Here is a 203,452-nt window from a genome sequence, read left to right as displayed (position 1 = left end):
GGAGTCTATCTGTTTAAATGGGTTTTCCCACATTAAAAAAAAACCACATATGTGCTAATTTTGATGGAAAAGGGTAAAAATTGTATTATGTCTTTAAAAAACCTTGATAAAATTTTCTGATGTTTATCTATGTGACTAATGATAAAAAATGGTTCAGAAGTGAGCAAGAGTGCTGCAGCTCGCAGCGGCTAAACAGGCTGCAATGTAAGAAGCAATAGTGCACCGTCAATGTACAACCACTAGCACAGCTTGTTTTCACCACTAAGTGTCTAACAAGAAATAAAACATTTCTCTTTACCTTTCACTCGTCTAACCAAGCCTCGCTCAAGGAGTTAGTGCAGGAAGACAAAATAGACCAGGAACATCAAGTAAAAAGTAACAAAAAAACATTTAATTTCTTTGTAATATCCTTTCCATAATGTTACCAGACACTCTAACTAACAATCTTAGCCTGTCTATGGCAAAAACAACTTCTTTTATTGGACGTACACTGATGATATGCCATTGCTCCGAAGACTGCATTACAGCATGTTTCTCAGCTGCCGCCTGCAGCACTCTCACTCAATATTGGACCAGTTTGAAAAACAGTTGTTTCCATTCATCACTTAGACACTAAAAACATGGGGAAAGAGTCCAGGTTGAAGAATACCAAATTTTCCATTTAATCGATCTCCCACATCAGCGATGTCTCCTACATATTGTAGATTGACGATTAATTATAATGTTGTTTAATCCAAACACTATAGCTCTATCAATGGGAAAAGTATTTGGCAATATTGCAAAATCTGTTTATTTTAAAGAATATAATAATCCCAAACATTTTTGCATTTCTCAGGAAAAAAAGCAAAGGTTCCTCATGTTTACCTTATACCCTTTTTTTCTGGTCCTTCAATGAGTTACAGGCATGCTTACAAGTCATAACTCAAGAAGCAACATGAATACATATCAGTAGCAGACTTTGTGTAAGCCCAGCGTTCGACCTTTGCATAATGAGGACGATATCTGTAGGTGGCCTTCCCACGCCTGTCATCCCACTGTTCAGCTCTGCGCACACATGCACACTCCGTGCAAGTTTTAACAGTTTAACAAAACTCACCACGCTCCTTTAACCAATGAGTTACAACCATGCATTCCCCAGAGAATTTATTGTCCGTCAGAGACGGCGGCCAATCATGTCGTTAAGCTCAGTGATCCGCTTCCATGGCAATATTTTGACCTGAGCTCTGGGACACCTGCTGGTGTGCTACACAGTGGCTGATAATGAGAAGGGAAAAGAGCTGAAGCTGGGGAAGGAGAGGAGAGATGAAGAAAGGAAGGAAGGGGGGGGGGGGGGATAAAAGCAAGGACAGGAGGAGGGGAAGGATCCTGGAGAGATGAGCACAAGAGACAAGAAGAAAGAGCATGAAGAAACAGGGAAGAGGAGGGTAAAAAGAACAAATGCCAGAGGGAGAGTGTTTATCTGCATGTCACACAGGGGAGAGGGATGCTAGGCTGTGATTAGAAAGACAAATCACTTCATTCACAAAACATAAGCTTTACAGACGCATGCAAAGTGCCGTCAAACTGAATTTGCATTGCCAGCTTTGACTGCTCGAGATAATGACACAGAAAACAGTATAGCAGTAGTAGTTTTTCTGTAGCCTTCAGGAACTACTGAAACGAGACTGCCAAAACAAACAGCACATTAGTTTTACATCCTAACATAAACTAGAGGCTCTCATTCTTTACTTCCCAAATAATTTAATCTATATCATTTAGAAATACTGACGTGCATAACTATCAAGTACGCATACTTTGTGGGAAAATCAGTCCAAAATCAATAGTGCACACACAAAATTCACGGTAATTTAGTGAGTCCGAGGGCATCAATCAAGATGGCTTCAGAGTAATGCCATTATCTAGGAAGGCCTTAGATCTCTCAGATTTCTTTTCATCCCAGTTGATCCTCATATTGCTTACGGAAACAGTCTCCCACAGGGAAGAATTCCCAGCACCGCTCCTGGTACATTTTCCACACATAGGATTCCTGGCAAAGACAACAGAGCGGTAATATATCTCTTAACTACCCCAAACGTATCCATTCTTCAGTAAAATAACTCTGAACAGTGTCCACAAATAATATTGTTTCAAATTTAAGCTCTTCCAGTGTTTGTCTGGCCCGTCGAGAAACATTTTCCACATTCCACCTAGCAGCTCCCTCTTTAATCCACACCTGAGAATAACACCACACTGAAAGGATACACACAGTATATCTAGGGATGAGTCCCAGAGCATAGCTCCGTTTGGAAATAGCACCCAATTGTCGTAAATGTTTCAGGGTGATAAACAGTGTAATATTTTCTTCTTTTTATCAATTCCGCAGCATCAGATCCAAAATGCAGTCAGCGCTGCGAAGATAAACCTAAATTATTCCAAATATGAATGGATTTATTACTGTTTTTATTTTACACTGTGCAGTGTTTACAGTTGAGCGTGTCCTCGTTTATTCTGACGGACATCTCTTTCATAGATTTAGGTACAGTACAGTACAGTACAGTGTGAGGAACAAGAGAGGAAGTTGAAGCTCTTTAAATACACTGAAACTATTATTTCCTCGCTGATTTACAGTAAAGCACTCGTCTTTGCTCCTCTAGGCCACAAGTCATTTGAACATGTTGTAGTGAAAAGATAAGACAAGTAAATTAAAATACTTGCAAGTTGAAACCCCCCACTTCAGATTTATAGCTGTAATACAGTAATGGTTTATGAGTGAAAAGATAAATTAGAATCATAAGGGGTATGCCTGGCATGTACATTATCATAAAATGTGCGTGTTGAAACTGATAGGGCTTTTGAGAGACAGAATGAATACAGATTCTGTCTTTGCTGAAAAGGTTACACTACAGCTTTGTCAATGCGATGACATAAGCTGGAATAAATAGGTCACTGAGACACTCAGGAACGATTGTGGATATATTAAGGAATGTGGCATTTGACGATGACAGAAGAATTGTTTCCTAGCTTTAAAAGTGCACACCTTGTTCTGACTTTGATTGGATCATGCAACAAAACAAGAGAGATGACTCGTATACCTGCCCCGTGTGTTCAGTTTCATCCTTGTTAATAAGGTACATCAGAAAAAATCTGTAGGAACACAGAAGAGGGGTTCATGTAGCGCATCACGTACCTCCCACACAGAGAGTTACAGCATTAAATTAAGAGCTTGTGCACAAGGCCAGGGATTGTGGAAACAGTTGTTAGTAGTTAGTTAGTTAGTTAGTTAGTTTAGTTGGTATTTCAAGTGGAAATACAATGAGAGAAAACAGCTGTATTTTGACAATCAGGTTATTTGCTTCAATGCTTGTAATCATTTATAGGTTGACAAGAAGAATGAAGCAATGAATTGTGACGTTTCAGTCTGCAGACCTTCATCAGGTAGGCTTTTAATGTTGCATGAAGGACAACCATGCATACATAGACATGAGCATAGCAAGGTCTGTTGGTGAGAGGATGCAAACACATAGAGAAATCCATACTAATTAGGTTCAATAAGCTTTGTCAATGGCAATTACTGATGTGGCAACAGTGCACAGTGCAACAACAACTTATAAAATAACCATTACTAATCATCCGCATCATGGAAAAGGTGTTCATTAATTCAGTGGCTCAATTGTGCATCCACACAAGTGACATACAGTGTTTGTGACGTTTGTGTTATATGTGCAAAACCATTGAAAACCTAATAAAAATTGTGTCAGTGAAGATTTAGGTAAATATTTTCTGCTGTTAAACATTTTCTCACCTCTATTCGCATTTCATCCTTTTGTGATGAGTTTTATTTGTATCTTCATGGATTTTTCTGCTATATTTTCTACTATTTTATTGTTTGTTATCAAAAAAGCTCATATGGATGCTCCAATATATGTTAGCGTCCTGTGACCAATTGATTCATACTTGCCTGTGTCTATATTTGTATGGTAGTGGAGCTTCTTTACTTCTTAAAGGTTGCATGGAAGTATGAAGGCAGTGGCGGTTATGCTTGAAAATAATGTATCTATTGTCGTATACAAAAGGAGTATAAATGAGTCTTAAGAGGAGGCAAAAAGTCCTGTGTTTTCGTCTGTAGGCTTAAGTTGGTCGAGACACATCCACTAGATGGCACAAGAGGGCAGAGTCAAAAGTTTCTGACATGGCGACGGTGGAGGAGGTTGTAATACTAGGTTCGTTCAAGATGAACCAGGCCTGCGCAGATTCGATCACCGGCGATCGGCGCACAATGCATGCCGGTTAATTTTGTGTCTGACTTCATCCCGACTTGCTCTGACGTATTACAAAAGTGGACAGCGATGAAACCACGAGAGCGAGGCGGCCGCAGTTTTCAGAGCCAGGCGCTGCAGTTGCTTTCCATCGACTGCACCGCCTGGCTCTCACCTGATCTAACAGCTGATTGGTTTAGATGTCGACTCAACAAGATGACGTTTAGATAAACTACTCATTTTTCTAGAATTTTAGAGATTAAGATTGTATTTGTCTGATTTGAAGGTTTATTCTGTGAACAGAAAACACGTGTAACTGATAGTGAAGTTTAGTCATCAGAGACTAAATACATTCATCATAAACTATACAGAGTCTACTGTATATTAACACTGGCCTGTTTTAATTAGGGTCCGGGCAGCTAAACTGCCAGGACACTATTGTAATCCTAGGTATTCTTCTTCTTCTTCTTTCTTCTTCCTAGGAAATCATACTTCCCATGGGTGAAAACTCACCAAACTTTGCACAAAGGTCCAGTCTCACGCCAGATATCCTCAGCTGTAAACTCAAGCCAATAGTCCTGATGGTGGCGCTACAGCAAGCGTCTAAAGTTCAAAACTTTGAAAATTCATAACAAATCAACCATACGTGCTACAACTTCACAACTTTCATCAAACTGTAGCCCCAATACCGAAGAAACTTTTATACATTTGAACCTATTAAAAATCATGAAGTTCATCACTCTGTTTTTTTTTTCAAAAACTGTAAAACTTCCTATCTCCTCCCAAAATTTTTGCTCAATTGACACCAAACTTGCTACAGAGCATCTTCAGACTGTCCTACACAAACTGTTTCTCAGATTTTTGATTTATTAAAAACTGAGCCTACAGTGCATCAAAATGTTTGACCGTAAATGGTACTGTAAACATATACATGCAAATTCTTGCTAAATAAATCTTCAATGTTCATTAAAAAAATGACAAAATTCTAGAGTCATGGTAGATGATGTGTGGCAAATTTCAGAATTTTATCTCAAAAACTGAATTTTTGACAGCATTTTGAATTTTGCTCTAATGTGAACAATTGGAGTCAATGTAAAAATGGCAATTTTAAACATCAGTTTTTCACTTATGGAGCAAACCAATCATTGTTACAAACAAATTACCAACATCTCCATGCTGTCTAGATGCAATATGTGTATTTTCAGATTTTTGTCTTAATAACTGAATTTTTTTACAGTGGTTTCAAATCTGCCTTTCCATGCACAGATGGCTGCTAAACCTGCACGTCTGGCAGTTCAAGCCTCAGCTGATGCAAAAGGCAGATTGTGTTGCTAAATTTCTAAATGGCTTCCAATTCTTCTGCTTGTTGCTCAGAATTGCCTAAAAATGCCCGGACCCGACCCATCGCTGCGCAGCACCTATAATTACTGAAGTATTTAGCAACACAGAGACTTGTGGTCAGTGGGATGTGAGGATTCTTAAAATAACATCTGTACAGATGTGAAGCCCTGACTGTATCTAACTGAGCCTTAATAAAAGCTGTTGTCATGTATTCTTTTCCTCTGAAAATATGAACCTTATAGTCAAGCACTGTTTATTTAGCCTGTGTAGTTGAGGGGACAGGTCAAACTGATATGATGCTGATTCACAGGAGAATTCACGTCAAATGGAGGTTAAACCATGAACATAAACTACAGATCACCTGTAACGCATTTTAATAAATTAATCTATCATAATTAAAACAACTGGAGACTGAGAACAAACTGATATATGGGTCTGATCACTTTTTTAATTAATTGACATCATTCCAGACAGGATGTAAGTGTGTCTGTGACTTCCTGTACGGACTGAAGACTGTGGGAAACTGTCGGAAGACTGTCCGACTTCACCGCAGCTTTTTGTCACCGCCCCCCGGTGCGGCCGCCTGCTCTCGTCTACTTTCCAGGCGAGGCGCAGTCCATCTCGAACGAGCCTAAAGTTCCATTTAAAGATGGCTGTATTGTAGCTGGTCATTGTCGCTGAGGCCATTCAATAAATACGTCCCATTCCGTCATTTTTAAAGTCTCTTTATCAAGTTCTACTGTCGTGTCTTGCTTGAACTATGCTACACTGCCCCCATGATTTCCAGTGGTACTGCTCCAATTTGTCCTTATCTGTACGCTTCCAGAAAATGTGCACAAATACAGACGACATGAACGCAGAGTACAGACAGAAGGCGGTTAACTATTGATAAATATGAAACAAGACAGTGGTTTGAAACTGAATTCTAAATGCAGGTGCGGAGGTCTACCAGGGAATGTAAACATAACACTGCCGTTAATATTTTAAACCAAAAACAGGCCTAAAGCCAAACAGAGTGACATTGTTTAGAACATGATAGGGCTATTGGTTTATAGGGATAAACTGTTAAAACAGCCAAGTGGATGAATGATTAACTAACATCAACACAAACTGAGGTGTCATTTTTCCGTAAGTGATGTTGGCGCATGCATAATATTTCTGCTTCACTGCAGCTGTGAAAGACAACATCACAAGCGCCTTCAACTGGCAACACATCAAGTCGTGAGTTTTAGTATTTACAAAATTAGTAGGTCGAGGCATGACAGTAGTGAGCGTTAAATCAACTCACAGATAGTTGGCCAAGTTGTGCTCCTGTAGAGTGTGAGTCTCGAAGCCATGAGGGACCGTATCAAAGTACTCACTTCCTATTCCACATATAAAACATTTGGTCTGCGGGAGGAGAGATGTAAGACATGCAATGATTCATGAAACGGTCTCAGAGAAGCATGTTCTCAAGAGCATGTTAAAAGAAAAATAACCTCAAAGCCAGAGGCCTTTTCTGTTAGTGCTCTGTGACTCAGACGCACAACAATATGACACCTTTTAAGATGCTTCTCTTACAACGACACTCAAAGGATGCCCACAAAAGGACTGTAAATAAGAGCAACTAAATACTCCCAGGACTACTCACTGCCAGGTTTTCAGAAAACACAGGGGGGCATATTTGCTGAGGATTTGCATCATTTTGGGGGGTATGAAACAGTCAAATTACCACCCCATATTTAATATGTAGCCGCACAAAGGTTCTGTGTTGGTAAAATGACAGAAAAAAAGGGATTTGCGGTTAAAGCAATGTGTATTTAGGGGACTCCTATTTAGAGCTACAAATTATGGGGATGCGAGTAGCAGCAGAAACTGATTTATCATTGCCAACTGCAGCAGAGCAAATTGTGTCTAAATAAAACAGTGCCTCAAATTTTTACAGCTGCTTTCCCAGATGTTAAATATCTGGGAAAGCAGCTATAAAATCTGAGGCACTGTTTCATTTTTTGAGAGACACACAGTGGAGAGAAACCAGGGAATACATGAAAACACACATTAATAACAAGACATGACCTGACACCTGAGAGCTGCTATTCTTCCTCTGGCCATTCAGATTGGGTGATTCAACAATATTCAAGAGGAAAACAGACAGTGTGAGCTGTGTGATTTGGGTGAAGTGGGAAGTGAGAGACATTTTCTTTTATACTGTACAAACTATGATGACTTAAGAGAGTTACTGTTCCATGAAATGGCTTGACTAAACCCTGGGATACTCTGGTCCTCTGATGACCAAAAGCTGGAATGGCTGTTTAATTTTGAAGTGTTTAGGTTTGCCAAATTTGCCACAAAAGTGGAAAAGAAGGAAAGATACAGTGTTTAATTAGCACTTGTTTTACTCAGTGATTTGTTTACTGAGGATGCGTGAGTCGCTTTGCTCTATTTTTTGTTTCCCCTCTTCTCTTTTTTTCTTATTGTTGTCTGAAAATGCTCTACACTAGACTGTGATCCTAGCTTGTTTGATTTTATGGTATCTTGTTAGTCCATGCAGGCTGGGCATAATTGTTTGCATGGCACAATAATAAAAAATTAATTCATTTACTCACTATACTATACATTAATATCATACTGTTCATGATCATATCCCCTGCTTGCTTCAGTTAAACATTTTGCTTGAGTTCTTTTTTAGTCTTTTTCTGCACAGCAGCTCTCTGCTTTTTCGTGTGATGTGTATTTTTCATGTGAATGTACAGTGTTTGCCACTCATGACCATGACAACTATGCATTCAGTGACATCACACGTGCACCCTTTATGTTTAGAGGGTAGCTCGCCGCTGTTTGTCAGAGCGTCTCTTCTGCCTTGTTGCCTCAGCAGTCCCGCCTTTGATCTCACGCCTGCCTCTCCTGCACCTTTGGACTTGTTTGCCTGTTCCGACTACATACGGTTGTCAGCCTGCTAATAAAGTCTCTTGTAACCTTACTTGTCCTGCCTGCATGGCTTGCTTTGGTAGGATTTTGTTCACATCTGCTGCTGCCTTTAGAGGCGTAGCTCTGAGGTTTGTACAGTATGCACCGAGGCTACGTGGTCAGTAAACTCCTGAGGTTCCAACAAACAAGCGTTACATGTAACTGGCTCAGCAACTCTGAGCGATGCACTTTGTGGAATCGTAATTATGAAGAAATGCACCTTCATTTGTATTCTGCTGTATCTAGCCTTCACTCACTAAGCCCTAAATGAACTTACATTCTCTAACAACACTACACTTGTGTCAGTATGCAAGCAGTGTGACAGGAGTCTAACAAGCCTCAGAGACTGAGAGTTCTGAGCAAACAATGATTTAAACAGCCAACTGCTGCCAAAGACAGCAAGTGATGCTTATCTTATCCAAAATATATTCCTCCAGGTGTGCCATTTACACATAAATACCAGTGATTTTTTTCCCTCAGATTTCACTTTCTGTTACTGTTATCCACTAACTATTCAGAAGGAATAGATAACGGCATCCTCTCATTAAGGCCAGTGGTACGATCGTTTCCTGTAACACACAACAACTAAATCTACTTAACTTGCTCAATCTTGTGCTCACAGTTATCTCTTTACACACTAACTTAAATTACAACTGACCTCAAGCTTACTTGGCAACTGTTGTCAAGTATTTATCTAGATCGGTATCTAAATCGGCACAGCACTTCATACTGTGCAACCACAGACTGAGTTTGGCATTACGGCTGTTGCCATCTTGGTTTTTTGGAGCCAGAAGTGACCATATTTGGATAAATGGCTGGAGCTGTGGAGGAACGAGGGGTGGATCTGATGGAGACGAATCAGCTGACAGTCATCACTTGAAGTGGTCCTGCCCTAATTACGCATAACTTCGGCTTCCAGAGCCATCCTTCAAAGAACGTTTTTGGCACTTCTGTGTTGGGTTCTGTGTGTTGGCTTCATTTTTCAGCCCTGGAGGATGCCACTTGTGTTCAACCCCCATACAACACAAAATTACTTCCTATCAGTAGTGCACTTGCCTGTGCTGGAATGTGTGCGTACAGGAAAAGTTTTTCTGAGAGAAAGTGCCAAATCTTACCTCCATATCCTCTTTCACCTGCTCCTGCTGGTCACGAAGCTCCCCAAAGGCATCAATTATCAAGCCTGAAAAAAAAGGGACACAATTGTGTGTCTGTGTATCTGTTTGTGTACATGTATGTATGTGCACGCCTGTCTCTGAACGACAGGTGTCAGTGAAACTTAAGGACTCGGTGGAATAAACAGATACTTTGTTCTTTCTCGAATTCCTCATGAAAAATTCATAAAGTGTGCTCTAGTCAAACAAGAGGAATAAAATGTATTTGTGTGTGTCTCAGTGAAAAACATGTGGAATACATGTTGATGCTGAGCTGTATTTGTTAAACAGATTCAGTGTTTGTGGCTCACCCTGGATGATGGCCAGGAGGATAACGATGACGAAGAAGAAGAATGTAATGTCGAAGACGATGCGCTCCACCTCAAACTCATCTCCAGCAGGGTCCTCGATCTCATCACCAATGCCCCCGCCTGCACGCACTCCAACATACATGTGGAACATGTAGCACTGACAGAAAATACATTTTATATTACTGTATAGTATGTGCAGCTGTTCTCTTTCTGACAAGGGTATGCAGTAAGGGGGGGAAATGTAAAGTATCTTAAAAATGGACTAGAGTATTGTTTTTTTAAACTCCAAGGACGACACTGTAAGTTGAAAATTCAAGCTGCAAAACAAAATCAAAATTTATTCAATTCATTTTCATGCCCGTTTCCATGCTAGTTGCTTCTGGGGAGCCATTTGAAAGTTTCCAACAGGCAGCATTTTTACACAATTTCACAGAACAGTGGAAGTTTTATTTTAATCAATATTCTGCCTCAGACAGTATTTCCCCAAGAGGAGCTTGTGTACAATTATGAGGCAAGAATTAACATTCTAGTTGTCTAGCAAAGACTGTACTGTGCTTTTAACTGCCAAGGATATTTTCCACAAGTAACCTGAACAAAAATAGCATAGAAATTGACTGCTAAACCTTCAAGGAATATCCAGACTTTGAAACTGGCACTTTTTTCCTCCATACAGGCCCAAATAGAGATGTCTCCTGCTTGTCTTTGGATTCACATTTTTGCCATTTTTCCATTTTATTTGTATAAAAAATGTGGTGGTGTTTAAATGTTGGAAAAGGGATTGCAATCACTGCTGCTAAAAGTCCAACATAAACAATAACACAGCGAGTGTGACTGAGGATTTAATGTAATATCCCCTGCCTCCTATAATAGCAGGGTTTTATTCAAATGCTATCACTGCCAATCCGCCTGCATATGTGAGTGACAGTGGAGTTCACATTAGAATAGAGCAGGCGGTGGGGTGTTAATGTTGTGAATAGCCAAACAAAAAGCTATGCTGAGGCTTGAGGGACTGTTTTCTATCCATGTGTCCATCATTTTATGGAAAACTAAGACAAGAGGCTGTTCTTACTTTAACAATTGGGATCACTGTCAGAATCCTCCTCTACCGCTCTCAATCTGTGGCAGCAGAAAACCAAGTGTGCAGCTGTGTTTGTGTTAGAAATATAAACACAGAGAGACAGAACAGATATATATATATATGGAGAGACACAGACCTCTAAGTGTGTGTCCTTGTGTTCATATGCACATTTAACTCACAGTAAGCATGTCATTGCACTTCATGTCCTGGGCGTCCTTGTCTTCGCTCTTGTCGTAAAACTTCCTGAAGAAGTTGAAGGCCACAACAGTGTAGAGATAGACCACAACCGCCAACAGGCCCACAGTGAGGACCAACTGACAGGCACACACATAATTACAAAGGGATAGACAGAGGCAGATGGGCTTTAATACGCTTCTTCATCTTAGAAAAGCCCCCAATATAACCCTACAGCGTGAAAGCAAACATCACATGCATGCACACTGCACATATGAGCACACATTAAGACAGATGGATAGAGAATTAAAGACAGACTGACTGACACACACACACACACACACACACACCTGTTTTCCATTATGTGTGACTGAGGAAAGGATGGTGCGAAGGGTCTTAAAGCCCATGGCGATGTCCAAAAGGTGGGCAGCAAAGAAGAAATTGTTGTAATGACCCAGAACCGACATGGCCATGTACCAGGCCAAGTACAAGAAGGACTGCGCGCACACCAAAGACGACATACACGCACATAAAAACAGGCAATATAGATGACCAGGACAAATGAGAGAGAGACAAATGTGTATTTTAGATAAGGCAGAATCACAGGATATTACCACCGTCACTTATGCAGCATGTGCAATTGTATCAAACAAAAATCTTAGCGCAGCAGAGCAAGAGATTAAACAAATGAGGGATAAGTCATAAAATATCAGATATGTTTTATGCACACTGCTCAGTAATTATCAGTTAACATAAATTGCAGGAAGTGACACCTTTATCTTGGCTATGTAGGAACAAGAGGGCACACACAAACACACTGTGCAGAAGCCACGAAATAGTACACACGAATGAACTCACATTATCAGTGAACACAACTCCTAGTTTCCAGACCTGGTACTTCATGTCAATGGAGTTGAATCTGAAATAAATAGCATCATCACACAGATACATGGTGAGAACCTGGAAAAATAAGGCCAAGATGTCCACGGCTAAAATCAGGCCCATGTTGCTACAGTGTCTTTTCTCAAAGAGCCCGTCTGTCACGTGGCTTCATTTCAGAATGTCCTGTTCCTCCTCAAGTACAACATAATGTTCTAGGACCTTCTTTTGTCCGGCCACCCCTATTAGGTAACACACACATACTCAAATACACATACACAGTATTAGTGAGATGGCTATTTATAATGGTGAAGGCTATTAATATTAATAGCAGCATCTAAAATGTTATTTTAAGATGTAACTCACAAGGTCAAGACAAGAACTGGGTATGCAGTAAACAGAGTGGTTGTGTTCATCATGAGTCCCATTCACCTCTACAGTAAAGTGCATCAGATAAAGAGCTGTATTGATTTCCTTATTTGAATGTTTTTCCATTAATATTAACACCAAGTTGCCTGTATGCAAACATACTTGAAGTTATCCTCCAAAGGATGCCACATTGGTATCATCATCGCAGGCTGCTAGGTGTTAACAAGTGCATACTATATTACCCGTCGAAGGCCAGAGTTATTTATTATTTATAACGATACTATATATATGCTATACTGAAATAAAAAAACAATAATTTGAAAATCTTGCCTTTTGACGTGTCATGCACAAAAACAACAACAAAGATTTAAAATCCTATCCTATACAACAATCCATTATATCTTTGAGAAAATGACCTGCATACAATGCTAAATAAATGACAGAATAGATGGCTGCAGTTTCCCACAGATCGCTTAAAGAATGCAAGATGGCAAGGACTTTCTTTTTTTTACTACTCACAGAGCACTCCAGGTAGTGTCTCTCTTGAGCCTCCTCTCTTCTTTTCTCTCAGAGCTGAAGTCTAATGCAGCTTGGTCCAGACCGAGGAGTTCGCTAATCTTCTCACTGCCGTAAAAGTCACCATACTTATCCATCACCTGACAGGGCAAGATTTACATAAAACAATAGTCTCTCAGGTGCCTCTTCATCTGAATAAAGAATGACAGGAGGTAGCAAGAGGTAAGAGATTGAATTCTCCTGCATGTAATGAGATGGCAGCTTAGTTCTGCTACAAGATGATGGTGATGCTTATGATGGCTACTGAACATAAAGAGATAGATACTTGTGACCTGATACAAGTTTTTCAATTCAATTTGATTCTATATAAAATGCCCAATATTATTAGCCTCAGAGGGCTTTACAGCATATGACATCCCCCTGTTCTTGGACCCTCACAGCGATAAGGAAAAACTCCCCAAAAAACCCTTTAACAGGAAAAACAGTGGTTAAAAACCTCAGGAAGAGCAACTGAGGAAGGATCCCTCTTCCAGGACTGACAGACATGCAATAGATATGTGTTACGACCAGGTAAACATACAAATGAACAGTGATCCATATGACAAAATGATACATGAAGAGATGAAGAGACAGACAGAGAGTGAGATTTTAGGAGCAAAGTGGTTGTGCGCCCCACAGTGGCATGTTGGTTGTGTAGATGGTCTGGTCTGTTTTTATTGGATGCAATCTGACAGTATATAAATAATTAGTAATGACATGGGCTTATGTTTTTTACCTTCCATCTAAACTATTGTATGTATATGTGCAGTGAACCTTGGCTGGCGACTGCAGAGTTTCTCCTTATCATTATGCTGCTGTGGCTCTGAGACATTCTCTGTCACTTGATTTATTGTCTTAAAACAAGAGCCAACCACAGTCTAGTTTTATTATGGAGCCATTTTCTTATTACAAACATAAGCAATCAAAGTATGATGAGCAATATCTACAACCTCAAAACTCAAAAGTGGATTAGCAAAGCACTTGAGGGCTTTATACCATCTATTTTACTGCAGGCTTGTAAAATGATGTAATACAGATTATTAAATGCATTGTGGCACTGCTAAACATACCTAATATAGAGTGGCCATCCCAGCATGGTAGTGCAGTAGTGGCCTTGCAGAAGTGCCTTAAGATACAGTGCCATTAATGCCCAAGACCTCAAGAAAAGCTCCAGGCTTTAAAGCCAATTTGAGATAGCAACCAAACTGTGGAATTACAATGTCCAGTTAGTTTGAAACCCGTAAAACAGTGTCCTTTTTAAGGACCAGCGGCCAGCCTTTACTGTCAGTTTTCTTAAAGATATTTGTGGCAGTAAAAACAAATTTTACTTAAAAATATATTTTGGCTGAAAGACAGGCATATTTCAAAGCATGTTTGTTTGATTGGCAGGAATCTCAGCCTATCACAATCAGCTGTGGTGGTTTCCACCTCCTTGTCCTACTTGAGCCCCATCTACCCTTGGACCAAATTTGCAACATCCAAGAAAATCTCATTCCAGCTTAGTAAAATGAAGGTTTCAAAACAGCCCCTTAGAAGCCAGAGTGCCATCACTACCTCCATGTTTCTTTACAGTCAGTGAAACAGACAGTAGCACTCTATTCTCTGATCATTATACATGAAGTTTGGAACAAGATGCAACAGAAAGTGCTATAACATCATTTGGGTAGTAGAGATACATTTGGCAGCCATTTCAAGACTTTGTGATTTTAATGACTGGCTCTCCTGATTTAATGCATCAGAACTAGTAAAACCAGATAGAGTTTTCTAGTTCAGTTCAACAGACCTACTTCTTTTATTTTCTCTTAAATTCTGCTGAAAAGTCAACTGAATGTTCTCATAAAAGGAAAAGAAGACCAAAAAGGAGTTTCTTAAACTAAAAGCAAAGAATAATTTCTTTTCATCACAGCAGAGCTAATCCAAATGAGGAAGCTAAAAGTGCCTCACTGTCTCCGGAGACAATAAAACTGTTTTGTAACTGACAGGGGAATAATTACACCTGCCATTAAATGGCTCATTAAATCTCAGTTAGTTTCTTAATGAAGTGTCACTGAGTGAAATATGCACACAATCACATACATCCATAAGCACATTTAGAATAGAACGTTTAATATTTTTACAGTGCAAAATCAAAGAAGAGCTTACCTTCCTCTTCACAAATTTATCCCAGTAATTACTTGGAAATGATCTGAGAAGACAAAGACAATGATCAAATATTTAGAAAGGAAAAAAACGTAATTAAAAACAGACAACAGAAACATCACTGTGAGTGAAACATTTCTGCACTGTACAACTATAAAAAAGCTGCCAACAGCAAGATTCTCAAACTATTACCACTAGAATAAAACATGTTTGATATTAATTTAACATCAGCCAGCTGATTATGTGGCAACGAACATACGGTGTGTTAATGACCAGTCGGTCCCACTGCCCTTTGATGTCCTCCTCAGGGGGCTGCTCTGTCACATACAGCCCGTCAAACTCCAGCCTTCGCGCCACTTCCTTTTCACGTTTGAATATCACCAGTGGTACCTGCCAGTCAAGCACTACAGTGATCTCTTAACTCTTTAAATGTCCAGTGCACAGCTGGCAGAACTTCACATCTCTGACATTCTGATTAGCTGTATGGGTCAAAACCTAACAATGTGCTTCGTTGTCAATCTGTCCGTGGTTTAACACTACACTCTTGGGCTTTTATGATGGAGAGAAACTGATTCAAGAAAGTGAAATGAGTTCATTAAAAATCTATAAAAGTACGCGCTCATGCTGGTATACCTTGAGACAGTAGTATCCGATAATACAACAGAAGGATATGATTGTGTGAGCCACGGCCAGGAAACGGAGTGACGGCTCCATGTATCCACTACTCTCCTCCAGCACAAAATAATCTCTGTCCTCATCGTCGGCAGCTGAGTCCAGTTCCTCACTGATAACAGATGTGACCGCTTCCTTCTCTTCTTGAGATTCAGGCAAGGATGCTACCTGGAAAGACAATAAGAGACCAAAAGAGAGAGTGACCTCACCAAAGACATACAAGCACAAAATACGAGAAACACACAATATAAGGCAGTACAATGTGACAGCATCAAACTCAAGGAGACCACAGAGTTAGACTGACTCCTCTTGGTCACAGTCTTTGGCGAATTGCTATACAGGCTCTGGTGAAAACACTCTGTTACAGACATGTCTTGCATTCTGAATTTTACTTGGATGAAAGAACAAAAGTATAAGTAGAAAAATGTACTTCAAATATTAAAACTTAAACAGTCTAATATGCAAATAAATGGCTGATGGATACATCACAATATCAGACTATTACTACTGATGCATTCTTGTATACATTGTTTAGATTGGTCCATGTGCCGCAAATGTTGATTGCTGTGTAGTTTAAAACACAAATTTTATGTGACAATCACATTTTTTGTAATTAAAATATACTCTCTAGAACAGCAGTTCCCATCTGATCCAGACACAGGGACCACATTTGTCTTAAGTGATAAGTTCAAGGTCCATGCAGTTAATATATATTCACCGTCTTGTGTTTGTCCATGTTGTGTAGCTAATTTGTGGTCTCAAGAAATGGCACTTCAAAATAAAAGCTCTCTGCCAGAAATTCCCTATACTTTAAAATAAAATGTAATTATTAACAAACTTGTCATGTTCGCGAGTCACTTGCAATCCATTCAGAATAGACTTATGACCGACTTTTGGATCGCGAACTGCCAGTTGGGAACCACTGCTCTAGAGATACTTGTAACTATTGCTGTCCAATAAATGCACTGAAATAAAAAGGAAACTATTTCCCTCTGAAATGTGATGTAGTCTAAGTAAAAAGAAGCATGAAATAGTGATATTGAAGTATACTTTGTAGTACTAAGTAATACTTAAGTAAACTTGTACTTAAGTACAGTGTAAGTACAAATAATTTAGTAAATGTACTCAATTACTTTCCAATGTTAACACCCCTGCATATTTAATACTACAGCAAAATGTAATGCATTTGAATTTTACTCACCTTGTAGAAGAGGAGGATAAAGTTGATTGCAAAAGCTACAAACAGAGCCAGTAAGCGCATATTATAAAAATTCCTTGCAAAGTAATTCTGTGGAAAAAAGGAGAAAAAAACATTTAGGTATTTTATGCCTGTACAAGTTTATGCCTGTGTATGCAAACTGAAGTACTTGTTAGTATGCCTCTTTATCTCTGTTGGTTTGTATATGCATAAGTGCACAAGCATGTGTGAGTGTTTTTGTATATTACCAGCAGGCTCTTGTTGTGAGTGCTTATCATCTCCCAGAGGGCAGAGTGTTGGCTCTCTGGTTCCTCTGACTTATTAGAGCATCTCTTGGCTCTCTGTTCTGCTTCTGCTTTCTCCTTCCTGGTTTTCTCCTCAAATTCCCTCCCTCTGCAAACAGTTCAGTCACAAACAGAGGAAGGGTCAAAGGTCTGAGATGATGAAATCCAACTTTTACTTTTTAATAACTTCATATTTCTTTTGATGACATCAACATGACAGTGCTTAATTTGGCAAGTTTGAGTTTTTATAAGTTTCAGACCTACAATGCACTGTCACAGCTACCAAGTGCATTGTAATGTAATGCAATGCCACTGTTAATTACTTTCGTACTTTAAAGGATTAATTCATCCCAAAATCAAAATACGTATTTTTCCTGGAGTATTGGAGATATCGGCCACAGAATTGTCTGTCTGCTCTCCAATATAATAGAACTAGACGGCACTCAGCTTCTCAGCAGTTTCATGTAGGAACTACTCTCTTTCTACCAAACTACACCCACCAACCGTACCACCTGGCAAAAGAAACCGTACATCTACTCGTGGACAAGAGGCTCGTGCTCGTGACAGATAAGATGAAACACATTAATGGCGTCCCCCCTCAGCTGTGCTGTAATGTTAGCTAGCTCAGTGGTGCTAGGTAAGCTAACAGTAGATGCACGCTTCCTTCTGCGAGGTGATACAATTGGCAAGTGTTGTTTGGTGGGTAGAAAATAGTTCCTACATGAACCTGTTCACAACAAGGTCTGTGGATTATTTTGAGTAATCAGGTTATGATTTCTGGAAAGAGACGTTTTTTAGATGTATTTTTTTAGTGCTTTGAGCACCCCAAACTGAGTGCCATCTAGTTCCATTATATCTAAGAGAAGACAGCCATCTCCACAGCTGATATCGCCAACACTCGGCAACTCACAACAAAATAACCTAGACTGGTAAACAGCATTACAGGTAAGAGGAAAAATATGTATTTTTGATTTTCGGGTGAACTGTTCTAATTGCAGTCAGCAATTCTAATGACTTGGGATGTTATGAGAACATTTAATGATTCCTCTTTCATGATTTAATGGGGAAGCAAAAGACTCACTTTGCATTCTCCACTTCAGGCACTGTCTCATCTTCTGTTTTTCCCTCTGTGACTGTGTGGGCCTTACGTTGCTGTCAGTGAAATTCATGAGGAAATCAAAAATTAATATAAATCAGCATCAAAGCAATATAAAATTTAAGAAAATATGCTGAACAAAATTTGTGAGTATCACAACACATTGAGAGTCTTGTATCGTCTCATATTCAAATAAATTAAAATGAATTCATACCGTCCCCTGACGCTTTTCAGAAAAATCAGCAGTGGCACTTGTTTTGGACGTCGTGTTGAACAGGTCAGTCAGACTGGCAGTTAGGTCTTGTGGTATAAGTCTGTATTGACCTCCATCCTTCTTCACTTTAAGACCAAATATGTCTGACAGTACATCCACCTCCCTGGGGGAGGTCACAGCTGCCACATGGCCCATCTCCCTCAATTCTCTCTGAGAAGAGAAACTGGCTGAGTACTTCCTCAGCCTATCCACACCACTTTGCACCTCCATGACCTCATCAAGAGTTGGCTCGAGAATACCACCGAGCAAATCCGACATCCTCATCCTCTTGGCTCCCTCTATGAGCCCACCACTGACAAAGGCTATGTAGAGGACATATAAGATGCTGCGAATAACAACACAAATACACCGGACCTGAGCCATAAAAATGAATCTGAGGAAGAACACAGCTGCCATGAGGATATCCTTCACGGTCATCTTCATCAATGTCTTCAGGTTTTTGACAGAAAGCAGAGATATCAGCAATAACAACCAACGACACATGAAAAACACCCCGCTGTCGTCCTGAGCATCCTCTTCACTCTGTTCCTCTCCTCCTTTGTCAGCACACCTCTCTCCAGTGTCAGAGCCAGATATCTGTGCTGCTAGCTGCATCTCAAAGATGGTGTCCTCACAGAAATTGACAAACATCTCCATTTTCTCCTTTTCTCCACCCTCATTGACCACATCAAAAATGAACTGACGCTTGGACTCTTTAACCTGAGGCTTCTCCCACTGTGTGCGGCTGGATTCACTGATCTCAAAGTAGACGCGTTCAATGCGCTTCCCACTGCCGAGGATCTCAATACGTCCTAGATAGGGTTGGAAGTACGTCAAGACACACTCTGCCAATTCCAAGAATGTCCTAAGTCTCGAATCGTTGGGCATGTGTTCAGACAAATTGGTGAGGAGAACAGCAATGCTGAAGCCGATGTCTTTGGCTGGCTCGTGGAAGCGATCCACAAAGGCCTCATAATCCACAATTTCACTATCGTCTGTCTTCATGCAGGAGAGGAGGAAGTGAATCTCAGCTGAGGAGAAATGCTTGCAGTTCTCCATGGCTTTCTGGAAGTCTTTCCTGGAGATGTAGCCCTTACGATAAGGGTCGTACTCTCTGAAGGCATCTGAGGAGGTGAGGTCTTTAAGTTTGAGAAACATGTCAAAAAACTTGAGGATCATTTCCACATTGCCTGACGATTCCACCAACATATCCACCATCTGCTTTCCAATAGTTCCATTAACAGCAGTGCCTGCAGGGGGGAGGATGAGCAGAGAAATAAATTCTGGATAATGGTGACTTGTCGCCTATTTATGATCATGAATTGTGCAAAAAACAATGAAGTGGAAATCTTGCCTTCTAACATGGAAAGCAAGAAAACAACCATGTCCTTTTGTAAATCCATGAGCTCTTTCAGCAGATCAATTTGCCTTGAATCCTGAATATAAAATATAATACATAACAGCAAAGTCATTTCATATCTTACATTTTACAAATTTACAAGACACATTACCAGAGGCAGTTCACATTGTGCGCAACAACAGATTAACAGTAAGTGGTTTGTATGAACATAAAGACCCTAAAGTGCACTATCAACTAGAGAAGTATTAATCTTATGATTCAGCAGAATTTTGAAGGGAGGTAAGATGATCAAATGTCAGTGGATTAATGTGCTATACCTGAGACAGCTTCATCTGCATGTGGGCAAAGACATGGAGAAATCCCACCACAGCGTCCCACAGACGACTGTGAGCTAGACTCTGTTGGTTCCCAGCACACGGGCCCTGGATTAACAGAACAACAATGTGAGCGGCATAATTTTAAGAAATATATCAACTGTAAGACAATATGATATGATCAGTTGGAGATAAGAAAGAAAATTAAACATTAACTTTTATCATTCAATGCAACGTTCTCCGTTTCTGTGTGTTGAGGTCTAACAGTGAGAGCTTAACCTTGGCTTTTTTTTGGAGTCATAAATCAGTGCCAGTGTCAGGGCCTTATGGAAAATGTCATATGTGGGCTAACATGGGCCACGTTACATAATGCATTTGTTGACACTATGTCACATAGAAGATGTGTGGCATGGCCTTTTTTGGTTAAAGCTTGTTGTATGCTGTTTTGGGAAAAAGGTTAGTGCCTTATGTAAGCTGTAGAGAACCAGTCCAGTGAGACTTAACTATGAATGATTCTGGTGGGAGAGGGACGGACAACTTTGGCTCTGTATTCAGGTATAGTCTCTCCACAATGTAGTGTATACAATATATTGCTTCCTTCAATCCCCTCAAATGCTTTGTAAGTTTATTTCCTGATTGCCAGTGTTGTAGTGAAGACCACCTAAACTGAGACGAAGTTGCGACCGAGACCAGAGTGCTTCAAGACCACGTCCAGTCCAAGACATTGAGTGTTTGAGACAGGGTCATAAACCAAAACTGGTTAGTGATATCCCTCACAGTTGTCATCTTGCAGTCTTGAAATAAAATCCTGAGTCCAAACAAAATTGCAATCAAGTCTGAGACAAGACAGAGACCTTGAAAAAGCAGTCTTAAGGCCAAGACTGATCTTTCTGAGTACTACAACACTTCTGAGTGCTGAGTGTTTGCAGGTAATTTCCACCACAGAGCTCACAGAATTATACATGAAGTACAGTAAGAAGACATTTTAACCTGTGATGGAAACTGACTGACCTGTATGTACTCAGTGAGAGTGTTGAAGACCTGTTTGGCCACTTCTATGGCCTTGGAGAAGTTCTGTTGTCCATGTGCATCAATCACATCCTTCCCTGAGTAGTACCAGTAGAAGTCACTGATTGACTCCTGCAGTGTAGCACAAAGAGATATTTGTGGCTCGTAAGCTTAAATAAACCACGTTTGAAGTCAAAATATTATTGTGATAGATCAAAGATTAAAACTTTACCTGCACTCTCAGTAAATAGTCCACAGTGGTTATTATGATGTTGACGGTGGTGTTGTTGCCTGTTTGTGTTCTCAAGTAATTCTGGAAATCTAACACATAAAGGAAGTTGGAACATCAAAATGAATTTAACCATGTGTAGACAATGTAATTAGACAATGGATGTCAACTGGAGCAAGTTTTTTTTATTACCGTAATTTTAAGGTGACATTAAGGTGTTACAGTTTGTGGTCCTTTTTCCAAAGACAACAGTATAATCTATGTGAACTTTGTGACAGTGTGCGAGTGGATACAGGCAATAGGGCAAATAACCTGAGTTGTGTCCTTCACAGAGCAGCTGCAGAAAACGGAACAGGTCACATGTTATGTCTTTGTCAGGCATCACCTTCTCTCCTGGGAAAAGATAGGGTAAGAAATCAAAAGCGTAAGGGGCAAGGCATGGAGTTATACTGTAGGAAAGGTGCGGCACAGTGAATGAGAAAACGTACAGAGAATTTAAAAGAGACACCATGGAGGGAGACAGCTGTAGAAAATATGTGAGACTGAGCAAGGCAAAGAAAGAAATAGGATTTTGAAGTGAGAATTTAGAGTATGTTCAAGGCCAGGCAATCTCACAGCTGGCTCTTCTACTAAGACATGGCTCCACAGAAACTGATTCTTTTTTTATTTCCACTTGAATACAGTACCTGAGCTCTCGTCCATGGCCATGCCTAATCCTTCTGCTTTGTTCTGCCTCTCAAATGCGTTCAGATCCAGAACACTGGATAGAAGAAAACCACACACACACACACACACACACACACAAAAGGATGAAAAAATCTTTTGCACTCCTATTTAGAATGAAGGCCTCTGTCACATTTGACAGGACTTGACAGAGATGGTTCCTACACTCACTTACCTACATGACCGCATGAGTCCAGCCATGCTCTGAAAGAAACCAACGTCTTGCTTCTCTCTCAGATAATCCAGCATTTTCTATCAGACAAACGCATCACAGAAAAGAGCTGATAGATGGACAAGGATCTCACCTGAAGCACATAAGGTTAACTTAAAAATGTATTTTTATTACTGCAAGCTTTGCTACAATGTCTCTGCATCAAGGCATCATGTTTATAAGAAGACAGAATTTGAGAGTAATATGTTCTGAATAGGGACACAAGAGATACAGAGAGATTTTATAATGGGTGTCTGTGGGACAGCAAGAGTGCATAGAGGAGCTGCAAAAAAATATTTTTTAAAATTTCTGAACAAGTTGCTCTCACTGCCCCGATTTTCAACATACACAATCTATACATCAAAATGTGGGAAAACTTGCGCTGGTCGCAGACATGTTACTATGGAATCAAACACACTTACACAATTGGCTCAGTGAGCCTTCAAGCAAAGACAGAGCCATTTTTTTCTCATCAACTTCTATAAAAACTGAGATGAGAAATTTCTGGAAGACAGCGTATGGTAACAGTTTTCTAACCTGCTCACTTTCTCACAATTTTGACACCACAAACAATGACATCTATGTTTTATGATATTACCATGTCAGCCCAAGAGGATGCGAGAGACTTGTGAACATGCAAACCTATTTCAGGGATCTCAGAAAACAAGGTGAACGACTTGAGAGGCAAATACTGATGCAATATTGTACCTGTTGCACAGTGGCATTCCCTCCATTGAGAACAGCAATACCCAGCTTCAATGTAGGGGCAATCATGGAGCCCATGGCGCCTGATGGGATGTGAAATATACCACAGTCAGAGGATGTACAGTACCGACTCATGAATAATAGCCTGCTACAGATCATGATTTACATTTTAGGAAAGGGCAAAGCACATAGAAATGCTTTACTGTATTTTAACTGCTGAATCCAGGAGGCAGATGTAAAGTATTTCGCTTACACCTTACTATAAGAGAATGCCCCTCGACTAAGGAACAGATATACCATAATATAAGTCATTTCTGAGAATTACTATAAAAAGTAATTGCTCAGTATTTAACATTCCCTACCTTTGCTGGCACTGATGGTTTGCAGGACCATCTCAGAAGCTCCACGACGATGCAGCCTGGCCTGTTGGTACAGCAACTTCTGTTTCTCCATCTCTTTTTCCTGAGCCACACAACAGTCAATTCACAACAGTATCTCCACTACATTTATTTTTACACTAACACTTTTTAAAATACAAATGCATATTATGAAATGCTCACAGTGGAATATAATTCATTTAAAAATATATTATTAATGCAACAGAAAAAAGAAAATTAAAAAAAATTAAACCAATTACAATCAAACACTGTTGACAAGAAACACTTGACATTTGTTTTAAAAGTAAGTGCCCATTCTCTCACTTCAAAGCTTTCCACTTCTTGTTCTTCATCCTCCTCCTCCTTTCTGTGGCAGCTCTGGGAGAGCACATGTACAATGCAGGGCGGTAGAAAAACAGGAATAGCAAATAAATCAATATACAAGAGGTACAAATGAACTAACACTTGAGCTACTTGTCATATATTGCATGTGACATGCACAAAGACAAACATCAAATGGCATCAGTTACCATGTTCTTTTACCTTGGCCATTATAGTAGCGTAGGACTTATAGAGACTGTCATTTCCAAGCTTACTGTGAACAGGGAGAATAAATAAAATAATATTAAAGTATATTAAGGCATTGACAGATGCAGCATTCTAAAAATGGCTGGTTAGAGACACTGTCCAAGGCAATCTGTAGCTGCTCTATATATATAACTATAGACTGCATGGAAAAAAAGTGGATGTAGTCACTGTGGACATTCTGAAGCCTTGAGTTCGGCATTTTGGACATCAACATCTTGTTTTTTGGAGCCAGAAGTGACCATATTTGGAAGAGAGGGTGAAGCTGGGCAGGAGCAAGGGGTGGATCTGACTGAGAACACTGCCGTGGTAGCGACTTGTCAGTCACAAGGTGGCCACGCCCTACAGCATACCCTGCTTTAATGACCATAATTTACAAGAAGCACATTATGCTGTCTTGAAGAAGATTTGAAACTAGTGATTGAGACCATTAAATCATAGGAAAAATGTTTACTGAGGTTAAAATCGAGTGAGAAGTGGGGTCATTTTCTCATAGACTTCTATAAAATCCGACTTCTTTTTCCAACTAGTGGAGTCGCCCCCTGCTGGCCATTAGAAATAATCAAGGTTTCCACGCCTTATTAAACATCAAATTCAAGAACTTTCAAGGACTTCTACAGCCCAATTCCTTAAAATTCAAGGACCCAACACAGCATTTACTCCAACCACTCATGCTCGCACGTGACTGCGGCAGCTGTGGCTCATAAGGTAGAGCAAGTCATCCACTTATCGGAAGATCAGCGGTTCAATCGCTGGCTCCTCCAGTCTGCATGTCAAAGTATCCTTGAGCAAGATACTGAACCCCAAATTGTTCCCAATGGCTGTTTCATCATCAACTGAGTAGCAGGCTATTACTTTTAATGGCCGCTGTCTAATTATGTCTGTTTTCAAAAACTTCCAATGGCTTGATTTTTTTCCTCATATTCACAAACTTTCAAAGATTTTAAGGGCTTGAACGAAGCCTGAAGAATGCAGTTTTAAGACACTTTGGCAGTGACTTCACTTTTCATACCCGAAGGCTACGTCCACTTCTTTTATAGTCAAAGACTTAAATGTAATCCCCTTGATTACACAGTTGAATGCAGCACCACATTGAAATGCCCCTTAGCAGTGTGTGGATCTAGAGTGCAACCATTTTATTCACAAGTCTACCCAGTAGTATTGCGCATTTTTATTGACCACACCAGTAGACCTGGAACTGGGCTGATTTGATCACATCTCTGCAGAGTGCCCTCCCACCCCTAATGTCTTTACAGTGACGTGGAGAGAAACTGTTAATTTAATATTACACTCTCAGACAGCATGTGAGACTCTGCAGGAACATCATGAGAATATAACAGCCATACCACAGTGGGATTGGTGGACCAAATCATGCATGACTGAAGAGAACACAACAGAGCAAACATTTCTGCAGGCTGACCATAAAAACATTTGAAACAGTGAATATTTCAGGCTTTCAGGGAACAATGGCCACGCATGTTGGACAGAAAAAAAATCACCCTTCTGAACAATCTAATATCTTTACTGCATGTGATCTTTCAGAATGAACACACACACACACACACACACACACACACCTCCTTTCCGTCAGGGCGCTTCGACTGAAGAGTGTAATGAGTTGTAGGAGAGGATCGATTGGTTTGGCACCTTCCTCCATATCCTTTTCTCCCTCTCTTTCACATCCACACAGCTCCATCACTCCTCCCCTCTGCAGTCACAGAGAGAATAAAGCCACTAGTGTGTGCTGTTAAATAATGTCCCTCCACAACCGCTGGTGGCTGACTTACATTTACACCCTGCGGGTTAGCTCTGCTGCAAACACACGCTATACAGTATACACAAACATACATAACATGATCATGTTTATGAGGACAAAGAAGACAAAACTATCTCTATCTGGAACTTCTGCTGAAAATGCACATGCTCAAAAGGCCTTGATGTTTTTTTCAGTAAATTAAATGTTCATACTGTTAATAGCACAATAAGACAATAATGCATGCAAAATATTACATCACAACTTTCAACTTCACCACAGTTAAAGATTTAACGGACTTAAGGGACTGTGTCAAGGAGTGTGCCCAACAGGCAGCACTTACTCCAAGTTGTAACAGCTCCATCATTCTGTCAACCCTGTCCAAGTTCTTTGCAACAGTACTGTGTGTACTGCCAGGGTTTGATAATGTTGTGTGTTTACAATGAAAAACACAACAAAACTAGAAAAATACAACCAGTAGATTGCAGATCTCTGCCAGGTGTGTCTGGGGGCATGTGGGTGGGAGACATGGAGTTCAGGGAAGGTCATGTTATCAAGGTGTATTCTGCAGATGCTCATCTTTTTTTTTTTTTTTTTTTTTAAAAAGAGAACAAACTTTTCTAAGAATGTCGGTTTCTGAGACAAAACAAAGGCCAAAATGTGGCCTCCAACAGACTAAGTAAGGCTTGTTTTTTTTAGCCTGTCCAATTGACAGCTATGCCTTTTGCTATGTGATTGTGTTAATTGCTTATAGCCCCCACAGTCCAGTTAAGAGGAGTGAGGAATCAGATGTCTGCAATGGTATAAAACAGTAAAAAAAAAACAGTTTTTTTAAAAAAACTGTGAATCATGACAATCATAAGAGATCTTTCATTATACAGTCATAAATGTGCACAAAATATATTATGCTGATGGGTCCAGTAGTATGCGACACAGACACGTGCACACACAATCACCTCCAGACTTATGCTTGCCAGAGATAATGACGCTGATCAAATGCACATTCAGTTTGCTTGGGAGTTATGTTGACTAAATTGAGCATGGTGCTGAGATGATATTATGAAAAGATCAAAAGGATTATATCTTTGGAAAATACAGATATGGTTTGACTGATAACTGACTGAGAGTATCACTTCCCAGTACAAAATGGTGAAACATGTCAATTTCTTCTGTGTAAAACAGCATATTGCGGTATTAGTGTATAGTGTGAATTTGGTGCAGCAAAGCAAGCGAGATATGTATGCGGCCTACAAGATGTGCTGCCTGAAAAGCTCAACCAAGGGTTTTAAAATGCCCTTGTAGGTCATCAACTGAACTACAGAATCAGCTTGAGACAGGTTGACATTTTAAGAAAGTTGCCTGGGTGCAAACTGCCAAAAAAACAAACAAACACATGGGCTATGTTTGAGGTACAGTCATGTTCATGATTAGAAAATCTTGGTTGAAAATGGAAAAATGCCAATTTGTGTTTCTCACCTGGTCATAAAACTCTGGCCTGTTTTCACTTTTGTATTTTACAGAATTATTTCAAACTACTGATGTCACTAAGGCTCGCTTTTCCACTCACAGCCAAATCCTCCACGAGCTTCTCCTCAAAGCTGTTGTCCTCAGCTGATACCCACAGTTTATTGTAGCCTTGGATGAACAGGTTGACAGCTCTGTGCCTGGGGAAGAAGAGGGTAGGGCAGAGAGACAACATGAGATTCTTCATTTGCATAGACAAATGCAAATAAGAGGTTGAAAAACAGGCTGCATTGAGGGACGCTATTAAACCATAAAAGAGCTCTGATTAGACTCTTTATTAATCAAGGCCTCTTATACTTATTCTAGGTTATGGCCACTCGAGAGTAATGACTATAATTTGTGAGAAACAAACATCAAATAACTATTCCTATAGTGCATACAAACTGAACAAAGCCTCCGGGTTTAATATGCGAATGCTAATGTAATCACATGTTTATACCTGGGTAAGTTGTAAAGGGGAGCCATCCTCAGGCAGGCCACCACTGCTCGTTTCCTCTGTTTGGACAACACCTTGTGCCACGCAGGTTTTTTACTTTTCTGTGGGTGTTCCACCTGAACCCAAAAGCAAAGATAAATAAAGATGTGACACAGATAATGTAACAATGTAGTGCACATGACCTCAAATGACCCCAAGGAGAGCTGCAGAGATCCATCTTCATGCTTTTGTTTTACATTTATTGTACATATGCACTGCAGGCATGACTATCCAAAATAAATCAGTGTGTGGAGTAGGAACACACCCATGTTTCTTATCCCCTTAGCTACCAGGCCTTGTAATATCAAACAGCTGAAAAGGAGGCAAATCCTCACTTGTCAATGAACAACAGCTCTAAAAAATGACCAACTAATCATGTTGGCAGAAACAAAATAAGTCTGCAACGTTCAGCAAACAAACACATTGCTCTACCCATAGACTAATGATGACAGAGAGGGGTCACGAGTCCCTTTACTTGCAGAGGACAATAGAAGAACTACGACTCAGCATCTTCATCAGGGATTTTTATAGAATGAATAAATGTACAGCCTATTTATACACCACAAAATGGCTGAGACTTTATCAGTGGCCCTGTGAGGACAAGGCATATAGATGGCTCTAAGGACATCTAGACCTCATACAGTTGGTAAAAAAGGTCACATAAGTACCTTAAACTGTACTCAAAATCACCTAAACTGTTAAAATAGCTCTAAAAATAAGGAAAGCAACTACAAAATAAACTATAAAACCTTTCATTCTCTCAAACTATCATTTATCTTCACAGGATGCCAGCTTCTGACATTTCAAATCAGAGGAAAGCTCTTTCAGTTTCCCTAAGAAATCTTTCTCTCTGTCCCAGACCTTTTTCACAGCAGCCATTTTGAGCAGTCACTGTAGGAGAACAGGTGTTACTGATAATATTAACGATGGCTCCGTTCTGTCCCAGCAAGGGCTCATTATGCTCAACATTAGATACGGAGACTGACGGAGCCATCTGTCCAAACTCTGCATTCACTTCATTCTGTATTTGTGCACGTTTTCTGAAAGGTCACGGATGTGGACAAAACTGAGCAATACCACCGGGGGCAGTGAAGCGTAGTTCAAGAGAAATACAACCATAGGAGACATTAAAGAAGTTTTAATAATGATGGAAAGATATCTCTGATTAAAGGCCGCACAGATCACCACCACCTACAATGCTGCCTTTGTTTAAAGGTACAAATTACCATGTCCTCCGACATCGCTTCATCTGTTGCTGTGTGAAACTTGACTCTGCCCTCACACGCCACATGTTGGCTGTATCAAGGCCATCATAAAGGATGCATGGAAGTGTGAGGGCAGTGATGTTAACAATGTTTGAAACACATGTATCTATTTTTGTATGTGAAGGGAGTGTAAATGTGCCTTAAGCCATGACAGTGTGACATTGAGCCAGCATGCACAATACAAGGACCCTGAAACTGAAGCAGCTAAATGGAATTGAAATGGACATCATTAATTCTATTATTTGTACTTGTGCTTTTTCTACTGTGACATTTCAACATGTCTTAAAAAGGCCTACAAAGGAGAGGTCCATCAGTGAAACAGCAAAAAAGCCAACAGTTGGCTGGTGAAGTACAACTAGCCACATTTTCAGCAGCTTTGATTAAAAAAAAAAAAATCACAATTTATCACTCATTATGTTTTTATAAGGTTTTAAAAGCTCACCTGGTCCAGGTAATAAAGGACTCGAGCTATTTCAAGAATCCTGTCTGCAGTACTTTGGGCATCAGTGATGGCAACCTGCTGGCTCGGGTGTTCTGCATAAAGGGTCTCCTGCCTCAAACAGCTTGACGCCTGTAAAGCGAAAAAAGAATTTATTTCTTTCATCTCCTGTCTTTCTTCTGTATTTCAATCATGCAATTATAGATATTTTTAGAAAGACTGCTGGAGAGGTCTTGAATTCAGGGAAAAAAGGCTACGGCAATGAGAAAAAATAATTCAGAGCGAGAACCTTTAACAGGGCTGAAAGAGTGAATGAAGGAGCTTGGTTTGAAATGGGTTGGCTAATAAACATTATTAAGGAATCAAGTTGCTGTCCTGAAGCTTGCGTTCCCTATCGCCTTTAATTTCCTTGCTTGAATTCTCACATGATCAACAACAAAGCTGCCTATTTCACTGCAAATAATAACTAATGTTCATACAACCAACAAAGGATGGATCATGGGCTGTGAAAAAAAATACCATCAAATGTTTACTTAAAAGTTTGTTTATGCTAATGACAAAGTAGAATTTATGCTTTTTTCCATCGCCGACTTATGAATAAACATTTATCACTGACTCATGAATAAGCAGATACTGCATGCATATTCTGAACAGTATTGTGACTATGTCACATTGATGTCTCTGGTGAACAATGGGTAACTGAATGAGATTATTAAAAAAAATATATACATATATATATATATATATATATATATATATATATATATATATAAAAAAAACAGCTTATGATTTTGCAGGCTATGAGAGCATTCTCCAGTTTAATTTACCACACACTTGCTGCCTTCCTCAAATTAAAAGTCACATGTACTCAGGCATGGCAATGAATATGCAGAACATCTGCAGAATGTGGAAGGTATACACTTCGTTTGTACTCTAAGAATAGTCCAGATGAATGCCCTTTCTTGTTATCTGCACTTCATTTCTGCTCCAACCAATGACAGGCTGCTACAGGGATTCCACTAACCATATGAGACAATTACCTATCATATAGGAGTGTCTTCAGTTTTGTAATATGAGAATGTTGTCTTAGGTTGCTGGGCCCAAAGAGAAAAAAATCCCCGTAATGCAACTGGTATTCATGAATGAAAACACTGAAATATTGTATACATGTTCAGAACACAAAAATAAAATGCAGTGACAGCCTCTACCTTACTCTGAAGATGTATAAGGCAAGTGAAAACATGCTCTCGAATCTCATCTTCAGTTTTCTTCTGTGAAAAGCAAGCAAGCAATGGCAACATTAAATATATATACACCACAGACATATTTTAAAGGTATAGTGTGTGGAATTTAGTGCAGGAGTGTCGAACTCGTTTTAGTTTACAGGCCACATACATTTCAATTTGATTGCAGGTGGGCTGGACTCGTAAAACCATTGCATAATATCCTATAAATAACAAACACCTCCAAATGTTTCCCTTTTTTGTCAAAATAAGTACATATTAAAAATACTAATCTATTTACAAAACAGCCTGTGATGTCTTGAGAGGAATAAATGCAATTTCAACAGTATTTCTCAATTTCCTCCACCTTCAGTCAGACAACAAGTCACTATCATTACATGTGCATTTTAGATTTAGAAAGCTACTCAATGTTTAACTTGTTACTGAAACCTGGCACCTCTTAGCCATCACAAGTGCATCACTATTGGGTATGCAAGGTCATCCCATGGGCCGGATTGGACCCCTTGGCGGGCCAGTTCTGGCCCCCAGGCCGTATGTTTGACAGCCCTGATTTAGTGGCATGTAGACATGAGTTTGCAACACTGCGACCAACTTAAACACCTCCCATGTGCCAAGCATGTAGGAGAACTACATTGGCTGGTGCATTACCACGAATGGCCCTACCTAGAGCCAGTGTTTGGTTTGTCCATTCTGGTCTATTTTGGAAAAACATGGCTGACTCTGTCAAAGAGGACCTACTCCATATGTAGATATAAACGTCTCATTCTGAGGTAACAAAAACACATAAATTCTTGAATTCAAGTCATTTTAAACTGCTGAAAACGTCATCATGACTACTATTTCTGCTAATATATCCCGCTAAATCCGACACACTGGACCTTTAAGACACTCATCTTCATCATGGTCATACCACACCGCAGATTAACAATTAACTACACTCATTACAATGTGATCTACACCTTCAAAGGGTCTGTCACATGAGGACAATATTAATGCTGGTACATGTCCAACTGACCTGAGTGAAGCCGCTCTTAGCCAACATGATAAGGCTGTGGTCGCTTGGAAAACTAAGCCTGAGTCCCATGGGGAGCAGTCTCTTCATGGAAGCCACAATGAGAGAGGTGTGCGTGGAATAACGATCCCCCTTCCTCTTCATTCTCCTCTGCTCATGGCTGAACTGAGTATTTAAAAGCCGTGAAGATAAATTAACTTTGATACTTGACTGAAAGTTGCCAACTTTTTTGTGATTAACATACAACTAGTAGGTGAGCATGAGGTGAATTTATAATTACGTCTGACCTTGGACATTTTGTCATTGTTGACCAAGAAAGCCAGGTTGTTGATTTCATTTTGGACCACATAGTTCTGTTCCTCCCATTTGAAATTCTGCAAGCAAGGATGAAGAAAAATGATTTGTAGGCTACAATATTCACTTGAATAACACTGACATGAGAGGAATAAATAAAAATACTGCGTGTCATCCTCACATGAGATTTGGCCCAAAATATAAAGACCTCTGCCACCATGCTGAACAGCTGCTCAGCGTCAGGGTTCGACTCTTTCAGCCAGCTGGCTCTGAGACAAGACAAACCAAAACACATCACTGAATATCACCGCAGAATTTATTCCTATAAAGCTTAACATATGCCTGAAATAATAACTTTAATAACCACTAAATGACACCCTGACTACTCTCTTTATAATCACAAAAAAATCTGTGTTTTATTCATAGAAATAAAATGAACAAAAAGGACACTGAACTGTTTGCTGTAATCATCTGAGTAGTTCACCAGAAAATTGCTACTGTTATTGGTTGTTATGGTAACAACGTGCACACATCAATGGGGCTGTCAAGTGTGTCAAACTCACTTGATGAGAACTCAATTTTTACCTACTGCTGCTTTTTAAGTGATCGAAGGTATTGACATCTTTGCAGTGAGTAGATGTTTTTGTAATTGGCAATATTGGGGATTACAAGTAATATAGTACATTTGTTTTGCAACTTTTGTTAAAATACTTCCTTATTTTCCTGTTTCTTTTGTAGCCATTAATTGCATATGTGTCAAAACATGATGTAACGTTACTGCAATGCAATGCCCAAGTACTCCGATGAGTTATTTTTCTCTGTAGGTAAAGCTGTAACATATCCACCTCATTTTCAAACACGGAAGTAAATAGTGATCAACTTCCGTTTTTTTGTGCGTGACTTCCGGTCAGCCGCTTTCCGTCATGCTTTCCCTTTCCGGAGCTAACGGTGCAAGCTAATTTTTTTTCAATTTTCAGTTGTTTATGTTATTATGTTAGTCAATCAGTTAGTTAGTTAGTTAGTTAGTCTGTGTATTTTGTATAACGTTAGATAACTGTGCCCACTAACTTCCGTTATAACGGAAATTTATTCCCTCTAAACGCGAATAAATCGCACGTCAATCATAAACTATGAACCAAAAAAGCACAATCTATCCCGAGTGAGACAAACTGCTTGATCCCCGTCTCCAGTGTACCAGCAGACAACCTGCAGAACCGAATCAGCGAAAAAACACACCGGGCTACACAGCCTCTCTACCTGAGCAGCTGAAGCTGCGGCTCGCACCCTCGACACACAGACGGTGCTTCTGCATGCCAGCCAAACGTGTGCGCAACTGTGAGAAATAAATATGTGAGGTGTACGCTGCTTTTCTATCTTTTTTTTCCCCTTTTCTTTCTTTCTCTCTGTCAGCGACATACACTCCTAACACAGGACAGGTTGTTCTAATTGACTTAGTTGATCATTAAGCCATAGTGATGCACTGATCAGCTCTGATAGCACCTGAATCAGCATGTACGCATCAACCATCCAGCCGTTATAACATGATTGAGCTAGCAAAGCAGTTTTGTGTTGCTATGTGTGGTATTTATTCAGTTTTGGAAAATCACGATGTCTAGAAAGCATCAGTGGCTGCAGCTGACAGGGACAGCTAACGTTAACACTAGCAGCAAAGCTAACATCAGGATCGTCATCCGTTAAAAGCCTCCCGTTGTCGGATACGACATGAAACTATTCCAGTTAGCTCAATCATGCTGTAACTAAGACATCCGCTGGAGAAAATATTTTTTTCACGGGCCACTTTGTGAGTTTAGTGAGTTATTACAGACACGGCTAACGGCTAACAGCTAACGGTTAGCCCAGCTAATCTACAATAACCATGTTATTAATTACACACAGAGAAAATACTAATGTTTGTTCAGTCATTGTGTTTATAGACTTTACAAACATCAGATTAGTCTAAACGGTGATATAGTGACGTGAAAAATGTGATATATACATATATATATAGCTAAACTCAGCAAGGTAAACAACAAGGCGATTCCCATTTACACAGTGGTAAGAGTGCTGGACCGGAAGTGTCGCACAAAAAAACGGAAGCTGGCTGCGTTCTGTTTTGCCTCCGTGTTTCCGTGAAAAATAAGGTGGATAACCAGCAAGCTTCAATTCCTCTTTAGCAGCAAGGCAATGGAGATAGTGCATAAAAGACACCTCTCCATGCTTTGGAGTACACCGCTTGTTTGGTCATTACTGCAAAGCCTCGCCTCAGTGAGTTCTCAACTTGCAAGTCAATTTGTTTATAAGTTAGCCCCCTACAACGGTTGTAACAGCAACACTGCACATAAAATGGCTGCCACTCTAACCATCCTGCTATGCTGACTTGAATGGCAAAGTCCACTCTACTCTTATTCTGCATCTTTGGTTTTACTTGTATTTTTCATTGCCTGAAATGCACCAAGAGCTGTTTCACAAAGATAAATGGAAAATTTGGTGCTCCAAAGGTTTGTGAAGAACTTCAGAGACCAGATGATAATCATGGGTTGGGTGATGTCAATATCAGATGAAGTGAAATAAGTTTCACTTTCTATAGACTCCTCTACAATTTAAAATTACTCCTGGAGCTTTTGGACTGAGAAAATAAGCTTGCCTACCCGCATCTAAGCTCCTTGGCAGCATGCCTTACCGATTAGAATCCACAAATGGGATAAGGAGGGGATAGAAGGCGTAGAGGTCTCGCACTAGTAAAGTGAACTTCTCCTGTATGTGCAGCTCTGCCTCAGAGGTATCACCCCCTTCTGCTTTCATCTGCTCCTCCTCTAGCAGCACACACTCAGCCCTCTTCCTCAGTTTTTCCATCAGTGGCAGGAAGTGGCTCTTTAACAGCTCAGTTCGGGCTTTGCATATAATTGGCTGAGAGAAAACTGAAAGATTTGACAACTGTTAATAGTGTGAAAAATAAAAGGTGTAACTGATGTGGACTAAAGAAAGCCACACATAAGTAACAGTATTGTATATGAGCACAATACCTGCCAGCTGTTTCATCCAGTCGCCCTTGCTAGCTCCCACATGGTTGAGGATGATACGGAGGATGTGGCCGAGAAGGTCACTAGCATGTTGAGGAATGACAGCGGTACAGATGGGGCTGTCTGGCTGGCCCTCAGGGCCCCACTGCCACCAACGGGACATGTAGCTGCACAGCATAGGCAGAGTGACCTCCGTGACATGGATGTAGTTGGCCTGGCGAGCACCAGCACCAGCGCCTGCCAACTCCTCCGCTTCCTCCAGAGCCTGCTCCAGAGAGGGCAGATGGGGACACATGTCCTCCACCTGATCTGGCAGCCCCAGGTCTAACAGAAACAGATATGGAAAATAAAGCCAAAAAAACACAGGGTATAAAAGGATGGTGGACTACAAGTGGACTTGTATGGGGTCCATCATCAGTGTATGACATACAGTCGATGTCTCCCAGCACGCCCCCAGTTTGAAGAAATGGAATGCCAACACAGAGGCTAAGCAATGCACTACTTTATTCACATAAATAAAGTCCCTTCTACAAAAAACTTATAACAGTTTCAGTGTACGCTAGATTGAGAGTATTTTTACCGCTTTACCTTTCCATCAGACAGCCCATTCTGATGGGAAAGCTGTTAACACCTTCAGTTCCCCACACACACTCTCTTAAAACCCACCAGATTCCATTCACAAAAATGTGACTTTGGTTAATCCAAACCAATCATTTTAAATGCCAAAGTCACACAATAACACAAACAAAAAACTGAACGCAACAGCAGCCCAGCAGCTCCTGCATTCAGCGACATTTATCGCTGTTTTTTTTTCAATAGTCTGGCTGTGAAGAGACAATGCAATGGCTTTAGTTTCCTGTCAGATATTGTTGTCTGATGGCAAGATAAAGCAGTGAAAATATTCTAAATAAAGTGTCACTTAAACTGATATTGATTTAATTTTAGGTGGTGGAAATATGGTTTGTTTCTGATCCCTCCACAGCAGTGCATTTATCAGCCTCCGTGTCAGACTACAGCCTGCTTCTCCAAACTGGGGGCGTGCTGACTGACATCTACTCTAGGTAATACACTGACTACTGAGTAGTAAAGCACCTCATACAACCCCACTTCAAAATATCCTAACTATCCCTGTAAGATAAGGGGTGAGAGCTTTTCATGGAGCCTGAGATTAAACAGACAACACTGATAAATATCTGTCTGTATACAATGTGTTTGTTTATTACCTTCTCTCTCAGCAGCACTCATGATGTTGTAGATGGAGTAAGGGTTGTTGTGGTTGAGGGATGGCTCCAGGAAGCATACAGGAAAAGTCCCAGTCAGGGCTGCCAGACACGCACCTGCTGCTGGCCTCTGCCTGTATGGGAATGCCATGTTAGGACAAAGCATGGGGCTGACTTGTGTCCAAATCGTATCAAACTGTGTGGGGTAAGATTGCTGATGTAAGTTTACTTGCCAGCAACTTTTTTTCTATCTCACGTTCCAAAATTTACCTTATCTTATCTTGGCCTTAATATATTTATTAATAGCCTTAATCCTAGGTGTCTGATGAGTTCTATTCTAAATCGAAAATCCATGAAAATGAGCTTCTGATTTCAATAATCAAAATCAAAAGCAGGATCAGTGATTCTCCCAGTATAGTGGAGTATACACATAAAAGAGGACGGTAACAGTTAATGAAGAAGTGCCAAATTTTTAACTAGAATTATATTTGAAAAAATACATTTTTAAACATTTTATTGAAAGAAAACATGACATTATAGTCATTAGCACAAAAAGGTAGTACCCCTCCATGTAGATGCTGCTACTGGTGCCAAGAGAGTAGAGGCTGTTGACGATCCTGTAACAGGACACCTGGATACTCCCCACTGGAAAGACAAGGTGATGCTTTAAGCTGAGATCCTTGTTAGGTTCCTTTCAAACACAGCCAAGGATGCTGAGTAGGGAAGCTGATAACGAACAATCATGAAGAGATAGATGAGCTGGATGGCTGATTTAGGTAATGAATGATTCCTGGAAGGTCAGGATATTAGTGAGGGAGACAATATGTTCCTGTTGCTCTGTGGCCATGACTGAGACACTTAATGAGCACTGGTTTCAAAGATGTGTAAGGTAGGAAGTTGAGGGGAGGGTGTCCCTGTGTGATTGCAAGGGTGTGGAAACCAGCTGTTCATTCAGCTCCATAGCATGCAGAGGGTAACAGATGAGACGGCTGAACACGTGGTGGTGGTGGTTGTATATGTACTGTTGTAAAGGTACAGGAAGGTATGTTAAAGTTCCTAAACTGGCATTGATTAAACCCCTAAAAACCCACATCTGTTCATCAAATTTACGTATTTAGAAGGTTTAGCCATTAAAAAAAAACTCCCACCATGCCTTAAAATAGCTTAGATTTAACTCGACACCTTTGCCTTATTTAGTATGCACACATCTATGAATATGCAAATAAGCCCTGTCTCTATCACCATGCACCCCTCAACCGTCGCCTGCAGCTCAACTCTACCTACTCACCTCCAGCTTTGCTCATCAAACACACATAAACCTGATGTTTTCTGTTTTGCTAGCTACACAGTGGCAAGTAGTAATAGAGGAGTGTGTCGAACTAGATACTGATTTCAAAGAAGAAGAAAAAGACGACAACGAAAATGACAAAGAAGAACAACTGTTCAGGGTTGCTAACATGTCAACTTATCAGACTGGTAATGTTTTTATAGATCACTTTCTACAATGTTGTTAACATAACAGTAATAGATAACATTACCTTTCAGCTTCACTAGTTTATTAAGTAGCTAATGATTATTTGTTGCTAACATCAGTCAAACCTTGTTACTGATTGCCACCTCTGTCAAGTTGATCTGAAAGTGAAACCTAGCATGTAAAATACCGATACGTAGCTACATCTGGCCTCTCCTTTGACACCCCTCATTTAGTGTTAGCCCCACCAAGCCCCTCAAGTTGACTGGATTAGTTCCTTAAGTATGTGACTGGCTGTCTGAATCTGTGTTTCTGAGAATGTCATTGGTAGACTACAATTCAAGGCAAAAATGCTCACCCATGGCATCGGCTGCTTATTTTGCTGATGGTGTGTATTGTAGTATATGAAAACACCATATGGACATGTCAACAAGGTTAAAAACTCTCCAACTTTTCATTTGAAGAGGTCTTTAACAAACTGCCATTGTAACAGTGTATTTTAGGGAGCATTCTAAGGTGAATAATGTGTCGTACAAAAATTTGAGGCATGCCTCTTTTACGGTGGTCGACATCCAGGTCGCCCTTACCTAGGAGGTCCAACCCATAGTTTTGGCTGCCAAGATGCTGGAAGAGGGATGTGAGGGTGGGCAGGAGTATGGAGGTTGTGTAGCTGAGAACCTTGGCCACCCCTCTAGCCTGCTGACTCCTGCTCTGAGGCAAACAGACCAAGGTCACAGAAAGATTTTCTACAGTCATCTCCAGATCAGCTGCAGCTGCCTCGAAGAATGAATGCAGAGATGCTTGGATACACTCTGGGGCTGACTTCATCAGTGCCCTAAGACCAAAGGGTGAGAGAATGGCAGTTAATATTATATATATATATATATATATATATATGTATATATATATATATATACATATATATATATATATATATACATATACATACATATATATATATATATATATACATATACATACATATATATATATATATATATATATATATATATATACATATATAGGGAGAGAGAGAGAGAGATAGATATATGTAACTAACTAACTAACTAACTAACTAACTAACTAAAAAGAACTCAAAATAATAACAAATTTTCTCAAAATATTGAGAAACAATACTAAGTTGTTTTACTTTTTTTTAATTGGCGAAAATGGGCTTCCATATGTATTTGTAATTAAATAAACAGTAGTTGATTTGTTTTCTGCAAAATTAAGCAATATTACAGGCACAAATAGAAATCAAAAGTGTATGAAATTAAAAGGTAAAAGTGTTATGCAGTGTGTCTTTTGGCAGGCTAAAATAAAACCAGTCAAATGAACTAAATAAGTTGCTAATCTATCCTGCAGACAAGTCCAAATGACATCAATCTCTTCTGAGCCTAGATTCTACCTCTAGCGTCATGCTTCAGAGGCATTGTCCTCAGGGAGTAAAAGTGATATCAACCACAATTAGATAGCATCAGTGTATCAGTGGCTCAATTACACCAGTCATCTCATCCTCAGACATGGTGGTGTGACACTGATGTGACCGCAGGCAGAGCAGGGAGATCGATTCAGGCAGAGTAGGACAGTAGTGCCATCTAGCTACCTGGCATCAAGAGCCTGAGCCAAAACATGGAGGCAGCTTGCAACTGATGAGGCTTCGTTCCCTGGAAAAACACACACAAAATATGCATAACATGCATATACAAACAAGGCATTAGAATCTCAGACATCTTAAACAGCAAACCAAGGAATCAGCTGTGAAAGAGAACAAGTGGGACAAACTGATGTCTGAATATTTCCACACCATCCTTACCAAAGAGTGAGATCCTGTGTCTTACTAGAGCTGCAAGCTTACAAAAGAGGCTGGATGTGAGGAGAAAAGACAAGTGAAGTAATGAGGAGTGGAAAAAAGGAATTACAGGACACGAAATCAGAAGAATGAGGGCTCTTCTGTTAAAGAAAAAAAAGCCTTAAATAAAACAGTTGAATTATTATGCAAAACATGTCTGAGGAATTGTCTCAGACTACTGTGTGTTTTGTTGGGGGTTGAAACACACCTTACAATCATCTCCTTTTCCTTTTTGGATGCGTGACTTCTATTACCACTTGAGCAGAGGGAAGTGGACAGGAAATACAGTCGGTGGCTCTTCACATATTGTTCCAAAAGAGGAAGGACAACCTGTTGATCGGAGTAATAGCCGGGTCACTTCATAAATCAGCATGTATTAATATATATATTCCCCATAAAATTTTGTCTGACTGAGTTCAAAGTTTTATTTTTAAGTTTACATGCTGTTTGACAACATCACATTCTGTACCTGTTTGGCCCCGTGTTGTATTGAAGCTACATCACAATCACTGGGAAAAAATATCTCAAAGACACGTTTTACAGCTGCACCATTACATCAGATTGATAACCCTGGAAGACTTGTTTATCACTTGTTCGTTCAACTTGTTTTCTTCACTCAGCTGATGTGAATGTCTTCAAGAGGTTCAGGGTACAAGCAGTACCTGCCTGTTTACAGGGTTCCTACAGCTGAAGACAAGACTTTTTATTGCCACTTTGAATTAAATTTAAGACTGATTTAACAATGACCCAAACTGAAGGGGAAGAAATAACACGAGTCAACAAAAATCATTACGACTTTATCTGTCTTGTGGCAGACAAGTGGTGGTAGAACAGGACTAGGAAGTACCTGGTGTTTGTTGGAAGGTTTTCTTGGCAGTTTTATATTTCTCACTCTGCATGTGGGATTCCCCAGCCTTGATCCCCACTGTGCATAGTATTAAACACTTTTTGCATAAAATGCACAGAGCCTCATATGCATTGCCTTGTTCCGGTTTCAGCCTTGCTGCAAAATCTTGGTTTAATAGCCAATTTTTGTCTAATTTGCACTTCCCTATTTTGTCCGGGGAACAGTGACAGCTAGCTAGCAGACAGTGGTTTGCTCTGAGTTTCTCTGCTAGACACAAAATATGAGGTTTTCTTTGTTCTACTATCCTGATCTGTGTGACGTTAGTGTGAGAGATATTTGGTGAATATTTAAAAAAAAATATATATATATATATGTTACAAATTAATTTTGACATCTTGCAATGCAACATCAGAAAAAAACGATTCACAAAATCCTATTTCCCATCTTAGCATTTTAAGACTTCAGAAAGACAAGACATCTTTATACACATTGAGGCCTTATTTTTAAATTAATACATTTAGTGCATTTTAAGACTTTTTAAAGACCCGCAGGAACCTTGTGTTTAACATGAAACGTAATGATAGACCTCTCAAGGACCTGTTGAGAAAAGAGTATAACATTTTGTACTCCATTAGCTCCTCTTATAAAGCACTAGCAGTTCACAGACAGCCAGATGGACAGCCAGACAGACAGAGCCGTGCGTGGTTGTGTGAGTGTGTGGTTGAGTGGGAGGTGTGGGGTGTAGAGATCTGAGACATGACTGTTCACGGTATTGGCCTACTGGGTCTGACTCAGTGGGTCCCATCAATGAAAAATAGACCCTTTTCATTCGCTGCCTCCTCGGAGGCAGAATTGTGTGGGAAGCTTTAATCAATGTCCTGATGGCAATCGACACGCCCACATGGATTTCCAAAATGGTTAAATAAATTACACAGCCATGAAAGGTTTTACTTAGAGGGGTTGCCCATAGCAACCACATAACAAAACTAATTAGATGACATAAATGAAATAAGAAAAAAGGCCAGGAAGAGGGAGGGAAAAAAATGGCATTGGAAAAGGGAAATTGGAAGGAGGCTAGATCAATGTCAGGTCTCATATCAGACAGACGATTTCAACTGTATTTAGATATGTATTTGATCTGAGGCAAACCTTGGGAAAAAAAATAAGTGGTTGCTGGTGTGGAGCTCTCTCTCCTTTAGACATCTGTCCTCTGGCTTGCATCACCTCTGGGGAGAAAAACACAATGAAATACTAAATCAAAGACAAAGACTTAAGCAACCACGGTACTACAAAATAGAAAAATATTAATAATAAAAGTGTTTCTGGGTCATTTTTACATCAGACAAGTTCACATACCCAGGCATGCTGTGAGCCATTTTGCGATGGTTCACATCACAACTACCCTAAATCAGACTTGCTGAATGAAGACTCAAGAGACTGTTGCTCGGTGTTGATAAAATGTGAGGATTCAGTGAAATATTCAAAACCTTACACTGTCGGCTACATGGTGCACTCATACCTTTGGAATGCATAATGTAAAAAATTCTTTTATGTGTTTTTTTTTTTCATATGCATCATGTTACCCAGCTCCAACACGTGCTCTTGGGCATCCTCGGTGTGACACAGCAGCCGCTGAAGGAGACTGTAGCCAAAGCAGTTGGCTACGGCTGGAAAGTCCATCCCCACTGTCTTCCGATCCCTGCAGAGGGAGTGAAATCAAACTGGGATAATGATACACAACCGCTGGAAAAGACAGTGAGCTCTAACCTTAATTACTGTACAATCTGGACTATGTATTTTATTTTTCTAAATTGTCTGCATACTACTGTGAAATGAAAATGGAGGACCTCATTTGCTACCCACCTCTGCTACCCACCATACTGTATCACATTGCCCTTTTACAATCATACGCTCATTCTGCACTCACCTCCACACAGTGTAGCCATTGAGCTGAAGGAACTTAAGGACATCCTGGGCTCTTTCTCTGAATTTAGTCTTCTCCTTGGCAGTCAGGCTATCATAGGGTACAAGCATTGAATGGCCACCCCCTCCTGAGAACAGAAATGGGTCAAGTACATTGCAATTTTGTTAACTGTTGTGCTCCTGCGGAGGAGAGGTGACGAGGCAAGAGGAGAGGAGAGGACTTCAGGAAATATTGTAGAATAGCTGCTGACACCCTGTTATGGTACCTTTACTCTCAAGTTCTACTTTCTTCCTCTTAGCCCAGGCATTGTGGTAGTTTTCAGCCAACTGTTCTGCCATACCCTACAGAGAATGACAAGAAAGAGAATAAAGTAAAATCTATTTACTATACTTTTTTGGCACAAGTATGCCAGAGATGCAGACACCAAGCCAGTTTAAATAATGGCCAAACATACCAGCTCCTCTCACTCCCTTTTTAAGCAGCAGACGGTGTCCTAATGGACCAGCAGGAGAGTCCAGGCCCTCTCCTCTAATAGGCAAACTACTTTTGTCAAGGAAATACATCAAGGAAAATGAGCCCTGTACCCCAAATATGATTACACAGCACTCCAAACATGTTACCAATGGCAGATGATTTATCTCTCTAACGTGACTTCACTTGTGTCACTGAGTTGTTTAAGAAGACAATTATGCCTGTGCAGTTAGACTGCAACTGCCTTAAGCCGCGTATATGACATCTGACAACTCACATTTATTACTCTGTTTAAATACAAGGCATTAGGATTATTTAAATGTATCTGCCAACACAACAGCAACACTGGTAATTGGCAAGCGTTAGCACCTCTGCAGATTGTTTGCCAGGATTAAAGGTCCAGTGTGTAGGATTTAGGAGGATATATAGGTAGAAATGGAACAGAATATAATAAGTGTGCTCTCTTTAGTGTATAATCACCTGAAAATGAGAATTGTTGTGTTTTTCTTACCTTAGATTGAGCCATTTATATATACATATGGAGCAGTTCCTCATCCACGGAGATCACAATGTTTTTACAGAAGCCCAGATGGACAAACCAAACACTGGCTCCAGATAGGGCCAGTTTTGGCGCCAGTCACGGTAATTAGAAGCCCCTCCGTGACAAGCAGCATCGGACATTTAATGTGAAACTGCTGTATTTACTGTTCTCCCAGTTTTAATCATCTGGTCCATTTGTTTTGAAGAGGAAGAGACCGCTGCGGATAATTCAGCTCCCGAAAAATGTCCCTAATGTCTGGATCTTAGGTTTCCAGAGAAAAAAAGGTGAGCACACATTAGCAGGTGTTGGGCTAAGGGCCTGGCCCGGACATGCCAAACAGCATCACAGATTTGTAATTTGTAATGTGAGACTGCTTTTTGTTTTTACCAGTGTGTATCACCGGGTCTGTATGTTTTGGAGAGGAGGAGACCTCTGCAGATAATTTGGCTCCTGGTGACAAACCTCCTGATTGTCTGGATCAGAAATAAGGTGAGCACACATAGCAGGCACTTGCACTTTTTTTACCAGTTTTAATCACCTGGTCCATTTGTTTTGGAAAGAAGGAGACCTCTAGGGATAATTTGGCTACGGGTAAAAAAAACTCCTAGACAATGAATGCTTAAGAAATTCTAATCAGAAGTTTCAGCTGGTTGAAATCTGCAATCCTCACTGCTAGACGCCACTAAATCTCCCTAAATCTTACACACTGCTCCTCTAAAGTATAATGAATGTTGTACCTAATTCAATGGTGTATATGGTAATAAAAAAATACTTACACACTGATCCCATGATAAGGTGATGCTGCTCATGTCCAAAGGTTTGGGGCTGAAGGTTGATGCTCCTTCAAAGGACAGCTACAACAGAGAACAATTGGCTGATGACTCAATTAAATAAAGTCAGAAGAAGTTTAGTTGTGAACTAGATGACTTCTAAGAGAAAAGACAGGTTTGGTGCCCAGATGCTGAGTGAATGTGGTCTATAAAGCACGCATACCTGTCCAGACTGAGATACTCTGCGTGTACAGGTATGTGTGCCAAATGCATCTGCTTCTTTGGTTCTCTCTATGGTCCATCCAAAGGCCAGCATACTCTTTATTGTTTCTTTAATGGCCCAGCGGTATGCCTCCTTCTCCTGGCAGACATATAAATAAACCCACATTTACACCTAAACATGGCAGGTCATCAAAGGACAGCAGAAGAGCACAACATGCTCAAACTATTTTGATATTAAAAACACTTTATAAGAAGTCTGTTGTCCACTCCACACATCAAAGACCATGAACCGAGGCACTTTAATCTTTTATATTACGTACACCACATTTGGTATGCAAGTGCCTCTGGGATTTCTCAGTTCACTGCTCTCTTTTTCTATCTTTTTGACTTCTCACTCTACCTTCTCAGCCAGAGCCCTGTATGGCTTGAGGAGAGGGTGAACCTTGGTGTTCTCGCATAGCTGCTCCCCGTGAACCCAGCCGTTGGCAAACTGACAGAGATAATACCCAGATTTGGTGAAAATCACACATTGAAAATATGCTGACATCAATATATTAGCTCAAGCACACAACACAGACAGATGTTTTGACACTGTCAATCGGACAAATTATCTTTCAAATGTATTCTTAAGTGGTTCAGGCCTGAACAGGATATCATACATCACCTCTACTTTGTCAACTTAAAAGGGAGAGTTTGGATCTTTTGAAGTGGGGTTGTATGAGGTACTTACACATTGTCAGTGTGTTACCTACAGTAGATGTCAGTTTGGAGAAGCAGGCAGGCAGTGCCACCACAGAGGCCAAGTAATGTACTGCTGTAGACGGAGGGGGCAGTAGAAAAACGTATTTTAGCCATCTAAAAATATTAATATCAGTTCAAGCAATGCTATATTTAAAGTATTTTCACAGCTTTACCTTGCTGTCAAGCGGTTATATCCATCTATGCTCTCTTCAAAGCCACCAGACTCCTGTGACAAAAACAGTAATTTTACCTCACACAAAACAGGAGTTGCTGGTCTAATGCTGCTTTGATCGGTTAACTTGTTTGTGTTGTTGTGTGACTTTGGTGAATCCGAACTACCCTTTAAGGGTGCTTTCAGACCTAGAGTTGTCTCTGGTCCAAATCAGGGACTAATTTGTTACAAAGTTGCATAATTGCCTAGAGTTAGTTCATGTTCTCATGGCAGCATTTACAGGCGGACCAGATAAAATGCCTTGTGCAAGAGGGCTGCTCTTGATTGGTCAGAATTTCTATGCAGGAAAAATCCAGGAAGTAAAAAAAACGTTGAAGGCAAACCATACAGTTTGAAAACGAGGCGCGGCTCCAACTAGAAAACAATGTTTTGATGCATTGAATGTGCTGAATGTGCATATTAAGGCAATAATGTGATTGCAGTTGGTTCAGATCAAGGTTGGAACACATTCTCACCACAAATGAACCGTACCAGAGTTCGTTTGTAACTGGACCAAGACCACCTCTTCAAGAAGGTCTCAGTCTTGTTGTTTTGGTGGCACCCGAGTGTGCTGCTACCCCTGTCCATAGCAGTTCATTGCTTAGCTTCTGTGGTGGTGCACCTGCCTGCCTCTCCAAACTGGGAGCGTGCCGACCACCATCTCCTGTAGGTAATCGACTGACTAAGGATAAGTAACTCATATAAGCAATCTTAAAATAGACCTGAACTAAACCTTTAATAGGCTGTTAAGATTTGAAGGATAATTATTGTGACATTACCTTGTCCAGTGACCACTTCTCATGAGTATGCTCTGCATACTTGTTCACAACAAACTCCAGTCTCTCTGGCACTGACACACTGGTGCAAGAAAAGAAATAATGCATCATGTAGCTCTATCCCACAGTAAACACATTCAGATAATACTGCTCTTCATTATTGGATAGATTTATCAGGAGTATAAAAATGCATTTTCATAGCCACACCTCTTTGATTATGACATTTTGTCCCAAAGCTAAGCCTCTCTACCAAATTACTTTACCTGGAGCAGAGCAGGTCATCAAGAATCAATATGTGCTGTTCTTTATCTATGATTAATAAACAGCCCTGGTCAGTATCTTACCTGGAGGTATCTACAGGCTGCGGGTCAAAGTGTCCATCTGTGTCCATCGAGGCATTTCTCTCTGCACTTGACGAACAGCCTGAGTCCATTTGGTCAGGAGGCAGGGCCTTGGCCACTGCAGCCAGGCAGTGGACACTCAGCTTAAATAACTGAGCCTCATAGGGCTGTGATGATGGGGAAGAAAGGGTGGTTTGGAAATGTAGTGTAGGAGGAAGGAGAGAAGAAATGAGACAGCACAGGACACAATAGGACAGGGTCAGGGGAAGCTGGGCAATTAAATGGCAGAAATAATTCTGGAGTAAAATAAAGTGTGAACAAAGTTTGTAATTATTAATGTTAAACAGTCCGTGCTGTTCCATTATCTGTAAAACGAAGAAACAATACAAAAATGTTTGCCAGCATCCAAATTTTACAAGAATGCAGTGTTCATTAATTTGTTGAACCAGTGTGTTAACATGACATTATAGGTTATATACACAAATGAAAATATATTATTTGAACCAAATCTCGCATATTGCAGAGCTGACATCCTCTACATTTGGATTTTGGTCAAGCCTAGTTTTTGCAAAATATGTCCAACTTTGTTTGTCATTTAATTTTAATTTTAAATTAAAAAAAAAAATTGTTCAATTCCAATTTAATAACACTGAATTTAATTATTTTGGATACAAAGACCTACCCGTGTTGCAGAAATAATTCGGCTGAGAGACCGTGTTGGAAACCTAAATAAGTGGTCAAGAAATACCATTTCTCAAATTGAATTCTAGCTGTTAATTCTCTCATCCTAACAAAAGAGAAGTTTGTTATTTACATTATGTTTAAAAAGTCTGGTTACTGCAGGAAAGAGTAACACAAGTGGTTGTAAACACAGTGAAAGTCAGCTGGGATAAAATCTAATTTATATAACCAGTTTTCCTTACAGTACAATTTTATTCAAATAAGTCTCCATTTTAAGTTATTTTCCAGCTATAGCCACTCTACAATAAGCATCATAAAATAAATAGGGCAACTGAAACACTATACGCCCACGCTATACTACACACACTAATATTTCTCTCAAGGGTTTCTTCTGTGCAGTGCTGACTCGGTTTCTGAGGCCGTTTGATGTGGGTCACAAGAGGGACGGAAATGATCTTATGAACTTAGCTCTTTGATGTTTTTCATGTTTCAGTCAGGTAAGTATCCGTCAGAAATATGCTGGCGCATGCATGCAGTCAACTGAGGAAACATTCAGTTATTGCTTATGTCTCTCACATTTCCAGCAACTCTGCGCAGTGGTGGGAGGTTTCGTACAAGGATATGAAAAATTTACTCTTAATCTCAAGTGTGTTGTATCTTCCTCCACTCAGCTTCTTCTACAAGTTTACTAAAGTAGAAAATCAAATACGGATTTTGCTGTTTGTCCTGAAATAAACTTCAAGGAGGGTGCAAAAAACAGAGGTGCTCAATCAGTGGTATTATCACACTGTCAAAAAATGAAACATTTATTCACTTTCTGCAGCTTTTTCGGTGCTTCACATAAATATTACACTAATTGTAAATACTTTTGACATGATTTTGAGACTGACACAGGTATTCAATATGGTTTACCGTCTTTGTCAAGGCCTTAAACACGCCCCAGAACAACTTTCTAGACAGGTGGAGCTCCTCTTCAGAGGCCAAACCCTGGTCACCCTGCGCTCCAGCTAGTGAGTAGTACTTCCACCTCAGCTCGTAGTGACTGGTCAAGAGCTGGTGGATCAAAGGATTAATGCACAGTCAATAAATTGTATCATTTTAAAGGTATACTATGCAGGTATTGTCAGTTATTGTTTGTAACAGTTTCCCCAGCGAAAGTGGAATCCAATCCCAGCTAACTCTAACGCTATATGTGCGGGGTTTTTTAGGCACTGTGCCCCCAGTTTTCATAGCATCCTATTGCTGCTTACATCTGTCAACTGGTCACTTCCTTTTCATAAAGTCCCAGTTGTGCGCTGTGCCCAGGACTGACCCAAACACACTAAAAAAAGAAGAAAAAACAGGCAGAGGACAGAGTCTCTGCAGACAAATGAAGCTCTAGCAAAAGTTCAGTCAGGTAGACAATACAGTACAGCTTAGGCTGTGATTGTTCTTTCTCACCTTGCCGCTCACTCCATGCATGTATGCTTACTCTCTATCTCTAGCTGTCATTGTCCAGGACTGTCAATTGAGTCATCAGCTGGTCTACAGTGACACACTTTCTCCATTATCCTATCGTCTTACTGCTTCTCGTTTCAAATGTGGTTCTTTTTCTGCCTGTAGTTCTTTCATGCAGCACCCTGCACCTCCCCATCACCACCTAGTCTTCTCGGATTCATCAGCCTCGCCCGCCTCATCAACCTCAGAGCAATCAGCCACCACATCCTCGGCCAGTGTCTGGACTCCATGGGGGGATTTAACTTGCTGTTGCTCAGATGTCCCAAAATCATGAAATCTCCCTCTGGTGTCGAAGCACCAAAAACTTCTGATAAATCTTAACCAGCACAAATCATCTGTTAATCTGTACACTCATATACTGTACTAAACATTATCTTTACTTTATTCATATTTGTCTCCTGATTAAATACACTTCTAGTGTGGCATAAGTGGTGATTGAAAGGGACTGCTTTTGCTTGAGTCTGTTTTTTCAGAGAAAATCCTGCATAGTACACCTTTAACTTAGTGTACTAATATATTTTCACATACACTGTAGTAAACCAGGATTTGTTTATTCACCTTTAGGGGCATCTGACTGTAGTCTGTGAGATGGGGAACATCGAAGACAAGACGTAGGAGAAGAGGCTGCATCATAGATGGCCGGAGTTTACTGAGGACACCAGCGAGAGCAGAATTAGTCACCAACAAACACACACACACACACACATAGACACACCAGATGAATGATGTTGTGACTGACTATCATGTCTCAGATGAGTATCACAAATAATTGAGAAGATGCCGTGGGCAAGATGTTAATTAATTTGTCAACATTTTGATTGACTTTGGTAAATTCCATCTAAATTGGGCAAAGACAGGCTTTACAGTGATTCATTAAATTTAATGAGTGGAAATAGGAGTGTGCTGATGTATCTGCATCAATTAACGATAATTTGTTGCCGTTTCTCATTTCTCTTGTCAACATATGATATGGTCAAACAGCAAAAACACGGTCAAGTCAGTGGATACAGGAAGCTAATGGTGCAATAATTCATGAATTAAACATGGCAGACCACATAAGATGCAGCTCAATAACACTGTAACCATAACATGTATAATCTATCAGCGACTTGCTGAAAAATCAATATCCTATCTGCAGGCAGCAACAACTCTGCGGGTTGCTTCACCAACTAAAAGCACTACCTGCACACAGCCAACAAACAGTCTTCAATAGTGTTTCTCTGAGCCTTGGTCAAGCTAAGAGCCCTGGAGAGGCTGTAGATTGCCTGGATGAGAGAATCCACCAGGAGAGCATGGTCCTCTAGAGCACAGAAGAGAGCTGCACATTTGGTGAGCAGGGGAAGCACTGATGTACACAAGTATCTGTTGAGGGCCAGAGCCATGTCAGTAGATCCTAAGTCAGCCTGCAATGAAAGAGAGGTTACACTTACAAGAGTCAAGTTGACCAAGTGGAACTAAACAGACAAGATGGAGGGAGGAGGCAGCAACAGGAAATGTATGTATTTAAGTTAATAATAAATAAATACATTTACAAACATGCCTATGGAAAAAAAATAAATCCCAATATAAATAATGAAATAAAAGTCCCCTGAAATACATAAAAGTAGTTCTGTGGGGAAAAAAATACTTTAAAAAAAGATTTATTTATAAAACAATACTGACTCATTTATATTTACATGTATTTATATATTTATATATTTATGGCTTTATGTATTTATTTTAGGGATTTATTTCATGGCCATTTTTATTTATTTTATAGGTATATTTATTCATTTATATATTTACTCATATATCTAAAATTTACTTAAATGGTATTTCATAGCAGTGAGGACCATGATCAGGAATGCAACCAATGTCTCCTCAGTTTGAACACAAAGATACATATATCAACCCTTTTAGACCTGAAGCGACATCACTTTTCTTGTGCTGCATTCATAAGCCTTTTCTAAGTATTAAAACCTTTCAACGTTAAGAAAATTGGTGTGATTTTTTTCAGAAACACGGGGAAAAGGGCAATGAGCAACTTGGTAAAAAAAAAAAAAAAAAAGGAACAATTTGCAAAAATAATTAACAGATTTAGAAAATAATTTTGAAAAAAGAAAAAAGCAAGGAAAAACTATATTAATAATAGTTATTATTAAATGTTAAAATTAAGTTATCTTATACTTTCTAAACTTTTTTATGACTACTTTTATTTTTTAATTTTCTATTTTTACTAACTTGTCGCTAATTTGCTCAGGTTTCAAAGGGTAAAGATAAAAGGTGAGAAATCAGCTTTTATCAGGAGGGATACATACTCTAAAGTTTCATGAAAAACAAACCACTAATTAATCAGAAGACATCTTTGTGAAGTGCACAAATATTTTTTTGATTTGAGAAAACCATGTTTGATTTAAGGTAGTGCACTTGATACATCAAATCATGTTAAACAGGATTTTTAACAATAACTAATGTTTTGATATGGTAAGGTCAATGCGAGGGACGGGAGGACAGGATATTTTTCATGGGTGACGGGGCGCAGCTCGGATTAATACAAAGTCACAGGTCACTCCTACAGTGTCACACTGGATCTATCAAGCAGCTGAACGGGACAGCAAAACATAATTTTCTCTGCTCACAGTGTCAAGAGAGACAGCTGCCTGAAGGTCAGGCAGAAAGCCAACTTCAAGTAGGTGGAGAAGGAAATCCTGGTTCTCGATGCCATACACCCTGTCCAGGAATAGAACCATAGCTGCCTTGTGGTCTGGGCAGAACACTGTAGATAGATCAGGCTCAACCACCACACCATCTGGACAAACAAATGAAAAGTAAAGATCAAATGTTGGGACCACATGAATTCCACATTTATCTACACAATGTGTGTTGATCCCATGTCCAGACTCAGCTACTGCCATCACCATTATGTACTGGATGGTGCCTGGAGTTTCCCACCCCAGTCATATGATAGGAAAGTCAAAGGGACACTGTAACTACAAAAAAATCACATCTTTAAGAAAATCAGAATTGAATATGCAGCCATAGCAGACAGGGCATGTTTCTTCTTCATGTGATGGCTTAATTTATTGTAGTAAGATCCTCTTATTTGACCTTTAGACACTGAAGGAACTTGAAAGGAGATGCTGATGACTCCCTCGAGATCCTGAATCGGGATGAGCGACCTCAGAATGGCTCTGATGCGGATAGCTTCTCCTTTGCCACCTTGAATCAACTGGATGACGATTCAGAAGAAGACATTGTTATTGGTCGGTGATTTGCAAACATGCAATGCTCAAAGCACCAAAAAAGGGTGAAATGCAACCCTAACTGTGCTGACAAGGAAATAGTCTCTACAAGTTTCACTGATTTAATTGAGAAAATACGCATACGTTTGGCACAACACTGGGCCCTTTCTATGCAAATGAGTCTCAATGCAATAACAGTCCAATTCACAAAGATTAGCAATTTAAGTCAGACACAGTTACAGTGAAATTGTCTGCATGTTTAGAGAGTTGGTGAAAACTGGAATTTGATATTTCATTCTGCCAGTGTGCTTCATACATGGCTTGTCTCTGTCAGGTTTAAATTCCTTGCCTTAAGTTTTGAGGAATGCCTTTGCACCTTGTCGGTCAGGACCTTTGGCTCGTGGTCTGAAAATTTTACTTTTTCCCTCTGCCATTGTTCTGTGATACTGCGTTACTGTGCTCTTGGTGTCAAGGCAACATTTTGCAACATGGATATTTGCAATCAGACACAAATAAAGGGCAAAGTGCACTCAGCTTCATGGGTGTGTTTGGGTTGTAGTATTATTTGCGCAGTATCTTTTGTGAATCTGACCTTGAGACGGGGGAGATAGCAGTTGCAAGTGATGCACGGTGCTATCAGCAGCTACAATCTATTCTTGTAAAATTTGTCCATCATACTATATATTGATGTAACATGATACAACATGAGTCTCAACATTATGGAGTTCAATCAGATGAAAACTGATTCATAGCTTCAGTTTTATGTCTAAACATACAGTATGTGGACCAGGCCGTTTTGTGGAAAGGTAAAAGCAATAAAAATGTTTGTTTGTTTGGCTCATTACTTAAAAAGCACTTTGCGGACTTTCTCCATTACGTTTTACTGTTTGAGACATCAGTGGATGTTGGTGCAGAAGCTGCTTCTGAAAGCTGGGAAAACACTCACATGCATCTCTGGAGCACAGCGCCCCAGCAAGTCAATAAGGGCCGAGTAGAAGGTCATGATGGCATGCCCCATGTGAATGAGGTCATCATCATTGTCCTGGACAACATCTCTGTTACAGGAAACAAACATAACTGTCACAAGCTTGTCAGCAAACTTAAATAAATCATTATTCATCATTTTTTTACATAATCAAATTATTGATTATTCCTAAATACAGCAGCTCATTAGTGAGATAAGATCTTTCCTTCTTATTCCCTAATGACTTGATTGTTTATTTGTAACTCTGACTGTAAAATCGAAGAGATGCAGACAGAGCAGTGCTCTGCTCCCACCCCACATAAATCCTGAATAACGCATCTTAAAAAATGAGCAGTGTCATTAAACTGTTGCCTTGTTGTATTTAGCTTATTTAACCTCTGTTTACTGAGGGATGGTTGGCTGAATACAGATGCTGCGTTCAGCCAAGAAATGCTCAAAAAGCCTGAGAGAAAATTACTCTTGAGACTTATTATCATCGGGCATGAAAACAGGGTGCTGAACAGGCTTATACCCAGTACAATGTTTTACTCCATTTGAACACTGTTTCCATTTGCCAATAAACTTTCAATGCATAACCAGCACAACAGTGAGCTTAAATTTTTTTGTGAAAAATGATGCAGCAGAAATTAAGAAAACACGGAAAACAATAAAAATGTATTTTATGAATATTTCTCTACACTTCAACATAGAAAATAAAAGGTGATGCACTAAAATTGTAATCATGTGTGTGTTCCTGCTGAACTATCACGGTACAGGGGTGGAGGTTCAGTGCATGCAAGTGCATGCAAAATACACTACTCAGTATGAAGATTAATGCCAGAATGTGGAACCAAAGTTTATGAACATGAGCACCGCCTGGACTCTTTTAGCTGTCTGCTCTTAGCAACAGGTGCTGAGACTGCTGGAGTTAAAGGTAATCCAAGAAAATTGACATAGTTATAGATGTAGCAAGATTTCTAGATGCAGTGGACGTTACAGGAGATGTGCAGTAAGAGTTGAGAGAAGCTTTAAAGCTCCCTCAAACACCTGGAAAAAGGAGAATATTATGTAGAGTGAGAAAAGGGTTTAATTTAGTTAGTGGAGATTTAGTTTAAATCCCGTGCTTGGCAGTAATGCAACATTTGGAATGCAAATCGTGCTAAACCAAAGAAAAAGCAGAAGAATAGGTGATAAGGTTAGCACAACAAGCAGATTGGTGTGTAAGTCTGTCACATTACAGCAAGCACAAATGAAACGGCGGAGCCGGAGGGCTCGCCTTTGAATTACTGGTCAGCAACAAAAGCAACAGAGAGAGGGTTGTGTGTAAAATAAGGACAGTGTGCCAGCATCACTCCACCAGTGCAGAGAATTGTCAGTGTAAACACATCCAAATGCGAAAATACATACATTGGCATTAGAGTTGCTTTTCAGTTTTATAGCCTGTTGTGACCCATTGTCTTTTTGAAAAGTGTTTGTTGAGTGTTTGTACTGTGTAAAACAGAGGTGTTTGAAAGGTCCTTGTTTTTATAATGAAAATAGTTTACAAAAGTTCTGGTGGGTAAAATACGACCTCAATCTCAAGCAAGAGAATTTTGTCTGTCTTTGAAACTTGCCATACTGTTAGTTCTAAACAAATGAAAAGTACCGTACCCTCATGCATTGGTTGTTTTTTCTGCTGTTCTGAACCTGCACCAAACTATGACTCCTACACCAGGGTATGAACCAAACCCTGACTTCTGTGTACCATTACCCCCCTAACTAAAACTGTTAGGTCAATAACAAAAACAAACTTTACATTTTAAGCTTTTACTTCAACTCACGCTCAACTTGCACAACATCGGCCATTGCCATGACAATAGACAACAACAGAACTTCCCCGTACGCACACTGTCGGAACAGACAAACAAGTCGTGGAGTCTGAATCCTGCATAAGACAGCTTGTCATGCATAGGTGTTTCTGGTGTTTGCCATATTTATCCTTTTCAATTTATTTTAAGAAAACATCATTGGCTAATATATATGCAGCATTTTCACATTTGTGTTTCCTAATTTAGTGCCTAACATATTAAACTATGTGTCCTTACATACATGCACACAAATACAAAAAAGGGGTAGTGCTCAGCCTCTAATACTGACAGTGTTCTGTTGGACTGGTAGGTGGTGCAAGGTCCATCCATAGAAGGGTCCTCTGAGATCCTGATGGCTTCCTCCATGGCTGCTAGGAGGCCATTTCCCCCGTCACCTCGCAGGGCAGGGCCAAAACACTCAGGCCGACGAATCAGCAGCCTCAACACCACATAGGCATTCTCCTCTACACTCTCACCTGTGGTGAAGAAACGCACAAAAGATGAAAATTAACCATCAGGTGGACTGGATGAAATTTTGGCTTCTGTGGGAGGGCATTTGTTTGTTTTAGATCCTATTTCACTCAGAGATTCATATTGATTTCATAGGAGAGGAAATCAAACTCACCAAGACCATCAATAAAATCAACATACAGAATGTGGAGTTTAAAGACTGTCTTAAAGAGGCACAGCCGAAATCACTGAAAGGCACTTGGTATGTAAATCCAATCCCATTTGGCTGAACTGTCGACACCCTCAAGGACAATTTGAATGGATGCCGTCTGGGCACCACTTCAGAGTAAGAAAAATCAATAGTAGAAGCAGCAGAGAGTTAATTACCTCTACTGCAAATTGTTGACTTAATTGGGAGCGTGACATGATGCAGCCTCTTGTGCTTTTTTAACTTTGTATTTGGCTCTTGCTATTCTAGCACCGTAGCAAACATCCCAGGTGTAATAAATGCCCTGAACAGGTTACAAGTCAATACTATAACTGAATATATGAATACATAAATAATACTGTTAGTGAAATACATTAGTTTTTAAAGGCTACCAAAAAATGCATTTCACTTAAAGACAAATGGGCAAAGAAAATAACTTAGGCCACCCACATTTCAGTAATGGGACAATTCGGTTAATTAGGTAAATTCAGAATGATATATTTATATAAATGTAAATGTCCTATCACATGACATCTATTTTGAATGGGAGAGCTGTGGGTAGCACTAACTGGTTACCATTGCAGAAGACAGCAAAACGTAGAAAATCCAGATATCGCTCGCCCTCCACAGGGTTCCATCCGATATCAGGATAGCCTTTAGCCACTAGCATCGGACAGCTCTGGAGACCACAGCCAGCAAGGTACTGGACCACCTGGGTAGTAGATTGGATTAGTTTCACAGCTACTGGGCTGTTCCAGCTACTGTAATGGGGTAGAGCAAAGACTATGAAGATTTCACAGACAATGACAGAGCCACCATAACATCAATAACAGAACTGAGTGAAATGCAAAATAATATGGAATGGCAGAGCATGTTCATAGCAAACCAGAGCACTTATCTATTAACAGCAGTATTGTGGAGGAAGACACAGAATAATAAACTCACCTTCTCTAGGTCAGGTTCCCTCAGCGCTAAGGCCAGTTCATTATTATCCATAACAGAGGCTGCTGCCACATCCAGGGGAGTGGCCCCACGCATGGAAGGTGAAGCTAAGGGATGAAGGCATAAAACAATCTGAACACTAACTCATAAACTATATATATATAATGTCAGGATATTGGGGCTTTTTTTTATCATGGGGTTGCCATCCTAAAACCTTCACAAGGTTATTTCCTTGAGTGCAGAATACCCGAGCGAAAAGTGAAAAGGTCAGACACAAAAACACATATATCTGTGTAATTAAATACCGTTTTGTTTCTACCGTTTTTTTTCCCCGTTAAAGGGGTTTTTTGGGGGAGTTTTTCCTTATCTGCTGTGAGGGTCCAAAGGACAGAGGGATGTTGTATGCTGTAAAGCCCTGTGAGGCAAATTGTGATTTGTGATATTGGGCTTTATAAATAAAATTGATTGATTGATTGAAAATACAGGTCCTGCAATATTTTTTTTACTTTGTAGACAACCTTAGTCAAACTTTCAAAGTTACATCCTTGCAAGAGCAGCACTAGCTATGGCCTCAATAGTGAAGTTGAACATCTCTTGAGTGAAGTTCTGTAGTGTAAAGAAGAGAGAATAAGATATACCCAATCCAACACTGCTGTTTTCCAGCAGGTAGCTCAGGTGGTCAAACAGGGCTCCCTGATTATGACGGCTGATGCGGCAGAAATAACACAGGAATCGACAGCAGCTCGCCACCATCTTGGGAAAAGTAATCTCCTAAAAGAAAATCAATTCATGGATATAAAGAAAGGAGGAAGTAGATGGTACAGCTGACTTTACTGCAGGGTTTATTACCCTATTAATGATGCATATCAGCTATAACACATGATTTACCCTCAACTTTGAATTATGACCTATGGAATACCAATACTGTCACAGCTAATAAAATAACCTGTGTCTTTCTTACACACATTTTCTCCATATTATCACGATAAATTATTCTCTCACCTTTGATTCCCTTTCTCCGAGAACACTGACCATCACCTCCATCACAGTCTCATGCATCCCCAGTGCCCTCATTAGGTTGGGGTGCTGGTAGAAAACTTTATTATTCATGATGTCTCTGCACATAAAACAGTGTATGTAAAGTAAAAAATTGGAAAGCAAATGTAAGGATATTTTACACATCATGATGCATATATGCTACAAGTTAATCAATCAATCAATACAAATAATTACAAGATCTTAATAAATCAAGAGGTGTCAAATAAAGCATTACAAATGTCCCCCTACCCTAGTCTTCTGATCATCAGCCTCTCCTCCTCTTTCCCCATGCGCACACTGAGGAGGGAGCGGATTTGGCTCAGGGAGGACAGAAGAGCCATGGTGTCTTCTACCGATGCCTGGCTGATTGTGTAGGCTCTGCAGAGGGGTCCTGCCATTTGGCCCCCAAGGCCCTGATACTGGCGGTGCAGCAATGAGAAGACAGCTCTAACCAGTTCAGGGTCCTCCATCTCAACCTCTTGAGCCCAATGCACCATAGTGTCAGAGATCAGTGTTTTGAGGGACTCTGGAGAAGAAGTAAAAGTAGAAAGAGCAGCAACTGAATGTCATGTTACTCAGTTTTTGGATATTTTTTAGGTAGCTGTCTGGCCGAATTCAACACGTCTGAGACAACATCTCTGGTTAATATTTCATGTTCTCATTCACATGTCCACTTTGATCCATCTCCTCATTAAAAGTTCCCACGATATGAAAAATACACTTCCCCAGTTTTAATCGTGTGTCCCTGTGTAAACACATGTCAAAGGGTCAGCATCAGAGTATCTTCACATCAAAAGCCCAGTCTTTTCTCTCTGTAAATGGTTTCAAATGTTTCATGACTCATCCTGCATTCAGGGGCAATTACAAAAGTTCATCCAATTTGGTTGACTAGGTAGCCACACTGGTCATATAAAACTGCACTTCACCATTTGTGGGATGTAAAAGCTAACAGAGCAATATGGAAAGAGATAGGTAGAGATGTGTGTTTGGATACCAGTGGGCAAATTTCCAAAATAATGTGGCGTAGGTCTAATTTATTCATCTCTCCTTCATCTTGCACCTAATCTAACAATGAGGAAGGTGGAGCCAACAGTCCACTCAGCAGCAGATTCCACTGCAGCTCCGTATCACACAAAATTTTAAGCCGGCCCATTTTTAGTGGCAAAAATCAATTGTGAAGTATCTGATTTCAGTCCCTTAAGTAACTGTACGCTGCTCAAATATTCCTTTCACTGTAAAATACTTCACAGCTAAAGACGCTCTAACTTTTGTTTAAATGGGACTTAAATACAACTCAGCTAATCCTCTATATTGATCCTGAACCAAGAAATGCTGCACAATCCCATGTGCACGTAAATTAACAGGCCAAAATGTACAAAACATAGATGCACTTACTGGCAATCTGCGGTCTACTTCCCTCCTCCTCTATGGGTGTCTTCTTCAGTCCAATGACTCTCACCACAAGACTAAGAAGTCGCTCTTTTAGAGACATCTCAGCATCCTCTTCATCCTCTGTGTCACTATCCAATTCAATGCCTGCACAGCAACAGCCAGTGAGATGAGATTTACTCAGTAACAATCATGGTAAGAGCGTTCTCAGAGCTTTTTCATAGTGCCTTGGCTCAGTGTATGAATGAGTGAATGAACCAGTTAAATATAAACAGTGTTCATACCACAGTGTGTGTTGAGCAGGTGATGGAAGTCTTGCAGGAGCTGTTGGATTTCCTCTGGGCATGGACAGTTCTCCTGCTGCTCATCCTTTGTAAAGCTCAGCAGCATGTTGATCTAAAGACAGGTCACAGATGAAACACACAGAAAAGAAAATAGTCTTAAAAAATGCCACAGTTTTATTGTAAATCATGATGACCCAGCATTTCTATATTTTTAAGGTTTTTACTTTAAGAGTGCACAGCTCCTGGAACAAAGCAGAAACCACAACACAGCATTTTAAACACTACTTTTTAAGCTAATGCTAAAAACACAGGAAGCAATGGCGAAGTGTGGCAGCCACTCCAAGCTGCGTTGATACTAGTACTAAAAGTTGGGGATATTTTAACTTTCTTCAGCAAATTGCTGGTAGAGAATACCTGCAGTCCTGTGACTCCTGTGACATACTGACCTATGTTACAAAGAATTTTATCCCATCTGAAACACAAAAACACCTCCCGGCTGCAGAAAAATCTAATTATTGAGGCAAGCCTTACTTCAGTGCTGCTTGGTGTGTTTTCAGCGTAACATTTAGAATTTCATTTTAGCAAACTCAACCTGCTCCTGTGGAGGTGAGCGGAACTCCTTGGTCTTGCGGGCAGTGAGAGCGGCAGACATGTTAAGTGCCTGCATGACCTGGTTGTAGCGAAAACGCTGGTTCTCCTGCAGCTGACCAACAAAGCTGTCAGAAAAGGCAACCACAGCTTCTACCCTGTGGCGCACCTGGCAGTCACACAGGTAGGACAACAGATGGCAGAGCTGCAGAAAGAAATGTATTTAATCTTCCTTTATGGCTCATTTAAAGCAGCTTATAGGAATGTAACGATATAAAACAACAGGAGAAAAATGACAATTGTCAAAGAAATCTGTTGCCACGTTCACCTCGAGTTTGACAGCTTCTGGAAGCTTCATTTGAAGAAGTCCTTCTTTAGGGGTGTCATCTTTGTTGTTGCCCCCTTTCCATTGTTCTTCATCATCACTAGCTTCTTCTTCCTCTTCCTCGAGGGTTTCAGGATCAACAGAGAAGACTCCAGGCTCTATCAGGCTCAGAACTTTCCCAAGGTCCTCATCCCCAAATACCCCCATAACCAGCAGTGTGTAGAACAGCCTAATTAGGGGAACCAGTAGAAGCTCAATGCTGCCTCCTACAGGATCCCTCACACCCTGACCCACAGCCCACACTCCAGCAGTCAGCATCTCCACAGTCAGGTCTTTTAATATGTCCAGAGGGATTTCTGGGCTGTTTGTGCAGGATATTTCACCTGCACCATCTCCTTCCATCCCATCACTCCTGACAAAACACGGAGATGAGAAATGCATCCGTGGTTTTAGGGATGTACTGAGACTAGTGCTGGAAATGCCCATTGGAGGCTGACTATTCCCCACATTAACACCATTAGCAGGGCTGGGATAAAGGGTGATTTCTCGGGTCGGGTCAGTCATAGGCACAATATATTCCTGGTTCATCATTTGACATGCTGTGCTGTAGCTGCTGAGGTGAACCTAAAGAACAACACTTTATTATTTACTCTACAAACACCACACTTTCCCGAATGTTACCCAAAGAATAACATAAACTCAATCAATCACCTGAATGAGCAGCTGGTAAAATGCAGTACGGAGCAGACCAGGGAGATGGGGATTCTGAATGGCATGAAGGACCTGGGATTGGTCCACGTGGCTGCAGAGGGCATGACAAACTCTGGTGTTTCCAAGGGCGCATAAAGAGCAGTAGAGGAGGAGTGTGTGGTGGTGAAAGGTCAAGAGGTCATCATGTTCTGACAGCTCCAAAATGTCAACAGACCTAGATGCATTGTCATCAAAACGTAAACACAGTTTCAGTGTTGCTACTTGCTCAAGATGAAATTAAAGCTCCAGTTGATGACTTCACACAATGTCATTCTGTTGCATTTTTAATGATGTTATACAATAGACTAGTGTGTGTTGCCTGGTGTTTGCAGATCACAGTGGAACAAGAGGCATGTGGGTAAACGACACATGCATTACTTCCTGTGCACTTAAATCTGCAAGCCCCATTCCAAAAACATATTTGTTTCAACTCTTTTACCTGTTTTCATCAGGGATCTGAAGGGTCATGACTTGCAGGGGCTCACAGCACTGGATTCTCCAGCCATGGTGCTCATCAGGCCGATCCACCATCACCTTTAATGCACTGTCTGGTACCCTGGTCCACAAAACCGGGTTGAGATGCTGGACCTGAAACCTTGGAGGACACTGAGGGGTGGCATTCCTTCTTTGGCTGCGAAGCAAACCTGCTGACAGTGGCATCACATTCTGGATAGAGCAGAAGGAAAATGCATAAAAAAGCTGTGGCAAACCACTTAACATTTACACAGAACAGAACAGGCTTAACCACCGATTGAAGAACAGACTGAGAAAGTTACCTTACAGAGCAGAATTGCCTCAACACTGAACTGTTGACTAACAAGCTGCAACATAATTAATTACTGATCCAATCTGTCAACAACAGTTTGTCTAAATTTTTTAAGTATGTTGCTCTAATATCATGCTGACAAGCAGACAGGGGTAAAAAAAACACACATCGTCTTTCTAATGTCTTTGACAGGATTAAAAATTAGTTCCTTTACCTTGATGCGGCCTAGTTCAAACTGAAACATGTTGCTCGTGGTGGGCTTGACAAAAACAGCAGGAAACAGCTTTGTACCGGCTTCCACCTAATTAGCAGTGAAACAATATTGTCTGAGTCTAATAATGCAATGCTCCAAGTTAAACATTACTCAGTAGAATTACTTCAATAAGATATTTTTCCGAGCGTAACAGACGATGCTCAATGAGGTTTATTGTGTATTAAATTTAGATTAATATACACTTACAGAGGAAAACAGAGATTAGTCTGAACAAATCAAATAGATTCCTGTGTGACCTACTTGGTAGAAGGTGGCCATCTCCACTCCGCTGGAGGTGAAGGTGAGCAGCCCAGTGGCTGTGTCAATTAAACAGCCAATTTCCAACCCTGCACTCCTCCGACTTGGAGACAGGCCCGTTGCCTCTCCAGCACACACCATGTAACAGTTACACCGCTTCACACTGTGCAAACAAATAGCCTTATGTTTAATTGGCAGTTTGTTGATAGTTTCTCATGAACACTCAAAAGAAGACGATGAAATCCTAGAATCTTATGACGTAGTCTGAGATCATGATGTAAAAAGGATGATCATGACATTAGCTCTGACTGCAGTGTAATTAAACTGTTTTGGATCATACTAACCTTTCTTGAACTTTTCCACTGTCATCTCCGAGGGTCACAGTTACAGTGAGGACGCTGTCAGTGTCAAAATTCATGTCATGTTGATGAAAGTCAGAGGTCACCCAGCCTGCCCACACATTAAAAGGCTCCTGGCCTGGAAGAACCCTCACTGAGTAGTAATACTGTAAAAGGGAGGGCAGTCAGTGTCACTGTTTGGTGCATTACATTGACTAGCCAGAAGCTAAAGAGCTGTAAAATCTAAGTGCCTAATCCCTGCAGTGCAATTTGTTTCATTTAAGTGCACTATGAGGGTGCAGAGTGTCCAAACACATTTTGCCCTCTGTTATTATTCATGAGCATTGCTGAATAATTTAGAAATAACGTTACAAAATATTTGGTTTCTTATTGAGGTTGATTTTGAGTATGTTCTGTGATCATCTGGTTATGAGATAAGATAATGAGAAAATGAAAGCCTTACTCTGGAGCTCTGGATAAGGTGATCATGGTTGTCTTTGTCAACTACGACATCTTCTAGAAGCCGTGCAGAAGAGTTGCTGCTGATTAGCTCTGGTTTAGTCCTCTTCAGCAAGAACCTGCAGAACAGAAACACAAATTTGTTCACACACAGCACAATGAACAGGTTTATTGTAAATGTGGTGAGCCTGTTTGCTTTCTTTGTTTCTTTTAACAATCTACATTTCCTTACTTTGGGAACAATTCAGTCATTACCATCCTTTTGTCATTTCAATCATTGAGTAGACAAACATGGACATGCAATACGCATCATTTTTAAATAACTGGAACATTATTATTCTAACTTAAGCAACAATTATAACCCAAATATTCATGTTTTTACTTCTCCATATTCCAAATTATGTGCATTTTATTGCATATTATTCCAGTTTTAGTTTCTATACCACCTACCGTTGTTTCAATTTGGATGTTTTGTCATGACTATGATCTTTATGGTTCAGCTCATCTCTTGAGCCAGCAAAGCTGTGGGCTGCATTCATCAGCACTTCAAAGTCAGAGTCCATCTCCTCCTGCTCTTTCCTTCCTAAAAGGACAACAGGAATTAATTACAACAGGGCCCTGGGGAGCTTAAAGAGAACAACACCAAGGTCATGCTTGTAGAACACAGTGGTGGAATGTAACTAAGTAACCTACATTTACTGACATTACATTTACTAGTGAACTTAAATACAAAGTAGTATTTCCATTTTATGGAACGTTATACTCCTTATAGTCACCTTAAAAATGTAGTTGATGCATATTTCATATGGGTCTTTCTATGCTGCACTGTGCAGTGTGTATTAACTGTTTTTGTTGTGTAAAGCATCTCCACTTATAACTGGTCATTTTATTAGTATTTATTATTGTGCAATTTGTAGATAATGTTTTTATACTGCAAGAAATCTGCACTGGTGACTTAAAATGTAGTTATTGTGTATTCCATACTGTATTTTATGCTGTCCAGTGTGTGCCTACTGTCCTTTTTTATGTGGGACTTCTGCTTTGCATTTCTTGTAAATGATCAATGTCGTTGCACGCTGACCTTTTGATAAATTAACTGAACTAAACTAAACTTAATCCTCCACTTTGGTGTTAGTACTTTTACTTCAGTAAAGGATTTGAATACTTCTTCCACCACTGGTAGAATATCAGTAATCTGGATAGTGAATAATCTGGCTAACTGCAAAGAAGAGCTGCACAGATCTCACAAACTATTCATTTTACTCTATTTTTCATCTTGTAATAGCTATGTGGATTTCACACGCTGCATCAGAGGTCATTTCACATGTTGTTTGATCTTATGGTGAACCAGATGAGGCCTTGTTGTGGTACTTTTTGGAGTCATCTTGAGCTCTCTGTGGCTGACTTGAACACACTGTACATGATATGATATGATGTGCTATAATCTGTACCTGGAGAGAGAGAGTTGGAGGCCACTGGAAGCACACCGCCCGCAGGGCTAGTGAGGACAGCAGCACATTGGATGGACATGCTTAGCCGGTAAAAGCCCATCTCACTGCCTGCACCGTGGTGTGCAAACAACCGCTGAGAAACCCTCAGGCTAGATAAGGAATCCTTTGAGCCACTGACTCGAGTGACCTTGAATAAGATTTGAACAAGATTTTCAGGATCAGTGCTGTCAATTAACCACTGCTATAAGCGACCCTGGATCCCCACAGAGCCTCTGCACCATACTACATGCTTGAGAAAACATATTAACCAAGTTACAAGCTAAAAGAAAGTCTATACACTGGTAAACTAACCTGTAAGTTGTGATCATCGGGCATTATCGAGGTAAACTGAGGCTGTTTCCAGCTCACCCACAGGGCTGGGTCTCTGGCCATGTTGGCAGCAAACGGTTCATAGCCTTCCTGCAGGCCACACACACTAAAGTACTGCAAAGAGCCCACTTGGCGGCCCAGGTTCAGCCTCCCCACCTGGTTTACCCCAATACTGACCACAGGCAACAGGCCTGGGGAAAGTGAGGAGAGAAAAGATGCAAAATATCTCAGTCTGATAGATATACGGATGGACTTTCTCAAGGGGAAAACACTGCAACACTAAAAAAAAAAGAAAGGTTGTCTCGATTTATTATCTTTCAGTTTCATATTCAGTAATTAAATGAAAGTCACTTTAAAAGGTAAAAAACAACTCTCCCTCACCGTCTCTGACATCAAAGTCCTTGGCAGCCAGCTCTGATCCTCTGTCATTAAACAGCACCTCTCCATTGAGCGTGACCATCATGGTGCGTTCAGCCATGTCCACCAAGCAACCCACCACATCGCCTCTCTGCCACTGACGTCCCAGGGGTTCAACGCCCTGATGGTACCACTGAGCCTGAAAGCAAAAGGGAAAAAAAGACAAATGTAAAAGCTTCAGATGGAAACAGAAAAAGAGATGAAAGAATCAATATAATATGGAAATAGTCCAGCAGAAACAGTGACTGCACCCAGCGTTTAATCAGGGTTACACATCTTAATTATAGCTGTGCTGGTCAAGCACAGAGTTTAATTTAGATGATAGTATCTGGATATGCAACTTACACATACTGAATATAGCTTTTCTGTTCGGCTTTCAAATGCTTCATTGTAATTCCTCCCATTGACAGATATTTTACAGACAAGCATTATAAGGCCACAGGTCTGTCTCTGTCTGTCTGCTCTCCAAAACATCCTCTGGTATCACTAATGATCACACAGCCAGTTTGTAAAAAGAGTTTGACTTTTTATTAGATTCAGTTATATTGTAATTCTGTATACTGTGAGAGCAAATCAAGAAATGTCTAAGAACTGTGGGAACATAAAGTCACTTTATATTATGACAGGAGGGAAAAATCCAAGTCTGGGCTTTAAAGTGGAAACAGACAACATTTAAACTTTGCCCTCCGTAGTGTCTCTAAGTGGTGTTATTGTTGGAATTACTCGCAAAGACATCCCAATCGCTTCCGTTTTCTCAGAGCCCAGCAGCTACCAAAAACACAGGACACACTGCATTTTGTTTTTCACAGTTACTTTTGTTGTTCCATTGTTCTGCATTTCCGCTACTGGGGATAGTAATAGCAGAGAACTTACACTGATACTATCACAGAGAATTATGAGATGTGCCTATACTTATGAAGGCAATAAAATAATGATGAACAGAGGCTCCATAGTCTGAACCAAGACGGCAAACTCTTTGTTTCCCTCCTTAAGTTCTTACCTTTCACAATAAAAGCCTTAGACATATACAGTGCATCGCTGCTTACCAGAGGGAACTTTAATTCACTCAGATCATCTGCTCAGAAGACACTCAACAAAACATCTTATAATACTCTTTGGTAACTGGGAATAGCTAACCTTTTCCTGTTTTGGCCGCACATGGTTGAAGCACTTCCTTTGTGCCACAAAACGAGCCTTTGTTTTCCCAGGGGATCATACTTGGTGGCAGATAGAGTTGGATAGTGAAAAGGACGCATATAGGGAACCAATCTAAATGCTAATAGTGTCATTACTCTGTAACCTTTACATTGTGCAGTCCACATTTATTTCTTTATGATAGGCTAAAGTAAAAAAGTTATCTATTTCCACTTTTACAAAGTCACACTGTGATTTGGGCTTGCTGGTCATGGGGCCACAATGGGAACAGTCTAATTCAAATATCTCACCTCAGATCCATCGAAGACATATGCCTGATCATCTGAGCCGAGCTCTTTGTCTGAGGTACAGCCCGGTCGGGCCCAGCCCACTCTCATATTCCCAGCTGTCACTATTTCAAATTCAAAGTACCACTTCCCTCGGGTGACGGAGTATGATTTGTCTGGTCTGAACACTCTGCACTTCTCCGCAGAGAAGAGACATGGATTTGATAATGTGGCTGTAAACCCAAGAAACAGAAACAACATGGTTATCTGCTAAAATAATGTTTATTAATTATTAACTTAATGTCTTAATTAACTAATGTTTTATTAGTTCAGTTGATAACAAACACACAGTCTTATTATTAGACTTATACGGATTATTCTATACAGGCTACAATGAACATGAGTGATACGAACTCAACTACAACTGATTGGATTGACGACAGGGCTTTGAGACATACTGCGTTCCTGGCTGAGAGACTCCAGGCTGTAACCGTAGGCCAGCAGGGTACAGACAGCCTCTCTGACACTCTCCCTGCCCACTCTCCTTCTCCTTTCATCAAGAAGGCTGTAGGGCACGAGGTATGGGCTCCGCTTCGCTTTCACATCCTAAAAATACAGATACAAAGAGCAAAAACGGGCGCTGACATTTGTCAGAGAACAGTATCAGTGTTTGTGTTGCCAGAGATTGTTGCTATGTGCATGTCTGTGTTGTGACTATGAGACAAAGTACGGGGAATACTTTTTCATATACTATAGTCCCAACACTATCTGAAAACAAATTCTGATTACGGTTACATGCAGTATTATGACTGAAAACAAGTTGCTCAAATGTAATTTCTCCACAGCAGTGTCTGATGAATGCAATACTGCAGCATAGAATACAAACCTGTTGGGCTCCATAGGTCCAACCCTGCTTAATACGCTCTCTGGCCCATACATTGTGATCATTCTCCGCCAGCAAATTAACCACTTCCTCATGGGCTGGGCTCAGAAGAACCTGGCTCAAGTCTACTGGGGCAGGTCTGTAGCCACTGGGCTGCTCATACCTGAGAAAGGAAATAAAAAATAATTTGACATGAGTGTGTCAAGATTGGAAATGACTTTCAAAAACGTTTTGGAAAATGAGTGGTTATGATGTAGTTGTGCTTCTAAAGTATTCATGAGCAAGTTCATCAGAAGTAGAGCTTCCCTAGACAAACTCTCTATGAAAGATTTAGCATGAGGCAACTCACATGTGGGGCTACAAACAACCGTGCCCCATCCTGACATACTGAAAGCCCCCAATTTTTTTCATATGTGGAAGGGCTCCAACCTATAGACTATTTTTTTCTTGTGATTCCTGATAATAAAGCTGTGCCATCTTGCAACACCTCACCACATTACAAATTTCGTTCTGAGGTGCTCTCTCCTGAGGTGGAATTTTTTTTCTTCTCAGATTGTTTCACTTGGTAAAATTACACAGAAACCCATCAGTGAAATGATGGTTATTTTCATCTGCTTCCAAAATTGGTTTACTTATGACCCCTATGATTCATCTTGCGCATTAGTTTTATCTGAATAAGTTGTAATCAGGTACATTATTTCAATAATTTGCATAAAAAAAGCAAAGATTATAGGAACACCAAAATAAGTTGTCCTATTTGGCAACCCCTCAGAGTTATCTTGTCCTGACCTCCAGGTTGGGCATGCTGGACCCATTGGTGTGTGGACTACCATTTTGAGGCTTTGACTTTGGCATGCTGGCTGTTGCCATCTCGGTTTTTGAAGCCAAAAGTGACCATGTTTGGATGAGAGGTTGGAGCTGTGGAAGGATACACATTGCTACGCCTCTATCCTGATTGACAGGTCATAATGGAAGTGACTTGTCAATCATAAGGAAACCACACCCTAATGCATACCCTGCTTAATTGTTTATTTTACTCTAAATGAGACCATAACTTGCAATATAAGCATCATGCTGCATTGGAGAAGAACTGAAACTAGTAATTGAGACCATGAGCTCATTAGGAAAATGTTTACTGAGGAAATAAATCAAGTGAGAAGAAGGGTCATATTTTCACAAAGACTTCTTTCAGTGGAGTCGCCCCCTGCCGGCCATCACAAAGAATGCAAGTTTATGGCACTTCTGCACTGGTTTCACTTTTCAGACCCTGAGGCTGTGTCCTCTACATTGATAAGGTCTGTGCTCCAAACAAAAATCAATTTAATATAATAGTAAACATGTACGTACTTGGTGGCTAGTCTCATGTATTTGACCCTCTCCTCAGTGTAGTCATCAGTCAAACCAATGTGGAAACCGAGGGCGAGAAGAGTCCTTCAGGAGAAAAACAAGAATATTCACTCATCATGAAAACAAGCCCCATTTAAAAAACTTTCAACATTGTGTGTAATGTATGGGGCAGGAAGTAGACCTCACCTGAGGGTGTCCTGAGCCATCTGAACGTTGTGGTTCCTCTCCTGCTCCGCCAGCTTGGAGAACTCCACAAGACAGGGATCATGCTTCTTAACGTCATCTCTCACCTGTTTGACAAATGCTGTTATTTTTTAAAGCCGCAAGTAAAATAGAAGAGAGCTGGACCAGTAAAGTACAATTCCCTTACGTAACATGACAATATGACTTAATTTGTGTTTTTCTTACAGCTCCATGTGTCCATCCAAGGTCAATCTTGTCCATTGCCCAGAGTTCATGGATATTCTCAGCCATTTTTTCACGGACATTCTCAAGTTGTGGAGGCAATACCACCTATGAGGGTAATATGAGTAAATTATAATCAATTATAATTTTTGTAAAATAAAACAAAAGTAAGAATTATTAAAAAAAAGGTCTGTTTGACTGTGCTGATTTTTTTTTACCTTGCTAATGTCTACTGGTGTGGGAGTAAAGGTCACTGGAGTAGCAGGTACTAAGGGGCCAATAAGCTCTCGTTTCCCCTCTCCATGATCCAAGATGTATTTCTGGCATGGCTCTAACTTCAGCTTGATTCTTGGGAGCAGAGCTTCAGAGCATGGAGCAAATCCTGGTGGGGGCAAGAAGCGAAACTCTCCATGTCGTCCCCCAAAAAGAAAACGAACCCTAAATTTCCAGAAATGGGACAAAGAAGATATTTACATTATCTATTAAGGTCCTCAGAAGTCAAAAGTGTTAAGTTAGACAAAAATACATAAGAATGAGTGAACCACCAAATCTCCACTACTGACTTGACTCCAGCTGAGAAGCTGACCACAGGATAAAGAAGTCCATGAGCACTGAAGTTCTCCAGCATGCCCTGCACTGGGAGACCGTTGACCCGGAAAGAGATGCAGGGAGCACTGAGGTCCAGACAGCAGCTGACCACATCGTCATCTTTCAGCAGGTGAGGGAAGGGGGAGCTTACCCTGCGGCCCACGCAGCCTGACATTCAGGACACACAGCCTTTTGAAGTCATTTGAGTTCCCATTTTATCTTTTTTATTGTTACTTTCTACTCAACTGCAAAATAAGACAGCATTCAAGTGCAGCCATAAACATTTAAGACTTAAGGATTTACCATACTTTATCAAATAAAGACCCAACAACTATAATAAAATGTAAGATTTCCTGTTTTCTGAATTTATCCTAACGTGGCATAAACAAATCTTTGATGTAGCAGCAACACTTTTGATTTCTACACTCACTGCAAGCATTAGTGCTGCTGCTGCTACTGATTTATACACCCAATTTCTCCCAAGCAGGCTGAAAGGAACCAGTGGTAACATGTAAACAATGACCGTCTGTTATTTGAATAGCTGCTGAGATTTCAAGTTTCCCAAACAAGCAAATTAAAAAGCGTCTGTTTTGTTGAATTCCTTTGTTGCTCATTTTACTTAGGCATACTAAATCTCCTGTATATGCTCTTAATGAAGCCAAATGAAATGCACTAAGATAAATTTGCACCATTTTGTAACATCTCTAGATACTGTGTTTGCCTCAAAAAACTTCCTAGAATATGTGAAGCAATAACAATTGTTTAAAACTGTTTCTATTATGCAGTCCCTTTTAGTTTGTTAGATAATTATAGAACACAAATCAAAACTGTGTGAGGGTTTGTAAGTGTTTCCAGCAGAAGTGTTATCACACCCTGAATTCTAAAATATGTCTCTATTTCATATGTGTATTTCTGTTGTAGTACGTTGCTGACAGTTTCTGCAGGTCTGTACTCTTTATAGATATCTTGCATTCCTAGATCACAGTTAAACTCTAAAGGCCAGTAAAAACTCTGGAACTGCTCACTACTGAGTGCTCTGAAAAACCTAATATTATTTTATTTCAGTAAGTGAGTTCCCCAGTAGGACTTGCATGTACACTCAATCTTGTACCTCGTTTGATCTCATCCTCACCTGACCACAGATTCAGCCCATCAAAGCCGTAGGAGCAGAGGTCGTCTCCCACCCCGTTGCCTCCCCAGCCTTTACCTCCCGTGGGCCTGGGCTGATAGCCCTCAGTGCGAGCCCAGCCGACACGCAGATGCGTGGGCTCAGATGTGAGGAAGGAGTCCACATGATCCACAACCAGCTCATAGTACCACCTCCGATGCTGAGCTGAATCTTCCCCCAAAGCCAAAAAGATGTTTGGTCTCATGCTGTGGTGGAATAATGTGCAGAGTACAGAAGACAAAAGAACAAAAAAGACAGAGGATAGTGGTGTCTTTCTTTGGTAAGATTTGTTAGATTTGATTATCATGGTTTTTAGTATAATATTAACTTGAAAGACATGAATGGGTCTTTGAAATTACAAGAAATGTTAAAAAACTCTTCAGCAATAGAGCACTGTAGGGTTCAATGGCCAATGACATTTTTTCCAGTGGATTCTATATTACTGCAGAACATAATTTCTTTTGCAAACAAACGTTTATAATGCTTACAAGTTTGTTAAGCAAGATAATCTTAATAAATGAACACCACTTCTACAACATTTTTAAGATTTTTTTTGGACGTTTTTGCCCGTACTGATAGAGCAGCTGTAGGTAGACAGGAAAGGTGGGACAGAAAGAGGTGGAATGACATTAATGATGTTAAGCTGTGAACAAACTACACCACAGTTGCATGACTTCAACTTCACCACTACTAAGCTATCAACTTAACTACAAGTGAAAATACTAAAAAGTGAAAAATCTACAAGTTGAAAAGTTAAAGTAAAAACAGTTTGCAAGAGAGCACGTATAAACACAACAAGTACGTAAAGGCGGACCGGTGAGTAGATGAGTTTCCATGTTCGGTGTGATGACATTTAACCTCCTTGACAACCTCTGTAGTCTCATTTAGGCACATGCTAGCATTTATTGTTAACCTTTTTAAGACACAAAAGCTTCAAAATTCAAATGGGGTATTTACTGATGTATTCTATGGAGTGACGTCTGCGAGCTAGTTCAGGCAGTTAATTCAAGCTGCACTGATTCATACACGTCATACGTCACTCCCCATATGTCATCTGCAAAACACACCGTCCTAATTTGGCTCGCTATTTAACCTGCAAAATCTTCCCAGCTCTCCCTTTGCATTGTCTATGCCGCTGCTGCCCTGCATCAGTACTTCCGCGCTCTCTTTCAGCCCCACCTCCACCCCAGCATCCACCTGCAGGCTCCGGCAAGGGGGGAAATATTTAATCACCACTTCCCAATATCTCATATAAACATATCTGCGGGGAGCAATGGGGCGCCAAACTCTAACTACGTTCTGCTGTTGAAGTAAACATTTAAATGTGAGTTGCCTGACTGAAATGTTAAAAAGCATGGTGTGCTTGTGTACCCACAGGATATGAGGACAATCCCACTCAAAAAATGAATGACTTCGAGATAAGGGCAAATACTAACTCATTCTTTAGGTTTTAGGACTCATCCCTGCAGCACTCTATATGCATATGGTTACTATATGAAAAAAACAACTATTAAGAAGAGCATGAAATCCTGAGAAAAGTGAAGAATTAAATGCAGTGTGTCAAAAATATTGACAGAATGTCTCGACAACTGTGAGGAATTCAGGTTGGAAAGGAAGTCTGGGTATGTATGACTGGAGTGAGTAAAGCAACACTGACATTTGCTGTACCAAATAGAATAATTGAACTGAATACAAAATAACTGAGTAGACAGTCTCTGCTAGATGCTTGTTTGATTTCTAGCTTGCTACCCTCTGTATGACCACACTGCATTTTTCTTATGCAGAGCTTTTGGTACTCTCTGCAGTCCACACAGAGCACAACTCAACTCTCAGGAGAACAGCACATTCACTGTTATAAATATATGAATGAATGAATGAACAAATACAGAACCAGGCTCTTCTAGAGGTTCCCTTCAATATCACTGCTGAAACTAAATTACCAGAGATAATTTGGAGGCAGAGTATGACACACAGTAAGATGGAGAGGCATGTGGGCAAGAAAATCGCCAATATGCTGCTGGCATTAAGTCTGGCCGGTGTCTTGAGATTAAATGCCAGTTCATATAGTGACACTAACCTTGCCCTTGACAGAGTTCTCATGACAGTGAAGACATGAGGGAAGACGGAGGGAATTGAGAGAATGGGAAAAGGACGCAGAGAGAAATGTGTGACCTGGATAAGATGCTAGAAGAGATTGGATAAAAATGGATCAGAAGGATGGATAAAAATAAAAGAAGAGGAAAAAGGGCATCTGGATGAATTGACAAAATAGGATACGCAGAGAGGAGACGACAGAAAAGAGAAAGAAAAACTGATGAGAAAAAGGAAATAAGAATGAAGGCAGATCTGCAAATGAGGCATTAAGCTGAATAAGAAGTAGAAGTGATGGAATGAGAAATGGCTTGAGGAGGAAGAGAGAGCTGGGGAATGGACCGAGCAGGTGCGAAGAATATGAAACAAAATAAGCTATAAGGCCCGAGGAACAAAATGGGCTGCTGATAGAGAGAAGCATGATAAAAGAAGGCAGCTGCTGAGGAAGAAAGGGCAGATGGACTGGAGGAAAAAAAAACAAGCTGAAAGGGAAATGGAAACTGCCTACAAGCTTCGACTGGCACAGTGGGCCAAGATATTCAGAGATGAAATATGATGAAACTGGATAAAAAATGTCCAAAGATTAACTCTGTGAGCCATACCACCTCAGGCAGAGAGCAACTTTTCCAAAATCTCACTGGAAGAGGCTGAGACGAAGACATCTGTCCCCATATATCAACATTATCGGTCTGATCTTTTCAGACAGAAAAAAAAACAACTGAAGCAGACAAATAATTCTTGATTTACCTAAAGTCCACCAGAGAAAAAACAAGCGCTGTAGCCTGCTGTGGAGAATCCTGAGGTGTTTCTTGTGTCAAGGATGCGGACACAATTAGAAATAGACTAAGATGCACAGCAGTGAGTGCTCTACAGTTGACAAATGGGGCTCAGCTAAGCAAATGCATGGGTAAATATAAAAAGAGATAAAGAAAGAAAGCCCTCATCCAGTGATTCTCAAGAAAACAAAAAAAACAAAAGCAAGGTCAGAGTATGGGAACATGTTCTCCATGCAACCCGCATGATTTTTAAATGTGCTATTTTCAGATATAACAAAAAACTTTATTTCTACTTTTGATATATTCTGTGTAACTTTTGTTTGACTGATTTCTGTGTATGGCAAATGGCACAAGCAAGTATTAGAGACTCATCTAAATGCAGAGGAATGACTCAGAGACAAAACAAGTCATTATATTTAGAAAAATCATCCGAAATTGTACCTGGTGACCTGATTAGCCAGACGTGTTTGGAGCAGCAAGTCTCTGTCTGGCAGCAGATTGTCACAGATGAGATTCTGATTGGACCGCACAGCAACACCATGACACACACACAGAGAGGACAGCACCTCCAGCACCTGGAACACAACCTGTCAGTGCTTAATCCAGCAACAGCTCGGTAAATAAACACATGGAAATGATCCAGCATTAGGGAACAGGTCAAATATCATGTCAGGATGGCCTAAGAGAGTAACAGATGAGTTTTTCCAAGCTCAGTTGGGAGAATAATTATTGGCATTATAAGTTTCTGCAAACTATGGATATGTAACATCTGTACGTTTTGTATGCAGCAGATATGTTTAAACTTATTGTTTCAATTTTATGTTGCGATTATGCTGTGGTTGGAGGTTTACATATAAAAACCACTTGGTTAGTTAGGAAAACATTGTGTTATGGCATAAAATACCTGGTTTGGTCGCAACAAACATGGCTGGAAATATCCTAAACTCTCATTAAAAAATATCTGCTTTTGTGGGGCATCCGGTGGCTTAGACATTGGAGCAGGCATCCCGTATACAAAGGGAATGTCATTGCCACAGCGGTCACAGGTTCGATTCTGGCCTGTGGCCCTTTGCTGCATGTCATCCCTCTCTCTCTCTCTCTCTCTTTCTCTCTCTCTCCCTTTCACGCGTACACTGTCCTATCTAATAAAGCCCCTAGAAATTAAAATTAAATAAAATAACCACTTCTGTTGGTCTCAAAAAACACAAATCTAACCATATCCATGGTTTGCAGAAACATTTAGTGCCAACATTTTATTCTGACAACTGGGCTAATTCTAAATTTAAACGAGCTATTGCATGTCAGCCAATAAATGAAGAAATAACATGGTAATAATTACAATTACTTGTCATTCAAGATTCTCAAGATTTTTATTTCAGAGACACATGAAAACCTTGTAAACATTACCTTGTGGTTGCATCCATGCTTGTCAAGAAAAGAGATGATGGAACGAATGTGTCCTTCTTTGATGACGTTGATTGCTTCAGGACTTTCCACGAGGACACAGTGCAGAACCTCCAAGACTCCTGTACATATATGCAATTGCTTATTACTTTAGGAAAGTATTTTGCTATGATGCTGTGACAACATATGATAACTAATGTCAGAAATAATGTGCAGCATTTAACAATGTGTAAGAGTATTATTTCACAACGTAATATCACCGATGTAACAACTTAAGCAGGTGTACCAAAAAATATCATGAGATCAACATCTTTAATTTTCTGAATTATTAGGAAATTAAAAACAGGATTCTTAATGAAAATCCAACCAACCACGAGAGGCCTCCAGACGGTCTAGCCTACTAATCAGCCAGTCTAGAGACCCTGAGAAATGTGCACAGTTCACACGGTTTCCTTGGATCAGAGCAGCTAAAGGAGAAAAAGAAGGATTTCATAAGAAAGCGTGTTGAGGATTGACAAGACTTAGGCACTAAGATGCAAAATAGCTGAATTTACACCACTTTTTGGCAATTCATGGATCATTTTCAAGATATGTATTTTTAATAAAAATGTATTTAAAAAGGTTATTATCAGCATAGGAGAGGAAAAACAGGAAAAATGTGAGTCTGTGCTAGAAGGTGATCAATGTTGTGGTGTCAGTATTCAAAAGGAAAAAGTGGTATTGTGACATCTATAGTGAGAGTGTGTTAATTCTCACCAAGTAGCTCATAGAAACGGTTGAGGATGGTCTCCCACTCTTCTCCTGTGTCACTCTGAGCAGCCTCAGCAAAATGAGATCCACTACTATATTGGTGCAGACGGTCAATACAATCAAGGACCAAATCTATCACACCCTGAGAAGTAAAGGGAGTTTACTTGTAGAACAAACATATCACATGTAAAGTCAAAATCTTCATTCACACACTGTTTCACCTCTTCCTGGAACATGTTTTGTCGATTCTTTAGCGCTGTCATGTTGTTCTGTTTTGCTTCATGGCCTAGCCCATCCAGTGGAGGCTGGAAGTAGCTTATTAGATCCTGCAGACTACATGTCACTATCTCCATTGGCAGACTAACAGATGTGACGTTTCCTTGTTGACTAAAACCGTCCAGTTTCCTGAAGACAGACAGATAGTGGTTACTCAAGCCACCAGAATTCCAAATCTATCGTTAAAAGAAGCCAGTGTTTGAGGTCTCTATGTGGGGATCTTCTGTGACACTGATTCGGTATGTAATCCTCATAAAAGTTCTAAGGATAGAGAGTGTCATGTACAGATTGTAAAGCCCTTTTTAAAAATGTACTGTTGTTTTTGTTTTTAAAAAACAGAAAGTTTGAGCATCTGAGCCGCAAGTTATTCCATATTCCAGAGTTTTCTCTCAGTGCTTAATTATGCAGTTGCAGCTTTTTAAAAGCATGGTAGTATTCCCATGGTGTTTTGAAATTTTCTGCGGGTATTGCTATGATACTGTATACCACAAGAAACTTCTTTAGATATTCCAAAACAGCCAAAGTCTGTGGTGATGTAACTGGATATTTGTGTGTGCGTATCTGAAGTGTAATACCATGGCAAAGCTTGTACGTAGTCATAGATTTTGTTTTTGATACCTAAATCAAGTATGATTTGTATACAACGCAGACTTAAGCTTGACAGATAACTGTTTTTTAAGGCCTATAAAGCCTACTTGATATATGAGTTTTAAAATTTCATAACCATACATCAGCCAGTTGATTTTTGTTATTTTAAAGAAATGTGATCAAGATACAAACTGAGTGAGACATTTTACAGTAAAAAAAAATCAGCAGTCAGTTCTCTCTGGTAGACAAACTATGAAACGTAGACACTGTTTCTAAATTAAAAATTAAAATTACCAGACCTAGTTTTGCATTTCTGTACTGCAATTTCGTGTTACATATCAAACCTGACACCAGTACATCTGCAATAAGCTAATATCGGCAGATTTATTGGTCAAGCTCTAACAAGGACAGCTAGACAGCTGCAAACAACAACCTTCACTCAGTCATTCATGGAAACTTCACTGATTATGGAACATTGTTCCACTGACTGAGGGTCTAGACATGGCATCTAGTACCTGATAAAGCGTGTGAAGAGCAGAGTAGCACTCCGGATGAGTCTGGCAGTGTGAGATTCTTCCCTCTGAGAACGAGACAGCGTCAGCCCATCGTCCATATGACCCTCGCTGTGTAAAATGGCCTGGAAACACATAATTTGCAATCATGTAATCAGCATTATCCTTGTGGTTAATCAATATTGATTCTGTCTCTTAAAATAATCATTTTAAATCTAAAGGTTTACCTTTCGCTGAGACACTCCCATGCGTGTAGAATGGGCATCAATGGCTTGGTAGGTGAGCCAAAGCCCAGAGTCTACATGCTGAACATAACAAATGGAGTCTCCATACTTGATCTCTGGGATCCCCATGCCATCAGCATTCATCTTTGTGCCTGTGTCAAGCTTTTCCTGTGAGCAAAATTTTATTGTTGCACATATCACTAACAGATGTGTTTCTCTGATAATAAACTGACTGCACTTGTGACCATCAAGTGCCCAATCCAAAGAAACTTTTGGATTATGAATTAATAGTAGCAACCTTAAAAAGTTCACTTTATCTCATATGACTCCTGACCTTCGATGATCGAAAACAGAAGGAGGTTGTGTTGATGTCAGCCTTGTCCCGATCAACCAGATGCAAGCCTTTCTCCTCTGTGAGACCCAGGTACCTCCCGGTAGTCACATGGCAGAGTCGGAAAGGCTGCCCCCAGCATGTATGCCTGCCACTCCAACTGTGGAATGTAAAGAGCATCATGTTTTTAGTTGGTTTTGTTTACCTTTGAAGGAAACTGACCAATTAGTTTTCCCTCTTTATTGTTGAAATGGCAGGGGAGAAAACAGGGGGCACACAAACCTTCTGGGTCAGTGATATTAAATATGGTTTGAGCCTTTGAATTCTGGGCGGTGCTCTGGCATTGACCAGCAGCAGTGTGTGCAACATAACACTGACTCCCTCTATGAAGTTAAAAACAATCAAGTACTGTGCTTGTGAGTGCTTTTTTCTGTAAAATGACACTAAAAATATTTTTTTGAATTTAATACTGCTTTCCAATATTAAGTTTAAACCTGTAGTGGTTAAAACTACCCTTCATTCATATGAGGCTATTAAACTGCTTTAAACTCAAACAGAGTTGATCATTATATCTGCATATACTTACACAACTCGCAGAATCTCCAGCCTCCAGAGAGAGCGGGCATGGCTGGAGACTGATCCAATCTCATAATGCATCATCCTAAATTCAGAAAAACAGACATGACTACAGAAGCAAAGGCTATTTTGTCTCACTGACATGACAGAAGACCGGTCTTTTCAACTGACCTTTGCAGTTCCTCTCCCTGCTCTGTGGATGGGACAGTCAGATATGCGTCACTGTGGCTGTGGAGTAGTCTCAATGTGTCGCCCCCATTCAGGTATCCTAGAATTAGCACAACAAATATAGGCATAATCTACACTGAAAGAGACTTTTTACTGCTTGAATCAGGCTATAACTGGTATTCAAACAAGGGTAACTACTCTGAGCTAAATAGCAGAAAGAACAAAAAAGCTGAGTACATTCAATATCACCCACACTCACAAGTACACCCCCGCCCCCCCTGCCTCAACAGACTGGCCCACTCACAAGGGTCTGAGGATAGGCTCTGCTAGAGGCCACAGGTATCTGCAATGGGCCAATGCCCTCCCAAGGGTCCAAGTGTGGCCCAGAGCAGCTAAACAGACGAGTGCAAATGAGAGAGCTAGCAAGCCCAGTCCAACTGACTGGCTCCACCTGAGCCCCAGAAGCCCCACAGGACCTTAGAGGGTGACTAGAGGAGCCAACTCAACTGTTTTTTGTTTTTGTTCATCTTTTTTTTTTTAGTTTTATTATTTAATTTTATATTATTACATTCATTATTATGTATGAGTAGTATTATATATTATCATTATGCTTATTTATATTACGTATTTTTTGTATTTACTTATTTGCCCAGTCCTTCTTCTCTCTCTGGTCTCTTCTTTATCAGCTACAAATATGCACACACTCATACACATATACACAAGTGCCCCATATTATATCATCTTAGATAACAAGAGTTTGTTTTTCCAATATGCTTAGAGAGCAAAAAAAAAGAGACTTTCCTTGAGCAACTCCGCCTCCAGAGCAAATGGGAGCAACACGCCAGAGTGTCTGCTGGAAGGCTGCATTAACAATCAGGCTGTCACTCCAGCTTTTGTTGTCAAATACAGCTCCCAAGGACAGGTGCTGGGAAGAAAGACAAATGGGCTCATCAACAATGAATACAACTTCTGATTTTTGAACAACAATGGCTGTTATCATAAACAATTATGCTAATCAAGAGGCAGAGAGAACACAGATTGCCAACTACCGAATGAAGTCTGAGGAAATTAAACCAGTGACATATAAATAGTGGTGTCTGATTCTGCAAAGCTCGGACGAAAGCTGAAGAAGGAATGTAGCGGAGGAAAAAACACATTCAATTTACCAACTTCAGACGTTTAATTAGTAGTTCACTATTTCTTTTAAGAGGTTAGGTTAGCAGATTGTTTTTCATCTAAGCATGAAAACTTTATTTCTTTACTGTCTCACCAGATATCTCTCTGAGGAAACATTGACCAGTATGAGGTCATCTCCGACGCGCACTTTCTCACCCTCTGATCTCTGTCTGGATGCTGGGTGGACGGTCCACCAACATGCCTCACCTGAGCCACACATACAGAGGATATATACCAAGTTTTTGCTGCTCCACATGACATAAACAGAGCGGTAAAAAAATACAAACATCTTACAATTGTCATCGGTTCAATAAAAAATTCAACACCAAATACCTGCTTTATTCTCTTGCAGACCAACATCAAAAGCCAGCTTGTCTGTTGATGATTGAGATGAAGACAAGCAGCTGAGATACTGGGAGTGAAATAAACAACAAAAATATATTTCAGTAAACATATGAACAAATATTTTGAGAAAGCTACTAAAACTGACTGACCCCTTCTGATTTATATCTGCATTTTAACAAGATGACTCACCATGCCGCTGTATGAGTGTAGGAACAACACCGCCTGGCCATATAGAAGGGTGCGATGGCTTCCTCCAGCTCCCACCTGTGAATCACATTCACATTACTGAAGTCACAGTATGAGTAAACACAAGAACTGTAGTGTGAACAGTGAATCAACTAAAAATGAAATAAACAGAAACAAAGACTAAATGAAAAATCATCAAAAAATTAAAGAAAAAAAATCATAAAATATCATAAAAAGCTTAATTTTGTTTGCTTGTTACTTTATGTTGACACCAACTGTTCCAGCTTTACAGTGAGCTTTATTTGTCAGTAAGACTGTGTTAACCTTCTTGCTCCTGATGAATGAAAACACCCTAAACAAAGTAATAAAACCATGGCTTATATCGTGGTGGTCAACAGTTTACAGAGTTGTACAGTTAAGTACAATAATGCCACATTTCCACAGCACATATGGCTCCTCTTAACTCAACTCATTCTTTTTTGGTTTTCCATTTGCACAAACCTGCCATTTTTAAATACCCAAGCTACCATCAATAGAGACCACAATTTTTTTATTCACTCCTTCCACATTTTTTTTTTTTTTAAAAAAAGCAGCCTGCAAAACCACAGCACTGCCCACCCTACCCGCAAACATATGCGTTAATTACTGACCTGAACCTGACCCGCAAACCAGAACTGAAAGTTTCTGGTAATGATAATTACAAAGCCTTCTTGCTGGTGGCTATATGTCATTTCCAGCAAATATCACAATATAAAACATGTGATTTCTGTTTAATAAGTACAAGCAGAGGAAGACAACAGGCACTCACACATCTTTTAAGTGGTCATGTCTTAAGGATGATCTTAAGTGCACAGCTGATAGGTGCATTATTTACATGATGTTACAGAAGTGCATGTTTATTGGATTTAGTGAGGACAAAGAGGCACTTGCTTGCTTACTGTTAGGACTCAGTGTTAGGCCTACATCTTTGCAGAGGGACACATTTTTACCAAACATTATGACCCGAGAGATTTAAATATGTCAGACTTGAACAGATATTCCTGGTCACAAGTAGAGTTATGGTAAGTCTGAGCACAGCAGTGCTTATGATAAAGCTGCTTGATGTGAGAGAGGCAGAGAGAGGGGAAGAGAAAGGAAAAGAAGGTGGAAGTTGGATTATTGATTATTGCATTGTTTCTGTAACTTATTAAGAACTTAGTCGGAGCATTGTTTTTCACTTACTTACCACGACATTTTCTAACAAGCTTAACCCAACTGCCCAACCTACAAGTCAAGCCGCGAGACCCGCAGGCTGTGGGTTAAACTGTGCATCACTAAAATGTACACTAAAGTGTACAAGTCACAAATGACAGACATCCTTGCTGATGAAAGAATCCAGTGAGTGTTACGCTGAAGATGATGTCACAGCAGTTTCACACAGCGACGATGACCTGATCGATGACGATGACGATCACCTTAGAATCCCACCTAAACTGAGAAGGTACTATCTGCAGTAGTTAACAAAATTTAAAAAAAGGACCTTGTACAAAAGTGAGTTGAGTTGAGTTGAGTTGAGTTGAGTTATGCAGTGGAAATGAGGCATAATACCATGTGTAATACCTTCAGTTACAAGTAGGGCTGATATGAGGTCAGTTTAACCTGGCAAGTGATTTTGGCTGTAGTATATTCAAAGTATTTTGAAAGGGTTTTTTTTTTTTTTAGTATCTCGAAATTCCAATCAATTACTTGTGAATCTCACATAAATGGCAAATAATATTTGCTTGAGGAGTGCTGGAATGCGCTGGGAGAGGAAGAAAGAGGAGAAGAGACTCACCTCTGCACCCAGGTGTTCACTGTGGGCCAGCATTTCCTGCAGGGCTCGAACAGAGAGACACTGGGCTACAACAAAGCCACATACAGACAAGTCTGGGGGAACATTCTGGTAAAAATAAAAAGAAAGCAGAGCACGGGTCACTGAGGTAAGTTTCACATCTGTCGACTACCTCCACAGGCTAACAGTGCAAAGTGACACGGACCACAGCGAAATGGGAATTGGGCAGTCCAAATTGAGGATGAAATGGGGAAAATCTGGCACATCAAGAAAAGGACAAATACATAAATTATAAAACAAGATGCTGAGTAAGTGAGTAAGAAGCATTAAAACTGAATGAACTGTTGTGAAATATTAAATGTGATGAAGTTTTTTGTAGTAGGAAGCAATACAAAAAACTTTTAGATACTTTAGCAAAACACTACATAGACACAATTAGCAGACATCCATTAAAACTTAATGTAGAAAGACCAACAGAGGTCAACTTATCTTACAAACTTTTGTGTTTTATAAGTTCCTGATGCAGTTTAAACGTTTGATTACTATATATATAGGTGTTAAAATACAGAAGATACAGTATTTCTGTACAGGTCAAATATTCTTAAACTTTTAAGTGAATTATTTGTATGATAAACACATCTCTCTTTTATTATTTCAAATTTTAAGAGTAACAAAGTGTGATGATAACTGACACTGCTCTGGCAATCATTGGGGTGATGCTCTTTACCTTGCAGTTAGAGGTGGGCTCAAGTCTGCAGAGTCTGCTGCCAAATCCCTCGGCTGCGAGACAGAGTTTCACATGTTCCTCCAGGGAGGTGACAGTGCTTTGCAACACCACCTCATCTCCCTAAGAAAAACACACACACAGAGATGGCAGCAGTAGGGTCAAGCTCTCATGTGCATATAAGTTACAGATTGCCACATATAAAAAAGGCACAGAATGAGTAAAAATCAAACTCCAACAGGTTTGTTTGTGAAGGCCAACACTGATACAGATCAATTTTAGACCTTCATCATAGCAAAATAGCATACCCATTCAGTGCTAGTATGAATTTGGCCTTCAGGGTTCCTGTAAACCAACCCATAAATGTCTAAGAAATAAATGACAGAACCCCCAGAACAAATTATATGAAAATATACAGTACATATAAAAAGATGAGTTGTCATTTTTACAAAGGGCTCATAAAAATAAATGTAAGTGCTGAGTCAATATCAGCAAAGCCCTACTGTAAATGCATGTACAGTAGATTCCTCTCACCTAAAATTTATCTTATCTTCATTTAAATGCCAAACAGACCACGTCAAAGGAATTAGGCATTTCACATCTATTTAAGGAACAGCAGAGAGGGACAACAGACGACTGGTCTCCAAAGTCCGGCAAGGACTACCAACACCTCTCCATACCCAGGCTGTGTACCTCCATATTGGGCAGATACTGCACTGTCTGACCACTGATTCACCCTCCTTTCCACTCTTCCTATCAGCAGCACTCTGCAATCAGTCAAACACACTACCCAATGTGGAGGCACTGTGGGGCAGTCAGATGGCTAAAGGACTCAGCTCTTCTTCAAGGTACATTTGGCAAGTGAAAATTCACTGCACCACAAGACTCTGGCTGGCAATTGGAAATGCATGTTAAACCGGCTGCAACAAACTTTTGAAAAGTCTTGCAGTGGATTTGAAACTAACTCTTTTCGATATATTGCTATATTTTCCAATCTGTACATTTCAGGGTGATGTTATTAAGAGCAGGCTGGCTACCTTGCATTAAATAAAAACCACCTCCACTAACATTACAAAGAATGAATAAACTGTTATTATAGAAAAACCTTCAGGGACATAAAGCAGAGGTGCCATGTGACAAATGCCATGTTTTCAACCAGTGTAGCGTTTAGTTTCTGCTGTCATTTACTAACTAAATTGCTCCTAAGACCAGATTTGTCAGGATCTGGGTGGCTTCCTGCCTCAGCTGAGCAATTTCCTGGGGGAAACTGTGCATTTAATGTAATAATTTATGACACAGATATCTGCAGTTCATAATATTGTGGATTGATCTTGCAAGATGACTTTTTCCCAATCTGGTTACTGGGTTCGGTAACCCTCTGCATCACTGCCTGTATGAGTATGTGTTTGTCTCATATCCACACCAGACTCTCTCCGTGTGACATGCCCTTATCAGAGGGTAAAGATAACAAGCTGCGAGAGGACAACTTACAACCCGGGAATTATGATAGCATCTTGCAGCGAGGATAAAAAAAAGCCACTTGTGGTCTTCTTCTACTGTCAGTGACTAGACCAAACACAGTGATGAAGATAGCAAAAATGCTGCTGGGAGCAGTGCATTAAAAGTAAAGCATGTTTTTAATTAATACACATAACTGCATATTTTGTGTTACTTATAAACAAAACATTATCATTCAAAAAAGATAAGAAAATTAAATGTAAAAGGTATAATTGAAAGCCTTGGGCCATAGATCATAAGGTCACACTTGACTTTGATATTAAATTAGGTCTATTAATCATTACTGCTTTAAGTCATTAAAAAGTACACAATATTAAGACCGAATCAATACAATGACCAAAAAATATCCAAGACCTGCCCAATTTAATCTTGAAAAGGTGGCCAGACTTAAAATTCAGTCTGTAAAGATGTAACCTTAGCAAAAATGTTGTTGAACACTTTTAAGAGCTTTTACTTTTGTTTTTATCCTGAGACACTTATCAGAACAAGCTACACATCTGATTTAGGTGTTTTAGGACAAAAATGTAACATAATGAATCACCCTCTCCTCTCCAAACAGCTAAATTAGGTTACTAACTGTTGACACATTTGAAGCTAGCTAGGTTAACGTTAGCTTAGCTAGCTAACGCATCCTAACTGACTTGACCGAAAAAAGTTACATACAAGCTATTTTAAAAAGTGGCGGACTCACCGTTCGGAGAAACTGGAATTCATCGTCACCTTCTCCACTGTCAGCCATTATTTGAGAAAAACTATCCACATTAGAAAGACTTGGACGACCTTGTTTGCAGTGCAGGAGGAGGAGGAGGACTAGAGGGAGGAGAGGGTGTTCAGCCGTTGGTGTGTGGGCGGAGTCTGCTGCATCCGGAGGTCTCGTGACCGCTCGTGATAAACGGATGCTATTTTGGCGGGACTACATTATGTCAAGTAAAGAAAGGTTAAAGGTCCAGGGGCCATATTGCTGTCTAGTAAAGAGAAAAAAAAAAACTAAGAAAACTTAAATTTATTATATATAATATATTTATTTTTCTTAGAATTTACCCTTAAATTAATCTTGCAGTTACTGCTGCAAAAAAATGTACTGGAGGACCTCTTCCAACACTTTATCAGTGAAAGTCAGAGATGTGAAGTTATGTCTCCCTTTATTTATTCTATAAAATCAAAGGAAGGTTGGACATATATGATGAAATATGGACAACAAATGTGAACTGAATACTGTATATAGTGGACTTTTGGTGTTCGGGAGTAGGAGTCCTTGGGGAGGGACCTCATAGCCTACTATGTATGTGAAGTTATTTTATTTGAGAACCCATTTCCTCTTTGACCTACTTTCTTTCCTGTTGTATTATTTATTCTTTTTTTGTTTGTTTGTTTGTTTGTTTGTTTTGTCCTGTTTGTCTTGTCCGTTGTGCATGTATTCCATGTACAGATAAGACGTGAACATTACTTGATAAAACAGGAGGAACATTCTTGCTTTGAGTAAGCTTGGTTATTTTATTTTTTTATTTTTTGTTTTGTGAAAATGCAACAACTGTATGTGGACTTCTATGGTATATGAGTGTAAAATGTTGTATTTCATGTTGGCAAACATAAAAAATATTGTAGACTGAATTTCCCCTTAAAGTTAAGACTAAAGATAAAAGTTATGCACAAAGCATCTTTGCTCTTAAGAGATCCCCTAAGGTGAATAACTGTTAGGAGTCAGCGGGAGGACTTCTAAGAGGCTTAAGAGTTTTCTGACCAGAGGAGAAAATGGTGGAAAGAAGGAGAAAATTCTCCAAATGAAATGCTACAGATTAGATCATAATGTTTGTGGTGGTTCTCATTAGGAACAGGCACATATTTCCCACCCAATGATAATTATACAACATGATTAAACACCAGAAATAAAATTATCACACCACTATGATGATTGAAAAACTGAAAAAATGTAACAGTGCAGCAGTGATGATGGGACGGTCTCAACCTTCCATCAGCAGAGTGATCACACAAACAGTGAGGACACTTGCGCTGTTTAATATTGTGATGCAGTTCATTTCCACTGGGTGTCCACACCTTGCAGGCTCACGAAAGGGTGTGTCTGTGACAACCAATCACATCTGTTAAAAGAATGCATCACACATGATAACAGGGTCAACCACACCTCCTCACTAAGGTAAAAGTTTCCATCCCTTTTTAGCTCAGAGTTGCTCTGACAAATTTTTAGGCTAAATTAGGAGCTCTCAGAGTATTCTCTGAATGTTTGTGAGTATGACCCCGGGTCTACTGTATCTAAATGTCTTTGGATTTGATATGAGATTTTACTCTATTTTTTTTTTTTTTAATTCAGAGGGCTCCAAGGCAAAAATCCCACATTTTGAAAGTGAACCACCATTAAAAACCAATAAAGAAGAAAAACATGATACAAACTTCTTCCATTTGGCTCCCTGATAAATATTCTGTCCCACATCCATGCTCCCATGCTGGGGATTCTTTGAAGGCTTACCAAACTTGTGAGGGGTGTAAAGTAAAGTTTGGATTTGGGATGAATACTAAAATTTTAGAGTCTACTTCCAAAAAGTGCTTTGTTGTCAGTGATGGAAGAGTTAGGCCTGCTCAGATTGTGTTCTGTAACTGGTATTAAAATACCAGTGTTATAAGTAAAAGTACCACATTCAAAATCTTGTTCAGAGTATCAGAAGTAAATTCTATAATGTAATCTATATTGTTGTTCATTATAGGCCTAATTAGTGATGCATCCATGTGTAAGCATGGGCAGATTTTAAGAAAGGGGCCTCTTGACACAAATATGCAAAGGGCCCCACCACCTCTCCTACACAGGCACAAGACACACAGACGTTACGGTGGTTTGACATCTCTTTATGGTCATTTTGTGTCTCCTTGTGGCTGCTTTGTGCCTTTTTGTAGGTGTTTGGGTCTATTTGAGGTAATTCTGTGGCTTAGTGGGGTAATTTTCTATCTTTTTGGGGTTGTTTTCTCCCATTTTGTGATTGTTTTGCCCATTTATGTACTATTTTGTCTCTCTTTGCAGTTCCTTTGCATCTTTTTGTGGTGTTTTGTGTCTCTTTGTGGTCATTTTGACGCTCTGCCTGATCAGTGTGTGTTAATTTGAGTCACTTTTTGCAGGTGAGGGCCAGGGGGGCCCTGACACCTTGGATTCTTGGGCTTGTGCCTGGTCGCCCCATTCAGTAATCCAACCATGTGTGTAAGTGTCACTTGTGCTGCAGCTGGTAAAGATGGCACTAATTTCTGCTTTATGTTGTGCTCTATGGCTTAATCCATAATAATACATTATGATGTATTAGTTGATTTATATTTTGCATTAATATGATCGTGCTCGGTAACTCATAAATGTTAACAAATAAATGTGGTGGAGTGAAGCATGCAATATTGGCTTCCAAAATTTAATGGAGTAGAAGTATGAAGTAGTACAAAGCAGAAATACTCAACTATTATTTTAAACTTTAGTCTTCATATGTTTGTATGTTCAGCTGACCTTCTCTGATTAATAGAGGGTTTTATTCTTTCTTCTTTCTTTCCAGGATACACATTGGAAGTTAAAATGAGAAAAGGTAATCGTAAAAAAAGAGTGTTACTGAATGCAAATTGAAAGCGAAGAAATTTGACTAATTTGACTAATTCTTTAGTCCCTTTTGTGTCTGGGGATGAAATTTGGATATTCATGGTACCCAGGTGGTCTAATACTAATGTACTAATGGACTAAAGTTCCACTGTTACACATAATACATCAAAATCTAATGGGCTAAATACAATGAAACAACAAAATCCTGTGATGGCCTCATTATTCTCAGAGGACCCTGTAAATTTTGGTTGAATGAGCCTTCCTCTGTCGCTGTTGCATTAAAATTCCACTTCCACAGAAGATATTGCGCAACGTCAACAACAACAGGTTGATTGCCCTGACATTTGCTGACCACATTCATGCTTTTCAAAGAGAGAATCTGTTCTGTAACACCATCCAGAGGTCCTATTCTATATTTTTAGCCCTGGGAGGCAATGCTCTATGAAAAGCTGAACTGTTAACACTGTTCATTACATTAAGCAGGAATAAGGAAGAAATAATTGCAGTTTTTGAAGATATCATGACAGATATCATGTTTCTATTCAACCAACTAGATTCACAACTACTGCCTATTTAAATCTTTCACAGCATCAGACAACTTGTAATAAATTTTATGGTATTAAAAGGCCTCTCAATCAGTACGTGAGTGACAGGTCCCAGTCTTGTGAATTTCAGTGATGTGGCTTTTGTTAGCATGTGGATGGTGTCTTTAAATGTGCTGCAACATGGTGACAAATTACAAATGAAAGACCGAGTACAAGCAATGATTTATTTTATTGAAATAATTGTTTGAATTAGTCACAAACAGTTTAATTAATCCATTACCCTCAAGTACAAAGTGTAACTCACTGAATTTGTTGATAACAACACCAGCAAATGTCTTCAAGCTGTCAGTACTGCCTGAGTATCTTTACTTTCCTACCAAAACACAGCGAATCAAAGCTTTCAGCAAAAATGAGAACAACTCTAGGATATAAAGAGATCAGTGGTATTAGGCTCATTTGTAACAGTAAAAGCATACTTTTCTTTTAAAGGGTATTGCTTGCATCTAAATTGAGTTTTAAATTACGAGTGTGCTCCAGTGCCTTGGGTTGAGTTAGTGTGAAGTGGCCAGTGATCCTCTTCACAGATCTCTTTGATAACTTCCACAGATTGGGTGAACTCAAGAACACAAAATGCTGTTTTATCTTTTTTTTCAAATTGTTTTAGCAGAAAGTAATTTGCAGAGAGTTTGCAACAAGTGTTATGAGAATGCACAGAACCAGCACATTTTAGTAAAATGATTGCCACTGCCTTATATTTAAATACTCCATTCGTGTATGAATGAAAATTCCTTAAATATAATTTCTTTATTTTGTTCTTTAAAGGCATACAGAAGAGCGTGGGTACACAACATGTAACCAAACAGCTGTGAGATATGGACAAATCAGTTCTACAACAGATCCCAAATTGGTCAACAAAGGAAAATGGGAAACAACTCCACACATTAAAGGCATACAACACAAAGATGACTAAATATGGAGTTATTTAGAGCAGGAACAGGCGAAAAAATGTGCATGTCTTTGAAGAAAGGTGGGGAAAGACAGAAGAATGTCAGCACAACGACTTTGGCAGCCAAGAAAGAAGAGAAAAATGTCTACAAAAAGATGCTTTAGTTTATAAAGTGTGTTAAATAGACATAAAACACACATTTCACAACTGTAACCGCAACACAGAGGTGTCTTATGACAGCCTCACCCCATACGATAGTGGCAAAACTTAAAACTAATTGTATAATGAAGCACAAATGTAGTAAAGATCCTCTTTATCTCCTGCTGCCGACTTCACAGCGCAGAAAGAAAAGGAGGAAAAAGGAAACCTCATATGTAAATTGAAGGCTTTATATGTATTCTACTATCATGGACAATTATGTTTTAAATCTGTTTTTTCCATGCTGGTATAAAGAAGCTTTTCTTGTGCTTCATTTGATCTTTATTTTCTCATTTGTGTTTTTATTTTTGAAGCTTAGCGTACTCATTTCTCGGCATATGTAAGTATTAACGTGTTTGTTGCTGCCTGAGTAAATGTTTCATCTTGAAGCACAAAACTCATGAATACTGCACATTTAATCTTCTGTGTTCTCTGCCTTTAAACCGCTGAGCAATTGTAAACATTTACTTTTGCATTCATGTGGTTTCCCACCTCGTGGGTACTGTATATTTGTAGACTTTTGGGAACCCATTTTCTACACTGTTTATTGTTGGATGGCAGGTCTAAAATTGCTTTTGCAAACTGCAATTTGCTTTAAAGCATCTCGAAACGCCTTATCAGAAGATTGTATTCCCGAAATGAAGGCACTGTGAGGTAAACATGAAAACACTACATGACACTGCGAGACAAAACAGGAGTTTTGGGTCTAATTTCCTTACCTGATAAACTATGGAAATCAAGTATCACCACGTAATCTGTATTTTTTGATGGAGTAAGTTTCTCTTCTTGCTTTACCTTCATCACAGAACCTCACTTTTTGCACACAATGTAAAAGAACATGGCAATTTCTATTTGTTTAGGGGGCGATTTTTATCCAAGAGGACAGAGGAAGACGACTGACAATGCTCAGCATGATTGTAGACACTCTAATGTCAGAAAACTAATCAACAAAAAACCTGGTACGGTCACAAACACATTTAATTCAACATATTTGATCCAACTTTCTTATAGATTCCTTAAATTCATCGAGAGATAGAGGGCAGGGAGGGGATGGTTAGGGACAAGGTCAGTAGATGAAAGCCGTTTCTAGGTGGTTAAAGGTCGCTCTCTCCATAGAGGGCAGTGGAGAAGGCGGTGTAGTCCAGCGCCCCTGGTGGTGCTCCGGGGCCCTTGTAAGGCGGCATCCTCATGATGCAATACTCTGCTTGTTCAGGAGGAAGTTCTCTCCTCAGCTCCTCCACTAGTATGTAGGGCTGTGGAAAGAAAATGCATTTCATGTCCCCAGAAACATGCTAATACCCCACCTCTTCCATTTTGAGCTCATGAACAAAATTGTAGACCATAAATCAACACGGCGTGGCAAATACTTGGAAATAATGACTGGAACAGAATAGTGTTGGCTAAGAATATCCGCCCGCATGCCAGTGAGCCACGCTAACACAAACACATACCTTATCAGCTGCCAGGATCCGGAAGGATGCCACAACCTGCTCTGCGGTGTCCGTGTCGGCAGTCTCTCTGGTCATAAAGTCAATGAAAGACTGGAAAGACACGTTTCCAGTACCGTTGGGGTCCACCAGGATCATTATGCGGGCAAACTCCACCTCTCCCTGAGGAGGGCACGGAGGGAGAATGAGAAGAGTTTAAACAGTATGTGTGTAAAGTACTGATAACGTAGCCACATCCACCCACCCATATCTGAAAGAACATACCAAGTCGTAACCCATAGAGATGAGGCAGGCTCTGAAGTCATCGGTTTCCATTGCTCCATTCTTCTTCTACAGTCAGAGGCCGAATTTCAGGTTCACCATACAGGAAGTAAGGAGGAGAGGAGAATCAGGGGAGTTTACAGAACAGATTGAAGCATAACAGGTACAAGCCAAGTACAGGAATATTTTTTTAAGGTGGTATTTGCAGGTGTATTATCAATGTTGTTACCATAGCTTGAATAAATTAAACAGCATACTGGGATAAGTTTACTTGCAGGATTCTTAGGAGCTATAAAACACAGTTATATATGGTGTAACATTTCAGAGTACAACAGCAGCTACTGTTTATGGTGTGGTAATCTGTGATGGCCAAACAAGAACTGTGAAATTTTCATTAATACTCTCCACCAGGAATTGCGTCAGGCTAAATGTAAGGTCAGCTGCTGAACACTGCTCCCGGGTCTGGTAAGAACTGAGCATGTTGCACACACACGCCTCACTGGGGAGGACATTTTGGGTCACAGTGCTCACAATTACAGATCAGTCTCTAAATACAGGGCTACCCCCTCCCCCGCTGCTCTGCTTCTGAATCGCTCTGATTGCTTCAGATCAGTCACTGAAATCGCACACAAAAAAACGAAAGACCCCAGTGAGGAGAGATGGTAGCAGGCTGTACCCTGTCAAAGTGATTGAAAGAGGATCTGAACTCATTCATTTGCTGCTGGCTGATGCCTTTGGCATCGCGGGTCAGGATCTGAGTCTCAATCTCGTTGATGGTGCGGGCGATGGTTGTGAGGAGCAGCTCCCACCCGACACGGATGTGCTGTGGATGTGGTGACAGAGAAGACATATTAGAGCACAGAGAAGACACGCCTTGAGCAGATTAATGAAAAACTGGATATCTAAATGTGTGATTCATAGACTGTATAAAAGTAATGGAAGTAGGCACTGTGACATCACCCACTGGTTTGTGGACTACTTTTTGAGTTTTGAGTTTGCCGTCATGGCCATCGCCTTCTTGTTTTTGTTTTTTTTGGAGCCAGAAGTGAACATATTTAGTTGAGAGGGTGAAGCTTGGAAGGAGTGAGGGTAGGATCTGACTGGATGCCTCAATTGACAGATCACTGCAGTAGCGTTGGTTCAGTCACAAGGTATCCATATCCATCAACATCTATTCTTCCTTAAGGGGCCTCTTTTCTACGCCTGAGTGCTAAGTGACATATTTTTTGGATACTTCACATTAAATTCAATGCATAGCAATACCAGTACAGAACAACTAATGAACCCTACAATGACCCCAAATAGTGAACGCAGTAATTGCATTTGTGTAAACAATAAATTTGGATAAATTTAAGTTGATTATTTCCTGTGAATATTTCATCAGAGATGATTTTTATAAGATTATCTGCCTGTATTTAGATTTTATTTTATTTTTTTAACAATCATACATATTTAATTTTTTTTTTTTTTTGGGACAAATTCAGTACTTTCATCTTTCAACAAATCCTCCTGAAAGCCACAAGTATTTTAGCATCTTCTGGACATGTTCTTGCAGATGAATTTTCTCTTTTGCCAGCAGGGCGTCGTTACGTTTTACCTGCTTGTAAAACTAACCGCTATTCAAAATCTTTTATTCCATCTGCTATTCATCTTTTAAATTCTCTGTAAATTTTTATTATTTTTTTATCTCTTATTGATAATCAGCCTATTAACTTTCTATCATTTATTTATAGATTTCTTTATTCCACCGAACTCCTTGGCCCAATTATTATTTGTCTTTTGTTTTTGTTTTTTAACTCATCTATTTATATGTCTACATGGTACTGTATGTTATGTGTGAAAGGCAACTGTTCCAACAAATTGCCCCCTGGTAGGATTAATAAAGCTGTCTGAACTTCTCACCCTTGGCCATTGTTCTATTCGCTCTTTGGCTGTTTTACTCGAACTGTGAACTTTTCTAAAGCAGGACAAGGCTCTTGAGCAGAGAGTGATGGCTCTGTGAATACAAGTTGTTTTCGGATCTTCACTGTGCCCTTACCCTGTGAGATTCCTTTTAAGTTAATATCTTGAGTAATGATCTTAACTTTAAAAATAACATTTTAATTTAGTTTTCCTCACAGAAATGAATGAAATACTAAGATATAGGCCTACTGTATTTTTTCTTCTTTTTTTTTTTTAAGTTTTCTTACAGTCCTTAAAATCAAGAAGGCTTCGCAATCTTCCATGAAGCTTTGGCGACCCTTACTGGGGGTCAGGACCCCCAGGTTGGGAACCAGGGCCCTGAAAGCATACCCTGCTTTAGTGTCTATTTTACTCTACAATAGGACCATAACTCACGAAGTGAACATCATGCTGTATTGAAGAAGACTTCACACTAGTGATTAAGTCCATAAACTCATCAAGAAAATATTCACTGCGGCAATAAATCAAATGAGAAGTAGGGTCATTTTCTCATGGACTTCTTTTTGCATCCAGTGGTGTCGCCCCCTGCTGTCCAAAAGAATGAATGTAGGTTTAAGGCACTTGATATTAATTTCACTTTTCAGACCTAGAGGCTACTGTATGTCCACTTCTTTTGAACAGTCTATAGTATGTTTATCATTGTATTTACACAATTTCAGCATCCATGCAGAGCTGCAATGAGTATCTTACGTAAGAGTATGTGTTTGCAAATACTGTACATGTATGCAGTGTTTATGTTCGTTAACCACTGCCCCGTACCTCCATAGTGTAGTTGGTGTGTTTGTTGTCAAACACCAGGGACTCTTGGATTAGCTGGTGGTCTCCCTCCAGCTTGTCGATGTTGGGCTTGTAAGCAACAATGACGTGCTCGCACTGCTTCAGCTGGGTCATCTGGTCCTCAAGGGCGCCTCCTATCTCCAGGGAGCAGCGCCCAATTTCCTGGTAGAATAGCAACGAGGTCACCTTAATATTTTGGACCAATTTAAGTCACACAATGCAGGTTTAAAGATCAGACGGTTTGCTCACTGATACTGCAGGGAATCATTTACCTGTGGCTGAAAGTGAATTCTGTTAGAACACATATGATAATATGATGAAGACATATTTTACCTGTGTCATAATAATACTTCACGTTATTCAATCATCATCATTATCAGGGCAGCCGCCACCATTTTACCTCCCTTATGAACAATATGCTTGGAATGTAATCATCCTCCATTTCAGGTCTTTATTTGATTAGATGGAGATAACTGTCGAATTGCTTATGAAGCCTGTATGTCTAACCTCCATCCTGGTTTGTATCCAGGGTCCAATGAGATTAGCCTGGGCAGCAAACTGTCGTCTCAGCCTTTCATGGGCATGTTGACGTGCCATCTCCTCCTGGAGGGCACCATCTCTCTGAGGAACCAGCTTCTTCACCTACAAACACACACAAAGGGCAGCTGTATCTGTAAGACACTGACTCCCCCTGTAAACAGCCAGTAACATTAAACAGAATTATGCTCTTGCATAATCCGACATTTCAGATAAAGATAAAGTCTATAAATACATATCTTGAACTAATACAGTGTACAGTATGTTGTTAATGCGGTCACATATGACACAGGTGGAAATAAATCAATTTAACGAAAACATACCAAACACTAGAGGAACATTGTTTCACTGTATTTGGTAATGCCGAGAGATTAACACAGTCTGGGAGAGGATAAGAGTTATAATCGACAAGATCACTTCAAAACAAATTTTAAGAATATGTGGAGGTCTTTCATTAATTATGCATGTAGAATTTAAATTTTTCTCCTGAGAACTTGTTATATTTTGCATCTATTGAGCTTAATATGACAGTAGTGCAGTGGTTAGCATTGTTGCCTCACAGCAAGATGGTTCCTGGTTTGAACCCAGGGTGGGGGAGCCCTGCTGTGCGGAGTTTGCATGTTCTCCCCATGTCAGTGTGGGTTTTCTCCAGGTACTTTGGCTTCCTCCCACAGTCCAAAGACATGCAGGTGGTGACTCTAAATTGTCCGTAGGTGTGAATGTGAGTGTGAATGGTTGTCTGTTTCTATGTGTCAGCCCTGTGATAGTCTGGCGACCTGTCCAGGGTGTACCCCAATAGACTGCATTCATCCGTATACATGTAAGATTCTCCATCGCCTGAATATTGTCTATGATGGTTGGAACTACAGCACTATTATAATCAACATCTGAAAAATCCTCCACCAGATTTGGATGACCCAGTGCTGAAAGCAGTTTTATGATCCTACAAGTCAGAATTAAACAAAGGTATTTTATTCAGACTATATTAGAGTTTTATGTCAAAGAAATCCCATTCCACAAAGCACCTTAAAAATAAATGGGAAAACATGCAGAGAATCTGGTTGGAAATCTCTAATTAGATTTTTCATTGCCCCAAAGCAGAGACCACACTTTACAGGAGAGGCTCCCAAAGTGCTGGAGATTGTGTGGGAGCCAGGATGCAAATCACTAGCATATATTTTGGTCCTGTAATAAGACAGTTTTGGTCTGAGATGCACAAAGTATTGGAAAGCATACTTAACACAGAAATACCTTTCCTATTTAGACTTTTATTTTAGGAAAGGCTGACTTTCAACCTGGACACTTTGACGAATACTTGTTCTGTGCTTTGATATCCGCTGGTAAGAAAACCTTCACAAGACATTAGCTGCTTCCTGAAGGTACGTTTTACACAGCTTTTCCACTTTCTTTGAGTCAGGGTTGTGTTATATGAATGTAAAAGGCTGTATTCTATGGTGTTAAATAATAGAAATAACATATTGTGGGGAAAAAACTGAATTATGAGAGTACAGTATCATGCTTTAGATTGTTACTGCTCGCTCAGTCCTTCAACTCAGTGTTAAATAACTGGAGGAGCACTTCTGTACTTTATTAGAGGAATGTGCATATTGTACTCCTTGCTCCTTTTTCATAATTAAAGCTTTCATATGGCCAGACAGGCACTGTCTGAGTCATGACTTCATTCCTCGATATATGAGTCTGTAAGTGAGCATTAAAGCTACCTTTTCCCACTTGTTGAGGAGCTCCTCAGTTGTCAGGGTGCTGTACGGGTTGATAATGTTGGCCTTGATCCCATAGCTCTGGGAAATTTTCTGCACCTCATTGTGGATTCCCAAGATGGCCTGTCTCTCTGCATCCGCCTCGGGTAGAGTCGCTTTGAACTGCTCATGAGCTGCGATTAGACTCTGGAATGGGAAAAAGGGAAGTCCTGACATTTTATTAAAATTTCGATTTCACCACGAGCGATAACATTATGTGTATTATGCATGTTTCTTTTGGCTGTGACAGGTCCAGCAACATTACTCACTATATAATACGAGACTACAGACATAAATCATGGGAAAAGTGTGAGCTGGTTCATGTGAAATGAGCCTAGAAACTCACAAATGGCGGAAAGTGTGTGAGCCTATAATGCTTCGTGTGAGCCTACCTGGACCTCCTCAATAGTATGCACTATGAACATGTCCTGCAGGTCCTCCATGGCTCCCTCCATCCAGTTGTTGAAAGGCGCTGACCTCTTGGCAAACTCCAGGAACAACTGATCAATAGTCTCCAGCAGCTTCTCTGTTCGCTGAGGATTACAAGATATCACATGTCTATTTTGTACATTTCCAAATCCACAAAACCTCAAAACATCCGACCTATAGCTCAGTGTCAGGCTCTGCCCTGAACTAAGGAGGAGTCCTCATCATCATTTCTCACATACAAATCCCAAACAAACACCCCCTCACCTGTTTTGATAGCTAATCCGAGGGCGCATAACATTGGCATGGCCTTGTTAACCTCCAACTCTGGTTTGGTTGTCCCCTCCCCTCAGCAGCCAGCGGATGGCGTGGAGCAGGAGACGGACAGACAACAGACCCCTGTCCCTGTCATTCAGACTTTAATCCTTGGCCCTCTTCCAGCGCCCTCACACATTTGCAGGTCTGGAATGGCCAGCATGGATCAGAGGAAGTGGCTGGTGGGCTCTCAGCCAGTCACTTCCTGGACAGGACTCTTACATCTATTTCTCCTTTATCCCCTCCACCCTCCCATTTTACCATCCTATCTGGGTCAGGGATTTTAAAGGGGATCCAATTATCTCTCCTCATCAATCAGCTGTGTCCTCACTATTGAGATGTCATTGACAGACACCTATATATGCTTACACTGACATTTTGATTAAGCTGGTTTCAGACTTGCAACTTCATACTGCATCCATTAGGGTCCGTGTGGAACATTAGCGCACTCTTGTGGGGGATTACTTACTTACAGTGGTGGAAAGTAACTTAGAACATTTACTCAAGTACTGTACTTAGGTATAAAGTCAAGGTAATTGTTCTTTACTCGAGTATTTCCATTTTCTACTACTTCATACTTGTACTCCACTACATCTCAGAGGAATATATTGTACACTTTTCTCCCCTACAGCTTCAGTTACTTTACAGATTACAGTTTTGTCATCCCCTTCCTGTCTAGTGAGAACCATGTATCTCTGTTGGTGATAAACTGAAGGATGAAGTGTTCCTTTGTGGGTTGAGAAAATCCTCCTGCCTCTTAAGCTAAATAAACTATTCAAAAACCCTCTTGGATCAGCCGGAAAATGCATCAATACAAAACTGAAAACAGGCTGTTTTTTAACACCATGAAAAGTTTTTGAGACACATGGTTCTCTATGTCTCAAACATATGATAATCTTACAGAATATAATGCATTGCTGTAGATTAAACTAAGCAACAGCATAAAAAGGAGTGAAAATAAGCACAACCTTAAACATCTACAGCAGTAAAATGAAACATACGCATTGATGCACCAGTATTATTGATCCAAAATCATCATATATAATAGTAAAACACTGACAGGGAAGATTTTACCTCACAATGAATACTTGAGGTCTGTCAGGTTGGAGAAATTGTTGCAGTAATGTGACCAAAAATATTAAAGCCCCTTTGAATATGAAATTAAGACAATTTAAGACTTTTTATATCCAGAAAACTTCATTTAAGATATTTTAAGACTTAAGGACCTGTACACACCTTGTGTAAGTACATTTTGATAAAACTTATTTTACAGTTGGTATTGGTACTTTAAATTACTTCAGTGAAGGGTTTGAGTACTTCTCATGTCACTGCCTACCTATTTATATAGTTTTAGCAGCTAACAAGTGATCTCAAACACTTAAGCCTATGAGAAAATTGATATGAAAGTGGATGTGAATGCCTTGTCATAATCTTACACATCAAGTCATTCATACCAGACTCCAATGTTGCCCTCACCTCCAGTGCCTCTCTCCTCTTCTGAGTCAGGGTTCCCAGCTTGTCCCACAAGTCACAGATGCTCTGGCAGCGCTGGTTCACAGCAGCCACGTCATGATAGTCCAGCTCACTGGAAAAACAAAGCACGAGCAGCTGTTTCAGTTGTGGAAAAGAGTTTTATGGTATTATTGCTCCCCAGGCATTTAGGTGCCTTTTTATGAATAAGTACTGGAAACTGTCATGGGACACCCCAAAAAAAAAAAAAAAAAAAAAAAAAAAAAAAAGTGTAAAAGGAAATGTGCACTGCCCAACTTTAAGAGTGGAATATTTAGTAAATTAAGGCTTTTTTTTTTAATATGATACAAGTAGGTTATGTTGTGGGTGCTAGAAAAGATACTAAAGAACCAGAGTACAAAAGTCTTAACTTCAGTTTTGACTCAATATTGGGAAGGCAAAAAATGTTCCCCTTGACGCAAGTTTAAAAGCTTCACCATATTTTTATTTTGGATACTAGGACATGCAGCCAATAGTTTAACACCAGGCTTTGTGTGCACTTCCCCCAGTCTGACTTACAAGTTATAACATTTGAGCTGCAACACTCAAATGAGTTTTCCATCATGCTTAGTGGATTTAGCATTTCCTTTGAATAAACCCTCTTAAAATTTAAGCCAACTCCACCCCACCCACAGAAAACAGATGCAATAATTCATTTACCATTTTATTTAAATTTCAAAAGCAACTTGAGCACAAACACCAAGATACACGTCGGAGTAAATGAGACTAGAGTCGCCTTTAACCTCAGCTGCTTCAAGTTGTTTCAAAGTCCTACAGTCCTTTTGAATTTTGGTAGTCCTGCTGAGTCTGGCTGGGGTTGGCCGGACTTTGAACCTCAGGGTAGTGGTATCTCTCATAGTGATCTTCATCCCAGTGATCGCTTCCTTGCTCATAGTTGGACTGAAAGTGAGTGTAAGTGCCAGGAGGAAGCTGACCGGTCAAGAAGCGGTAGTAGAAGCTTGGTTCACGTGGTGTCAGCGGTTGTGGAACTGGCTGCGCGGGGCCTTCCAACGTGGAAGCAGCTGCCTCGGCTTCAAGTGGCACCCAAACAAAGGGAGGTGGTGGCATGAAACCTTGTTCTTCTGTTTCCCGCTCTTCGTTTCCATGCTCAAAGGTTGACTCGTAATGACTCAGCTCACCAGCCTGGTAGCCAGGCTCTGGAAATGGAGGAAGAGGAGGAGGAGGTGGCGGCAGGGGAAGACTCAGCTCTTCAGATTCTACTTCCGAATTACCGTGCTCCATGTTTGATTCGTAGTGGTCGAGCTCGCCAGCTTGATAGAAAGGAGACCAAGCAGGGGCAGCATTCCATGAACCAACACTGGACATGTCTGGAGCAGGACCAGAGCTTCCTGGATAGCCTCCAGCACTAGAATACACTCCCTCCTCTGATGCATATGGGTATGAGGCAGCAGGGGAACTCACACTGGAAGGCTGAGCAGGAGCACCTTGGGATGAGCCATAATGGAGGCCAGGAGGGGCCGCCATATTAGAGAAGCCACCCTCATAAGGATCATGCTGGCTCCCGCCTGGGAGGGACAGAGGTTTTATAATTTAATAAGACGAGAGTCTAATCAGTGATATGACAGCCTTACCTTTTTTAGCAGGAAAGCAAAGGACACTCCAGCTTAACAGTGCAACAAGGAGCAACTGACTGTAAAAGAGAAACAGCATGGTCAAACACTTCAGTAAAATAAACAAACCATAAATAGAACATGAACAAGCCAACAGTAATCTAACCAGTACATACCTCACAGGAAACCAAGTAGCCATTTTGCTTGTCAGCTGAAATGATGTCTTCCTCTCTTACAGAGCACTGGTTAAATACGAAACAGGAAGCGCACAGTGGCCAATCACAGACTGAGAAGGTAACGATGGACAGGTGTTCATCATTGACTGCTGATTGGAAATGTCAGCATGCCTTGGAAGGTGTGAGCCACACACTTCACCCTTCTACTGAGAAAGTGGTTCAAAACCATCTCATATGCAAATCACATTTAATAGACAGTGAGTTTATACTGCTCCAAACTGATTTTTTACACTGCTTGTCCCTTTTTTCTTTTTCTACTGTCTCAGATAGGAACAACGACAACAGGGGCACTCATTCAGAAGATGTTGTGCACTGTTTCGCTATGGTTTTTGGGTTGAACGTGTTTGAAATCAGTATAAAACAGGCTGCATTACATTTTCTTAAGTAGCTCTGCCAGAGGTGGATTGTATAATTAGGGTGTTTTCACACTTGGTCCTTTTCAGCCTTCTAAAAAAAAAAAACTCTGAGCAGTGACTCAGCAGTTTTTGCGCATATGTGAACACTCCAACAGAACTCGGACTCCTCTAAAGCAAACCTAAGTTTTGTTCGCTCCTGTGAACACAAAGCGCTCCAGGTTCATTGTGCTCTTTGCCATTATATTTAGCCCACTAGATCACATGCTATTGCACTGGGACACTTGAAAAATTAGACAAAACCACATCAGCCTGTAATGCTTGCAAGGACGCAGGACAGGGAGGAGTTTGGAAGATACTGCATGTCTCCAAATGTGGAATGTAGAATACATCAAACAGCAACAGTCTACAGCACAGAAACGCTTAAGTTTTCCTCCAACTTTAAGTTCATCTGAAAGCGACAGGCTTCATACCGCACTGCATTGTCATATCAAAGTAAAAACAATAAACTATGTCAGTATATATTAAATATAGTGTGAAAGAAAGAGGACTGAGGCCCCATCAGAGCTGAAATTGACCAGAAAGAGAAGTGAGTCCTCTTTCAAAAGAACTGACAATGTGATCTGTTGGTTCACTTTAAGAGGACTGAAAACACCCCGAGAGCAGGTGCCCCATGTTCAAAGGCATTGTCCTTGCCACAGCAGCCCAGGTTCAATTCCAAGATTGGCCCCCTGCTGCATGTCATTCTCCCACCTTTATGCTGAGTATATCCTATCTAATAAAGGCATGAAAAGCCAAAAAATGTTTCACTTTTTGCTATATACAGTATCTATTATAAATCTACTTTACATGTATGTTTTACAAATACAAAAAAAAAACAGCAACTGATAAAAGCAGGTTAAAGTGCCATGGATGTTTTTGATTGTTCGGGATGGTTATAGCAGGAGGAATGACAGATTTCTTGTAGATGTTTTTTCAGGCCAGTGTGACTTTGTAGCGCCTGACTGATGGCAGTAACTGGAAGGAGCGGTGGAGGGGGTGAGAAGGGTCCTTCAGGGTGGCTTTCCTGATCACTGAGTGGTTATACAGTTCAGATAGAGGACAAGTTTGGGGTGAGCCGATTGCTGTGCTTGCCTGATTAGTTATTGCAGGATATTGTAGCTCCTGTCACTGTTATGTTTTATACGATTTGCTGAAGGCCTCTTGATTGGTTTTGCTCACCCTAATGGTGGAACATAATTATCTCATCACCATCATGGCCTATATGAGAGATCAGTGCCTGTGTATGACTGTGATTGTTGATCTTAAAGGAGGCCTGAGGGCCGAAACCTCATCTGAATAAAGGAGTGTGTAGCAGCTGTTTCCTACTTTCATGTGCCAGAGGTGCAGCAACATACTATACAACCTTGCTGTATCAAAAAGGCAGTGCACTTGCATAACACAACATATACTAACAAGGTTCTTAAAGCACCATGTTCCCATTTAAATAAATGTTTTGCTACATTTCGTCGGGGCTGAATGCGCCCCAGATGTTTCTGGGACCACTGATGAACAGTGTTTTCTGTGTGCAAGCAGTGTTGTGTTGTGCACATGTCCTTTTGTTGCTTGTCATCCATAATCTATCCAGACAATCACCCCTGTCGGTTATTCAGTGTCTAAAGCCAAAATGCTATTACATAAGTACTATTTGCCAAACACGACCCCTCTCTGCGGTGTAGCATTTGGCAGCAGTGAAAACGCACTCCTGGGCCTTCATGACAACATGACTGCAAATGTCTGCTATAGGGAGTGCGTACTTTAGTTCCTGTGCAATGGCGGCAATCTGCTCCACTCTGTCCTGGTGGGCTGCCAAGTCGCTCTCAAAGGCCTCGTGTTTTCGCAGCAATGCTCTGACTTCTGTCAGGGTGGATGTTTCATAGTCCTTCTGGGAGAGGATCAGTTCTTTACCTGGATATCACACATGTGCGAAGAGAGACGGAGAGAGAGGTGGATGAGGTTAAAGAGGGGAACAACAAGATGATTGGTATGTTAGGTCTCAACGCAGGCCTTATTTGGTCATTGCAGATGGAGAAAATGACCCGTTGCAGACCACTACAGACTGATTGCATTGGACAGACTCTAAAACCTTCAATCAGGTCTCATTAGGAACAAGTCTAAACAAACCCCAAGGTTAGAGGAAACACTGAAAAGCAGCCAGCGAAGCAGGAATACAGATGCCTGCAGATAAACAGAGAGCTAATAAGTAAACAGATAAACATGCAGACCTATTGAAACACTAAGCACAGCAGTAAGAGATGGATAAAACAAGCAAGCAGGCAGTAAAAATGCCAAATGTACAACTACAACTGACCGCTGGCCCAGTTCTCATGATTGGTGGCTTTTTGGCGGAACTTTTCAGCCAGGTGGTCCAGCCTCTCCAACCTGCGGATCTCTGTGAGGAGCCACTCCTCGTAGCCTTTCTCCGCCTGCTCCAGGCCCTGCCATGCACTGGCTATGTCCTGGACACAAGATGAAAAAAACAAACACCACAGTTTCCACTCACCTAAGATACTTAATCTCCTTCGACCCAAGCTTTTGTTTGGCATGCATATTTAATTTCTCCAAGCTATTTTGGATTAGCAGGATCTGGTAAGTATTACAAAACTCAGCACTGTCTTTGAACAGTAAATAGTTTTTGAAAAAAAAAATAAATAAATAAAAACTCACGTGAGGACACTGGGTTTATTTTTAATATCTGCAAGTGTGTTTATTAGTGGTGTGTTCACTCAGTGACTGCCTTACTGATGGATGCTGGATGATAAAAAATTTTCTTCAGCTGAACTCAGACAAAACAGAGACTGTTGTCAGTGGGCTGCAGCACGTTACTCAACAAATTTTGCCTTTGGCTGCTCCCCTATCGACAATCTCGGAGTCTGGTTTGACAGTAATTTAAGTTTTGAGCAGCATGTCACCAAGTTTGTGCAATCATGTTTTATCATCTTAGAAACATTTTCAAAATATGATCCATTTTAACTTTCAAAGGCACAGAGACAATTCTGCACGTCTTCATCTCTTCACCTCTGTCTGAACACAGCTGTGCAAAAACAAAATTGGAAATAATGCCACATATCTAAAAACCTTGTGATCTGTTCATTTTGTAAATGCATACATTTTACTTGCTGCATACCCCAAGCTACGAACATCCTTTTTGTCTGCAGAACAGTCTGTCATATCTAATTGGCCTGTGTGAAATGCTGCATAAGTACAATAATAAAGTCCCAATGTCCTCAAACAAGTACTTCCTAATCAACAGTGTCTTAGCTTGTTACTGTTGCTAAAATTGGTCAAATTTGTTGCCTTATCAAACTACAAACATTAAATCATAATTAAACAAGTTTCAACCATAAAATGTGATCAGGTTTTGGACCTTGTCCACTTTTGTGTCGGGATCGGCTGCAGACTGACTTAGCAGAGATGGCTGCCATCTTGTTTTTACATGGATTAGTGTATTGTGCTCTTCCTACCACTAGATGGCGCATAAAAGTGTCTACAGACAGGACAACAGGTCTAAATTGAGCTGAAAGAAGAGATGCGCCAAATCCAGACTGTAATGTCATCATGTGAGAACAAGGGGTCACTAAAAACTACTTAATAAATATTATTTGAAGCTGAGCTGTAGACTTTCAGAACCTGATTCTTCATCCTTTGTAAGATTTTACCTCTTGACATGAAGTGGAGCACACAATCCCAAACATGTCTCGGCTGTTAAATCAGGAGCAGTGGAAGGATTTGGAGATGTGACTTACAGATACCATCTTCCCCTCAGAGGGCATGAAGGCAGGGCGATTGCTGATGCGCAGCTTGGTCTGCAGGGTGTTGAAGTTAATTTCCAGCTGGCACTTCTCCTGCACCTTCGGGGGCTTGTGCTGGCGTCGGTAGTCCCTGAAGTCCTCCAGCTTCCGCTGCATCTCCGCCATGGTCTTCTCTGGGGTCCGGTTCTCCAGCCAGGGAGTGGTGCGGCGGATCCACTCCAGCAACTGGGAAACAAAAAGGCAATGTGGGATAAAAGCGGAGAGGCGAGAGAGCTCCACGTTAAGATATCAATGTGTCAGGAAGACTGTGATTAATGATTAATTTTTTTCAGTAGATGGGCCTCAGCTTATCACAGCAGTGGGGTACACAAGTAAGTAGTTTTACTCTGAACTACTTTTATGTGAGAGGCAGAGGGCAAACTTTACTGTAATACAAGCTGTATATATCATTATCCACAAAGGTTCCAAAGTTTAATCTCGCCTTGGAAAATCAAAGTTTTCATTGCACAATGTGTCATCATCTTCCAAAAAAAAAGAGTCTTTTAATTAAATTTCAAATCATGCATTACCTCACTGGCCAGTCTCTCATACTCCTCCATCAGTTTCTCATTCTCCTGGTTCACGCCGAGCACCTTACAGATCCTGTTGGCAGCCGTCTCTGCCTGAGATCACAGGGGCATGGGAATAATGTAATTACATCAGGAAAGGCCATGCTCCCATTGATCCTTACATATTCTCATTCTCACATACATATGTGGATCAGATTCAAACTGGCAATAGATTGTTGAACCTGTGGAAAGGGATAGCTAACTCGTCTGGAAATAGAAATTGGTAAGGTGATGAGTTCAACTGCTATACCTGCTCGGCTCCAGCAAAAGCATGGTAAAAGCAGGACACATAGGTCATGATAGCTCTTTCATCAGGCTTGGGGGTGTTGATGATGTCTATGGCAGGAAGAGGTGGAAAAATCAAAAAAGCAGACTTCGAAAATGGAAGAGGACGGACAAAGCACATAATTTCCTCTCCAACAGATACTCCAACAGACAAAATGTCCTCATACACACACACACACACACACACACACACACACTGAAATTCATATTGGTTTTTTTTATCAGGAAAACTCATATTGAATACATCTAGTTTATAAACATTACCTTCTGCGTCCAGCATTTTGGGAATGTCCAGGTGTTTCTCGGCTATGTCAAAAGCCAGGTTCAGGTTCCCCAGAGGATCATCCTAAATAAAGAAGCACAATTCTGCATCACTGAGCAGCAATGCCGGACTTAAAATGCCACCGCACTGACCTCTCCGCTATGGTGGACACATCATACTCCCTGATCACCTACTGTACATGCACACTCATTTACCAGCACTGGTTTTAAATTTATACTTGTGAGAAGTGCTGCACAAACACCTCAAACTAACCTTTTATGTATTTCAGTTTTCACACAAGCTGCATGTTTCTGTTCCATGATCAGTTCCATAAATCAGTCTCAATAGGAATGAATAGGAAAATTAGTTGTTATAATTTTCTCAAATTCAATAGCATGATTGAGTTATTGTACATATTGGGCTTTTATCTGACAGTAATATATATCTATTACAATAACTGTTTTTTTTTTGTCAATTAAGCATTTGATCTTTCAGTATAACATGTCAAAATAAAGTCTTTGAGATGATGACAAAGGAAAGCAAATATTTACATTTTTTAATCAATAATCAGCAGATTTTTGTTGTCTTTACTTGAATGACTTCACTATTATACTAAATAAATATAAGGATTATATGCTTAAAAAGGAACTGTATTGTAGGAGAAGAAGAAGTCTAATATAATATTTTTTAAAAAGTGAAACAAAATAATAAATAATTTATCTTGATAAATAACATGCACAATTTCCTATGTATATTGTACTGAACATTTATGTCTATGTCAGTTAACCCTACTTCATATAATCCATGTTTCACTCTATTTTGATATGCTTATGTAATTTATGTTTGTTATCTTCAGTGTTGTTGTTTTTTTTTTAATTTGATTTATTTTCATATTAATTTCCATGTTGTATTGTTCTCATATATATTGCAAAGGAAACCGTCAACCTATGCTGAATTTTATTTATTTATTTATTTTTATTTAAAAGGGGATTAAAAAAATAACCAAATAAAGAATAAGTAAAAAATGAGGAAATTATTATAAATAAATTCACTTGTAAATTAATCTACTAACATGTTACTAAAGAAAATATTTCTACCCTACAATATACATCATATATTTCCTGAAATGACAGATTTAATGACAAATAAATCTCTGACAGGAGAAAGCAAGTATTTTAAAAGAGTGGGAGTGTTGCATTAAGCCAACAGCTGACAGTGAACCCTTCCCTGCTAATGGGACAGTCAGTGAGAGTGCAATGGGGTAAAGGGATCATGCTATCATGCTGCTGCTATTGTCCCTATCTCTGTACCGCCGTTCCATAAAGGTAGGGGTGGGGGTTGGGGGCTGGCGCACTACATGACAGGGCCAGCTGCTTACAGATCCAGACCAGGACATATAGATGGATGAGCAGGGTGGGTAAATTGATGATGGGATGGAGGGTTGGATGAATGGATAGAAGGATGCCCCTGATCAGAGCTGTCTCGTCTGGCGGTAACACTGCAAGCTTAACAAACACGCTCACCTGGAGCCAGACTCAACAGCTGCCTGGCGCACAATGCACCTCCTCCTGGCAGTGTGAGCAGAACTGGAAAGTCCAGGTGTGATCAAGTGTGTGAATACATATGCCAAAGAGATTGAGGAAAAGCAGTAAAGAGAAACAGATATGCTAGATTGTGTGTGCAGCCTCATTGCTCACATTTACCCTGAGTGCCCTTTCCTAACCATGAAAATCGACACCATCGTTACTTCAGATTTGACTGCTTAATATCATAGTACACATCTCACGGACATCTTCCTGCCTTTCATGAGGACCGGCAGCCTCTAACTGGGGAACACTACGTGACATCATGGACAATAGCAGAGGTGAAGCTAAGCCTGAGCTCTGCAGGGACTAGGCTCATGTTTCTGTGGCTATTCAGGGTCAACTGCGAGCCAGTGCAAGTGAGTTGTGTGCTGTTACCAAAACAAATGAAAATATCACTCTTCGTAATCAGCCATGGTGTTTCCCCTACTATACATATACACAGTATTGGGCCGAATTTGGAAAGCAAATGTTCCTATTTGAGCTCAGCAGCCCAGTTTCTCATGGGAACATGGTCTTATTTAAAGGCAATGAACAGTTTATCTGCAGTATCAAATAATAAAATCACAATAAAAACCTCAGAGACAAACTCTCTATTGTCGTTTCTCCCTGCTTGCAGTTTTCTAACAAAACAAACTTGGCAGTGGAAAAGAGAAGCCCCAACTATTCACCCAGCAGCTGGTTAAGACAGCTCTTATTCCAGTAGAGAAAGGGAGCGTTACTCGCTACTCGATGATGATGGGAGGGCTGTCAGCTGGGCTCTCTAGCTCTGCAAATATGCAACACAGCTCACTGAGGCCCTCATCTGTTTATGCTCAAACACTGAGAATCCTGGGCATCCGTTAAACCCAAAACATTTAACTGAGCTGTGGATCTGTTTGTTCTGAAAAAAATTCAAGCTCAAGTGCTATACACACATCGATATGCTGGAATAGAGACGTCAAACTCTGGATTTATCTCTCATAATTTAAAGGTAGAAATGCCTTGAGTTGCATGTGTACCACTTAAGGTTTGACGCTAAATGCACTTTGGCTAAAGACATTCGACTATGAAGAAGAAGCAGATCCATAGATTAAAGTAGCATCACATCCATTAGCCAAACAACGCACTGTTTATCTACAGCAAACAAGAGCTTCATCCTACAACAAACAAGTGGACTTCCCACTGACAACTTACTTGTCTCGAATAATCTGCATTGTAAACAACACAAAGCTGGTGCTTTGAAACACCACATATTTCTCTAAGTGCCATAAATAGTACCAGCAGTCCGATGGATCCCAATGCACTGTCTCAAGCTCACACTGCTATATTTTGTAACTGTCTCTAGATCAAACACTTCCCTGTTCCCACAGACAACTCAATCAAAACAAGCAGCCAGGTGAGCACTGTGAGTAACTTGTTAGCAGAGGAAACGGCTCAAGAGATACACCTATAGTCCTTATTCAACATAAAAAGTACTCCTAAAGTGGTGTTCAGTTCTAGAGTTCAGTCTGGATTTCACACTGTGACAGAGGTGTTAATTTTTGTGGAAGTCAGTCGTGTTAGTGTTTGGGGCTGAAACACAGCATCCTGGTTACAGGTGAAACCACACGACACCTTGTTGAGTTTAGAGTAGTCGAGGAGGTCGGGTCTGTGTCTATGAATCAGGGCGCAGAAGGCCAGGCCATCCTTCCAGCTTCACAAGCCGAAGAGCAGAGAGAACCGACATGTCAGTTCAGACAGCTTACATGCTAAGTTGGAGTGCAGCTCTAGCAGAGGAGCGACAGCACTTGGTGCCACACTCAAGTCTAGATATTTTGTATTGTTTAAAGTCAGCCTCGACAAGAATATAGTACTGACATAAAATACTGCAAAAACCAAACAGCATTTCAGACTCAGTAAACAGTTTTTGTTGAGTTGGACACTTACCTGACATGGAAGTTTTGGACATTGACATTCCTGTAGGGGGCAGTCTTTCTCTGACACCACAGAAGAAGACCCTCCTTGGCAGATGTTTCTGAGGAGAAAGTGCATTCAAAGGAATTGGTTACATAGTAGTAATCAATATACTATATAGTATACCAGGGTCGTACCCATAGACTGTAAATAAAGATGGATGACACGTCTCCACTTGCCTCCAATGTACAGAGATGAAGTTAAAATATCCCAGATACGCTTGCTGCCACCTTGCTCTGATGATGTCATTTGGAGCCAGAGCCTGCACAGTAGTGACTGCCGCGGTATCAAGTTTCCTGCCCATACCCGTCTGACCAATCGTGAGCAGCGCCACTGAATGTGAGCCCACCAATACACTCACACAGCTATCAATCACGTTGTAAAATCCCCGTTTTATAGCATTAAATTACGAATTAAATCCAAACTAATCGGAAAAACCGTGTGATAAAAACAAACTCAAATGACAGAAACCATCTTTGGGAAAAATTTATGTGACATGTACTTTGAGTTTTTAGTTTGGCTCATGTCCCATCCACTAACATAGAGAGGGCGGGCATTACGACCTATACTGCAGCCAGCCAACAGGGGGCCATTAAATGTTTTGGCTTCACTTTTGGGAAGCTGTCATGTCGTCCATCTTTACATACAGTCTGTAGTTGAGCCGAAAACTAGGTTGAAACAAGTATCCTGTATGGATAATGTGCTTTTTATGAGTACAAGCGTTATCTGAGTAAAATGTGTCAATGTCTGTGCTTGTGACAAAGGAAAATCCTCATTTGGGTAGCTACATAGTTCTCTCACTCTTGTGATCAAAAATGATCTGAGGCTCAGTATGACCTTGTTCTATAAATACTTCTCTAGTAAATAAAAAACATAGCAACTTCTGATCAACTCCAGGCTTAAAATAACAATGTCTGATCTTGTCTCACCCACTTTTGGTTAAAACTCTGCCCATTGCCGAGTACGGATACAGATACAAATAATGCAGTTGGTTGATTAGATGCAGATAATGATGTACGCTCTCCCCCCTACAGTATAGGTTTTCCTTGTCTACATCTAGTGGACATGGTGTCTTTAGAAAATGACCTAGATTTGGATTCTTCAAATTTTATTATCTCACCTTCCACGGAAATGTCCTGAATGGCGAAGCGGAGGATGATAGTCCAGATCATTCCAAGTGTCATCTTTACATTACCGTCCACAATCTCTGAAAGACCAAACACCAGAATGAATACTGATGTCTGATTATCATTCTTAATATTCTGTGTTTGTGAGTTCCTATTAGAAACCTGATGCCCTGTAGTATAGTCATATGAACAGAAAGGTTTCAGGTACCTTCAGCTCCAATGGAGACCAGTTTTACTCCTTTGCTCGTGATGAAGTCCAACGCTTTGTTGACGTTAGCAATCTTATGAAACCGCATCTTCCCTCTGTCTGGCTTGGGTAACCTCTCTCCTGCAAAGAGAACATTATGTGACAAAGTTAATACTACAGTGATCAAAATGCAGTGAATGAAATGTGTACATCATCCTGCTGATGTGGTATCACAGAGAATAAATCATGAAGTTCAAAAAGAAACATCTCCCTTTAGTACTCTAACCTGAGATAACTTCCAGGAGCAGCATGAGTTTTAGTCCATTCCTGAAGTCCTCCTCAATATTTTCAATCTGAGTTCCAGCTTTCCTCAAGTGGGAGTTACACCAGGCTGTGAAGGTCTAACAAGAAAGACCCAGGTCAGTTAAAACAGGATTTATAAAACGTCACCGACACATTCTGCGCAAGAAAACCGCAGTTATTCATTTACTTCCTGTGAAGGTCTGATGCACCACAGACAATTGGAAAGAGTAAAGACCAGATAAATGCCACTTATTGATAAAAATGCATTCATATAATATTCATATTTTAGGTAAAGTTAAAGCAAGTTGGACTTAAAACTTTAAAATCTCCTTCAAATGATATGGATTATGCCACAAGCATGAATAAAGTATTATATTATTAAGTATTATATAGTATTATAGTTCATCACATATTGATAGAAAATTGTCTTAGGTTTGGGGCTCACTAACATCATAAAAAATACACTCTTAAAAGACTCATAAAATGAAAAGTTAAAATAAAAATTGCACTGGAAAATAAAGAGTTTTTCTGATTTATCTTTTTGGCATCTAGAGCAGCTGCCCGATGGGAGAATCTACGGGAGTAGTGAAGAGGATCTGGGGGGTGCTTTGTGATGAACTAGGCCATAATTTTAATATAATTTGGGGAGATAAACAATCTAAATTAAAGAATAACCACGCACCACTGTCTGAAATAATCATTAGCAAATGTAATCATAATCATAAATAAACGTCACAAATTGCCATTATTATTATTACTGCTGGTTATAGTATTAGAGTGTACCGCAGTTCTGTGTTCCCAGCAGAAGCCATTGCTCAACTGATTCGGGCTGGTACAATGTCAAACACTGTACTGTCTCTCTATTTAATGTCTTTCAGATGTAAAGTGGAAAACTAGGATGTATTATGAGTGTTATATGTGCTATATTATTGTCGACAGTTAAAGTTTTTGTTATGTATTATAATGTCATAAATGTGTCATATAAAAATCATAATATGTCCAAAAAAAAAAAAAGTCCTAAAAAAGTCATAGTACCTGTACAGTCCTCAATCACATGCTGGCTTCCTAAAATTGCCCTTTGAGGAATCCCTACTATAAGATTTTTGATTCAGAATGCTTTAAAATATTCAGTTTAGGTGCTTAAGGTCCAGTTTTTAGGATTAAGGGCGTAAGGTGGTTACCGTGGGCCCCAGTGCACCCTATTATGACAGACCCTTGTGCACCCTAGTTACTAGTTATGGATGTTTGTAAGTTTTAGACGTATATATATTTTACCAACAGTGTGTCTTACTGCCACTTTTATGTTATATCAACTTAAAGATGTGCCCAGCTTGTCAGTCTTGAGAGATTTTGTACCTAAACCAGCTGCTGTAAATCGAATCATCTTGTTACATGACTGTACAGAGAACTGCTACTGGACCACATCAACATACAAATGACCCAGCAATCATCATTACATATCTGTATATGACAAAAACTTCAAAATAAAATAGGAAATTATTAGTTCAGCTAGTGTTTTTATATTGAATTATAGGTTTTTTAAAATATTTTATGTAGAATGAATATTTAATTTTGTAATAGATTTAACTTGAATTCATTGAACACGGGCCTATTTCCAGGTGCCAGTCGGGCCCCTCCACCCCATGGGCCCCAATGCAACTGCACTACCTGCACTGTCTACTTACACCCCTGATTTAGGGCCATCTAACTGCAGAAATATCTAAAATATTTACAACTATGTTTTCATTACTTTATAATCACCTGAAAACAAGAACCATGTTTTTGTTACCTCAAAATGAGCCGTTTATCTCTACATATGCAGCCAGCACATTTTCACTGCGACCTCGTCACATATTGACGTTTGGTCATGGACTTTCCACGTCCAGATATAACGTACAAGGTACCCTGGGTGCTATTTTCACAGGAAATTTAACGTTTTTCCTTCAATAAACACACATGGTTAGGTTTAGGAAAAAAGAACAGGGTTTGGCTTTAGAGTCTTACAGGACGCGGACACCACTATCTCAGTTGAAAGTCTGCGTTTTTTGGCCCCACTCGGACTTTTGCCACCTAAACTTTCGTCGTTGTCCCGCTGCGTTTCCCCCTGACGCCACCAGGTGCCAACAAACTATAACGGTAACCGGCCGCGTATCATGCCAATGTTAAAGGACGCCTTTTTCATTGATTTCTGATGCCGAAAGTCACTGCCCAAGCGCTGTATTTCGACGACTTCGGAGTGAGACCAGGCTCATGCAGCAGGTCCTCTCCCATATTGTTCTACAGCAGCCCAGAACAGATATATCACCGGCTCTACATTAGGCAATTTGCGTTTTCATGTCAGCCACCGTAGTTCTACACGCTTGGCACACGGGAGAAGTTTCACTGTGGCAACCTCACTGCTAGATGTCACTAAATCCTAAACACTGGACCTTTAAGTTGGTAAAAATTTCTTAAGAGTGGGATTTCCACCAAATCACCCTAAAGGTTCACAAAGGGGGGTTGATTGATAATGGTACCCTCAATGTTAAACAGGTGATTACGGCCCTGGTGATGAAGTCTGCCTTTCTTTTACTGCATGATTGTAAAGGACTGAGATTTGTGCTTGAGTTATGGGGATGATTTTGTTTTTTTCTCCCTCATCTTTGTGAGGAAGTTGTACCAGAATGCACTCTTGAAAGTGAGGACTGATTTGATATATTCCTCTTTGTAAGAGATCTAAACAAACTGAGGCAGCTAACAGCTTAACACTTAAAGACTACATTAATGGTAACCTTTCTGACCACTGTTACATTTGCAGATTAACCTTCAGTGACCCATTAGTGTCCAATTTCAACTTTTTCTCCCTGTAGTTCCACAGCTAACGACCATCAGGGCAAACTAACTCCATGCGAGGCACTGAAACACTGTGTAAATCAAGTTAAGACAGGATCATTGTCTTTCTCCTCCTATTTTTATAAAGTCTGTCAATAGCGAGCCACAGAGTTCACGGGCGCTCAACACTGTGCAGATGAAAGCTTGAAGCCGACCACAGAGCACATTCCGACTGATATAAGGCGTTAAATTTAGCCTGCTCTGCTGTGCCTCACGATAAGAGACCAGGAGGAAAAAACGCCAAAACATCTCAGCGTGTCAACATGAGTGAAAACGTCACATGGACGCAGGGAGAGTTTTCCCCCCTCTCACGTCACTTTCTGTCACCATTTTGCCACTTATGATGTGATTGCTTCCAGCTGTGGGGAGATAGCTTTATCACAGTGCATGTAAAGCTGTTCTTCCAGGTCATGGTCATTACAATGCCGAGGTATGAAGACAGGCATGCGTGGATAAATGATGGGAGTATATTCTATTTTTAAATGATTTGACGGATAGGCCACAAGGACGAATGAATGGGCCTGTCATGGGGTCAAAAATGTGAATTCCTGCCTCAATAAGAAAAACATTTTAATAAACTATAGTCAACTAGAAATTACATTATGTTTATAGGTACTTCAGTGGAAGTATAGGGGAGACTAGGGATGGTTGTAACACTTCAACTTCCTCCAATCAGGAACAAGCTTTTAACCAAGTGTGTTAAAAGTCATTTGAATTTTGAATAAAAAGCTTTCAAAACCTTGAGTTTCTGTCATAATCCTTATTTCATAATGTTATATTGACTCCAGGTTATGTTACAACCAAAAGAGGCCGCCATGTTGCACCACGTTTGTTTATCTGGTGTCTTTATCGGGTCAGTTTGTTTTGGAGAGGAAGAGACCTCTGCTAATTCGGCTCCCTGTAAAAACCTCGTGAACATCGGGATCTTAAGTTATCTGGGGAAAAAGTGAGCACACATTAGCAAGTGCTGGGTTAACGGCCCATCTCCAACACACCAAACAGTGCAGAGAAATACTGATTTGTAACATGAAACTGCTTTTAAACTGTGGTTTTACTGCTGTAAATCACCAAGTCCAGTTGTTTTGGAGGCGATGAGACCTTTGCAGGTAATGTGGCTCCCGGTAAACACCTCCCGAACATCTGGATCTTACGGTATCAGGAGAAAAAAATGAGCACACATAAGGAGGTGCTGGGCTGGTGGCCCATCTCCAAAATGCTAAACGGCATCAGAGAAACACTTATTTTTAAAATGAAACTGCTATATTCAATGTTTTTACCTGCTTTAATCACTTGGTCTGTCTGTTTTGGAGAGGAAGAGACCTCTGGGGATGATTCGGCTCACAGTAAAAACCTCCTGAACATAAACACTAAAGGTATTCTAACCGGGAGAAGTTTCAGCTGGTTGCAATCTGCAATCCTCACCACTAGATGTCACTAAACCCCCCTAAATCTTACACATCTCTACTTTAAAAGAGCTCAAAGATACTGACAGAAATGTCAAAAATGTTACAACCAACCCCGGTCTCCCCTACACTGGTTTTACATTTGTATTTTTCACACTTGGTTTAACTTCATTTTTCAGTTTTTAAGCACTTTACTGGCCATTTTTTATCATACAGTGTACTGAGAACATTTCACATGAGCTCATTTAGCTTTTAAAGTAGTGTTTGTTTTTACACCTGCTGTTTTATCAGCAACTATAGAAATACAACAAAGCACTTTAGCCCTTTTTCCAACCCTTTTTCTTACACATCTTTGAACCCAGTCGAGCTGTACATGGGTGCCAGCCCAGCCACTCAGGCTTCCCCCCTGGGTGCCGTTGCAGGAACAGAATATTACAGGCTTTAGAGTAAAGGCCATCACATTCCCCACTGAGTGAGTCCCCAGGGTGTATGTGACATTGAACTCCTGCCCTCCTTGTGAAAAAACGCAGCCTGTCGGTTCTCCAAATTTGACCCAGCTACAGTCACAAACCCCCTGCTGCCCACTTTCCAAGCCCCCTGCCTCCCCCTCCAACACTACTGACCAGTGACGATTAAAGCTAAAAATATTCATGAATCACATCCAGTGAGGACCAAGCCTGTCGCTGAACTGGCTGATGCCTGTAGGGCCTCGCTGGGTCGGAGGCTGGCAGGCCGCGTCCAGGAGGATGGAAAATAAATGAGAACCAAGTGTTTAAATTGTTGAAAAGACAGCGACTGTGTAACATGAATGAGCACTGAAGGCGAACCTGTCTGGGTCAGGTAATAGATTGAAAAAGGTCACATTAATATCCGCTGATGGAAAGATACCACAACTGCTGGTGGGATTTAAGGTCACTTGGGCTCCATAAGAGACATTATTTGAAAACAGTGAATAAAAATGAACAATGCTGCTCCCTGTGAGTGTCAAACAAGGGTACAGAGCAACTTCATCACCTCCCACCATGCCAAAAAGAAACACTACACCAGTGTTACTATATGCAACCATCACTGGTGCTTTATTAATTCTGATCACATCCAACAGCTGCTCCATAAACCAAACCACTCTCCAATGAGCGACTTGTCATCTCCAAATTATAATAAGTAAAAAGATAAACACTGGAAACATAGGTGTGCATATAAAGCCTGGCTATCTGTTGCTGCCTTGTGTTGCCAGAAATACTCAGTTTTGTCATCCCTGTGGGGGCCAGTGGAGGTTAGGGGCCACGCTCATGGCCTCCAGTTGTGCAAAGGGCTGCAGTTTAAGGCCTAGGCCAACTTTTAAAGCCCTAAAACCAAGTGACAGTGTGGGAGGTCGAGGCTATATCGAGTTGAGCTGGTGCTGCTGCTACAATATTTCTGAGTGGTTTCTATAAACAAAAGAATTCCGCACCAAGGACACTGGATTAACCCTACTATAATGCCTTTTGGTCCCGAGGTTAAATTTAGCTGCAGCGTCCATTCTAATCCCAAGAGCGTCATCATGTGTTAGGAGCATCTGTTGACAGCTCGCATTCCGCGCGTATCAGTGGAGAGGCAGCAGACTGCAGAGCCGCTGGAAGGCACAGCTATTGTTAGCTGGTACCCACCGCATCCGTCCGTCAAGCCGCCCTCTGAGGACCCCCGGCTGCGGCAAGTCAGCAGCACCTAACGGGAAGTGCAATGATTCTGGCCTTCAAAATAAAACTACATATGATACTGCAGTTGGTGGGGAAAAAAAATATTATCCCACAGGGGCGTAGCACCAAAATCTGGGCCCTACGCATCAGCAGCCCTGTAGGCCCCCCTACCCATCCTCTTTTGATCAATGTCTCTTTCACACACCTTTTGATTTTTTTGAAATTGCTTTCCTTTTTTCCTTTCTTTTAATTTTTGGAACCCACATTTCACTTTGTTGGGGAAAGATATGACAATATGCATTGGTATAAGCATATCCATTCACTAACTCGGCTCTTGCTGCATTTAGAGACAAGCCCTTGTGCATCTTCAGACAGCTTCCACTACCTTTGAAACAAAGGTCAGTCTTTTGGCTGATCTATTCAGGTAATTTGATTTAGTCATGACCTCCCACTGGGGCCCTTGGTAATCAGTCCCACCTTTCCCCCACTAAGACGCCCCTGGTGCCTGATACACTGGCTAAAGTTGATGCCATGCCATTGTTTATTTTTCTACTTAAGTCCAAGACAAATGCTTCATTAACTTGGTATCTGTGGTAAAAGAAACACCAATTCTATTTATTTTTTTGTTGTTGCTATGTTTAATCCACTTATAGGCTAATCCAGTAATATATTATATATGGCTGAGATCCCAACGTGTGGACAGAGAATTCTTTTCACTGTATCACCTATTTGTTTCATTCCACCATTATCTTAATTTCTTTGTCGTCTCCTACGGTGGTATCTCACTTGAACTATGCTACACTTTACAGCATACGACATCCCTCTGTCCTTAGGACCCTCGCAGCGGATAAGGAAAAACTCCCCCAAAAAACCCTTTAACGGTGAAAAAAGTAGCTAAAATACCAAAATATTTCTCCCACGACTTTTCATTTTCCCCAGTGCTCTACATAATTTCTTAGAACTATTCCGTATATGTAGTTTGTTATGCTTGATTTATTAAAGAAAACACAAGAAAAAAAAGCCCAACCACCACACCAAGTTAGCTGGGGACCCATCAAATATTTGCACCCAGGAGTCTGTAACTTGATGAATCTGGCCTGCACTTAATGCCCCTGAAAATATCAGGTAGGGCCTATCACAATCAGTAGTGGCGTCATGCTTTATAAATGGCCTCTTTTTTTAAAAGAAGAATAAGCCTTATAGTAATGAAAAGCTCAAGGGCGTGCTGTCCGTAATTTATACAACAGTTTCAAAGTATTCTGTTTCTATTCAATACAAATCACTAACAACTGCTAGCAAATACTTTTAACATCTCAATTTATAATTAATCTTAAAAATAAAAATTAAAAAAAAAAGTTTTTAATGGGTGGGGTGCCTGAATACCTTAAAATAAATAGAATTAAAAATAAAAATAAAAATGTCACGGAGGAGCATCCTCAGAGATCTCCCTACAGAGGTCCAGGCCAAGCCCCCAATGTCCTCAAATCCTAGAACCGCCCATGGCACTCCGTTGTTTTATTTTGAAAGTATGAACCGGAAGTTCCGCTCTTTACTATGTTGTGCTTGACTGAAGTCCCAACGGAGATGAACCCTGTTGTTCCATACTGTATAAGCACAGTACTGGCAGAGTACTGACGTCATATTGAAATATCAAACAACTATTTTAACTTCATTTTGAGTAACATAAACACATTTATTTCACCTTCACATCCGTCACACAGTGCGCAGCCTCAATATGTCGAGGATTCATCTATTGTTTGTGACACTGTCTTTTCTTTCTTTGACTTACCTTCCTCTGCTGTTGCTCCCAGGCAGGGTCCAGTAACATGTCCCTGTCCCACTCATCCTCCTGGATCATGTACTCATCCTCGTAGCCGTTATCATAGTGCACCGTGGTCTCCACCTGGGTCATCATCATTGCTCCGTCACACTTTCTGTTCCCCCGAAACTCAACTGCGTGTTGTCCTTGTAGACGGACAGCTGGACTAACAGTAGTGCTGCTGAGGACGGGACACTTCCCTGACTGTCTTCTCTCTGAGCTCTGTCTCTGTCTCTCACGCTTGCCCTTGTCCTCCCGACCTGACAGACGTCTGGCCCTGGTTGCCACAGATGAACAAGCGACGGTATCATTAGTACTGGACAGTCACGTGATGCCTTCATACCTTCCCCTAAAAAATCCCCATCACCCACCCACACACACCCTCACACACACACACACACACACACACACACACACACACACACACACACACACAGAGGCAGACAGCAGGACAGTGCGTTAACTTGAGATCAATAAAACAGTTTTTATTATAGAAAAAAAATCATTTAAGACAAAAACATCACAAAACAGGCTTGGGACATATAAATAAAATATTTCTTCCTTGGAAAACCCACATATTCTCACACTGAATAAGCACTGGGCGTCCTTAAAAATCAAGAATCATTCACTCTGTTTAAAAACTGGGTTTTAAACCGGTCATGGCACAGTGTGGTGTGTCCAGCCCACTCCTCCTTTTCCTAGAAAAAAATAAACTGTTGTTCCTTTGTTGTTTAACTTAACAACTAAACGGTCGTTACAAAACACTGAGACAATCAGGATGAACACAATGTAAATTATAGGCAGCATTGGAGTGTGTGTGACCATGTTTGTGTCCAGGTGTTAAACGTACAGTGTTTAGGATTTAGGGGGACATATTGGCAGAAATGGAATATAATACAGTAAGTATTAGGGCTGTCAACATAGTGCGTTAATTTCAATTAATCACAAAAAAAAAGAAATTAACGCTGATTAATCGTGTTCCATGGTGCCCTTTGACCCTGTGTGTCACTGAAGGCCACAGTGCTTCTGTCACATGATGGAGGCAGACGAGACGACACTGCTTGGCCCCATGAATGAAACATTTATATCTAAAAAAAACGCCTCAGGCCTAAAATATCACCTAAACTCAAAGCACTCCGAGCTAGCACAGCCTCTGATGCTAGCACTAGCAGCCAGCCTCGTCAAGTCACACTCAACCAGGCGTTCAGAAGCAAACTGAGTAAGTGTACCTGTGACCAACTAAATAATTCCCTTGCAGACCAGTTTTAGTGAAGGACAGGGGGACAACATTGTGTCCAAAATCCAGCAGCTTTACTACGACACATCTGCCAAAATTCAGTGACATTTTTTTAAATACTTTGAAATCTGATGTAAATGATTAATAGCTTGACAGCCCTAATAAGTATGTTTTCTTTAGTGAATAATCACCTGAAAGTTAAAAACTGTTGTGCTTTGGGACCTTAAAATGAGCTGTTTATATCTACACAGGGAGCGGGTCCTCACCCCCAGAGATTGCCATGTTTCTACAGTAGCCCAGAGCGGACAAACCGAGCACATGCTCCAGACAGGGCCACTCACGTTTTCACTGCCGCTGTAGTCAGCAGCCCCTTAACCTGAAACTGCGTTATTCTGTGTTTTTATCGGTTTAAATCAGAGGAAGAGACCTCTGTGGATAATTCGGCTCCTGCTATAAACCTCCTCAACAATACACACTGAAGGAATTCTAACCAGGAGCAGTTTCAGCTGGTTACAATTTACAGTCCTCACCACTAGATGCCACTAAATCCCCCTAAATCTTATACACTGTTCCTTTAAGTGTGCCCATGCATTTGTAAACACCTTGTGTTCAAGTACAACAAATCTATCTCATAGTGTGCCCATTCAGATGAGTTAAAAACACACACCAGGCTTTGAAGCAGACAATCAAGGAATGTGATGTGTTGAAATGCACTGCATAGATCTAGCCGTGCAACTTAAATCAGCTCTGATCAGTTGCACAGCTTACAGGGAATGAAGAGCGTGGATTGTGGTCAGTTTTTTTTTTTTGTTTGTTTTTTTTTTTTGGAGTTTGACCATTTTGCTGAGTTTTTCATTCTTTCCACGGAGCACTTACTTTGGCTTTAAATGGAAGTTACTGGAAACAGGGATTGTAAAAGAAGGAAAAGAGAGAAATTCAGTGAATAACAAGCCAGTTGAAGAAAAACAAACTGTTTTGAAAGTGGTGCATGGAAATTTAAGAACAAATAATGTACAGCCCTGCTGATTTCCATTGTTAAAATCCTTTCATTTTCTAAAAACCACACACCCAGTTGCTCTGTTAATAAAATGAAAGGAATACAATGAATCAGACAGGCCTCTTAAAAACTTAAAGTGTAACTTTAAGTTTCAGACAGACAGGGAGGAAGCTGGTCCCTACGGTCACCACTGACGGATAACCTCACCACAGAGCTAAAGTTCATACAGAGTGCAAAGACAACCACACGGGAGTGAAAAAGGGCACGAGTGTTTCTCCAAACCATCCGACAACCTTAAGAACATGTTATCTGTCACAGCGATGCTAATACTGTCCAGGGGCTCGACATTAACCCAAACAATATCTGGGCTCAGAGCGTAACAGCTGGAGAGGAACTGGAGTGTTTGAAGACAAGGAGTGAGCCATGTATCCATATGTATCATCTGTGATCTGCAGCCGTGTTTTCTGGCCCTGGGTGGTTCACAAGGAAGGAGATAGAGAGCCAGGAAGGTGAAGAGGAGGTTTCCATTTGCCATTAATCCGTCTCATTTAGGCTACAAGGTCGCCGCCACTCCTGGCCTCGTTCATGGATCCATTTGTTTGATACTAAAAACAGAAAGAAAACTTAACTAAATTGCTTTAACAGTGAACATTCTCTTACGCAAATACTTTGGTCTCATAAAAGATGTGTACTCATGTCTTTATAGATGGTTTTACAGGGAACCAGACAAAGATGAGCTCACCCCACTTGTTGCCAACCAGCACTGGACACGCTGCATGTCGGGTGCTGTAGTCTCCCTCCCCGCTGGGAAACAGATTGTACCAGAACACTGCACTGCCCTGGAGACACACAAACAACAGGCAGCACAGGTTAGCAATGTTACGCACACTCCAGGAAGCCCCGTTTCCACTGAGCAGTATAGTTCAGTTCAGTTCAGTACACTTCTTTTCTTTTTCCACTGTGAAAAGTTGTGGATGGTACCAATGGAACCGTTCTGTGCAGTCCCCATTTTTGCCCCCCCCCCCCCTGTTGGGGTACCTAGCACACAGATCTGGTACTAAAAGGTGGAACTGTGAACACTGCAGTCTGTTGATTGGTCAATAGAGGACGGTCACTCTGCTCAGGGCTGAGTTGTGGCTGGTTTTGAGGCTCATGTAACCACTGTTCATACCGTGGAGAGTTTTATTAGTAAACTGTAACTATAAAATGAAAGGATGTTCTGCTGCCTCTCACAGCAGCTGGAGTTGCAGAAAAAAAACTTAATTCACTGGGCCGACTGCTGGCGCCTTTTAAGGTGTAACGTTAACTTGTAATGTTACTCAATGCATGAGTTGATGACGTGAATCCATCAGAACACCTTAAATTTCACTGCGACAACTTTGACCATTACTTTAATTTTTATATGACATACACTTTTTAGTTGTGAGTTACTCTTCAAGCGTTAATATATATTAATTTCGACCAGGTTATGTGAATGGCATATATTCAGATCCTCACTCGGAGAAAAAAAAAAGTCGCAGGCATTGTTCCTGTGCGCTACAGCAACACTAAACCCCAGAGCTTGCCTGAGAAGAACTGAATGCACAAACCTGCTATTTTTAAATACCCCATGGAGACTCTCACTGCTGCCTTTTTTATTTTGTTCTGAAAATGACAGCATGCAGCCTCGTTCTGTGGACGATAAATGAGGTGCAGACTTCCATCTGTGTCACCGGTGCTGAGGAAATACAGTGAGTGCTGGACGGAGCAGTGGGGGACAACAACCCCACACATACTTAAGAGTACTGTTTGCAGTGGAAACCCTAGGGTCTAGGTACCATGTCTGAAGGGTTACTTTTGGTTCCTGAGATACCATACTGAAAGTGTTTGGTGGAAACAGGGCTGAAATTAACCGAGTGGAATGAACAAATAAACATTTGCTTAAAGAAACTGGTCCTGTTTTGCACTTTAATGTTGCTCGATTATGGGATTCTGAGTGCGAGACAGCCATAACTAATTGGTTCTGTTTATCAACAGGTGGGGAACAGCATTCATTCACATCATTTGCACAATTTTGTTTTGTTGTAAATGATTATTTTTAGCGTGTTCTTTACTTCAAAACAAAATTTCTTTACTTCAAAACAAAATTTCCTGTGAATTTGTCACAGCTTTTCATTTAGCGATATAATATGACCAATTCAGACACAGATACTGAGTCAGTAATAATGTACTGTAAGAAGTGGTGGAACATAAGCGCTTACCTTCTGTGGCCAAACTGCTGCACCAACATCTGGGAATACTGTGGCTCCACCTGCTGCTACATCAGTCATCTACAACAGAGACAGAGACAGAGAGGAGAAATAGTTTAGTCTTTAACTGTGAAATCAAATAATGCAGTAGTGTTACCTAATATATTTTTGGAAGCTTACATTTATTGCTTCCTGCATGGTTATAATCCATTTAATTACTGAACTGATTCTCATCAATATTGAAATTGTATTTTGTGGCTCAGTTTAAAGAAAATATTACTTGTGGTATCTTTCTCTTTCCTCCTTCCAGCAAATGTAAAACCCTCCTTATTCCATCACCGTAGCAAATCCTACTTTAACTCAGATGTTAATTTGTGACAGCAAAGACTTTGCACGCTGGCAAAGCCTGTAATCAGAGATGACACCGTCCTTAATTAATAATACTGGGCTGTCACCATGAGCAAAACCAACGATAAAAATTTATGGTGAGCTTCATCACACATTTCTTTGGTAAGTATGACACTGCTCAGTTTATATGTAACTTCACTGTGCAACATGTTGGGTGAGACAGTTCACTGCCCCACCTGGTTAGACCTCATTTTGTTAAAAACAGCCCTCAGATAACCATCTGGTTTTTTTTTTTTACCAGTTATGCTGGCTTACAAATTAATTGTGGCTGCATCTTTTCTCATCTATGCTGTTTATGTCCCATATACTGTTAAAATGGACATACATGTAAATATTTTTGTGATTTACTTATCTGTACTAGGACAGGCATTTAGTTAAGTACCACAGTAGTGTAGTAAAAGTCAATCAAACTTTTTATTTCCCACTCTATGACAGGATGTTGTCTGCTTCTGCTTGTTCAAACACCTCACGAAGGTTATTGTTTTTTGTGAGAGAAATGACTTGTGACATCATGTTTTTATGGCTGAACCATTACATCATTATTTCATTTAATACACATAATTCATCATAAGAAATTCAGTGTCTTGACATTAAAATGTTGACTGGAGTTTAAAATAACATTCTGCATATGGCCCTAAGTAGCATTTCTGACGCTGCTGAAACGTAACGTTTAAGATAGTTTGGCCACAGTGTTGGGTTTAATCTTACATTTACATCATTGGTCTTTAGGGTGTATTTAGGAAGAGTTTACTCACATAGAAGAGCCATGTTGCTATGCGGTTGCCAGTGCCCAGCTCTTTAAAGGCATCTGGCTCATCTTTCTGTGGAGAGAGAAATCAATGTCAGGTTTCATCCCCTGCCATATTAACACCACTGTTCATATATAGATATGAATAACAAAGGATCTTACCCTTCCAAAGTCAAAGTGAGGCTCGTACTGACCTCCAACACCATAGTTTGCAACCTATTTAAATAAACAAACAGTACATGTATATAAGAACTATGCTGTTTCAGTGAGGTTTTGCCTTGTAAGAAAAAAAAAAAAAAAAAGAGCAGAATCAAAGAAGAGAAAGCTGTGTTGAATGTTGACAGCCTTCAACTACTGAACTCTTTACCTGCAGCTCTTCTGCTGTGTCCATTTCCAGTCCTGTGAGATCTTCGATTCTCTGGTTGATCTTGTCAATCATTGGATCTTCATAGCCTGTGAGCCAAGCACTGGAACGCAGGAGGGAAAGCAAAACAATTGAGAAGGCCAAGGGACACTTAAACAGTATGTCAGTGAGGCTTATATTTGTCCACTAGGTGGTAGTAAAGACTTTGAAACAGGCAACTGAAAGACATGTCGTGCTGAAAAGGCTCAAGAAGAAACTCAAGTCTGGCATTACAATCAGATGACAGGAAAGGGAAGTGGAGGTATGAGGAAAATAGGATACGGCCCAAGATTCAGAATCTCCAATCAGCTCAGGGTACAGGGTTGCTCTGAATTCAAACTGTGTGTGCCAAAAACACAGGAGTTTTTTTTGCACAGGAGTTTGGTTAAGGACTACGGCAAAATATTTTCATGGATTTGACTTCCCTCACACAACCTGCCTTTCATACTCACTCACACACCCCAGTCTAAGAGAAGGCCTCTGATAAAACAAGCTCTTGACCGAGCCTGCACTCTTTCTTGTGAAATATTAAAACATGACACAACTGCAGCTCCGCAGACCACTGTTAAATTTAAACTGCCATTTTTTTCTGTTTTACATATTACAAAGCCACATTAAAAGGCTGTCAAGCCACACAATTTTATGATAGAATTAAAGACAACTTATATAAAGATATTTGACGTGACAAAGACAAATTCCAGTATCTGCTCTCAACACACTCTCAAATTTGGGGGATTTTTAAAAAAAACCTCTGAGATTACTCCTGCTAGTCCCAAAGACGTGCTTCTGAAATGTCCTGCAGATTCACTTTGAGAAAGACAGTGATATGAGTCAGCTTTTTTTATTAAGAGTTTGTAACAATAATAAGTTACATTTTTGAAGGGATGCTGCGAGCCAACAATTTTTTTCCTGATGTGTCTTGCAGCCAGTTCAGTGAGCGGTCAAACTCTTAGAGTTTATCCATCTGTTCCCTCTATCACTTAATGTTCACGGACTCTGGAAATGCATGCTGGCTAACACGTACACACAGAAAAACATCAAAGACACACCACACCCTTGTGCCCACATGCACACGCACCCAAACATTAATTACCAAGAACAGTAAAACCAAAGAAACTCGGGGGTTTTTGGTGGTCTGCTAAGCCTGCTATTTTTAAGGGTGGGATGTTTAAAGCCTAACGTACAACGGGAAATGTATTAAAGTAGAGCGATGATTCTAACTACAGGGTGACACTTTCTTAACTTCAACATTCACAGGAGAACAATCTCTCTTTCAAAATGTTAGCAGCATACATCTTTTTATGTTTTTTAAGCATGCGCATCCAGACTCAGGCCCTGGAAGTCTCTTGTCGATATGTTAGTTAAGGACTGAAGCACAGCAGCTGTAGTGAGCTCATACTGTATTACAAATTCATTCCCGTAAAGCGCAATGGGGCATAGGGATTCAGCGTTCAGGATCTCAAATAGCCTGGGAAGGATGGTCGGGGGAAAAGAAAACATCTGTCACAACTGCACAGTTCCATGAAAATTCCTAAATTACTGGGCAAACTGAAAGAACAACGAAAATTTCATCTCCACCAAAAACAACAACAGAGGATTCTTTGGTTTAAGCTCAGTTTGATGTCCTGGCAGATATCTGTTACCTAAACCAAATCCTCTAGTGTTGGTTTTCCAGATGCAGCTTAACATTTTCGTTTTTTCCTTGGTGTTAACTGGATGCAGGGCTCAATATGTCTTTCAGCCAGAGCACAGAGATAAAGATAAAGAGAAGGATGGAGGAGGACGCAATGCAGCCCTCCTGGTAACCTTTGGCCCCTTACCTCTTGGAGACTCTGTACTGGGCCGTGGTAAGTTTCCCAGTTAGGGGGTCATGCACCGTGGCTCGCCTTAACTACAGTAGTTCCCGCAGCACAAGGACACGGAGGTCGAGGAAAAGCAGATGAATAAAGGAAAAACAGGATGATGGAATGTAGTGCACACAAGAGGACAAGTGGAAAGTAAGAGGAGGGAAGAGGGAGAGAAAAGAAAGGCAGATCTGGTCACTAGCTGTCAATGTTATTCTTAAAAGGAGCCAAGAGAGTGTTCCACGAGGCAATGCTAAGAACCAAATTTCCATGTCAAAATAAGATTCACCAGTGAGGAATCAATGGCTGCCTCCAATACACCTCCTGACTCACACAAAGCAACTATGTTAATGTGTACTAGCAGAAAAAGCAACACATTTTTCCCCTTTCTGTAGCAGACTCCTGTGCAGAAACGTATCCAGAACAGATTCTCAAAAAACAAGTGATCTTCGTTTCCAAATAAATTAATATCAATTAGCTCTAAGAATGCAATCGTTTTTATTTTTTCTTTAATTTCTGTCAGTGGTGAATGCACCGTGAGATAATACATTTCTTAAGAACATGCTTTGTAGAGTAATAGTAGTCTACAAATGTTTCATATGCTTTTAAAGCTTTGATCATTCTCAGTTGGATCCTCTGCTTTAGCTCAAGAGCCTTTAAGCTTTGGAAGGGTGGAGAAATGGAGTGATACGAATGGGAGTGCAGAGGAGAAATGGGATGAGTTATTGATGGGAAAAAAGGAGGAGAAAATCTCTCTTTCTCCCTCTCAGCTCTCTCCTACATCCTCTGCTCTTTGTGGCTCCTGGCTATGCCTTACCTTTTGCTGATCCGGTATGATGCTGTCTCCAGCACTCCTGTGATGGGGTTGGAGATGGTGGCCCTGCGAAGCTGTGAAGCCAGGGACATGATTTACCCACACACAGACACACAGGCACAAAGATGTGTGTGTCTGTGTGCTAACTAACTAGCAGAATCACATCAACCAGCCTCACAGCTTTGACGTCCCACCCCTCAACAAACTAAAGCACATAACAGAAACTGGAAAAGCCTGATGAATGTTCCTACTAACCAGACCTATCTCCACAGCGCTGTGTCAGGTCTGTAATCACCGATTATCTTTCTGCTATAGGGGAAAAAATGCTCTGGCGTGTTCTTGCTTCATTGAACCAATCATAGTCGTTTTGCGCGGCACTAAGTCCAGGATGCAGCGACGGCGCTCTCGCAAAATAGTGTCGGAGGTGGATTTGTTTTGGTGGAACATTTGCACATGGGTAGGCGATGTTACTGTGTGATTCGACTTTAACTGATAAAAAAGATAAATATAATTTGATAATCAGTGCCCTAGAGGTGAAGCATGACTAAACTTAAGCTCTGGAGGACCTCACTGGATCCCTTAAAACCCCAGATGATTTGCTGGCTGTATGTGGCTCTAGCAGAACATTATTACGATGACATCACAAAAGCTCAGTTGCTCATCTGGAACGGATTGGTACATTAGTAAAGTCAATGTCACTGGCGCGTGCCACTGCCAGAGCTAAAAGATGTGGCAAATCAACTTCAACTGGCCATGAAGGGAAACAGATCAACATCTTGCAAGAGTCTTGCAAGAGAGTTGTTTTATTCGTTGGGGATCTTTACAACAATTCACTGCAAGAAAAAACAAGCATGCCTTGTTTCATAATCCAAATCTCTTCTTTGAACGTGCCATTTTCAGCAAGTACGTTTTTAGCTTGGAGGATGGTGTTTGTTTCCTGTGGTGAAGGAAGGGGATTTCCAAATGGTAACACGCAGATTGCAGGGTAAAAGGGAGAATGCCGGTTGAAATCAGTGGCCCAATGGCAGGCTTATAACCAGTTTACATCCAGTGAGTCAGACTAGTTCTTACTAGATCACAGTTACCTGTAAAGTGACTAATATAGCTTCATACATGCATCATATGGACTCGATGCTATTACATGTCTGTGACACTGAAAATACTGAGAATTTCTTACTCGTGGCTTTGCCAGTTGCTTGATCCTCTCCATTTCACTGTCACTGATGATGTCCAAGTAGCGGACGATGTAGGGGCGGTCCCACTCATCTTGCTGTTTGACAGGTCCCAGCACATACATGGGGTTGCGATTGTTGTCATAGTAACGGCAGAACAGCCGGCTCTGCCTGCGGGGGGTCTGATTGAGAGAAAAGAAAAGCAGGGAACAAAGGAGTTGAAGCTGATGTGTATTTATTAAGTTGGAAATTGTGTACTTGTGTAACTTATAGTTTTCCTCACCATTCTGATGCCCTCCCCACGACAAAGCATCTCATACTTCTTCCTCTCTGGGAGATGCGGTACGGTCATCTTCTTATTGGACTTCTCCTTCTTTTTACTCGGCTCTCTTTTCACTCGCTCCTTCTCTTTTTTAGGTTCATCCTTCTCAGCCTTTTTCTGCTTCTCCAACTGGAACTCAAAGTACTTCAGGTTGCCCTTTGCACGCTGGTGCTCTGGGTCTAAACATGGGAAAATGAGAGGCCAACAGAAATAACAGTGGTGATTACAAATAGTGTTGGCTGCAGCAATGTCACCTAAGAATATCACACGCCCTGCAATCAAAATAACTCTGCTTCCAACACGACATAATTGTATGCTATTTATTCTGTCTGACCTTATACATTTCTCGGAAACAATACGTGCAAACAGGACAAATTAATTTAGGGGCCCATTTCAAGGAAAACGTGGCATATCAAGGTCACCACCAAGGCTTCATCAGAACATTGTTCCGAGTTAAATGGTGTGAAATGTATTGCAGCATCCATTATCAAGAGTATTTATCGAGAACAAATGCAAATCATGGACTTTGTAGAAAATAAATATGGGTTTGAATATGCCAAGTCAACGCCTATAGGTCACTGAAAAGGACATCCTTCTTATTAGCATTACAATAAATGAATCAAATCGCACCAATCACCAACTTGTCAACTGTTCCATCAATCGGGTTAATCCCAAATCCTAAAACTTGTTGTTGCAGCATTGGCCTCTTTTAAACCGCCCATTCGAGGAGTGAATGTTGCGCCGTTATTCTGCCTCTCTGTTCTGTATAAAGACATGAACACACGATGGGGGGATTGTTGTTTTACCTTTAAGCTGGCAGCAGAAGTAATAACAGAGCCAAATCAATATCTATGTAAAAAGTGTGGGCTGGCAGGACAGGACGGAAGTGACATTTTGACGTTGTGTTGTGTTTGAGATTTAAAAAGCAGCTAACAGCAGTTAGCAGCTAACTCAAAGCAGAAGAATAGCAACCGAAAATGCCCGCATACTGGGGAGACAATGAGGTCCAAGAGCTCCTAAACTCCTGAAGAGATGACGAGATCGACTGCCATATAACAGGGATAGTAAATCATTATTATTGCCATGTTATGCCACTGTAATTATTTAAAAAGCAATGTCCAATGCTTATGTTGTACATCACACTTGAGGCCAACGCTGGTATGCTTCTGGAACACTGACATGCTATCTAAAATCACATACTTGGGCACCATTATGGCAGCATTGTTTGGTTCTGTGTACGAAAGCAAAGGGTGTAATTTAGGGTCTTCGTTTGTGGCAGTACTGCAGGCTCTTTGTGAAGAAAGGGCTATTGTTGTGGTCTAATTGGCAGGTCAGAGAGTTCTACAATTATTCCTCGTCAAGTGAATAAAACGTATACACAAAGTCCTCTCTGATTACCATTAAATCACTACTAACAAATCAATAAATATAAGTAGACAAATGGCATGAAGATTTCTACAAACATTGCTAATAAATTATATTCACATCTCTGAAGGTTCTGCACAGAAGACTGTTTTGACTATTGCCAAATCTACTAACAACCATAACAAATTTTTGTGAGAATTTAATCCGACCAGTATCTGACTGTAGGTGGTAAAGCCAACATATTGTCACAGACTTGTAGTGGCTTGGACTGGTAACGACTGTGTGGTTTGGAGTGGTTCTCCGCTTAATTTATGCAACTTACTCACTGACTTAATTCAGACAATTTTGAGGACCAATCTTAATGTGCTTTTCTTTCTTAGTAATATCTCTGTAAATTAAGGCTCCTTACGCATCCTTACAGTCTTGTCTAAAACAAAATAAAACCTAGAATCTGTGCAAGTCTGGGACAAAAGTACATCAGTCTAATCTATCTTACGTTTATGCGACATTATCTACCTTGAGTCAAAATTTTACAATCCAAAGTGACACTGTCACTACACATTGCACGACATGCCTCCCGGTATACTTTTTAAAAGTGGAGAAATACTTCAGTGTGGAGGGACTGACCCAGTTCAAGCAGCCTCTTGGTGTACTCCAGGGCTCGCTCTATCTCCCCCTGCTGGTAGATGGCGTAGCTGAGGTAGTCGATCACTGTCACCTTATCAATAGTGGACTCCTCTCCCTGATTGAGCTGTTTCAGGGCCTGGGCCATCCACAGCTCTGTGTGGTAGTAATCGACATCAGTGTAGGCGATTTTCCCCAGCTCGTAACAGTCCTCCACTGTCATACTGCTCTTGTGTTTCACTCCTATTAAGATGAGGACACAGAAAGAGAACATAAAGGAACACATAACCATCTCATGTATGATGTCAATTACACAAAAACCAAGGATAACCCTATATCCCCTCATCACCAGCTGTTTACTGTGACTTTCAGGACACTTAGTCTGTTTTGCTGTTAATTTTTATGCTGATTTGTGCGAGGTAGATGTGGTATGCACAGATTTAAGGACCTTACCAGGTAGGTTTCCTGTAGAGATGGTGTTGGCATCCAGTCTGTAAGTGTCTTGTAACCGGAGGAGAGCTTTAGCTGCCCCGGTCTGGTCCTCATCTGTAGGGAAGTACTGTCTCTGGATGGTCAGGTTGGAAATAAATCCTGAGAGAGGTGGACAGGAGAGGACAGAGAAAGATATAGTAGGATGATTATATATGTGATACATAACAAATAGACAAGTGGACAATAAATACTCTCTCCTAATGGTCAGCCAGACTGCATGGAGTCACTTTGATCTTTCTTGAGAGAATTATAGTTGTATTAAGCCAGACGTGGCAAAAAAGAGTGAGTAATGCTCTTTTTTACCTTCATAACTCAAGTTACAGTAACTAATTGAGGTACTTGATTTCACTAAAATACATTAAGTATGAATGAGCAGCAGACTATTAGTCTAAACAAGCAAACATATACAGCTTTCCCTGGATTAATGATACGCGTCTTTCAAATGTCAAACAGAACACCCAACTCTAAAGACACTGACCAACCAATACCAGGAAATGTATAGCAAGCCCTGGATCACATCACTATTCCCCCTCTATGCATTACATCTGTCATTCGAAAGCCATAAAGTACTTAACATGCACTTCCTCGACATTTGTGGATAAGTAAACTGCTTGTGTTTGCTCGCACATTAGACATTCCTGCCGGCAACTAGTTCCATACGGCAATGTGTGTCACTTGATACTGGTGATGTTTCAACGGTCACCCAGCAATAGATCTTAAATTAGTTATTCAAGTAACGTATTTCGCATATTATTTGACATGTTTTGGGTTTTTTATGAAAATATTAAGATCACTGCTAAATATATGCTAACCACACTTTCCTGTGATTTTTCTAAACTGTTGACACTTAAGTTATTATTTGAACCAGGTCTGCTTTATTTGTACCATCAGTAGTGTCCTTGAGTACAAGGCTCTCCAGGTCTCCCCACTCTGTGTTCAGCCTCTTCATCAGTTTGAAGGCGTTGACAGGGTGTCCCAGGAAGCCTTCAGGGTCCTGTACGGCTGTGTTGGACAACGAATCCAACTTATCAGCCCACCTATCACAAGGATGGTAATACAGAGTTAGATACATTGCTTACAGCTGAATCCATGAGCAGTAACATATTATTGATCAGATATGTTAAGAGGTGTGTGTCTGTTAAGTGTACAATTTTTTGTGCACTTGGACACAAACTCACCGTTTGACCTGCTCAAGCTTGTTCTCCTCTGCTCTGATGTAGTCCTTTAGAGAGGTGACGAGGTCTTTTTCTGTGTACAACAGATCTGTCATCTGGCCTGAGGAGTACAAATCAGAAATGCATCATCATCAATACTAAAATACCAAAAAAAAGGCATCACTAATCTCATCAGATCAATACAGGGTCCCACATACGTGTGAAATCCTTTGCTTCCATATGGGTGGTACAACACAAGTCAGAAGAGGGAGCCATATTTCTAAAGTAAGCACCATATGTTGCTTGACAGCTTTACCTATGGAGGTGAAGAACTCAGAGCTGGCCGAGAGTGACTGCAGACAACTCAGCAACAATAAACAACAGGGCAGCTCCATCCTGAAGAAAGAGTGAGAAAATCATTGTTCAGTACATTAACTTGAAAATCAAAGTGTAAACTCGGCTGAGTACATATCTCTAACGTCACAGTTTCTGTTGGATGTCAGGTATCCGTCCATAACATACCTAAAATTGGCCAGATATTTCAAGTTCTACTCATTCACTGTCTTGATTACTTTAGCTCATTTTCAGTGAGCTTCATCCAACAATTCTTGACCTTAAAACTCATCCAATAGTTCTTCCCCCGTCTCCTAAACCTCCCTGATTTATCATAATGTTCGTCTGCTCGTTCCAGTGCCGCTCCTACTGAATTCAAAACCTAGTTGTTAGCACCATTTAAGACCGGACAATCCACAGACCTCCTGTGAACATTTTTGTTTTTCTTCGACCGAAAATAGTTCCCAATAAAAACTGATGGCAGCAAGACCTGTGGATTGTCTGGAGTAACTGGGGCATTATTTCTGGAGAGGTGCTGCCATTGAGTGAGCAGAAGTATTGGCAGATCTCAAAACCTAGGAAAACTATCTGCATGGTTAAATATTACCAAAGATAGTAAGTGGGTAAGGGGTAAGTGAGAAAATGTGAAAGAGTATTGAACCTTGAACTAAAAGTCTTGGAGAATGTCTTTAATCCTTTTAGAAGTGCAGCCTCCCAGCTACCACACAAAGCCAAATATAAGTCTGTGGTTGGTGACACTGTGTCCGGTTTGGCTTTGGAGTTGGCACAGCCATAGCTACTACATAGCTACTGTGAGGAGTGGCACTGTGATCTACCCAAACAGGCAGAAATTAGAAGAGAGCACAGACAGACAGGCAGGAAAAAAATGTGCAGTCAAGTGTCAATGCTGCTGCTAAGACTATTATCATAAAGCACACTGATTCATTTTAATTCTAAATCTGCATCTGGATACAAGTGTGAGAATTTTGCTTTTAAAATTTCCTGGATCCACACAAGTATATCCTTGTTCTTTGGCCTAACTTCCCCTAAAACTTAATTTATGCGTGCTGGCACATGTTTGAGATATCCTGTTAACAACCTGACGAACAAATGGGATTAGGAATATCCCGAAAGCTTAACCAAAGTCTGTGCAGCACACTGTGTGATAACGTGCTTCCAACACAGGACGTGGACTTGGAGGAAGGCGGTGGAAAGAAATGATTCCAACAGAATCCAAAATTATCCAACACAAGTCAGAAGTGGCGCTTCCAGACTTCAGTATTAATTCCCTCTTGTAAGGGATGTTAAGTGAGAAGGAAAACCTGGTTTGTTACCAATAAAGCAGAGATTAGTAAAGTATGACCTTTGGGTGTTTTAATGGATTATCTATTTGTATTGTGTTGAGACTCTCCTTGGGTCAGACATAACGAAGACAAATGACACTCATGATAGGGACGATAACAGACAAATTCTCACACTACTCTGGTGCCTTTCATTTGAACACTTGTATCAAGGACAATATATGAAGATTAAGAGGTTTTTAAAAGTAAGTATAGTAATGACATGAAGCTAAATTGGCTGGAAACGATCAAGCAAACATTCAGACCATCCAAAAATGCCAAACATTTGATGGTTTCAAGTTCTCAAATGAAAATGTTGCTGCTTTTCTTGGTTTTACAGTATAGTAAATGAAATACCTGACTATATGTGAATGTTAGTTGGAATAAAACAAGACATGTAGGCCAATTACAACAGTTTTTTATGTTTAATAGACCAAACAGCTGTCAGGTAAGTTTCGAGGAAATGAATGGATACCAAAAATAATTGTTAGCTGCAGATCTAACTTGGTTATGTTGTTTTTAGATCTAACAGTGAGCTGCTAATGCTCAAAAATACTTCAATCTCTGACTCTGGCCTCTGACATGAATGTCCCCAGTTTGTTTTTTTTACATAATGGACAAACACAGAAGGTGTCAAGTACAATAACAGCAGTACCGCTGTAAATACCCATTACATGCACACTTGCACACACATGAACCAATTTAAAAAAGCACACACACCTTCATGCTTGCAATATATGCACATAAAAATATATTTACACGCATAAGATGGGTGCCAAAGTAAAGGTCATGGATAAAGTATGCATCAGATTTCTAAAGTCTTTCAGTGAAAGCAGACAACAGGCTCAGGCAGGTTTCAGTCTCGCCACAAAGTCAAGCCTTGAGTGAAAATAAACGAATGACTTCATATGACTTTTCAATTCAGGTCAGCAGCAGGCAGGAAGGCAGGAAGGAAAAAAATCTGTCAGAGCCCTGCGTATTAAAGCAGAATTAAATTACATTAAATTAAAGTACGTTTAAGTGAAACTCTGAGGCAAGATGCAAATTACCATTATCCCTAACTGCTACTACAGCATATCCAGAATCTGTGGTGCCACTTAGACTAAGATACCATGATTGTGCCTCTGCCACTTGGATTTCCAGGATAAAAACTCAATAGAATATAATTACTGTAATGACAGGGTTAACAGCTACTGTGTCTCTCTTGTTATAATATTGTAGAAGAGCAATGTCAAGATTAAAGCGTCAAGTATAACAGTTATAATTTGGATCTATGTGCCATGCCACAAATGACTGTGAGTGGCAGTGAGAGTGTTCACGTGCATGCATGCTTGTACGTGACTGTGAAGACTCCAAGAATGCCTGATGGCCATGTAGCATTTAACCTGCCTGTCACGTGAGATGCCAAACTGTTTTGCAGAAATTTGCATTGTTTGCTGACCTCTCAAACTATGTGCAAACTGGGCTGCATTCTGTTCAGACATGTTCATTAGGACACTCCTGTTTTTTTTTTTTTTAACCTCACAGCCTTGTGTTAATTGTGAGAAGAGTTATCACAATGCTCTCACTTGCAGGGATGGGTCTGTCTCTGTCCTCAAACAACATTGGTAAATAATGAGTTGTGATGTCCACTGCATTCCATGAGTTTTTACTGTTTTCCTGACGCTTCAACTATTTCCTGTTTTGCCTAAAATTACTTTCGGCAAACCCCTGAGACCAGGACTGAACCAGTTACTTTCAAAGTAGATTCAGCGATAGAAGGAGGAGGAGGAAAAGCTTAACCCCTTCAATACAACAAAATACTGCATTGTAGTAGTGAAACTTCAGGCTGCTGTTGGTGCATACCTTCCTATATTCTTTTTCTTACCCAAAGAAGGTATGAAAAATTACCCAATTGTTGTCATGACATAAACATTTATCCACAGTGGCCTCAGGAAAGAGTTAATGACCATCAAAAAATACTTATGAAACCATTTATGTATGTTTTGTCATCATGACTTTGCAATATTTTCCATCACTGTACTGTATGCTGTTTTATATACAAGCAGTGTAGTTCCCTGCAGTGCTATTTACACATTAAGACCCTTTTAATAATTACAGCCTCACTGCAGTCACTAAAGCATGAAATAAAAATCACTGGTGTTATTTTTGATTGTGATCTGTGACCGAAGGTGAGAAACGTCACCAAAAATGCAGTTTCCCATCTCAGTAATTTTGCCAGTATGCACTCTCTTTCATTTAAAGAAGATACCGAAAAACTTGTTCATGCTTTTATCTCAAGCAGACTTGACTACTGCAATGCCTTCTTCTCCAGACTCTCAAAGAAATCTTTAACCCTTTGAAAGTTGGAGCACGTCACTTTTCTTGTGCTGCTTTCAGACGCCTTTCTTAAGTATTTTCACCTTTGAACCCTGAGCAAATTGGCACAATTTATTTCAAAAACATGGGAAAAAAGGCATTGAGCAACTTGGTGAGAAATGTCCCACAAATTGCAAAAAAAATATTTAAAAAAAAATAGGGGGAAAAAGCTAGGGAAAAATTGTATTAATAATTATTATAATTATTACATTTTAAAATTATGTTACCAAAATATTATAGGGTTTAAGCACTCTGTCCAGATCATTTCCTTGTCTCTTTTTTTGACAAATTTTCTTGTTTACAATTTTCTCTTTTTACTCATTCCTTGCTAATTTTTTGAGTCACTTCTTCTTTTGTTGTTCATTGCCTTTTCCCATGTTTTAAAAGAAATCAAGCCAATTTGCTCAGGTTTCAAAGGCTTAAAGAAACTTCAAATGATCCAAAATCCAAAAACATTGAATACCTCCCTATTCATTTTAGAAACCATTTTGCTTACAGTTTTTTAATCTCTTAATGGACTAGCTCCTGATTATTTGACATCTGATATGCTGGTCAAATACATACCTTCCAGATCCTTCAGCTCCTCTACCACTGCTCTACTAAATGCCCCCAGAGTATAACTAAAAAGTACAGTGATGTTGCATCATGTGTCACCGGCCCTCGTCTCTGGAACATCCTTACAGAGGTCAGACTCTGATTCAGCTGACAAACAAAATCTGAAAACCTCTCTTTTTAGACTTGCATTTATGAAGCTTTTATTAAATTAATTAGTATTAATGTATTGGTAATTGGTAATTAATTAGTATTAGTACCTGATTTTTTTATATGTGTGTGCATGTGTCTGTGTGAGTGTGTGGTTGTGTATGTGTATCTCATTTACTTTATCTTACTGTTTTGTATCTGTAGTTTGTCATTTTAGTATGTAAAGCAATTTGAGTTGCACCTACTGTACAAACAGTACTACACAAATAAAGCTATTATTATTACAGTTGTCATTATAATGTTTTGAACAAATATTAGCCTATTCTTCTCAATCTGTGTTACATTTAAGTGGCTTCCTTGCAGAGAAATCGCCTTCATCCTAACTGTCTTCTCCAAGTTTTACAGGGAGTGTGTGTGAGGAGTAAGATAACACAGGATGTGGATGGAAGAGGACTGCCACGTCTTCGCCCCTCCCCACTGGGGAAACTCATGAGGACTGAACACTACGCAATGGAGTCTGACTGATTTCACCACGAACAACCCCAAAGTAACCCCTGCAAAGTCACTGACAGCACAGCAGGGGGGCTTTTAATTCCTAAAAGTCCACAGTTGTTGTTTGATTACTCCCAGACTAATTTAGCTAATTGGCTAACCAACAGGAATGTAACGTAAAAATAAAAGTTTCCATTTGATGTTAGCTTTTATCCCCAAACAGCCTGACAGTGTAGACTCACATAAGTGTGTGAGATGGTTCACTGTGTGCCTGTTAGTGCACATAATGTCTTAACTAATTAAAATTGTGCGTACTGTGCTGTTATTGTGGGAATGTATTGTACAGCTGAGTGGAGGCAGCGGCAGCATCCCACGCTGCATTGCACTGGAATGCCATAACATTGACGCTAATACTTTCATAAGGTAAAACTCAGGCTCGGTTTTCTTTTCTCGCTTATTTCGACTTTTAATGTGGCTTTTGCTAATATTACTCCCTTTTAATCAGTTCACTCTTGTTATATTCTTTTCTGCTGCTTAGATAGATCATAAAAATCAAAGTTTCAGTCAGGTTAGCTAGTTTTAGCTAGCTTAGCAAGCTAACCTAACTTTAGAGGAATAACTGTTAGCGTATGGAACGTTGTCTGTTGGTCCCAACTGAAATCAGAAAACACGGTGAGTTCACAACTGTAAGTTGACATGTTAACGACCTGAAAAGGCTGCAAAGGTTTAGTTTTAGTCATCTTATCAGCTTCAGGAGTTAATATTTACCTAAACGAGTACATCCTGCAGCAGAAATGTGTCCCCCCGCGTGTTCGGTCCTCTTAGAGTCTCAGCTCAGCCCGGACCCGGTGCAGCTAACGGTGAGGAGATCAACACGCAGTCTGATGGCTCGTCCTATCTGGGATGTTTCAGCGCACTGTTGGCCATCTGGTGGTAAGGGCTGGATTCTTAAAAGTCTGGATGCTACGTGCAGAAGCTCACATGCATAAAGTCTGCTGCTGCTGGAGACTTTGGGGGCTGGCGTTCGGAAACTGCTATGGGAGGTGTCTAAGTTGTCTTGACCCGTGGAGAGACAGCCGTGAATGAGTATTTAGGGTTTTGAGGTGAAAAAAAAGTGTGTGTGTGTGTGTGTGTGTGTGTGTGTGTAACAGCTAACGTCACCCCATTGCCACGTTTTGAAACTGTGCTCCAAAACTCGGATGTGTTTCCCTCTGTTTTGGCTCATGCTCTGCTGTAATATATTTTCATTGACATACAGGCATGTGCACCCTGGATTCAACATCTCAATTCAAACTGGTGTCCTGTGTAGTTGTGCAACCTCTAACTTGGCCCAACACACTCATTTCACCATTTTCACCTGCAGCCTCCTCTTCCTCCATCTCCCACTCTCCAGAAAATTCCTTTGTCCCAACCAAAAACTGTGACTGGAGGGAGGGAATTCCAGCTGCATGCAACTGAGTTCAACAGGGTGGAGCTAAGTGTGTGTGTCCGTGTGTGTGTGTGTGTGTGTGTGTGTGAGTGTGTGTAAGAGAGAAATGGCAGAAAGAGTGATGGCAATACGTGCAACAAATCTCAGCTAACTGTATCTCAATGGCATGCCCTGCGTAAACACTACAGGATTGTATATGTCTGCTATAAACACTGGCTATATGCAAGCCTCCGTTCAGTTTTTTAAACACTTTTCCACACTATGCTGCAGAATCGTCACCTCATGGAATACAACTGAAGAAAAGAAAACTTTCTAATGTAAAATACTATTTATTAATGTGTACGTTCTAGCAACTATCATCAAGCAACATGTCATGACAGGGATTGTGTCATACTGAGTCAGAATAAGTCATTAAATTAATTATCTGCATGATTATTGTCGTTACTGAGGAGCAGCGTAATAAACACAGTGTGATTGTGGTTTGACAGTGAAGCAAAATTAATGTTAAACTTGTGGGAGAAATACTCCTTTCAAGTCTCTGAGTCCTTCTTGCAGTCCAAAGTCCACCTCTGTTTGTTCAGTCTAAGCTCATTTAAATGTTTTCTCAATGTGAATTGTACAAAAAAATAATAATCCAGTGTATGTTTCTTTTCTTTTCCAAACAGTCATCTGCGGATGTCGTTTAGGGAGGTGAGTCTGCTCCCAAACAGCAGCTCCTCATAGGTCAGCAGCTGACGAAGGAAGTTCACGTTGGGTGCTGTGCATGCCCTCCTCTCCTTCAACCAGCGCAGGGCATGAAGCAGCGACCAGCGTCGATGCTCCATGAGGAAGGCCAGCGTTAGAGCTGAGCTGCGGCTCCTGCCTGTGCTACAGTGGACCAGAACGCGGCCGGCCGGCTCAGCCATCAGGGCTGAGTTGATGAACCTGGATGCCAGCGGCAGTGCCTCCACCAGATCCTGCTGGGCGTCATCACTCAGACACAGCCTCAGGTAGCACAGTGTGTTGGGGAAGGCATCAGGGCAGTTGGCAGTGGCATTGACCACATGCGTGATGTGTAGATTCTTGATGATGCGGTAGTCAGAGGCCTGGGAGGCAGAGCCCTGGTAGAGGGCATCTTCCAGGATCTCTGAGGGGTAGATGGTGAGAGTGTGGCGCTCAGGTTCCAGCAGGACCATACGTTGTGTGCAGAGGAAAGGGTAGAGGGCATGGAAGGCGGAGAATCCCCCCAGCAGGATGACAGGGTCCATTCCTAAACCACTGAGCTGGAAGAAACAGCGCTGGAGCTCAGGGGAGTCTGTCCTGGCCTTCACACTGCCAACTGAAATAGACACAGAGACACAGAAACAATCACAGTGACAAAACACAGACAGAGAGAAGAAATCAGCGCAGATAGCAAGATAGATGTCAACAACACTAAGTCTACAGCCACACCAGAGGCTCTGTGAGGCTGTACTCAAGCACAGTGGTGCTAAGGTCAACATACGCACAATGCAAATGCTAACATGCTGATGTTTAGCAGATATACAGTATTTACCATGCTAAGGACAGCATCTTAGCCTGTTAGCATTTGGTAATTAGGGCAAAGTATTGTGGAGACCAAGGTGACATAGGTCATGAAACAAAGTAACTGACAAATTGAAAATTCGACCTGATAATAGAGGACTTAAGGAATCACCAAATGTATTTCAATTCGTCATGACTATTCAGTAAAATCCTAAAATGTCACCCTGTTGGTAGGGTCTGAATGTGGTGTACTGACCTGGGCTGCATCCCTCTTCTGCATACAGCAGTATTATAGAATACTTCTGCAGCTCTATACAGCTGATGAGACAGCCCAGCACAGGGTGGATCACCGTCACAGCGGCCCGCGCTGTCACCAAGTGGCTATCCTTGTACCTAAAACACACATTGATAATATGCACATAGATTATGTATCATAACTGCAGCAGTTACTTTGCACAATGTAATTCTGTAGCCGATAGATCTTTTAAAGGTGGAGGCAGGCTTTGTTCTATAATGTTTTCTTACTTCCCAAAAATTCCAAGGAAAGACTAAAATCATAGCTTGTCTTTGGCCCCAAGCCCATTTGTTTTTCCTGAAGTTAGAAAGATTGGGTAGCTTTAATTTATGAAAATAACAGAAAAGGCTAACGAATTTTCTGAAACAGCTGGGTACTGTAGTTTGTAGCAAGTGTTTAACAGACGTCAGTCGTGCATAATTTTCAGCAGCAGACACATTTAGTGCTCTACTGAGTATCTCCAGGAGCAGGACGGTGGATGTAGCATTGACTCAAAATGAACTTTTTCTTTTTTTCTTTTTTCTTTTTTTTTTTTTAATTGAGCTTTTTTAAACACAAAAGATTCATGAACACAGCATGACGAAAGCACAAAAGGTTGCTCCAGTATTATACGTAATACATTATTATAGGTTATACAACAGTTAGTTCCGGCCCTGCAATCTGATTGGTCGAGAGACAGTAAAACCGTGATGATATTGGAGTACAACATCACGGTTATTTCACTGTGTATGTATCACTCCGCCTCACAGCTGATTTCAATCAACAATCAAATCAAAACTGACGGTTAGTGTCAGTTAGGTCAGCAGTTGCGTTGTAGGCTAATTAATTCATCCACTGTCAAACAGCCAAAAATATGGATTTATTTCCTAAATTAAGTTTTGAATTGAACTATGAATGGTCATCACAGGAAGATGAGGGAGAGGAGAAGCTGAATCCATCTGAGCACACATCCAGGTTTGTCAGTGTTTCATCAGCGGAGCTCAATGACTTGGAGAAAAGCAACATACTGTCAGATCAGAATGCAGAGTCGGCTGTGCCTGTGAAGCGACAGTCCACCATGCAGTCACCAGAGACTTATTTCACCGGCTGCACAATTAATGGAAACGTGCAGATAAATGTGTATAAAGAGTAAGTGCCTGGCGCACCATGTCTGCGTTACATAGCAACGGTGACAGGGGAGTCCTGAGGGAACTATTTTTGTTGGCGGAAGACAAATAAAATGTTTAAATTATCTATTTTGTCCTCATTTTTCAACATTTCTTAATCAGCCTTGCTTATTTAACTGTTGAACTGTTGTATAAAAGCAACTGCTGTGATTGTCTTCGGCACTCGGCCTGCGGCCTTGTGCCTACGACCGAATCACAGCCGTGACAATATCACAGTACAACATCACTCCCTCTCATGTGATATTGCTTAACTAAGTAAAAAGAAACCAAAAATATAAAAAACAAATAATCACAATATGAGACGACAACACAAGATAGAAAAACACAACAAAATAGGGCTGCATAGCCGTACGGTCTTGTTGGAGTCGCAATCAAGTCCGCCGCAGCGTCCAAAATCACATGGGGGGCCTGAAAAAAGGCCACACCCATACAGGAAACGCCAGTCCCTCCCTAAAAGAAAACAACAACATTCTTTTTCTTTTTAATGAAGGAAGTTAAGATGAGATGAGACAAGATGAAATGAGATGAGATGAAATGAGATGAGACGAGATGAGATGAGATAAGATAATCCTATTTGTCCCACAGCAGGGACGTTTGCATGACAGCAGCAGAGGCGTAGTGCCAGCAGGAAGCATCAGTAGAAAAAACACAAAGCAATATTTAAGTACGTATCAATAACAAAAAAAACACAGGTCAGTGTGATAAGTAAACTGTACAAAACAAAGATTGATTTCACATTATTAACTGATGGGATAGTACAGTTATTGCACAGTTTAGCATATATTGATATTGCGCCTGAGAGATGATTGTGTGCAGTGAAAAATAAAAGCAAGACTTAATAAATAGACTGGCTATTTACATTATTGCACGTATCGAGTATAGATATCGACCACATGGAAGTTTAAAGGAACTTTGGAAGTACTAAGTATGGAAATCTAAAGAGAACTGGATACAGCATTGCCATGAATGTTGCTCAGTGGTGCATGAAGACAGAAAAGTTAGGGAGCGAAATTACCCCGAACTTCTGCATCATTAAGCCCATAAAGCAAGTGCATTAGAGATTTCACCAGCACGGTGGCTGACTTCCGACGGCCAAGCTGACGACCTTCAGTTTAGCTGGAAGTAGCGAGCTTTTGGGGCATAACGTGAGGGAGCCAGATGTATATGTAAGTAGCAATCTGCATAGGCCTGCAAATTCTACTGTGTCTTAGACAATTTGCTTCAAAGTTTGGACCACTTCCTGGGGGCCATGTTGAACAGTGCAACAGTGTGACTCTTTGATGGACAACGAGCAACCATATGGCACAGTGGAATAAGTATTAGCATTTCAGGCTTTGGATACTTGGACAATACAGGTTAGTAGGATCAATTAACTGTTAGTTTCCATCTTTTAATTAAAAAAATATCACCAAACCCCGTCCTTTAAATCAGCTAGTTGTCCCAAAAACTGTGCCTTAGGTAGGCCAGATGCCACATTATTTTTGAGATCACTTTACAGCTAAATAGAAACCAAGTCTTTGTTGAGATAGATGTGATGATTCGAAACTGGTAACCTTTGAGACCAGACTGTGCTGTTAATGGATTGCAGTTCATGCAGCACCCACCTATCTGCGCTGCGGCAGTCCAAGATGAGAATATAGTAAGGATCATACAGGGCAGGCTGGCCTTCCTCTGCACTCAGCAGGTTGTACACTTGCTGTGGGGTGATATAGCCTCTCTCCACCAAAGCTGTCACTGGAAGAGTAGGAACGAGCGCCTCTTCTGGCTCACACACTGAAAAAGAATATAATGTATCTGCATGTGTGTAGTTGTGTTAGTTGTGCTAGAAGTAAAAATACTCCCTTTACCTTTGTTCTGAGTAGGTATGGTGGAGGAATGGCCACTGTCAGTGCTGTTGACCTCTCTGTCACAGATGCTGCTCTCTGTTTGGTATGTGTTGACAGGCTCTCCGGGGGCCACTCTACAACTATTATTCACTCTGACACGAACACAGACACATGCTCACAGAAGAACTGCAATTTCAAAGCAGTAATGCAACAACAACATAGGAGACTTAACACAAAACTAACTTATGATGACTCACCAATGCTCTGATTTTTAAAAAACAGCAGAAGTCTTACCTGGACAGAACTGCGCCCATTTCGTTTAATTCATCTGGCAGATGCATCAGCTGTTCCCACCCGCCCTTCATTAGAAGAACATGCTACACCAAGACACAAAGAGATAATGTGACAAACTTCAGCCTTGCCTTGAATTAAGCTGGTAGTCAAGGAGACGGTCGAGTGCTCTAGAGGGCCACATGGTACAGTAGCTGGCTGTGACAGGTGAAGGAGGGGAGACCTGGATAGAAGTCCTACTTCATCCAAATTACAACCAATAGATTCAGTGTTTATGGTAATTTGGTGAGCAAAAGGCTCTGAGTTTCTCTCAAAACCATACACAGAGTCCTGTAGTATTTAGTAAAAAGAAGAAAGAACGAATAAGGCAGGATGCATGAAGCAGTACATGTACCAGGACGCCATAAGACATCAATTCAATGCCTTTATGGACAACAATTTGGGGGAGTAACATGTAATGGGGCTACATAACTATAAGAAATGTAATCTGTTCCTGACAAAAATGTTGGTGATTACAAAGGGGTTATATCTGAATATATATATTCTGTAAAAAGTTAATAAAACAGTAATAATCTTTATTTATACAGCACCTAAACAAACCATAGCAAATAAACAAGATAAAGCAATATAAACTGACTACACAAAAAAGCCCAGATCTCCTCAGGCAGGTCGCTCCAAAGTCGAGGAGCTCTGACTGCAAAGGCTCTGCCATCTTTGTAAATTCATCTAGACCTCAGAACAACAAGAAACAATGCATCTGAGGATCTCAGCGTGCGAGAAGGAACATAGGGCAATAAAAGATCTGTTATAGAACTTGGGACAAGGCCTCTCAGGGCTTTAAGTAATCAATAAAATCTTAAAATCAATTCTAAAAACAACAGGTAACCAGTAGGGAGGCCAGGATTGGTGTGATGTGGTCATGTTTTCTAGACCGAGTAAAGATACTGGCTGCAGACCTTTGGGTGGATATGTAGATTATGACATTATTTCTGTTGCTTTGCATCTTTTTGCCGTGCAGGAATGTCTTCTTTTCCTAAATTTTTCAGCTTAATTGCCCAGTTTAAAAAATGTGTTAAGAAAGTAATCAAAAACAATCAAATGTAAGAAGTTACATTAATTTGATGAAAGTAACTAAAATAGTAACATTACTTATTATAATTTTTAACAGGGTAACTTGTGGTCTGTAACCAATTACACTTCATAAGTAACCTTCCCAGCACTGTATAAATGGTTAATAAACCTCCGCAAGAGCAAATATAATTCTGGGGTTACCACATTAATACACTGAATTGACAACTCATATTCTTTGTTTGCCATCATAGTTTCTTACTTTTCTTTTTAGCCAACTGTTCAGGGTTCAGGGCAGGAGGTGTAAATCAGTTAAAGCAAAGACAAAACCAGTTGATGTTAGCAGAGAATATACACCAAGTGAAGGCATCCTTCAAATTAAAGCTGGCTCCACAAACTTTCAAAGAACACATCCATCCATTATAACAACCTATTACTGTCTCAGAAACATAATAAACACTGTACAACTTCCAGTGTCCACTTAACATTTAACCTTCCCATTAATGCAAAAGATTTTAACATCATCCTGGTTGTCTCATTGAAATATTGAAGTTTGAAACCTTATTGTATGTTGTGCAGTGCCCTTCAGTCACACTCATCACCTTCCTCAATCACAGCCTTTGATGCTCATCCATTGTTGAATTTTTTCTGTTTGGTCATATGTTAGCCAAACAAACTTAATTAAACTCAGTGCAGCTTATCTGATGCAATATACTGCTCCTGCCGATGCCTTTTTATATGACAAAGACTACACAGTACATACACCTCATGTTGTCATTTTAAATGTGTCCATTGTGTGGTGCTGTGTTCTGTTAAAGTTATTTATATTTTCCACTCTATATTCTTTCTCATTTCTATTAGGAAGTGTAAGATGTGTCATACTGTAGCCCTTATATGATACATATATTAAACTGGCTTATTTTGGAAAATAAAAGATACTGTGTGACCAAAGCTTTGTACTGTATATGTCTGCCAACATCAGAGGAGAGTATCACTGCCCCCTGCTGTGCTCCTGAGTGAGCTTAAACATGGTCTACATTTTGTAAGAGGTCTGTGAAGTATAAATGAACACATATGCAAGGGCGTGAGTTTTGTTTCAACACTGGGGGTTTGGGCGTGCTCTGACAGAATATTTTGAGCATCAAACCTGCATTCCAGTGAAGTTTCATACACTAATTTGTGCCTTTTCTGCACATGTATTACAAATGCACATGTTCTAAATATTGAGAGGGACTTCTCCTCTGCACTCCCCACCGCTACACTCCTCCAAAATCTACACCTGTGCACATATATCAGTGTACACACCATCCAGTCTATTGTATGCACAGTATGCATACATACGTTCCCATACATCATACATATGTCAGCGTGCTTACATGGCATATGTAACCATGATTAGTTAACATCTTCCACTTAATTGTTAGTGTCTTTTTCATGCTTTTCCAGCCTTTAATGACTCCCAGAGCTAACAGAAAGTGCTCTGCATCTCACAGGCTTGTTGCTATAGTATTCTGGATCAATCAGGGGCCCATGCTGCTCCAGAGTGCACACCCTCTCAGCCTCATGTTTGCTTAAGCAGCCCCTCATTCATGCAGCCATGTGGCTCTTGCTCTCAATGATGCCATGATGTTCTGTGCAGCTACATTGGCCCAGACAGAGGCGGGTGGGGGACATAGAGCAGGGGGGCAAACATGTCAGGAATGTCACAAACAGGTGTCAAAGCTGGGAAAGAAACAGCCTGGGGTTTACTCTCTCATCATCAGAAAGTATAGTGTTAAAAGTATAATGTTAAAAGCATCAGTCAAATTCCTCCCATGTGGCTGATATCAATCACTATCACACATTATGTGTAATGAAATGTGTCAGCAAACACACATCCCGATGGACTCCACAGGTGCTGCTCTTGCTGTGTTTCTCGGGAGAAACAGACTTTTAATAATTGTCCACCCAAGATTGCTTCTTCAATTATGGGAAGATAAACAGAGCAGGAACAAAGTCCATCTGGACACAGTGGGAAAACAAATGAGGTGAATGCCCGCAGCAGCAGCAGCAGAGAGCAGGAGGGGAGCAGACAGGCGCACTCAGCACAATGGTGAGACACACACGACTGTTGAGACAAAGGTGAATTACTTGCGTTACTGTGACCGGTTTATTATAGGTAGCAGTGTTTGACACTCAGAGGGGATGTCTGGAGTTTGAAGATGAAATACGGCTTTGTGAGGAGTTTCACATGGTGAGTAAAGTTCATGTTTCTCTCGCGTTTTTTTGTCACGTTTCCGTGCTTATGTCCGAAAAAGGTGCGTAATTTACGCAGTGTTTAAAAGTGTGGGATTTTCCGCAAATAGCTGTTCCTTTTATAAAGCAGTAATTGAGCTGATATATATCTAATGTGACTTTTACGATATTATTATTACGAGAATGTATAATTTAATAATAATTGGGTCTATAGCCCATTTAACATAACTTTTTGTCCCTTTGCTTGTGATTTTTGTGTGTTTTTTAAAAGTGTCTCCACCTTAATTTTAATAAAAATAAGTTGATGTTTTATGTATAACACGCCAACACCATTTTAATTGTGTAAATTTGGACAAATATCTCCAATATTTTTTATTTACATACATTTATTTGTATTGTATGTTTTTGTATAAATAGTGATTTTTTTGTTTTGTTTTCATAAATTGAATTTCCTGTCTGATAACCAGGTAACTAGGTTTAGTTCAGCTAGGCAAAATCAGACATTTATATAACAGAATTTTTAAATAGAATTGTTAAATAGAAAAACACACTAGCAGTAAAAATGATGAGAGTGGCATTTAGTAAAAACAGTTAAAACATGTACAACCAAATAGGAACAAGAAACGATAAATACAGGAGCTGTTTTGCTGGAAGGAATGATGCAAAGTATGTCCGGGATATTATAATAAAATAATTAGTTAGTTAGTTAGTAGATCACCTGTAAACAGCATGTAGCAGAGCCATAATAATTCAATTCCGTTCAATTCAATAAGCTTTATTGGCATGGCATTTTTATGTGTTGCCAAAGCACAATTACAATTTAAGACAGTGGAAATTCAAAAACAATCAACGATGTATTATTACAAATGCATAGACATACATTTTAAAAGAGAAAAAAAACATTAAGTGAGGAGTGTGATCTGATTAGATGAACTATATGTTGTTGTGTTGGTTGTCTGTCAGGCTGTGACATGCACTGACATATCTTGCTGCATCTATGGCGCTGAGACAGTTTTCTCCAAGCAGCTATTGCATTTTAGTCTGGTCAGAGAGCGAATCAAAATCTTGAAGTTCTTGGAAATGTTGCTCTGTCTCCACTTGTCTCTGAGGACAGAGCTGACACAGCCTGTCTCCTCCTGGCAGCAGGTCTGCCTGTGTCTGCCAGTCTCTACGACCATGTGAGGATGTTATGATATGAGAGCTAATGGTTAAACCAGATATTCCTCTCTGTTGTTCTGTGGAGAGTATATTGATCGCCTCACTGCTCTGTGATGTTGCAGTCATGTGAATTTCTCTTTTCTCCACACTGACTCCAAACAACAGATCCCAACAGCAACCTCTGCGCAGAATGACAGCATGTCTCTTAGGTAAAAGGTAATCCATTTTGCTTTTATATATGAATATGTTATTTTTTGTCATCCTGGGAACCAGGCAAATGAAAAGCCAACTGTGTTTATATAGCCAAACTTTATTTGCCTACATATAGGAGACAGTATGTTGGTGTTTTATTGCAGGGGATAGGCTATGTAAACCTGTCACTTCTGGGTGATTTTTTTTAAAGTGGTTATCTGTCAAACAAAGCAGCCTTCTCCAGTTGGACACATTAAGCTCAACAAAAATGGGTCAAACACGAGTTAAAGGACAAGCTTGTTTTCTATAATCTCACATCAAACTACATTCACAGCTTAGTTATTTGAGATTAATGTAAAATGTATGATTCATGCATTAAGTTCTCTGTGTGCAGTTTAGGAAGGTGGAGGAGGGGATGGTGTGCCACAGCGATGAAGACCCTGTCGTCTAATCACGCACTGAAGCCCCTGGTTCCCACCCTCTGCCTCATGGTGGTGGTGATATACAGCCTGGCGGACAAACTCCGCAACTTTGTGGCCGGCATCTTCATCCCTCAGTACCACTACCCCTATGCGATAGCTCCCTGCTTCGCCCAGGTTGGTGCCTGCATCCTGCCATCTGTCTGGCTCCTTTCTAAGGATGATTCACACGGTCATCTGAAATAATCAATCAAATATGAAAGCATCCTTTGTTTGCCACCAGCACATGCACAATAATTATTAATATAAAAAGACACTGCCCTCTGTGGCTCACCTGCTGTTTTGTTTACACAAAGTCCTGTGTGTCCTGACAGCACCGTATTTGCTTAAACTGTAATTACATGGGTTTTAGTTACTTCAGAGAGCAGCTAAATCACAAGTGCAATTAAGACATAATATAGACATGTGAAAGGGGACACCCTGATAAGCTATCTGACACTGGAGAATAGCAGGGGCCTTCACATTATCTCTGCTAACAGTCGTACTAGTATGTTAATACTGAAACACCAAGACTCACACATGCTGTTTGTATATTTAAGTACAAAATGTCATTTAAAAAAGCACTACTACTACTTCTACTAAAAATAAAAATGTGTCATTCATTGATAATTCTTCAGAAAAAAAGAGTTCTTTTATTGAGTTGCTAATCATGGCAGTTGACCTCATACCTGTCCCATGAAGTGTTGGCTGCTGGCTATTGTAACTCCGTCAGTATTTGCTGTCTGTGTGTGCTAGTTTGAAGGACACGGCATGTTAGTGGTGGGGAGTGACAGAAGGGGTTCAGTGTTGATTAACACTCATGCATGATAGATGTTTAACCAAATGGGTGAGCAGAGGACTGAAAGGACTGGAAACTGGCTAATGACTTAGTGAATGAGTCATGTGAGTGTACAGACTGACCTGTGTTTGACACACGTTGACTGTGGGTATAATGTAAATGCTTTGAAAGTGTCGGATTTCTGACGTAGTTTTAAACAAAACATCAAGTGGTTTCACCACAAAAAAAGCCTCGCACACCTGCGATTTACTATTTCTGAATTGAAGACACTGGGAGGGGCTGTGAAGACTGAAGGACATCAGTCCATAGGTTAAAACTGCTTTAAGTCCATAGGTTGAAGTTATATTTAGCCACGTGGCATAACATATGTGTAATGGAGGAGCTGGATGGGCATATCCACCCATCTCGGATCTTTGTCCTCCATTTATGTGTTTATTTTGGGTCATAAAACATAATAATACTAATATTTCTCACAAAGTGCATGAAAAAAATGTTAAGAGCTAAGAAAAACAGTTTGTACAGAGGCAAAAACAGAGCAAAAGGAAATAAAACACAGAAGTTACACATCACAAAAGTACAAATCAGGCATTTAAAGGGAAAGCTTTCCTATAAAACTATGCTTTAAGCAATGATTTAAAAACGGGTAATATGCTGGCCAACCTAATCCCAACAAGCACAGAATTCCAGAGCCTTGCAGCATTGATGGCCAAAGTGCAGTCACCTTGAGTTACCGGCCTAGCTCTAAGGACGACTTGTAAGGGTAGGCTTTAGGATCTAAGGTCTCGACTTGGAGCATTGGTAGCTCAGCTATATAACTGGGGCCAAACCCTGCTGAGCTTCAAAAGTTACTTAAATAATCTTAAAAATATTTCTGAAGTTTACATGATGCTTCAAAACTATAGGACATATATAAGTAGGTATGTGGCAGGGGATTTTAAATTTGAAAAAACAGCTTTTGCAAGCAGTTTTCTCAGAAAAGAATATACTCATACACAATAAACTTGCAAAAATTGAGTACAATGGCATAAATTAGGGCTACAACCAACAATTATATGCATTATCAATTAATTACTATAATTAATAATACATATTATTTTTGTCTATAAAATATAAGGTAATAGTGCAGATGTCAAATTGCCTGCATACAAAAATTATATAAATGATCGAATTATTATTTTAAAAATGGTCACTTATTAATTTTCTATCATTTGATCGATCAATTAAACTCCCTAATCATCTCAGCAAATTAGATGTCATGGAACGTTATAGGTTTGCAGCATTTGCAGTGTAGTTTTCACAGTTTTGGGGACTTTGGAGAAATCTCAGTTTCATTAAAAAGATTCAGATGTTAGTGTATGCTTAACCAGTGGTGTCGCAGTAGTTGATGAGGTGGGTGTACAAAAAGTCTTTTCTCTAAGAGCCTTCGTTTTGACTCTTTAATTTCCTGCCACTGGAAAGATTTGCCTCCACTGGTGGTTTACGCTTGGTCACTGTAACAGAGGAAAAAGAGTCCTTTTAGACTTTTTCCATTGCATCATCTGCCTTTGAAACTACAACGTCACTCACAACAACCTTTTTGCTGACACAGAAAGTAAGAGAGTGGGCGTGGACTCTTGTGGGCTATCACTTAATGTTTTGAGGACATTTCTGTCACGTCCACAGACATAATTCCTACTCTGGGATTCCAGTACTTCTTTCAAAGAGAGAACTGGAACTGGGGCGTTGGTGGCTTAGTGGTTAGAGGAGGCGTCCTATGTACAGAGGCTTTGTCCTTGTCACAGCAGCCCAAATTCAACTCAAGCTTGTGGCCCTTCGCTGCATGTTCTTCCCTCTCTGTCTCTCTCCCCCCTTCATGCTCATCCATTAAAGGCAAAAAACCCAAAATAATAATCTTTAAAAAAAAGAGAGAGAACTGGGGTTCCAGTTTACACACAATGTCAGCATCAGCCACAGGTTTTTTAGGAACAGAAAGTGGGCTGGTGTTAGACCGTCGTGAGAGAGGTTAGACCTTTGTGAGACTAGGTAGATGGGTGGGTTACCAAAGAGGAAGTGGGTGTACTCTCCTACATGTTCCAATGTCTTATTGGCTGATAGGTGGGTATAAAGGGCCAGAAAAGGACGTGGGTAGACCCCATATACCTGCATATACCCTCCACTACACCACTGTGCTTAACACTCTCTGCAATCTGCCCCGAATGTCAATTACCCACATGAATCTGGTGTCGTGTGTTTGTCAAACTCTCATTAAGTATCTACTCAGAGGCCTCATATCAGCATCTTTAAAATAATTCTGCTTTCAGCTTTTATCTTAAGTGCTTTGTGGTACACTTTTAAGACTTTTTATATTGATGTTATCTTTTCCAGGTTCTGGTCTCTCTCTTAGTCCTAAACCTCCTCCATGTCCTGGATCTGGTGCCTCTGAAGCACTACTCCAGGTCCCTGGGTGAAAGAGTGCTGGTGCCTTCTATCTGTAACAGCGTCCATGCTGTGCTGGCCATGTGGGCCAAGGCTAGCAGCTCGTACGCCGGGCTCTTTCCCCTCATGCTGCCTCTGCTGCCCATCGTAACTGTGGGCTTCAGTTTCTCTCAGAAGCTGGTGTCTCTTCCATCTATCCACATCTGTATCCTGATTTCCATCCTGGGTGGGACATCTTTTGTCATCACAGGTAAAAAAAAAAGAAAAAAAAAAGTGAGATGTTATTGTCTTCGCCTCTGAAGGAACTGACCTCTAACTGACCCCCTCTTTCTCTCTCTGCAGCCTCCCAGGGTCTGTCAGGTGTTGAGCCTCTGGAGTACATGTACGCACCTCTGGCTTTAATCCTTCACAGTCTCTCTCTGACTTGGCTGGCTAAAGTGTCCGAGGCCGAGCGTCGCCACTCCCCTGATGCCCAGGCCTCTGTTTTTGACATCTACTACACCCAGCTGGTCAACCAGAGCTGGGTGCTGGGCCTCCTGTGGCTGCTGCACCCGGACAGTCCCTGGCAGGTGTTGAGTCACGGCAGCTGGCAAACCCTGCTCTTCCATGGGTACCTGCTGGCTATTCTCCTGCTGGGGATGGTGCTCAACTTCCTGGTCGGTATGTCGGCTCTGTGTGTCTCGCCGCTTGCTGCTGCGCTGATGCACTCGGCAAGGCAGATGATGCAGCCGTTCCTCCAGCTTTTGTAGTTTCACTTGACAGGACTGAGACAAATGATTGACTGTTTTGTACTGTATCAATGCAACACACACAGATTGCAATTTAATCCACATCAGTGTCATTTTATGTGAAGAAACACAAGTTACATCGCCTTCTTTCTTCCGTTAAACATGAGATAAAATACAGAACATCAGCACAGAAGCTACAGGCATTACACCGTTACCATGACAGCATCATGAAACCAGTTGACAAGCTTTTGATTTACAGTGGGTCCAAAAGAATAAACGAAGACCAGTGTTTATCTCTTCTGTAATTAACCATGACTCAGTTGACACATCATTTAGCAAATACATAAATGAAGACTTTTAGATTGTTCTTATTTTAGCTGCATTATATATTTATTTCAAATACTAACTGTAAATGCCCTTAAAGGAACAGTGTGTCAGATTTAGGAGGGATTAAGTGGCCTCTAGTGGTGAGGATTGCAGATTACAACCAGCTGAAACTTCTCCTGGTTAGATTTCCTTCAGTGTCCATTGTTCTGGAGGTTTTTACCAGGAGAAAAAGCCCAGAAAAGCCCCAGAGAACACTGATCAAAGCAGTTTCATGTTAAAAAAAAATCAGTGTTTTTTCCAATGTTCTCATCATAGAGGGGCTGCTAATGAAAAAATGTAAAAACACGAATGGCCTAGTCTAGAGCCAGTGTTTGGTTTGTCCATTCTGGGCTACTGTAGAAACATGGCAGTGCAACATGTCGATCTCCGTAGATGAGGACCTGCTCCCTATGTAGATACAAACAGCTCATTCTACAGTAATGAGAACACAACAGTTCTTATTTTTGGGTGATTATAAACCAATGTAAACATATTTATTATATTTATTTTTTTCTGCCAGTACATTCCCCTAAATCCTCCACACCTTAATGCATCTCTTTCTCTAACATTGTCACTTCTGCTTATGCCGTTGCTTACACTGTGTGAGAACTTTGAGGACTAATGTTGCAAAATGTTTGCAGGGGATGAGATAATGTCAGAGAGCTTAAGCGGTTGGGCACCTGTACAGGACAGGATGCAGAATAAACAGATCACCAAACCACCTAAACAAACACTGCCTGTTCCAGTTAGGTGAAGAACGTTGGGTACTCTTTATTAAAAACAGTGACAAACCAGGGCCGGAGTGTGAGAGCAGCAGATTTAAAACCAGTGACAATGACAGAACAGCAGCATGAGTCAAACAACAACATTATTATTTTAGTGTTGAAGCAAATAGCAAATCATTCATTAAAAACTGAGGACATTTGAGGATAAACCTGATAAACAATTAAAGAGTTATTAATAGTGTAAGCAGACTTTTGGACCCTCCTGTAAATATGTCATCATTTATTAAACTGTATTTAAGATGAACAGATTTAAACTCCCATGTTTGTCCTTGAATGATTCTGAGAGCTTTCTCAGATGAAAAGGGACCAATCAAGGAGTGGGTTATTTGTACTCTGGACACAGACTGTTGAACACGCTTTTTTACGTTTACTTACCAGTGTTAGAAATATTTAAACTCAGATTCCCAAATGAATTTTTAACCAGAGTTTTGTAGCAGTTGCCCTTGAATGAATCTGACTGCTGAGGTAAATCAGATGAGAAGGGATTGCGATGAAAGAGAGTTAAGTGGTGCTGACATCAATTTCTGTGAGTCATGGGAAGCTAGAATTATGTCTTAATTTAAGAAAATGCTTTGTCATTGTATGTGTATCATATTTAAAACATATTTTACATGCTTAAACAAATAATGTGATAATAAAGTTGAACTACCTGGTGATGGTGCATCAAAGATAATCTACTCACTGTTAATAAACTGAAATTACACTGAAATAAGACTTTATTTCCAAAAATATTTATTCTGTTTCACAACACAAACAGTACATATTACACAAAGCATCATGTGTTAAAAATCCTCATCAAAATGGCACGTCATGACTTCCTTACACCACTTTTTCCTGTCATGCATCCTGCAGCAGAGTCCTGCTTCATCCTGCCCTTGGGTATAAATCTCAAATGTGCTTTCTACAAATTATTTTTAATTACATACTAGATCAAAACTGTCAGAGACTAAACTTGTCGATGAAGCAACATGAATAAAAACTTGACATAAAGATTTATGGCAACACAGACTTAAATATATCTGTATTTACACTGCAACCAAAACTGAAGATAAATGCATTTCTTCACTGCAGTGAACATGCCCTGATCCTAAATAATTAATGGGGACATCAGAAAATGAAAGTTTTTATATTTATAGGACTATGTTTTCACTGGTATGGACCAAACAGAAAACTATCCACTGGAAAAACATATCGTTAACTGCTGTACAAAACTATGCGAATTCAGTGTGTTGTGTGTATTTTTAATTAATGTTATCTGAAGTGCATCTTGTTTACAGTATGAGCTTTGTTTCCTTTTTTAGTACTCCTGTATAAACAATGTAGGTTTAAACTCATTCCAAAAGATTTTCAGAAAAGTGCCGGACGTGTTTTTAACTCCTAGAAAATTTGGTTGCTATGAGGTGCCTCGTTCAGTATCCGAGTACTCTCTGTCCTTTATGAGGGGTCAGAGTTGGGCGGCAGGTGAATACCCAGACTCTGCAGCAGGTTCGAAGCCGGTCCGGCCAGCCCGGCCTGGCAGCTGAGGGACTCCAGCAGGTTTGCGACCAGATTGAGGTCGACGTCCAGAGGCTGGATCTTCTCTTCTGTCTCTTCCACCTCTCCATGTCGCGGGACACCGTCTGTGGCAGAGGGACGAGGGGAGCCATTGTCCAAGCCTGCCTTGTTCTGCAGAAAGACCAAATGGTTCCATATTTAGACTTAGGGTAATCCATTATTTCAGCTATGTTTTTAAAACTAATGACATCTTAAAGTTGAGGCTGAATATACGGGGATATGGAGTCATGTAATTTACCATCACATTGAAGCTTTGTCCTATATTAGTGCTCATCAGCTCCTCATCCATTTCATCCATGTATCTCCTGAGACCCTCCAAAGCTTCCGTCCCGTTCATTTCTGAGTGACCAGAGGACCCCTCTTCTTTCTCTTCCTCCTCCTCTTCTTTTTCATCATCACCTTCATCATCATCATCATCATCGTCTAGATCATCTGAATCTAGCTCTTCTTCTTTCCCTCCTATAACATTAAAACACAGACAATTTCAGAGGAAGATGTGACAAGTTTCTGTTTGATATTTTTACTTCCACATCTTTCCTGTCTTCTACATACAGTACCTAGTAGTCTGTCCAGTGCGCTGGCCATGGCATCAGGCTCAAAACTGAAAGGCTGAGTTGAACTGCTCCTGGAATACAAAGAAAAACAATGTAAAACCTGAACTAAAAGACTATTAGCGGAATAATGCACATCGTAATACATTAGCTAGACAGGCTAGAATGTGAATGCACTAGCATCTGCAGCACAGACAGACCATGAAGAGAAAATAATGCATGTGTCACATCCACCTGCACATTAAAAATCACAAGTTATATCTTGACCCTGTCTCACCAGGGCAGTTCAGCACCCTCATGCGACGACATGGCGTTGAGGAAGCTCTTCATCCCCTGACTAACTGCCACCAGGCTGTAACCGGCCTCCTCTTCCTCCTTATTGTCCTGCATCTCCTTTTTCCTCTCCCCTGCACCTCCACCATGTTGTGTCTGTTTGGTGGAACTGGAGTTTTGGCTGCCAACATCAGCTCTCCCCCCGCTCCTCTCCTGCAACATACGCTCCAAATCCTGAGTGGTGATATCCAGCCAGCTGTCACCTGGAGATAGACACAAAGAAAAACTGATTATGGGAAATGGTTGAAAGGGAGAATGGGTAGAGAATGGAGGATGCACACCAAACGGACAGAAACTGAAAGGATCTGGCAGGAAGCAGAAAATCCCAGGTGGCAGAGACACAGACATTATCTACTTTCTAACAATGTCATATAAGGCTTACATTATAGGAAGTAAGTAAAACAGTAAATAAGTAAAGTCCAGACAGTATACAGGCTGCCATTTTGAAATATTAAACATAGCTTTTGAATAGAAAATGCTAATATAATAATGCTAATATAATCATAAATTATGCCGCTACCCAAATACAACTGAGACAAATTCAATTTAATATGCTCCTAACGGATGATCTACAAACTTTTAAAAATGCCTTTCATAAGTATTTCATATTCAAAAGCTAGATCAACACTCACTGTCCTCTTGGGGGAGCTGTGACTCTTGTTTCTTCAGATCCTCCAAACTGAAAGGACTGCAGCTGTGCAGCAGCTGGAGAACCTCCTCACCCGGGGACAAAGCACTGGGACAATGTACACAGTAGATACATTCAGACAGATGCACTCTGATGTCACAGGCATATTCACACAGTGTCAGTCACGTACACACGGCCACAGCACTGACCTCGATTTTGAAGCGACAGACTGCTTGAAGAAGTTTTCCGCAGATCTTGTCAGTTCTCTGTAATGAGCCGAACCTTCCAGTTCTCCCTACATTTGACAACAATATAATGAACCTTCCACAGTAGGGAAATGCTGTGTATAGTGCATATTTAATAATGTGTGATTTTAAGTCTAACCTAATATCCCAGGTGCTACTTCTACTCTTGACCTAAACTTTCAAAAAGAGTGACTAACCCTGAAGTAGTCGTTCTTTTTCAGACTGTCCATGAAGCCCTTCCACTGAGGGTTACAACTGATGGGGGCATCAGGCTCTGATGATGGCAGCCTGCACTTAGAGCACAGGATCTCAAAGCCATGGGCCTAGGAGAAACAGAGGCAGACATGTAACGAAATAAAACAATAAAAGGCCACCGTGCATCCTACCAAATGCATGAATGTATTTATTGAAAAGACAGATTAGAATAAAGAGGGAACATGGTGATGGCTCACCAGTTTCATGCCAAGCTCATGGGCTTTGTACTGAGGATGAGAGCTAGGAGGCAGGGTGAAGCCGCTCCTCCGGTCAGGGGTGAACTGTTGCTGCTGCAGCTGGGCGTACAGGCAACGGGTGAATGTCACCTGCAAATATAAACAGTACAGAAGTACAAAGTTATAGTGTTTTGCATAAAAGGTTTTGAAGACATTTAACAAAAGCTGAAACACACTAATGGAAAACAAAAACAGTGATTACAGTATTTTGCATAAAAAGACATTATAATAATTGCTTTTCTTTGTCCAGGTGGCTACAATCATGAATCTTTATATGTGTTTACCGAGGTGAGGACTCTTGTGTCAGGAGGGAAGGTCTTGAAGCTTCGACACGCCTGCAGATCTATTGGGTCCCGGAGGTAAAACGCTGACACTGCAGGAGCGACCAGGTCTGGTCGTTGTGCTAACACCATGGCAATACCTACGGGTATGAAGCAGTGGGCATGATGGAGGCCAGTTTTAATCTTCTCTGGGTACCTGAGTGGAAAGAGGAGATTGAAATGCTGTTTCAGTGTCGATACATTTACAGTATCTGTTGATACCTACTGGATATCCACTTACATGCAACATTTGAAAGGCTGTTAACAAGCTATTCTTATGCTTCAGCAAGTGTTTTCTCACGTTTGTGATGACGAAGTATCCAACAATGATTCTGCATCTTGAAACTGTGAATTCTGACATAGTGTAAAAATAGGTCAGAGTCAGAGCACCCCTAGTGTAAAGCATGCATCCTCTCACCCCTCTAATCGCTTCCTCAGGGTTGAACAGATCTTAGGGCTCGCCTGACAGGCCTCTGGGTGGGTGGAGAGCAGTGCTAGAGCTTGTGGCACAGTTGGTACCACATCTTTTGAGACTCCCACTGGACTGGATTTGGAGGGACGGGGAAGAATATGAAACTCTCCCCTGTAGAGGAAGACCTGCAGAGAGAAGGAGTGGATAAAGACTTACACTTAGAGTAAAGACAAACAATGGCATGAAGAAGATTTGGTTGGCAGTAACGGGACATATACGTGATTTATATTAAGGATTAACACATACAAACCCACTGATATGATCCATAGTATAAATGAAAACTTAAGACAACAAAAGCTATAAACTATAAAAGAAAACATCGTATCTGGCATCTCATATAGTCAAGTTACCCTGTTTTCGCTGGTGTCCGGATTCAGCCACTTGGGAAGGTAATCTGCTGCTTCAATCAGAAGAAACTCCCCATCATTGTCCTCAACTCTGTACTCACAAAAAAGAAATGAAAGTTAGAAGCAAAGAAGCACGTAGCAACGAGTGAATTGGATCCATGTTAAGCACTGTAGTGTGGCAATCAAATGATTTTTTATATTTATCTTAAAACTTTTGTCTCACCTGGCTGCGAGCTCTGGGAAAGCCTGTGTGATCTGCTGAAGGAGGTAAACAATAAACCACTCGTCCTCCACATTGTCCCCAAACTGAGTGCTCCCTCCAATGTGAGCAGGGACACCACCTGTCAACAAGAGCAACATGTGTCAGTCTTTAATGTGGGGACCAATATTTAAATCAACTCATCTCTGAGATGTTGACAACACTATACCTTTCTCAGGATGACACTTGAGGTTGAATGCCTGATGCTGCCAGATGTATTGTATCAGGAGTGGGGCAACCTTTGCCAAAATCTCCTCCACTAGATGTGTGAGATGCTCCTCAGTCTGCTGTGAAGCTGAACCGTCCGGCTGGATCGAGAAAAGTTTGTACTGAACCATGTCTTCCTGAATCATTCTCCTCTGCAGGGCGTCCATCGTAGCAGCTTCTCACAAACTGTCTTTACATTCAACTAGAAAGTGAGTGAAGTATTGGCATTCATTAAAGGCTAGTTAACAGCTAATAGCTAGCAAGCTACCAAGCTAGTACAGAACAATCTCTTGAAAGTGTCAGCCAGCCTTACCTTGTCTTGTTTTTAATGTGAGATGTTGTGTCGATGTTGTCTGGAGAAATTTCAATGCGGGAAAAACATTAAACCTGTCTCATTTTAACGTACGTTGCTAGCACGCCATCTGTCACTGTTTAGGTCCTACTGTGAATTCTGCTCGACTACCCCAACTGTATAATAAACAATAGTTCCTACCTCTTATATTAACTAATTCTCGCTGTTCAACGGATTAAATACAACCTATATTAAACAGAATTTATATAAAAAATAAAATATTTTCCTAATGAACCAAAATAACTCATAAATAATTGATTCAATACATAACGGACATCTTGAGTTTATCCACCAACGACAAACGGTTACATTTCAGGAACGGCATCACGTTATCGCAAGGCATTCTGGTAGTTGTAGTCACATCGCCCATGAGCTAACAGCTATTCTGCAGTAGTCGGAAATCTATTTCCCATGAGACCACGGGATTACGGAGCTGCGTATCCATGACAGCCGTATTATTGTTGTTGGTGGTGCTAACATTAGCAAGAAAACCCTCTGAAGTGGCGACAGCTAGCTCCACTAACGTAATATTTTAAAATGTAAACCAAATTGTTTGGCGGCCTCTGGACCACACAGTATGCTAACGTAGTATAGCAAGGTTACTCTAACAGGAAATGTCTTTTGAAGAATTATACAACGCTGTTCGTGCCTTGTTTTATCTGTCCGTCCATGTAACGCTAGCTAGGTTATATTTAGACGTAGCCTCCTCCTAGCATTAGCTGTAACAGTTAGAAACAGTGTTAGCATCTGTAGCCAAAGCCTCGTCCAGCTTCCCCGCACTGAGGGTGTTCATCTGCGGACTAGAGGAAATGTCAGACCTCCTTCTGAACTGTTCCCAGCGAGTCCAGGACGTGGAGGCAAGGATGAGAGACGAGGGCTTGAGCCTCTAAGACGGAGACAAGGGAGGATGATTTCACGGTACAGCAGAAGACCTGTATCGCACAAACTAGAGATGTGAGTATCGAAAATAAAGGGTGGACACTAAATTTGGTGCTGTACCAGCTGAACACTGTAATGTGTGTAAGGCTGAATGCTTTTCATATACACTGGAGGAAAGTGAGATGAGTTATTGACTATCAAATGGCAGTGTAAATTAATATTTTTATTGATCCAGTTAGTGACAGTCCATCTGCCACGTCTGTCGCCTGGTTTAGACATGGACAGACATTTATTTTCTTTAAAACTAACAATTCAACCTATTATCTATGTAAAGAAACACCACTTCCTTGTTTTAATAATGACATGCTTTGGAAACTGTCAAATAAATGTATGCATAGTCAGAAGGATACATTATTTATATTAAAAGGCTAATACATGGCGAAAAAACAAAACAAAAAAAGCGGTATGGCCATTTATTAACAAGAATCACTGGCATATAGACACATAACCATCATATCTTTTCTATTATTTAGATATATAAGTCTGTTTTTACTTGTTAATTCAACCGTTTTGGAAGATAATAATAATTTCATGATGTTTTGTCGTGTTATTGTGCTAAAATGGTTAAAGACAACCTCCTTTTACTTAAAATAAAATGATAAAAAGTGAACTTGGCAGAAAAATCTTTAGCAATAAAATGTTTCTCAATACCTTAATTTTCTTAAAAGTATTTATTTTTATATGCAACACAGAACAAAGCAGCTCGCACCTGACATGACAGATAAAATAAGTAGCTTAGAATAAGAAAATCCAAATAGAAATAGTTACAGTGGGCATTATATCCATCCCCAAACTTCATCACCTCCTGCGACAACATAAAGGCAGCATCAAACAAACAAATAGGCTATATTGACAAATAGCAAGGTTACAGTGATACTGATTTACATGAAATGTACAGTGACTAATTAGGAAACCCCTGTAATATGGAAGATAACAGTGAAAGTCCAATGTACTTTAAGTAAGGGTCCCAAACTTTATAAAAGGTGTCTACTGAGGTGTGAAGCATACAAGAGATATTATTCATTACTGACATGAAATGCACCACTGGTGACTTCTTCAAAATGTGACTACAAACTCACTGCTTTTCATTTGTTTGTTTTTTTTGATTAGCATTTGTGATCTGTTTTTCATGCAGTCGTGGGTTGTCTCGCAGCAGCCTCGACCACCACCCTCTCCCCGAGGAAGCGGACGATAACCAAACGCCTCAGCGTTACCTCCATGACCTCCAGGAAGCTGTCTCCGCTCACAACAGGTAACTGAACCCTGGTCATCCTACAGACGCCAGCGTGAGGTCAAGCTGAAACTACCTCAAACTAATACACAAACATACTCTAGCCCATGTGTTTTGTAATGTTACACCGTCTTGAGTGGACAGCTGATTCTCAGGGCTCCTGCTGTGTGAAACGGGACACCCAGAAGCAGCAGATTAATTGATATCACATTGCCTCCTTCAGATGTGCAGTTAAAAGAATAAATAATGAGCCAGGCTGTTGGAATATTCAGTTACTTTGACATTTGCCCTTTATTTTCCACTTTGAAACCTCACCTTTGATTATATCAGCAGCCACCAACAAAGAGATTTACACAGCCACATAACAGGGCACTGGTTTATTGTGACAGAGAGTAAAAATGTTTGGATATACTTAAATTCAGTGGGTGTATGTGAAGTAGGGAGTACTGGAAACACAGACTGTGAAACATACATAAACCTCACGTCTTCTTTGTACTTTATATACTCTATAGCTCAGAGACATCTGCTGCCTCCGGCCACTCTGACTGTCCCACCGTCATCTCAGTAGACTCCAGCCAGTCCTGGTCAGGTATCCACAGCTCCACAGGCACTGGCATCTCCACCGAGAGGAGCTCTGTTTTCTCCTGGGGCTACGATGTAAGTCTACTCCTGAGATCTTAATATGGAGTGACGATGCCAGCCTGCCTGTGTCTGTCACACAAGACACATCCTCAAGTGTGCACGCACACAAGCACAACACTGTTTTTCCTCTAGCAGTCTCCATGCTGTCTGTTATTCTGGTACAAAGATGAAAAACTCCCCCGACATGTTTTTTTATGCATGTTTTAATGACAGATTTTGATTTATTGTCTAAAATGTGTCACCTTTTGGTAAACCTGTGGAAATCCATACACAGTCATACAGCCAGTCACTGTGTCATATGGTAGATGCCTTGTTTGTCTGCTACGTCTTTGAATATGCAAGGCGTGAATCCACTGGGTATTGGTTTGTTATTATGCTGTGCTTTCTAGCCTCAGCTGGTCCCGACAAAACTTTTCCAGGACTCAATGATTTATTTAGTTTGTTGTCCTCAAGCTGCTTTTGAGAAAGAAAGTAAAGATAACTCAGTTACGCAAACTAACTCACTCCTTTCCTCTCCTCACAGCATATGAACAAACCTGCTTGACCACAAATACATACACACATTCCCAAGGGCCATAGGGGCCAATTATTATGCAGGCTGAAGCTTGCTGCTAGATTAAAAAAAAACAAAAGAATGGCGATGTGTCGCCAATAACTGATGAAGAGACTGAAAAGCAGCAGCTTTCAATCATAGTGCTGGGGTATGAGAACAGAGGAAATTCCTGTGTCTCTGTGTCTTTTTGTTTTTCCGTCCCACAGGAATTCGACAAGGCGGCGTCACGGCAGGTGCAGCAAATGTTTGAGGAAATCGACAAAGAGCTGTACGAGGGGAGAGGCAGCGGAGGAGGGATACTCCAGGGGCTGCAGGATGAATGTCAGCAGTGGGCCACACGTTTCCCACATCTTCGGTGTGTTATCCAACCTTCTGACCTTTTACTTCAGGGTAGCAGTGGGATCAAAGATTAACTCTGGGAAAAACTGCATGAAGACAATTATTTTACTAAAATATTATTTGTGTGTGTGTCACTCAGGATTCTGGGGACTCAGCTGATGTCTCCCTGTGATGAGGGCTTCCAGTGGTACGCTACTTCAGGGAGAGGCAGCTCTGCTATCAGCCCATCAGCAGGCAAAGAGAGCAGTGTGAAATCCCAGGAGAAAGATAAGAGTGGCACAGAGTAAGTCTTCACTGCACTGGCTCACTGGTTGACTGTCTGATGTCAGTGCGACATATAAAGTCAAAGATACATCTCATTGATGTAAGGAACTACTGTTTTCTGTTATATTATTTGAAGAAATTGTCAGAAATGTTATGCCTCTCTATGACGAGTTGGCTGGCTGTCCAGATGACTGGTGTTACTGCATGAATTATAGAGGAGTCCTGGCTCACTCTGTGGTTTTGTGACCTAGATGCTCAGGCTTCTTAATCAAGTTTGTGGGTCATGTTGGTTAACTGTGATGAGTAGTTGCTGGGACTGCCACTTTTAAAACTAAGCTGACATAAAGGAGTTTGTATCAGCCCTTTTGCCAATGTCTCCGTGCAGTGTGTTAGTGGGAGCTTGTGCATACCGTAAAAGTTCATATCAGGATTTTCCTTCTGCTTTTCAGGAGCTGGATTTGAGTTTAGTAATTATTTATAGAAAACATATAAGATGTGTGGGCTTGTGTCTGTGAGTGTACCATTTTATGTGTACATGTTTAGGTGCTTATGTGTGTACCCTTGTCTTGGGGGAAGGTTAAATGTGCAGGGCAGGAGAGCAATGATGATCAGGTCCTCCTCAGCAGAGTTGGATGAGGCTCCTGGCACCTCCAGTGGCCCCAGCAGTCATGACAAGCAGAGAGTGATTGAGGTCGAGGGTCTGATGGAGGAGTACCTGGCTTTCGATAGCAGGGACTTGTGAGTTGTGACACTGTGATGTTCTTATTCCAGAGTCTAAACCTAAACCTCAGCTGTTAAAATGAGTCACTATGTCCGACTTCTGCAGGGAGGACGAGTGGGAGCAGGATTGTTCAGAGTCGGGTCGGCGGCATCACTGTCTGCCCCCTGTCTCTCCATACCGGTGTCGCCGTCAGGCTGTTCTCGACCTGCTGTTTGATGATGTGTGGCGACAGCTGGTTGGCTGGATGAAAGAGCTGGTTCAACGCCACTGGGAATGCTGCACCTCAAGTAGGCACTGCATGCACTAGACCTAACTCATATTAATCATTCTTTAAATTTTTGTGCACAGTATTTGGAAGTGATTGCATGTCTGATTGGCAGATGATGAAAAGATTTCTGGGAACTTGAGCCCCGTGCAGCAAGACTCCCAGAATCCCTTCATGCTGCTCTCCATGCTGCCCACGATGCTGCCTAAACTCGGCCAGAGCAGGGTGCCCCCGCTCACAGCTGGCCTGCAGTTCCAGGTCAGTGGTCTGAGGAGGGACTAGGACGTAGCAGGGTGCGTGTGGGGGAGTAGACTGGGAGCTTCATTTCAATTTCATCAATCACTGCCAGCAGTTCAGGAGACTAATTAAAAACTGGAGAATCAAAAAATTCTCCTTTTTTAAAAAGTCATTTATTCGAACTTTCGACAGATGCAATTAAACATGTTTAATAATAGTAATAATAGTGACCTAGTTATATAAGAAAGTTTTATATTTTACCTTGGGCTTTCCTCACCACAATATATCATGAAAAGAGAAAAAGATGGTTGTAGTAGAAGACATGTCATACTCATGTTGGCCTTGAAGAGACCATATAACATCTGCTGAGCATCCCTAACTGTGAGATCCTAGCAGGCTTTAGAGTCACGTGTCTCTGCTCCACAGTCCACACTCGATTGTCACCTTTTTTCACTCCTGCTTGTTGCTCTTTCAGTCTTCCAGTGCCTCCAGTTCATTAACTTGTATCACTGTTTTCTTTCCTTCCCTCTGCCCTTCACCTTGCCAATGTGTTTCTTTTATTTTCCCTTCTTTATGTCATTCTTCTTCTTTCTTCATCTTCATTTCCCTTTATTTTCTTTCCCCTCCTCTTTTCCTTTCTTCTATTTCCACTATCTTCCTTTGGTCATGCCTTTTTCTTCCCTCAAAGAACACAAAGTCAAAGGGCTCAAAGCACAAGTCCAGACGGAAATCCAAAAAGCAGAAAAGGCCTTCCACTGTATGTAACTCCCTCACTTAGAGCCAAAATGGTGGCGTGTCATGTGCGCGTCGTCCATGGTGGCTCGCTATCTTTATCTCTAGATTAAATGTGCTTGTGCCTGTTGATTAACACGAATGCATCACCACTGTGTATCTTTTTTGATTAACTGCAAGTCATCTTCAACACGAACTGCTTTGATTTTCTTTCACAATAAGTATGTTGGAATGCTTTTGTTCTGCTACGTATGGCTTTTGTTGCATTTTAAGTGTTGTGAATGTTATTTTTTGGTTGGTGGCATATCAAATATGGGGTCCTCCTGATGTTACTGCATGATACATAACCGTTTCTTTGACAACGTGCTGTATTGTACATATGGAATTAACTAACCATGCGGCCACTGGCCTTCATAAGATAGATTATTTGTGCCTAACCTCCTATATTATGTGTCTTGTCCCCTCTTCGCTCTCTAAATCATTGTTTTCCTCTTATCCCTCTGCTTTACCCTCCCCCACTCATCCTCTATCTCATTACTATCTCTCTCTTCATCTCACACCATTCCCCAGGCTGGAAGGGTCCCAGTAGGAGCAGCAGCGACCCAGCACAACCTGAATGACCTCATCGTGATCCACAGCATCCCCCTGCAGCAGAGGAACCTGGGTGTGCTGGATAGAAACCAGTATGAACACGTTTTAATCTTCTAACCGGTGCCTAAATGCAAAAAAAACAACAAAAAAAACAAGGACATATCCACTGCACATTTATGTGTATTCATAAAATGTGATTTTAATCCTGGAATGGGAGTTTAAAGAGACCTAGATGCCTTGTAGTTCTTGTTTTCCATTTACAGGTAAACACATTATAGAGGGACAGAGCCTCCCTCATGCCATGTTTTTGTTTCTGGTCTTAACACCTTGTTTGGCAGAGTACACAGTCAGTTGGCAGCAGGTGGAAATGCACCATTCAGCGATTGTGCTTCACTCTCCTCTTGCCATACAGGGAGCCAGAGGAGCGGGCGCCTCACAGACCAGGCTCCAGCGTGGTCCCCTCCAGCAAACCTCGCCCTCGCCGAACCCAGGAACAGAGCTCTTCCTCGCTGTCCCGCCCGGCACAATCTGCGCGACGCAGAAACCCTCCTCCCCGGACCCTCCTGCCGCTGGTCCCCAGCCAGAGTCAGGCCAGCGCAGCGGGATCCATGGATGAGGTCATCCGCGGGACACGTTTGTGAGTTTTTTAGCATCACTGGAACCCTGCCAGCCCCACCCAAACTCCTATCTTGCTTTTTACTCTCATTCTTTCCCCCTACGGTCTCTGAAGTTGTGCAGAGGCAGAGTGAGATTACTTTGAAAACAGGCTCCCTTTCAACTTGTGCCTTATGGCTCTGTGCAGCAGAATAATGGGGTGGGGGTGGGGGGGGGGGGGGGGGGGGGCGAAGGAGTAGCAATGTAAAGTGTGCCACATAGTTTTCCTGTCATGTTGAGTGTCAATTCCCCTGCAAAATTCAGCAACTACTGAACTTTAATAAGTAATTTTAAACTTGGTGAGCACACGTTCATAACCTTTTGGTTATTAAAGGAGTAGTGTGACATTTTATATTTACTTGTTTTCCTTCTGAGAGGAAGATGAGAAAATGGAAGACTTTACTTTTACTGTAGTGTCATCGCTGTGAGGAACAACTCCAGGAACTTCTGTTTTTGTACTTATTAAGCAAACAAGGTAGTGAGCTTCAGAGGTACTGGTAGGCGACTTTTTTATCTTTAGAAAGAGCCAAGCTAGCTGTTTGTTAAACTAAGCTAACTGTCTCATGCCTCCAGTTTTATATTTAAAAGATAGATATGAGAGTGATATCAATCTTCTCATCCAACTTTCAGCAAGAAAGGTATCTTAGCTTGTTTCCTAAAATGCAAAACTATTCCTTTAATATTTCAGCACTGTCACTGTAACATCTTGGTCGTCAAATTTTATCTGAGAAGGAATAACTTTTCTTAACATTTTCTAGCATTGCGGTAAAACAATTTATTACGGCGCTAAAGATGAAACAATACATACAAATCACATCTGTTCTTTGTTTTAAGTATCTACTCTATCACAAGAATAATAATTCTGACTTTTGTCCTTACACCTAAGCTGTGAATTTTCACAACGCCCACAGTCTTTTGTGATAAAAGTATATGTTATCGTCACAGATGCAGCATAGAACAATCTATCTATAGCTACTGTCTTTATTGAAGTGTGTGTCGTCTACCGCAGACACACAGCCAACGACCGCCTGACATCTCCGCTGTTGCCTCTGAGCAGGAATACACTCCTTCCCCCCATCAGCACCGGAGACCCAGAGTCATCTCACTCAGGGCAGCAGTCCAAACCTGCACAGGTGGTGCACAACACTACTGACACACAACTACACTGACTAAATGAAGGCTTTCTGAATAGATCATAGGTTTAAGAAATCTTTAAAACACTGTGTCTTTGACCTTTATTTCCATCTGACCAGCGTCAGAAAGGCCCGTCCAGCCGCGCCCACAGTGCTATAAATGACGAAGCTGGCAGTTCAATACCAAGGGATCGTCACCACCTGCTGGACGTGTTCTCTCGCCCCAACACCACTCACACATACAGGGTAAGATTCTCTTTATCATCACGGACTCCTGCATACACACACACAAGTGGCATGACTTTGTGACTTTCTATGGAGAGAAAGACCCAGAAGTGATTTTAAATGCCAAGTAATGAGTTGGCCATGTATATACTCTGTATTTTATGTTCCTCTGGGAGTGTCAGAGACAGGATGATTGACCCCTGGTTTTGTGTTTTTAGTCGGACACTCCGTACCGTCGATCCTTCACAGTATTGGACAACATCGGGCAGGGGCGGCCAGGCAGAGCCTCTGTGGCCACAGGTCAGAAACTCAACATGGATTGTTGAATATATATGTTTTCACAAGTACCGCTTCATCAACACCACCCCTTATGTTCATGTTCCACTGATAGTTTAGCTATGAGTTTGTAGTGTTTATCCATTACTTTCATTGTCTATTTCAGCCAATTATCTATCACTTTTAGCTGAATATTTAAGCTGTTTATCTATTTTTAGCTTCTTATAATTATTTGGGAATCACTGAGACTCCTGCTTTTGTGTTACTTAATTTTTTTCTGTGCTTGTACTGTACATAGCCAGTGTCAGTGTCAGATGGATTCTGTCGTACATCAGTTAATCGCTTATGCATTAATTTATTCATTTATTCCCCCAGACTCTCTTGGAATCGGTGTGACCGGCATCAGTCTTGGAATTAGCAGCTCGTCTTTCTTGGACTCGTTTTCCCACCACCCCTTGGGGCACTCGCCCATCAAAGACGAAGAGGAGCCGGACCCACAAGCCCCCGTCCCAGGTCAGTAGATTAAAGCGGCTGATGAAACTCTTCCAGACTCGGCTCTCAGATAAACTATGAATGAAAGAGAGGTCGCAGCGGCCGGCCTCAACTAAGATTCACCTGCTCATAGGATGGTTTAAGTCTTGATGTTTTTATCCTTCCTCTGTCCCACAGCTCCACTGGTGCCCGTGTCAGTCCCGCCTCGGTCTTACACACGCGGAGGCATCTCATCCAGAGCCAGCAGACCTGGCTTGTAGTTTGCCTCCGGACCCGTCAGCCATTCATCTTTATTCGCTACAACAAAGTGCAGCACTCTGCAGCATCTGTGCCCACTAAACTTTTTTTTTTTTTTACAGAAGTAGCAGAATTTTTTCATATAATGCTGCTTTGGTGAATTTATTGTTAAGAGGCCTATTTTTGTATTTCAGAAATCAGCTTATGTGGCTGCCAAACACACAATTACTCCATTTCCTTGTACAGTGTGAGCTGTATGTGTGGACATTTGTACTACGTATGTATGATCTGAATGTGTATATATCTATTTATATGTGAATGTACAGTATATTATCCTCCGTGGTGTGTTGTTGTGCTGGTAAATGACTATGCAGGGAATGACACATCCACCCAGACAGGGATAGAGAGGATAAAAAAAAGCACTTTTTCCCCCATCTCTGATGCAACATCAGAGAGTTTGGTACTGTATCTTTTATAATGACACAATTTTCAACCACCCTGTGTAAAAAACATATGAACGCAGAACCTCTCATTGCACATAAGAACAAGAGATGCCACCTTGAACTTTTTTTTTTGCTTTTCTCTCCATTAAAGCTCAGTTTAAATCATGTAAATAAATCAGACGAGGGAATGTGCTGGTTGAACATCTCTGCAGCTGACATGCTTTTACTAGTACACCTCAAGATGATGTAAAAATACAAACGGGAAGTTGTAAATAAGTAAGAGATTCATTCATGTCTGTACAGAATACTGTATTTTAGATGTTACCTGAGCAAAGTCTTGACAGGTAACATCAGGGTTACTTCACAAAGGGTAGTTCGCCCTTCATTAAAATAATATACTGGACAGCCATGTTACAAAAGGTGACAAAGCTTGAAAATCAAACCTTTTCATCGATGCATTTTCTTTCATCTTTTTATACATAAAGAATAAAAATCTGTGTACAAGTGATGTATATAAATATGAATTTATTCGTGCTTTATGAAGACTTTGAAAACAAACGACAAACATGACAACAAATAAAAGATTCATTTACATTTTGATGAGTGTCACATGAAAACCTACAGAGGGGAGCAGTGGGGCAGCTGCTCAAACATGAACTTCAACGCTCCTGTTAATCTAAAAAGGTGGGGGTTTTTTAACAAGTGCTGCCATTTATATGTATTTTATCTGCCATAAATGGAGACTGTACGCTTTTCACTTTTTTCCTTTCTTTCCTTTTTGGGACTTTTCGCTTTTTTTGGAGTATTTTGCTTCCAGGTCAGACAGGAAACTGTTGAAATTCTGCTCTCTGGACTTCTGTTTTTGCTGGGAAAAGAGAATGAAAGGACGGTTATTGAGAGAGAAACAAGTAACTCCCTAGAAATTTCATACATGTATGCATTTGTTACCTTTAGCATCATCACAAGACTGTCGTCTTCATCACCAAGCCCCATCTCTTTCTGCATTTCTTCTGCTTCTTGTCGCTCTCTGTCAGCCTGGAAGATCAATTGCAATCACATTACTGAGACTGACATAAGTTAAAAAGTATAAAGGTTTGGAGGAATCTTTTGGGCCATCTGACAATCACATAAAAGAAAATCTAGAAAAATCCGACTGTGATTCTGTGGGTTTATCACCAACACACTTCTCACCCTCTTCCTGCGAGCCCTCTTCTTCTTGTCACTCTCCTTAGTAAACGCTGGAAACGCTTCGACATCTCCGCTATCGATGGCAGCCTGGATGATACTGCAGAGCCTGGGCTCATCTTCCTGGGAGCAGCACATGGCCGAGGCAGTGATGGCGTCCATATTTCCTTGGTGCTGCACGTACAGCTGGATTACGTCCTGCCGCTCCTCATCAGAGCCCTTATATTTACTCTCAAATTCAAGGATGTCCTGCACTGTAATCTAGGAGATGGATGGAGAAAAATATCATGTATGGTCCAGGCAATAAAACCATGTTAATGTGAAATTTTATGATGCTGCAACAAATAAACGAGTAGAAAAATGTTTCATTTGTTGTACCATCTCAGGCTTTCATTTGTTGTACCATCTCAGGTGCAGTGACGCAACATTGATCCCCAACTAATCTATACTACCTAAAATAAATTCCTGGAATACAAGTGACTCACTCAGAGTACCACATCATCGCCTGTATAACACAAAGACAAAACAACGTGTGTGACTCATTATTAAGTCATGTTATTAATAAAGAAAGCACCTGCGCTGCTCCATTACCTTGGGGAATAGCAGTCTCCAGTAGTCTTCCCAGCAGCGGTCTTGGCTCAGGACGTCAGACTCTTCATCCACCACCCCCTGCTCATCGTAAACAGCTCTCTGCTCCTTATCGCTCAGCACCGCGTACAGCTTACCCAACACCTGGAGGGGGAGAGAAACAAAGTATTACACACTTTATATGAGCAATATAAAATAGTATATGGATATGCACTAGACTTTAGATACACTGTGAGTGTTAGTTACTAGAATCAGCTTAAAAGAAACCCACATCTGCATTAGATCTCAATCTGACAAGACTAGGGAAGCTGCCATCATTGGGCACATGCAATGACATCACCTTACATCTGTAATACTTTACACCTTTACTGGACTTTGTTGCTGCTGATGTTTGCACACTCCTTTGTTGTGCTTATATATATTTTTTTATACTTCATATTGCTTATATTGTCAGTTAGATTTTCCTGTTAAATATTAATGTCTTGCACTTGTGGTTTATCTATATGTAAATATGTGTGTGTAGTTTTCTTTTTAACAGTATGCACCATTCGAGGACACATTTTTATGCTTGCATGATGACACTAAAGTTCTTAAATCTTGAATCTAGCTTTAGATGTTGTCAGTCTTCATCCCATGGAAGCTATCCCTTTTATTTCTGGGGCTGTGCATTATAGGCAATGCTGCAATTAGTGAGCAGGTCTTTATACCTGGAAATATTGGTTTATGGGAAAGTTACTATTTGTTTACTATCTGTCAGGGATTTAATCCACTGGACATGCCAAAAACACTTACATTTCCATCTATTTAATCTATGCACACTTTCTTCTCTGATTTAAACAATAACGTTATATACACAATGTAATACATCAATACTGTTACTCTAATTTACATCTAAAATTTGATTCCTATAGGCCTCTTCTAACTTACTGTTTCACTGCTGCTGATAACCGATTTAGGCTTTCTGAATAAGTGATACACCTGGAAATTCAGCAACACAATAAAAGGAGGGAGGTCTTTAAAAACAGACATAAGTTACCTGTCTGTTTTGCACCTCACAGCAAATATAATAAAGCTCTTACTAAAAGGCACATAAGCAATGTATCAGTGGGAAAACTGCGTCCCAAAACATTTCTGCTTCCTTACAAATACCACAAGTGGCGGGCAAGTCTCTATGACAATAATATCTTTAGTAACTGCACAGAAAAGTTGGTGCTAAGTGTCCGTTACTCGTTGGAACTACGTCAGTTAGTTAGCCGTTAGCTAGCTACTAAAGCTAACGTTAGCTTGTTTTCATTGTGTGTGTTCCAGCTAACAAGGAGAGTTGTACCTGAAACTTCTCCGTAGCCTGCGGGTCTTCAGGAGCCCGGTCCGGGTGCACTTTCAGCGACACTTTGTAGTAGCTCCTCCGGATCTCTGCCTCGGTCGCCTCTTTGTTGATGCCCAGCACCTCGTACAGGTTTGAGGTCTTGAAGAGCTCCTGGCAGCGCTCGAGCAAACCCATCCTGACGGCTTTGACCGAGTCCGTTAATCCGGTAAAATACTTCCTCTCACACGACTTAATGACGTTTTATAGATACGCTTTGTGGCTAAATATTCATAAGTTAAATAAGTCCTGTTTTCTGGCTACCTTTTGTCGGGAATATCAATTTGGCGCGCTGGCCTGTCATACACTTCCGTACGTAAAGCGACGTGATGACGTACCTAACACAATCGCCCTCTTATTGGTTCCCGTGATCTCAACGTCAGACTTTATAATGAGGGTTTATTATGCCAGATTTTATTTTAAAATCTTAAAAAAAACCATTTCTGTACAACACATAGAGGCTGGTTTCTAATATTTTCATGATTCTAATTATTTATTTTAATATTTTAATTTGTGACCTGTAGATATTTGTGTACATAAGTAACGTATTCACTGTGCTGATGTGCTGTTGTACTGTGTGTTGTTTTATTACACCAAGTAACACACTAAATGTGATCAGTCTGCTGATACTCGCTTATCAGATGTTAAAAAGTTCAACAAAGCCTGGCTTAAATATAAGGATGCCTCTGGACTCTCGTGGTCCCAATTCAGATTACTATTATCAATATTATTATTGTTATTATTGTTGTCAGTTATTTAGAATTGATTTTATTTTTATTTTATCTAATTTATTTTATTATTATTGTTGTTGTTTATTTTATTTTTATTATTTTATTTTATTTTTATTTTATTTATTTATTTCATTATTATTGTTTATTAATATTATTATTATTAATATTATTATTATTATTATTATTATTTATTATTTTTATTTTTAATTTACTTCTTAGCCAGATTTAGCTATAAGAAAATTTACATCTGTTGTCCCTGGGAAGGAAACAGAGAATAAGATGTTTGTAATCCTGACTCCATTTTAAACTCTAAACTAATCCTATACTTATCATGAACTGCTCTTGACTGAATATATTTAACACCTTACACTGTCATGACTTCTTATTCTCTTACATTTTACATTTTTTCACTCAGGGCATCACATCAGTGGAATTCAGTACCACAAACAATTAGAGAGTCTCCATCATATCACTTATTTAAGTTTAATGCCAAGAAATGGCTTGTTGACACCCAAAGATGTGAACAAGATTGGTGCTTTCAATTTTTCTAGGATACCATTTTTACAGCTCGCGAAGGGACTTACTGCCGATGAAAAGTAGCCTTTCAGCTAATTCGGGTGCATTAACATTCGTTAAAATTTTGATTAATGCACATTGTCCCTTTTCTTAAATAAATAAGTAAATTGACACTCTATACTCACTTAAAAAGCTGGAATTACTGCCATAATATTGTAATGCTGTCTGAGGTAATATTTGATCTGTCTTATGCAGTGTTAGGGTTGCTATTTGGTAGATATAGATAAGTAATCACTTGAGAGCCAAAGGCCAGAGTTGTCTTAAGACAGATAATAACCTGACAAGGTAGGGCTCCTTTAAGCCATAGTCATTCTATAACAATATTTAAGACTCCCTGTAATATTTCAACTTGAGTCTTTCCAATTCTGCCCCATCAAGTTACCTAAATAAACATGTTTGATGTCCCTTTAATTAAATGTCACATATTAGTATGGCACTGAGCTGCACAAAGCCTCATCCTCTAAAGTCAAAGTGGAAGCTTTGGAAACAATGTGGTAGCAAGAACATCTAATTTGACAGTCAGGTTTACATGCATGCATCACTCAGTCAAGAACATACAGATACCCTAGAATTTATTGGTGCGTTTGAAGCAGCACAAGAATACATCAAAGACAATGAGGCAAGTCACTAAGTATTTTTCACTGCTCCATGCGAAAGCAGAACACAAAGATACACACTGACTTTGAACTAAGCATCTGTAGATTGCACCCATCTGTGTTTATAAGCCTGTACAATATGCAGCACTGGAGATATACACTGCACCCCCCCCCCCCCCCCCCCCCCCCCATGTCTCAGATGTTATCCAATTATTGCCCCATCTGTTTCTGTTGCATATTTGGCACAGTCTCTGTTGTTGTTTTCGTATTGACTTTCTGTCATCGCAAACCTCGTCTGTCCTTTGTACTCCGACACATAAATAAGCACTTGGACAACTGGCACATCATTATCATGATCAACAATGAAGAACAAAATGAACAAAAGCACAAGAGTCATATTGTAAATGTTATGAACTTTTGCTGGTGTGCAGATCCGTCTCATATGCTTTTTATCCGCTTGCATGGATAGTGCAAGTGGAGTTTGAATAAAACCATTGCTCCTCCAGGGGGAATATTTCCTTGTTATGGCAACAGTCTCTCCACAACAGTCACATGGCTTCGTTCTCATGGTCAGTCTTTACAGCATGTCCATGGCCAATGCATTTTCCCCTGAACTGGGACAGTCTGAAAACCTCCTGTAGGGGGCGGCAGCTCAGCATTCCTTTCTGGTCTTCACCATCTTGCTGGCGTACTTGATAGGGATCCCCCAGCGTCTCATTAGATAGACATCAAACACATAGGCCATCCCTGGCTCTAGGCCCCCGATCACAGCTGTAGTGACGGCCCGCCGAGGATTCAGCTCCTGGAAATACTTGCAGAGAACCCTCTCGGTGTCAGAGCGGGACTCTGGCCCAAGACAGGGCGCAGTGAGAGCTGATGCACCCCCTGCCTCTGCTTCACGGTCTCCCAGCTTCCTGCGGTACACGCAGTACAGACTTCTCTCCTCTGTGCCCATCCAGGCCAGGGTGACACTGTTGCAACCACGCAACCGGTTGAAGGATTTTATCTGCAAGGTGGACGGCAGAGATGGGACCCCTCTGCGGTGGTAGGCTGAGGAGGTCTGCATTTTGACTGAGGCCGTCAGACCTCCTGGTAGAGCTGGGTCTGCAGCAGCGGACATCTGGCCTGCGGTAGTTCCTTCTCTCTCCAAGTGGATGAGATAGGACGGACTTCCCTGGAGCCAAATGTGCACTAAATCGCCCCCTACAGCCTGGGAGGTCAACACCTGACCCTTACTTGACACAGTGACCTTGACCTTTTCACCTCCACCGCAGCTCTGCAAGGTGAGGAGGCCGCTCTGCTGCCAGCCCCGAGGACGGAAACTGAAGAACTGCTCTGAGTTGGAGCCTCTGTCGTGGAAGGTCACCCACCTCAGCTCCCCTTCTCTTAGCGTGACAATCGCCGGCCGAGCCTCCTCGTGCGTTCGAGCAAATGTCCCCTTGTATGCCATGCTGGTCCCGTTCAGCCTGTCGATCACAAAGACGTCAAAGTAATACTGGGTGTCAGGCAGGAGCTCCGAGACAGTGCAAACACTCTCCGTCCCCTGACACACACACTGGAGATCAGCAAACTCATCAGTGAGGGAGGAAGGTGGCCTCTGGGGTTCAGGATAAGAGTCCCACTGCTGCCACCACCACTCCTTCAATATCGGCCACGCCGTCACTCTCCTCCTCTCCTTCTTCTCTTGTATCTGGTCTTTCTTTTTCCTTATATTTTCCTGTGCAGCACATAGACTGGGGTAGTTTTGCTGAGAGTTGACGAGGACACAGTAATCATAACTCTTCTGCGTCTGCGGAAGGCTGGTGATGGAGGTGCTGGGCGCCCAGCTGAGAGTGACACTAGTCATGCCTACACCTAATGTGTGAACTCGTGGGTCAGCTGGGAGCAGAGGGAAGGCACCCCCGGGCCCCAGGCCTTCATGAAGGTACACTGTAGCTCTGGTGTTCTGCTGTTTGGAGCGTAGCCTCAGGATGTAGATGGAAGCGTGGGGATTGGAAGGACCGCTGTAGGTGTCAACTGCACTGCCTGTGAAGCTGTGCATTTTCTCCTCAGTCCCAGGACCTCGCCACCAAACCTCAGGCATACTCTTTTTGGTGCTCCCTGTGAGGAAATGAAAATAAAATGAAAACATATTTATGAACATGTAATTGATCAATGAGTTTTCCTTTTTGTTGCTTCACTCAGATGTTTGAGCTTCACTGTGGAGAATTTGACACTAGACAATCTCGGAACCCATCGGTCATTGTCTGGAGATGATAAAGCCTCTGGGGACAGCGGCCAGTATCTTGGGAGATCCAGTGTACCCAGCAAATATCCGAGCCAAGACTTCCTCTTTCGTGCGCTGCTAATTGCTGACAGTAACAAATTGAGACAAGGTTTTGGCTCATCTCTATAAACATATGTCTGCATATGAATACAGGTACTTTACCAAAAAGGTAACAAAAATGGGTCCTGAGATTGCATTTCTGCCAATGTATTCCATCTCTTTTGGTCTCCACATGGACTGTTTACCTGTGGGCAACCAAAGCCTGCCCAAACATGATTGGTCAATACTACAAACGGAAACCAGAACGCTTCCAATACCAAAATATTGTAGTGTTACCTACAGATTGTGCATATATAAAGATATCTTTTTATTGAGCTTAGACACTAGAAGGCCATCTTCACAGTCATCTGATGAAGGGTGAAAGTGTCTCTGTTGTCGCCTTAAAGGTCCAGTGTGCAGGATTTAGGGGGATATACTGGCATAAATGGAGTTTAATATAGTAAGTGTTTTTTCTTTAGTGTATTATCACCTGGAAATAAGAATAGTTGGGTTTTCGTTACTTTGGAACAAGCTGTTTATATATATAGGGAGCAGGTGTTGGTCCACAGAGTCTGCCATGTTGCACTGCCATATTTCTACAGTAGCCCAGAAAGGACAAACTAAACTCTGACTCTAGATAGAGCCATTTGTGTTTTCACGTTAGCCAGTGTACTTAGAAGCCCCTCTGCGATGTAAGTGCTGGAAAAAAACAGATTTTTTAAACATGAAACTGTGTAGGAGCTCTGAATTAATCTAGAAAGGAATGGATTTTTAAAGATTTTTTAAAGAAGGATTCATTAGTTTTGGGATGGTTTATATTTTTGCATTGTTAAATGTTTTTGGTTAGTGTTTTGGGATATTACTATTTATTTATTTTATTAATACATAATACGACGTATTTTTAGATCTCAGTGAATCTTTTGTTGGCGTGTCAGTTAACCGGGCCCAGCCTCAGCCTCTCAGCAACTTTTAGTTTGTTTCCTGCGGTCACTACAAACTCTTATATTCAGTGCTTTTAACAGGTTCAGTTGCTGGGTCCATTTGTGTTGGAGAGGAGAAGACGTCTGTGGATAATTCGGCTCCTGGTAAAAACCTCCTGAACATCTGGATCAGAAAAAAGGTGAGTTCACATTTTAGTTATCTGAGATAACAGCTGCAGTCCTCACCGCAAGATACCACTAAATCCCACACACTGTTCCTTTAAAAATGTGGACATACAAGCAGCACAACTAGTTTAGAAACCAACTGTGGTTTAATATGCAACTTATACTAGCCTAATGTGGAGGTTTGCAGCCTCCAGTGCACATACACTGAGAGCAGACTTTTCAGTCAAGCGGGAGATATATTGCATAAGTAGTTTAACTTTTAAAACAAAAAAATATTTGCTGCAGCAGTTTAGAATAAAGTTAAGGGAAGTGTTGCAATTCAGTGAGCAGCAACTGTAACTGAACAAAGACCATAATTCTCTCTCTGCTCTTTCTCCTGGTACGTGCCCACAGTTATGCATGTGTAGGAGTGCACAATGTATTTCACTTTTAAAAGGATTTTGGGGGGGGGGGGGTCACAGAACACATAGGCTCTGCAAATTACATAAAACAATGAACAATAAACAGAGCGCACGAAAGCTGGCTGATATAAAGAAAATCCTAAACACAGATAAATAAACACAATGTCAACTGCCACTTCAAAAACGGCCGCCAGTGTTTTCATTCATGTCTAAAGTGTTGTCGTTTTGAAGTACACACTCATCACTTAAATGACGCAACTGGCAAATAAACCTGGTGAAAAGAAAAAAATCTGTCAGCACTCGTCTTCACTGTTCATCGCTTCTGGAGATGAGAAATCGCTCCTCAAATGAGACCAAATGTTACAGAATCAAAGTGAATAATTCAGGCTGGTGATGGGGACCCACGAGCTCAGGGTCTGAATGATTCATGCGTCATTTTATAACTTCATAATGTTATTTTACCATGTAGAGGAGCTTGTTTGGTTAACCTGGAATACTCTGAGGCATAATTTCTTTTCCAAAAATCTGTGACTCTTTAGGTTTGAAATTCGATTACTTTGATTTACTTTGAGCACTTTTTGCCCTGACTTCAGTTTGAAGCCATTTTTTAAACTCTGCTGCTCCGTAGTGTGTTTTAACCCCCTGGGTTTATTTGATTTGTTTAGTTTGTGAAGCACAAAATACTGCAGACTAAGGAGCTGAGGAGTTTTATTTTATTGTTTATTCAATGTTTGAATCAGGAGTTGGCAGCCCCCTTTTCGGTTGATGTTTGCTTGTGAGTTTTATGAGATTTTCAAATCCAAGGCCTCGTATAAAATTTATGGCCATGTGACAACCAGATATGATCACACTCATTGTCTCTGTTCTGTCAGAGATAGTGGGTGGCATTTAGGAAGAATGTACAGCATTTTCTGTGCTTTGAATTTAAGCAAACAGCTACAATGTGCTGATAAGAAGACGGAGGATGACAATAGTAGTATCTGTCTCATCTACCTGAGAATTTGTGACAAAGAAATTTGGAGATGATCGCTTTTCATACGTCTCAGCTGTGATGTGATTGGTCGAAGGGAATCATTTTATTGGTCCATAAATGTGATATAACAGCCGTGGTAAATGAAAGCTTTAATCTCCCGGCTGCAAACACCAAAGACAAACAAGCAATGCAAAAACTATAGCTATACCTTATATGACTTCATCTACTTTGGAAGCTAAAATGGTGTCCAACAGTACCCAAAAGTGATTTTTTTGGCTTAGGGAATCCTGTTTTAGTGCTGTATAGCACCCATGTTTCAAAGGTGCTATACAGCACTTTAGTCAAATACTGCTGTATAGAACCAACAGAGGTGTCATAAAGCACCATGTTGTTTATACCTTTTTAACCTGGTGGCCTTTAAATGATGCCAGATAATACCATTGATGAGTAAATATGCTTCTAAATGATACCTTTACTTAAAATATGTATGATTACTAATCATTTCTTATGATTTGCTGGCAAAAAAAAGATTCAAAATCTGTAGTAAATTAAGTGAACTGAACTGAACTGAACTTAATTAAACTGAAGAAACAGTAGAGTACGTCTAAAGGACATTGCAGAGGCCTAAAAAGTTCCCCTTCTAGTTTTTCAGTTTAGTTTAGTGTGTTCGTAAAAGACCCGGTAGAGAACCTCTAATGCAGCGGTTCCCAACTGGTGGGTCGCGGTCCAAAAGTGGGTCGAGGATCCATTATGAATGGACCACAAGTGACTCGCAAACATGTCAAGGTTGTAAAAAATACACTTTATTTCTAAGTGCGGTGAATTTCCAGCACAGAACTTTTATTTTGAAGTGCCATTTCCTGCTGTAGAGTTTGTGACTAACTGACATCTACTTAACAGAGACAGCAAATTAGCTTGATGTGATGCTGTATATTTTAAACTGTGTGGACCTTGACTTATGATGTGTCACGCCAACACGATGCAAATTTTCAATTTCAAATTTTCTTACATTGACTTTACATGTAATTCACTCGCGCAAATAGTTTTATTTGTGTGCGATGTGAACGCAACGTAAGGAGAAATCTGGACCCAGTGGCTGGGAACCACTGCTTTAAAGAACCATGCAGGGTCTTATAAAGCTCTTATTGTGACCACGGTGCTCTGAAGCACCTCAACCCATGCCAAAGAACTGCTAAGGAACCAACATTTTTCTGTGTGTCATAGTTTGATCACCTTTACTACTGTACTACAACTTCTCCTGGTTCAAAAAGTAAACTCTTCTGCAAACACAAAGTTAAGTAAGATTAGAATCTTTGCCCTCTATTAAATCCCCTATCTGTTATATGGTGATGATAATATCTAATTGATCGTCTCAGCCAGATGCAGTGATGATCTTGTGTCTGAAGGTGCAGGTCGTGGTCTTACTGTTCACTCACACTGCAGTTTCTTGAGGGGTTTGTCCTTCAAGGTGCGGGCTGCCAAGCTCCACTCGATGGGGAGGTCACAGGGGCTGACAGTCACCGACATCGCTGGAGCCTTCTTCTTCAGTGTGAAGTATAGCCTGTGGAGAAACACCAAAAGATAACCACCAAAAAAAGAGAAGTTGTTTGATTCATCACAGGGAAAGTCAAAAAGATAACATCCTGTTTCAATCCAGCTGCAAGGTGACGGATGAGTAGATATCTTCCAGTGCATACTGTGCAACATCCTTTCATTTTGCTGGACGATTTGCAGATACGGTGGGCTGGCTGTAATTTTCTTTTTTGGAAAGCTTGAAAATTTCTACGCTGCAGCCACTGCCAGTCACTGTCTTTCCATTTGCCTACATGCTGATCAGTCACTTGATAGCAGATCAGGAGAGGTGACCTGGGATTCAGATGATAAGGCTGCATTGACAGTTTCAGATGGATATCTGCCTGTTTGCTGAAACTATCTGGGATCGTGCTTGGCATAGAAACTATGATGTACCTTATTGTGAGCAGATGTGGACAGTGTTCTTGCATGATGGATTACAGATTTGCATATGAAATGGCAGTAAAAGGACATTTAACATTCATGCTGCGGTGGTCTGGTCTTATTTTAAAACGATCACTGTTAACTCATGTTGAACTGTTCACCTCCACAAGGATGCCTGAATCGCAGACGTCTTTCAAACCCAAACAGTTACGTAACATGTCATTTCTTCACAGCTAGTTACCCTCCATGAAAATGAAGCAAGTGCACGGTTATTTGTTAATAAATATTTGCTCTCCCTCCTTACAAACATCATTATTCATGATTCTGTGCAGATGGCGGTTGTTTCCAAACAGATGTGCGACACTGTCATTCTCAAGGGCGCTTTGCGGCTTATTTAATAGAGTGATTAATTTCTGAATCAGTGTTTTCTCTCCATTATTTGCCGTGTGGTTCTGCATGACTGCACTGGTGGACAGACTGCAGCACACAGGGAGATGCATTTCGCAATTTTCGGCTCCCAGTTTCAGAAAGCAAGCACTGGCACTAGTGTGCAGGGTTCAGGCCAAATGGGCTCCACTTCCTCTCGCTCACGCTACAGTGGTGCTGGAATCAGCCACTGTCTCCACAAAGGTGGTTGGTGGATGGCTGGTGACTTGTTATTGAAGTGGAAACAAGGGCAAAGCTGATGAGCGGGCCTCAAGGTTTCATCAAAACAAAGACAAATCTTCACTTTTTAACTGTTGAGGCGTCGTTTAGTGTGGCGTTGAGTTTCAAAAACATCTTTACTGACTTCACTTTTCATGCACTGATGATCACAGCCAGTGGTGGAAAGTACTTTGACTCAAGTGTTGTACTAAAATACAGTTTTGAGGTATTTTCCATTCTCTATACAGTACGCATTCTATATAAGCTACAAGATCACACTGATTACATTTAAGGCACTACATGACTTTGCCACCAATTATATTTCTGCTCTCCTCATTTCTTGTTCTACTTCTCCACCACTCCGATCCTCAAATCTCTGCCTTTTATCCATCTTCAATCCAGCTGCAAAACAAAATGTGATTGTGCATTTGCTGTTTTAGCCCAAACTCTCTGGAACCAGCTTCCCCAATCTGTCAGATTTGCTGAATCTTTGGTCTGTTTTATGCAGCCTCTAAAAACCCACTGTTATATAGGCAAGCACTTCTACAGCATATAGCTTCATCACTGTCTTATGTGCTTGTATGTTTCAGTTTCATCCATCTTTTATTGTGCTGTGTTTTATATTGTAACTCATGTTATTTCATTTATTCACTCATTTATGTCTTTTCCATGTGTGTGTGAAGCAGTTTGTAACTGTGTGTTTTAAAAAGCGCTCCAGAGCACTTTGTCAGGAGTGTTGAACACTCTTGATGAAGGTCCAGGAGGACCAAAACGTTAGTGTTACTAATGAATCGTGAAGCTGTTCAAAGACTCAAGTGATATTTTCCAACGCCCCTACATCTGAGACAGTTGGACGTGTGAATATCTTTCTTCAAACTACAAGAAAGTGCCCCCCAAAAAGTTCTACGTAATTACTTTTTCTTCACCATTTTTCAGAGGGAAATATTGTATTTTTAACTTCAGTTACTTTTTACTTTGCAGATTAATTAAACAAAGTTTATTAGCTGATAGCCCCTTGAGATGAACCATCTCGTTTTCAAGGGGGTCCAGCATAAAACATACAACATGCTTCGTTACAATGGACACAATCACAACATAAAACATACATGCACAGCTCACATTTACCGACCCACCCCCAACATCATTCCCATAAGCCCGCAATACCCTCACATAATGAAAGGGATCTAAATGCCACAGGACACCTGGAGCATCAATATACTCCTACTACTGCTACTCTTCTTCTTCTAATTAATTCTATTTTGTATCATTAATTCTAGTTGATAACAGAAAATAAAACCAACAAATGAAGTGTAATGTATTATTATTATTATACAATGTAAGAAAAGGCTTCATTGATCCAGGGGGAGTATTCACAAGCTACCCAGTTTAAAGTAATTAAAGTTAGACCCACCTTTACTAGCTGCAACATTAAAGTATAACTGTTTTTATTACTTTATTTTGATGCTTATACCTTTGCGTGGTAGTTTTGGTAGTAAAATTAAAATGATATGAATATGAGGGGCGGCTGTGGCTCAGGAAGTAGAGTGGTCGTCTACCAATTGGAAGGTCAGTCCTCACAGTCTACATGTTGAAGTGTCTTTGGGTGAGATACTGCTCCTGATGGCTGTGAGTGAATGTTTATTTGATGAGCAGGTGTATGGTAGCCACCAGTGTATGAATGTGTGTGTGTGAATATTCCAAATCATGTCTCCTATTGATCCAGATTGACGAACACTGAATGTTCTCATTAGCTGCGGCCCTAATGGCAACCAACAACTCGATCCAATGAACGTGCATTCCCTCGTACCTTCCCCCCATCCCATCTGTTACCCTACCTGCGAGTTCGTCCTTTGGGAAGAGTTACAGAGGTGATCTTTCCCTCTGGGAACCATGTGGTTGGGCGAAGGGGCACCTCGTTCTCAGGTGCCAGGGCAGAGTGCACCCGGGGCCACGGAGAGCCGCAAAACAGTGCCAAAGCTGCACCGAGACACCAGGACAGGGACATGAGTGCCATCGCTGCTTCTCGCTGTCTGTCTCTTTTACTCTTTGACTTTCCTCAGTCGCCGTGTCTTGGATTTCTCCCGGGGCTCTGAGAACGCATGTTGGAAAGGTCAAGAACATCAATCAGAGCTCATCAGCAACACACACACACACACACACACACACACACACACACGGTAATGCACTTAAACACACTTGTTAAATTTCTACTGTACCATTCACACAGACACTAAAGAGCTGTAGCGGCTGATGATTCATTGATATGAAGAAACATCCTATCCTATTCAGACAGAATTATTCATGCGGTGGAATAGAAATTGCCATGCTATATTACTCTGGGATGTGTGTGTATAGCACAGCTTGACACTCACTGTAAAAAATCGCACTACTTTTCAAAGTGAGAAGTGGGTTGCTAATACCACTCTGAAGTCAATGCCTTTACATCTACATTTCTATTTTTAGTCTGGGGGGAGTTCAAATGAGCCTGTTCTCCAAAATATCTTCCATCACGGGTATTAGCAGCCATTTTATTGGGAGAGAATGACGCCATGCTGATGTGGAGAGAGAGGTACACAAACAACACCTGGAGGTGCTCTGATGCAGTCAGCATGCATAAATGCAACGCCTAACAAGACTTTGTATCAGATTTTTCCTCTCTTTCTCTTCGTCTTTTATTTCATTTCGTTCACACTCTATTAGTGTTTCACCGTCTTTCTCCTGCATGTGATTGTGCGTGTGTGGTTGCGATTTAGTGATAGCATAATTACAGGTCCCAGTGTTCTTCTCGCTCCCCAGAGAAAACACATTTGTTCAAAGTCACACAGTCTTCACAAACACACTCCCCGCCTTCCTCTAACAAGGTGTATTATGTCAGTGCTGTGCCCTATAGATCAGATGACAATCACAGTGGAACCACGGAGGCGGGTACAGAAGGTACATCTGAGTCTTTCGGGCCCCGGGACGCACAGACATCCAAACTCACAAACCGTCACACAGCTACAAAGTCGCACAGAGGCGCCTGCTCATTATCCTTGCAAAGAAAGAGGGGAGTGAACAACCCATAAAGCTTTAACCGAGAGACATGCAGTGGAAGAGATTGAAATGGGAGGGAGGGAGAGGAAGGGGAGGCTGAGAAAGAGAAGGCTGTGGAAATGGAGAGCAAGAAGAGGAGGATGTTGGATCCTGGAGTAATTAGAGGGAAGGAGACGGAGAGAGGAAAAGAGGAGAAAGTGCAACTGGAAAAGAGCGGGTTGGAATCAGAAGGGGGGGAAAAAAACATTATTGCCATGCAACAAGGTTGCAATGAATTGGTTTCGGTTTTTTAGCCAGACACATGAAGCTGATTGGTGTTTACTTTAGCCCCCATGTCAAATGGGTTCTAATGTGTCACATATTACCAGACGGTTGCACAACCTCACACTCCCCCTCGTTCAGTCTTGATAAAAATGAAGACAGGGGAGAAAAAAAAAAGCTTGGCGGGCTTGCTTCTTCAAAACGCACCCGCTGATAAAATATGCATACGGCTCCTCAGCAAATTATGGCCAATTGAATTTTCATAAGGCGAAAAGGCTGGGTCTTACAGAGAGAGGGAGCTTAGTGAACTTAACCACCGCCCTCTATAAATAAATACACACTCCCCTTTAAACACAGGAGCCCATGACTTTGATGGTCCCGCTCACTCTGCTCTTTTTCTCCTCTTCTTTAGATGAGTTTCCTCTTTCCATTATGTTTATCCCAGACTGTCAAGTGACTGCATTTTGGGTTTTAATTAAAGATATTTCAACCCCGCTCTGTCTGTTCTTTTTCCCCTTGTTGCCTTTCTTTTTTCTGCCTGCTTTGGCCCCCTCATTTAGAAGTTGATGCAGGCTCAGTTTCAGAGGGACAGGTTGAGTGCTGTGTGCTATCTGTCTGCACATTGTATTTGCTATCTTCTATCTCCCTGTGCTCTGGCAGGACCATCTGCCTTCTGTTATCTGTGGGCAGGGACAGATTAAATGGCATGGGGTGGTCCCTGCAGGATCCGTTGTCCCCCCAAACTACTGTGGGCAAAGCCCCGGCCTGTGGTTCATGGTGGGGGCTGACGAGATGATGGCAGGGAAAAATGCACTGACCATGGAACCTGATAGGATTTTACGGCTGATTTTCTACCTCGCTGCGTGTGAATCTGAATATATTAACTCTGCTCCTCTCTTCCTTACTTTCATTGTCCCCTTTGTGCCTGCATCTCTCACACACTTTTACACAGTATCACACCCTTTCTTGATGCACACTTTACATCTGCTCTTTCCCTGTGATCACTTCCCCACTCCACGGTCATACTTTTCTTTTCAAATGACAAGAAAATTATTGGTAGTCAGAGAGAAGACAGACACACTGAGCAATAAAATACACAGTTAACAGATGAGCACAGCCTTCAGACATGCTGTCAAGATGAAAACGATCCTGCAACAAATGAAAAGTGCCCTGCATCTGTCTCAGCTTTTTTAAAAACCCTCCAGAGACCACACACACACACACACACACTCTCTCTCACACACACCAGACTGATCCAAAGAAACAAGTTGCTGACTTTTACACATCCAGTTGAAATATGAGACGCTGACGCACTCTTTCTCACACACACTCATGCTCTGCAAGGACAACAACATGCATGCATGCATCCCCCTTACCTTCTCTCAGTGCACGCTCTCCCTCTCCTGCGCAGGGAGTGAGGGATGGGATCAAATGAGAGAGGGAGTGAGGATGGAAGAGGAGGAGGAGGAGGAGGAGAAGGGGATGAGAGCTGGTCGCGAGGAGAGGAGGAGCGACAGCAGGTTGCTGTCGGGTGTTCCTCTGACTCTGTCTCCCATGGGGTGCTGCTCACTCCCTGCTTCAGGAGGTGTCTCTTGCAGGGCTCAGGTGTCCCTTCAGGGCTGTCCCAGCTCCTGTGCGCCCTGGTGTGGTGTGGTACGAGGCTCCCCAGGCACTCTTCTCACTCTCTGTCTCTCAGTCCTTCACACGTGGAGGCTTGTCCTGCTAAACACTGTGTGAATGTCATCCGGTCAGTGCCCCCCCCCTTCTCCTCTCCTTCTCCCCCCTGTCACTCCTTTTCCCTCCTCCTCCTCCTGTTCTCTTCACTTGTTCCCTCTGTTTACCTCTGCCGGTAGTGAACAGAGCTCACTTGCAATTCAAATGGGCCCATGTGTGATTGTGTGTGTGTTTGTGTATCTGTATGTGCAATCTGAGAGTGAGGGAGAGAGTGGGTGAGTGTGAGGGGGCTGGTGGTGAGGTCGCTGAATGGGGTTGGTGATGAGGAGAGAGGGAGAGTTTGTGTTGTCAAGAGCAGCGTTAGGGAAAGGGGAGGAGATGTAAAAGTTAAACACATTAACCATTCTCCAGCTGGTCTGCTCTGATAGCATCTGTATTATAAGGAGGGGGCTTCAGACAGCATGTTAGAGGTTACACTGTCTTTGTGCACTTATCGTTGTTCAATCAGGTGCTCAGACTCCCTTTAAGTGAACATGTTTAAATGAAAGGACGGACTATCAGACGCTTAATGGATTTATGCAAATATATAGTGTTCTTATTTACTTAAAAACAAATTGAAAACTGTGCCATGTTGATAACAGTGGACTTCAGACATATTTTGCCACGGAACATGACAAATTTTAACTTTAACTATATTTGATTTCTATATAACATATCATTTTCTCTACTATATCATGCTACTCAGAGCTCATATTTAGATTTAGCTACAGGATTTTATTAATGTGGTGTGTGTACTTTTTTGCCATTAAATGAGGATAACAGATCTCTTTGGGATTACAGCGGATCTGAGGGTGCTGACTGAACTAAAGTTAAGAAAATATGAGTATAGTTTTTCTTATTTTTAAGATATTTTTTAGGGTTTTTTTGCCATTAATTAATAGGATAGTTGTTTTAATGTGAAAGGGGGAAGGAAAGAGGGGCGATGACATGAAGGAAATGGCCATAGGTTGGAGGTGAACCTGTAGCCACAGTGGCACGGAAACGGCCTTTGTACATGGGGCACCTGCTCTATCAGGTGAGCTAGTGGGTGCCTCATGAGTGTAATTTTGAATGTGAGTTTTACGAAAGGATGGTTTGGGGATTCAAGTTTTAAAGAAAAAATAAAATACATAATATATAGTGAATAAATAAATGCAGTTTTACCAGTATTTAATGTCTTGGTTAGCAAAATGCAGCAAAATGTCTTATCGGGTTGCTTCAATTTTATCATATACTTATACATAAATATATATAATTTGACAGTAAACTGCAACAGGTATTTATTATTTTCAGCTGATTTAATTGATGGAGGTTGAGGGATAGTTACACTAAGTTTAAAGATATAAATTCTTACGCAAAATTAAGCTACTAACTATTTGACAGTGGATGTATTAATCACTTGTTCATGTTTTTAAAGGAATGAACTGACATTCTGTTACATATGCTGTTGAAGCCATAATATAATTTTGTTTATTTTATTCTTACCTTCTTACACATGCAGTTATTGAAGTGGGTAAGCTCCAGGAAGTGGGAATCAGGTGTGTGGAACAGGAAGCAAACAATTTTTGACCATGTTATGGAAGCATGTTGAAAAGCACAAAGTACTGGCGTGAAAAGCAGAATTTTCTGATTGGAGTCATGATTACAGAAGGGCCATGCTGTCGCCCTTCTGTGTTATGGTGAGCATGTGTAGGCTATATTGTATTGAGTCACTACATATGCTTTTTTGCTTTCCTGTCAAGATTTATCACAAGCTCCGTAGTACCATTCTCTCATGGTAAAAATAAAGCCAGAGGCAGATGATGTTTGGCAAAACTGCTAGCCTGTCTTTGTCGAGTAAAGGTAACAAAATCTGCCTACCAATACCTCTCAAGCTCACTAATTCACACATTGTTTAATATGTACATAAATAAAATTGTAAAAATGTCTTACGAGGAGTTGTGTGTGGCTAGGAGCTAGGCTAGTTGTTACCCTGTCTTTGTGCTAAGCTAAGCTAACCAGCTGTAGCTTCATATTTACTGTACAGACTGCTTTTCCTCTAACAGTAATCTTTTAAGTTTTTCTTTCTCTGCAAATCTTTCTTGTCTAAGCCTTTGTATACCTGCACTTAGTGTCACTGAAGTTATGGAGAACTGCTAAACTACATTAGGCTCGTATGCTCAGCGGCTTGTATTAGCTGCCTGGGGCTTGTTTCAGAGTGAATCCTCCTGTCTGTGAAGCTGAAATTAAAAACCCATGCATGTTATAGTGAGGGTACACTGTAATGAACTTCTACTGGACGGAGACTACCTATGAATTCTATACACAGGTTGGCCATATTGAAGGCTTTACGTCCTCCACCTATAGGTCAAGTGTAGATCTCAGAGGATTAGGTGCATTCATATCAGTGGCTCTCCAACCCCACCCAGCCCTCTCATCTCCACACAATGGTGGGCCTCATGTAGGTGCTCTCTCTCCTGAGCTCTTTAATCAATATCATTAGGAAAATAGAAAGAGGCTCGCCACATTGTGTGCAAACTCCCCCTCTCCCACTCTGTGATGGGGCCTTTTCTCACTCATTCACCAGGTACTTCAGTGTAGGGCTATTGAGGTCGCTGTGAATGGGACCCACTACACCCAGAGGGAATATTGTCTGACCGGAGGCTAAAATCTGAGCGACCCCCCCTTCTCCTCCTCATCCCTCCCTTCCTCTCTGTCTCTGTCTGCAACATCACTTCAAAGAATTAAAAAATGTGGCACATGAGCGCTATTAATAAATGTATCACAACTGGTCTTTTTTTTTTGAGTGAGGACCCTTTGCTGCGGCTGGACTCTCTTTCAAAGCCACCAGTCTTCCTCTCTGTATCTCCCTCCATTCGCTGGCCCACTTTACAGTCCCTAAGAAGTTCTGAAAGTCGGCAATCTGGCAGAGCACGATACGGCAGCTGCTTTTGAAGATTGGATGGTGATTAACCTTAGAGAGATTACTGCACACATACAACTTTGTGTATGAGCTGCCTTCTAACAACTTTATGCCGTGTTTTGGGGGTGAATTTCAGAAACACCATGTAGTCTGTTTTCCTGAGACTTTGGTCATCTGTCGGACATCTGTCAGACCTGGAGTTGATGCACGGGCTTGTGTGACACACTCTCGCAAGCTCTCACACGCATCCTCTCTCTCTGTTTCACTGCCATCGTGACTGGCCTGAATATTTCTTTTGATCCGCACAGCTCCTCTCCTCTTGTGTTGCCGTTTAATAATTTATGGACATACAGTCACCGGACAAACTCCATCCGCGCTGAGAGCGACAGAAAGTGAGAGTAAAAATTTCATTTGGCATAATTGCATGAAAAGAACCTGCAAAACTGGCCTTTTCATCTATAATTGATGTCTGCTTACAAGCCATGCATTATGCAAGGGGCCGTCTTTATGACAACCATGTATTAAATATCATGTTCTGGGGGTCGGGGGGTCTCGAGCTGCGTGCTTTCACTGCCACAGTCTGTTGGCTTTGGAAGTGAGTAATTGTCTACACTGACAGTGTGTGAGAGTAAAGAGAGGAAGAGGGATTGACAGTGAGAAAGTGATAGAGAGGAATTGACAGGGAGAGATGAGATGAAATGGGGGGACATGAGGGAGGGAGGGAAGGAGGGTGTGCTAGTTGACAACGGGTTAACAGGAATCCTTATTTTTAACAACATGTCATCACCAGCCGCCCATCTGCTCCTGTGCTGTCACAGTCCCTTGGGAGTGTGTGTGTGCGTGTGTGTGTGTGTGAATGTGTGAGGGAGAGTGATGCAAGCAAGCCACCACAGATCAGATCTCTGATCAGCACCAAACAGAGGAGGAGGAGGGGAGAGAACAAGGTTAGAGAGGTGGGTGGCACAAAGATATCTCTCTCCTCTAATATCCAAATGGGGTGTGACAGGGGAGGACAGTAGGAGTGGAGGTGAGCGTGTGTGTGTGTGTGTGTGTGTGTGTGTGTGAGACAGGAAGGTAAAGTAGGATTAGGTGGATCAATCTACAACTGCCCCCTCTGTGTTTGGATGGGGGGATGGAAGGAGATGGAGACGGAGGTCCAGAGGTAATGAGAGGGAATCTATTAACACAGAGGAGGGGGGGTATGAAGACACACAAAGAAAGAGAAGCGATGAAGAGGAGGAGGAGGAGGTGTGTGTAGGCTGTGCTGGACCTCCAGGGGTGGCCCCAACAGCTCGTTTTATTTATTTTTTTCGTATAAAGGAAGTAGTCCCTGGGGAAGAAGGGAGCGATTGAGGAGAGATGTTTGTCGGAGGTGGTAGTGGGGGTAAGGACTTTGTGTTTTTACACAGCGGAGAGACAGGACCAACAGCTTGCCGTTCCGCAGGTCACTCATCATTAGCAAATACAGTTCCATTTCAGTCCGGTACAGTTAATCTCTCCACTTTTGTTCTGTCTTCATGCTTGTTTTCCTCGTTTTTCACCCACTTCAGACTTGTTTTTCTCCACACTGCAGCCCTCCAGTGGGCTCACTCCACTTTATCAAAAAGTTTTTGAGTGAAAATCTGATGGGATGAAAACATCTTGTTTTGATATTTATGATGATGCACTTTCTTTTTGCACGACATGTAGAGCGAGCAGTCCTCGGTCCTCGTTTGCCTCGTGTCTGCACTGAATCTGCATCTCACATCCAGTGCTGAAATCCCCCCCCCCCCTCCTTTTCTTCATCTTCTTTCCAATGTCTCTCCTTCTCACCCCCCTCTTCATCCTTCAGGCATGGTAAATTTGAAGGCTAATTAGTCCAGAGAAACCAGTCATACCAAAGAAGAACCAACCCCAGGCCATACACACATCCTCCTATTGATCTTGTAGCACCAACACGAGCATAACCACACACGCGTCCACACACACACAACAGAGGCAAACAAACAAGATGCAACAAGAGTTTTTAGACATATTACGGATGGTACAAGAAGTCAGCACACTTGCATCATGCAAGTTTTCTGACCTTGACAGAGGTCAAGTGTTTCAAATATTCTGCATCATGCTCCCAGATGCTATTTACAGGCGGCGATAAAGGAAATGTTTTGCAGCATCAAAACCCTTTTTCTTGCATTTCTCTTCTCCTCAGTTCCTCCCACGTTCTCAGCCGTCCCTTCCCCCCATCACTCTCTGTTCCCAGTCTTTCCCTCATTTCTGATCCATTTTTTATGCATTACTCCATTACTCTCAACTCCCATTTACAGTGCATTACCTCCTCCCATCTTTCACAAACACACTTTATACTTCTCTCTCCTTCCTTCAGTCACTTTGCCTGCCTCCTTCCCTCCCTTGCTCTCCTCCAGTGCATTATGACACTTTCCTCTACTTCTCCCCTTCTCCCCCTTTATTATCTCTTTGTCTCTTCTCCGGTCACGTCATCCCATACTAAGCGCTTCTTTTCCCCTTTATCTTTATTTCCCATCTAGTTTGTCATTCAGTGTACATCACGCTGTCTGTCTGCACTGCTGTCATCCTGCCTTTCTTTAATTGCTTATTCAAAGCATGCCATGTAATTTGGTACTTGATATTGCCTATTGTCTCTGCTCTTTTACAACACAAATGTACAAATGTCAGCTAATGTAATTAACACGGCTGGCGGTCAGTCCATCCAGACATTTATTTACACACATGAATGCACAGACAACCAGCAGACTTTGAGAACTGATGAGGTTATAAATCACTTTGTTACGAGCTGCATTGCTGGCGTGGAACAGATGCGTGAGCAGTGTGTAGAGATGCCATCGTGCAGCTTTAGAATCGGGTGACTGTGGTGATGTGGTCCTCAGCAGGTTCTTTAGAGTACAAAAGACACGCAAGAGTTCACGGCTGTTTTCATGTCAAAGGTAGTTCTCTTTGATTGTAGGACACAGCTGGCGGGAGCCCATCCTCATTGCTGTCGATAAAACAAAAAGAAGCAGATCAACAATTGGTTTTACTGGCTTGGTAAAGGCCTCTTTTGCACAAAAAATGCAAATGTGCAAATATGTTGCAAATGTCAGTGAAAGTAAATGGACAAATAATGAATCTGAGAGATTGGAATCTTGTATGCAAAACAGATGTGAGGCTGTGAGATCTAATCACTACTAAATACTTACATGTATACTATGCAGGATTGTTGCCAACAATGCAGCCAACCCCAGATTCACTCTCATTTTGCATTTTGCCTTGCTATATTAACATTTATTCTGCGTTGTGTCCCTTGAATGCCTGCTGCTACAGTCTGTCACCTGATTGCTACCTTTTTATAAAGCTCCAACCTCACCTAAGTGTTGTGGGGGTGCACATAAATGTCCATAAATGTCCCATACAGAAGAATGGAACAAAATAAGAAAATACAAGCAAAGAGTAGAGTCTCTGCAGAAAAACACACCACCACACACCTCTACTGGGTCATAAGTGATGACTGAGAGGGACTTCTTCTGTATGAGTATATACATTGTTGTTGTTTTTTTTTAGAAGAATCCTACATAGTATATCTTTCATATTGAAATTTAAATGCAATATAATGTATAGCAGCAAATTATTTTACACTGAAAACCATCTATCTGAATTCATGTGATCATCAGCCAATATAAAATTGTGCAGTCAGTGCAGAAACGTAATTTCCAATGTATGTGCAGTATCTGTAGGGTGCACAAATTCAGACAGAAAATTTAAGTGTTCAATATTTAAAAAAAAGTTTTAAAATTCAAATGGTTAAAAATCAAGTAAAACAGTGGGATGCCTGTGTTCTGATCTGAATGATGTATCTTGAATTTTGGCGTCTCATCAAATTCAGACACTAAAATTCAAGAGAAGAAATATAGATACTAACATCTGAGATACCAAGGATGAACAATCAGGCCTGAGTGCATTTAACTCATCATCAGGAGTACTTCGTCTAGACCAGGGGTGTCAAACTCATTTTAGTTCACTGGCCACAAACAGTCGGATTTGTTCGCGGGTGGGATGGACCAGTAAAACCATAATATCCTGGAATGTCTAAAGAAGTCAGTCTACTACTTGTTGTCATTACATGTGCATTTTTCTGTACATTTCCACTCCTGTGTAGTAATCCTGACATCACCACACCAAACTAAACAAAGAGAGAAGAACTGTATTCTGGTCGGGGTGGAAAAGCCTCTGAAGCAACATTTTACATGAAGAAAGCTACTCAGCTCCTGAAACCTGGCACCTCTAAGCCTCCACAAGTGCATCACTATTAGGTGTGCAAGGTCATTCAGTGGGCCAGATCAGACCCTTTGGCGGGCCTGTTCTGGCCTCCGGGGCATATGTTTGACAGCCCTGGTCTAGACCCTATTAATGTCATTATTGCCCTCAGTTAAAGTCAATAAAGTTAACATGTCTCGGCCTCCGCTGCATCTTTTTTCACCATTCTTGTTTTAATCTGCTTCTTGGTAGTCCACAAAGTTTATAGACGTGCAATACTAAATTGCTGCTTGAATGAATGAATGAGTGTAATCATCACCCAGGAAATATTTTTTCTAAAAAGGATCCTGTTTTAGACCTAAGGTTGGGGTAAAACTGAAAAAATGTGTGGATGATTATGGAAGAACACATAAACTAAACAGTAAACTATAACCTTCATCAACATCTATCTGTAACGATGAGATACTACAGCAACATTGGGCAAAAGTTGTGACTGACACATGAAATGGTAGAACCAGGCCTCGGAGCGATCCACCAGACAGGTTGTCCATTCTCGCAGGGTCACCTTCCTGTTCCTGTTGCGGTCACATGACCTGCAATCACAGCACAGTATAACACATGGTGACATCATAACACACTCACTCTTATGAACGCATACACTTGAATGCACACACAACATGACTGATACAAATGGAGATGGTATGAAGACGCAACTACACTGGGGCTCTTCAACAGCCATTGTCTTTCAGTTCACCCTGCAGCATTGTCTCTGAAGGGTACTCCTTCAATTTGTGTTAATCCATGGGCAGCGGGAGACACAGTGGGTAATAAACATTATCATTGCTGGGAATGGCTTGACATTGACACAGCCAGCCCTACTCCCACAAAACCTGTCACTGCAGACTGGCAGAGAAAAGGGGGTTGGGTGGGAGTATGAGTGGTGGAGAAGGGGGAGAGATAGAAGGATGAAAGAATGAGTGGAAATTAGGGAAGGATTGATGGAGAAGGAGTCAGAGGAAGATTAAAGTAGGAAGCACAGAAGGGGGAAAGAAGTGCTTCAACATGGAGGAGGAGCCAGATGATGGAGAGATGGGGTGGTCATAAGATCGAAGGGGAGGAGGACACAGGAAGCGGGTGCTGGCATGGAGGATGAATGGATAGATGCCGTGCAGAGAGAACAGCATGGTGGGAGGTGCAGCTTGGTCACAGAGCGGGGGCGAAATGCATCGCAGTGTGACATTTTAACCCTTGGTGTTTCAGTAATTAGCTGGAAAGTAACATATTGCAAGAGACAGAAGGTGCACATTATGAACCTTTGTGTGACATAAGGTGATGGTGATGTGAACATGGTGAGCAACACTGCCCTTACGTTATTGACAACTCAGTCACCTTATGGTAGGAAGGATTTTACCCACTTATTAAATAGGCCATGTAATCATAGATTGTTTTCCTCCCATGCAACTGGCTGCCTGAAAAAAACATGCAACACCAAATGAGTCATTAGTTAGTGTATGTGAATGCTGTGATGGTATGTCCTTCTCACTTTTCAGAAACAAAAAAAGGTGCCAGTGCTAATTTCATTCAAATTTGAATCACCATCATATAATTTCTCCTGTCATCCAATACTTCTAATATTGGAGGCAAAACTGTAGCTGCTGGATGAGGTACTGACTGAAAGAACTGTGCAGCGCAGTGCTCCAGAGGCATCTTCTTGTAACGCAGCTTCCTCAGGTCCCTGCGGCTCAACTTTCCATCGTTGTTCTTGTCCAGTATGGCAAATCTTTGCTACAGAGAGAAAAGAAGAGAGATAAAAGTGTTCAGTTTATCGTTATTTGCAGTGCTTATTTCATTTATATGCCAGTAAATGAAATTACCATGCACTGTTAGACACGCTTGCCTGGCAACCATCCTTCACCTTGGTCCCGACTGAAATATCTTAACATCTGTTGGATGGATTGCCATGAGATTTTGTACTGAATGTTCAAGAGGCACCATCATCAGGTCTAAATTTTAATCTGCCCAACACACCTCAGCTGTATTTTGTGTTTAGTCCTGCGCTAACATGCTAAATTACGAAGGTAAGCATTATACGATTATACCTGCTAAACATATACTTGTTTGGAAGATGTGGGAGTGTGTCTTTGTTCCCTCAGATCAGGCCCTTCGCCACTGAGGTAGTGATTTAACTCCAGTTAGTATGTTTGTCTGTTGGTGTGTGTTTAATCAATATTGTTAGTGTGCTATCTAAAAAAGTTGTTGACAGATTTTGAAAAGGAAACTGAGGGAACATCAGGTGTAATTTAAGATGGAAAAAATGTTCATGAGAGAACATTGGGTTGAGGGAACAAAGGGACAGATTTAATTTAAAATATATAGGGTTAAGGAGAACATAATTCTAAGGGAACATAGGGCTGAAGGATCACAGGGCTAAGGGAACATAGAGCTGAGGGAACATAGGGCTGAGGGATCACAGGGTTGGGGGAACATACGGTCAAGGGATCACAAGACTGAGGGAACATAGGACTGAAAGAATATAGGGTTGAGGGGTCACAAGACTGAGAGAACCTAGGGCTAAGAGAGCATAGAGCTGAGGGAACACAGGGCTGAGGGAACATAGGGCTGAGGGCATATAGGGCCGAGGGAATATATGACTGAGATATCTCAGGGCTGAGGGACCATAAGGATGAGGGGGCATAGGGTTAAGGGATCACAGGGCTGTGGGAACATAAAACTGAGGGAACAAAGGACTGAGGGAACATAGGAGTGAGGGAATACAGGGCAGAGGGAACATCGGACTGAGGGAACATAAGGCTGAAAGGTCATAGGGCTGATGGATCGACGATCCATCAGCCCTATGACTGATGGACTAAGGGAACGTAGCCCTGGAGAACATATATCCAAGGGATCACAGCGTTGAGGAACCTTAGGGTTGAGGGATCACAGGGCTGAGAGAACATAGGGCTGAGGGATCTCAGGACTGGGGGAACATAGAGCTGAGGGATCTCAGGACTGAGGGAACATAGAGCTGAGGAGACATAGGGCTGAGGGATCACAGAAAAGCGCTCGAGAACATATGACTGAGAAATCACAGTGCTGAGGAAACATAGGATTAAGGGATCACAGGGCTCAAGGAGCATGGAGCTGAGAAGACATAAGGCTGTCGGATCACAGGGTGTGGGAACATAGGGCTGAGGGAACACAGCACTGGAGAACATATGACTGAGGGATCACGGGGCTGAGGGATCACAGGGCTGAGGGAACATAGGGCTGAGGGAACATAAGGCTGATCCACCGTTGACATTAGCTCTTTTAGCTCAAAGCATCACTGTGCCTAAGTACAGCCTCACAGAGCCGCTAGCATGGCTGTAGACTCTCAAAAAGTTCTATCCTAGAGTTAATATTGAAAGACGAAACCCTAAATCTAGGTAATATATACACAGTGTTGGAGATGTGTGAAGTGCCACAAAAATAGTTTCACTCAACAAAAAAGTATATCATTTTTCAGATCATCAAAATAATGCATGAGTGTTCATTTAATTCATCTGAGGCCAGGAGGTCAAGTCAGCTGGCGGGAGGGTATTAAGTTATCCCTCCATTCACCATCTTATTGAATAATTTAGTGATTATTGACCAAATCCTATTTATACATGGTGTTCTTGAGAGCCCCTGTCTCAATCTGTGGACGACCACACCACAAGCAACACAATAACTTGCCACTTACAGTGGGTTGTTAGCATCGATTTCTTGGCTGGACAATGCAAGAAGCGCAGTTTGTATATTAGTGTGATGATGGTGTCTGGTGTCTAAAACAACTTTGTGTTCAGTGTTAGGTTTCTCTGGGGGTGAAAGTGATCCCTGGGTATGTTCTTCTTCCGGCTATAGTTCCTTTAGCATTACATTTTGTTGTAGATATTGATTTCATTTGTGTCGTCGTTAGCTGAGGTCATGACAGATCATTAATCACGTTCACTACGATCATCCTCTTCCTCTCTGGTGTATCAGTCTGCTGTTTACACTCAAGTGTGAAGTTCTGGCTACCTTTGCTAGTTGTGTCCTTTGGGTGTGGCTGAGGCAGCTCTGGGGCGGGGCTGCAGGTGCGTAGGACTCCCCCATACGACTCAGGAGCAGAAACCAGTCTAGGAGACGATATGGAAACTGGCTTAACTCCTCCTCGGTGCATTTAGCCTTGGGGACTGATCAAGAAGGAGCTTAGTTGGCAGGCTGCAGCACACAGTGGAAACTGTGTGTAATATCTAATGCTGTGTGTGTGTGTGTTTACCCAGACAGGGTCCTGTGTGAGCCAGTCCAGTGCGGCGTCTCTTTCTGCAGGCTTCTTTATGCAGCAAACACTCATTCCCATAGGTCCTTCCCAGAACGCTGCACACTGGTGCCCTCTGCCTGATCACATGAGCCAATGCCCAAATGCAAAACATGATGTGAGGATGGATCGTACAATGTGCACACGTGTACATCATGAATTCATTCCAAAATCTACATCTTTTTTCAGTTTTATATGTGCATCATTTCCAAATCAAAGACAGTGAACTATGCAAACAGACGAAAGATACATTTGAGAACATCTGCTGGTCAGAAACAGAAATGATCAAAATCAGTTTACCGTGGACAGGACTCAGGACAAACACACTTGGGGACGAGGACTCCGTTTTCCTGAACTGCCTGACACCAAGATCCCACAGGACTGTGGCATTTCAGCAGCTCACAAAGCTTTTCTGAAACACGAAGAAACAATCTTGTTACAACACAGTTATTCTGTTTCCTATAGTTTTACGTCTGTGTTTTCTTTGCCTGATTATAGGCCTGCTCTGATAACCAGTTATTCAGCTTTCAGTGATTAAAGGTGTTTTGGATGAGAGCATTATCTTGTAAGGGTCTATTTAAGATGATGAAATGCCACAGAGTGGTGGATGAAACAACAGAGTAAGTTAGAGGAGGGAAAAGAAAAGCAAATGAATGATGACAACCACCTGGCCACCAGTGCTATACATTCAGTTCTAGGTCCAGAATTTACAGCCAAAATATCTTCTTTTGGAAATGAATGAAGGAATACTAACTATATAGATCACACATGTTAATGTACATTTATCTTGTACTTTTTTGACTCTGAACTCTCCCTGACAGCTTTTAAAAGGTGACGTACCAGCTATCTAAACAATTTTCAACATATTTTAATCACTTGATGTGGAAAAAACTGATTTGCTGCAGCTCATTATACTTAATGGACCTTTGACTTTAGAAAAAGAGCAAAAATACCCTCAGGCAGAACTTACTGTGTCTATGAGAGATGTAAAACTGACGTGCATTCCTCTTGTATACTGTACATTAAAGTCTTACCTGGCTCTACTCTGCCAATGTACGGTCTCAGGCTCTCCTCAGCTTGCCTCTGTCTGCGCTGGGCTCTGCCTCCCTGACACACACACACACACACACACACACACACACACACACACACACCCTATCATGTTCTCTGCAGAGCTGAAACGATCATATGTTTTTCTTTTCATGTTGTTCCACAGGCATGCACTAACTCAGGTATGAACTTGTCTGTCAATGCAAACCTATTGTCTCAAACTCTGGATCATGAGCCTTAATGATGTGCCCCCACATGAAAATCATTTCTGTGATGCATCGCAGGGGAAGAGGGTTATTAGCAGTCTAAATAATCCCAAAAATCAACATCTTGAGGTCAGTGTACTGTAAATGATTAAAAAAAACATGAAATGAAACCACAATGAAAATGGTATGCGTTCTATATCACATCCATCTTCCACCATGTGCCCCAATTCCTAACTTGTATTTCTAGAAACTTTGTAGTTGGTGCCAGGTCCACATCTGCCCCCAAAGTCCTACCAGATGAGATGAGAAACAGGTGCGATGCTGACCCAAATTACTGGAGCCATGCTTCCATCGCTCGTGAGCTGCTATTCAAACACCTATCACCAAACAATCCTGATGACTGGAACTGCATGATGGTATCTTACAAAATATCCATGTGATCTTTTACCATTCCCTGCTGATGAAACCAGCTCATCTTTTTTCTTTTTATTAAAGGGACAGTTTGATGCAGAATCATCACCTGTATTTATCAGTCTAGAGTGTTTTGGTGTTAGTTGCTGAGTATTGGAGATTTTGGCTGTAGAGATGTTGAATATGATGGAACTAGATGGCACTCAGCTAGTGGCTCTCAAAGCACCAAAATCAGCAATGTATCTTTTCAGAAATCATGACCCTGTTACTCAAGATAATCCTCAGCACTTGTTGTGAGCAGTTTCATGTAGGAAGTATTTTGTTTCTGCTTAACTACACCTGCTAACCGTATCGCCATGCAGAGGAAAGCGTGCATCTTCTCACGGACAAGAGGCTTGTGTGCATGACAGCACGAGATGTAAGAATGAATCACTTCCTCTTTGGCCGAGCTGTAACGTTTGCTAGCTCAGTGGTGCCAGGTGAGCTGGGAGTAGATGCACGATTCCTTCCTCGCAGAGTTATGATTGATACGTGTAGTTTGGTAGAAAGAAAATAGTTCCTTATTAAAAAGTGCTTACATCAAGGTCTGTGGATTACCTTGAGTATCCTGGTCATGATTTCTGGATTCATGATTGTTGAGCTGATTGCCATCTAGCTACATTACATTCAAGAGAGGGTAGATACAGCCGATATCTCCAACACTTGGCAACTTACACCTACCTCAAGACTGATATATAGCACTACAGGTGAGAAAAAAAAAAGTCTTTTTCTTTGGTGTGAACTGTCCCTTTAAACTTTGTGCCCAACTACTATGTAAGAAAATTTGGACAGAAGCCACAGACAGAGGTAGACTCACCATGGATGTACAAGTGTGAAGACTCAGGACAAGAAACAAGGCAAAGGTCAAGCTCATGTTCATGGCTGAAGCATCCAGTGGGCGGGTAGACATTGACAAATGATCCTGCAGGAGTGAAATATTGGACTCCAGTCAGGCACACTTAGATGTGGTTTCTATCTCTGCTGAACATATACAGAAAAAGATCATACATATTTGTTTCTATTTCCAGCAGCGTCGCCCCTCTACCTTTACATTTCTTGATATCAATTACATTTCAGTTAAAAGCTGAGAAATAAATAGCACTGAAGGACTATCAATTTACCCAGATAATGCTCCATTAATAGGTGCATTTTTTCTTTCTTTCTTCTGTGGTGTCGTTTACACGACTATTACTCTATTTCCAGTCATTCCGATAATGTAGTGGGAAACAATGCAGCTCATTGAGTCTCAAGAAAACAATTATTTTCCATTACAGAGGAAACAGAGGGTTGAATTACACAGAGAGGACATTCAGCTTTCAGTTGAGGAAGTTATTACAGTCTAACAAGTCACTCTCTTTCCCCCTGCCTGCTTGGGAAAAAATCCATCTTACCTGGGCCTCTGTCACTCCTTTCTTCTGTTGTTATTCCCTTGTTAGTGCTCTCCTTCTTTTCCTTGTTGCCAGATACCTTTGTCTCTCCGTCTCACCAGCTCCTGTGAGGGTGTATCCTTTTTTACTGCCTTCTTCAGCAGTCTTTACTTTTGTCTTTTCATTTGATCCATCTATTTTTACATTCTTGCCTTATCTAACCCCTCCTCTCTGCTTTCCCCTGTCTGTCTGTCTGACTTTCTTCCCTTCACTTAGCTCTTTGTTGATTGCAGCCGAGTGAGTGCACAGGTAGCTGAACTCAGTGGTTTAAAGACACTGCAGCTCAGTGTGGCTGAGATGGAATATGGGGGAAAGTATGGGAGAGCTGTATTTACTGAGAAAGACAGTAAAGGAGAGGGAGAGGGGATGAGTTGTTTTGGAAGTGGGGTGGTTTTCATTGAAGTTGGCTCTGGTCCACAGAGAGATTTACAAGCCAGAGAGAACATATGGTCACACTTCTTCTTCCCTTCCTGCCGTTAGCACATTCAAGCTCCCTTTATATTTCAGACACGTGCAAACACATACCAAAAGGTAAAGGGAAATGCATGTATGGAGAAAGGACACCTCTGAAAGTATGAACTGTCAAGGGTGATAATAAGGAAAAGGCTGCACTCTAGTGGTTACATTCAATAACACCTTCACTGTAAAACAGGCACAAACTGTAGGGCCTGCAAGTAAAAATCACAAAATGTATTTTAATCAAAAAAGTTATGAAGCCATAATTTCGTGAATACTTTGGTTTTAAAGTTGTTTTTTGACTCCGTTTCCTCTTAAAATATTTTATAAAACCATGCTCTAAACATTTTCCCTGAGTAAGTTCCTCTCAAAGTGCAGAAGAAGTACTGAATATTAAATTGAGGAGAAAACACGATACAAAAAAAACATGAATAAGTAAAACAGAAAAATTATAAAATAAACATATCCTTGAAAAAAAGTATGTGCATCCTGTTGGTAAAGCAGCAGCATGTCTGTGAGTGTTTTGTTTGTTGTGATTTAGGGAAATGCGAGCAGCTGCCCCAGGGCCCGAGACCTTCAGGGGTCTGAAAAACCTAATAGTCAGTATATATAAGATTAACTTTGTGCTAATTTGAATAATTGCAAAGTTGTTTGGGAAAAAAAACACCATATCACAATATCACCCAAACTTATAGCAGCCTTAAAGCGGGTCTTGTTTTGTTACCTGCATTGACCACCTGTCTTGTAAAATTTGCATGACAGAAAGGATGACAAACAGGGATACAATAGAGGCCCTGAGCTAATCTTGTTACGATCAGTCCCCGAATTTAGGGACATCTTA

General features: G+C 40.9%; 11 protein-coding genes and 1 long non-coding RNA gene across 18 annotated transcripts; 2 read left to right on the top strand and 10 right to left on the bottom strand.

Annotated features, from left to right (window-relative positions):
• Positions 1-772: 772 nt before the first annotated feature.
• Positions 773-85,107, bottom strand: ryr2b (ryanodine receptor 2b (cardiac)). Its single transcript, XM_078160912.1, has 104 exons — positions 85,060-85,107; positions 82,854-82,973; positions 82,138-82,234; positions 80,320-80,387; positions 80,119-80,197; positions 79,880-79,992; positions 79,413-79,534; positions 78,613-78,711; positions 78,452-78,526; positions 77,869-78,025; positions 77,538-77,702; positions 77,314-77,435; positions 76,156-76,339; positions 75,941-76,076; positions 75,556-75,651; positions 75,188-75,306; positions 74,222-74,355; positions 70,878-71,119; positions 69,721-69,913; positions 69,376-69,595; positions 69,161-69,265; positions 68,939-69,042; positions 68,753-68,836; positions 67,409-67,568; positions 66,981-67,128; positions 66,547-66,755; positions 65,066-65,240; positions 64,667-64,875; positions 64,316-64,502; positions 63,315-63,438; positions 62,869-62,983; positions 62,412-62,572; positions 62,071-62,230; positions 61,771-61,857; positions 61,230-61,456; positions 60,752-60,965; positions 60,044-60,664; positions 59,720-59,920; positions 59,128-59,239; positions 58,836-58,990; positions 57,704-57,978; positions 57,419-57,533; positions 57,055-57,187; positions 56,420-56,523; positions 56,051-56,186; positions 55,106-55,292; positions 52,952-53,060; positions 51,872-51,992; positions 51,403-51,572; positions 49,967-50,187; positions 49,343-49,433; positions 48,200-48,340; positions 46,610-46,773; positions 46,269-46,347; positions 44,938-45,027; positions 44,539-44,676; positions 44,322-44,399; positions 42,799-42,874; positions 42,537-42,660; positions 42,193-42,308; positions 41,759-41,835; positions 39,971-40,092; positions 39,727-39,776; positions 39,517-39,577; positions 38,498-38,745; positions 37,003-37,084; positions 36,459-36,573; positions 35,223-35,523; positions 34,880-35,117; positions 32,381-32,468; positions 32,193-32,279; positions 31,909-32,070; positions 30,858-30,920; positions 29,653-29,781; positions 27,910-28,022; positions 27,492-27,610; positions 25,771-25,858; positions 24,152-24,203; positions 23,933-23,986; positions 23,594-23,693; positions 23,235-23,314; positions 22,491-22,567; positions 22,279-22,352; positions 21,905-21,985; positions 21,596-21,684; positions 21,367-21,495; positions 20,359-20,463; positions 20,036-20,117; positions 18,643-19,931; positions 18,414-18,484; positions 17,297-17,441; positions 17,048-17,138; positions 15,812-15,981; positions 15,438-15,568; positions 15,182-15,224; positions 13,032-13,140; positions 12,095-12,189; positions 11,587-11,733; positions 11,242-11,376; positions 9,985-10,141; positions 9,638-9,702; positions 6,865-6,965; positions 3,072-3,123; positions 773-2,026 (listed from the first exon to the last, which is right to left on the bottom strand). Exons 1-104 carry the CDS (start codon positions 85,105-85,107, stop codon positions 1,931-1,933), a joined length of 14,778 nt encoding a protein of 4,925 aa, XP_078017038.1. The 3' UTR covers positions 773-1,930.
• Positions 85,108-89,939: 4,832 nt separating this feature from the next.
• Positions 89,940-118,919, bottom strand: actn2b (actinin, alpha 2b). The gene is made up of 21 exons (XM_033613160.2): positions 118,613-118,919; positions 110,857-110,971; positions 110,592-110,711; positions 110,377-110,463; positions 109,230-109,317; positions 108,918-108,996; positions 105,741-105,822; positions 105,442-105,527; positions 105,153-105,245; positions 104,578-104,808; positions 103,143-103,290; positions 102,589-102,739; positions 98,600-98,708; positions 96,775-96,915; positions 96,347-96,529; positions 94,596-94,730; positions 94,071-94,250; positions 92,026-92,172; positions 91,353-91,418; positions 91,092-91,250; positions 89,940-90,893 (listed from the first exon to the last, which is right to left on the bottom strand). Exons 1-21 carry the CDS (start codon positions 118,739-118,741, stop codon positions 90,735-90,737), a joined length of 2,688 nt encoding a protein of 895 aa, XP_033469051.1. The 5' UTR covers positions 118,742-118,919; the 3' UTR covers positions 89,940-90,734.
• Positions 99,284-100,473, bottom strand: LOC117248255 (uncharacterized). The gene is made up of 3 exons (XM_033613161.2): positions 100,380-100,473; positions 100,225-100,283; positions 99,284-100,158 (listed from the first exon to the last, which is right to left on the bottom strand). Exons 1-3 carry the CDS (start codon positions 100,400-100,402, stop codon positions 99,404-99,406), a joined length of 837 nt encoding a protein of 278 aa, XP_033469052.1. The 5' UTR covers positions 100,403-100,473; the 3' UTR covers positions 99,284-99,403.
• A 1,756-nt stretch (positions 118,920-120,675) lies between the features above and the next one.
• p4ha1b (prolyl 4-hydroxylase, alpha polypeptide I b) lies at positions 120,676-138,602 on the bottom strand. Of its 2 annotated transcripts, none has more exons than XM_033613255.2 (15): positions 138,444-138,602; positions 132,767-132,846; positions 132,475-132,571; positions 132,182-132,333; positions 131,258-131,395; positions 130,808-131,047; positions 128,777-128,994; positions 128,499-128,675; positions 127,325-127,395; positions 124,628-124,727; positions 124,423-124,476; positions 124,268-124,333; positions 123,117-123,185; positions 121,619-121,715; positions 120,676-121,481 (listed from the first exon to the last, which is right to left on the bottom strand). In XM_033613255.2, exons 1-15 carry the CDS (start codon positions 138,455-138,457, stop codon positions 121,411-121,413), a joined length of 1,644 nt encoding a protein of 547 aa, XP_033469146.1. In that variant the 5' UTR covers positions 138,458-138,602; the 3' UTR covers positions 120,676-121,410. The 2 variants fall into 2 exon arrangements, with proteins under 2 accessions (XP_033469146.1, XP_033469147.1); XM_033613256.2 differs by lacking the exon at positions 127,325-127,395 and adding an exon at positions 126,484-126,554 and having other exon boundaries at positions 120,677-121,481.
• A 1,146-nt stretch (positions 138,603-139,748) lies between these two features.
• Positions 139,749-144,208, bottom strand: LOC117248118 (serine/threonine/tyrosine-interacting-like protein 1). The gene is made up of 5 exons (XM_033612868.2): positions 144,189-144,208; positions 143,916-144,046; positions 143,673-143,841; positions 140,864-141,000; positions 139,749-140,422 (listed from the first exon to the last, which is right to left on the bottom strand). The coding sequence occupies exons 1-5, from the start codon at positions 144,206-144,208 to the stop codon at positions 139,770-139,772; spliced, it is 1,110 nt and encodes a 369-aa protein (XP_033468759.2). The 3' UTR covers positions 139,749-139,769.
• Positions 144,209-147,283: 3,075 nt separating this feature from the next.
• Positions 147,284-155,095, top strand: LOC117248102 (uncharacterized). Of its 5 annotated transcripts, none has more exons than XM_078160853.1 (5): positions 147,284-147,345; positions 148,812-148,862; positions 149,233-149,434; positions 152,460-152,760; positions 152,853-155,095. In XM_078160853.1, exons 2-5 carry the CDS (start codon positions 148,837-148,839, stop codon positions 153,257-153,259), a joined length of 936 nt encoding a protein of 311 aa, XP_078016979.1. In that variant the 5' UTR covers positions 147,284-147,345; positions 148,812-148,836; the 3' UTR covers positions 153,260-155,095. The 5 variants fall into 5 exon arrangements, with proteins under 5 accessions (XP_078016979.1, XP_033468737.2, XP_033468738.2 ...); XM_033612846.2 differs by having other exon boundaries at positions 147,290-147,486; positions 148,812-148,855; XM_033612847.2 differs by having other exon boundaries at positions 147,290-147,486.
• LOC144458402 (uncharacterized) lies at positions 149,373-150,067 on the bottom strand. The gene is made up of 3 exons (XR_013487894.1): positions 149,986-150,067; positions 149,592-149,648; positions 149,373-149,494 (listed from the first exon to the last, which is right to left on the bottom strand). It is a non-coding gene; the product is annotated as an uncharacterized LOC144458402 (long non-coding RNA).
• ecd (ecdysoneless homolog (Drosophila)) lies at positions 155,088-160,429 on the bottom strand. Its single transcript, XM_033612469.2, has 14 exons — positions 160,110-160,429; positions 159,759-159,998; positions 159,554-159,671; positions 159,334-159,421; positions 158,930-159,108; positions 158,476-158,668; positions 158,153-158,281; positions 157,898-158,023; positions 157,665-157,750; positions 157,460-157,563; positions 156,772-157,030; positions 156,501-156,568; positions 156,182-156,402; positions 155,088-156,054 (listed from the first exon to the last, which is right to left on the bottom strand). The coding sequence occupies exons 2-14, from the start codon at positions 159,961-159,963 to the stop codon at positions 155,824-155,826; spliced, it is 2,007 nt and encodes a 668-aa protein (XP_033468360.1). The 5' UTR covers positions 159,964-159,998; positions 160,110-160,429; the 3' UTR covers positions 155,088-155,823.
• A 497-nt stretch (positions 160,430-160,926) lies between these two features.
• Positions 160,927-170,297, top strand: fam149b1 (family with sequence similarity 149 member B1). 2 transcript variants are annotated; one of them, XM_033613853.2, is made up of 16 exons: positions 160,927-161,102; positions 162,223-162,339; positions 162,831-162,975; positions 163,720-163,868; positions 163,992-164,135; positions 164,693-164,854; positions 164,943-165,124; positions 165,218-165,360; positions 166,028-166,096; positions 166,642-166,754; positions 167,075-167,299; positions 168,326-168,449; positions 168,570-168,695; positions 168,893-168,974; positions 169,326-169,463; positions 169,620-170,297. In XM_033613853.2, the coding sequence occupies exons 1-16, from the start codon at positions 161,056-161,058 to the stop codon at positions 169,700-169,702; spliced, it is 2,049 nt and encodes a 682-aa protein (XP_033469744.2). In that variant the 5' UTR covers positions 160,927-161,055; the 3' UTR covers positions 169,703-170,297. The 2 variants fall into 2 exon arrangements, with proteins under 2 accessions (XP_033469744.2, XP_033469745.2); XM_033613854.2 differs by lacking the exon at positions 166,028-166,096.
• A 335-nt stretch (positions 170,298-170,632) lies between these two features.
• dnajc9 (DnaJ (Hsp40) homolog, subfamily C, member 9) lies at positions 170,633-173,540 on the bottom strand. The gene is made up of 5 exons (XM_033613855.2): positions 173,223-173,540; positions 171,899-172,039; positions 171,314-171,568; positions 171,071-171,157; positions 170,633-170,987 (listed from the first exon to the last, which is right to left on the bottom strand). Exons 1-5 carry the CDS (start codon positions 173,394-173,396, stop codon positions 170,877-170,879), a joined length of 768 nt encoding a protein of 255 aa, XP_033469746.1. The 5' UTR covers positions 173,397-173,540; the 3' UTR covers positions 170,633-170,876.
• Positions 173,541-175,120: 1,580 nt separating this feature from the next.
• On the bottom strand, positions 175,121-187,395 carry ndnfl (neuron-derived neurotrophic factor, like). Its single transcript, XM_033612728.2, has 4 exons — positions 187,218-187,395; positions 184,383-184,636; positions 181,383-181,507; positions 175,121-177,261 (listed from the first exon to the last, which is right to left on the bottom strand). The coding sequence occupies exons 2-4, from the start codon at positions 184,559-184,561 to the stop codon at positions 175,814-175,816; spliced, it is 1,752 nt and encodes a 583-aa protein (XP_033468619.2). The 5' UTR covers positions 184,562-184,636; positions 187,218-187,395; the 3' UTR covers positions 175,121-175,813.
• Positions 187,396-193,004: 5,609 nt separating this feature from the next.
• sparcl2 (SPARC-like 2) lies at positions 193,005-202,446 on the bottom strand. The gene is made up of 9 exons (XM_078160845.1): positions 202,120-202,446; positions 201,546-201,650; positions 200,057-200,129; positions 199,323-199,434; positions 198,984-199,102; positions 198,743-198,897; positions 196,377-196,489; positions 195,203-195,297; positions 193,005-193,448 (listed from the first exon to the last, which is right to left on the bottom strand). The coding sequence occupies exons 2-9, from the start codon at positions 201,636-201,638 to the stop codon at positions 193,393-193,395; spliced, it is 816 nt and encodes a 271-aa protein (XP_078016971.1). The 5' UTR covers positions 201,639-201,650; positions 202,120-202,446; the 3' UTR covers positions 193,005-193,392.
• Positions 202,447-203,452: the final 1,006 nt, after the last annotated feature.

Source organism: Epinephelus lanceolatus, chromosome 17, assembly GCF_041903045.1.
Source record: "Epinephelus lanceolatus isolate andai-2023 chromosome 17, ASM4190304v1, whole genome shotgun sequence".
Taxonomy (NCBI): domain Eukaryota; kingdom Metazoa; phylum Chordata; class Actinopteri; order Perciformes; family Serranidae; genus Epinephelus; species Epinephelus lanceolatus.
The sequence above is the reverse complement of the archived record's forward strand: the minus strand, read 5'-3'. Positions and strand labels throughout refer to the sequence as shown.

Coding starts and splice junctions, on each gene's coding strand:
- ryr2b (XM_078160912.1), bottom strand. CDS start 85,107: ATGGCTGACAGTGGAGAAGGTGACGATGAATTCCAGTTTCTCCGAACG. Junction 59,240..59,719: donor GCTCACCTCCACAGGAGCAG/GTTGAGTTTGCT, acceptor ACCTGTCTTTAG/ATCAACATGCTGCTGAGCTT. Junction 42,309..42,536: donor AATGGCTACACTGTGTGGAG/GTGAGTGCAGAA, acceptor CTCCCTCTGCAG/GGATCGGAAGACAGTGGGGA.
- LOC117248255 (XM_033613161.2), bottom strand. CDS start 100,402: ATGGCTACTTGGTTTCCTGTGAG. Junction 100,284..100,379: donor GCTACTTGGTTTCCTGTGAG/GTATGTACTGGT, acceptor TCTCTTTTACAG/TCAGTTGCTCCTTGTTGCAC. Junction 100,159..100,224: donor TTGCTTTCCTGCTAAAAAAG/GTAAGGCTGTCA, acceptor TGTCCCTCCCAG/GCGGGAGCCAGCATGATCCT.
- actn2b (XM_033613160.2), bottom strand. CDS start 118,741: ATGATGATGACCCAGGTGGAGACCACGGTGCACTATGATAACGGCTAC. Junction 104,809..105,152: donor ATGAGAGACTGGCCAGTGAG/GTAATGCATGAT, acceptor TTTGTTTCCCAG/TTGCTGGAGTGGATCCGCCG. Junction 90,894..91,091: donor GGATCCTGGCAGCTGATAAG/GTATGTGTTTGT, acceptor TTCTTTCCACAG/CCCTACATACTAGTGGAGGA.
- p4ha1b (XM_033613255.2), bottom strand. Junction 132,334..132,474: donor AAGCTTGAGCAGGTCAAACG/GTGAGTTTGTGT, acceptor TCCTTGTGATAG/GTGGGCTGATAAGTTGGATT. Junction 124,334..124,422: donor CTCACTTTGACTTTGGAAGG/GTAAGATCCTTT, acceptor CTCTCTCCACAG/AAAGATGAGCCAGATGCCTT.
- LOC117248118 (XM_033612868.2), bottom strand. CDS start 144,208: ATGGGCGCAGTTCTGTCCAG. Junction 141,001..143,672: donor GACTGCCGCAGCGCAGATAG/GTGGGTGCTGCA, acceptor TGTGTGTTTTAG/GTACAAGGATAGCCACTTGG. Junction 140,423..140,863: donor AGAAGAGGGATGCAGCCCAG/GTCAGTACACCA, acceptor TGTCTATTTCAG/TTGGCAGTGTGAAGGCCAGG.
- LOC117248102 (XM_033612845.2), top strand. Junction 149,435..152,459: donor TAGCTCCCTGCTTCGCCCAG/GTTGGTGCCTGC, acceptor TATCTTTTCCAG/GTTCTGGTCTCTCTCTTAGT. Junction 152,761..152,852: donor GACATCTTTTGTCATCACAG/GTAAAAAAAAAA, acceptor CTCTCTCTGCAG/CCTCCCAGGGTCTGTCAGGT.
- ecd (XM_033612469.2), bottom strand. CDS start 159,963: ATGGACGCCCTGCAGAGGAGAATGATTCAGGAAGACATGGTTCAGTAC. Junction 159,672..159,758: donor CAAGTGTCATCCTGAGAAAG/GTATAGTGTTGT, acceptor TCTTGTTGACAG/GTGGTGTCCCTGCTCACATT. Junction 159,422..159,553: donor TTCCCAGAGCTCGCAGCCAG/GTGAGACAAAAG, acceptor TTGTGAGTACAG/AGTTGAGGACAATGATGGGG.
- fam149b1 (XM_033613853.2), top strand. CDS start 161,056: ATGATTTCACGGTACAGCAGAAGACCTGTATCGCACAAACTAGAGAT. Junction 165,125..165,217: donor CTGGGAATGCTGCACCTCAA/GTAGGCACTGCA, acceptor TCTGATTGGCAG/ATGATGAAAAGATTTCTGGG. Junction 166,755..167,074: donor GGTGTGCTGGATAGAAACCA/GTATGAACACGT, acceptor CTTGCCATACAG/GGAGCCAGAGGAGCGGGCGC.
- dnajc9 (XM_033613855.2), bottom strand. CDS start 173,396: ATGGGTTTGCTCGAGCGCTGCCAGGAGCTCTTCAAGACCTCAAACCTG. Junction 172,040..173,222: donor AGGCTACGGAGAAGTTTCAG/GTACAACTCTCC, acceptor CTCCCCCTCCAG/GTGTTGGGTAAGCTGTACGC. Junction 170,988..171,070: donor GTCTTGTGATGATGCTAAAG/GTAACAAATGCA, acceptor CTCTTTTCCCAG/CAAAAACAGAAGTCCAGAGA.
- ndnfl (XM_033612728.2), bottom strand. CDS start 184,561: ATGGCACTCATGTCCCTGTCCTGGTGTCTCGGTGCAGCTTTGGCACTG. Junction 181,508..184,382: donor CCCAAAGGACGAACTCGCAG/GTAGGGTAACAG, acceptor GTTTCTCCACAG/GCTATACTTCACACTGAAGA. Junction 177,262..181,382: donor ACCCCTCAAGAAACTGCAGT/GTGAGTGAACAG, acceptor ATTTCCTCACAG/GGAGCACCAAAAAGAGTATG.
- sparcl2 (XM_078160845.1), bottom strand. CDS start 201,638: ATGTCTACCCGCCCACTGGATGCTTCAGCCATGAACATGAGCTTGACC. Junction 196,490..198,742: donor AAAGGACACAACTAGCAAAG/GTAGCCAGAACT, acceptor TTCTCTCTGTAG/CAAAGATTTGCCATACTGGA. Junction 195,298..196,376: donor TGCGCTGCACAGTTCTTTCA/GTCAGTACCTCA, acceptor CTGTGATTGCAG/GTCATGTGACCGCAACAGGA.